The sequence below is a fragment of the Mugil cephalus genome, chromosome 1 (genome assembly GCF_022458985.1).
Source record: "Mugil cephalus isolate CIBA_MC_2020 chromosome 1, CIBA_Mcephalus_1.1, whole genome shotgun sequence".
NCBI classification, from domain to species: Eukaryota; Metazoa; Chordata; class Actinopteri; order Mugiliformes; family Mugilidae; genus Mugil; species Mugil cephalus.
Genome location: NC_061770.1, coordinates 18416392 through 18703289, shown reverse-complemented (window position 1 = coordinate 18703289; position 286898 = coordinate 18416392). Strand labels below are relative to the sequence as shown.

Sequence of the window (286898 nt, the reverse complement as noted above, 5' to 3'; positions counted from 1 at the left end):
ATGTAGCACATTCACAATCACTGGCTACATTTATACTGACAATATTTCTGAGAAAAGGAGTTTAGTATTTTTTTTTTTTACTCTCAATTTTATTGACAAAAGTGAATTCATTCAATAGTGGAAGATGAAATAAGACAGGGTCTGTCCACATCCATTACAGCTCCATTCATCTTCTCAAACACCCAGAAATAAAGTGTTTACATGGTTCTTAGGAACTAATATTTTCCTATTGGACGGATTATCAAAGGTTTGCACATCTCTCAATCCAAACTGACACATTTTAGGTTGGTTACATGAGGTTTGTTTTATTTTATTCACGCTATTATTTCAATTATTAGCAGAACACTAGAGTCCGTGTAAGCAGACCCGAGCGGTGAATGCTGAACGCGATATGAGTAAGTGGAAGTGTGCAGCTATCAGTACCACTGAAACCATCTTATATGGTTTGAAAGACTTTTATGATATCAGGGATGGGCATCGATAAGATTTTATTGATTGTGCTTATCGATCTGATTCCCTTATCAAATCTTCCTGTGAAATTTTGATTTAGAAAAAGTAGCCGTTTGTGGTTTTGTTTGGTTTTAGACAACATTAATTTTATTGAGCTTCTAAACAAGAGATAAGAGCTTGCGTAAGTGAATAAATGGCTCTGCTGAGACTTAGCGATAGCTGCACTTGTTGACTGGAGATTGTCGAACCCGTGACACTCGGCATTTAATGCCGTGCGTTGTCGACAAATGCTTCAGCTTGTTGGTGGTGTTGCCGCCCTTGTCTGAAATTACAGTGCTGCATAAATTGCATGTTGCGCTGTTACAGTCGCTCCTAGAAAAGTGAAGCCGCACTTTCAGCCGTTTCAGTCCCTCCGCCGTCGCGTCTTCCTTGTCATCGCGTGAGGCGTGACGCTCACGCGATGCTCACGCGATGACAAGGAAGAGTGAATCACGTGCTTTAAAGGAAATATTTGTCACAAAAAAAATCGATAACCATTAAAGCTAATGATGCAGAAGAATTGAACCAGTTGGAACCGGTTCTTTCAAAGAACCGGCTCTCGTGCCCATCCCTATTGCAGATTGGGAAATGAAATCGTACACACGTTTCTGAAAACAGTCGGAAAGTCAGAAGGTCGGCTGCATTGCGAATGAGCATCATCGCCGGTCTTGGGAAACATATGCGAGTGAATGATGGTCCCAGAGAATCATTATCAAAGTGTAAGTGTGAAACCACGAACCAAGAGACTTGGCTTTTATAAGCCAAGTCTGTGCATCTATAGTAGTCCACGGTAATTCATCTAGTTTGGAAGTACTTAGATAGGAGGATGTTCATTAAAAAACATAAATAAATAAATCTTTATTTTGCGGACTGTGTACATTAAAATTCCTAAGCTGTTTATTTAAATCTGTGTTACGTTAGCTAGCTCTTGTGTTGATTAGCATTGAAAATGTATACTGTTTATATGTTAGACTGAGCCCCCTTTCCACAGACACCCATGGACTGTGATCCTCTGCAAATAATAAGAGGCTGCTGCTAAATCTGCTGATGCACTTCCATGCATTTGATAAATTAAATAATGTATTTTTTTTTTCTTATTTGTGTAGCTTCTGTCACATATAATCAAATCAGACGGCAATTTAAACGAGAAGGTGTAAATAAAGGGGAAGCACGACCGCTCGCAGACCGACTGGTGAGATGCAATGCTAATTGTTTCCAGTGATCCTTGTCAACATACAGTATGCTCCGGTTATAGTCAACTATCTATGAACTGAAACTACAATTAAAAGGGAAAAGGTCATTTTTCATGCTCTGTAAGGCATCCTAATGAACTGGTTGCCATCTATTTCACACCAGGCTCCAGTTCACTAAAACACGCTCTCCATTCCCGCTGACAGCAGGATTCATTCTGGCTCTGAAACAGGATGAGATGTTTTTGTTTTTGCCATTTGTGTCAGCGGCAATGACGGAGAAACTTAAGGAAACTTGTTTAATGCCCGCTTTCCGAATAAACGGTTATACATCAAAAAAATAATAATGCCTCAAAAGGTCAGGCCATAAAAAACAATATCTGCCCTCTTTCCGCTGCCGATTGCATTAGTTAGTCTTTGATGGCAAGAGGCTGGGCTTAAAAAAAAAAAAAAACTGGCAAGAGCTCGAACGTATGAACTGATATACGGCTTAAAATAAAGAACAGATTCCAATGTCAAAACAACGCACTGTGATTATAAAAAAGAATCGTCATTTTGATGATAAGCTTACACCAACGCCAGGCTTTTTTTTTTTCTTTTTTTTCTTAACCATATGGTATTACACGACTCCGTACAGAGCTGTCCAGCGGCTACACATCGTTTGGCTGTATTTGCTTTGTCAGCCGGAGGTGAAAGGGTGGAGACCTGCCAAGTGTAAGGCTCTGGGCCAGTGCCATGACAGCTGACAACTAACGCGGGCCTTGTGTGCCGCGCTGCACTTCTAACAGCCAAGATCCCAGATCAAGTAAATCCTAATCAGGGAGTTAATATGCCTCTAATGTGAAAATTCATATTTCTACTCTGCAGTGTTTCATGTTCAAAAGGGAGCACATGTCATTTGGCATGCCTTCATATAACACTAGGGCTTCCATCAGTCACTGATTATTGCAGTGAGGAATTAAAATCCCTTAACACAAAGCAACCAGCACCACATTGCTTTGGCTGTCAGAATTAACTAGCGAAAGTGACCTCAGCCCATACGTGCTGAAGGAGGAGGAATCATATTCAATTAGCAAGACAGAAATATTCTATCAGACATGCATTCATTGTTGATTAATAAAAATACAGAAGAACCCAACCCCGTCCTTACGTTCTCCATATACGTCTCGCAATTTTCAGCCAACGCGTCTGAGCGTCTTCGCGGATGTTCGCAGCCGCGCTACGCTGGTGTTAGGGTACGGCCTAGCTGCAGAGGGGCTGTCTAGTTTGTCAGGGAAGACCGGCTGAGGGAGGCTGTGCTGAACTGTTAGTCTTCTCCCCCTCATGGCACGCTGTGTTTACACCGATCCCTCAGGCCATTTGTTTGCAGCACTTCCTTGCCCCACAGCACCATGCATAATGCAGGATTGAAAATGTTAACAGTGGCAAATAAAACCGGCAAGGTGCCCCCACAAATCAGGGCAGTTTAGGAGCACATTTAATCATCCGTGCATTGGGGACAACGCATAGCAATTAATTGTGGCATTTCAAAAAAGATCAGGACCCAATTTTTTTTTTTTTTTCTTTTTTCTTTTGCAGGGTCTTTCAAGCTTCTTGCTTCCGTTGCCCCATCCGCCACAGACCTCTGGCAGCACTCTCTCCGTGCCTCCCTTTGAAACATCTCCACATTTTGGCCCAATTATGTTTATTATCTCTTCGCTCTCAAGTAGACAAGAAGACAACTCTTGTAGCGCGTTGCACAAAATTGCATCAACAAAGCCCACCCTGCAAAAGAAATGGCAAAGAAAAAAAAAACTAACAGGCATTGTTTGAAGAGGGTCTCCCATGTATACACACCAGAAGTAATTCCGTCTAAGTCTTGCATTTCTCCAGCATGCTCCAAGACAAACATGTTACAGCACCATATGGTGATGTCAGGAAAATAAATAATTTACAGAAATTCCTGTGCGGTACGCAGATGAGCAACCACAGAAATACCAACACAAGCATCCTCCTACTTAACCCTTCTAATAAGAACCTCAGCGGGGGTTGGTGGTGGTGGGGGGGAGGGCGCAAAGAGACAACCACAATGTCGGGGCCTTAACTGCATTGAGAACTACTTTGGAATTTGAAAGACTGAGACTGGCAACTGTCTCTGGACGTAAGGACAGCATTTTGTGCAGATACAATCTGCAGTGCCTTTCAGCACTTCCTGAACACGAGACAGCCTAATCTAATGAACTGGAGTGGATGGAGGGGGGCGGAGGGGGGGGGGGCAAAAATCTGCTCAGGCTTTTAGCCCAGTGCCAGTATGCTCGCATCTTAGTGCAGTCAAAAAATCCACTTGTTATTTTTATTCCCACGGAATTCTCCCCGAGGTGTACTCGACGTGGCTTGAGTCATCATTGTTCAAGTCTTTAGAGTTGGGGGGGGGGGGGGAATAAGACACAACACAAACACACGAGCTGGTGGCAAGGTTATAGCCACTCAGAAGCGGGGGCACTCGTTTTTCTGCCAACCCCAGGGAAAAACTCACCGAGGGCTCCGGAGAGGGAGAACAGAGACGTGCCATGTTGCTGACATGGCAGCCGTCACGTCATGCTAACCGGTAAGAGTGATGTGCACAGACAGCACTGAGATTCGTAGATTACAGTTGTGACTCAAAACAGTGCGGGGTGTGTGGATTGTATAACGGTTGCCTGTCTGAGAGAGGAAGAAGCAGGCAGACTTAATGCCCGACGAACAAAACTGGAGTTCGCAAAGCTACATCGGCTTTTATCTCATTCATCAGATCACGTAGCTCAGTTGTTGCAATTTCAATAAAGTGCATGAAATTAACTAAATCCTGGTGGCACGGCCCGTTTGTGCGAAAGCCTTTTGTGCATGTGCTCGCTGCGCATCGCTGCAGCGCCAAGGACAGGAAGCAGTTAACTGGAGCCATTCAGGTCTGCAGAGAATGTGTGCAGTAAGCAGATGAGTGCCAAAATAAAACAGATAATGAACAAACAGTCGTACTTTGAAAGCATCACTGAAGCAGATGCATATTAGAAACAAAATGGCAGCAGACTTCTTTTTTTTTCTGATCGCGTTTTCATCTCAGAAACAATGAGGCTGCACAATAAAACTCGAACGGCTCAGTCAGCATTTTTCAAATATGTTTTCATTAAATGTTTTTGTGTCTTGTAATTTAGCGCCAAGTTGCGATTTTTGTATTTTTTTCTCTCTCGTCTCCCTTTTTTTTTTTTTTTTGTGGGCTCCGGTCGACATCATTTCCACTTCGGAGTTAATAAAGAACACAAAGTTTGAACTTAATCGTAATTTTAGTACAATAAATTAAGAAACCACTGTACGTCAGGGGAAAAAAAAAAAAAATCAAAGGCTAGCGAGGAAAAAAACGTCTGAATTTAAAAGCTGGAATGTGGCCGATGGAGGAATCTGTGTGTTGCCAGCGTAAAACACAAATCCTCTGGATCACAGTCGTGTTACTCTGAATGACCCCGACTGGATGCTAAATTCCCAGCCCTGACTGATGGAAAGGTGCACCACAAGCCACAAGAATGTCTCACATCTCAGACAATTTTTAGACCGTTCCACTTGACTTTGTAATTAAAGAGATTTGAGACTTCGCAACCGTTCTGTAGCATAACCAGAGAAAATTATTATTATAAATCTACAAGTGGCCCCGCAGACGACAGATGGAATTCGGTTTCGAGTCATATTAACGAGAAAATAATTATTGCGAAAGCCTGAGTAGATAAAATGAGTGTATCAACATCAAATCATCCGGAGTTCTTGATAAAAATTAAAAAACACTTCTTTATGACCAGTGATATCACAAAGTGTAAAACTGTAAATGGTACGAGAAGCTTTAAAATTTTAAAATGCTGTTGCCATACATCACGCGGTCTTTCAAGGACTGCAGGTACAAGAGGATCCGCCGAGAACGTTTTCACGACTTGTGAAAACGGCAGGCTTTTAACATGATGTTTCTCTCTTTAATGTGCACATCAGAACAAAGCAGGCAAAACAAAAAGGAAAAAAAAAAAAGATGGCCCGAGTTGCTCCACATCGATGATAAATCACTGCCACTTTTATAGCCTCTAATAAGTTGATGCAAAGCCATTTTTCTTCCTGCCCATCGTTCAAACATTTAAGGCATATTTACAAGGAACTTGTTAAAATATTTAATAATATTTAGTGGCAATTTTGGAGCAGCCTGTCACGGGGAAATTCATTGCCTTTAAGTGTTTAAAAAGGCGATGACATGAATAACAAACTGTCAAAATTTCCTAATTTGCATGGACAGGCCATAACTCCTGATACCTTGCATTAAAAAAAGAGGTTTTTAACAAAACGAGTCATAAAAGAAGCATTCAAAGTGAGTGATGGCAAAGACTCTTCCACAAAGTCGCACCACAGACACAGCCCCCTCCTCTCACTACAGATGCCTCCAAGATCAAGTCAGCCAATAAAAAGACATATATCCTGCTGCTTTGACTTATTTATCCTGTGTGGATGAGCTCAAGATGGAACATCTCCTATAGGCGGGCTTAATTAATTGTGATAAAAGGGCTAATTCAGAGGCTGCACAAGAAAAGTGAGCCAAACAATAATATTCCCCACAAATCATCTTTGCCCGTCAAATATTTCCTCCATAACTTTCAAATTCAAAGTCCTTCGGACGTGAGGCTTTTGTTAAGGAACCTCCCGGAGCCAAGAAACGTCCCACGCATCCCATTCTGTCCACACTCCTGGCTGAAACCGTCAGATGACACTGCAGCTGCTTGCCGTTAAACTCTCTTGTCCTCTGTTTGACTGAACAAGATGATGGCCCTGTCTGAGGCCTCGCCTTCCACCAGATTCAACGGTTTTCACGAGAAGACTCGGTGACCTGGGCCTGCCCCGGTTGTCCCAGTCAGAAAAAGGCCCCCGTTGACACTGATTGCAAGGCTATGAGTAGTCTCTCCCCTGTGCCCTCTCAGTGCAACTCTAATTAATAGCCAATTCATCTTCTCTGATCTGAGCCAGCACATGGAGTAATATATCGTTAGTTTGGCAAGCGAGCTATTAAAGTGTAATAACCAAGTACCAGCACTCGATTTGGAAGAGTAGCACATACTTAACCATGAAGTGGAAACAATTAATTTATTGGAGGATCTCCTGTAACCAATCATTTACTAGCACTCACACTGTGATGCAAAAAGCCATCTCCTGTTGTGTGTGGCACAAGTCAGTGACATATTTTGGGCTCGGTGCCTCAAACCTTTTGCACTATGACCAGTTATGTAAGCTTCTTGTAAGCGCCAGTGTCCTGCCTGCTTAAAAACCCTTCAAAAGACCATCTGCAAGGTAGGAAGTCCATTAGAAAAAGGACGCTGCTCAATTACAGGTTACCTTATCCAAAGTAAGTCCTTCTTCAAGGGGAAATTCCGGTGTACCGAGGACAGGAACTCTAATATAGCTCCTAATTGTAATACCTCAGTCGCTATTCAACTCGAACCAAATCCTTTGGATTAGAGATTCACAATGATACTAAATGAAATAATCTCATGAGACACATGGCCCAAAACATATACTTTGGTTCTGCCAATTGTGGAGCTTAAATCTGTTGGAAATCAAACAAATATGATGTTTTATTTCCCAAACTTTACTGACAACACTGAATTATTTCAATAGCAAAAGATGACTGTTGCTGCCCATATATCAATGGGACTTGGGTTGGCACTGATGTGTTCTTGTCCGGGTTTCTGCACCTCCTGGAAACTCATCACGTCACCTGATGTTTATCCCATCAGAAAGAATTATTCCCCAAGAGAGAAACAACTGGATCAATCCTTCATGTGGTTATTAGTTTCAGATTGCCAAAGGTTTACCCCACCGGTATCTATCAGACTGAAAATATTCTGATTGAGGTGGTTACAGAAGGCTAGACTAGAGTCTACTGTACATAAATATAGTCAATATTCCCTTTACTTTAGGTTTTAACGTTATGAATAATGCATATGGTCAACAAAGGTCGGCCAAAATATTCACTGGGCTCATCTTGACAAATAATTTTTTTGTGGTCAACTGAAAAAGTAGCCTGGATTATTTTCATGAAAAATTCCTCTAAAAAAATGGCACATGAAGTTTTACAAGTCCTTCTTCTTTTAAGCAGCCAAACAGATATAGACCCATATAGACACCTTCCAAAAAGTAGCCATATACATAACGTACAGGGATTTGTGTTTCCGAGCTGAAAGTACAATACAGCACATTGTTCGACATTGTTTGTGTCTTATTTCAGGCAGCTGTGGTCCACAGGTACGGGTCTTCCTCTTCAATAACTCCCTTTAAAACAATAAATCCTTCCTTCAAACTTTGATAATTGTATGAAATAAATGTTAAAAGCACGAGGCTCGCTGTGCTTTTGGTCTGCCTCTGAAGCAAAACATTTAAAACCCATTATTCTTTTTGCAAGAACTAATGACGTTTTTTGTCTCTTCAGCTTAACGCACTAATTGACAGTTTTTTTGGAGGATAGCCCAGATGGAAAAATAAGTACCCCCTTAAAGACCCAACTCCCTTGCTCATTCCCCTTGCTTTAAGTCCCTTATTAATTAAACTTTCACCAAGTCAGGAATTTTTATTAAAAAGATAAAGTCTGCTGTACCGTAAAACAGAACTAGCCTATTGTCTCTGAAGCTAAAATTTTATTTCTATAAATAAAAGAGACTTTTTAATGCCGTCAGAGTGACTGGGACCACACAGTACAGTAATTAGAGGGAGATTTTCATTCCAACTACTCTAAAATTGGTCAGCTTTAACCAATACCCTCTGCTCCGACTGAATAAATACTCTAAGACTGTTCATTTTAGCATCATGGGATATTATTTACTGTATGGCAAACAGAGACCGCATCATCGTGCTCAGGGAGAGACCAAGTGTAAATATGTGTTTTGCCATCACTGTGTGTCTAGCCATACATCTCAGACATCCTGGTGCACTGTTGTTCAGAGGGAAAATAAAGCTGCGGCCAAATATTGACTGCAGTTTTATGATCAGTCATCCACTTGATCAATCAAATCCCCCTTGTGTCATTAACTTTGCAACAATATTTGTCAATCAACATCATAAGACAGGGATTGTGCTGTCCAATTAGGATTCTACTGCATTTATCAAATAATGTATACATATATATATATATATTTTTAACACATTTACTCTGTGTCTTAGTGTCTTAAAAATCTTTTTTTCCCCCCTTTTAACTCTTGGAGTAGAAAACAATGACTGGGGAAGTGGAAATATTACATCTGATTTAGGGCAAGGGTGGGTGTCTAGGTAGATTGTGATATCAAGCAGCAATCTCTGTGACTGATAAAAAAACGAAGCTCTTTAAGTGGCTTGAAAAGTGAGTCAATCCCTGCAGACCTCCATGTTAATATGGCCCACTTTGCAACATGGAATAACACGTTTAGAGCCTGTAACTAAAAATAATTTTGGCCTCCATAACTGATATTTGCATTCGGAACAGCTCAATTCATTAAATTATATAAATGCATAAAGTTATGCATAATCAAGGACCACTTTGAGTTAAAAATGGGGAACATCTCAGGTTGCTAGCTGCCTGCTTAGGCTCTACCTCTACTCCACTTAAGGTTCATTTAGGGTACTGCGGGACACTGACGCCGTAACCTATACTTATACTTGTGTTCTCATCAGTCTGACTCGCTCTGTAAAGACGCTAGCCGCGCTGTGTCGTTTTTGGCAGTCGGGTTATTTTTCGCTTCTACTTCCCGCTTCACTTTCAAAAATGGCAACTGCAACCTCCGCCGGAGAGGAGTCCTACAATTGTTTGTATCTCCAAAGCGCCTCAGTAAACCTTTCCTCGATGTGTTTCATCCATGTTTATCCATTTTACAAAATTTCAGATGGAGAAGCAGTCGGATATAATAAAACGTAAACATTAAGAGAACCAATCGCAGCTCCTGTGGTCCGCATCGCTACAGCGCAGAAGTCTAAGCCGCCTATTATCCTCCTCTTCTTTGACAAATTTTTGGTCAGTATTTGCAAATCTTCAAATTTACACTTCAAGAAACCTATGGACTCATCTGCACTATCGGCAAAAGAGTAGAAGGCAACATAGTGTGCATGCAAGCAGAAAAGAGTATGAAGCAGCTGCACTATCAACATCATAAACATGCCATTTAATTACCTGCTCTATTCACAGACATTGTACAGACTTTATACTAGAGAGCCGACAGGATAAACTCAATTTAATGCCCGTTCCGAGTGAGCCGGACATTTGCGTACTCACATACTGGTCCCTGGGGTGATGTCGGGACAATGTCACGTGTGAAAAGTGCTTTTTTTTTCTAGTTGCGCTGTCACATGTTTCAATAATGAGTCACAAACACCAAAACAACAGCTGCTTTGGTAGATCATAGTACTCTACATCATAGGTCTTTAACAGGGGGTCTGCAGAGGTACTGCAGGAAGGTCACAAAATTTTTGGTTGATTAGACATTTTTTATATATACATTTTTAAAATTTTCCCCCACAAATTTAAATTTCTTTAAATTACGTCAAGTTATGCTATGTCAAGTTTAAAATAGAACCCGGCATTGGCTCGTGTTCAGCCTGCAGTGTGCATGTCGAAAAGAAGTGAAGGCAACACTTCAACAGAAGACGATGGATACAAGCAGCGTTAAGGTGCATTAATTTGCAAAAAAAAGTAATGCATCATCCACAGAGGATCATTATGCCACTTCCACAGTCACTGCAGTACAGCCAGCAAATCACAGCCAATTAAGAACCCTTTAAACTTACAAGTCAAGCATCACTTGTTGTGCTGTCCATAATGGGGTTTTATGGATATGAAGCAGTTGTGATGGCTGTATCGGCCTCGTGATGAATGGTTAACTTTACAGGAAACGTGGCCTGAGAAAGAATAGTGCTGAAAATTAAACGGACAGATCCTTCAGAGCCCTCAGTTTTTCAGAGATGAAAAAAAAAAAAAAAAACAAGGATGAGAGAAATTGTGGGAGCTGCATGTGTTTGGTCCAAATCTATCATTTCATGAGAGTCACACTTTTAACTTATTCTGAGAGATAAACAATTCAGGCGCGTTCCCCAAATTTTTTGTGTCAGTTTTCTGTTTTCTGCTAACGAGATGTCACTAATACGTACTGGAATGCTGTGTGAATGGACAGTTTGATTGGACACGAAGAACTTAATGATGTATACCAAATGTGGGGGGACAGCTTCTAAGCGCACATTTTTGTAGACAAACATAGCTGTTGACAACATTTTCCACCCAGTTTGCTTTTCTGTCAGGCTGAAAATCTAAAATTAAGTAGGAAATTTTTCCTAGGTACCACATCCGTTAACAACTCATGTCCTATTAGCATTTTGCAGCAATTGGTCAGATTGTAAGGACACATTATGAAAAAAAAAAAAAAAAAAAGCCACTTAGCAAGAGGGAAACGATAATTAAAAAAAAAACAGCGTTTGGAGGGAACAGATCTGTGTACCTGAGTTTCTTTTAACTAATTAAAGAAATCATAAATCATACATTGCATGTTGTCCATTTACATAAATGCATCCTTCTATTGTTATGTGAATTTTCTTGTATTGTTCCTCGGTGCGCATAGCAGCTTATTCGAGCTTAATTTGTGCCACTGTGTCTTCCTGTGAGCAGACCCCAGTCATCTTTAAACGGCTCCATTTAAAATGCAATTTGATTATCTGCCAAATTGCTACCAAGTCTTTCCCTCTGCAGCTTGGGGATGGGGGGTAAAAATTTTAATTAGCATTTGTGCATAAAAGAGAGGTCTTTGTTGCATCGCATTTGAACACGGCATCCCAGAATGACCACCGCTTTCAAAGAGTCATCACCCAAACGATTTCAAACTAATAGATCCAAAGGGAGAGGAGCAGTCCTGGCATAGGCGAGTGCGGGAATCACAGAGGTCTTCAGTGGCACTGAGAGAAAAACCCACAGGGCATGGCATGTTTAAATAATCCAAAACTTTTCTTTAATCATAGTTTAGAAAATTGGCTGGGACCTTCAGCAGGAGACAGCTGCTCTGCCCCACAGCCATTTAATGAGATTCACTGAGGGTTTCCCTTAAAATATTTACGCTGTCCCATGGCACAGCAATATTGTCCTAGAATGGGAAGATAAGAGCCAAGGAGGTGTGTTGAAGTTCTCCTAATCAATTTGCTAATTACTGGAGCAGCAATAGGAGAGGAGAGAGGAGCCCCTTCTGGCAAGCTGTATTCTAATAAATGCTGAAAAATTTATTTACTCCCTTAGCCAAGAGGAATCCTGAAGTGGGATTACAGCAGAGAGCTGATTGAGACGGAGCTCTGCTGTGGTTGAGGTCACAGTCAAAGGAGCAAGGAGAGGTCTCCAAACATAAAAGGATCTCTCAGGACCTGCACCTTTGCATCTGCTCAGGGTGCAGAGATGGCAGACTCTTACGGACTTGGCATGAAAAGACCTGACTGCTATAGCTACATATCAACAAATATTAATGAGACCTCTGCGTCTTGCATAATAAAACAGGTTATTGTGAGAGTTGCAGTATACCCCTTAAAAAAAAATTAAAAAAAAGTAGGTATATAATATATGTATGTATGGAAATACTGAGACAAGACACAGTAAGTTTCAAACTTTGTACTGTAGGAGGCGTGTTGTGGTGGTGGTGGTATCTCGCCTGGAGCAGAGGGCAGAAGGCCCAGACATTACACCAGACGTTAGGGTTGTGAATTTGAAGCTACCTTTGGCACTGGCGGCCCCCACCCTCCCAACCTCTGGCACTAAGGTCAACCCTGGACCTGTCACAGGATACAGCCCACATCTTCTTCAGGGCTGGGGGGCAAAATCTGCTCTACCTTTTAGATGCCACATTATGTATTAGACACTTCCGTCTCTGAGGGCTGTAGCCAGTAGTAAGGTGCTCGGATCAAGAAGGGTCAAAGGTCGGCACGGACTGAAAGCCTGGAGGGCCCATAAGCCGCTGGCAGCAGGGTAGACCCTGGGCTATGAAGGGCCTTCCATAGACAAATCTGAACTCGGCCCAGGGAGCTGCTGTTTTCCATCCTGCTGCAGCGACTCAATCAGGCCAATTTTGTGTATGAAATGGGAGACAGCAATTGGTAAACATCCAAAAAGAGGAATTCCCATCAGAAAGGGAAGAGAGGTTTCTCCCAAACATAATTTATTCAGATTATTTGTTAAATATACAGGAAAACTGCATAGAATTTCTGCCAAATTAAGCTACTTCATTATTACTGAATAAGTTCCAAATTGAAACACTCTGATGCTGATTAAATAATATTCAAAACCACAGAAGCGCAAAAGACCTTTTAAAATATTAAAAAGCCTGTCGGTTTCGTTTAACTTTGGGCTATGTCTGTTTGGAGAATTTGCAAAAAAAACAATTTAATCAGATAGTGATAATGACATTCCCTGGTGACAGGGCTTTTGTGTTTTTACCCAGATGCTAAAAACAAAAAAAAAGGGAAACAAAAACATGGAGTTATTAGTAATAACAGTCTATTTCCACGTTACTCTGTTCATTTCTCCAATCAACTGGTTTCACCAACTCCCACAGTCTCTCCTCCAGCGGTCCCTCCACACGGATCTGAGCGCAATTCCACTGAGATCTGAGGCAAAAACAAAAACATAAAAAAAAAAAAAAAAAAAAAAACCTGTTGCTGTGACATTTTGTTCCCTCTCACCTCAACGCACGCCAGTCACAATGGACCGGTGTGTAGGGGATCTGTGTTCACATCACCATGGTGATGGCTCTCTGTCTCCCAAGGCTCCCTGGAGGGGCTTGGTGGCTGGTGGGAAGGAGGGGGCAGCAATGGGAACAGGTTGCCAACCATGCCTCAACAAAAAAAAAAAAAAGAAAAGAAAAAAAAAAGGCAGTCTTAAGAAGAGAATGGTGAAAAAGATGTGTTCTTACAACCTTCCTTCATGCGTAGCGTTTTTTAAGCCCAGTCAGAGTTGAGGCCACTGGGAGTGCAGCATCTGAACTGTACTGTACATACAGTCCCTGAGAGCAACCGACACCAAAGCAATCAAAAGAGGCTGACATGTCGCTGGGAAAGCGTTTCACTCCTTAACCTTTAAAAGGGCAAAAAATAGAACAAAATGGTGCCGGCTCACGAGCAAAGGTCTGAGAACATCTGTCTCTTGGTAAATCATCTTTACATGACAGAAAGCCACAGAGATGGCATTACACTGAGCGAGACAAAAAGAGACAAAAGGGCACACCCATTCTACACCATCAGCTCCAGTTTCATTTACGTATTTGACTGTTGTTCCCTCAATGGATAATTAAGACAAACAATTCCCAAGAGAGTCATCATAAAGATTCAAATACCCAGGCAGCGTAGAGAGTACCGGAAGTATACTTTTACACCTCTGTAAAGAAGCATTTTGACAAATTCAGATTCTATGTCTGTGCTTTTGTGCTGCGAAAAAAAATGTTTTGATCATGTGACCGGAGAGCCGCCGGAGCCAGTGTCAACTTGGAACCTGTTCCAAAGTTATGATTACATTTAGAAAATTAGATTTTGATTCTGCTTATCGGATCTTAGACAAACTTTACTCAGAGCATGTGTTAGTTTGAGATGGTTATATGTGTAAAAAATGGCAAAATAAACAGCGTACAGCCAACGCCTACTGAGTATCTATCAGGAACTGGCAATGAGTCTGCCAAAGCTAGCTCAGTGTTTCCACTGGTAACATGGAAACATGGAAACGGTTGGACGCTACAGTACTGTTTGGCTAACATCAGCCTACTTCTCAGTAGCGACATTTATCATAACAAAATTACCTAAAACTAACTTAAACTAACTGAAACTGAAGCTAATCCACTTTTTTTCCCCTGGTCTTCCTGTATTTACTGATACATTTCACCATGTTCTCGCCCCTCAGGGTACAGTGACGTCAGTGCATACCCTCTGTTGTGATATACAACAGTATGTATATCCTGTGACTGTTACCACAGAATTACATATCATGTAATTGTTATTACTCATTATTTATGTATCATCTCTCAAGCATCTCAAGGTATAATGCTTGTTTTGTCCAACTAATGGTAAAAACCTAGCCTGGCAAGCTCAGACTGTGTGCAAATTAGGTTTTTGTGGGGGGGAAGTTGGAGTAGCTCAGTTGGAAACCAATTATGTCCCAACAACCAATCAGATGTGGTTGATCATTATGCAGTGATAGACATAAGAGTAACAGCGACATAGTCATATGTCATCTGAGCACACTTCAGTGGAATTTATTCACAACAAAATGGCTCTGATTGATTGTAAGACTACACAATGACGTGCATAGGTATTATTTTTTTGTTCGTTTATGCTGAAACATGCCCCATAAGACTCGTACTCTGATAAAAATTGAGTCTGGCAACGGCAGGCTGGGACAAACCTCAAAACTATTTAAATTCAATCATGACTATCAAAGGAAATTAAAGGGAAAAGCGTTTCTATTAAAAATGACAATTATTGAAACAGTAGCTAATAAGGGTGAAATGTGTAGCATGCAACCCCTCAAAGAATCTAAATTATGAATATTTAACAGACGAAATCAAGAAGCAAAACTGATAGAATCCAACCCAAATGATACTACAGCATTTAATTAAACTAAAATCTGTTAAGTATAATTATGTTGTTGGTTCACATTGTGTGGGCATTAATGGATAAAAAATGCAATACTCGTCTTGTGTGTTTCTGAAAAGGTTAAATATGTCACGAAATGTTTAGCGATACATTACTTTACCAGAAATAAAAACACGCACGCCTACTTTTAAAGAAGAGCACGCAAAAGAAGTTACATAGCAGTTCTACAAAGAGGAAAGCTCAGGTCGGTCTTAATGATCTAATAATCAGCTTTGCAGTGGTAAAGTGGAGCAACTAACTCCAGTGTGACCTAATGAGCTGGGTAGCACCACTTAACTTCCACCCAACTCGGACTGTGGGAAGAAAATAATTGAATCCGGTACCTGTTTCATGTCAAAGACCTGCGCTTGGACGGCATTGTGTATTATGACGCAGATTGTCTGATACCAGCTTTGCAGCATTTCTTGATGCCTTTGTTTGATTGTGTGTGGCTATTCTGGTCAGTGATTGTGATGCATAATTCACTGTTTCATAAACACAAATATTTAGCGCGCTTCCATATTATATTGATGTTTTTTCGTTTTTGTTTTTTAAATTAAATCGCTGCCTAATGTCACTAAGTTTTCTTTATCTGGTTGGTCAAACAGAGATCTTTATCGGAATCATCCTTATTGTTGATATGGTCGGAATAATAAGAATGAACTTGAGTCAGGAATCAAAAAATACAAAACAAAATGCATATAAATACGATGCATATAAAGATGATACGAGTGTAAAAATAAAAACAAGTGAATGTAAGACCATTTAGTTTCATCCACTTACAATTAAAAGAACTAAAACTAGGAATCTATGACGGGCCGCAGTACACTGGAATAAGACGTATAAAACACTTTTCATTTTGCTTTTTTTATTATTTAGAATGAAATTGGAAATGAAACTCAATTTTGAATCAGAATGCAACACTATACCTGAAATACATTGAATTCCACTGGCTAAATGCATATTTAGAGGAGCTAGCCAACTGTATTATTTATATAAGACAGACCTTCCCGTCGCATATTCAGTAAAATACAAAAGTTTATCTTCCTAGACATCAAATGTGGTGTGTTTTATTATGTGATATGCATGTATATTATCATATTGTAAGTGTACATATCATTTCATGTTCTTGTAATGTATATGCAATGGTTAAAACCAGGCTCATATCTGCAGAGCTTGTTACTGTAGCATTTTTGCTATTGTACAAGTAAAAAAAAAAAAAAAAACACTCACTGTGCTAATTACTGTAAGTATAAAAATCACCTTCTGGTCTGGTTTAACTGTGAACTATGATTAATGTGCCAGACATGTCTCACATCTGACTTGATTAATGAACAGGAATGCTTTAATATCACTAACGCCGTATAATGTGGAGGGTGACATAATACCGGACTGTAAACTTAGTACAGTGTATAAATAAATACTGAATTGGATTTCCATTAAAGCAACATGGTTGAACAACCATGACAAGTGGCTGGCAATTTGTTAAATGAGTTAATTGGTCACCAGTTCATCCAATTCCTCTTAATGCTTGTTTCTGGACCACGCCCAAGGAACAGTGAGTTAGTTGCGCGTGCACTGCAGACAACAGTTAGTGCAAATACCAAACCGAATGTTTTGTGGCGAAAAAGGTGCCGAAGCTGTGCGAGCTATATTTTTAATCAGCCCGTGTACCGTCACCTTTCCATTCCCCCGTTCTTCTAAATTGTTGCACCCTCTTATGGTCAAATATTGAGTCTGATGCAGAACTGTTTACTCATTAAATGCCAGGTGGCGCAGGCACTGAAAAGCTACAGGCTTGGGGGGAAAGGGCCCAACCTTTATGCACTGTCTGAACGTCCTCATTTTCTCCTTGAACATCTATCCTTAACTATGCTCCTCTGGTCCCCTCCCTGTCCCAAAGTGGCCAGCTGGGGACGGTTCGCATGTGCTGACGTCCCTGCTAACCTTGGCCAGTGTAAGGATTACCGTGCATTTACACTCAATGCTCCTGCTTTCCTTAAGACTTATTAAGAATGATAATGAGATCTGAAAGGGGAAGCTTGTCCTTTACTAAACTCTGCAAATGCGCTTCTTTCAGCCTTTCTCGCTCCCTCTCTTGCCTTATCCCTCTCTCTGTACTTCCTCTCCACCATTTCTGCAGTGTCTCCCTCTTCCTTGGCCCGTGCCTCCCTTTCTCTCTTTCTCTCTCCGCCGTATTGAAAGGACCCAGGACAAATTACCAAAAAGGCCATTTTCATCTATGAACTGCAGGATTTAATCGATACTTATTTCATGCCTTCAAAATCAACCCTATATTACTGTTGTCTGCGTGATTTGTTTATTTTGCTTTGGAATATTCCTTCAGTCGGAGGAGGGGGGTGAGGGGGGTGGGGGGGTGGAGGGGGGGATGCACGGGATGCAATTCACCTTGAACCTCCATTATATTGGATTTCTCTACTGGCTGATCAAGCATGCAAAAAGGACATTTCCTCAGCACTAAAATAAAAACAATAATGATGATTAAAAAAACATGTGCGCTATTTGTGCCGGTATAACCGCGTGCATTGAAGGCAGTATATTTTTACAAGGAAAAACACTATGGTTGCGGTAGTGCGAATTTGTATACAAAATCATTACAAGGGGGGCAATTGATAAAGCTTATGTGCCGGGGAAACAAAAGTAATAGCTCCCGAAGCCTGTCAAATGCCGTCTGGGATTACTGGCGCTTATTTGACATCAAAGACCTGAGGTCCACAGCCAAGGTCAAACAGAGGAGGAATACACATGGGTTTAATTCTACACACCCCTTGACAGATGCAGATGGGTACTTATGAGACATGAGGCATTTCACTGACTGATAGGGCTGCAAGCAATAAGAATGTTGGCTGCATCGCGCACTGATTAACCAATGAGATTCTGCAACCAATGCAGTGAACCGGGGGGCACAGCGCTACAGGCAACGTTTCAAGTCCATTTCAGAGAGACGGAGAGAAACCCAAACCAAATTGCAATTAAAACAGCACAAATGGACCATAATCACCTCTGCTTTTTCAGCTCATGAGATTTACACAGCTTTGCTATCGTGAAAATGAAAGGCTGTGGCAGGAGGAAGGCGGCGAGAGCAAGGCGATAGAGAAGTTCAGCATGAAGGGCAGCGTGTTTGACAGATGGATATTACAGTGTCTCATCAATGCCGAAGAGAGATGAGAACCTGCACCTCCAGTCTTGACAGTGAAGGCTGGCCGGTGTCCAGCCAGAGATGGACCTCTGGACAGCAGACACATGCCGTCACATTCCAGAGCTACGCTGAGGGAGCACACAGGACGGAGAGCTGGAAACTTATCACCTCTTCGGACAAGGCCGTACAAAAAGTGCATGTACAATACCCCCGCAGAGCACTAAGCAGCACCCTGTACTGTCACCTGCTGTTGGTTATTATTTTTGTTGACCTCATAAAAAATAAGCCACGTCCCTAACGTAAACTTACCTTTACACCGGCTAACGTTCGCTATTCAACACACATTAAATGCAGGCGGATTTCATGTCTAAACGTGCGTTTTTTTTTTTTAAGCTCGCCTGTATAAGCGCCAAGTGTGTGCTTGCTTTGCATGCATGAATACATCTGCAACAGTTAGGGCTGCACAGCTGCTGCATCATGAGGGCATTATGGAAAATACCTCAAAAGCACACACTGTGCGCATAATGCACCTTCACACAAGATACAATCGTTTAATCTACAACTGATTTGTCAGATGGGGGGAAAAAAAAACACAAAAAGGAGCATCAAAACTGAAAAAGCTGAAGAAAAAAAAAAACTTTCATGTTTACCTTGTGTTGTACTAGCAGTGGCATTTTTAATATAGAAGATGGCTTTCCTTGAATGATCTGTTTAACCAAAGACAGGGGGGGAGAGGGAAAAAAAGGATAATTAATTACTTTTGTGAGCTATTGCACGGGAGAGACAATAAACCTGCCTGGTCGCCATGGATATGACATATTTGCTCTGAAAACAACACAATAATTAGCAAAGGAGAAAGATCCTGCGAGAATATGAGAACTCCGGGTTTAAAGTGCCAGTGATCTATTCCTGTCCTCGTCTTCATCCCTGAGAATAATCACAAACACAGTGGCAGGCGCACAGCGCAGACATTTATGAATGCACAGGAGAACAAACAGTGACCCTTTGCAAAAGCGTGTCAAATTAAATCTCACATCACGGTGGTGTTTTGTAGAGATCACAACTAACCAAATACAAACAATGAATATAGTGGGGTAGTTTATAATGTTTGTTTGTTTTTTACCCGGTTGTTTGGTCTGCAGTAGGTGGAAGTCACACAACCTACCTCAGAGTAACCGAGAGCAGGAACTGCATTATATTTACTTTAGCAAATACAGATTGTGTGTGTGTGTGTGTGTGCGTGTGAGAGAGAGAGAGGACTGTAACCTGCAATAGCTTTAGATCAAATAGTTTAATAATAATTAACAATTTGTAGACATTTCGGTGATGCATTTAGGGGGTTTCTGTTTTTTCTACTGTAACTTACTACATCCCAAATCATCACCACTGTATTTATGCAAGATCATGAAAACAAAAACAAAAAATGATATTCAAAACTCATTTACAATTTTCAACAGCACAACTTCCGCAATTCAGGCTTTGCATATTGATTGCATTTATAGTAGTTCCCCTATTTACAGTAAATGATACTATATGAACGCTACTACCTGTTTAATGGCAACCAAAGAAGTTTCACTAAGTTTTTCTCGACTAAAACCGGGACTTTCGGCGCTTGAGTCGCACCCAAAAAGTCGCTCGTTTGTGACGTTTTTTTTTTTAAATCGTAATTTTTTTGGGCAGTTTTTTGGAGAAGTGTCACCTGGATGGAAGCAACAGAACATATCGCGGAGTCCGGGCAGCTGACTAAATAATAAAAACGTCCACGCTGTGTGTTTTTAAAACAATATATAAAGAGGGGATGGGAGAGCTCGCTTTTGGACTGTGCAGAAAAGTACAAACTGTTTGGATAGAGAGTGGAAAGAAAAGTTGCACCTATCTGGCTCAACTTCGCGGTTTCAGTTCTTCCGGTTTGAATTTGTGGGAATAAATAAAGTTTAAGGGAAAGCCCGGTGCTCTCCCCGGTGTTTTTAAAGGTACGCTATAGGTTGACTCAGACTGTAGGAGACCTGCTGCTGCTGCTGCTATCGGCGCTGCCGCTGCACCGAGGCTGGGAGTCAAGCCGCGTTCCCCGACAAGTCCTCCCATCAACTCCCCGTCCTTCAGTATCGCCGCTAAAAATCTCAAATACTCCCCGATAATGCCATTTGTCGCTGACACTTTGATGCCCGTGTCTGCGCAGACTGACATGTTTTGGAAATGCAATGAGCGTGTGCAGTAGTTGAGAGGGAAAAAGAAAACTCTTACCTGTGGTACTTCGCTGTCTTTTCGCTGACTTCCAGCTAAAAGGAGGTGTGTGTGTTTACGCTGGACGGCGTGAGGGCTTTCATTATTAAAGTTCCCATATTTTTTTCAGTTTTTTCGGGGTTTTTTATTGTAGCATTTTCTAATTTCTTACGGGGCGAGTCGCCCGGAAGATCTGCCCTGGAGACCGGCTCCAAGTGGGAAGAGGAGTCCTTAATTGAATTTCTCGGTTAGCAGGTGCTGCTCGGAAAACCTGAAACGGAGTTTCGGTGGTCCCTCCATCTCATAACCTGTCGAAACTGTCTATTTGCTTGTGTTTTTCATTTAAAAACTGTACAGTTGGTGCAGGCAGTTTAACAAAGCAAAACTTTAAAAAATAAAATGTCATGTCACCTTTAATCCCTAGCACCGAGCCTAAATTAACGTTACTTTAGGCTAGGTGCTAGGGATTAAAAGTACTCAATATTGTCCCTTTTCCCAATGTATTGTAGCGGTCACAAATGTGCACATTGTCTGTCAGAAAATGGTACTAATTTATGTTTCATCACATTTTCCAAGCAAGTTGTGGTAGCTAACATGTTAGCTTGGCGAGCAGGCTCAGTTACCTTACAGCGACTTAGCTAGCAGGCGCCAAAAACAAGTTATTCTTTCTTATTGTCTACTCTATGACGTTTATAATTTCCAAACAATCTGCTATAGCTTGCAAGTTCAATAAAATAAAAGTCTGTATATTTGACTAGCTAAAATATTTAATTGCATTTCAGGTTAGACTGGCAAAGCTCCGCCCCTTCTCAGGTAGTATAGGGGTGAGGCTTGTAAGTGCTGTTGTCCCACATTAAAGGCAGAAAAATGTTGCTCAAGTAAACCCAGAGGAACTAGTTTAGTGTTTAAAAGAAATCAAACCAAAGACACTTCACAAAAATCAAAATCCATTCATTCAATAGTTTACCAAAGCTAGTAGAAAAGAGGATACCACTACAGGAAATGGGAGATAACTTCTTGTGCTTTGTGGGTGGCAAAAGCAATGAACCAGTTTATTTTTATTTTAGCATAGCAAATGCATACACATTTTGCAACACAGGGGGAAAAAAAGCAGCAACTAAATAAAAGAAAATGAATCAGCATAAAATAAAAATAAGTTTGATCTTCAATAGTCTCAGCAAATGTAGCTTTCCTTTTAGTTTAGCCTCGCAACATTCATTAGATGGAGGAGGAAATTCAAAGGCGAAAAAAAGACTATATTTTACTTGCACTCAGTTTCAAACATTTGCTTATTTAAACACTTGGTAGATAAAGAGCTACAGTTAGTTCCAGTGAGTCGAGTTTCTGGACACCCGCATAATCCAATATTCATGCTTCTTTCAGCTTTGTTTTGTTCTCAATCAAATCTCGAGGGAAATGCTTACTTTTTAGTAGCTAAATGCTCCATTTGGTACACAGGTTCTCACTAACATTGTCTGGTGCTGGGCAGATCGGAGCTTTTTTACCTGAAAAGGGCTGTTCATAGGGTCTGAAAAGAGGGTTATTATAACTGAGGAATTTAGATAGATAGATAGATTGCACTTATGTAGGAAGTATGAGTGGGTTCAGTTTGAAGCATTGTCTATAGTCCATTTAAAGTTTACCTCACCATTGGTTGAACACTAATGTCACCTTCTCCTGTTTGTTTTCCTTCTCCCTTGTCTTTTCTACCACCTAACGCACATCAATAATTTACTGTAAAATATTCTGAGCATGAGACTCCTTGAAGGTTTTCCAGGAGCAAAGCCCACGGGAATAGTGGGGCTGTGATAATGTATTTTAAACTTGAACTTTCCTTATCTAAATTCTGCAGTCTTGTGAACTATTGACAAACAGATTATTGCCAATTAGCAGTTTTGGGATGTGTCCTCTTGTACATAATAAAGAATCGAGAGGGTCGATAGCAAAGTCAACTAACAAGGTAGGTAGTGCTTTAATCTCTTCATTCCTTGTAAGGTTTAGGATTCAAGGATCGTGACCTATACTGCTTGGTTTGTCTCGGATACATTTAGGATATTGGTTAATTGATTCTTCGCGCATTGACCATATTAACGGTCTTGTTCTCGTTTTAGATTGCCATAATATATTTGAACTTTGTGCAGCAGCTAAACCCAAAAATGAGCAAATCGCGGTAAAGTTCTTGCTTTTTTATATGGATTCGATCTTCCACAGGGGTTTTGACAAGCCCCTGTTCAATTTAAACTAATTAATCTTAAAAATGCACCTTTGTAATATTGTTCTGAACTTTTTATAGTTCATTGGCTATTGTCCCTGACTCTATGTTGATGTATTGTGTGCATATTTAAAGCTGACAAGGCCTTGTAGTGCACGTCTTCCACCAGGTCTCCTACCACTTAAAACATCAAAATGATGACTCAAAAGCATGCATGTACTATGGTCAATGATTTTTTTTTTTTTAAAGCACCATATGAGGCATAAATCTACTCATTATTATATACATTTTATGTCCCACACCCAGGTATGTGTTATATATAGTACGTTCTTAAAAAAGCCCCCCACGGCCACTGCACCGGTCCAAGCATCCCATCCATCAGTGGGTTCCTCCTGATGTTGCAATACTGTGATACAGAATAATAAAGAAGTGAGAAAGACCAGAAAATCAATAGATTATTCTGCAGATCACTTGATTCAGTAATGATCCAGTCCATTTATCGCCAGCCCTTTATTCATAAGGCCTGCTCTCAAGGGCGTACCCACCCCACCTCTGCCCTGCTGACTCCTTTTGCCACTGGTATAACTAATTATAAAACATTAAAAACCAATCACAAGGCAGTGCAAGGTTAGGCAAGACATGCAAGTAACTCCATAAATTTTTTTTAAAAATGTTGTAAACAGCAAAAGATAAATCAATATTTGGTGTGACAGCGCCAAATCTCTTAGGTGTGCTTGCACATGGTGTTTGGCATCCAGGAGAACAGCTCTGTGGATTTAGTCTCAGTGTCAGTGTCTTCTGTCTCTTTATGTAATCCCAGACTGACTTGAGGTTGATCTGTAGGTGTCTTGCCATCTGCTGTAGGACTCCTTGTTGTTCTTGTGACTGAAGATGTTCTTCTTAACGACTCCGACGGTAAGTCTGAGGTCACTGCTGGGCTATTGGGGCAAATCAAACACCTCCCTGATAGTATTTTGCCAGGGATAAGAATCTAAGTGTCCAACAAGTGCCTAAAACTTTAACGCCAAATACTGGGAAATACTTAAAGTCTAAATTGAAGAGCTGTGTTATTGTGTCAACAGACAAGAGTGGAAGAGGAAACTAGCAGACCATCAAAAAAAAAAAAAAATCTCACTTCTCAATTTTTGTCACACAACTTTGGGTTTTTAGAAAAATGTTCTTTTTCTCAGTAGGGTGGAAGTTGAACTCTGAAAAACACATCCCATTTGAACCACATTATCTGATCGTGTAATACACAGTTTTATCAGTTTATCCTCTTTTAAAATGCCATGACAAACACCTGTGATTCATAGATAAGTCTTTCAAGGAAAATGTGCACACTAACAAATTAAATAAATCCATACGTTTTTGTATTTTTTATTTTTTTGTATGCTGATTTGCAAAATGACCGGCAGTCTGCACAAACTACCAGCTTTCCAACACTTAATTGAATAAAACTCAAACAGAAGAAAACAACAGGAACTGTGAAAATCTTTTTTGTTTATGCTGAAAGTGAGGCATATTATGTTCCACAATAACACAGTCAAGAGTGGGTGTAACGTGTCATTGTTTAGTGGAACAGCACTGGATGCCATTTATTTTCTCTTTTTTCTAATGCGTATAAACCGCGGCATCGGATGCAGGAACGCGACCACTATATGCAGAGTGCCATGCGAGCGTCGTGAATACATTTTTGGTGGCAGATTGATCAATGAGGAAGACACATGCCCTCCGCAAGCCGCAAACTGTCCACTGGAAGGAGCCTGATCAAGGTCGACTTATTTTCAGTCACATTGCATGAGGGGGCCAATGAACTGGCATTCGCCTTAATTAAATAAAGACATGTACAAATGTCCTTTAGCAGGTGGCTGTCTTATGGAAGTTAACGGCGGTGGCAGCTGCCTATGTATGGTAAACAGGGAGCATTTTTGAAAAGTGATGGTGGCTGGTGAGGGAGGAGGAGGAGGAGGGGGTAAGATTGGACAGCTGTCGCCGTACCCACCTCTCTGTGCTGACTTAGAGCTAATGCTCGATCAAGCCTTTGTATATATTTTTCCAGTACATTTCAACACTGTGTACACCTAGTGTTTGAGGCCGCACAGACACACATTTGGCGTGACAGATGTACGGAGCACATGAGCAGCAGAGGGCAAGAGCAGAAATGTCTCAGCCAGTAAATTACTCTTTCTGTCAAACTTCAGGGGTTGGCACGGAAACCTTGTGACCTCAAAATGGCATCCGGTTCGGTCTTCTATCTCTTACAGAAACATGCTGATTGAAATGTTTAAGAGTCCCCGTGATGATGATGAAGATGCTGATTTGTCTTTCCATGTATGAGAAATATAATTTCTCCAACTGAGCTATTTACATGTTTAGGCAGCAAACAATACGAGGTAGGTGGCTACTTCCTCAATCACTTCCAACAGGAAATTAAGGTGCGGGTCCTCCATGAAAACTGCAGTATCACAGCAATCTTAACTTTTCTCAAAACAAACCGTATATTCTCAAGTAAGAGTATGAAATTAAGGTCTGCCTTCAGAGCTCATTGTGTGAAATGATATCACGCCTAAACTGAAAAAAACAAATCTTCAACTGGTGCCGGTCACCGCACCATATGGCGATGATAAGATGCCCAGGTAAAATCTAATTTTAATAAATTCCTAATCAGCTTGGAGGGATACTGAAACAGCACAGTTAATGGAAATGTGTGGAGTCAGCAAGGTCTTTCACAGCTGCGTTTTTAATAAGATTTGAGAGGCATTACAACAACATTGCAGTCAATGTCATGTTGAGCTGCTCCCTCTGTCTGTAACTCCAGCAGAGGGAGAAAAGAACAGACAAATAAGGGAGGCGAGGGGAGGAAAACATGGTCATCTGTTTCAAAAGAGCTGAAATCTGATCTCTGGGGGGAGAGGCATAGTCGGAGGTACTGTATGGTACATATCATCTCCCCGCGATCATTCATGCTTTCTAATTACAGAAGGTGAGGAGGGCCGTAATTTTATCGTATTTGTTTTGCATCACTGCAAAAATAGAAAATGAGGGCTTGCCAAGTTGCACCAATTTACTTCATTTCGACCTTGATTAAAAGAAAATTAATTGCCACATCTCTCATTATGTTGCAGGCAGCGTTTGATGACGCAAATGGAAAAACTCAAAAATAAGACGCGGAGGCTCAAGAGGGACCGCGGGGCTGGACCTGGGTGCTCAGGAGACGGCGCGCTCCTCTAATGATGAAAATAAACAGGCCTTCCCCACAAAGCGATCTCGAGAAAACGTCAAAGATGTCACAGTTCTTTAATTTCCAGATAATGGATGTTTCATGATGCTTGGATATTTCGTTTGCGCACTAATTCTCCCCGTTTCTGCCGCGACCGGTTTACACTCATTGGAAAATGATTACTTTTAAAATCTTGATTATGAGCCGGCAAAATAAATCATTTCATGCAATTGTTGGGGACGTTTGCTCCTTGCAAATGATGACAAACCAAACCAAATTTAAGTCCTGTTTACATCCCTCAGGCCCCCGGGGCTCCTCCTCTCCTCAAGACACCATATGTCTCAGTGGATCAACTTCAGAGGTTTTCACTAACCATGGTGTATGATTACATGAGAATTTCTCTCAGAGAAGGCCTCCAGGAGGAGTAAAATGTTAAATGCTATTTTTGAAATGAAATTCTGCTTCATGTGGCTGCACCTGTTTCCCTGGGAGAGTAAACAGAGCAGACGCCTGATAGAGAAGGCCTACCCCACACCTAATTCTAAAATATTTATTAGCTTTTGACACTCTTTAAAGACACAGTCTGGGACAAAGGGTACCCTGTTCCTCTTGCACTCGTTTGGCTATACTTATTCCACTCCCCTCCTTGCTGTGCTGCTTCAGCTGTTTATCCGTGACTACGGTGACAGAGACATTAAGTGAAACTAGCTCTAGTACCCACTGGTGCTGACCTCACACAGGTCGACCTGACATCTTTCCACTGTTGGGTCCAATCAACGGGGCTGAAATTAGTGTTTTGTTGTTTGTTGTGAACCTGCGCGCGTGAATTTTTCATGCGCGGCGGAGTCGTCGTAGGCGGGCGCCAGCGTTTAGGCCCGAGCCCTCCTCCCAGCTCGCAAGCGGACAAGGAGGGGAGGAGGGTGCATTATTTGGCGTGCCTCGTCGAGCAGTCGTGAAGGCAATGGGGACATTTGAATAATTGATTGAAATAATGTAAAGTAATCTGGCCAGCTTTCATTCTTGGCTCACCTGCTCCTAATTCTGAGGCCGCTCTCAGTTGACAGGGGACGGGGAGGGACATTTAAGGACATGGGAGTAACATGGAGGAGGACATTTTACCCACCATTACCCATGGTCTCTTATTTCTCTTTGCAGGGATGTTGTTGTAAATAAAATGGTGTGTCGGAAAGTACCCCTCAATAAAAAAAAGAAAGAGAAAGAAAAGATGCTATTTATATTAAAGTTAATAACATTTTTCTGCTACTTCCTGTTACATAAACAAATATTTTCCAGCATGTTCACCTTTCAGAAGTAAAAATATCTTCTTGTTGTACAGTGAGCTTGAATGTAAACCGATAAGGGGAAATGTAACTGATAACCTTAAGGGAGTTTGAGCTCTACATTAACCTCCTGAGAGCCTGCGTCCTCATATGGGGACATTGAGTTTTAGGTTTTATTGCAGCTTATTCTACTTCATTTAAACCCGTTGTCCTAGCTAGAGGACACTATAATTTGCCATCTAGTGGTAGCATAGGGCCAATACACTAGTCGGTAAAAACATGATAGCGGGCATTTCGTCGGATTCATTCTACAGACGATCACAGGACAAAAGTGGACGAGGAACAAAACCCCATCAAATTCTATTGTCAAAACTTATTGATGTTTCTAGTTTGATACGATGCGCAAATTTAACAAATCTTATCAGTAGCAACGAGCTACAACCTCGCAAATTAGCAAGTACTCGTTTGAGGACATTGGGACTTAATTGTTCGCAGTTCTGTCTTTGCACAGCCAAGTATTGGAATAGACAGTTTTATATTTTATCATGTATCAGTGACTTTATTATAATATAAATAATGAAATAATCCCAGTGTCCACATATGAGGACATTGTTTTTTTGGTTTGTTTTTAAACTACTTCTTGAAAGAAACTTGAAAGATGATGCTTAGATTTTATACTTCTTACATCCTACTGATCCCAAATACCTCTGAGAAATTTAGAATGCATACCAAATAAAAGCTCAGGTCTCAGGAGGTTAACAGTCACGCATGACCAGGCATCTTTGTTTAGACTAAATTTGAGCTCAGACTCTGTAACATTGTTTGTCTCATACTCTGGTAAAGTTGTATGATTGACCATAATTATTCCCTCGGGACCTCCTTGCATTGAATAGACGGTGTGACATATGATTCGAATATTTTAAGCTTGGGGGGGGGGGGGGACCATAAGTTATTTCCCGTAGTTCCAGGTGGTATTAACACATGCGTAGACTTTACTCCACTTGTCTTTCCTGAAATCCTGAAACTGTTAAGACAATTTAGCAAAATGTTTGAGAATTACCACTTAAAACGATGGCTCTGAGTGTGAAACTGTTTGGAGGAGCTCCTCATTGCGCATGTCACCCTATTCCGCACCTGAATCAGGTGTTTGACTCCCTCTTTACACCTTGAGCAGTTGTAGCGGGAGCCGTGGCGATAGTCAATAGGTGCTTCCTTAACTCGGGAGGTGTTGAAAAGTCCTTCACCGTTTCCCTGGCAAGCTCCGCGGTCCTCCTGCGACTGCATTTATTGAAGCGCCATAGAGACAAGCCGCGTTCTTTTCAGAGTGTCACGCTGAGCAGCACTATATCACCTGATATGGTGTTTATCCTTGAAAGCTTCGCTGAATACCTCAAACTCCCCTGGCAGGAACAGAACTTGACATGTCTGTCCTCACCGCAGCTGCTATTGTGTGCACAAACTGGTCTCGTTTAACACTCTGTCATAATTTAGGGAGGGTGTAACAAAAGGGGATTTAAAAACAAAACAACTTATCATACGGGGCCTTCCGCGCGGCAAGGCGGTTGGCAGTTTGTCCTCTCCTCCTCACTTATGGCGCCCACTGAAAGTGTTCAGTTTTAGGACACAGGGGTCACACCTGTTGTGGAACTTGATAGAAGGCTTATTTATAAACTTTCTGAGCTCTAAATTCCTCCTTCGGAAAAAAACGCTGACACACAAAGCGCGAGGGGGGTCAGCTGAAATGCTTGTTTGAGATCATGGAAGCAACTGGAAAATACTGTAAGTCTTAAATGAGTAAAATTAACATGCTATAAACAGAGGACGTGTGTGAGGGGGTGGAGGGGGGTGTGGGGTGTTTGAGTGCAAGGACAATCACAGAAAAGTAATTTCTTTCTATATATATACATATATATGTATGTATATATATATATATATATATATATAGGGGTAATTTATACACATTTTACACTTTTTTCTGCAAACTCAAAACATATAACGTCTTCGGTCCCTCTGAGGCGTGTGTGCGTTCTCTGGCAGCGTCTCTCTTGAAGTCGCTACTGTCGTGAAAACACCCTTTAAATCACGTCACATTGTGTATTCTGACTGACCTTCACCGTGTCTTTGCGGTAATTTGAAAACTAAACACCGCACAAGGACGCCCCCCCCCCATTAAACGGCGTACTTTTTGCTCCCTAAAAAAGGCAAAAGTCACAATCAGGTCCGGAGGGGAGCGACTTAATATATTGCCTAAATTTAGGCACTGAGTTATAGCCCAAAGAGTTGGGGGTGGGGGTTATCTGGGTGGGCTCATGTGACGTATGAAAAGATCCGGAAATGCTGAGTGGATTTTGAGTGTTAGAGGGAACACATAAATGCAGTGGGGGAGAGCTCTGAAGTGACTGATAGCGTGACAGGTGTCGCTTGGCAAGTGTCTGATTGGATTCTGTTACTTTTCTGTGCCTTTTTTTTTTCTTTTCTTTTTTTTTTTACTTTTAAATGAAATGTGCAAAGCATTTGACACTATATATTAATCAGGGTGTTTGTTTTGACCCGAGTCTAACCAAATATCTCAGGAGGTCTTGGCTAAACTATAAGGATTAAAAATAAAACTACTACTGCACTGCGAGATGTGCCGCAATCGAGAATAATTTGCAGAAATCCGATTTAGGTTCTTCAGGTTCAGGAAGACACTAATAGAAGTATCATCATATTCTGCTGAGCCCCTCGCTCTGTCACTCTCGCTGTGCCATGTAATGTAATGTTGTTCCCTTAACATTTAGCAGGGTTCAAGTCATTCTGCACTGGTCAGGAAGTTGTAAGGACCAGATTGCGCACAAGTAAGCAGATACTCCGCACTTTATTATAGACATCTGGGTATAATATTAGTCATCTCTGCCAATACCAGCCAACCTAACAGGCAAACCATGTGACAAGGAGCAATACCAGACAAATCGATGGCACAAAACAGATTGCATTGCAGAGATTCCCTTTGCTGACAGGCCGCGGGGTAGTTTGGGCTTTTAAAAAATAGCGACATCTTTTAAGGTGACCCCTGGAGTGCTTCTTATAAAATTACAAGAGACAGAAATCCATTTGCAACTGCGCTATAACACTGAGATTACATTGTTACTTTAGAGCCTCGGCGCAAATTAATTTGAGGTTCATTTCATGTATTATATAAATGGATGGTGGTGGGAAAATTAAATCCCAGTATTGCACATTTCTATATATTGTTTTATTTCTGCAGAGGGTGTTTTGGATCACTGTGCTTGCTGCCATTCAATTGGGCAGCGGGGCAAGGTTCCAGCACGATTTAACTCCTTAATGGTCTTGGCTGTCAAGAGGGAAGAAGGACAAAGACAATGCCTCATGCATTCTTCAAGTAAATAAAAGTAGGATTGGACATTTGTAGATACGTGTCTGAATGTGCTTAAAGGAATTAGGGCGTGTTTCCTTCCCCTAGAATAATAATTAGGCATCGGTATTTTTAAAAAAAAAAGAAAGAAATCTTTTCTTTTTGGAGTCATTCGAATATGATAAAATTCACACTTCCCCCTTCGTGAACACACTGCAGGTGTCCCGCTAAGTCTTCAAATGCACGCACTCACCTGGCAGTAGGGTCCAATGAACGTCCCCCTGGTGATTTAAGATCCGTGTACTCAGACGGGACTGCAGCATTGTAAAAGAAAAGTTGTATTATTGGATTGCTTTGTTTGCTTTTGACTTTTATTCTCGGCTATTAATCATGCCGTAAATGTTGGTTGTCAGAATGGATACAGTTAAAACATTTTAAAGGTACAGCAAGCGATGGTGTTTGCTGCAATTTAATCATAGACGTGACTGTTGTAGACGTCGGGTAACGTACACGTTTGTGCGCTCGGACATCTCGGGGCCAGTTTTTTCCGAGTCAAATCTGTGGATGTGGAAGATTTTAGGACAGTTTCGGGCAAGTTCCACATGAGTCTCGTGGCAGACGCCTCTTTTATTCCTTCCCTCAAAACCCCACGTCCTTCACCCTTCAGGCCTGAAAGCTACGCAAAGTTGCAAACTCTTTCTGACTGGGCTCAGCACCCTTGCACCCAACACCAGCCACGCATATGGAACGGGAGCACGGCGTGTCAACGGGGCAGCCCTGTCAGGTATGAATATCGGAGCATCTCACACCCTATCTGGGGACCTTGGAGCCATGTGTCGACATGCATCGCACTGTTAGCTACATCGCCTGGTCATATTGGGGACAGGAAAGAAGTGGCGGAACAGAAGCACTCCAGATGTTCTTCATCAGTGGGCCACAGGGGAAGTCTGTTACCACAACACCTGGCTCATTCTGCTCCGAGCTCGGAGGCAGAGCGGTGACGCTCTGCCACAGTCTGGCTAGCTGAGTGAAAATAGACTGGGACTGCATGGATCCACTGCGCACATGGATTAATGCGAATTCCTTTATGGAAACTTCACCAAGGATATACTCAATAAATAATGTAAAGTGGGTGTGCAGTACGTATACTGTCCAGGTCTGAACATGCACACGGGTTTGTAGCTGTGAAACACTAAATATGATGAAATACTCGCAGACTGGAGGATGTTTATATAGATTTAAAAAAAAAAAAAAAAAAAGTACCAATGAATTCAGCGAATGATTTACTGACTGGAGCCCGCATGCTTTTGAATAAGCGTAAAACAATCTTCTACTTGAGTCTTCCGGCCACGGCCGTCACCTTGCGAGCGACACACTCAAAGCCATCACAGCGAAGAAAGAAGTAAAGGCGTTTGTTTTCATTCTGGCAGAGGCGAGCAGGGACAGCGAAGAGGGCAGCGGCCCAGGTGAAAAACGACAGATGCCACGCTCAATAATACCAATGTTAAAATCTCCTTGACCCGCGGGTCATCAAACGGCAACCCCAATTCGTTTCATATTTTCCTCGCAGGATCAATGGCGGCATAAATTTGGGGCTCAATGACAAGAATAATTTAAAACAGATCTATAAACGATAGAATGCTATTCCCTGTGGTCACAGACGCATGACAATTTTCTAGACTGACAGCGCGGAGCCCCTAAATAAAGCTTCGGCGAAGACGCGCACGCGTGTGTGCGCGCACAAGGGCGTGGAAACAAGAAGTGTACAATAAAATTAGGCGTGCGCGTGCATGAACGCACCTCGTCGCCCCGTTCGGTGGCTTTACCTGACTGGGTTCAAGTACATATTGAGAAATCAATGTTTTGTGAATTTCTTAGGGTTTTTCTGCTCTGATCAGCAAAGAGAGGAAGGACAAATTGTTTAACATGTCTGAATAAATAATAATATCAATGCTGAGTGCACCAACCCCCTTACTTAAGTCAAGTGAGTCCCACCACCTTCAGGAAATTGCAAAAAAAAAAAAAAAAAAAGAAGCTACAAATGCAAGAAATGTTAACATTTATTAATAAACTAAAGAATAAGTGCAGTTTTAAACGCGCACAATCGCACACATTTTCTTTACTATTGTTGTGTTTTTTGTGAATTTGGGTTAGTTTTGGGGGGAAAAACAAGACATCTGTTTGACTTATTAAAGAGGCCGAGCCTATACAGAGACACCATCTTCCTGCTTAGAGGACAAGATTATTGGACTTCACGCTAACACTGTTTTGCAAAGCATAAAAGCCTCTTGCTGATAAATATTAATTTGCGCCTTCATGATGTATTTGAAAATTCCAGCTAAAATGTCACCACATGGAACATTAATGTAATATTTCAAGGCCTGAGAGCAATACTCATATTGATTGCATTTATTTGACTCTGGGGAGGAGAAATAATTCTTCAGTGTGGAGACACATCTGGTAGCCAAAGATGCGAGGCAGGGAATGAGAAAATGCAAAATAACAATAAAAAATAATAGGACTTGTATTTAAATGCATTATCCCAGAATTGTTTGGATACCAATGCCTGATTATAGCCGGGGAAAGACAGATGCACCCGGGTCTTTTACTGCTACCTCTGAAAGGTTTAATTTTCTATAAAGTGTTTAATACCCAACAAGAAGAGAGCAGATCGTTTGCATTCAGCCATTTGCTCTCCCTCCCTGCTATTTGCAGCAGGTCCCCTGTGATAAGCTAAATGACAAGAGTACTAGTGCTAATACTCCCTTTTTTCCCCCCAACTACACTGAGCCATACTTTGCGTTCCTGCTCCCAGGCGCTGTCACGTTAAGGATTCTGTCCTTTGTTATCAACAATATTGACTGGCACTGGGTCGTGGCGTCTCACTGTCTTTGTGCGAATGAACTGAAATCCGAGAAAGAGCACTTTGACCCTGAGCTCATCCGTCAGCAGCTGCGCGGACTTTATTAATTGGATAAACAATATTGGGGGCGTTTGCTTCTTGAAATCATTTGCAGGCGGCCTTGTGGTTTAACTGTGAAGCTAGATATTAAAAAAAAAAAAATATATATATATATATATATATAGTCGTTACTATGACACATACACACACAGAGAAAACTTCACAAATATCTCAATTAACAAGATAAAACGCGGATTTGTGGTCTGTGTCCGTACCTGCAGTGAGTCAAACTTACGCGGCATGCGTCAAAATGCCGATTAGATGTCCCTTTTGCGCAAACCAATCGTTCATTAATCTATCTCCTTGTCGATTTCCTCTGCGATACTTACGCTCTAAATAATGAGGCGACATTTTAGCCGCGAATATGATCATAGTTCTGTTATTTCGTTAAGTGCCTGTCAAGAAACTTTTCTCACGTAGAGGAGGAGAAAGCCTCTCCATCCTGCGCGCTGAGTGAATACAGCACGGTTAAAGCGCCTCCCACTGGCGCATCACAGTACGGGAGCCTCCCCCTGCACGGCTCACACCTGAGCGACCATCCTCTCTTAACGCTGCTCTTAATTTTAAAGTATCTTTCAAATGCGTTCGTGCATATTGTTTAAGGCACGCGAGAAAGCATGTATGATAGCAGTGCAGCAGAAGGAGTGAGATGGAACTGGCCTGCGGACGGTATTAAGGTAAAGGGACACATCCTGTAAATATTTAATAGCATGTCAGTTTAACTCTGTTTCATATGGAAAAAAAAAATTGAGTGTCCTCTCACAAAAAAAGGTGCCCGCTTGTATAATTTGTGGCCTCCTAAATGATCCACACTAAACACACATTTCTTCTGTTTAATAGGTGCTAAAAATTCAAAGTTCTGACCCACTAAATAAAATCTTAAACTGTGTCTGCACGGCCCCTGTTAACAAAGGCTCTTAACAACGTTTTCGGGCCGATTTAATTGTTTCGAAGGCGTTTGGGACGCGTTTCTGTTTTATAGGTGATTCCGATGAGGAGAGACAGGAAACACGGAAGACAGGCGACGAGACAAACGTCCTGCTCTGAATTCAAACTGCACGGCAAGTACCTCCCTCAGATTAGCCGCCAGAACAATTTGATGCTTCATCTGCAATATGCCACAGTCCACCGTCACTTTATTTTCCATCCAAAACCCAGATATCCCCCTCTCTTTGGTTAAAAGTGGGCCACGGAGCGAAACCAGCAGCTGCTTTGGTTGGTCGGGGAGAAAAAAGGGCTCTCGTTCTTGTCTCACTTTTCATTAAAACTTTTGAATTTGCGCCGCAGCTGAACCGTCCTGGGGCCGTTATTCCTTCATGCTTCACGCCACCAGGACCCAGGAAGTTTTTTTTTTGTTGTTTCCTCCTCCAAATTCATGACAATAAACATCCAGCCAAAAGGAAGTCCTAAATAATGGATTTATACAAAAACCCAAGACAACGCCTTCAAAAAGCAAATACCTTTTATCGCCATCTGTAGCGGGCACCTGGGAAGAAGGGCTTTGTGCGGAGCAGAGTGGGGAGGGAAATCACAGTTTTTTGGCGCAGACAATGCGAGCATTTAAATAAGAAATGGATTCCGGGCCCGACTGTTTACCTTATTTCTCAATTCCCGCATCAGTTCATGAAAGCAGCACAAAAAAAGGAGCAGAAAACAGAAACAAACATTTTTTTTTTCTTTTTCTTTTAGGTGTAAAAATAATCACACGGAAATTATGGCGAGTTTTAAATCAGCAGTCTCTATATTTGATAATTGTGAAAAACCTCTCATGAACTCTCTGCATCTCCTTATCCACCTCTGCACTCACATGCAATTCTCCTTTCACTTGAGCGAAAGCAGGGAAAGTGGTATAGAATTTAATTTCGCGAGGAGATCAGTCGCAAAGGAGACCCGCCTGGTCCTGAGCTGCTACCGTATGTGACATAAAACAGAAGTATGTACTGTTGGGGGCTAGACGGGTCAGCCAGGCATCAACAGCGGCATCAGTAAAGTGGCTGCACCGTGGCAGGTGATTTAATGGTTGTCACAGCAGCAATAGAAGTGTACAGAGACAGGATTCCAGTCAAAGCTAATATTTGTGATGAATCACTGTCACGCCGGAGGTAAATGTAACACTAATAGACGTGGGGAGATCTACTGTTAGCTGGTTTTGCTAATGAGCATATTCTTTCTGAGAGGTGGTGTCACTTCTGCGTGCTGGTTCCATACAGTACAGAGAGAAATGAGGGGGGCTTATATTGGATTGGGTGTAATGAGAGTGTCATAGCCATACCGCTGTGAGGATTCTCAGTGGAGGAGGCTCAGATAAGAAGTAGAGCGAGGCCCGAAATGCGGATATTTTGCTGGTGGTGGATGGTTTTAAAAACTATATATTACACGTAATATCTAGTTTAACGGCGTGCACGCTGACGGCGTGAGCAGAAGTGATGCTGTACGGATGAAATGACACTCAGACTCCACGGATGGAGGGAAATGTTTGCGAGTCCATATCTTTATGTCCGTCGAAATGTAACTACGTTTAGACGCTTTTGCAGATTCTGATTTTTTTACGTTCACCACGAAATAGGCTGGCGTCGTCGTAAGTGCGGAGTACTTTTAAACGGCCTCGACGGCGCCGTGATCACCTTCACTGAGAGATTATTTTGTTTCTCGCCCTATATAAGAGCATGTGATCCTTCGGCTGATCTAAAAGTATGCTAATCCAGAAATGTAATCTCATTATTCGGGATTTATTTTACCGATTAGCTGTAGTAACATGCACCACACCTTGATGCAGGCCTATAATTTCAAACCTATAACAGAGCAACACTTTTACTCTTCATTTCTGTTGTTACTTCACTACCTCAAATTAAGAGCGTGAATTGTCGCTGAAATGACTGAGCTGATGTATTAAGTGAATCAACAATTAGTTCTTTTAGAGTCTGTGCCACTTTTTTTTTTTTTTTAGGAAACAAATAAAAAAAAACGCTACGACTTTAATTATAAGCTGCAGTTCTGATGTGAATACGTCTTTGTTGGCGTCTCTTGAACAATTAGGAGAAATCTCTTCACCGCCACGCTCCCAGCCTGATACCTCAAATTAACGCTTTAGACGGGACTGTGATGTGTCCGTCTGCAAAGAGAGGGGCTTTATTTTTGATGAATGGAAAGTGTCTTTCAGTCGTATGAAGCAGAATTTTTTTACTCCTGTGTGACAAAGATGACTGTGACCTGAAATTTTGAGTGGAATCGTAATTTTTCCTTCTTCTCCACAGAAGTGTAACAGCCTAAAAGTGGAGATCCGTGCATACTTAAGTAAAATTACCGTTTGGACAAAAAAAAACCTACCTCACTTCTGAAACACCTAATCTCCAGAGTAGATGGTGTTCATACATGTTTGCGGTGAGAGCCAAAGCCTGGGAGAAACGTTGAAAGTTTGGATACATAATTAGCACATGGAATATCTTCATCCAGAAAATGTTCCATTAAGAGTACCTAGAAACATAATATTTTGGCATTCTTGGACTAGATAATGAAGTATAGGTGACGTTTAGTGCGCGATATTTCATTAAAAGACACTTCAGCTTCAACTTGATTTTTCAGGCACTTTAAAAAATATCCCATAATTGTCCATGTTTTACATTTTAAAAGACTTTAGATCCAGCTGAACTTACAAAGAATTAAATGTTTCTTCTCATTAAGCACGTTTCGCGGACAACTCTCTGCTGCCTTTGTTTGAAACTATGTAAGAAGAATTCTGCTCCTCGCGCTGGATTCCCTTCCCTTCCCAGCAGCTTGTGTCGGATCATGGAGTCATACAGCGATCGTATTTCATTCTCAAGCACCGATGCCAATGTAGATTTACAAATGTGCCTATATAAACCAGGAACCACAAATAAGCGCAAGGCACTGATCTCACAATTACTTAGTCCCTTTGGCCATCCACCCAGTCTTTGAACTCTATCTTGTGAACTGAGAGCGCCTTCCTACACTGGAACGAGATGTGGCAATACCACATGGTATTGCTCAATCCATTGAGTATTCACAATTACAATGTGGTCTGTTGCATTTGCCAAATCCCCCCCCCCAAATCCAAAAAAAAAATAAAAATCCTAAAGCCTATCAAAGTCATCTGGCCTAATTTGTCTTGCTGGGGGTCTCGCTCCTCCTCTGCATCCAAGTAACACACCGTGCGCTTTTGCTCTGCACCCCACCCTCACCAGCTCCCACCCTCCGACACATTCAGCCCGAGCCCTCAATTGCTTGTTTAACTTGACACATAATTACTGTGGAAATATTTGTGTATTTTGTACGAGTGCCACAGTCTGCATTGCAACTGACTGCCAAGTCCTCGCAGCTCCCACTGCAGCTATCGCAGCCAGAATCCCTGATTAAAACAAGATGCTTTCATTTGGGCCAGCTTTGGAAGAAATCACTCCCAGAGATGGGCCTCTCCCTGCCAAGCCCTACTGCAGCAGGGTTTGCCATGTGTGGCAAAGCTGACATGCTCATTGTACCATAAGAGCCTTCTTGTTTTTTTCTTTTTCTTTTTTCTTTTTTTTTTTTTTGGTTTTATCCCAAATGTGCTACTGAATCAAACCTCCTCCATCAAAGTGGCGCTCTGAAAAAGCCCACGCTGGAGGAGCTCTGGTCAACATGAAACATCGCTCTTAAAACTAGAAGAGTTGTTATTAAAGCCCCATGGAGTCTGAGGTCATCGCCATAATATTTCTCACAGAACCCTTTCATTTTATTTAAAGGCCTTTTATATTAGGATTAAGGTAAACGTGCGTGAAACTGTAAAACTGAGTAAACCCTATTATAGATTGCTGTCACATTAACGAAAGAGATTCAATAAAAAGTGATATTTTAGGTGTTTCTTATCAGATCTCTGTCGTATTATGCAAAAATGTTGCAAGTAAGAGATTGTAAGAATGTTAAAGGTATGTTTGTCTGCGTTTGTTTTAACCAGAACAAACTTATTTAACTGCGACAGCATGCAGATGTGCCTGGTAAATGCATTTATGCTCACTGGCCAAAACATTAGGTACACTAGCGAAAATGAATGCATTCAAATGTAACAGTCCTGCACTAAATCTTAACTTGTAATATTCAGTTTATATTGAACCCGAGTCAGAAAGGTAATAACTCAACTGTATTATTCAACTGGATTGAATTAAAAGTGTTTCTGTTATTTAGCCTAGCCCACTGACTTAAATGCGGTTGTCAAAATACCAAATGCTGAGTACCAGAATCTTCACGAAGATTTAGTGCAGGACTGTTATATAAGAACGTATTATTTTTGACTAGTGTACCTAATGAACTGTCAGTTTGAATCAATACCGCAGCACAGTTTGTCCGACTGTATACATGTGTTTTGTGACACAAGATGCACTGCAAGCATTTTACAAAACGCAGGTGCGACTTAAAAATTCTTTAAGAGGTTTGATGTTTAATTCAGAAACCGCACAGGGAGAGGCAGTTGTGCGACCGCAGCAGGTGAAATGCTCTCTGACAGGTCATGAAGTCACCCTCGCGCGGGCGGTGACTGGACGTCTGCAGAGTCTGGCTCTGCTCGACCCGTCAGCTCTGACTCACCGGCGGCCCAAATCAGCAAACGCTCGAGAGTCACTCGAGTTTTTTTTTTTTTTTTGTCCTGACACCTGTCACGCAACTCCAGATCTTAATTCTTGCTCCGAACTCGAAGTTGGAAGTTAATTTCGGAGCCCGGCGAATACTGTAAGCTGTGGGATACAGTAGCGCATTCCAGCAGGAAAGCAAGCAAAACACGCCACTTCAATCAATGTTGGGGGCCACTTTCATGTAAATTGGGACCTCATTCACAATATCCAAAGCAAATTATCTTCATTAGATTTCCAAAACCACGCCACTGATTTGTCAAGCTGTGAATGATAATGAAGTTGTGTGGTTAATGAAAGGCTGAAGATGCAGGCTTTCACAATCATGATCATCTTCTATATAACCCTTATGAATATTTAAGGGTCTTAATTCTGTATATAATTGCGCAGCAAAGCTTGGCTTCTCTATAGACTTCACAAATAAAGTATGTAATGGAGGAGACAGACCTAGCTATATTTCATTAATCACTGGAATTAATTAACTGGTGATAATATAGGATGTTACACTCGCGGGATCCACAGGGAACTGTGAAAAAGGAAACGTGCGGAAGATGCACAGATTTCTGTGAGATTTTACGTGTGACATCATTCTCAGAGACTCGCTCACACTTTAGTTAGTTCTTGCTGCTCGGTTTTGTAACCTCAGGCTACAAAAAAAAAAAAGGTAGATTTAAATTCTTGTCCGACAAGAGAAAAACATTCATTTTAAATATGGCGCACGTGGTTGACAAGATTGAAAAATGCAAGATCAGTTTTCAGCTTTGTAACACTGCATTACAGCTCGTGTCATTTAAGGGGAATGAATGATGCTTTGTTTGTGTTAACAGCAGACAGAGCAGAGGAGCACGTGTGATTCAGAGCACCGGGCTAAAAACAGGAAGCGAATGAGCTCGGTCGCATTGTGATCCTACCAGGTGCCGGTTCCCAGAACAGCTTTGGGGAGTAAAGAGGAGTAGATTTGAGTGTCATGGTGGAAATCCTCAGTCAAATAAAACAAAGTGGGGCTGCATCGATGCTCTGTCTTGTTTTATATGATGGCTTGAAATAAATGAACTTTAAATGGAACCTTGGCAGGGACTCGAGCTATTGATCGATTGAAGCAGGAGCTGAAGTTTAAGGGCACAGCTTTCCCGGGGCTGGGGTTGTAACTGGAGTAATGAAATTGATTAGGCCAAGGGAGGGTGACAAGCCAGTAGAGTCAAGCCCTTGATGTAAGGAAACAAGAGTGCCATCTAATTGGGGTGTAATATGGGTCTTTAGAGGACATTAAGCACACAAGTGGCGGAAGGGAAGCCACTCCACTTGGTGGAGCCAAGATGATGTTGCACCGGTGTTATTATTTTGTAATTATTCACTCAGATGATTGGATTATGGGAGTCAAAACTGAGAGTCCAGCCAAGGGTCAGCTCAGACCTAAACTGTAGTAGCAGTCTGTGAAGCAACTTCCACTCTGTCAATGATTTCTAATACTTCTGCCGCGACTTTTTTCTTCTCTACTACTGATAGACATTTACTTCTTCAAACGAGATAATGCATTTGCATTTTTGTAACTGGAAGGCTTCTGTCCAAGCGTAATGAAGCTGGAAACAGCTAGCACTGAGCACACAGACTCAAAGTATTTGAAGTATGAATGCAGATTTGCATACTTCTCGACCTCACTGAGAGGCCCAGGGACTCAATCTAAGATGTGCTTGGATCATAGACTGTATGTAGACTCTACGTCCTTGCATACGGGTGACGCCATCTCGCACCAGATGCTCTCACGTTTTGAATTGTAACGATGAACGATATAATGAACGCTTTAAGGAACAGTTGGCATGGCAACTGGTAGCCGCCATTATGTCACATCCTGTTTCTACAGCGTCAGATAATTAGCTAAAACGAAGCATATCCAAACAATTAAGGCTTAAACATGCTACGTATTATATAAACTACCTAAAATGACAGAAACCAAAAACATATTTGACGTGTGTTTTAGTATTTAAGTTTGGCCCAAGCCACATCCACTAACATGGAGGGGGTGGAGCTTATGACCTATACTGCAGCCAGTCCCTAGGGGGAGCTCTGCTTGTTTTGGCTTCACTTTTGAGGAGCAGTTCTGCCGTCCATCTTTATACTGTCTATGATATCGAAGTTACCAAATAAAGGGTTAAAGCTACAGCGCGGCGCTTTGGTCTCCCCCTATAGGTAGCAAGAGTAACTACACAAAACTCTTCATCAGAATCAGAATACTTTATTAATCCTTCAAGGAAATTCTTTAATCATGCCTTTGCAGTAAGCCTGCACAACAATGTAAATTCTTATTCGGCCTCACTGTTGATCAATTTCATTTCTTTTCTTTTTTTTTAAGACTACTGTAATGTGTCTCTTAAATTCTATTTTCTATATAGCTTCGTTATATTCATATTTCTTGTTGCTTGTGTCTTCTAGTTGCCGTGGGCCACAGAGTCTCCATCGATACGGTTGCTCCCCTCTGCAGCTCTGGGAAACAATTATTGCCGGTTCACATAACAGATGCCATATTTAAGATTCAGGATACTGTGAAGTATAAAGGGATGTACCTTGCATTGATTATGATTTGGCAATGGCTTGAATGTAATAGACAATTATTTCTATACTTCACCAGTTTGAAAGCTGGCTGAATTAAGAAAAGAAAGAAAAAAAACAGGTAATTTTTGATCTGGGTCTGAAAATGTTTTGACCTGCAAATCAACAAATCAGCGCTCCGTGAGCTGTCGCAGTTTTGAACTTGAGAGCAGCTCTGGCTGGGATCACGGGGAGTACAGTGTCCTCCTGCCAGCTGAGGCCCTGTCCAGTACAGGGGCATTTATCTCCTGGCCTGAACTGTCTCACTCAACAGGATGGCCAGAAGTTACGGTGCATTACAAGCACTTAGCGCAGTGATATCAAGGTTCACCTCCGATTTCCAATCTCAGGCCAGAATAGTGGGCTGGGAGGCCGTCATTAAAAAGCCATTACATGCCCATATTTCATATACCAGTCTCTCCTATGTTTCAAGGTGTTAAAAGCTCAATGTATATTTCCTCTATATTTAAGCGGCAGGACAACGGAGCAGCACATAGCATCTCACTAGCAGCCATTGACCTTGGCCCAGCCAGCCTTCATTAGCTTTTAGACACTTATCAGTCATAACTGGGTTTGTCCTCTCCGCAACGTTTCCTCCTTCACTTCACTTAGGCTGGAAAATAATGGCTGAAATCCATTTATCTGCCATTTCCAACAAGTGCGTGACATTAACAAATTATCTACTTTTCACTAAGTATGGCCAAGGTACCCTCTGAAGGATTCCTCCACTCTCCTGGCCAAGGTCAGACCTTTTAAGAAACTGCCGTTTTTTCCCTCTACCTGAGCTATTTTCCTTCCTCCCCGTCTTTAAATATTCATTCCACTTTTGCATGCTGGGCTGAGATTTTATGAGCGCCATCAGCCGTATTTCTCCAAACACACATCTTTATTTGTTTTTGATTATTTATGCTCCACTCCGACTTTATAACTCACATCCCTAGGAAAACATTGATCCAAGAGGCAAATGAATCTAATTAGGACCTCTTTCTTCTGTGCTGAATATTGACTTGTTTTGAAAGGTGCCTCTCCATTTCAAGCGAATGTCTCTGGAATGCGAGGTCCCAATCTCTTTAAGGAAAACTTCTAAATGCTGATGAGATATTTCAGTCCATAAATGCGATCCTGCGCGGATCGGCAGTGGCGCCGAGACGTTCATAACGTTAATTGCAGGATGTCATCAGTGCACTATCCTCCAGTTCTCTAAGAACTCAAGGGCAGCAGTTGTTTTTTTCTAAGTACTCGAGTGCTTTTCATCCTTTTTTTTTATAACCCTATGTCTTAATTTTGCAGAGACAATGCGTAATCCCCGCTGTGCACTCTCGTACGTTCAAACTGTCAGTCTAGTCAACAAGGACAGTCTAGAAAGTGATGATGTACCATTAGTCAAGAATGATCTCGGCTAAGAAGAATCTTTGTTCTTGACACAGAAAACTTGTGTTCCATCTCGATCAGTGAGGAAATGGGGCCTGGCGAGGCGTGCGTCGCCTTGCATTTGTCTCGAGCTGCTGTCCCAAGGCACCGGCGCTTGTTCACAGCATTACGCCGCCGGCTTTTGATGTAAAGCCTCGGCATTTCGCCATTTCACACAAACCCGATCCTAAAACATTCCGTGTAGTTGATTTCTATTTAAAACGGTCATGATTATTTTATTTTGCAACATTAATGGAAGTACATTTGGGGTGGAGGAAGGGCGGTGGGGGGGGGAGTGAGGCATTTGCAATTCATATTCCCCTGCATGATTACATTAAGAGTATGTTCTGTCATATTTGATTAATGTATCATGTTTTCCTTAAAACAGGATTAAAATATGAAAACCGACAGAAATTATTCTATTACAAAGAATGATCAATTTTTAATAATATGCTCAAGGAATAAAAATGACTCGCCGCTCAGAAAGGCACAGATCAGAATTCTGCAACTCTTTGTAATCAGGTTTTAAGTCGGAAACACAATTAACATGAAAGGCTGCCAGGCCAAGCTTTTATATTATGAGGCTTGACTTAGAGAAATGACTAACAACAGCTGCCAGGTGTTGCTACTACATGTTCCGCGGCTCGGCTTTGTTAAACCGCCACTTCATTTGCGCGCTTTTGTGTGCAAAACCTATTTTGAAAATGCACGCTTTCCTCTGCAACCAGCACAATCAGTGTATTTACTGTAGATATCTTTTAAACCTCCCTGTAATTTACAGAAGCGCCATCGTAACATTTTATGCAGAGTCTATAATTTCAAGGGGTGACCACGAATGAAAACATAAATAACTGAGACATACTAGCTCAAATGCTGTTGTGAAAAGCATCTTCACTTTCAGCCATCATGGCATCATGGATGTGATATATTTCCAAGAAATGGAAGACATTCTTCTGTAAATATGCAAAAAAAAGGTGCTACTTCCAGTCAAACATTTAACCCCACCAGAGGGTGGGCCTCTTCAGTCAAAGTCAGAAGCCATTTTTGGAACAAAGTGTGAATGTGTACTGGGATAAACATGGGTCTCCAATTCCACTGTCAGCCATTTAGCCTGACCATGGGTGACTGTGAATTAAAAAGAGGGGCCTTTATGTGCGACCCTGCAGCACAAAAGGCTACATCCATAACTTATAGAGACAGGCAGGCCATTAGCCGCCACCGCTAGGCCACCTTTACATAATCCACTGTGTGCGGACTAATCACTGAGCCGAGGAGTCAAACTGCTATAGGTCTATATTGTGTACACTCTCTTTTCACACAGAGGGAAATCACGGTTTGGATCCAGAAATGATGACGTGCTGCTCAGTCCACGTTTTCAGGCAAATCCCCCCTCCCCCCCTCGGCTCCACTTTGTGCGGCGATTAAAGTCTGCTAATCCCCAGCTAACTTTTATCATATGAGATCAATTGCCCGTTTGTGTGTGAATGGAAGCCTGTTTCTCCAAAACAAATCGCATCCATATGGCTGCGCGAATGCGCCCGGCCAAATCAGAACGTCTCTGAAAAGCCAATTATTAATGCTGAAGCAGTGCTTTTTCCGAGGCCGAGTAAAAACAACAAAGTGCGACCGTGGAACCAGAACCACATGGACCGGGGCGATGATACTAACTGGGGTTCCAACAACAAACTATAAGCAGTTGTGTCGGTGTGGAGCGTGAAGCCCATATGAGCTGCATGTTGTCGCAGTAAAATTTAAAGGACTTTGAGAGCGGCATTATGCGTTCACGCCAATAAAAAAAAAAAAGAAAAAAAAAAGAAGCGACCCCTAAGAGCAAGATTGAATTGTTTTGATATCACAATACAGCTTAAATAAAGTGAAACACAAGTGCCTTTGATTGCTCTCATCTAAAACAGTTAGACCCTCTATAAAGTTGCTAGTTGTGCAGAAATCAGGTAAATGATACCGTGTATCCTGCTTAAAAAGGATTTGCAAACCATTTGGCCTGGCTGCTCTTCATATTACCTTAATGTCTCCCAAAAGGCCAAAGCGAAGAATGAATTATTGATAGCCATCATATGGATCGCACGCTGTGGCTCCACATGCCTATTAGACGGTTTTGTTCATTCATTTACGCTAGCTTGGACTGCTGCCTCGACCGCCGCATCACTCTTCTTCTTTTACTTTTATCCATTAACTGTTAACAATAACTGTCTTTATGCAGGTCGCTGAGTTTCCAGCAAACAGTGACAACAAAGTGGGGGGCGGTTCGCTCCGTCCCGTCGCCTGTAACATGACCTCTGACGTCTCCGGTTAACCTGCGGCCCATTTAGGCTTCCCTCCGTTTCTGCATGGCAAATTGGAAAAAAAGGGGGAGACGACCAATCCTGGTGAAACAATAGCTTGAATAATAATTGCTAAGTTTAAAAAACAGAAATCTAATTGTGCCGATTCCTCCGGGACCTAATATTGGACTATCTTATAAAAGCACCACAGTATCCCAGCAGTGATTTATTGCTGAATTCCAGTCATTTTCAATACATTATAGTTTCCAAATTGTGTTTAAATTGAGTGTAGAGGAGAAAAGGCCATTAGGAGATGCAGAAATGAAGATTATATTTAAATATTCATGTACTCTGTACCTTATTATTGAATCTGTACACTAACAAAATCAATATTAAGTGCAGCTTGACATAAATTTATTTATGAATTTCGACTTTCTAAGTACTTGCGTTTTTTCACTCAAAAAAAAAAGAAAAAAGGATGAGTATAATGCTGTAATGATATCAAAACAGAGTGTCAGGGTGCATTAGTCTGAGAGTTTATGAACCCGCACATAAAAACTCAGGAGCGTCCCTGTAGAAGTGCTTACTAGGCAGAAATGTCGCTTTTTACAAACATCAGTCATTTTACAGCCCTGTATCACAGAGCGCTCCTCGGCTGTGGGTGATAGTTAGAGAAAGATGCAGTCATCTTGTTTGTCCTAAATGAGATCTTTGCAGTAAGCCTACTTGTATTAAGGCCTGGGAGTGGGACTGTGTAACATTTAATTAAAATGGATGTCTTTCGTTGTGCCTAACCTGTCCCCCTAACTCCTTCTTGTTTCCAGGCCATGTCTTTGTTTAGACAACAGCCCAATGTGACACTTATATGACATGAGGACGCCGCGGTTCAGAGGATTTTGTTGTAGCATGAGTCTTAATACAGAGGCATAAAATAACACGTGATTGGCTGTCCCTTGCTGAAAGCCTCAAGGAGAATTATAAATGTGCTAGCAGTAATAAAATACCAGCGTAGTTTCTTTTTATATTGCATTGTGTTAGCGAGCGCGGAGGAGTCGTGGCATTTGTTTCACACATGCTTTATGCACACAATACTTTTGAAATATAATAGATTTCCCAAGTTTTCAGAACTGTTTCTCATTCTTTTGTCTTTTTTTTTTTATATAGAAATGTGAGCAAAGTTAAAAGGCTCTTTATTGGAGGAGCCACATCTCTGGACACAAGATGATGCCATAAAAGCAGGAAGGCATGGAAAAGCAAAACATCAATCTCAACTAAGAGGGGGGAAGCAATAAATCAGAGAATCATAGCCTTCAGCCCCGCCTTTAAAATCATTTAAACAGATTCAAAAACCCTGATTCTGCTCGAGTCTGTCTGTAAGCACCCTTATAAAGCCTTTATGTGCCTTAGACACAGAGGATAAAACAACAAAACCTTATTGAGACACAGAAAAAAACAAAAACAAACGACGCCCCGTTTCTGTGGAAGTGGACGCTTTGGACGCTAGTATCGGTATCGGGATCGCAGAGCGGAGATGAGTAAGTAAGGATCAAGGAAGTCATCCATCCAAAGCATTCCCCTAATATGTTTTACAAACCTTTTCAGGTCTCTGTTCCAACGTCAAGGTCCGCTCGTATCAGGAGTTAAAGGATATATACGAATTTATCAGATGGAGTACATCCACATTATAACAATTTCCTTATTTTCCACGTTTAGAAACGTATGAGCTGATCCGCTTAAACTCAGTGGATGAAGTGGATAAAAATCTGCATCAGTCACCTGCTTTCGAGCCACATAGATAATGACCGCCCAACAGCAGCACAATAGAAACTATATGTCACTTATAAAATCCATAATTTATCATCCTAAAATGAATCTAAATCATAAAATCTGCCTCTTTCGTTGTAAAATGAAAGGGAATATATCTTTCTTGGGTACAGTCCATAAAAAGCTTTTCTTCTTCTCGGCCACATTAACAAGAAGAATAAAAGATAGAGCGAGCATTAGAATTGCACAGAGCTTAGAATAAGAGAGAAAGGTGCTCCACTAAAAATGGACGTACACTGTTGCCCATAAAGTTGGAATAAAATATTTTTTACCTCTTTTTGAGCAATAATTGTGACAACATGGTTGAAATAAATAGGAATAAAAAGTCGTATGTGTCTGAAAACACAAATATACAACTTGGAAAACAGTGTACGCGACACATTTTGATAGATGCACATATTGCATCTGTACCGCTCAGCCACAACATTATGACCACTGAAAGGAGAAGTAAATATCATTGACCATCTTGTGACAATTCAATGTTCTGCTGGGAAACTGTCTGGATCTGGTAATCATGTGACGTGCACAACCCACCTAGACTATACCAGGCACCCCCACCCCACAGCAATGACAATCCTTAATGGCAGCAGCCGTCCACAGCAGGATACAGCCTGGCACAGACACACACACAAGAACAATTTAGGAACAACAAAAAAAAAAAAAAAAAAAAAAAAAAACAGCACAAAGTGTTGACCTGGCCTCTAAATTCACTATCCCAAACTGATCAAGGCCCCCACTAACAACATCCTGTAACCAGAAACCACAGGTCACCCTCATGTCCATTCTCTGATGAGTCACAACTGTTTCAGAGGCACACAGCACAATATTAGGAAGGTGGTCATAATGTTATGCCTGATTTGTGTAGATACAGTTTTGTGTATTATACGCAAGTATTTCTTTATCGAAGTCATATGTGTGCATGTTATTGGTTGTTGCACACAGACATTTGTCCTCTTCAAACTAAGAATGTTCTATTTTTAGATTTTATAGAATAAAATTAGATTCAGCGTAGCAGCAATTGTTGATTCTGTCTCTCGTACTAACTCCACAAAAGTTCTCAAGAAAAAAATAAGCTTTATTTGTCGTGTGCGGTATACAGTACATGTACATCCATACAAGGAATTCTCCATTTAACACGTTCAAGTGAGCAAACTCGGAGCAGTGGGCAGACATTTGTTTTTATAACAGTTTTAGGGTTTTACCTTTAAAAAAAAAAGAAAGAAAGAAAGAAAGAAAGAAAGCTGCATTTCTGTACTATAATGCTCAGTGGGCCATTGACACTGGTATTTATACTTGAAGTCAAGGATCTGAATACTTCAACCACCAGTGGGAGTGATGGCTTGGTTGGATAAACTAAAAAGTCTTTATTGTCACTGTTTGCATACATTGGGAGTTCTCTCCCACAGCAGAGAGATTAAAGAAAAAATACATCAAAATACCCTTTCAAACACAATCACTGCGAATCCCATAAACCATGGATGTAACGTGTCACACCGTATTAAATATATTCCCCAGCTTTTCTAAAGTGGAGAAGTAATGAGTTCATAGTGTAATTCCTGGACTTTCAGCGGGAACAACACCAAGTGGGAATGTAACTAATCACCTTTTTTAATTAAATAGACTTATTACACTTACTGGAATGGAAATGTTGCTCATTGCTTTTGAAAAATGGACAATAGTTGTTTTGACCCACACTGTGTCACACCAGTAATAATCAACACAACCTCGTGTCCATTGATGGAGACATATAAATGACTAGTTACCTTTATATGCAGTAATCAGTAGGGTAATTCAATTACTTTTACATGTCCCATACTCATGCTCATATATTGCTGTTACTATGTTACCGTGTGCAAAACTATATGGAAACATGTTGTTCCAGTGCTGTTCGGAGCCATTCAGAATGTAACGGCGCAGGCTGACTGTGAGGTTTTCTCATTTTTCAGTCGGAAAAATTCACCTCAGATGGAAAAAAAAAAAAAGAAAGAAAGAGAGAAAATCGCTCCTTCTGAGAAACAAGTGCTAAAGATTATTAACTGCTCAGAGTGTTAAATGCGATGACTTGACAAGAAAACTGATTTTATCCCTCATTCCAGAGATCCCCGACAAAATAATCCGATAATAAGGTAGTGACTGTGTAGCTTAGGCAAAACGTGCAAATTATTAATAACGGTTGAATGCGGCTGGAGGAGCTTATTAGCAGCGGATCTTTACAAAGAGGAAACACATTTACTTCACAGCTAAAAATTCATTCGTGATGTGATTTTTTTTTTTTTTTCTTACAGTTTGCGGTGGAGCATTGTTGAGACATCTTGAGTGAAAGTGTTTCTTTTTTTTTTTGTTGACTGTAAAGTGTTCTCCAGTGCTGCGGATGTGTCCTCTGTCTGTTTCAACCCCTCGGTCCTCTTTCATCCCTGTTCACCCAAGAAATGGAATCATAAAAACCATTCATGCTAAATGAAAAAGGGCATCATAAAGCTGCATTACACTGGAGTACACTCCTCTGCACCTTCCATCCTTATCAATATCACCCTTCGTCTCCTCGCACATCTCTCTCACCCCACCCTTCCTCCCCCCCCTCCCCCTCCTGGTCCGCTTGAAACAAAGCATAAAAGCCTTAGAAAGAGGCACAATCTGTCATTCCTGTAATATAAGATAAAAGTCTTTAAAAGGTAAAGGTCCAGGTTTTTTTTTCTCTCTCCCCTTCGAGCCGGCAGTCTTTAAGTCTTCTCCTCAGGATTAGCAGCATGAGGAACTATATATTATTTGCAGAAGAGCTTAGCGAGCACAGTCGAAGCCTATACATATAAGTCAATTTATATTAGAATTTCCATACATGCATTTTCCTGTTACCGTCAATATGCAAAAATGGTACTTACGAACAAATAATGCATAATGTACTAGAGGCAGGACATCAATAACTGTATTTGAGCTTTAAAAGAAAATGCAGAAAGGCAGCGCGTAAAGATGGGCCGTATAAAATATACAACGCATTAAACACGAAAACGTCAAAAATATAAAGATGGCTCTTTGCTCGGGAGACAGCGGGTCATTTATCAATGGAGAGGAGGAGGAGGAAATAAAAAGCTTCCATCCTGAGCCCATGTGTATTTCATTTACTAACAAAGTCAGGTTATCTGTTTGCAGACAGCTCTCTTCCTCATTGCATCTCCTCCGGCCTCCATCAGAGAGAGAGAGACACGGAGAGAGAGAGACGACCGGAAGAGGCATTCAATATGTAGTTATGGTTTATCCTGTGTGAAATGCTTGATCCTGAGAAATGCGGCTTTCTCCTATTTAAGACCCGGGAAGGAAGAAAGAAAACTAACGGCACTTAAAAGGGCGTCAGTTTGGGAAGGCACTCTCAAACGCCAAACCTGTCAGCGCACACCTCCTTCGGGCACTTCGGTGCACCACATAACACAAATAACACATGTTCCTATCTGCCGGCTGGCTCAGAGCGGAGATGATGCTGTGTAGTTTTTTGTGGCGAGGTGTACTGTTGCTTCTGTTGCATTTTCTCCCACTGGCTTGACATTCAAGATCTCTCAATTATGTATGAACGGCAAGCAATATCCTTTACCATCAGGCCCCAATGTAACATATTTCATTTTCAAGGGCTGCAGAGCACAATCAGACCCTCTGTGTAATTACGACTTATTAAAAATGATTCCAAATTATCAGTGGATCTGTGGGCTGCTGTCTGGGTCCAAACTGAGAGCGGTTGCGCCGTATTACTCGCGGAATAACTTCCCATGGGTGGACGATCCGTCAACAAAGATCCCTGTCCTTAGATCGCTGAACGCTACAAATTAATTAAAGGAAAATCATTGAATTTGTGCGCGTATATATAATGTGACAGGGTGCACCTATGGAATCAGTTTTTTTTGTGTGTGTGTGTGTGTGTGTGTGTGTGTGTGCGTGCGCGCGCACTCTGCAGACATGGGAATCGGCATTATTGGAAAGGCATCCTCGATGACTTGTTGCAATACACTTTAAGCACTTTCGTGACTAGTTTTTGCTCCCTATACACAGTCTCATAATGAGAAAACACAGTTCAGCAGAGAAAAGACATCTCAAACAGCATGTTTACCCTTCACACAACATGGAGGAATTAAAAATGGATGAGCGCCCCATCCATTATTTCAGCCTCCAAATGGCAAAATCTGTATAAAGCTCTGAGTATCCGTCTGGGTGAAAATAAATAAATCAAATATGCACTTCAGCGTTTCCTGCTCTTTTTCTGTGCGCGGACACGGTGCCGTGTTTGTGGAGGGCACCTCCTGCTCCGGCTTTTTTTCCGAACGTATATAAATAAACCAACGCTTTTCAATTAGCTTTTGCTTTTTTTTTTTTTTTCTCAGTTAATTCAAATGATTTTGTCACTTTTCTGGGGCAGCGCATATAATATTTAGACAACTCTCGCATTTCTCCCAGGCCCGTTCTCCCAGCTGAATGAGCCCCCCCCCCCCCCCACACACACACACACACACACACACACACACACTCCTATCTAATTTGTGAACACAGTGGTGTCAGAAGTGATTTTGTTGTAAAGCCACTAATTATATGCAACATCAATGCGATGCGGGGGGGTGAGGAGGGGGGGAGAAACGTTAAAAATTTAGCATTGCAAGACAAATGGAAAAATGCGTGCGGAAACAAGGAAAAGAAGCACTAACATTCACAGTTTTTCAATGAATAATACATGTTTTTTATCTTGCCACCCCCACCCACCCGCCCACCCTCGCTTTCACAAGGACTCACCCAGGCTGGCTCCGGTGTCACTCTCATCTTCACCCCAAAAAAAATAAAAAATCTGACTTTTCACTTGCAGCGCCGCACTTTTCATCCTCTTATTATAGGAATAGTTGAGTATATGAGGCATTGTTCTGCGGGCTGATTTCATTAGCGGCATGTGTGTGCACAGAAGTGGTAAAACAATGGGAGGAAAAAAACTGAAACTAATTTGTACATGACAAAATCTTTGTATGTTTTTCTTCCTCTGCTGTTTAAAAAGTGCAGGAAAAACCTTTCACTCCCGCGACAAGAGGAATGATAATTAAATGTTATTTAAAAATGCTTTTTTTTTTCTTTTTTTTTCCCCCTCCCGTTCCCTGTAAATCCTCTTTGCAGGAGAACGCATAATATGGTGTAATTACCTGACATATTTGCAAGAAGACTGAGTGAAAGTATAAGAGCCTGCGGTGTATTGTGGCTCCCCAGCTGCTCATCAAATGGCAGTCATGTGTAGTGTGTGTGAAGGTGCAAAGGAGACTGATAAACTGTTGGTGCATCAAGTTGACGGCGGCTAACGCGCCCTGCCCTCCGAACTCTGCTAACCAAGACCGACACAGTTGGGTCAGCGACGGACTGACAAACAACTTTGCTTTATTTTAAAAGCCATTTTTCATGGCTCCCTTTACACAGTAATTATATTCCAAATCATTATGTGTTGTAAAGTCTATTGACCCCTGGTAAACTTATATTTACCAAGCTGGAACAGTTAATGAAATAGTCTTTTAATTAGCACTCCTCTTAAGGGTGGAACTTCTGAAAGGGGTCCCTGTTTTGTTTTGGCTTTGTGGTTGACTGAAGTGCACAGATCCACTGTTCCTGGATAAAACAGTAATATCTTAATTAAGACTTGCTGTTTAACTGTTTGCAGTCGAACTCGGCGCGCGCACCTCTGCACCTCGGCGCCGCACCTGCACCGCAGGAACAGTCGCAGCGCCGTGCACCAATCAATAAAACAATATCATAATTTCTTCTTTTGTTGTTTTGTTTTTTTTCTTCCTTTTCTTTTTTTTTTTTTTTAAGGACCAGGTCGTTTTTCATGCTTGACTGATTGAAAGTGGTCCGACTACTCAAGGTAACAACTGTAGAGGGAGAGTGGATGTGTGTGTCGAGGGGGTGGGGAGGGTGTTCTTTGCCGCTTGTATAATGCAGTCTTTGGCAGCCTCTCTCTTTGTATTAGATACATTAGGATGGAAATGTGCACTAACTTAAAAATGCTCATGTGAAAAAACATGGAATGTATTAAATTAATGGTCTCTTTTGCCTCGGGGCAGTAATGAAAAGGGACCCCCAATGAGTTCATTTTTCACGGCTTTGGTTATGCATTCAACACTCTAATTGAATTTCAATGTAAGTTTTACAAAGTCTTTATTACGGTGACTCTTGATGAAAATTACATGTGATCTACCGCGGGACTTTGGCCCATTAAGTAATTTAATTGTGACATGCACTTTCTACGCACCTCATGCTTTTATGCCTATTCCTCCTCATCCAAATTGTCAGTTTCCTTTATTATCGGCGCTTGTTTGTGTGGATTGAGTAAAGTAGTCTGCGTATACTCTGGGCAACTTTCACGAGAACAGCTCCTTAAAAGGAGTAATTGCTCATCTCCCCCGTGCTCGGAGAGGGGACAGCGCCCGACAGCTAAAGTATTCTGGAGTATACACAAGTCACAAGGATTTGCAAGATGTTCGCAGATGACTGCGCGGAGCGCATTTTATCTGTGGAAAAGTGGATTATTAGATTTATCTCTTGAAGAGGAAGAAACGCGGCGCTCAGAGCGAGATTTCGCACAAATTCTCGCACACGAGGAGCTGCTGAGTGACCGAAAAGAGAACTGCAAAACAGATAGAAAGAGCGCTGTGAAGCTGCTTTATCCTGTGTCCCATAATCTGTATTCTCACAGCTGTCTGAAAAGCATCCTGAAAGCCAGTTTCCTCTGTCTCCATCTAGTGTTTCAGCCCGAACCGGCTCCCTGAGCATAAATAGAAAACCATCACCTCCCTTTTCCTTTAACCTTAAAGAACAAAAAGCGTTTAAAAAAAGACATATGCACACAACTGAGGAGGCGGAAATCTTAATCACAAACTGTACATTTTGTCATCAATAGCTTGACACACATGCGGGCGCGCGTGAGCCATCTGAAATCCCGAGGCTTGAATTGACCTGATCATTAGAGGGAGGAAGAGGCTTGACCTGATATTTCCTCTGTTGTTTGGTCAGGAAAGGGACGTTATTGTAAAAAGGGCTGTAAAGATAAATAACCCCGCCGTTTCCATGGCAAAGGCACAAACAGTGGCCGGCGAAGACAAAAGAGCGCGAGACAATAAATCCAGCACTGTCAATTTTGTTTAGTTTTCAGAGTGTTTTTGAGGGAAATATGGTTTCAAAACAAGAGGCCACGTCCACTTTTCCACACAGAAAGGGAAATCGGATCAGTTTTTTTTATGCTTTTTCTGAGCAGGCCCCAGTTTCATCTTGTGCGTTATTTTCCAGGCCGCGGCATCCTGAACTGGTAATAGGAATATCTGACACTGTACTTTGCCTTTGGGTCAGGAAACTCCTTGTACAGCTGTATACATGTTTTTATAGCCTTTGGAAGAAAGGGCATTGTCTTTAAATTCCTAAGGAGGCTTTGTCCTGCTTTCAAATTTAAGTGGAAAACCATCCTAGGCAGTATTTTTTTATTTTTTTTTTCAAGCTAAACAATGATGAATGAACATGCACCTCTGCCTTATTCTCGGGGTCAGCTGGAGTTCACCTCATCAGAACAAAACCCAGGTTCGAGCGTGCCGTCGCGGGCGATCCTTATCAGAGGACGCCGTGAAAAACGTCACGTTGAACTCGTTAATTTGCGCCATTTTCCGCCTTTTTTGTTTTCGTGCAAAAAAAAAAAAACAAAAACAAAAATCTTCCACGGCTGTCCTCTCCGTCACCCCACCACCACCCAAACAAAACACTTCCCCATCTTCCCATCGTCAAGGGAGACGAGACGGGGGGTTGGGGAGGGAGGGGGGGGGCTGATGAAGAGCGGCCTTATCACTCCAATACAAGAGCAAACATGGGAGTCTTTACAGCACGTCGTCTCAGGAAGCAACGCGCGCCGAGATTACTGCCCTTTAAGAAGCCCTAAGACACGGCCAATCCCAAGTAGTGTTTTATCTTGACAGTTCGCGGCGCTTTGTTTGCCTTTTCTGTGAAGCCCGGGGATAAAAGGAGCAGCCTCTGTGAGCTGTGTCTGATTAGGATCTAATTGTTAACATTCACTGTTTCTTTTTTTTTTTTCTTTCTTTTTTATCGGCAGCCTGGCGTTGCCGTACCATGCAGCAGGTAGAGGCCTTTTCAGCGCCATTGAAGGACTCTCGTGTGTTACTCAAGTACTAGTTAGCGCTGAGGTGGCAGGAGAGGAGCCCCCAGCTCGACATCACCAACAACAACAACAACAACATCAACAAACAGGAATTGATGGCGAGTGTTTATTATCTGGTTTAATTGCTCCTCATCTGGAGGATCTGACAGTTGCGGTTAATGAGAGAGGGAGAGGAGGCGCACGCTGTTGGCAGCCAGTTTCATAGCATAAGACGTATAAGTGTGCGTGCGCGTGTGTGTGTGTGTGTGTTGGGGGTGGTGGTGGTGTCTGTGGCGAAAAGAAGATAGATCACATTCCAGCTCAACGGAAGCAGCAGAGAAAATGCGGGAAACATCAAACCGTTTAGCAGATTATCAAAACAGGCCCCGATTTCAGGAATTACAAGTTCGTGCTTATTGTAAACGGTGTGTCATCGCACTGCACACGCGCCGCATCGAATACACCTGTGCACGCACACAAGCACACACACGTGCACACACACACACACACATGCGTGCCAGTGCTAGATGTTACCCTGGGTGCAGGTTGCGCACAGGAATCAGATGCTGAGCAAAGACAGGATACCGCTGCATTCGAGCCTCTTCCTCAGTTTTTCATGTGGCCTGCAGCACAGCTGGCTCGCGCCCAAGCGGGGGACCTCCCTGTCATTGTGAAGTGTTACGCACGCACATCCAGGCGTGGTGTGACGGAGAAAGCGAGAAGGTGCGAGAAGGTGTTCGAGGCCGGTGGCGATGCTCAGAGGAGGCCTGGAGGAGCAGCGGCAGCGATGGGGGGAAAGAGGAGAATTGTGCTTTTACTAGCGCTGTTGTCCCCCCACCCTCCCCCACCCTCCCCCTCCCTCCATCAATATCCAGACAAGCACATTAACACAGTATAAACACACACCACCACAACCGCCATCAGAAGCTCGTTGTCCCATTCATAAATTTCTCCTGTTGAGAAACACGGGCATTTCTTAAACGGGGCATACCCGCCCCTTTTTACTACTCCGGCTCAGCAGGCCCACATGGGAACAATTAGGGGTATACGCAAGTTTGGCTAAGGTCCGTAGCAACCAGCTGCATCTGTTTTTATTTACCTTTTGCTCTGGTGCCGGATAATGTCATGAGCACATCTGCTACTGTGCAACGTAACCGTGGTTACATGCGTGGTTGACCCATGATTCTGTAATTACCCACCGAGCGAGATGAAGAGGCCCAGCAAACCACTCAAAGCCACACATAACCCCCCCCCTCCACCCCCCCCTTTTCCTCCCCACGTCTCTCCAGTGGCACGAAAGCCCCGTCTGCCTGAGAGCTGGTAGCTAGCCGGAGAGCAGAGGATGCTGAAGTGGCATTTAATGACCCAAAGTTGTGCGCACACTAGTAATTCTGACTTCATTCTGGTGTCATTAAATTGCCAGTCAGTTAATGACACTCACGTTGTGTTACGCAAGATTAAACGTTGCCATTCCCAAATAAAATGCGACGCGCTTTCCGGATGCGATCCGATTGCTTGCTCGCGGTCACATGGCACAGGCAAACTACTTTGTCTGACCCTGAACATTAAGAGGAACATTTTTGCAGCTTGACAGGGGAGTTTTAATCAGGTATAATCAGATGTACAGTCTGTAAGATCTTACGCCGCAGGATGTTCCTTGTTTAAAAAAAAAAATAGTTGGATCAGTAACAGGTGGTGAATCCAGCTGCAGGTTGGCATGTAGCGCGATGTTTCCGCGATATTATCCCAAAATGGAAGTTTCACTCTCTACAGAGGTCTTGAAATGATAAGAGTTCACATTATTAAGCATCTTCACACAGCAAACTCAAAGCGTCTAATCAAGACAGAACTTGTTTATAATAATGATGAGTGATGATGAGCAATAACAATGAGGACCATATATGGATCACTTCACAGAAGCCGTGTGTGTGTGTGTGTGCACGTGTGTGAGTGGGGGGGGTGGGGTGGGGGGGGGGGGGGTGTGTGTGTTGGGTGCCACCATGCTTAGCATCCCCCAGATGTGCAAACCATATGCTCCGACTGAAATTAAAACAAAAAAGACACAGAGAAACATGAAAGGGATTTCTAACTTTGTAAAGACAGTTAACAGTCGATGCAGATAGGGTAATGGCCGAGAGAGGCCACATGAAAGAACGGGAGGGGTGGGGAGGGGGTGTTGGCGTGCTTTTTGCACCACTTATTCCATTTCCTGCTCATAAGTTCACTGAGCAGATGGGAACCAAAGGCACAAGGAAGTTTAGATTTTCTGCCCCACAGCCCATTGTATATGATGCATGTAACTGCGTAACACTGCACTGTTATCATTTACAGATGCTTTGGTGCATATCGGTAGGTCACAATAACAAAGGTGAAAAAAGATAAGGGTGGAAACATCACCAGACATCTTGTTTGTTTATCTTATTTTACTTTTTCAGATTCCGCTTTCTTGTGTCCGTCATTCTGCACTGAACACGTGAAAGATATTAATATTTAGAGCAGCTGAATGACTGCGCAGGCAAAGATGATGAGTTGAACTCTCTTTTCTGCAACACTGCAAGATTTCACGCTGTTGTTTTACGGATAAAATAACCGTTAAAGAAGATTTGAACGAAAAGCATCTGACACGGAATAAAAGAATATTCATTACAAAAACATGTAAGACTGGTTAATTTGTAAAAGACCATCTGGAGGCCGGATGCAGCACATCAAGAGACTTCTTCTTTTGAAAACACGATCAACAGTGCCCTCTCCTGTTAGCAGAGAATACTGCAACAAAAACGCACAAAGCGGTGCACCTGGAGTGTTGAAGATGATGTTCAGGCAGATTTGTTTTTGTCAGAATCTCTTTCAAGACGCAAATTTAGCCAAGAAACGTAAAACCTCTGAGAACGACGTTCCGATGACGTCGATTCTTCGCTGTGAGTTTTGGGAAACACGAGGTGCCACTGAGAGGTGGCATCAGGCCGCGACAACTGCAGGGTCTTTTCTTCATCAGCCTGTTGTGCTGCTCGGAAAGAGACATGTTTATTTAACGCCTGCCTTGTCTGCGTCTGGATAATGTTCACCCTCGGGCTACGGCTGGCAGTGGTCTGCCCGTAGCTCTGCTTGTATAATCATCCTTCACCGACCACTGCGTCACCTTCCAAACAGACATACAGAGTGTGGCACTGACGAGAATTCAAACAAAAGAATTAGAAGGACTTAAAGCATATTGAAACTGGAGTTTAAATTGAGGCAGAAAACACAAAGATATGCATATAGGACATGTTTTCCTGGAGAATTTTCTAATTCCTCCAAATCCACTGGTCTTTATTTCCTCTGGCCGTGCTCACTTCCCTGTGTTCTTGTTCAGGTGGATCCACTGTAGTAAATGGTGCTTCAACTGTGGCGTTCAACTCAAGGAATTCTGCCGAGCTATTGGCTGTTGCATGCAAAAGATCCAAAAAGCTTGCCTCAGTTGCACTGAGGGAGGTTTTGTTTTCAAACCCCGAAGACGGATTTCCGCTCCGACGGCTTGAGCTGACGTCAGTGCGGGAGTTCGCGGCGCCCGTGTGAGAGGAGTCAGTTGTGGACAAAAAACCTGCAGCCTCCTCTTTGAGCGGATCCCTCCCGTTTAGTTTTGCCACAGAGACAAAGGAGGGGCCTTCTGTGGTTACACCCTCGTGAACGGCGCTGCCGAGCGCGGACAGGCCTGTGACGACTGGACCGGGAGAAGATGTGGCGATGCGCGACGCTGCGTCTGGAGGCCCAGCTGAGGAGGCTTTGACAATAAAGATAAAATCAGTCAACAAAAGACATATTTTATTTACGGACTTAGCTGTTTTTTACATGATAACACACACAAAGCACATTTACTCAAGAACCTTACTTAAGTACAGCTTTGAGGTACTTGTACCTGACTTCAGTGTTTACATTTTAAGCTGCTTAACTTCTTCTATTCCGCCATATTTCACTGGGAAATACCCCACTACATTTATTTGACAGCTTTAGTTACTTCCAAGATGAAGATTGTACTTAGACTTTATTGGCCCTCAAGGGAAATCGCAGTAGCTCAGTTGCACATCAGTACCAAATTTACATCAATTAAAATCTGTTTTACGAGTATTGTTAGGACTGATTCTGAAACTGCTTCTAAAGAACGTTAAAGTCGCACACGGCAAAAGCCAAACAAAACGAAGCCGAGCATGTTACGTTAAAGCTAAAAATGCCAGAAACAAAAATAAAAGCAAGAAAAACATCAAAAATCTTTACGCAAGATATGAGATGTATTTTGTGGTTTATCGATGCCATTTAAACCTACTTAGTCTCACTTTAAACTGCATGGAAGGGGCTAAAGTCAAAACATTAAGTGACTCACAGAGCAACAAACAGAAAGCGCCTAACGCGACTATGGTAAAATGCCTTTGAATGACTGGTGGTTAAAATAACATCCTGTAATTAATCACCTCTTTAGTTTTACTGTGTTTACTAGAAGCACGCTCACCTATGCATGGCAGTGTGTTCTCCATGGTCCAGTGCATTGTATGAATAGCCTCTTTGAAGGTGAGCTCCACATCCACCCTGTAGAACGGCTGCAGGAGCCGCTCACTGTCGACGCAGGCCTGCAAAACAAACACGGTTTCGATGTGTCACTTTGAAATTAATGGGTACTATGGGAGAAAGAAAAAAAAAAAGGAAGATGCACACGGTACTTCTGGATGACATGACAAGTACTACCTGTTGTACTCATCTCGCCGCACTAACCTTGGTCTGGAGTATTTGGCTGGTGGGGATGGTCAGGGCCACAAAGTCACTCGTCTCGTCCATGGTGAAATTATCCGTCTGGTTGACAGACACATCGCTGACTGTTAAGGGTTCACTGTGATGGCTGCCCCGCTTGGTCAAACCCATGCGCCGTTTGAAAATGTGCAGCACGGTCTGGTCTGCTGCAGATGTAGTCACTGAAAAAAAAAAAATCTATTTTTTATTCTACTATACCACAACCCCAAGTGGGGCTGGGCTCCCTCCTAAGTGTAACAAAATAAATCTGTGAGGGACGAGTTTGAATTCTTCCACACACATTTGAACTCGACTTTTATAGCACAATAATTCAATTCAATCTCTTTGGATCTCTTTTTTTAAATGGAACCATCTGAGAAATTTAGACGATCCCTCATCACAAGCCTCTCTTTCTTAAAGGATCTCAAGCCAAAATGACTGGGAGGAGTAGGAGTAGCATAGTAGGAGTAGAATAAAATAATAACACTTAATTAGGAGGATAGCATGAGGATTAGCTGCAGAAAGTAACTATATATATTTTATTCTAGTTTCTAACACCTCACTATATTTTACATTGGACTTCATTCATTTAGAGTGTGCATTAAAACACAAACGACAAAATACGCAGATTCCACAACTAATCCCAATAAAACATTTTATCCATAACCTCTTATACAAACATTTCTATTATAGTAGTTTGCTAAACTAATGCCTCACTATATGTCAGGAGGACTGATTACACATTAGACTAGAATGAAGGGGATTGGGACCTCTTAAAGCAGCAGTTTAAACACAAAGAGATTTAAGAATTATTGTGCTACACAAAACCAACAAAAAAGAAATGAGCCAATTGTATAGTAGGAGAAGGAGAACTTGTAAAAAACATTATGATGATGTCTTTATCGCTTAATAATAATGATAAAAAAGACTAGATATCAACTAAACCACCTTCTAATTTGCTAAACAATAACAAAATGAGCTTATTCAGAATTTGTTTTCACTGTGCTCTTTTTGTTAAGTTGAGATATTCATGACAGATATTTCTGTTTTGGCAATATATCAAATTTTTATATGGAAAACAACTAATTCTCCTCTTTCTTAATTATTTAATATAAAGTAGTGTGTGAGTCAAGTGTGCATTTATCACATGTCAACAGTGTTACTCCAGTATATTTATAAATAACTTTAAATTTCAATTCACTCAGGTGTATATATAATATTTAGAAGAATCTTTCCTTAAAAATGTGGCGATGTTTTTATAGGTGGCCATGTTGATTTTAGGCCTGAAAACAGCCAAAATGTCAATGATGATACTTGTCAACTACGTTAAACTCAAAAAGTCCCACAATTGCATATTGACCCAGTGTTATTGTCTCATGATCAAAACAGATTTATCATGTGACACTAAGGACTAAGTCTGACTGGACTTAACTATTTTACTACTGCGACCAAATGAAAACATGCAGAAATCACGTATTTGGACACGTTGCTGTGTAAATCCCTGCACTTTAAGTAGAGATGCATATAGGATGTTTGTATATGTATATGAGATGTAATTATACTGTTGCAGTGACAAACCACCTAGTGTTACTTCCTCTGCCATATGAAAACATGTCAAAGCCACAGAAGTTTTCTGCTTGTTACCGACCTTTCGGGCACGTGGCTTCCATACTGTAGGCATACTGACCCCTGACCAGCTTTAAGGCCAAAAATTCCCCTTCGTTTTCCATTATCTGTATTAACCAAACAAAACTGTAATTTAGTGAACTTCTGCTGTAATATAGCTAATAGTCACCAGGTGGCAGAATGCCGTGTGAAGACTCTTACTTGGACGGGACTTAAAATCTCCTTTCTCCTGCCTTGAACTGTAATATCCTCTCCGGTCATCTCGATGTTCATCTGGATCAGGCTGGCATCATCCAGCGCCACAATAAGATGGTCACTCAGACACAGAGACCAATTCAGCTGCGGAGCAAACATCACAAACAAACTCACATTCTCTCTCATCCACACACATCCACAGCGAGTATGTATCTGTGCAGATTTAGAAGGTAATCAGTTACTACCTCATTATCCCAGTTTCCATGGGGAACTTGTCTGATCACCTGCAGACACACACACACACGTGAGCACTTCAACCAGTAACGTTGATTAAAATACAGATGAAAACAGTCAGCACTTACCTGAATATAATCGGGGTCACACTGGATTTTCTCTCTGCTCTGAAGTACTGAAGCCACGGGACACTTCATCATCAAACTGTGAGGTCGTCCTCCGAATCGAGTTATCCTCTCCGTCAGATTCAGCGTCAGGACATTGAAGCCGTGCTGAAGAGACAGCCGAGGGTGCACAGGTCAAATGCTGCCACTTTTTACTTTACGGACTTGAAAGGTCGACATATACCTGTTGCCGGACGAAACATCCGTTGAAGCTGACTCTAAAAATTATGTTTTTGTCCAGGTTTTTGTGCAGAGAGAATCCACAGGCAGACAGCTGGAGATTCAGCTGATCCAGAGATGTAAGGCTGACTTGGAAAATAAGTGATTCAGGACAAGATGGGAGTAGTTTTTATCTCAGATGTGTGTGTGATTTAGTGGGGGAGAGAATAATTACCTCGCATGCGCAGAGCCTCGGACAGCCAGACTCGGATCCCTTCGATTCTTGCGCTGTGGATCCACATCTCCATGTATTCAGAAAAACAGGCCACGTCTTCTGAGAATGTAGGAATATTTTTTATCACAGTGTCAACGTGAAAGCAAGTGTTAACTGCAAAGTCACCACGAAATAAGTAAAATTTTACCTGTTATTGTTGACATTGGAGTGTCTTTCTTCTGGATGCCAAACACGTTGCTCGGGATAAGACACTGCAAAGCACTGTAGAAATAAAACAATGAATTGAACTTATATTTGACACATGGTGAATAGTCAGGATTTTACCAGACTTTGTAACTCACATTGTAAGAGTGAGAAATCTGACGTGATCCATGATGAACTGGTGCAAACTTAAGTGAGTAGTGGGGCTTCACAGATCCTTTTTTGTAGTGGTGGTTGGGGGAGGTTAAAAACAGGTGTGTTTACCTTGACATGTAAAAGGTAAGTGTCAAAACAGTCACAAAGAATGATCTCTGTATGTAACAAGGATGAAAACAAGGATCTAAAGCAGCATGCAGGCTAACAATGTTTCCTTGATGATCCATCATGTGTTATTTAAATTCTTTAAAATAACCTATATAAGATGTGTAGTATGGATTTCTTACAGTATGCATTGTTTTGTGCACTTGCTTTCCAAAAATAGGCACAGAAGTGAAAATGAATACATTTGAATGTATCAGCTGTGCACTAAATCTTATATAGAACTACAAATCACAGGTTCCAAAATGAAAACACAGTTGAATCAACAGCTCTCTCAGTTGTTTTAAACTAAGGTTGAATATCATCAGTTCCATGAAGATAAGATTTGATGCAGAACTGTTATATTACAATACATTTATTTTCACTAACATGCTTAATGAACTGAAGAATTCATCCCACAATGTTTGATGTCTTTTTTTTTTTTTTTTAACTCTATTTGATGTTTTTTACAGGCTATTGCACCTTGGATAGTAGATGTTTCATCGATAACTATTTCCATGTTGTTGTTCATCTCTTTTGGGCACCTTTTGTTTGAGGTTTTAAGGTGAATCCTTATGGTTTCAATTAAAGGGGGAAACTCACCAACTTTAAACTTTGCATTGTGAACGGTCGTGTAACACAGTGAGATCCGTAAGACAATCCATACGTGTTTTTTGTGAGTTTTATGAAAAATAAACAGACATTTAATGGTCTCAAGTCAAACTGACAATTAAATGTTTTTAATTCTACACGTTGGCATCCCTCCAGAAAGTGAACAGTGGACCCGCCCAACTCGATGGCGTCATCTTGACAAGGTGAGCAGCCATTTTGTTTGCTAGCTTGAGGTTACAGAGGTAAGCCTTGCTCACTCTTGGCAATTTCGAGCTTAAATTTCACAAATACAAGATAAGTTGTCGGTGTTGTTGTTTACGTCTAAGTATAGAGCACACGTCTGCGGACACTGCGAGGACTTGTTCATTTGTTGACAGTAAAAACATCGCTAAACTGAATGCTCATTCATTTGTCGAGCTGTCCTGAGTTTGCTAGCTCATTAGCTAGCTGGCTAACTTGTTTACGCGTGCTGTTTAGTGGTAAAGAAAACATCCAGCTTTCATGGTCGCCGGCTATTAAATTATACACGGTTGTGGAGTGAGTTTGTGACGCACGTTATCTGCCCTTGTATTACACCTGCTTCGTCCAGCAAAAACAACCAGAAGTAAAACTTCAGCCTGCCTCGACACACTACAAACTCGTGCGCACCATCCCGGTGTTTACTAATAACTTGAGCTGCATCAGCTGATTCCACTTGGACTCAGCCATCCTGGATACCATGTCGGAGCTGTACATTAGGGTGGCTGAGGATGAAAGCGAAGAGCCCATGGAGATTCCCTCAGAAGACGACGGCACGGTTCTGCTGTCGTCGGTAGCAGCCCAGTTTCCAGGCGCCTGCGGGCTACGGTACCGAAACCCCGAGTCCCAGTGCATGAGGGGAGTCCGGCTTGTGGAGGGTGTCCTGCACGCACCCGAGAACGACTGGGGAAACCTGGTCTATGTCGTCAATTACCCTAAAGGTGAGGCAGGTGTTCGTTCAATGCAATTTGTCATTTGTATATGAACAGGTGTCATAAACTCTCTTAGGCTTATGGAAGAAGTTTCAGTACCATCTAAACCCTATAAGTCAGTTTTGTGTCATTTTAAGTGTTTGAAGCCTAACCTCATTAATATAGATACCAAGTCAAAGTAGCAGGGACAGCATTTGTGTCAACATCCTCAAAATAAAACCAAAAAGAACATGTAAATTAATTGATTCAGCACCTCTGCAGGGCTTGGGTGCATTTTGCATCCATGATAGGTGTTATGTCATCATTAAACTGGATATAGACTGTGTTTTTGGTCTCACACTGTAGTTCAAAAGGAAAAGTAAATGAAAATGCTGTGTCATGCAAATTTCCAATGGACCTTTCAGGCCATTGCAACGTGGATTCCTCGTTTCACTTTTTGTAAATGAATGAAGAAAAATTCTTGCAGGAAGATCCCAAAAATCTTGCAAACTGTGCAAAGTTATCTAATAGAAATCTTTAATAATAATATCACTTCTGTGGGTGGGTGTTTCTTTTCGATAGCTAAGCATCCAGAGTGTCAGTTTGGTGCATGGCTTAATTTTAAACACGTTTGTGTTCATCTGTGTTGAACTTATTCAAGACTTAATCTATTTATTCTTCACAGATAACAAAAGGAAGATGGAGGAAATAGACGCTGCATCAGCTGTGAAAATTAAAAGGGGCTTTCAGAAGACGTCAGACCTCATTGTCCTCGGCTTACCGTGGAAAACTACAGAACAAGACCTGAAAGATTATTTCAGCACCTTTGGGGAGGTCATCATGGTGCAGGTAGCGATGAATATTTTTTCGTCGTAATGTCTTGACGAGGTTCAGAAGAAAATATGTATCTGATATTTTGAATTGGTAATAAAGCCTTCTCGCTTCCCTCCAGGTGAAGAGAGACGCTAAAACTGGTAACTCTAAAGGTTTCGGGTTTGTTCGGTTCACTGAGTATGAGACACAAACCAAAGTCATCGCTCAGAGACACATGATTGATGGCCGGTGGTGTGACTGCAAACTTCCCAACTCAAAGGTATGTTGGCCACAAAGTTTCATGCTGAATAATGTCAATGACTTCCTGGTATGCAATGTATATATTTAGCTCTTATTTGTATTTTATTTTAATTGTATTTTACATCTCTAAATATAATTTAAGAATGAACGTAGATCATGTAAAATCCTGGCTCTGTGTCCTCTCAGGCTTGCCCAGATGAGCCCACGCGGAGCCGTAAAATCTTTGTTGGCCGCTGCACAGAGGACATGACAACTGATGAACTGAGGCAGTACTTCATGCAGTACGGCGAAGTCACTGACGTCTTCATCCCCAAACCTTTTCGGGCGTTTGCGTTTGTCACATTTGCTGATGACCAGGTGAGAGTCAACAACACAACCGGAGTATTTATAGGAATAGGTGGCATGGTTTCTGCTTAATAATAATGTGTTAACCGTGTGAAAACACTCTTGAGAACCACAAGTAAAACGTAGTAAAATATAAGTAAAAATCTAAAATAAAGCAAAAATGTAGAAAGTTTGCATATAAACAAATGTACAGGAAATAGAAGTAAATATATGTTATATATGTAGGAATAACAAGATTCAAGAACACTTCATTGATCCAAGAGTCCCGAGATAAGAAGGAACATATATGTACCTGACATAGACATAAGAATAAGAATAAAATGAGAATGAGGTAGTAAAGAATTACAAAAAATGTAAAGTCTAAGTTACATGAGATTTACAACCAAGATATACAAGAACAATTAATAAGGTGCACTAATGTGCATTGACATTAATAATATAGAGTTGTCTGTTACAGAAAATAAAGCAACTATTCACCGTACAAATATGACTCATTCATGCGTCACTTCATGAGTAGCAGATATAATGTATCTGTAACATTAGAAAAATAAGTGAACAGAAAAGGCCAGTGCTAATACCCTTCATTGCTTCTTTCTCAGGTTGCTCAAGCCCTATGTGGAGAGGACCTGATCATCAAGGGTGTCAGCGTGCACATCTCCAATGCTGAGCCCAAACACAATAATAGTAGGCAAATGATGGATAGAGGGCGGTTTGGGGCTGGTGGGTTCAGTCAGGGCTATGGCAGTAATCGTGGTGGGCTAGGCAGCGGTAGCGGCGGGGTTAACTTTGGGGCTCTTGGCCTTAATCCGGCTATGGTGGCTGCTGCCCAGGCAGCGCTGCAGAGCAGTTGGGGAATGATGGGCATGCTGGCAAACCAGCAGGGTCTGACCACAACGGCAGGCACAGCCACTACAACCCGAGACCAGACCTATAGTTCTGCCAGCACCAGTTACAGCAGCCCCAGCTCAGCTAGCCTCGGCTGGGCGGCTGGCGCTAACGCCCCCTCCAGCAGTGGCTTCAGCTCCGGCTTTGGCACGTCAATGGAGACAAAGTCTTCTAGTTGGGGGATGTAGGTAGCTGTGTGCTGACCTTTTCTGTTGCTATTAGGCTAATCTGGTAAGTATACCAACAGGGGGAAATTGCTTATACCTTATGTTATTTAAAAAAATAAATACACTGCCTTTTATTTTGGTTAAGAGAAAATTTATACTTGTGCGTGACTTAATTATGCAGTCATGCACTGAATGGGTGAAAGTTTTAGTTTTGTTAGTGGGAATACCACGCTACCTTATTTTGTTTTATTTAAAAAAAAACGTTCCACAAAGATGGCCGTGCATGCAAGATATTTAGTATTTATGAACATGCACGAGTATCTCGAGAGCCCCCACTACAGCCCCTTGTAAACGGGCTTTATATAGTTACATATATATGTATGCATTTGATTGTATCGTTTTGTTTTTGTTTGACATCTTTTGGAAACGCCTTCATGAAAATCTCTTCTGCAGTTCACCAACACTTTCCCCATTTCCCGGGAGGAAGCGCCGCATTGGCAGCAATGTTCGGCAGATCTCAGTATCAATACCCCTCCTCCTCCCATGTGTAAATGCTTTGTCATCCAAGAACACAGCTTCACTCCGCATATACTGTGTTAGACGGTGGGTGTTGTCTTTTTTTCCTCTCCCCTTTTTTTTGGGATGTAGAAATTTTGTCTGCTCTTGTCGCTTTCTCGAGATCGATGAGTGGGGGCTTGGTGTTGGACCGAGTGAGAGTGAGCGAACGGGAGAGCAAAATGAAAGGAAGCAAGTGTGAGAAGGACTGCTTGTGCGAAGTATTTTTTTTTTTTTTTTTTCCTTTTAAAGAGACAAATGCCTGCGAGAGTTGAGAAGAACCTGTGGCTTTGTGCGAATGTGAGCGGAAGAAGCAAGTACGAGTGTGTTCCCAGTGGCCATCACAAAAGGACACTTATTGCGTCTCGAGATCCCTAAGGTCTCTGCTCTCTCATCGTTTTCTATCAACATTAATACTTTAAAATCACAGTGAAATGTCAAGTGCTATGAGTATTTGTATCCTTTCGTAGCTTGCTGTCTGATTCGATGTGAATGCTGCGTCTGGCTGTGTGCTTTATTTTTCTCCTTGTTACCACCCTCTTTGTGTGAAAATGTGACTTTGTGCTAGTGAAGTCTGTGTGGGTGGGCAGTGGGGGGTGGGTGGGGGGGGGGGGGGGTCACTGAAAGCGTGTTGCCGTTTGCAAGTGGGTTCAGAGGTTGATGTGGTGAATGTTTGACAAGTTCCCATTGGAAGACTGAGTTTGAAGTGGTTACGAATGCATTTTCTATGTTTTGTGAATCAAAGGGAAGTCTGAAATAAAACTGAATTTGACTAGGTATAATACCCTGTTGACAGTGACTTATTTTTAACTTTACATTAATGGACCTGCCAACACTTTAATTCACATGTATAGGCACCTCGGACATGGAAATCCCAGGTTTTCGTCTGAATCCAGGTTGGAGTCAGTTACGAGGAAGGTGAAGCCTTTGTTGGGTGAGCCGGTGCAAACCACAGTGGAATTGCTGCTGCACGACTGCCTTAATCCTGAAAAGGATCTTCTGCAGGTCACTAGCCACAGAAACCTTGGACCATCTGAAAAACAAAAAAAAGAAATTTAGAGCGGACCATACTCGATCACAATCTGATGAGGTATTTGTGTTTATACCCACAGATGTCACAGTTAGGACCAAAGTCACACCTAGTGTTCACATCTACGTCCTCCACCAAATCTTGCCTTTTTGAAAACATTCACTTCTGTCAGTAAATGCTTTATTTTTCTACCTCTTAACAGAAACTTCTAACTTAAAGTATTTACTAGATTTTTCAGTGTGGTCAAAAGAAATATCAAATATGGCAGGAAGTGTTGTTGTTTCTCTTGATTGTAAAGTGTGTGAAATGTATGCGCTTACTGATTTTCAATGGGACTTTAACAACTGATTTGAACATGCCAGCAGGAACTCACACCGTTTATGTACTGAAGTATCAGTATTGTGTTGTAAAATAAAAAGTTTGGAGTTTTTAATCAGCTGTGGTCTCTCAATGTAGATAAGTGTAGATTCAAATGTTTTTTTTCCTCTCCTGCTCCACTTCCAGCTGCATTTGTGTTTTGACTGGGTAGTGTGTGTAGTTTCAGTGTTCTGCCTGATGGTGGTGCTATTGTGCTAGTTTAATTTACTGCGACTGTGAAGTCTCGTTTTACTGAAATCTGATCCTAACAACGTTTTGTTTGTACCTCATGAATCAATTTAAAACGAGAAGCTTGTGCGTTTCTTGTTGTTCCATCTAACCTGTTTCTGAAAGGTTATTTTTGGCATAAAAATATAAATTTTATTCCAAAAATAATGACAAAGGATTCAAAAAGGACCTTCAGATTATTTTCTGTAACACTAAACTTCAAGTTTAAATTAATGTGGTGGTTCTGAAATCTCATTTAAGGCCATGGGGGTAATTAATTACCTGCATGGTCAAAACAAAAACTAGTTTAATTCAAGTTTGCTGCCATTATAACTGGAACACTGTGAATTGATAGGTGCTTCTCCCAGTGTTAGCAGGTTAAGAAGGTCTTCATTCGAGGAAGTCATGTCATTTCTGAGGGTCCTCTTCACCTCCCAGCCTCTCATTCAGGTACATCAGGTACAATCCTTGTGGCAAAAAAAATGTAAAATCTTTCCTGCAACTGCTTTTGATGAAGCTAAACTGATGTTCACCTTCTGTTTTACATCTTTTAATTTCACACGTTTCATGCAGATGTGGCAGCGCAACTAAGACCAAATATTAAGGATTTTATTCATGTAGCTTAAATTTACATTATAAATAGAAATATAAGACTATGTGGCAGTCCCAGGTTGTTGAAGCTTGGCACAGAGCATGTGTAGTATCTGATATTTTTTAATTTATTTTTTTAAAAAATACCAGACAGATTTAGACGGATTAATTTCCAGTCGAATCATGACCGCCGTGCTCAGTCTGCTGAAGATCAGATTGTATCCGCCGCACTGTCTCATTCACAGACCTTAATTCGTGACCGATTCTGTTGACGTCACAAATTTAATTTGTTTTGTCACATCCTCTCTTATTGCGGTTGGGATGCACAGACAGGCTCAAGCTTTATTTAATATTTACAAAGATGAACCTGACTCTTAACAGCAACAAATAGACCCTCCACGGTCGAGGCTTTTATTATGGCCCACGTCTGTGGAACAGCCTGTGTAAAGACCTGAAGGCTGCAGAGTGTTGATGTTTTTAAATGCAACATCAAGACTTACCTTTTTAGTTTGGCTTGTAATAATTAACTGTCTATTTATTTACTCTTTTACTATTTAATATATATATTTTAATCTCTTTCTCTGTAGTTAGCATTTTATAGTGCTTTTTTATGACCTTAAATGTGATTTTATTTATTTATTTATCTGATTTCATTTAGGTCTGTAGATCATTTTTGGGGTTTTTAAGGTGTCGTTTTTATCCAGCCTCTGGTGTTTCCTCACCTTTGATAGCGTTTCTGCACTTCCTGCTCCTGTTCTAATGAATACTGTTTTATTTCCTCAACATAATGTATTTTTAAGTTGTCTGTCCGTGCATGTGTGGGTGTGAGTCTGTACATGTGGGATTATTGTTTACAGCACTTTGTGCTACTTTGGTAAGAAAAGTGCTTTACAAATAAAGTTTGATTGATTTACATGTAAAATATGTTTTAGTCAACAAACAAGTAACTTATGTTAATAGACCCACATAACCCTGATGAATAATGTTTATAGCTTGTGCTTAATGATGATTTCCCCCCTTATTTTACCGGGAATCCTTAATATTTTTGGAGAAGTATTTACAGTTTGAAACCAAACATTCAGTGGCATAAAGTTTGCAGCAGCTGCATTTGTTGTTATTCACTTTTCTAAATTTGTTTTAGTGATATTGTGAGTGTGCAGAATCTAGGAAGTTGGGAGCGTTTGATGTTAATGGAAGCCATCCTTCAGCTCTCTTGCTCTCTCCCTGCTTCATCGTGCATAATCTTCATCGTCGGCGAAGTGTCTGGTGAGTCACCGCCGCCTGCTTTGTCTGCAGATGTCCCAGCGGTTTCATCTTCCACCTGCGCTGCCTTTGCTCTGCTTTAATGGCCTCCCGCGCTCTAATGCAACTTCCTTATTGCATCAGGTCTCATTATGAGTTCAAGGGTCTAATTGATAATGGACCGACTTGCTCATGTGTACGTGTTGCATGTTGTTTCTGTTCTGCCGTGTTCCCCTTTAGGATCAAAGCTCCGACGTGAGGTGTCAGACGAGAAGGGTGTAATAGCACGCCGACGTGAACATCACTGTGGGAGTCACCGAAAGCTTTGGCAGCACAGGTGCTCTGAGGTGAGGCTTTGTTTACTGTTAAACAGCAGGTGTTATAGCAGCTGTGACACAGTCCTGTCAGGTACAACATCCCTCAGTGTAGTGTCAGCGTTTTTCTTTTATTACTGCGGCTGATTCAGAGTCTCCTGACATGACTGGCAGCACTAAAAAGGAGCACACCAATCAGCCACAACATTAAAACCACTGACAGGAGAAGTAAATAACATTGACCATCTTGTGACAATTCACTGTTCTGCTGTTAGGTAGACATGTATCACCCACCTGGACCAGACCAGGCACCCCCCAAACCACAGCAATGACACTCCTTTATGGTGCAGCAGCAGCCATCCCCAGTATAGGATATATCCTGACACATTGAGTTTGAGTTGAAGAACAACTCAAAAGAACACAAATAACAGCACAAGGTGTTGTCCTGGCCTCCAGGTTCACTAGATCCCAAACTGATCAAGTATCTGTGGGATGCACAGCAACGAGCCCCCTTCCCCTCAACCCACTGGCCTTTGAGTCCTAACAACAGACACCACAGGACGCCCTCAGAAGGCCCATGTCCATTCTCTGATGAGTCATAGTTATTTTGGACACACAAGGGAGACCTACGCTATATTAGGAAAGTGGTCGTAATGTTTTGCCTGATTGGTGTAAATAAATGGCTGGATTCCATTTCTTATTAGCTTCTTAGAAAAACGCTCCGTTTTCAAAGCTCAGCCCCTATTTAGACAGTTTACTGACATTGTTTTTTAGTTTCTATTTCTATTTTTGTTCAGAATGTCACAGCAGCAACTATCTGGCAGGATAGTTTATCTAAAAATCTAGACGAGTTATTTCTGCAAAATTAAACTGCGTCTCGTGTGAAGAACAAAGCAGAATCAGGAGGGTTAAAAAGAAATGAGCTCTGTGTATTGTGACAATGTCTTAGCTATTATGCAAAGATCATCAATCTAATTTAATATAAACCAGAAGCCCTGGGACTGGGAGCATTTATGATGTAGAGACTTTGATTCTGCTGTATTTCTGAAGATGTACTGTTGCATTTAAAGACTATTTTTGCCCCTGTGGGTTGTTTTTTAAGCATCCAGTAAAGCAGCCTTTAAACCTAGTGTGGAATCTGAAACAGAAGTCGGCATCAAACGTAGAGGGAGTATAGCTGCCTGTTACTTTCATTCTACCAAGTTACTCAGTGTGGATAAACAAACAGGTGACGGTGTCATAGAGCCACCTGCTGGACGACCACTGAAAGGACTACACCTGATGTTTCTCCTGGGCTTTAACAGGCGATACATTCACTTTCCAGTTCGTAAGGTACACCAGTGAAAACAAATGCATTCAAATGTAACAGTCCTGCAGCATGTCTGATCTTCATGAAGGTTCAGCATAAAATAACAGAGCTGTTGATTCAACTTCATTTTGGAGGCTCTTATCTGTAAAAATATTTAATTGAGTCATACCGACGTAATTAATTTCTGTTATAACATTCATGAAAAACTATTAATGCAGAATTGTTATATGCGTGTATAATGCATTTGTTTTCACTGGTGTATCTAATATATTGGGAAGTGTGTGAATATGCACAGTTCAAACGCGAACTGCCGCAAAACTGACGAGCTCCAAGTGTCTTTACCTTATTCAGCTCCGTGGGTTCTTGCTTAATTTAGTCCCACATACACACAAACACAGCTCAATCCTGTTTACAGCAGCCAGAGAGTAAGGACCATTCAAGCTAATTATAAAGGGATTGAAATCTTTATTTAGCCTAATACAGCACAGTGCAACGGTTCACTTTAATCCAGTGTTAACACCGTGAACCCTGGGCCCGACGTGACTGGTGAACATTAGTCTGATAGTCAGCGTAATGTCCAGGCCGAGTCCTCCCTCTTGTGACCGTCGCTACAACAAAACACACGGGGGCGGGCGGGGAGGGTTTTACAACACACATAATCTATGATTCCATGTCTCGATAAATAAAACTGGAACAAGTCTCTGAGAAGAGTAGAAAGTCCCGATTGTTAGTGTGGGTTGGTCTTAAATAATTACTGTGGGGTTACGAAGGTGGAATGTTTAACGTGTTGTCTTCTCTTGCAGCCAACTTCCCCCTCGTCCTTCCTTCCGTTTCGTTTTTCTTTTTTGGGTACGTGCGAATCGTCCTTAAGCGTTGTAGGATGAAGAGGACACGTTTCCGCCGTGGCCTGTCCAGTTGGTGTGAATGAATTGACCTGGGTTGGACAGCAGCTCATACGTGTGGGCTCCAAAGTAGTCCCTCTGAGCCTGAAAACACGACATTAGCAAGGAAAGAGGTTTTATTTTACAGAAAAGAATGAATTATAGACATGCTCAATTTAAGCATCTTGAAGGGTTAAGAGTTCGTTTAACCAACGTATTCAACCCACTAACTGGCTTTTTTCTACCTAATATAAGTAAACACTTAAAAACTACAGTGCTGTAGTTTAAAAACAAGGATCTTAAAGGCCACTAGACCCCAACACAACACAACACACAAACACGGCTCCACGTGATCCGTTTTAATCCGCTGCACCGTGACAATCGTGTGCCATATGCTCTGCGGCTTCCACTGCTGTCTCACCTGGAGGAGGTTGGCCGGCAGCTTCTCATGTCTGTAACCGTCGTAGAAGGACAGAGCCGTGGTGAAAGAGGGCATGGGGATGCCATGCTGGACTCCAGTGCTGACGGTTCTGCGCCACGACGCCTAAAGCAAGACAGTAGACTTGAGTTTCTAGTAGCCAGAGGACAAACTATTTCCAGTCTGATCATGTCCTATGTCACTGTTGCTAGGTTAGACAAACGATAGGTATATAAATGTATATGATATGTTGAAAACCTGTTGCAATATTGTCTGGAGGTAACAGGGAAGACAGCTAACATTAGCCACCATGCTAACACAGGCAGACACTACAGGAATCAACTCCAACATGGCTATTAATTGCCTCACCAAGCAATAGAGGAAGTGGGATTCTGACTAAGGGTAGCCCTTCAGTCAATGGAAAGGTCGACTGTGTTTGTTTCAGTCGAAGAAAGAGATTTGGGAGAGGGGCTTGGATTGAATGTGCGTCTTCCTCAATAACAGTATAAAGAGAAATCAGCAGACAACAGCTGACGATTAAACCAAGAAGTGGCATTCTTGCATCACTTCTTTTCAAAAAAAGAGGAAACGAGCTGCCTCATGTCTTTGTTAAAGTTCCTATTGCAGGTTCGGTATGTGTGGTCACTTCCTCCTTCATCATACCTGACAGTCTTGCACAGCATTACTGAAGAAAGTGTCCAGCAGCAAGTTCTGCAGCTCAGCGTCCCGGTCAAACGCCTCCTTGATTTTACCCAGGAAAACGCTAGAGAGGAGAAAGACAGCGTTGACATGCAGCTGCAATAATTAACTATAACATGTCTACATATTCTAGTTCAATAAACTGCAGCCAAACATATCAACTCTTTACCCTTTGCACACTGTAAGTCATACAGGGTGGATAGTTGTGTTTGAATTAGGTTTTTGCAATTTCAGATTACACAAAGCAAAGCTGTGTCACAACCATCGTTTCCTCATTCCTCCCTCAAACTGATTTTATAGGACTGTATTCTCTTTCATGTAGGTTTGGCCAGTGTTGCAACACATGACACTGAATATCTCATTTTGGCACAACAAGAAGATTTTCTTTCAGCTCCGCAGCTAAGATTTAAAAGAGTTGCATGAACAAAAACTTCTCTATTTTATTGTTTCTCAACGACTTCTGCCTAACCGCGGCTTTCATCACACCGTGCTGCAAGAACTCCAAACAAGGCGGCGGTGAGGTAAGCCCGTGATATGAGGTTCAACGTACCTTCGGATGATGCAGCCTCCTCTCCACATCAGAGCGATGCCGCCGTAGTTGAGCGACCAGCCGAACTCTTTGGCCGCCTGTCTCAGCAGCATGAAGCCCTGCGCGTAGGAGATGATCTTGGAGGCGTAGAGGGCCTGGAAGAAGACAAAGAATCCGTTTATTCCAATACAATAATGTGGGATTCTTTTATTGTGAACTATGTCAATGTATTAGACTTTATCTGTCACATTTATCTGAATTTTCTGGTGCAATATATGTACCATATTTGAATCGCCGGTTTTCAGCGAATGCTGTGTCCACTGTGTGTGTATATGTACCATACAGTGAGTCGTACCTTTCTAATGTCTTCCAGGAAGGCAGCCTTGTCGCCGCTGAATTTGACCCCCTGTGGCCCCGAGAGGCTGCGGCTGGCCTCCACTCGCTCATCCTTCAGAGAGGACAGGCATCTGGCAAAGACAGCCTCCCCTGAGACACACAGAAAGGGAGGGAGGACGGAGGAAATGGGAGCAAAATTAGCTCCCTGCACACGTACTGTCTGAGCGTTGCACAAAATCATCGAGCATCCCAGTCACAAAAAGGTCTAAACTCATGCGATAAAGTATTACTTGGGATTTGAAAGCAAACAGTGACACAACGCTATCGTTAAGAGTCACCGGTCAGCATGACTCAGCAGAATTTACAAGGCTTTCAAAGCGGGTGGGTCAACTATACGTGAAGGAAAAGTTTCCCAGTTAGATTAAGGATGATCATTTCCTCACACGGCAAGAGGGAAAAAAAAAAAAAAAACCTGTTGGGTCAGCATGACTTGCTAAAACCTGCGCAGCCCGTTAAAGCGGTGGATCAAGTGAAAGGACACGTTATCCCCGTTAGGCTATCAAGCCATCCATGCGCATGTTGTCACACAATGAAGCCTTTTGTGCCACATTCCCGACTTTATCACAAGAGGATCTACGGCACTGACAGCAACCCAGCAAACTAAACAATCAGTCATGTTTACAGCAGCTAGGGAGCTTGCTGACTGGCAAGTGTGTGCTATAAAATATATTTTTTTATATGGTTTTCACTTTGGGATCAACCATGCACTCAAAAAAAGGTGGACATCCACTCTGCAGGACTGACACATTGTTCTCGTCTGTGACTGTTTATGAAACAGACCGTCATAGAGTCACGGCAAAGACCAAAGCTAAATCCCCCTTATGTCACCTGAGACGAACAGACCATTAGAAAAGCCTTCAATCTCCTTACGGGCTGCCACATATTGACCACGTTCCCTAGGAGGAGATCACCGGCCACGCCGCTGCCTTAGCTAAACCAACAGATCTGATCGCTACGCCTGCTGCACCCTCTCCGCTGAAATCTCAACAGTTGTGATGCAACGCTATTTGTCATCTAGATGAAGTGTTTACTGAAAGCCGCCCTCGCTGGAGGAGGAAGAAGGAAGGAAGCGAGAGATTTCCTGGTTCGCAACATCTTTTCTTCCTCTTACCGATCAGAGTGACAGGTGTGCCGTACTCCAGGGCCGAGATGGCCGTCCACTTCCCTGTCCCTTTCTGTCCGGCGCTGTCGCGGATCTTGGGCAGCAGGTGTGCGCCGTCAGAGTCCCTGAATTTGAGGATATTGGCGGTGATCTCAATCAGGAAGGAGTCCAACTCTGTCTTGTTCCAGCTGTCGAAAGCCTGAAAGCGACGAAACACAGTCAGGCACGTTGGTTTTACCATCAGACTCAGAAGAGTATTACTAAAATAAAATAAATAAAAGATGCTCACCTTTGCCATCTCATCGTGGTCCATACCCAGAACGTCCTTCATCAGGTGATAGGCCTCACAGATCAGCTGCATGTCTCCGTACTCGATGCCGTTATGAACCATTTTCACGAAATGCCCCGCGCCCTCGTCTCCAACCTGCACAAACAAACGCACAACGATTGTAGCGGGACATGATCGTATCTGCTGAATAACCAGTGCATTAAGAATTAACATAAACGCCATTAAAAAAAAATAAAAATATCCCACTCACCCAGTCACAACAAGGTTCTCCTGTTCCAACCTTGGCAGCAATGTTCTGGAAGATATCTTTAATGTGCGGCCTTAAAAAAAAAAAAAAAATCCAAAGTCAAACACAACGTTATCAGCAGTTTGTTCATCTGCAGCAGCGTGAGAAGTTATGTGAGGACCCACCAGGCCTCTTTGTGTCCCCCTGGCATCAGCGAGGGTCCGTATCGAGCGCCCTCCTCTCCACCGCTCACTCCGCTGCCGACGAACAGCAAGCCCTTCTCTTTCAGACTCTTACACCGCCGCTGTGTGACAAGAGACACAAGAGAACCATGAGGACACCCTCACTCAGGAATAACGAGTTCCCGCTTAACGGCGGTGATCCCTCGAGGACTCACTGTTGTGTCTCGGTATTCAGAGTTTCCACCGTCGATGATGATATCTCCAGCCTCGAGAAGAGGAACCTGACCAAAAAAAAGAAAAATAAACAAAACAAAAAAGTGTGAATCTAACTTGACAGGACTGGTTTCCCCACACACGATTTTAACAGAACTCAGAACAAACCACTGACCAGTTTGTCGATGAAGTCGTCCACAGCCTGTCCAGCCTTGACCAGCAGGATGATCCTCCTAGGCTTCTTCAGCTTGGCCACCATGTCCTCCAGGGACTCGGCCCCGATCACCTTGGAGCCCTTCGCCTCGTTCTTCAGGAAGTCGTGCACCTTGGACACGGTTCGGTTGTAGGCGCACACCTGTGGGGACGCAGGATGAGGGGGGTGAGTAAAGGTGAACCCTCGCCGGGGCGCACAGAAACATACAGAGAGGTCGTGGTCTTACCACGAAGCCGTGGTCGTTCATGTTCATGATGAGGTTCTGGCCCATGACGGCCAAACCAATCAATGCAATGTCTGCTCTGTGGAAACAAGGATTCACAGTTAGGCTGAAGGATGTGGGGAAACACTGGAATCTCTGTCTGGCCTGAACCCATATGTTTGATCTAGTTTTACTACTACAAATTAAGGCTCCCTGTCATTTCCCACAATTCATAGCTTCCACCCTCACTGTTAACCCGTCTAATCTTCATTTTGAAACCCATTTAATATATTCTTACTCTGAAGCTGCACATTTTATACAAACTATGAAAGAATATTACTCTGTAAAATGAGAAAATGCAGCTATAAACTCAACAACAAATAACAATAAAGTACCCTAAGAAACACTCCCGACTAAATAAAGAAGTTTAAAACTTATTAGAGGACTTACGTAGCCATGGTGCTCTGCGGGTGAAGTTATCTGGAAGGTAAAAGCGTCTAAATGACAGTCGAGCGCACACGCCAGTCCTTCTTCTTCTCTGCAGATTTCCTCCTCACCTCACTTCCTCGTTCTCAGCCAAACCTGACGGAGACGCTTACGCACGCCCACGTAGAGAATCCAACCAATCAGAGAGCGGGCGTCGGACTGAAGCGATTTTTATCTCGCTCACTGATTGGTCGCGAATCCTGAGCAGAGGTATCTGTTTTCCCATTGGCTGAGACGACTGTCACTCAGGTTACGTCAGCTCACGCCCACACTCCAACATAAATGGCGTCTATTTCAGGACACGCTTTTACTGAGTCTTCTCTCGATTTCTGCTGCTTCATATTTCACAATTTGTTACATTTAATCCTCTAAATCACGAGACAAAAGTTACTTTATCTCAAGTTTAATAAGGGACACTAAAATAAAAGTCACGTCTTTATTGTTTCATAGTGGAAAATATGAATTTAAACTACAAATATTAGCGAACCTGAGATTGAAGTTTGACCTCCACTTTTCTATGAACATGTTCAGCTCATGAACTGTGGAGGACCAATTCTGCCACAAAATAAAAAAAATAAACAAATAAAAAATTGAATGAATGAATGAATGAATGAATGAATAAATACCTACAGATATATATTCCATATTTATGTATCAATTTATTTATTTATGGTGTATATTTATTTATTTATTTATGACATTTATCTGTAGGTATTTATTTATGTATTTTACTGTGTTGTATTATTTTATTGTATTTTATTTATTGTGGCAGAATTGCCCCTCCATAATGATCTAAAGTTTCTGAAAATAGACAAATTTTTCATTTTTTATGAACAATCCCTTGAAAAAAATATTTTGAAGTAATATTATTATTTATTTATTTAAATGAAATATAATGGGATCATTATTTAGTGTAGATTTAGACTTAGACAGACTTTAATGATCCACAAGGGAAATTAATTGATCATAGTAGCTTAATTGTCACAAAAAGATGATCTGTTATACAGCTGGATAGAATATAGATTAAAAATAGTTCTGTAGCATTCACTATGGCAGCGCAGCCGAATCCTCTCTGACCCTCCTCTGACCCTCTAATGTTTGGTGTAGTGGATGGGATGGGTTGTCCATAATGCAGAGCGGTTTATCCAGTGTCCTCCTGTCCCTCACTGAGAGAAACGACTCCACCGATCCACCGACATGTCCAGCCTTTTGGATCAGTGTGTTGATCCTGCTGATGTCTTTTTTGCTGCAAACCACAGCAAAGAACAGGGCACTCGCTACAACAGACTGGTAGAAAGACTCTAGTAATTTACTGCACACACTGAAAGACCTTCCTGAGCACCTCCTTGTACACAGCATCACTGTTGTCCCTCCAGTCCAGTCATTTCTTTAATTCCCAGCCCACACTGCATATGCTGTCAGTGCTGTTATATTCTTGTATATTTTGTACATTCTGTCAAATTTTATATGGTCTGTTATTGTTTTTTGCATAATTTTTCTTACCTAATTCAATGTATTTGAGAGGGTGATTCCCAAACGTGGAATAAATAAACGTTTTCTTATGTAAACTCTCCTTAGAGCTACACATGTTTGCACAGGACCAAATGTAGAAAAACTGGAACGCCTTGAATGCCTGCATTTCCTTGAGCAGATATTTTACTTCCGGGTGTAACTTCTTTTCATGCATCATGGAACATCATATCACATAGAGTTAATAATTCAATAATCCTGATTTCTTTCCTGGACGTCTTCATAGATCATAGATCACAGGAGGCCAGTTTCATGCTGGAAGATTTTCCCATGTGCCACAGGCAGAGCAGCAAAGTCTAAAGATTAAATATACTGCAACGCATTTTCCTTCTATTCTATTATAAATCTGTCATTAAAAAGTATCAGTCTGAGGTTTGAAAGTATAAGTGAAGCGGTGGAAGCTGAAGCACGTCCAGTTGTCTTGGTTTCACCTTTTGCGTTTGGACACTGAGACTCTTCATCTACGTCTAAAAAGTCGAGGGTGAAGTCAGACACGAAGGAGAGCAGCTTGTTCTGCCAATGCACAGTTTGCACTTTTATTGTTGCCTCATTCACTAAACAGTTCAATGGTGCAAGATTACCATACACAGAATTAGGATATCTGCATGACACATCTATGCTATACAGCGAATGGATTATAATTATTACAAATACAGTAAACATATTTACATTTTAGTTCAAGCTCCATACAACACAGATATTTACAAAATAAGTATGAAAATGAAACCAGTCTGACAAATAATGTACAGTGTTAATGTCGTTTGTTGCCGTTTCTTTGTGGTGAACAAATCCGAAAAGGGAACGCAGTTATAACTGATATTAATTGTCAGAGGGGAAGGTGGAGAAAAAATAAAATAAAATAAAATATATATATATATATATCATGGCTAGTTTAGTTTTGAAAGGCATCAACGGAAAAGAAAAGAGGTGAAGAAAGACACAAACAATAGTATACTGTCGTTTTAGATGTAACTAGCTACGTCGTGTTGTATTCCCTGATATTAGAAAAAAAAAAAAAAAGTTAAAAACCACCTTTATTTTGTTAGAATTCAGATGGCTGACAAGCATGAGCTGTGAGTAAAACGCCTAAAAAGCAGACTTTCGATTCACTCCAAACACTTCCCGCTGAAGAGATCGCAGCTGGTTAGGTCTCTTTCTCCCTTTTCTTTTCTTTTCTTTTCTTTTATCCCTGTCTTCTGTATCATTCAGGCTGCCGTGCCATCATTTGGTTCATTGCGAGCAGAACAACTAAACCGCACAGACTTCACGTTGACCAGTTAGTTGAACCTTTTATTAATATGTGCAAAGAGCTGCAAACTAATATGTACATTGCAAACAATAAATACACAATCCAAAATAATATACCTCTGCAAATTAGTCATACAAAGTGAAAATGTTTGCTCTGACGGCCGCTGGCAGAAATATGCATCTCTTCGTGTTGCACCAGGAGCGATTACTGATCAGTGCATAGACGTTTTGTCGTTATTAATTACTATTATCGCGATTTAGGAAACATTTCTCCTCAGAAATGATAAAAACTCAAAAAAGGGTCCAGCGGGTTGGTTGACCCGAGGCCACTCTGCAGTTATCACCCAATCTGAGGTGAACGTTTTCTGTCTTCGCGCGAGCAAACAGTGAAGAAATGTCACTGATAATGACGCGGCTCCTCTGCTTCCGCACCCTTTAAAGGTCCCTCTCACATCAAACAGCAGCATTACTACTGGTTTGTAGGCCAGAGTTCATTAATGCCCGTCTGAACATCGAAAACAAAGCCCCCCCACTCTCGCAGAAGCAGAGACGCCACGTCTTGACCCAGGAGCCGCGCGGCGAAGCAGAGCAAATATTCCCACGGAACAGCATCAGACCGTGTCGTCCCTTTTTCTTCGCGTCGCGTCTTTCTTTCTAGCGAAACCCTTTTCAGGGAAGCTGCTGTCGTCCAGTGTGGCCTCGATATGTGCTCCTATCGCTCTGTTCCTGAAGTAACCCGGGACTCGACGCGCGCGACCTTGCCTCCGTCTTGCTATAGATATGTGTTAATGTGCAAAATAAGGTTAGACACCTCAACCGAAATGAAGAAACATAAATGCCCTCGGTTACAGTTCATATAAAACTTCGATGAGGAATGGTTAAAAAGCGAAAGAAAAAGAAAAACAACAACAACAACACAGATTTGGATGAGTTAAGAGGTTTTCGATTGATATAGAAAATGACCGTGCGTTGACCTGTGGAGCTGCGGAACAGATTTCTAACCCACCCCACCACCCTGGCGTGGCGGCGAGGGGAGTCATGGGACTGTGTGTTTACCCGTCCTGCAGCTTTTCTTCAGCTAACGGCTGAAAGCTCCTTCGTACCAGTAGTAACGTCTGCCTCCTCTTTCACTACGTTCAGTATCACAAGTGCGTTATGGTTAAATAAAAAAAAAAAAAAAACAAGAGGTCTCTCTGAGGCTCAGCGTGTTAGTGTAAGCTAGAGGAGCTAAGAGGAATGTCTTAAATAAGAGTGAACTACCACACTGATCCCAGAACAGACTGTATGTACAAATGAAGTTCTCTCATCAGAGCACAGTCCATCTTCCTCCTCCCAATCCTCCTCGTCTCATATTAACTGTTCTTTTTTTTTTTTTTTTTCTGTTGAGATGAAATAGCAAGCGTCATGTTTTCATTGCGAAGGGATGAAATGTTCTCGTCGTATCCACTGACACAGAAGCATGAGCACTTCCTCACTGACTGACTGACTGACTGACTGACTTGACAGCGGCGCGGCCCGAGGTTGGGAGTCTGCGTATGTACAGAGAGCGAGGACGACGGACGTCCGTCGCGTTCTCGCCGGAACCCCGACGAATTTCATTCACAAAAATTTGTGTTCGGGTTCGCGGCCGGGTTCGCGGCGGGCTGGGGTCCGATCGAGGAAGAGGCGGCGGGCCGGATCTCAACAAAGAGACGAAGAATGAGCAGCATCGGTTCGTGAAGCAGAGCGGAAACTAATCAACTGCTTGGAAACATTTGTAGATTTTTTTCCCCTCATGATTTCAAATGTTTATCAGATTTGATTTTTTTTTTTTTTTTTTAAATTTTATTTGATTTTTTTGGAGCGAGCACAAACCCGTTCTTCTCCTGAGGACTGCTGCAGTTATCATGCGAGCATATTATATAAAAAGAAAAAAAAAAAAAAAAACTGAACTCATTTCGGGAGACGAGTAACACTGATAGAGACGTTTTTTTTTTTTTTTGTTTGTTTGTTTGTTTTCTCGATTTTTACAAGATGATTGGCAAAACTGAAAGTCGGTGGCCAGAAAGAACAGCTTCTGAAGAGTCGTGCACACACACGTAGACTACTACAACATGCTACTAGTTAGGGGAGTTGGGGAATGACGACAAAGCGGAACGGAAAAATCAGACCTTAACATCGTCATAAAAACAAAAACACAAAGGGCTGAGGGGGAGGAAGAGGAGGAGGAAGGAGGAGGAGGAAGGAGGAGGGTTGGTTGGAGGGAAAAAGGGGCGGGGGCGCAAATTCCTCTGGAACTGAAACTTTTAGTCGCATGAAAGGAGACTTAAGCCACAAGTCTACTTACAAGAGAAAACCGTCAAGAATCACAATGATTAATAAGTGTTAACACTTGGTATGTTCGAAGGCTGTTCAGAGGGGATGGAAGCCGTGGTTTCGCTCAGTTCTTCGTCAGGCCGCTGCGTCTCCTCGCCAGCTTAGATCTGTGTGGAGATCAGGACGTTAGGGATGAAGCTTGTGAAGGATGTGGGCGTATGAAGCGGGAGAGACTTGTCTGTGTGTGTGTTACCTTATTGTTCCTGCCAGCAGAGGATTAAAAGCGTACAACCAGTCGTTCATGTCCTTCTCGTTGTTGGCCTGCAGGAGGATTCCTCGATGCTTTGTGCACACGGCAAACGTGTTGGGGGTCTGAGGAGAGAGCGTGGGATGTTATATATATATATATTTTAAGGAGTTTTTCATCGCACTTTAAAGCTTTTAAAGTAAACTCCTAGTCAGACTGAATCCTCACCTTGAGCATGGCCTGCTGGTCTTCGCTGTATTCCACCTGCGCCGTGGAGAGGTTGAGGACGCCTCGCTCCACCGGGTCCTTGTCGCTGTTGTAGATGAAGACGTAGGGCCGACGAACAACCACAAAGTGCTTCACCCACGAGTTGGAGCGCGGCTCCATGAAGCTCAGGAAACCCTTCTTCGACACGACAGATCTGAAACGGAGCAAAAAAGATCAATTAGCTTCTAGAAAGTTTCTGCTTCAATTAGACAGCCTCATTGTTTACTTGGGTTCTGGGAAACGAGATGCTTTCGTGCGGCGTTACTCACCCCGGCCTCATTTCTTCGATATCAGGCACCAAGTTGAGGAACTCGTTCTTTCCGGCCCGTGCAAGGTAGGAGGTCTCCAGGGTGGGAACCATGGGGAAGTTCTCGTAGTCTGAGCAGGAGGGACTGGAGGCACGAGAGCTGTTCTCTGGGGTCCTTAAAAACATGAAGTAAGTTTACAATGATGGTAACAGGACGCTAATTAATTTGAGGAATTATTCAATTAGCAATAATCTGTAGATCGTATTCTAACTCTAAATTGCAAAATTTACATCCTATCACTTACTATTAGGTATTATTATTACTTTTACTATTTTTAAGTTGGTTTGTAGTTAGGGCTCATTCCCCTAGCTTTATAAATTTACTCTTCATCTTTTCAACAACAGTGACTTTGATGAGAAAAATGCCTTTATGAAAACTCGGAAATTCCAGCTTTCGAACCAGCCAATGTCCCACATCAACAAGTTTTTTTTCTAAATGTTGATCTTTTGCCAGAATACTTTAAGCTTTGCATCAAGCAAGACAGGTTTCACAAAGACATGGGTATATGTTTAAAAAAAAAAAAAGTTTACTTCTGGTCTACGGAGCCGGACAGAGAGGGGCAGGTGGAGGAGGGGGTGAGGGTGGCGCTGCTGAAGCTGGTCACTGATGGGTCACGTCCCATGGGTGAGATGTCGGAGAGCTGGTGAGGGGAAAAAAAAAACAAACAAAAAACAAGATTTAAACATGCCAACTTCTTTGCTGTGAGAGCTCACACTGTCAGTTGTGCGTCTGCAATAGTTATCCAGTTGATTTCTCACCTTGCAGTCGCTGATACTGTTCACCACCTGGTTGTATTCACTGTTGAAGGTGTGCGTGAGGAGACGCAGGCACTACGGAAAAAAAAAACAAGAACCCGTGAGTTCGTAGCAGAGGGAGACAAAGCGCGCGGCGGCGGCGGCAGCGGCAGCGGACGCTCGGCCTGCGTCTTCTCACCTTGGTCGCCAGCTCCTTCTCGCGGTCCACCAGGCTCTCGATGTCAGCCGAGTCGTAGCCGCTGCTCTCGCTGGGCGTGATGGCGCTTTCGAAGGTGGTGCTGGAGATCTGCGAGGAGATGGAGGTGGAGGTGGACAGAGAGCCCGTGCTCATGCTGGGGGAGAGCAGCTCGCTCAGGGACTTGGTGGTGGGAGCCGTCCCCACCGGAGCCGCGTCTCCGATCTTCTCCCTCAGCAGGAGGAGGTGACGGGTCTTCTCCACCTGGAAAAAAATCACAAGGGTCAGGCTACTTTATGCCCCGAAAGAAACTTTTTAAAGGTTTTTCACTTGGAATGGGATCGTTTTATCTTTCAGAGCGGGTAAGTCAAAGGACAGAAAGGCCTAAAAGTTCAAAAAGGGGTTTAACTTAAGCTCAAAGCGACTTTTAAGTTCCCACCTCGTGCAGCTGCTCCATTTTCTCCAGCTCCCACTGGTGCTCCAGGATGAGGCTGTCTCCTCTGGGCCTCCACCCGGCCAGGTTCTCCTCTCCTCGCACGTAAGCCACCGACGTGTCCAGGACCTTCCTCCTCCTCCGCTGCATCCCTGCTCAGGACAAAAGTCCCTCATTAGGTTCTCAGAGAAGTCGCGATAAACTCTCTTTCACACATCTGAATAATCTATAGTCCGCTCACCTGGACTTCCAGTGTCGGACATCTTGCACAAGCTCAGCTCGTAGATGCCGGTGACTCGGTTGCTGTAATGAAGCAGAGGAGGTTCTGTTCAGGGAAACTATGCAAAAAGGTTAAATATTGCGTATTTATGTAGCAATTTATGTAGAGTCTCTATGGCAGCCTGCAGCCTCACCAGTCAGGAGTTTTGGAGTATCCGCTCCCAAAGAGGTTCTTGAGAGAACGTGGAGGGGAGATCTTGGCGTCTCGGGAGTAGAACACCATGCAGATGTCTTTGGTAATGATGGCAGGCTGGATGCAGTGGTCCAGCTGTGGAGAGGAGACAACGGGATCACATCAACCCAGAGAAAAAGGAAAACACACAACGAAGAGGCTCAACACAGAGCGGCGACTCACCTCCAGATATGCGGACAAGGTCATGTAGATCTTCTCTCCGTAAGGAGTGACCCGGTTCAGGAGGAGGGAGTTGTGCAGGGAGCTGTCCCACACGGCCTCGAAGCGATAGAAGGTCCTGAGGCGAGAAAACGAGGACAGATGAAGAGAAATGACTTTTAACGGAACGATGTTTGATGAAGTTCTACTTAGTGCTTTATGACCACTAACGCTTGCAGGGTCTGTGTGGACACAGCAGGGTTTCCCTTTGTGAAAGAGCTGGTGAATGGCTCCACTCAGGGATTCTATTGTCGGTGGCTGCGTCGTGCTCGGGCTGCAACGCAGTTTTCTGCACAACTTCAAACCCACAAAGAGCGTTTTGTCTTCCTGACTTGTTCATTGTGTCCTTGGTTTGTACGCTTCTGCCATGGTTTAAAGTAGGCAACATAGTTGAACTGGTTTAACTGTATTGATAAAAGCTACAGACAAACGTACATTTTCAGTTAACATGAATCACTATTTGTTTTAGTTGGTAAAAATATTCATTTTGATAAATATATACATTTATAGTTTCTGATTTTTTGATATGATCATGCGTGTTTTCTTGTAAAAGATTGACCAGATGTGTCTGACTTCCCCCAACGTCCATCACGTGCGGTCGGAACAAGACGCAGCCGCCTAATTCGGGGGGTTATAGTGCATCAGATTCTGCAAACGGTGAGGTGAGCACAGCCCTAACAGATGAACCGGGGAACGATACGCTGTGACTGAAGTGGCCCTCACACTTATCTCTCAGTCGTGACGAGAGGAAATACACCGAGGTGAGACCTTGACAACAGACACAACAGGAGCCACAGTGTTTTCGGCGTGTCAGCAGGAAAGTGATAACAATGTTTTTGAACCACGGTGCCAAACCCCGTGCCTTACACAATCAGCGTGAAGACGACTTAGGTGGGGGTATTGTATGTAAAGCGAAGGTGAAACGCTTATCTGCTGCTGTGTGCGAGGTTGCATTGTTTCTGTTTTGGGCAGCAGGGGGCGCTCTGACTCAGACTGAGAGCCAGCCCTGTACTGCTAGCTCACATCAGCCAATGTTATTGAGTTAAGACTCAGTGAAAAACAACTGAGAGCAAAGCATTCGATTGTGAATATCGAGGGGTCTGTGACAGACTCACAAAGTACAAAAAAAGGGGGTTGCATTTGCATTTAAGATCGTCTTTACTTGTCCATAAAGAATTTGGATTTAGATTAGAGGCAAAACGCGGAAAGACATAAAGACAAACCTTATGCAACATGCAGAGAAACAGAACAAAAACCAACACAACCCGTGGGGAACTGAATCTATAGGGCTAGAGAGAGCCATAAAGGTCCTTCAGCGAAGGAGCCTTATGTTCTCTGAACGCTGGTACCTATCAATATCCTTATCAATAGAAAGCCTGAGCACAATCAAGAGTCCAGCCGCAGCAGGAGGAGGGAGCGCATAGAAAAAAAAAACAGAAGAGAGAAGCACAAAGAGTCAGGCAACAGAGACAATGGAGCAAATGAACAGGAAGAAATTAACAGCAGTGGAAATGGAAACAGTCACGCAGTGATTCTGACGTGCATTCAGAAAATATTGATACAACTCATAGAGCTGCAAAACGCTTTTTGAGAAAACCCACGACGAGAACTTATATGTGGCAAAACAACTCGGCTGCACTTTAAAGAAAAATGTGTGTCATGACCGGCTTGGACCAGTTACACAACAGGACTCAACGCACGTGTATCGTGCATGTGTGTAGTTTTTATCATTATTTTTGGTATTCGGACCCAAACTAAGTAACTTTCAGCTACCTGTTGGTGTTGTGGGACGACTTGATGTTCTTGGCAGAAATGATGTTAAGCGAGAGGACGGCGTCAGCCGCGCCATCGTCCACTTCCGCCTTGTTCCTGATGCGACCTGGTGGGACACAGACAAACACGGCGGGGTCAGCGCAACTATGAGAACTCACAGGTCTAACAGCCGCACGATGACGGTGTCCAGCGACGACACGCGCCAGGAGCCGAAGGTCTAAAATGTGTAATGTAATTATTTATTTCATCAGCTGCAGCCACAGTGTAAACTGCTTAAAGTGAAAAGCAGCCTAAGGCAAAACAGAGACGTGTCTCCAGACTTGATTCATTACTGAGCAAACTGGGCGACATCCAAAGGAAAGGCTACAGCAAAGACAGCTAGACTCGCCGAAAGACATTTGGCCGATCATCCAGGTGGACGAATGTCTTCAACAAAGTTCAGTTGCTTTTGTTTCTAGCCTCGCTTTGACACATGTCGCGTATGTGAATGCGAAAACAAGCGTGCATCTGGATCAAACACCGGCGTTTCTGGTGCTCCTGCTGCAGCAGGGTGGTGCTAGTCGCCCCTGAGGGAGGACCACTCACCCACGACCAGCTCACGGACGTCCTTCCAGTGGAGCTCGCTGCCCTTCTCGTGGATGAGAGTGACCGTGATCCTCCGCTGGATCCCCTGCAGCAAAGACAGACCAGCACTTAGGATCAGCACAATAAAATACGGCTTCTACGTGTTTCCTATGAAATGTGAAAAACATAATTTACTGGTTGTTCTGGAAAGTTAATGGGAGGCCTTAAAATTTAAATTTGTGCACAATGCACATGCTGGTTACTGCAGCGTGAGTATTAGCGTGGATCTCCAGTACCTGGTGCAGCAGGTAGGTGCCATGGCAGGGTAGTCCTCCGCTGTGGTCCACCACAGCTGGAATGTACCTGTGAATGGAAGAGAGTCAAGTGTCACAACTCATAGTGTCATTTGTGTTGCAGACACTTGAGCCAGAGCTATTCTGGCCGACACCAAGCAAACGTCTCAGATCTGTCCTCTCCAGTCTTTTTCTGGATTTATGTTCATAGTTTCTAGTCAGCAGACACTGAAGGACGTATTTTGAGATGTGGTACGAACTCACTGAACCTGTGAACTCAACGAACCTGTTTTTCTACATTTTAACAGACCACAAAAGTGATTGATGACGTTGAGTTTTCTGGTGCATGCGAATGTGCGACTCATGCGGACGGACACTCACTCTCCAGTGGGCTCCAGCTCGCTGATCTCAAACCACACCAGCAGGTCGTACTTGCTGACACACTGGCCCAGGTTGGACTTGGTGATGGTGTTCAGCTTGGTGGCTGGAACTGACACATCAACAACACGTGAGCATAAACGACGCACACTTCTAATTCGAATTTCAGAGCGGACGGGTGAAAGCAAGGGAGAGAGGATAACTAATAATATGGATCGCTAGATGGAGGATGGATATGTGAACGCACGGCTGACACGAACACAGTGACGAGCACAGAAGGTGTCTTTTTAAAGGACGGGTCAACACAGAGGCTAGAAGTAACACAGCGTATTGACTATAAAGAGAGTGCGAGGAGCCAAATCACAGATTACACCACCTCTAAGCCCCCTGCTGTCTGACACATTAGGATTATGTCCCTCTTTGAAACAGGTTAATCTCCGAGGACATTCATTTGTTTTCTATGTGGTTGAAAGGAATATCATTTAAGAAAAAAAAAATCCCTTATGGAAGCAGCTGAACCTGAACAGGTTTAAGCCAAAATCTATGGCTCTGTGTGTGTGTGTGTGTGATTATGATAAATAGCCATTTTATTTTTTTTGGCCCGAGATTCAGCAGCTGCAGCAAGATTTACCCGAAGGTGTCAGCTCAGGCCAGCGTCACCGGGCCGGCGACAGGGGAAGGTTGCGCTGAGCTGACTGGACCTAAACGCACCCGCAGAGAGGTGCAGCACACACAAAAAAAACACTGCAGGGCTCTGCTGTGCTGCAGACACAGAGCAAAGCGCCGCGCTAGTCTAAATCGCTACGGCCGCTACAGGTGCATCTAGAGCGGTGTCCGCTGTACCAACCATGGTGCCTGGGCACAATAAGCACGGGGTCAGCGGCTGCCGGGAGGAAGGGGAAGTGCGAGAGCTGGTCGGCCTCGTCCTCCAGACTGGCCACAGCAGTGGAGGCGAGGGCGTTGGCGTGCTCGGACAGCGTGTCCAGCACTCTGTCGTGCACATAGCCGCTCATGAGGTAGCAGATCAACTCTATCTTACGGGTATGGTCTTGGCGTTAGACGAACGGCGGGGAGAGATCGGAGGGGACGTGTGACACAAAAGAGACGTGGAAGGGGGGAGGACAGAGTTTGGAGTAAGAGGATTACAGATTGTGGGAGAATGATTAGAGACAAACAGAATCCAGAGGAAGCGAGAAATGGAAAAAGGACGTAAGAGGCATGCTTATGTGACCGTAAACCAACGCAAAAATTATGCTGAGACGATGGTGACAGGTGCGGAACATATTAGTGAGCTTGTCACTTCGCATTCCTTACCTGGTTTAGACAGAGGCATGGGGATAGGGTAGTATTTCCTCGATGGCGTTGGAGGACTGTCGAGAGGAATGTAAATTTCAAACTGCAGAATATGCCCTGATGTACGAAACACTTTTTTAACTTTTTTTTTTAAATCCCACCAACCTGATCAGGTCCTGGCCGTGAAGATGCAGCGGGTGCTGCTGGTAATGGCCAAACACTTCGAACACAATAGGTTTGTTCTTGATGTACTCAATAAAAGACTCCGTGACCTCTACTGAAATCTGCTCCAACAGAAAAAAAATTAAAAAAGTTGTCAAGCTTGGTTAATATGAAGCTTAAAGTACGGCTGTGCAGGTGTGCGTGTGTGTGTGTGTGCACTTACGTTCTGGACGTGGTAAAAGCCCAGAGGAGATCCTTTGCCGGTGTTTTTCAGAGGCTCGGTGGAAAAAGCCTCGTCGTGACGGTGCAGGAAACTACAGGAAAGGAACGTGAATGAGCGTCAGTGTGTCAAATTATTATCGTTTGAAAGAGATTCTCCCCCTGAAAGTCACGAGCTTTACTTCTAAGATATGCAAATGAAACACTCACGGTAGCTTTATTTCATCTTAACAGTCAGATAAGAGACATCAGATAAGAGGTTTTTTTTAAGGTTTGCGACTTTGAGGACGCTGGACTCACTTAAACTGGCAGAAGATGTCCGCGTACTCCGGTGGGATGCCGCTGGCCTGCAGCACGGTAACGCGGAAGGTAAAGATGCTGCCCACCTCCAGCTGGCCCGCCAGACCATCGCCCAGCTTGGTCTCTGCCATGTTACCCAGCTTGAGGTCTGAAGAAAGCCACAGAGGAAGGTCAGCAGGAGCGGCGAGTTCGTAAATTACCCTCAACTGCACCTGTTTCTCTGTTTTGCACATGAATTCTAAGCTCTGCACAGACCAGATCAGACGGCACATTTTCAAGGGGGTGATTTGCAGAGAAGACTCATCAAACAGGATTCCTTCACAGAGCTAGCGCAAGTCTCATTTCCATCACAAAGCACTTTAAGTCCTCCTTTGCGTTAAAACGGGACCATCTGCCAAGTGCGTTTCCCACTGGGCCGAAGGGCTTGAAATTTACGAGGGGAGAGGTGAAGGCAGCCGTACCCATGTCATTGATTCGGTTGAGCTCCTCTGAGGGTGTGATGACCTCCGAACTCTGGCCCTGACCCTCCACAATCCGAAGCTCTTCCAGGGACATGCCGGAGCGGGTCATGACCGTGGAGGGAAAGTCGTTCTGATTGGGTGGAAAAAGAGAGGAGAGGGAGAAAGGTGTTAACACAGAGCTGGAACAGCGAAACAGAACATCTGAGCAAAATTAGATTTGGTGATCCTCATATCTAAATAAGAAACACCACAAAACTAAATCTACTTCGCTGACTTTAAGTTTCAGCGCATTCATCTTCAAACCCGCTGTCAAACGCACAGATTAAAGTGAACTTAAAGTTCCTTTCATCTGAATCATGGCTCACCTTTTTGAAGTACTCGTCATCAAAGGAAATCTTGGCGGTTCCTGACTGCCTCACTCCTGACCCGTAATCTGGAGCCTCCTCGTCGGCTACAAAGACACAAAACACCTTCTAATCAGGATCTATCGCACGCAACACTTGACTCTTCAAACTGTCAAAACTAATTCAAAGGAACACACACGGAATCCTCTCTTTGCCAAACGACTGGTGGATTAAACATGTCGCTATAATTTTTTTTTTTTAAAGTGTCGCTTCAGGTTATTTGGCTCGTCTAAATTATTCCATTTATCTGACATAAATATTACATGGACACTCTTGTGAATAGTGACCATGTTTTCCATCTGCTGTAATGCTCATTTACAAGTCTCATTAATTACTCACCAGCTATGGCCTGGACCCCCACGCGCAGGAAGCCGCGCACCTCGCCCTTCTCCGTTACTATGGCAACGCGGTGAACCAGCGGCACGGGGTACAGCAGGTTGCTCAGGTACACGAAAGCTCTGAGAATGAAAAGAGGAGGAGATGTGAAATAACCCCGACTGCGCTGCAGAGGGGGAGAACTGCACCGGCGTTTACATCCAGGAAAAAACAATCGACAACAGGATCCTGAGGGGCGTCCGTCTTTTTTAGTTACATAACCGCCCTGTTGTCGGTTTCATTTAATTAGTCAAAGCAGATTAGATGGCTGCACGCTGAAACGTATGCTACATTATATGAGTGATTTACACGTGTGTGCACCAACAGTTCCAGTGTTTAGCACTTACTAATGTTTATAAGAACATACAGTAAAATGTTAGTTGCGATTATGGAGACAAGCAAAAACAAATGAGAAAACACAACATCCTTCAGGGCTCCGAAAACCAGCAGCATCCTAATCCGTGCTCTTTATTTATAAACTGCGTGACAGGGTGATGACGGATCGTCCGGGGTGCAGCAGTAAAGGCTGTAAAAGAGTGGTTTATTGTGTTATGGCGATGTTAGTCCCTCACCCCCCCTCCCCCTTACACACTCACTGACATTTTGTTTTGTGGGACTTGATTTGTTTTGCTGCACCCCCCCCGGTGACCTACTCTTTCCCTGTCACCCCTCCATCCCGTCGCGCTGGGAGACTCAAGGCCGAGCCAGAGGAGAAATATCAATCTGCAGGATCTCTGGAGTCACGGTGACGCAGGCAGAGCCGAGCTGCAGCTATCGCAGGGGTCTGGGGCGGCTGGAAGCCCGCACCGATTTATTCCGAGGCTGCGTTTAGTACCGAGCTATCGCGTTTGCGGGCGATGAGGAGCGACATGTGCGTGATTTCAAACGCTGCAGGAGCACGTTATTTCATGGTGGCAATTCATTTAAAACATGTAGACTGCACGACCGTCAGCTGCTAATGAGTTAATATTAACTATAATACAGTCTAGGAACAATGTTAAAACAAAGAAACAAACAAACAAGGAGATTTAATCACAATGTGATAAATAAAAATTAAATTTGTAATAAAAAAAAAAAAACCCAAAAAAACAACAACATAAAATGACAAATAAGCTAGCTGGCGTTGACACAGCAAATACATGTGTTTCACACACAGATGGGAGTTAATACAGTCAGTACTGTGATGGTGGCGTGGGATGAGACATCACGCTGGGAGGAGGTGGGGAAGAAAAGATGATGGCTTCTCAGTTTGTTTTTTTTTTTTTTTTGGAGGGGGGGCTGAATCTAAATTAAGCACAGAAACCAGGCCTGTGAGCAGGGAAGCGTGACTAATCACATTAAATTAAGAAAAGGGTCCAAATCATGTCTGGATACGTGATGTGACTCTTCTCTGAGAGATTTAAAAATCATCAAGAAGTGATACATTCATGAGCCTCCGATTTGCCAGCTGTTAATTAATATGTCAAAAGGTGATGTTTTGTGTTTTGCTCTTGCAGCTCTCTATTGCACTGACTGCTGCTTTTGCGGCTCTTGTCACACTTGTGCAGAAAACCAAAAGCCAACATCAGCCCCCAGTCTCCCGGCCCAGCCCGCGCAGCGGGAGGACGTGGAAACGCCACTGCCGGTCACCAACCTTCCCACCAGGATGAACCAGGGGGAGCGGTCGTAGAAGGGGTCCTGGCCGTCGCTGAAGATGTCCGAGCCCTCCTCGGTGCCGGCGTCCGAGCTGGTGTCGTCCACGAACGCCTCGTCGTCGATCAGGTCGGACATCTCGCTCTGGCGCTCGTCCGCCAGCTCCGTGATCTCCGAGTCGGTGGTGGAGAAGGTGGGCGAGGGCGTGCGGTCGGTGAGGTGCTCGTTGACGCAGCCGTGGAAGATGGGGGAGCTGAGAGGGTCGGCGGATTCGGGGGGGGGAGGCGGTGGCGAGAACAACGGAGAGGTAACAGTGGAGTATAGAAGAGTTAAAACACAGCATAGGTATCATTTCTGGTAGTTTCTTATTCACAAATAACATCAAATAGCCAATTAATATATAAAAAATTAACATGTAGCTGTACATGTTATTAATATTAGTAGTAGCTACATCATAGGTTTTGAAAGCTATTGAGAAAACTCGTACATGTGCAGCTCTGGGATTCATTTCCTTAAGAGCAGGTATTACGCAAATAGGTGTCAAAGCGAAACATGACCGTTTTAAACCAAAGTGAAATGCCAGTTTAAAGGATTAACATGTAGAGTAAATCTCCTCATGTATGCTGCTCCAAAGAGGATAGAACATAAAATTCCAATAATTTCCACATTATCCAAATCCTACTATGTTGTTAAACAAGGTTTTGTGTGAATTACATGGGATATCGACATGAGAACGGATACAGCGGGATGATGCAAAAAAAAAAAAAAACAGAAAAAAAAGACATTATTCATGGTAAACAAGACACAAAATGTGATGCAAACTCAAATGAGTAAAAACAAAAGGAATAATGAAAATAAAATCACATATGTAACAGATTACAACAAAATAATGCAATAATAATGTAATAAAAATTACATGAGCAACAAAACATCAACAGACACAAATGATAAAACACCAAACAAATCCACTCAAGTGATCGGAGTGAAAAAAAAATAAAAGAAATAAAAATGAGATGTGTTGTAAATGAGTGGAGTCGAACCAGTGGCAGAAGGCAGAATACCAAACAGCACTGAACCTGGATAAAGCTCGGTGCAGAATTTAAACCCTTTTTCTCTGTTACGTACCTCCCCACCAGTTTAAACCAGTGGAACCGGTCGTAGAAAGGGTCATTTCCTGTCAGAGAGCCCTCGCAGTCCTCCTGGTGGGTGGAGGCCATTTCTCCAGCACGGTCGTACATCTCTCTCATCTGGTCCAGCCTCTGCCTGCAAATGACGACGGGCAGAGTGCACTCAATATTAATGGAAGCCGGAGGAGAATGTAGAGCTCGGTTAATGGCTGCGGGGAAATAGATTCTGCCAGATCTCCAGATGTCTTGTTGCTCTTCGCGTCCGTCTTACACTGTTTTTCGGCTGAGAACCAGATGACATCTTCCACTTGTAACTTTAGGTTTAACTCAGAAATGTATTTTATTAAGTGTTAGTAAGTGATGGGTGGTGGACTAGTGGAGGATAAGCTTTGACCTAACCCCTAAAACTGCTCCCTGGTTGCAATATTATGTAACAACCCACTGCACTGAGTGTACACACAGCTGTGTTAACGAATGACTAAACAACTGGATCACCTTGGACACTGTTTTTGTGCCACTGCTTTTGTAAATTTCTGGACATATTTTGATTGCACTGTTTTCTACGTTATTTTATTAAATAATACTTATTTTTTATTTTATTTTATTCTAATCTTATTTGATTTTATCTGTGTTTTTACTTGTGGTTTTTAAGAGCGTATCTTTTATGTGCAACTAAGCCACTGTGACCGAGTAATTTCCCTTGTGTATCATTAAAATCCGTCTAAAAACACATTTCCTCGTGAGGGATCAATAAAGGAGATAAAAAAAAGAATTAAAAAAGTGACTTTTCTTGCATGTTTGATCTTCACTGTGCAGAATAATGTTTGATCCCACACACAACAGATTGTTTATCAAAAACTCAGTGAAAAGCAAATTTCACCGAAACTTAAATGTAAGTTTGTTAATGGTAATGAATAACCTTAAAGGTTTGATCCCTAACTGGAATGTCAAACCTCTAAAATAAAAAATATCTGCATATTCATAGATGTGAGAGTTTCCAGTGATATGGAGGACTAGTTTCATTTCTAATCTGTAATGTCTATAGAGGATTTTGTAAATTAAAACATTCAGATCTAATTAAACAGAGGACTAGTTTACGGTTCTGGCATTACTTGAGTTTCTCGAGGGACCAGTAGTGCGTGGCTCCATTCTTTAGGTCCTGAACCTCTACGGCCACCACGGTGCGAGGGAAAGGCCTGGGGTCCCGCTCTTTCTCCGGCTCCGGGGTCTGCAGCTCGGGGGGCAGCGGAGAGTAGAGCGTGTCTGTCAGCAAGACAAACTGGAACTGGACCTGCAGAGCGGGAGAGGAAGGAATAAAAGGCCAGGTTAAAAAAAATAAGAAAAAAATACTATGATAAAAAATAACCACCGAGGTCAAAATGTTAAACTGATAAACGACACCGGGTATAAACAACAGAAAGACAGAAACCTGAAGATACAAATAGCCTGAAAATGTCATGTGACAGATGAGCCATCTCTAGTATCAATCATGTGACGCTTAGACGTGGACGAGAAGATAAATCACACTGGTCTCTTGATGGGGAAGTCGAACCACGGCCGAGCAGGTTTTCATTTGTAGCAGGTTCAATTTCTCTATTTGACACTGAATCAATGCTGCCCTTCGATGATTTAAACAACTCGCTTGTGCATTATTTTAAAATAGTAAAACATGAAAATATATAACGCATATATACCGCTTAAAGTTTATGGCTTCAATAGAAAAAGGACAGATCCACGTGGTGTCGAGCTAATTTAATGTTATGTGGAAAGCGGCTTGGAAGTGAGTCTTCGACGCGTAAACATCAGCAGACGCTCGCCTTGTGACGCCGCTTCAGGCCTCAGGAGACCATCATGTCGAGGTCTGTGATTAGAAGTATAATATGTTACGGCGTCGTCCTCCATCGCAGCCAAACACCCGGAGCCTAATGGATTATTCCCACAAGAGCGATTTCACCTCCTCTCCAGTTTAGCCGCCGGCAAACGACACACACTGAAGAAAACGGAGAGGTCCGTCGCGTTTTACTTGTCTTCTGGAAACACCCCCTGCCCGGACAGACTGACACAGACGCAGCGACCTACGCACGCAGCCTCCGCCGTAGTGACTCATTTACACTGAGCTCATCGGTCGGGCTCGCTCTGTAAAAACGCCACTTTAAAGACGAAAAAACTGCCTGCAGAAAAAAAAAACCCAACTGGCTGCAGACAGCATCAAATAACTGTAATTTTATTTATTGTTAACGTATTTTAATTTCCCATTGTTTTTACATTTACACTTAATAATATATTTTTATTTTCAATACTGAAACTTTTTTCTCATTGTTCTATATCAGGCTAAAACCAGTGAAATGATTTTGCTGGGCAACGTAATACTGACGATTTCACTGGAGGAGTTATTAAAATATTTTTAAGAAAAGAAAGAAAGAATTAAAGGTTATAGTAAATGTCAAATAAACTGACATTGGGGTTGTTTTAGTTTCATAAATTTGACTGATTGATGAAAGACTACACAATCGGTGCATCCCTAATTTTTTTTATTATTGCTATTTTTTTAATACATTTACTTAAATATTTTTGTGCTCATTTTAATTATTTTTTTTTTATTTGTTGTTTTGATAATTGTTTTTCTACTAATTTGGTGAGGGGAACAAAACTAATAAATACATTTAATAAAAAAAAAAGTGCTTGTGTTCGGAAAACTTAACATCAAACTACACACAACCTGAAACGCGGCTTCACTTACTTTCTTCTTTAACTCCACACTGATGGCGTTGGCCTCCTTCAGATAGACGGCGTTCCCCCACAGCTGGTCACGCAGGGAGGTGAATTGATGATACCTCCACTTCCTGAAGGCCCACTGAGCCAGCTCGAACTCGTGCTGAGTCCACGGCACTGTGAAGGGACGGGGCAGGGAGGCCACGTTAAAATGGCACAGACGCACCTTCAAAATACCTCTGAAACCACAAATGGATGTGACGGAATATTTTGTCCCCTTTATCTTAAACCCACATTTCTGACGTGCTCCGACTGCACTGAAAACAATATTTGTGAGGTGTGTAGAGTCCCCTAATAACTGGATTTACAGAAGAGCAGCTGGAATCATCTATAAGGGAAGATGTTGTTTCTGTCGTGTACAAACAAAATCAAACTACAGTGGCAGCTACTGTTTGTCCACATGAACAGTTTTGAATATATATATTTAAATATATATAAAATGAGTAGCAGCAAACCTGTCCTGTTTGGAAATGCTCTGGAACATGGTTCACTTATAGATAATTAGTAGCTGATGGGCAAAAACATGAACAACTGCAAACATGGTCATTAAGACATCAAGTTAAATGGTATGTAGCATTAGTATTATGTTTTATTTAAAACTAGAATTAGAGGATAATTATGGACCAGTTTGACTTTATACCTTCAATGGATAATTAGTGTTGAGCCATTAACGAATTCTTAATCTGAATTAAGGTGATATTATTATTATATGAGAATACTATACGCACATCCGTGTAGTTTAGGCTCTGGACACAAAACGTGGGAGAAAACACACAGTCCGTTTACACAGATATATACACACACAGTAATATTTTTTAGTTTTACACGGTATATTAAATATACGAAAATTCACAATACACACCTTCCTCTTCTTCCTCCTCCTCCAGCTCTTCTTCGTCAGGCGTCTCGGCTACCAGAGAACGAGTCTCCACCTGTTTCTGGAGTTCCTGCAATTTGCTCTCGTAAACCTGGACACCAACAGGGAAGGAGAAAGAGAACGTGGGCAACTGTGCGTAAGCCGCGACGACAGGAGAGCTCCACGAGCCTCGAGAACCGCGCTACCAGCCCACAGTCGTGCAGGATCACCGCACAAACGCTGCAAGCTTTACAAGCGAAGTGAAACACGCCGGCTGCAGGATGTGTGGACTGGGCAACGTGACGTGGCTCCTCCAGACCTGCACCACTACATGTTAGGGTGTTAATTTACCATCTGTGTGTTAAAATCATCATGGTGCATGAAAGGGATTAGTTAAAAATCTAATATTTTTACCCTGTCGATAATTTACAGGAGTGAAGAGCGGAAATAATCTGGTTAAAAATGCAAATATTTGAAGTAATGCTATATATTTATATATATATGTAGAGAGAGAGAGAGAGAGACAGAGAGAGAGAGAGAGAGGGGAGGCCTCAGTTATTAGATTAATGCAATGAATGAGAAACTTCTACAGTTTGTGTTTATTTGCGGTGAGTTTAAATCGTTCTGACACAACATCTCAAAACATCTTTTGAGAGAATTAGTTGGAGTGGAAGAAGATGAGGTGCTCGTAGAGGCCGAGTCAACTGTAATCCAATGAGGGGGCGCCATCATCACCATCATCACCATCACCATCAGAGCAGGACAAGGCTGCGGTCCCGATGACCTCATCCTGTTTGTTCACAGTCTTCTGGGAAGACAATGCAGCCTTTTAACTTGACACTGACCTCCTCCCCGCTGTCGTCCCACCAACGGGCAGAGACATGAATTCTCCTCATTCAAGAGAGCCGATGGAAATGTAAACGTTTCACTGAGAACGCTTACAGCGCACGTATGATATTTTTTTGAGAATATCTAAAATCTCCAGCGGCTTTGATGATCGTTGAATGAATGTTCGGTGAAATGGCTAAAATTGTGTTACTTGCGAGCATGTGTCAAACATAAAATCTCTGTGGATAGAATTAAAACTGAATGTGAATATGAATGTAGCGCATGCATCTGGACACGTGACTCCGTTCCTCTGCCGGTTACGAAAAACAATCACCACCCATATTAACCAATAAGTTCACATAGAGCACATCATTTTATTTTACTTTGAAAATAAACCTCCAGCAACACGTAGATTTAGTGTATCTCCTTTTTTAAACATGTCAACAGTACTGTTCCGAAGTATGTTTGCACCAAGTGCTTGATTAAGGAGCAACACAACTCAGTACAAAGCCATAATGAGGCACTTGATATCGTAGATTTAAAAAAAAAAAAAAAAAGATGTACAACACTCGACAGACACTCTGAATTGAGACCTAGCGTAGAGATATATATGTATATATTCAAAAGAACAGACTACTGTACATTTGTATACGTTCCAGCTTACCTGGTCGCCATCAGCACCAGAGAGCACATGTTAAATAACATTCTTTAATGGAGCATTTATTAGGGCTGGAGAACCGTGAGCGACTGCATGCAAAGACACGAGGTGCAGGGTGGCTGCATATATATCATACAATTTGGTTTCTGTTACAGCGTAGAAAGGCAGGATATAATGATACTATGAAATGATTCGGTATAAAACAGGAGATCATTTCCTCACTCCAGATGCAGGTTTTACACAATTTTGATTAGTCCTCAAAGGTCGTTCCTAAGCTGCTCGCTGTTTAAAATGATCTGACCGGGTTCTAGCTACGGATGCAACGCGGACGAGACAGACTGACGGGCCGCTAATCCGAATGATCCCAAAACACCGACGCCCACAGATGATTTCACGAACCGTCGGTGATACGTCTATCCAGGTTGCGTAGAGGCACGCGGCTGTCTCACTACGGCTAAAACAAGGCAGTCCTCATCATCGAATCTCATTTGATATGGATATTTCTCCTGAATAACATTATGCAAACATTTCAAGTCTTTGTCCTTAGTCCAACATTTTCTAAGGCGAGTCTTTGGGAACCATGACAACACTCTGTAGGGCATCCATTAGAAACACAGTGAACTCTGTGCTTACTCAGTGAACCACAAGTGTAATTCGAACACCAGATGAAACGGGAATTAGAGCCCGGCCCATAATGTGTTGTTTATGCAGGAAGAGAGTGGGAAATTATTCTGAGCATGAAGGAATTTCTATAACATGTCAGCTAGACGCCCTTCGGCGTAGTGGTTCTTATATTTCACAATCATCTTTCATGGAAAGCCTTTTGCAAGGGTTTTTTGAAATATATATATTTCATATATATATATATATATATTTAAGGCTTCTGATAAAAAATAGTGTTTTCGCTAATTATACAGCTTATCTCTGACTCGAAAGAATGCAAAATACTCTAATACAAGTGGGTGGCAGTTACATATTTGAAATGAAAAAAGGTCAGGAAAAGTTTGTGCTCAAGCAATTAAGTGGCTTAATAAGAACTTCAATAGTTCAGCATGTTATTACTAAAAAGTTAGTTTTGGTTAGTTAAGCTATGCATGTTTCTGTGTGCACACTGATTGCATAAAAAGGAAAGGGAAAGAGAATACTGAATTGTAAATGCATAGCAGGATTAATAGAGTTAGTGCGTTAAAAAGGCACTTTTTGAACAGCACTTTCTTTAACCACTAGTCAAAGGTTGAAAAAGGCACACTACTGACTAGTACATCAAGGTATTCCATAAAACATTTTAAAAGTGGTCTTTTGATTCCAGATCTAGGCCTGTGACGATTTCATGAGGTACAACACAAAATGTAATATCGATACAGAGAGAAAACAGGCGTAAAGGTCTGTGTGAGAATGAGACACGTTCATACTGTAGTGGCTAAAAAACATTCATTAATCAATACTAAAATGGCGACGATGTAAACTCAAGAGATCAAACCATGAAAATCATTTTGGCAAATCAAAGCATGATCCATGAATTGTCACACATGCTGATAAATGAACAGAGTAGGCGCGGCACGACTCTTCAGAGTCAACGAAAAAACAAAACAAAAAAAAAGTAAGTCCCCTCATCATCTGTTGGCTTTAAATCCGTATGACAGCTCTCCCAGTGCTACAGATGACAAGACAATGCAGCAAAGGCTGATAAAAATGTCATATATTATGATAATGACGATGATAAAATGTCTTTTTATATATATATGTATATATATATATATAATACATACAATACTTGGATCAACCAGTAACACACCGATCAAGTGCAAAAGTCACAGTCAGTTTTGTCAGCGCTGTTGTGATCTGTAATGTGTTCGCCTACTAAATCTGTATCGAACTAGTTCCTCATTCCGCAAGTCTGCAACACTCAGACCGTAGTCTCTCTGCTGGCTTTTAGATTGGGGGCAGACAACTGCCTGCGCATTCGTGGAGGTGCCTGAAAGTTGATTGGATGGTTAGCGTGGTCGGTGTGATGGTACTGCTGGTAGCCGTTGAAGCTGCCGTCTGCGTACATCATGCTACTGTAGTAGCAAGGCTGCTGCTGCTGCTGTTGCTGCTGCTGCTGCTGCTGTTGTTGGTGGTGGTGGTGGTAGTGAGGCTGGGGGTGCGCGGGCTGGTTCTGATGGTGGCGGGGCTGGTAGAACGACTGCGTGTGCCTCCTGTTGTTTTCGCCCTGCTGCAGCGACTCCATGGAGCCAGAGGGCCGCTGGCGGTGATTGAAAGAGTTGCTGCGGCCTCGTTCGTAGGGCTGCTGTTGATTTGGGTTGTTCCTGTAGTTGTGTCTGTGACCCTGGCCTAAACCTTGCTCGGAGTCTTTGCTTCTGTGCTGAACCGTCTGGCTCGGCAATGGGGGAGTGACTTGGATAAATGAAGCTGCCATCTTGTCTCTAGATTGCCCTTCTTCTCCAGCCTCGCTTTCTCCCTCTTCCTCCTCCACAGCTTCTTTGGGCACCTTCAGCTCTATGACCTGCTCATCTGTAATTATGATGTGAGTGCCGGGGCTCCAGGAGTTGCGGTGCTTGGGGTTGCTTTTGAACGGGAAGCGTAGCTTCCGGTCTTCCGGAGGAATAAAGCGGTGTGGTCCGGTGTGCCGGCGGAGCTGCTTGGAGATCTCTTGTTGCTGGAGACTTTTGAGGCGTAACTGCTCTTGACGCATCCAGCGCATGTGGCCTCGCTTCAGGGTCGAGTCATCGCCTGCACTTTGACCGGTTAACGACTCAACATCCTCTGCATCTGGCTTTTCGGGCGCCGGAGGCTTTCCTTCTCGGGGGCTCGGCGTTGTGTCCGCGCAAATGGGAGCAGCTGTGCCGGGTGGTTTTTCTTGGCCCTCCGGGGTGATGAGCGGAAGGACCTTTTCCATTTTCACCATCTTGTTCCTGAGTGCACGGATCTCCTCGTCCTTCATGTTGTTCTGTTTCTTCACCTCCTGCAGGATGTCCTCAAGTTTATCGATGTGCACCTTCAGCTCATCCATGACAGCCCCTCCTGGTCGAGTCCCATTGGTGATGACGTCCTCGATGCGCTCGTCGCCAACGCCGACAGTGTCCCAAACATCCCGAGCCACCGCCCTCCACGAGTCCCGCTCGTTGGGGTCCTTCTTGCTGTAGCTAGCACAGAGCTCCTTCATCTTTACAATAGCCAGAGCCTCTATTTCCTGCCGGGTGTGGCGGAAATCATTGAGTGCGACTTCGTAACAGATTTCCTTGACCGCCTGGATCTTCAGGTCGGAGATAGTCACCCACTTGGAGTCCTTGGTGATGCGGCGCCGCTGAGGGATCTGGTACATTTTAACAGGCTCTCTTCTTTTCCCACTGCTGGGTAATCCGCACTTTTTCACTATGGTTTGGAGCTTGCTGGGAGGTAGCTTTTCCCTCAGGGAAGTGATCAGTCTCCAGCTCTCTTCACAAGACCTCTTATCTGAGTCATCCCCACTATCAGAGTCTCCATCCTTGAGAAAACAACACAGGACAAAAACCAAATGGTTCCCAAAAAAAGGAGAAATTACAATGGGAAATCAGGGAGAGGATGAAAAGATGGCTTTTAAAATAAAAGAATGAATAAATATGCAACATGGGAACTTCAACCAAGTCAAACTTAAATCATATAGCTGTCTTGAGCATGGGCAGATTTTCAATATTCTGATTTTTTTTTTTTTTTTGAGATTAAGGATTTTAACCAGAGGTTACACTGTAATCATAGTATCTTAATATATATACATACATCATTACTGTACAAGATGTATGACAACATGCATAGTTTTTCAGAATTAGGTTCAAAATAAAGATGAAGAAACAACAAATGAACAAAGAGTGGCTTCCATTGACTTTCTTGTCAGTTTTTTTTCTCAGTGAAATGGTAAAAGAATGGTAAATGAATTTATGTTAATCTGAAGAATTCCCTTAATCTAAGACTTTTTACATCTCGGAAATGGAGATTATTACAATACTGTTCCCAATGTTGCATATTGATATTAAAAGTAAAGGTAAAGCATGTCTATTATGATTAGAAAGGAAATCTCAGTAGATGATAGTTGCTGATTGGAGCCCTTCTGAATTGTTTTTACGATATTCCTCTTCTTAATTGGAAATTTTGTGATTTGAAAGCTGCGTCCCAAACATGCTACAGAGGCATGCACTCAGATGGATTTTTGGAGCTTTCCCCCCTTTAGTCCAGAAGGTTTGAGTGGCTTTAGTATTAGTGTTGAGTTAGAAGACAGAGTGTTCTTGCAGTTGATCAGAAAGCCAGTAGAGAGAGTAGAAGAGGCAGAAGTGAGGGTAAGTGTTAATCCACTACAAGAAAGTTGTTAGTTGGAAAAAAAAAAAATGCAGTTTCTCATTTTTCGTAGACAACGTACATTACAGATCACAACCAGTAGGTGCAGATAGTTCAGGTCTTCTGTATGAGACTGTATCTACGGCTAGAATTGGACGTGCTGTGTACGAGACCCTATGCATGTATTTGTGCGTGTGAAACCACCAGAATATGAAAGATGTGTGGGATTCACTGATTCAACTGTGAGCGGTGATAACTCAGTGCGTTCAGTGTGTTACACAGATGCCAGGTGAGGCTAGCAACGGGAGGTAGCCAAAGAAGTCAATGAGAAACCACATTGTCACTAACTGTCAAAAAACTAGAGCAGGTTTTTTTTTTTTTTTTTTGTTATCACAATGCATTGTACATGTCAGCAACTGCATTGAAGAGATGAAACTCAGGACAAAACAGAGCAAGAAAACTAGAGTAGAAATCTAATCCAAGCAAATCAACAGCCACTTCAGAGTTGACCAGCTCAACGGCAAACACTGCAACTTAGTCCAGAACCAGTACTGAATGAGTTAAGAAAACATGCTATTAACGTGAACCATGCAAAAGCAGCGTCACTTTGTAAGAGCAAGGATGTGTTTCGATGCTCATCGATATTTAATCCGTTTTAAAGCAATTTTGATTAAAGTAGCACCAAATCCGTTTTAGCTGCAAGTTGCTGTTTTGCAAGATTCAGATCCTCTATAGAAGACACAAGAAAAAGGGGGAGGAAACAGGGATTTGAAAAGGGGAAAGCTTTACGATCTAATTCTCGCTCAATCAAACTGCTACAGAAAAATCAGTTAAACTCAGATAGAGGCAAGTAAAAGCTCATCTGTCTCAAACCAGAAAAACGTCCATGCAAGAGGAGCAGACATGCGCTAGGAGTAAAGGTGTGATTCACACACACACATCTCAAAAGTGTCAGAGCTCTGAGTGAGAATTAGTACTAGTCAGATTTAAATGGACCAAGTAAAACAATCATCCAGAAAACAAGCTTTCAAATTGTAACTGACCATAGAAAACCATGCTTTAACTTTAAGTTCCACTTATAAAACATATCCTAAAGAACATTTCACTCGCTGGATTATGACTTAATCCGTATTAAACCCACTGTGCGCTTACTACTACATGTCTCTAACTTCTAAAATGACGACAGAAAACAGACTGAATCCTTTAAATTCTCAAAGTGGGTTCATTTTCAATTCAGCTTATTTGGACTCACCAGTCGCTGTTGCTCCAGAAGCTGGTCTGCTTCCTCCTTCTCCTTCTTGTACAAGATTTCCATTTCAGTGAGCCTACACACAAATAACGCAAAATACAATGAGAAACTGTCACATTATGTCAAGCCACACATGAAAAAACAGGATGGGACTGCATACCTTTTCTCCATTTCCTGCTTCATGTCGATGCCCTGTTTCTCCAGAAGTTCCCTCTGAGCAAACGTCCAATCCACCGGCTCCACGGGGGTTTCGGCGGAAGGCGTCTTCTCCCTTTCGGCTCTAGCCTGCTCTGGGTGGTTGAACCTGAATACGTGGTTCTTTCCCATGATGATACGGTTGCCTGAAAGAAGGTGTTTGGCAGAAAAGAATGAAATTATCAAAAGATTACTCCTTTGGTGTTGGAAGATCCAACTTCTAAACTACAGTATGTAATATCAACTAGTTCTGAACACAGTTTTAATATCCTGCAGCACTCTTCAATTGTGTTTTTTTAAGTTTATGTATTGATTTTATGTGTTATTTTATGACTTTGTTGTAAAGTATAGGTCTGTCTTCAACAGGAGGTCCATGGAGGTACTGCAGGGGGGTCGCAAAATCTTTGGTTGACTAGACATTTTTCATATTTTTTTAATTTTCCTCCACAATTTTCCACCACACATTCCAATGTCTTTAAACACATGTTAACATATTTTAGTGACGGGATAAATGGAGGCAGAAGATATTATTTTTCAGTCAGCACTTCACTCAACAGCTACTGTTTCAGACAGAGCGGCACTCTAGACCTGTCAATCTAAGCCTCCTGTACACACTAGGCCCCGCCCCCATCACTGCTGAGCCAATCACGAGGCCACATATTACACGCCGACTTTGTCAGGTTCCCCGCAATTGGCCAAGAGCCTATTTAGCTCCAGACGCACACTGAAATATTAGCAAAAGAGAAGCTAACAGTGCAGCTATATTATATGTATTATTTTTACAGCTTAATATTTAATGCAAAATATTAACAATAATGTACTTTTATAAACGGCACTAGGCTGAATTTAATGTGATATGAACACATATCTCTACTTAATGTCGCAAGAGTTTGGGGGTCCTTGGCCAGAAAAAGGTTGAAGACCCCTGTTGTAAAGCACTTTGGGTACCTTTTGGTTATTGTAAAGGGTAATGTAAATAAAATTTGATTGACTGATTGATTGACTGATTGATTGATAGAAAATCACTTGACTACAGAGATAAGACACACATTTACAGATTCCATTAGATTTTATACACAAAGAGGAGACGAGCACCTGAACGAAGCTGGATTGCATCCTCAACACGCTTTCCGTTGACGTAGGTTTCTGATCCCTCGCAGGGCACAAGCAACACGATAACTTCAGCAAAAACAAAGAAACAAACAAGTCATTAGTTAGTTGTTCTAAAAAAGCAAATGATCACTCTTATTTAAAAGGTAAAAGATAAATATCTCATCTGTCGTATGTAGTGATTACAGACACGTGAGGCCTAATGTTTTTGTTTTTTTATTAGCAAGAGCATTCATGTACGTATGTAAGTATCATATCTTAAGCTAGACTAGATAAATCTTCTTTCTTGCTTTCCACTCTGCTTAATGCAAACAATTCATACATAAGCCAAAGCAAACAGAAACAATCTCACAGTAGCACGTCTCACCATCTCCATTGGCATTTCTTTCACTGCGGAAGATGCAGTGCTCCTCCTTGATATGAGCACCACTTAAAACAATGTCCTGTCTTCTCTCAGCATCAGCCTGACCCACCCTGAAACAAACACATAGACCATTTTGAGAGACTGCATGCATTGTGTTGTCAGCCATTTTGAAAAAAAAACTCCACGGCAGAAGTTAAATGAAGCCTTTAAACCATTACTTATGAGAAAGCAGCAAGGAAGCTCTATAGGTGCCTTCATTTGTCATCAGTTATGGTCACCCCGGGGTGAAAATGTAACTTAATGCCCAAAAAGAATAGGCTACAGAGGGGAACAAAGGACAAAGAGCGGAGGGAAGAAACTTTAGATGGTAAAAAAAATGTGTCATAAGCAGCAGATTTAAAACCTGCAACTCTGAAGGTTCCTCTAGCTTAACATAAAAAAGATGAAAAGTGAAATATGGTAGTGTTTCAAAAAAAAAAAAAGAAAAGAAAAAAAAACCCTGCCTGGGAGCAAAGCCAAACCTTTCCACATCCTCTGCGGCATTTCAGTGTCATCGCTCAGGTTTTGGTTACCTTGTAATTCCGTCTTTGATGTAGTAGAGCAGACACTCCGACATGAGAGGATCCTCGTTCAGGTTAACCAAGTGTGGAGTCTACAGATGAACATAAGACAGACAGTTTACCACAAAAAAAAAATCCTTTTTTTTATTAAGAACTTTCAACACTTTCATCAATATTCAGCAGAAAAAAGCGCAGTTCCACATCAAAATTTCAGCTACATCCTCAGTAATATACAGTTCATTACATTTACACGAACGATCACATCGACACAAACCTCTAAATTCTCATTTATTAGAAAACTACAACAAACGATTCTAGCAGCTACTCCTCCTAACAACCAACCTTCTTCGGGGAAAACACCCCATTAAAGTCTGTATAGAGATCACAAGGCTTCTCAACGAACCCAGTGGAGTTGCAGTGAGTGAAAAGAGAAAATGGAAGAAAAAAAAAAATATGACGTGAACAGAAAGATTTTCTGAAGCTAACGCCGACATAGTGACATCTGGCGCTGAACTTATTACTTTGCTGACAAGCACATGTATATTTGTCTTTATGACAGACGTGCTGCCTTTAATTATCTGAAAGGGAAGGAGAGCGAAGGGAATGTAGCACTGGCAGTAAGTTAATGAGCTCCGTGACAGCGCTAAGATAGCTAGGCAGCTAAAGGGAAGGTCTGAATGATCTAATCAAAGGATTATATTCAAAGGATCTTAAAAACAAAATCACTCGTCAGATCTTAATACAGCTCCATCATGTTAAAGCTGACCTCCTGTTTTAGACAGTCAGTCACTACAAATCACCACTCAAAACTTAATCGTTGTGGGGCTACATCTAGAGGAGGAAAGGTTCTTCTTCCTTCTGCTTATCCAATTAAACAAACCTTCTTGGCAGGAAAACAATCAAACTGGGCATCAAATGGCCTTTCATCGCTTAGCTGAGTGTGCGAAGAAAGCAAATAAACAAGGAGAGACAGGATGATAAAGTGAACTGTGAGAAAAAACAGTGGCAGTACAAGGAGGGGTTCTCGTGGAAAAGGATAATACGGAAAACAGACGAGAAGAAGAGATGGAGGAAGGGTGTGCCCAGCCTTTCTATCCCAGCCTCACCTTTTTAGGGGAGAATACACCCAAAGTGCCTCCGTCTTCACGGATTGCCACACCCATTTCTGCAAGCAAGGCCTCCCTGCAACGAAGGGAAAACGTGTGTAGACTCAGAAACGCAAAGACATTCTACAATATATGCAGTTTATTATCAACAAAGACCTTTGTGTTGATGCACCGTGAGAGCAAGGGATTCGTGGTATGAAATCAGGCAGAGAGGGGAAACAGACAGACATGGTCGACGTCTGCAGCCACAGATGAGTGGCTGAAGGGGGGGGGGGTGTCTGTGCAGCAGAGTGTGGCGATAACGAAGGGAAGTGAAATGGACAGAACTGGTGCAGAGGAAATGAGACAGATAGGTGAAGGAAGTGAGACAGACAGCATTCAGGGGTGAAAAGACAGAGACAGAGCTACAAGTGTTTCTTCTAACGGATGGTTTATTGGATGGATCAGAATGATTTCTTAACACAGGCTGTCTGACAAACGTTGGGTGTTTTGAATGGAAAAAGGAACGTGTGAGGGCGGAGGTGCAATGTTTCCCTTTAAAACAGGGAGATTTTCAGACAGTCTGTACGGCGAGACACCGATAGTGATTCATTCACACGTGGAAAGTGCCACGAATAGATGGGTAACAAATGAGAATGAGGAGATTGTTGTGAATGGCCCCGCATCCGACCAATCACAGCGTTAAGAGGCCGTGACCGTCAGATTGGAAAGTTACAGATAATGGGTAACGCAGACGTCACAAAGGTGTGTGTGTGTGGAGGGGGGGTGGGTGGGGGGTCTTCTCCAGCATCATCAGACCATCGTGACATGTAGCTCAAACAGACCATAAATCACATTACGCCCTGACGGGATATAATGAGGAAGGGGACAGTGCACACGTAGGATACAGACTTCCCCCCTCCCCAGGAGACACAGATGGAAATAAACACACCGTCTGTCAATACTGACCTCTCCATGCGGATCGCCTCAGTCTTACGCAGTTTCTCTTCCCAGGTTTCATTGAGCTCGGCAATGATCTTTTCTGATTCCTGAAAGCAAGAAACAAACAAAAAAAAAGGGTTATATAATATTAATTTTGTATTAGAAAGCTCTTTCATTCAGGCTGGAATAATGAGTTTAGTTGCGACAAACATGTTTTTTGGGGGAAGCTGATATACGCATATCAATAAAGAGGGAACCTACAACACTGATAACTCTGATGGCATCGCATGATATTATATACATGCAGTGACACTTTGTGTCTATAAACAGCTGCATCACCTGTAGAATATGAATAGCCCATTATACGTTATGCGTGCACCTCCCCGTTAACGCTAAAAGCCAACAAGGCCGAATCTATTTTGGTCCATTTTCCTGCGTATTTGCGTCGGTGCTTGACGTCATCGGATGACAGACAGGAGGCTCGGGCACCGTGGTTGCCATGGAAACTGCAGCTCCTGGCGGCTGGCTGGTGCAGCCCCGTTCGCTTGCTACCGTATCCACAGAGCGAGAGTGGGAGAAACATGGAGCTCAGAGGCCACATGAGGACTCATACGCAAAACAGGTCTTAATAAAGCCTGTGTGTATATGTGTGTGTGTGTATCTGTGTGTGTGTGGGGGGGGATAAAATTAAACAACAACCACACTGACTAACTAATTGAATGAAATGAATAAATGTTGTACTACCTGTACTGCTAATTGGTTAGATTTTTAAGTTTCTTTCCTTTTAACTCGTGGATGTTTCAGCAATTTCAAAGAATGCATAGGCTCCACTTAAATTTAAACCTATTTTCAAATAAGAAGGTGGTGCAGTTCAGTCCTATTAAGTTTCCCAGGAAGGAATGAGAGTGAGCTACACCTGCTGTTTTAAGTCTTAAGCTCATTACTAGAGCTGCTATATTCTCTCTATATTTTTTTTTTCTTGAAACAGACAATGGACATGAATTGACATATTCCGATTAACCTCCCGAGACCACGTGTGCTCATATGGGGACGTTAAGATTCAGGTTTGTGGCAGATTATTCTGCTTCATTTAGACTTTTATCCTCATAACTAGATACTAGTTGGTGTATAAATATGAGTAATCATGCAACAACCGTGGACGAGGTACAAAACCTCATCAGATTTCACAGTTGAAACTCGTTTATTTATGTTTATTAACTTTTCTAGTTTAAGATTACAAGCAAATCCTATCAACGTGGCAACGAGCTATAACTTCGTTTAGCAAGTACTCGTTTGAGGACGTCGGGACTTCATTATTTGCAATTCTGCTTTTGCACAGCAGTGTTAAGGCATGAGAACAGTTTTATATTTTGTTAAATATTGGTGAATTTATCATAATATTGATGTTATTGTTATTATTATTGTTATTATTATATAACATAATCCCAGTGTCCACACATGAGGACATGTTTTTTTCCCAAAACTACTTCCTGTTCAAAGATGACGCATAGTTTTTACATTTCTTAGGACCTACTAATTCCAAATAAAGAGAAATGGAGAAATTAAAAATGCATACCAAACAGAAGCTCAGGTCTCAGAATACATTTGTATTGTAATATCCAGAAATAAGGGAACCCAACTACTGCATGATAAGAGCACGGGGTGAAAATAATACTCTATAGTTGTCAATGATGAATAAGAGGAACTAGTAAAGGAAATATGTATTATTAACTTATTTTTTAAAAAATTAAATCATGTCTGAATAGTGTTTGAGGCTAACCTTGAGGTTTGCAGGTGCAATTGGCAAATGCTTTTCATTACAATTCATGATGTCTAATGGCAGGTGTAAAGTGTATGGCTGAATGGCATAATCTAGGAGCTCTAATATTGTCAAGGTAGGCAAAAAAGATTAAAGTTAGAGATGAGGTTTGTGTTTTCTCGACAGAGGAAGCTTAGGGAATCTTCTTCTCTCTTAAGGAGAGAGATTTAAACACCGATGTATCCAACCTCTATCCACTTTACCTTGAGTCTTTCAATGGCCTCTTCTCCTCCAGGTGTGGACATGATGCGCTCCTGGATGCTGGTGACTGACTGCAGGCCCCCCTGGCTGCACAGTGAGCCAGAGGACGGAGAGGCTGTCAGGGAACCAATAGGGGCTGTGGAGAAATGGCCAGGGCGTTGGTTCTCTGAAGCTATCAAGTATCTATGCTTATTGTTCTGAATGTCTTTGAGGTCTGAGCCAACAGCAAAAGAAAGAGAAAAAGAGACGGGGAGGAGGAGGGACGGGCCCGGGATAGAATAGGGGGAATAAACCACATAAAATGAAGGAACGAAAATACCACAGAGAAAGAGAGATAAGAAGATGGGGAAAAGAGAAAAGGACAAAGGGGAGGAAAGACCAATGTAAGACACACGTCGTACGTCAGAGGCTTAAGACAAACACCGAACACGAAGGTCAGCTACGGAGAGCAACAGTTTTCACTTCAGGTTTTCAATAACTTTTCAACTTCCAGAGAAAATTTATAAAATTTTAGCAGTTTGTGGTCTGTTAAGGAGTTTCTAGTAGGAAGATTTTACAGCATGTTAGTCTATATTACAGTGCAACAATTAACTTAATTGTAATGAGTACACAATTAAGCAACAGGGATTAGTCACTTTGTTGCTTTTGTCTCGAAATGTAACATAAACGAGACCAAACTGTGAGTGAAAACTGCTATCGGTGTATAAACTACAGGATGGGAGGCTGCAAGGAGGTCCAGCGGGAGGACAGATGAGAGTCACTGACACATGCTGCCAAAGTTCAGCCCGCAGTCGTGTGGATCGAGACACTGCACACACACACACACACACGCGTGCACTCACACATCCATCATAACAGAGCCACAGCAGCCCCACTCAAAGGTCAGACAGCTCGTGTCAATATAACGGCCTCAAGGATCTCTGAGGTAACACTCGCACTCTATTCTCAGAGAAATAAATGTTACAAGAAGAGATAAAACTATTCGGGAGGTGCCGAGGCTAAGGGCTAATAAAGGTAACTTGCACACGGTGGAGGAGCAAAACTTATGCTTTACCTTTACAGCACAAACGCTACCACAGTTTAAGATCTATTTTCACAGCACAAAAGGTCAAGAGGGGAGACGTGTTAGGAGTGAGAATAGAGAAGGGAGCACTCGAGCAAACTATTAAGTACAAACTATTAAAGCACATAGAGTTAGTCAACTCTGGGTACGTACACCTCTAGGGCGGCTATTAGGAAATGTTAAAATGAAGCACCTTTCCGTCTGTAGCTCTGAGCCTCAGTTTGAGGACTCAAAAGTGGCATTTTAATGCTTTGAGCACTGTCACCTGCAGTGGACGATTAGTGAAAGAAAACAAAATAAAAAGCAGGAGAAAAAAGAAAAGAAAAAACACTCGCATGAAACGAAGCTGAAGAAAGTCAGACATAGTTATTAAATGAGGCAATCGCGTTGGGGGTGGGGAAGACTGATGTGCTAGTTAAACAAAAAACTGTTCCTTAAAAGGGATATTTCTAGGTTATTTGTGCTGCCTCACCCCCATCACTCTGAAAAATAACAGAAAAACAAGCGCAAAGCATGCTAGCCTAGTGGCATGCTAACCACTGCCAGATCAGTGCACTTTAAGAAGCGTTTTCTGAGTCTCTGTCAATTAAGCTTTTTGCATTTCGGAGCATGCAAAGCTGGTGGCAGCTTAAATATACAGGTAATGGGGGTCGTAAGCAATGTTAGCTACTAAAATTAGGGCAAATAGCGATTACACAATGCACAACTATTACACATATACACACATTTGATTCCACTTCCTGGGCAATCATCCCCCATAGGATCAACTGAGGGGGAAGCAGGAAAAGATGAGAAGGGTCAGAGGTCAGCAGTAGTAGAGTGGGAGGAAAACATTACAGATATGTATTTTTTTTTAGAGCTGATTATGAACGATGACAAGGATGAGAAACGTTGGCATGGAAAGACTTGTTGAGTACTGCCTCGTTAGCCATGATCTAAGCAGGCATTAGCAAGTAGATGGGTTATTCATCACTTGAGCTACTAGAAATCATTAGTGGGTATATTATGTCTCTAACTGACAAGGCAATGGGGCATTAATCTTGTGAACAGCAAGAACAGAAATAGGATATTTAAATGTATTCTTAAACTATTAGTTGTCACATTCAGCCACATGTGACTGTACATAATGTCCTTAAACTACATATGTACAATATACCACCTTAAATATGGCTGTAAAGAGCTATAATAAAATAGAATAAAAGGTAAATATGTATGAAAAGCTGTGTGAGTTTGTTTGTTTAGTTGTTTAGAACACGCACTGCGATGGAAACAAAGCGATGAGACAGCAATGAAGGTAGAAGATGTTGCCAACTTGTTATAGGCCCTGACAGAGAAGACAGGCTGCAGATGTGGCTGCAGATGTGGTCAGCTGTGACGTCACTAAACTCACTGTCCAGGATGTCTCCCAGGCCCTGGGCGCGGAGCAGCTCCTTCAGTCGAGCCACTTCGTCCTTCAGATCACGCACCAACTTGTTGTTGGGATCCTCATTGATGACAGCATTGCATTTGATGTTCTTTGCCCGGTCAGCATAGCTAAAAATAACAGTGAAATTCATTTGAAACAGCTCAAAAATTTAATTATTTTTTGGGGTGATCTCAGTATCTTAGACAGAAACCTTACCGGAGCGTGCTGAGGGTTTCATCGTAGTTGATATCTGCAGGACTGAGGGCTGCGACCATAGCTGTTCTGGAGTTTCCACCTGGTAAGAAAAGATTAGGAGAGAAGTCAATTATGTGACGATATGGGTGTAAGATAATTTTATGCAAAATTGACATTGGATTATTTATTATTTAACTTCAATTTCCATTGGACCATAGTATAAAAATGTAAAGAAGAAATCTAAATCCACAAATACAGATTTCATATTTAATCCAGTGAATTATGGTTAACTACCTTTGTCAGTCAAGGCTGATGATAAACTACACACCTGTCCTCAACCACACATGCCTGAACCAAGAGGACGAGTGTGCTTGTCTAGTTAGGCTGAAATACAGTCTGCTGACAGGGCTCTTCTTGATTTGGCAGAGCATAACGTAGACTAGCTTTTTTTTTTTTTTTTTTTTTTCACCCCCACTTCCGAGTTCATTACACAAATGGATATACTCATTTGGATTCCACTCATGAATTTCACCACATAATTTACAGACATGAATTCAACCCGTAGAGCATGTACATCAGTTGATGCCAATGTTCATACCGAGGTTCTCCCTCAGCAGCCATGTCAGAACGGAGTCTCTGTAGGGGATGAAGTCGGTCTTCTTCTTCTTCTTGCTCTGCAGCAAACAAAACATCGTTACGTAACGCAGAAATGAACTAGATTTAAAGGTTAAAGTTAAAATTATGGATGGCATTAAAGACCGTACAGTATAGTGAGTAACGACAGAAACGTACGACAGACGAGCGGTCAGTTAAAATGAACAGAGCCGAATTTATGCACTTATGCTCCTGTGCAATGACTGCGAGATTAATTGTGCATGGTGTTTAAGAACCACGCCACTTAGGTGATAAAAAAAACAAAAAACTGCTGCAGAATCAACAGTACGCAATGCAAAGGGCTGTCAAATTTGTCTCATGGGATGAATCAGAAATTAGAGGTTGAGCTGTCAAAGGGTTTACCTTGCTGGTACAGTTATCCTGTGTAAGCAAGCGTTACAAGGAGAAGAGAAGAGAAAACACAAGGGCACACATTACAGCATGCCTAGACGACAAACATGAATTCCTTAAGAAGTCAGGGTCAGGCCGAGGGTAAGAGGAGGGATGTTTAGGAGGAGAAGGAAATAGAATCAGCCATACCACACTCACCACTTCAGCCAAGGCAGAGATAACCTTTCCTAACGTGGTCAGAGATTTATTGATGTTCGCTCCTTCCTGCAATCACAGACAAAAGAAATGCATTTTTCCATATCCATCAAGGTTATATTAGCCAGTTGTCTGTTAATATTAGGGGTGGGTATTGGCAAGTACTTCACGATACGTATCACGATACTTGAGTCACCATGCGATACATTATTGCGATATTATATCGCGATATATTGCAATATTCTACATAGTTCACTGAGAAATTTTAAATGCAGCTTAAAATACAAGTTACAGGTGACAATAATAATTCAATGGACAAAAAAATAACATTAACCCTTTGACTTAATAATGAATAGACAATATGATTAAATATTTCAACAACACATTGCACAACAACATTTCAGCCATCTCTGGTAGGTTGAAATACTATTATCTTTATCTTATCTCTTAATCCACTTCCAATTTATTGCACTTGTACAGAGAAAGTGGTGGTGGGGGAGTTTAAGTTCTTCACGACAGGCCCAAAACAAAAAAAGAAAAAAATCAATATTAAGACATCCAAAATCGATATTGTATCGGAAGAAAAAGTATCGTGATATATTGCCAGATCTTTTCCCCCACTCCTAGTTAATATAGTGGCTGGGTTTGTGAAGTCTTACCTTTAGCCTGGTGCCTTTAGCTCCAGTGGAATCTGCTCGTTCACTCCCTGCCAAATCTACCAGGCTAATTTTACTGACCTGCGGGGATGAAGTAAATGCATTAGATGCATTAGAGGCATCTGGGTTATATATACACTACACAAGTATATTTGAGATAATAAAAAACTGTAGTTATTATCGTCTATGCTGCTAAATTCACAGATGCCAAAATCTGCCCTGTCTGTGTCTGACACAACGAGCAACATTATATTCATAACACAATTAAGTTGTGGTTTTCATGTCATATAAAGAACATCGTTTGGGTATATTTTGGATTTATTGACTTAATGAATAGACAATTAGATTAAACATTTCAGCCATCTCTGTTCGGTTGAAATACTATTATCTTAATCATATCTCTTATTTCTTTATCTTTTTACAAAAACAAACAAACAAAACAATGACATTTAACCTGATTCTCACATCAATCTGATTTACTTTAACCGTTATGTTTCAGTTGAGGCCCAGGGCTAGGGTTAGGGTAAAGGACAGAAGTCAGAGGTTTGGCACACAGGTCACTGGAGACAAGAATACAGTGCCCCCTCATTCTTTTTTTACGATCCAAGAGGGCTTCTGAATATAGAAACTGGTATAAATCAAACTGTGACAGCAAAAAAAATAAAAAAAAATAAAAATAAACACGATTAGATTTGACTGACAATGAACTGGACTAATAAAAAACTGATAGAGATTGATTGATTGCGTTTCAAATAGTTCATTTATCCATCATCTGAAAAGAAGTGCAACCATTCTAAGCCTTTGGACATTCCTGTCAAATGAGATGCAGCAAGGCAGTAAAATCTGATGGAGTGGCTAAACACAAAGGACATTGTGTTTAAAATAACACAGTGGCCTTTGTTTCTCCAGAGTCACAGGAAATGTTAAAAGTCAAATCCAAAATGGCTCCCTTCTTCTTGTCCAGTCACCACAGACCTAGAAGACTATGGGACATACCTCTACTACTATCAAAGAAAGAAACTGAAAAATGGTCTGGAAGTAAGAAACCTGTATGAATAAATGCACTATAAATAAAGTTTGTACAGTGTACTGAAGTGTTAGTGTTTCCCAATCTAATCTGAAAAACAAAAGATGGCTTGTCTCTCTGGTGTGCTCTCACCTTTTCCGTGGAGAGATCTGTCTCACTGTCGTGTTTCCTCTGTGTGAAAACAATGGTGAAAACAGCATGGGACCTGCTGCTCGTCTCATTCATGTTGGTGGCAGCCACAGTTCTGTAGGTTAGGACGTACGGACACGGTCAGGAAGTGCAGAACAATATGAAAAAGAAAAAACAATTTCCAGAGCACCTTCATACATTTCTTCCTTTCAAATAACTCAACAAGAATAATGGCAAGTTCATGGCTGGTACCAGATCTAACATCACTGGGTTTTACAACGATGGGGGTGAATCGAGTTTAAGGGATTAGTTTGTGCAGCGGAGGTGGATAATACTATGAGGACAACAAAACACAAATACACAAGGCGCACTCTGAGGGAGAGTCACAGGGGAGATAGTGGCTTTACACGCCATGTTCTAGAAATAAGTCTTCTGAGTCAGCACAGAAAGATTAAGGCAAGGTTCACTCCTCCCCGCACACGGGAGCTCTGGTGACACACATAGATTACAGTCACTCAAGCATTTATAAATATTTCAATGAGAAATAGTCATTCCCTTGGATTTATTTCCTGGTGTGAGAAGAACGTTTCTTCATGGGTTCATAACATCCTCACAGCTATCACAACTACTATCCCCTTGTTTCCCCTCATTCCCATGATAGAAAGCTAGTGGTAGCTATAGCTTGAGGTAGCGATAGCTTGAGATGCCAAGTGTAAGGATTGAATTGGGTAAAGGCCTTTAAGTGCTCGGTTCATCTTACCTGGAATAACCTTCAAAAAGACCTGATTCTAGGGAGCATTATCCCACTGTCTAATTTTAAAGTCCTCATTACTTTTAAAGATAAATACATCGGCTGGTGCTTGGCATTGTCTGCAGCTATTTTAATGTTATCATTTGTACTGGATTAATATTACTTTTAATGTATATGCTGTTGTTTGTTGTGTCCCGTCTCTTAACTTTTTATCCTGCTGCTATTTTTTCTTGAAAATGAGATCATTGATCTCAAAAAATGGTTAAAATAAAAGTTAAATAAATGATGTCAGAGGTTTGGCTCACCGGGCCTTGTTGCCTGCGTCCATTAGGTCGGCGATGTCCGTGTAGGACGTGACGGCTAGTTTGGACAGGTCCTCCACGTAGGGACCGAGTAGCGGGTGTTCTCGCACTCGCAGGTTCCCTTTGTTTTTGGGATTGAGCAAATCTCTCACTCGCTCACAGTAGATCTCCATGTAGCTGACCTGGTGACGATGAATAACAGTGGATCAGTTCAACTGACACGAGGTTAAATAAACAGAAACAATAACATGCGGCTCACTATTATACAGAGGTTTTCTCGTCTGCAGCGAGCAGCAAGAACCAGCATCTTTGCTTCAGTCGATAACTTATTGATGTCTTGACTATTACCAGAGACACTGCAGGCTGGGAATGGTCCATCAGAGACGAGCCAACACTAGAGTCAGAGGCGGGGGTTAACAATAAGAATTTCTGACGCCAATTCAGTCCTAGACTCACCTCTACCGAGTAGGAGAGCTCCTCTTTATTGTTGTCCTCATTGATTTTCTCAAATAGATCTTCACATAGCTGGGAGACAAACAGAAAGAGACAACATTTTAGTGCGAACGTGTAGAGAGGAAAAAGAGAAATGTGTAGAAAAACAAAGAAATTACTAACATTTGATGTATTATCATTTACATTAAATTACTTTGCAATAAAATGTTACACCGTAAGATCAAGAGACCATCAACCCACTGACTTGTGAGTTAAGACATTTAACTTGTGTTTAATATATATTAAAAGATAGACTGAGAAACCAACAGAGATGTGTCATCAGTACAAAAGGTATTAGGTTACATGACCTGATTACAGGAAAATATGCAGTGAGGAAGGGACCAGCAATGAAACCTATGTCCTTTGTACAGCAAATCAATTGTCTTTCCGTCACTAGGTTTTAATCTTCGTGTCCTCCTCCCTATCTTTATTTTCCTAAACAAGGGCAAGGAAAACAGCTGACCTGAGATAAATGACCCAGAGAGAGTCAAAAAGCGCAGAGCTATGGAGCTATCTCATTACTATAAAGCTGGAAAAAAAATCTTCAGAAGTGGATCGATTTGGTTTAGAATTATCTCAAAATGACTGAGGGACTCATCGTCGCTGGCTGTGTATTGAAGACACAAGCTCTGGGAATAGTTTTAGTACAATAATGGAAGAGTAAATGTCAGAGACCGCGAGAAGAGGTCATACTCTCTGCAGTCAATTTAGAGATCTATTGTAGAACAAACCATAGGAATGATTCCTTCCTGGCCCTCCTCCTGTTTCCCCATCATAGTGTAGGATTTGCCAGCTCCTGTCTGCCCATAAGCGAAAATGCAGACGTTATAGCCTTCGAAAGCATGCGCCAGCATTTCCTTGCCAATGTCATTGTACACAAGGTTCTGCGATGCAAAGCTGGGGTCTTCAGGCTGTGGGAAAGAGAGAAAAGTAAAATATTAATTACACATAATGACTGGATGATTGTATTTCTTTTCCTCTCTCCGGTCATTATGAAGGACACGAGACGAGAGAAAACTCACCGTGGTGTGTGACCAGTAGGAGTAGTCAAAACTGAACGTTTTGGCTGGTTCCTTCGGGGCTTTGGGGTTGAGGATAGCTGTGGGAGAGGAACAGGATTGGGAATTAGTGTTTGATAAATATCTGGTTTGTGGGTGAATTAGACACGACAGCTGATCCGATATTCTTATGAGGTCGTTTTAAATGCCCGTCAACAAATATTGGCTAATGTTTGAATTGTATCTCCTCGACCAAAAGTTTCTTCTGCACAGTCGAACAACATCATTATCATACGTCATTAAAATAAGCCTTGTTTCTCTGCGCACAGTTAACTTTAATTTATTTTTTTGTTACAAATTTGCTTATTTTTGGCAAATGAATGAATGAATGAATGAATGCTCTCTTGTCTGCCACTCTAATATTTTCCCTTCATCTACTTCTACACATAAGTAGTGGTTGCCTCAACATCCTGTTCCTCAACTGGAGCACTAACGTGATATATTTGGAACAGAAAGTCACATGAATCTGTGACGGATTATCAGACATCAGCTTTTTTTTTTCTTTTCTTTTCTTTTCTTTTTTGGAGAACTGCAACTGTTGCTTCGTGCTTTGCTAAACACATCCACCGTTTTCATTTTTCAAATGGACTAATGATAATGCAAAAGACTTTTAGCAACAACGAGGCCTACTTCTCTCATGCCGCTTCAGCTGTTGTATGTGACACAGTATTTCCACACCACACCGCCGTTCCCTGTGGTCACACAGACATTTCTTAATGAACAAGAATCTGCTGCCATGCCTGGTATGTCAGTCGCCTCAAACATGCCGGTTGCAGCCCTGGGACAAGTGTACTAGTTTTGACACCGTGACAGGGACAGAGCAGGATGCTAATTTACTGTAGGGTATTTCTAGATAGCCCTGTTGTTGCTCAAATCCCCCTAATAGACAAACTGATCTCTCAGTGCTTCAGCTTGCCCTGTGTCATGCTACAGGGAGTTGGCTAAGTCCTGGGTGGACGATGGAATAACTACATTGTTGGGGCAGAAGGGGGAGGGGGGTAGGGAGGAACGTCTGAGTAAGAGGTTACCAAAAAAAGGATTGAGACTAAATGTAATGTGTGTGCTGAAGGGCCTAGCAACAATACAAACACATCAACAGCAACCGAAGGTAAGACAAAGGAAAAAACTCTCAGTAAGAACAAAAAAATTGTCCTCTCAGTCCTTCCGAGCCAATCTGCAGCGCCAGCCACACAGCAGCCATTAGCTTTGTTTAAAGCAAATTCTCTGCTTCGCTAATGGGCAAATTAAAGCTAGGGTTAGCTCCTTGACTCGAGGGTGCTCGAGAGGCTTTTGCATCAAGATGTCGCCAGCAGAGTGCCTTATGTTCTCAGAGGATGTCAGCACACTTATCAATAATGCAGGGGACGGGGAGAGACGAGGATTGCATATCGCCCTCCGTGGGTCACATGCTGACAGAAAAGCACAGCGTGTCCTTAGAAACCAGAACACGAATGCTAAATACGCAATGATAAAAAACAACTGCTTTTTTTGCGTTGAGGGAGCTAAACCCTTGCACAGGTAGAAATAATGCATTTGCTTATACAGTCTTCAGCTTCAGGTTAAGGTGCACACCAGAAGCAGCAACTTCCATATTGGGAACTGAAAGAGGATACAGCTACACAGGTGGCTAAATAAAGCCCCATTTCACCTTTGACATGCATCCAAAGGGAAACTGGAGACAGGGCACGAAGAAATGAAGGGGGATTTAGGTTACCGATGCCCCTATTCCCCTTTCCTGGAACAATCTACAGTGGCTATTAATGAGGAAGCAGTCTAAGCTCTGATACAGTCGCAATGAGTCAAGTGAGCAGTATTAAAAAAAAAACAACACAGCCAGAGCCACATGTGAGGCATTCGTGCAGTGAGATGCCCATTAGAGGCCAGCACACTGACGGTGACACATTAGCCTTACAGGGAATCACAGCTGCTCAAGCGAGACACAAGGTATGACGTGAGCTTTCTAATCTTCAATTCTGTCAACTGCCCACGTTTGTTCTTGGCCTCTCACCAGAGACGAGGATGGATTTAGGTGAATCACGCTCGTGTCGTCTCAATCAAATGCCCACACTGTTGCTCAGAGAACAGATAGTGGTTCCACTTATGCGGTCTTCTGTGTGCGTCACGAGAGTGTGTCTCTAATAAAAGCAGGGGGCAAGGATGCACGATCTTCCCAACAAATAGAGCTACGACTACAGTTCACGTCTGAGCCTGGGAAAGGACAGCGATGGTAATGACGGTTACGTGTGTGTGAAATCAAATCGCTTCCTCAAATTGCATCCAGACATTTTTGGTACAGCAGCTACAAATTGCTGAATTTAAAAGATTTTTTTTTTTTCTCCTCCCTGCCGTCTTAGTGCGCCACGTATCCGGGCATGACTCACCTATTTTATGTCAAAACAAGTAAAGGCTGATTTTCTATGCTGTCAACTCTACATCACGCCAAACACACCTGACAGAGTCACAAGTCAAAAAGTAAATTCCTCTGCTTTACACTCGCAGCAAATATTCAACCCAGAGTCACATCCTGCACTCGAAAACGGCAGATGCGTTGTGCTGCCTCACAGACAGCGTCATCACTCTGTCTTTCCCAACCATGGCAACAGGTATAGGGACCAGATTCTGGTTGCCATAACAACTTCAACTTGGCACAGAAGGGGAGGATGCGGCACATTGCGCTCTCCCTCTCCTCTCGTCTCGAGCGTTCCCCACGACTCCTCTCTGTAAAAGGATGTAGTGACTTAAAATGCCGGTTTATGGACAATTACAACCGTTTGTCAAACACTGATTTCCAGATTTTAAACCCCTCGACGAAACAGGCGGAGGGACCCGGCCTGAAAAGCTTTAGGATTTGTGAGGAAGACATTAAGCTACTTATCATGTCAGACCCCATAAGACGTATGAAGAAACAACTTTTACTGCACAAAAACCTTTTACTTAATTCTAACAGCAATAAATTAAATTAAATCCAGCACTGATTTGCCTCACGCGCGGACATACTAAGGTCCACGGAGTAAAGCAACAAGGGCAAATATGCTGTGTCTTCACGAGGCCATCAAATAACACCCAACATCCATTACATAAACATGCAAATGTGGTGTTGGGGACAACGGGGGAGGAGACACGATTTTGTGAGCACAAGCTCAAGCGTGTGGCATTTGAGGACAAATCAAATGTGATTTTTTTTTAAATTTTTTCTCTCAGCTGTGCATTTTTCACTTCCTGTTCCGAAGAGCGAAGGACTAATAGGATCCTACCACTCTACGGGAGCTCGCTATTTCAAGGCAGGCTGGAGAGCAGTTAACTAACCACATCCTGCTATCTAAAGAACACCACTCAGTTAGCTGTAGCTGGCAGACATTTTGTGCCACGGCGTTCAACATAGGGGGCCTATAATCCGACCGGGAGAGGAAAAAGACACCCCTCAATAATTAGGTTGTTAGAAGGTCTCCGAGCACCAGATGGGGACTAAAAGCTAGCCCCCTTTCACCTGAGACGAGCACAGACCAAAATGGCCGAACGTATCTGCGTCTCTCTTCCAGCGACCCTCAAAGGGCCTGTTAACCGTTAGCTCGAGACGATCAGCGCCAATCTGAGATCACAGGAAAAAGGGATGAGGGCATTACATAAATGCATATGTAAACCTCCGAAAGGAAAACAAGCTAATCTAAACGAAACCAGACAGAGAAAAAAAAAAAATATACAGTATGTGCAGACGTATAATTACAGCATGTGCTTCAGTCAGCAAGCCTGAGGAATTTTAATAGCATCCCCAGGGTGTGCGCGCATATGGCCAGCAGTGTGATGTAATAGTTCACATCTGAATAACATTATATCAATCATTTAATTCACAACGTTAAAATTACTCACAAGATTAGCAACATTTTCCAACGAGTGAAAATGGTGCCAATGAAATTCAGAAAATGAAAATTTCCCTCTCGTTCCGATTCGCAGAGAGAGTCAAGCAGTCAAATTCAACACCACTGCATGATCACATTTGGTTCCCGAGCCTGAAGGGCGCATCTCTTCTAGAAAACTGGGCTGAATGGATGCATGAAATTCAGTGCTGATCAATAACTTAATCCGATAAATGGAGCGTAATGCAGACATGAAAGGCAAAAACCGTCGTGAGTGCTGCTCTTTGCGTCTGCGCTGCCTTTTTACTCAAGGGTGGGGCTCCTCACACGGCTGAGGAAACACAATCGACAGACAAAAACTTTCCTTGAGCTGACAACTACGATGCATTTTATCCGTGAGCGCATCTAAATCCACCTGGGCAATTCCTATGAAAAAGCTGCAAACAAATGCTAATGTCAGGGTGGAGCCTAACGAGCTACGAACCTATTTAACGCCCTCCTCTCATACAGCACTACCCGTGTCGCTGTGAGAGAGGCGGGGAGAACTGAGCTGTAGACGCCACTTGGATGAGTGGTCAATTGTCTCTCAAGAGATCTCCAACAAGTCCAGATTTCATTGTTTTATTTGCGATTCTCTGGATGACTGAGATTCCTCACGAGGGTGAACAAACACCACACGGCGAAATTAGAGAGGTTAATCAAAGCACTGATCACGGACACCCGTAGGAGGCTATATCACAGGTATTTTATAGGCCGTAAAGTGTTGCATGAAAAAACATACACTGTATATTGTATATACAGCACGTCTCATCTCATCAAGAGGGAAATTGTTCTGTTAAAAGCTGCAGAGCTCTCTACGAACGCCCACCTGTGTCACAGTTTGTGCATGAACAGGGAAGCTAAGCAGCTGCTAACATGGTGCGAGCAGGGCCGCAGTAATGCAAACATGGGTGTTCAGTCTTCAATAAAGACTGGATGGGGTGCATGCTGAGGCGGCTGCAAGAATACCCTGCATGCTGCATTCACTGCCTTTAGAAGAGAGAGCGGGAGAGAGAGTGTGTGTGTGTGTGTGTGTGATGGTTTGGTTACCAGGGCTGCAGCACAGGTGACAAGAGTTGTCACTGGATGCATCTCAAAGCTCAGGGCTAAAAGTAGTGTCTGAGCACCGCCGCGTACATTCGACAAACAGCTGAGCCTGTTGCAGCCACAACACAGGACATACAACATCTCCAAAACAGAAACCAGCATGTGGCGTCTTGATTACCCTCTTGGAAAAAGTTCACTTTCGCGTCTGGCCGGGGAGATGCCGTGTGGCCTTTAATTAAAGAATATCCATACAGCAATCCAATCCTCGCCTGTGGACTGCGGAGCGCTCCCGCCAAAGACACGGGAACTTTCCGGGCAAGCAGATGAGTTTGTCTGGCCGCGGGACGTGACCCTTCAAACTATAATCCATACAGTATCAGACGGCAAACCCGAAAGAGCGCGCTGAAACTGTAAAAAGGAAGGCACAAGGCAAAACCGGTCCACTCAGAAGGCTGATCACGTCATTTTGCTTTTCCTACTGGGTGAAAGGAGATTGTTGAGTGGGGGGGTCGGGGGGCACAGGAAGACACCAGAACAAAGCTCTGAATGCAGGGTATTGCAGTTGACAACAGAGTCTGCAAAACACATTAGGTAATCTGTTATGACAAGGCTTTATGTGCCCAGTCCCCTCCGTTACAATGACCCTTTTCACACTGCCTTACCCCCTCTCCTTTTTAGAAAAAAAAAAAAAGGGGGGAGCAACCACATCCAGAAGAAAGAAACTTTCAATGTTTTCATTTGGAAGTAGCCAAAGTCAGCTAAATGTAAACCGCATGGTAAAAACAATAGCACTACAAGAAAATTGACGTATCTTACTGTATTTATAAAAAAAAAAAAAACTTTGGAATTAACAAATGATGCGGTTATCTTACTAAAACTTGATCTGAAGAGGAAATCTGAGTATGTGTTTACATGCAATGTAATAAAAACCTCCAGCTGGTCAGCAAACACATTTAATTCTGACCAAACTTAAGAGGATTTCTTCAGAGCATTTCTAGCAACGGTCCAATGAGGAGACATCCAGTGTAGAGAGGACGCCATTTACTCTTAATAAGTACATACGGTACATTTAGTAATAGGATTTCTCTAAACGCCTCGCCCCAATACGGCATCCAGTGTTTCCTGTAAACGTGACATTGAAAAAAAAATAATACTTGAACTCATATGACATAAATGTATTTAAATAAAGGTAAACACAAAAAAATATTTGGTCTCGGAGAATCTAAGTTCTGTTGGCATTTCCCAAGATTGTTGGAAAAAAATCCCAGTCACACATATAAATATGTAAAAGTGATTATAGGTGGGGTTGCCTGTTTAGCTAGAAAGCAGATTCATTCGTGGCCTATGTGCCAGCTGTTCCAGCTCTGACTACTGTCTATTTATACAGCAGCAGATGGCACTTAGTGCTTCGCATGCCGACAGACTGTCAGTGACAGGAAGGAATGGACAGATTTCAACCGCCCAACCTTTCCGCTGAACTCGCAGCCAAACCATACATTGCTTCCAGCCCGCAGACACTGATAGCTCGCCAGGCCTCTGAGTGCCTTTTGATATTAGCAGCTCATACTGACTCACCGGGTTCAGGATAACAGAGACTAAAGAGAGGCTTCTAGAAGCCACCAGACAGAGAAAACATGCAAAGCCAGCAGGACTCCATTCAGGAGCTAAACAAACACAGAAGTACAACAAAGAGAGAGGGATACCAGGCAGCCTCTCAGGTGATGACACTGGCGTTTAAGCTCACGCGGCACACAGAACAGGCATGAATTTAAATAATGAAACGGCGAGAAATCTAAATATAAAAGTTTCCTCCCCTGCAGGTCTATTTAAATTCTGTACAGCTCGTCTAATGTGGTCGATTCTTCCGCGTTAGCACTAACAAAATGTTACAGGATCCTAAGTGACTGTAATTTACACAGCCCAAAGAAGCGATGCGTCTCGTGGATCAGGTCCAAGGTCTATATTCTCCCCCGTGCAGGTGCTGCCTCAAAGGTCAGAAACGCAGCAGCACCACCACCTCAGCTTTAGACGAGTTTGGTATATTTCAATTTAAATATAGCACTTAATGTATTGACAGCTGAATATAACCTGGTCCAGCGTTGTCACAATCAGTTTTAGGGGCACAGGTCTGCAAAAACTGTAAAAGACAATTTGGGTTTTCCAAAGTGGAATTGAATATTCTTGCCAGACTAAACTTCAAAATCAAAATTATGGAGAAATAGAAATATAATATCAAGTAGTAAAACTTTGCAGACACACTAGAGGAACTGCAAATTTGTTTTAAAATTTGATTTAACATAATCTCAATCCTACATATATATCATCATATGATCTAGTCAGAGTGGGAACAAGAGTCTAGACCGGGCTGTGCAGACAAGGGAAATAACAGAGCCCCTTACATTCACTGCTCACAACAGGCACCCATTTTACAGAGCAGTGACCTGGATTTCCTCAACTAGCTTCCACTCAACAACCAAGTCTCCTTTTAAATGCTTTCTGGCTTTATGTAAGCATCATGTCATCGTGAACGCACATTCATCTTTCTCTTGCGTGCATGGCTTTAAGAAAAAAAAAAAAAAAATTAAAAAAATTGATTAACCTGCATCACTTGGTTTCTGATACAAGAAATAAGTGAGTGTCAGCACTGACCGATGCATCAATTAATGTCAGATGACTAACGGTTTCTCTGCGGGGAATTGAGATGACGCATGCATGTCCATGTATTTACGTATGCACATGTCACCGAGCCGCGCAGTGTTCAAACTAATGAGATGGCTCCATTGTGGCGTATCAGAGGATTCCAGGGGCCAAACCAATCAAGGGTCAGCCATTCAGCCTTATTAATTACGGTTTAAAATATCATTACACTGCCAACCCCCCCCCCCCCCCCCCCCCCCCCCCCCCCCCCCCCCCACAGATTCTTACTCATGAATAATACAAAGTGAGCATCGTGCCCACCAAACAAGCCGCCCGTGCCTGGACTGCAAAGCTCTCCGGTGTGCCCTCTGAATTCAACCCTTGGACTGTGGGAGGAAACCAAACAATACAGTCTGGAAAGAGAAGCGGTGCCGGCGAGGACACAAAAACTAAAAAAAAAAAAAAAAAAGTGCAAAAGCAGTGAATGTGAATGTGGGAAAGTGCAGCCATTTCATCCAACTCGAGCAGCGAACCAAAGAGTAGGTAAGAGGAGCGAGCCAGGAGTGCCACAACATTAACACAAACATGCCATTATCTGCTTTTTAGTCCCCCGCTTTTATCCTCCAGACAGGGATGGATGGCGTCGGACATGGGCCGCTGTGAGCGCAACCTGGTTTAAAGAGAAGATCTGCAGGTTGTGCGGGGAGATTTATGTTCGGCTGTAAATTCATAGTATAAATATATATACCCAGCCGCGCACTGTGGGTCTAAATAAGGGAGCAGCCGCGCAGTAAAAGGCATTACGCTACTGTATCTAACAAGTATATACAGTGCCCTGTAAAAGCTTTATTGTTTACATTCTTATCCGTCATGCAATACCACCAGGAAGACAACAAGTCCAAACATACAGTCAGAGTCATAAAGAGCTATCTTTAGAGATAAGAAGAACAAGGAGGGTTGATGATACGGCCTGCACGGGGCCCCGCATCTCGACATCCATGAGTCACAAGAAGGACGGCAGGTTCCTTCATGATCTGTCAATATCGGCTCGCTTTCATGTCGCTTTTATGTATGTCAGCATTAAACTGAAATCCTAACATCACAAACACTGTAACTGCTTTGCCTTTTCTGTAGTTTCAGCCCAGGCCGCATGAATCCATCACCGCAAATGACTAAAAATCCCACCGTCCCTCCGCCGGACGACTGTACGCGATGCTGCCTCACGCTGTTCTACACGTGAACAACAGGGCTCGTGCACGGCTTTCGCTCTCCCTGCTGCCGCGGCCGCGTTCACGTCCCCCTCCCCCACCCCGAGTCAACTCCTCTGATATCGCACAATTCCTGCAAGAGACCCACGCAGGGTCCGCCGAGCGCGATCGCAAGCTCGAAAGGAGGGAGCGTAAAAGAACAAGGAGGAGAACGCGTTTCGGGCAGGCTTAGGTATGAAAGAAATAATTCATATAACACGAGTATAGAATGACTAATGCACATAGAGCCACCGGGCAGTTCATTAGGTACACTAGAGAAAACAAATGCATCTGAATAAGATGCACTAAATCTTAATTTAAACTAAAAGAGACAGAGCTATTGATTCACCTGCGTTTTCATTTCGAAGGTTTCGATTTGTAGTTCTGTTGTATGTTCCCGTTATTTCGACAATCTCATTTTAGTGAGTGGGCTAGGCTAAATAACAGAAACACTTTTTATTCAATTTAAGAGCACCACCAACTCTAAAATGATCACCCAGTTGAATCACCACCTGTTTAAACTGAAGTTTAGGTGCAGGCCTGTTATATTAGAATGCAGTCTTCACTAGCGTACCTAATTTTTTGCCATGTGAGTGCATATACCTGTAGCTGTTATGGCATTTGAGATCCTGTGTAGAATAAAAATAAAACAGAGGCAACAAGACTCTAATGTTTAAGTAGCAGATGGTAAAAGGTCAAGAGGTTGTGGTGTGAAAACCACAAGTAGCCTGGTCAGCCACAAAACTGACACCACTTCTTTATGAGAAGGCATTTATCACTTTCCCTCCGCTGACCTCTGCCACATCAAGTGCATTCCAGCACCGAGGCCTACCCCCAATGTAAAGAGTCATTCTGCGGTTTCTTACGCATTTCAAAACACTTGAATCGGGAAGAAATGATTCAGCACTAACGGTAAAGGTTGCCGCGGCCCCGTGGAGCTGCAATTTAAATAATAATGGCGCCATTTGATTTTGAAGGTCAGTAAACAGCGACACAGACATTTCTGTTCATCTCGTTTTTAGATTGCGATAATTGAGAAAACCCCGATACGATCATCAAAAACCGTTTTGTGTTGGGGCTTCGCATCCAAATGAAATAATGTGGCAACTTGGTCAGCACTCACTCAGACATGCACAAATCCTTTCCCAAACCTAATGACTGTCTACTATTCATATTCAATAACTGCCAAACCTCAGACGCATTCAATAACAACTCGAGACACTGACGCCAAAAAAACCTTCAGGGGCAATGAGGGAAGAAACTCGAGGGTGAACATCGTGAGGCACAGCAAACGAGAGCGCATGATGCTGCTGAAGAGAACAAGGAGAAGAAGAGATGCTTTTATTTATTCATTTAAGATGTTTTTGAAGCACGCGGAAACAATGCTGCATTCGTTTTGACTACACAACTTGGAAGAGAACATATGACAACAGTAGATTCATGACACAGAGCTGTGTCATCAATGTGTTCACATTTCAGTAGTTGTTCAATAACGAAAAACAACTCAAATGCATTTTTGTCATTTATGTGAAATAATGCTCGTCACTTGTTTCTTAAACATGATATATATATAAAAATTACTGCTTATAAATTGTCATAGATGAACCAATTGAACCCAGAACTCTCAGTCCAAAGCAACCGCCGCCGTTCTCTCTTTCTCAGACACAACAATCTTGTTAGGATAAACTTTATTTGATTTGTCACAGGAGAAAACTCACAGAGGGCCTACTTTCTCCAAACAATGGCAACTGGAACTGAGCCGCTCATGCTGGAGCCGGGGCTAATAAATGCTGAACAACTGTTACTTTTACCGAAATCACTGCAATGCAGAAAAGAGAAAGGACACCAGAGTAGCCGGTGTGCTCAGAAGGGTGAGAGGCGACGAATGCCGTGCGTTTGTCCGGCCACCGAGGGACCTGGACTGGGAAATGAATTTCGGACCAAACGAGATTTGTTTAATCCGCGTTAAAGCGACGTGTGGTTACATTTCTGAGAAGATGCGCGTCAGGCCGCGTAACGGGCCGTGAATCTGACTTAACTGTGTCACTTTCTATTACACAGCTGTTCCAGGTAGGCCTGCTGAAAACTGGGTGAGGCGTTGCATTTGGGCCCGCCGGGTCGGTGACACAACAAAAGCTGATAAACACACACACACAGACATCTACTTCCTCGTTAGGAGGTCAGTCTGGAATGCGTGGGTCTGCTCTGTAAGTGGTGCATGCATGTGCGTCGCTCCAGAACGGTCTGGACGTGAGGAGGTGAGGAATGCATGTAGGCATGCGTGCACACCTACAGGGGTCAAAGGGATTACGGCAGCGGGGCGTGGCGACCTGAGGAAAGCCAGGAGATTACTGGTCTTAATCGGGTCAATCAGTCTATGCAGGGTTTGGTGGTAGGATGACCATCCTTCCACCATGAAGTTCCTCCATCCTAAGGTGTATTCATAGTCTCCACTTCCTTGACAACTTTATGCATGTGCCCGCAAGTCTGCCAAGAAGATCTTTGCAGCAAGCTATGGATTAGGTAGTAGCACCAGATCAGTAAATATTCCTGCCGTGTTTCTGCAGCCAGAGTTTAGTCGTTTAATGATACGATATAAAAGGCGTGGAAAGCGACGAACCTCCTCTCGAAGCCTCTGCTCAATACAAAGATCCACTTTATAGCATGTAGAGTGTGCAAATTTTGGTCTTCACACAGGGTTCACGCAGACCCTCACACTTAGGCAGATGATTAAAATAAAGCACGATTTGGCCTTTACTCCCCACTTGTCCCACCGCAGCTCCCTTCGATAAATACACTTCTTTCATGTGAAACGGGCTCGTTCTTTATTTCTGCTGTGGTGATACGCTCCTCTTGTGTGTAACTGGAGCTGAGCCTGTTCCTCCCTGTGGGGTTTTTTTTCTAAGGTCACCATCCACTTAGCTCATACTAAGAGTACACTCGGCAAAATTGCATCTGAAAGGTGAAGGTTTAATTAATGCGGTGACCTTTATGTTTGCTCTGTCAATCCGTTGTTTAGTTCGCTCTTAGTTTTCGAGGATAACATAGTGCGACGCCCGGTCTTTGAAAACACGGTTAAGCTCGGCTGTTAACCGCTACGGCATTGCGAACGCCATTTCCAGCAGCGGACATCTCCCCCAGTGGAATAACGAATTGCAGGTAACGCTCTCGAGTACACAACCGTCTTTGCGCGCTGTGCGAGATCTACCGACCATCTTTGGTCTCACGCACTGTATACGTGGGGCCGCTCGCTAAATGAAGGGGGGGTTACGTAACGGGACGATGCGAAGAACACATCGGGATCCAAATGAAGGCAGGATTTGTGTGCCCTGGAGTTATTCAACACTTATCTAGGAACAACACAACTCAACGCAACAAGCCATCACGTCACCCCTTTATAATTACATTAGCTCTGGTATGTATCAGAGCTTTTACTGAAAGAGGCCTTTGCGTATTTCCAGCCCGCCTGCAGAGGCCCTTGGACACATTTCCTGCACGCTGGATAATCAATTTGCTGCCCCTCTGCCTGCACCCTATCCTTGACGAGCCTCCGCGCGTGGTGAAAAGGAGACGGTTGAGAGAGAGACAGCGCATCCCGCTCTTGACCCCGAGCTCTGTCTTTCGCCGCGCTGTGGACAGGCGCGCGCAGATGGGGACGCATGTGCCCTTGAGCGAGTCACAACAATAAGGGGAGCGTCACGGCCTCGTGCGCACATCTGCCGAGCACCTACGAGCTGACCAAGCAACTCCGTGAAACATCCCCTTTCCGTCGGGCAGCTTTCAGTCTCGTTTTAAAAACCGCTTGCAAACACCAAACACACCCCAGCCGCCGGGGTTTGCTCAGCACTCATGTCATGAACGATGCAAGCAGTGTATTGAACTAAATATTGGCAAAGATATGACATATTATAATTGAAGTGTTTTTCAGCTTAAATGCAATTCTACATCTTGGTTAACATACACTTGGATTCATTTTTTTTTTTTTTTTATTTAATTTAAATGAAAAAAAGCAACACATCCCAGCTGACTGATTAACCGCTTGAGTTGCCAGCAAATGAGTTTGAGATTCCAGCCATGCAGAAAGACCTATTAATAAAAAAAAAAACCTCTGTGCGTAGTTGTGTAGTTAACGTGTAGTTAATGCATAACACATGTTTAATACATCCGTCCCAGAGCATGTCCTGCTTTCAAAGCTAAAGCTGCTAATATGTTATAACTGATGGACAACTGGTGCGATGCCCAAAGGTTCCACAAGGAGTTCCTGCAAAGGAGTTTTTGTTCCAGGAGTGCAAGTCATGATAAGACTTCTTCGAGTAATTCTTCGGCTCAAAGCGCGCACTGAACCAGACGTGCATATCGAATGGCGTGGGACAAATACATATAGCCTCGGACGCCTCATAAATCACGATGCAGAGGAAATACAGTGACCGCTTCTGCAGAAAGGTCAAATTTGCGAACTGCATGTCAAATATCCTGAACCGCACGAACCCGTGTACGTTTGAGCCACCACCTCTCAGCATCCTAATAAGACAGCATTCTCAGCATACCATCTGCAATGAAGTCCTGACGAAGGGAAAGCATGGCCGCCTGCCAGACTCCCTTTCTGCTCTGCAATCTGCCCATGTGATAGGAGGTAGAGTAGGCAGTGCTGCAGCCTACTCCTCTCCCTCGCTCACACACTCGCTGACTAACCCCCCGAAAAGCACTGCATATTCCACTGCAGTTCTGCTACAAACCGCGAGTCACCCTCCAGCTCCTTCCAGTGACATTGGCATAATGAAAACTCAAGGATATGGAGTAAAAGTAGTAGGGATTTGACACAAAGCCTCTCGTTGGTAGAGTGTCGGAGATGAAGGACAAGTGAGCCGTAACTGGAAGGGGCACTCGATCTTATGGAAGATTCATATAGGCTTAGTCTAATGAGGCCGGCAAGACTGACAGACAAGACTTCGGCAAAATAAGAGCGAATGGTGGAAGAACTGGTTTCTACTGTCACATGCTACTGGGTCATTAAATGTTTCCATGCTGAAGTCAAGGAGGCTGTGCTCGTCTGCCAGCTGAAACAGGACGTAGGGCATAAAGCAAGGAGGCAGCTAACACTTCTTTTAACCTGATGACTCACAGTCACGAGCAGACCGGTTGAATCACATGAATTCAACGCACACATGCAGGCCACCTTTTCCTGCTGTGCTCTTCTTTATTATTTCATATGTTCATAGACTCCACAAGTACAGTTGAATATGTTTGAGCAAAGTTATGCAATGATTCATTCACTGTGATCAAATATTAAAATTAGGGCACTTTTTTGGAGCTGCAGTGCCTCAACATAAACATAAGGATTTCTTTCAAGCAGTCAGCTTTTCTAACTCTGAATCGTTTTCCCTTCAAGCTGACAGCAGAATCCCAGCCAGCCTGTAAATGATTCGCTTTAACCCACAACGTTTTACATGCCTCTAACAAGCTCTTCACAAACTGTTTGTGTACGCGCAGAGATAACACAGTCAAATACTTCAAACCAAAGGATGCTGATATTCATTGTTACACACGGACTGTCCGATAAAGCCTAAAGGAATCGGGGGGTGTTGGCAGGCCAAAGCTGCGCGATGACCCCTGGGTCTCCCAGCATGAACCAAGTGAGTGCTTCTCACACAGACAATCCTCTGGCACGCAGGCCCCTTCAGAGGAGGAGGAATTTCACTCTGTAAGGCTTTTATTCTCTTTCAGGCCGTTTGTCCCCAACCGTCCACCATTCAGTTTGCCCGTTCTACTGTTCTCTGCTGAGACGCCCAAAGGAAGGAGCCACGTGGGAACACGCTCAAACTTTCCTCGACGGAAAGACCCGCACACATATAAGACCCAGTGTTCGGTTTTATGCGGACAACCCGGCGCGCCTGCAAGCAGGGTACTTACTTGTAGTGTTGCCCTGCATCTGAATTATACATTTTGACTCCTTGCTCGTTTCCCTGGAGTTGAAGGGCCGGACTCGAACGGCGACTTTTACGGACGCCCCAGACATGTTTGAGGTTTAGGACTGTCTCCCAGTAAGATTCCTTGTATGTCCTTCCTAAAAGAAAAAAAAAAAAAAACACACATCCGCTGTTAAATAAATGAAGCCAGACTTGTGTTTGTTTCCTCCTGTACAATGACACAAACAGCGAGGATGCAGCTGAGAAGAAGCTATTTATTAAACACAAGAAAAGTGAACCCCCTCCCAATTTCCAGTCACAACATCCAACATCAAACATGGCCGACCAAATCCACTGGGACGCTTTAATATTTAGTAAACAGCAGCTGAAGGAAAATCTAAAAGTAAAATGGGATGCATTTAATTGAGAAATCTAGGGAGTACATGGAATGTGCCTTAGCCAAATATGAAAAATGATAATATCAGAACTGTGATTCATAAATGACACAATGTTCTGATAAATTGTCAGACAACTTCCCAGTGTGTTTACAGTCGATTTAAGGTACACATGCACACACCCAGCCTAAATATCTCATGTTTTTCCATGTCCTTGCAGTCAGCCATACTTGCAGAAAGCATACGCCCATGAAATTCTATCTACCCTTTTTTTTTTTTTTTTTTTTTTTTGCTGTGGGCTAGCCGGGCCCGTCTGCTACATCCATCCGGTGCTCATTCTCTGCAGACACGAGAGCTTCAATTCACGTTTTTTTTTTTATTATTATTTTTTTTTTTACTTAGATATTAAATCGCCGGTGTTGGGGAAGTGGGCTAATCCTCCGCCGCTGCATGTTGTGGAGGAGCGCAGGGAGGAGTTAACATGCTTATTTTAGCAGCACAGACTGGACACATTGTTCACGTTTGCCCCGAACGATTAAAAGCATCCGATATTAAACCCTAAAAAGCTGCTAACTACAACTGCTTTGCATATACGTGTTTTTAATGTAAGCTGCCTGACATGAACTAACCTCCGGTCTGTCTGGACGGAAGCAGCTGTTCAACATTTAAACAATGTGTGCATGCTGTGAACCTTTAATAACGTATGCTTAGCTAAATTAATGCACGTATGTGTGTATTTAAGACTGTTAAACGGAACCAGGCCCATGTATATAGATCCAGTGACACACACACACACACACACACACACACGTCTAGATCCATATAGAGCTATCTAATAACTAGCCACCGACTGCTATGTGAATAAATCAGAACCACCAACAACTGTTAATGAAAATGTTAAAATTAAATCATTCCAACATTTTTTATTTATTTTTTTACTTACGTTTGGAGACCGAGACAACACCACCGGGCAGTGGCGAGAACCGACGGAAGCTAACGGGCGTCAAGACGTGTGTTGTTTTCTATCAGAATCTGCGAAAACTGCTATAAAGTCCTCTTCCGTGAAAAACACCCATTATAGCGGTATCCTCCGCCGGATGGACTCGTGACTGGCAACCCCCCGGAGCGGCTTATTTCTGTTAATATTCTTATTTTTCTTCCAGTAAGGATAAAAGGCGGACGTCTACCCTGCACACGGGCGAGGAGGAGGATTGATAGATGGACTCGATTTACCGAAGAGATTACGTCAACTCCCTCGCAGGAACCGCTGACGGGCACGCCGGCTGACCAATGAGCGACGAGGAAGCGGTGACGAATGTTTCGAATAGCCAATAGGAAGCCTGAGACTAGGAAGGGGAGGGGTTTATCACTGTCCCTTTCTTTTTTTTCCGACCGTGACGCCACACTGCAGGATTTCTACCCCGCACCGCTGTCACCGACCGCAACACCCTGGGTCACTGCAAAGAGCGCCGCCTAGAGATAAATGGAGCTCAAATAAATAAATAAATAAATAAAAAAGATACTTCACGTTGTCTACAATAATATTCTATGTATTTGCATCCCTCCCTAAGCGGACAAAGAAACAGCATAAGACACGATCCACGCCGCTGTTGCCATGTCGCTTACACCATTTTCTATTTTATTTTATTAGATAATACATATATTTTACTTTTATTTACTAAGCTACTGTGACCAAGCAATTTCCCTTTGGATCATTCAAGTCTAAGCACATTTTTGCTGCCAAGAAAAAAATAAAGAGTACCACATCAGCAGTAAATTTATTTATTTTGTTTCTTTCTATTTATGTATTTATTTTTTTTTTGGTGTTATATATATGTTATATATTATATATAATTTTAGAATTTTAGGACATTCCTAAATATATTTATTACCTTTGTAAAAACCTGACCTCAAGCTGCTAATAGAGATCGCTGTCAAACTAAATTTCGTTGTAACTTGTGTGCAATGACAATGAAGATCTTTTTTTTGTTCCTAGTTCAAAAAATGGGAACAGCTTCAAGACTATGATTTAATTTTCCAAAACAAAGTCCCTGATACACTTTTGCTTTAACCCATGCCAATAGAATGCCAAGTGTAATCAATTAGTTTCTAACTTTACCAGTAGAAGAATGACTAAGCTAAGTCATTTGCCAAAATAAATACATTAAAAAAAAGTGGGGGACTGACTTTATATTTCCGGGAATTGTTTTTGCACACACATATATATATATTTGACAGTGAATTTACTCTTTATGTCAAATGAACAAACAGACGAATGGCTAAATAGGATGCGCCGATGCATCAGCCTGAGGGAAAAAACAGCAACGACTTGCGAAATAATGTGCATCATCATTTATTTCAGTTCAAAATCCTAGCTTCCAAAACAGGTATGTGGTTAAAGGAAATCATTTCCTGTACAGTTAAGGTCAGCAGGGTCAAGTTAGGTACAGTGCCAGTTGAAAGAGATCGTCTTGAGGTGAGGTGACTTTTAATGGTGTGCTCCTAAGATGGTTGTTTCTGGTGATCATGCTACATTCTTTCACGTTCTTTCCACTTTGCCTAAAAATAGGGTTACTTGTCCATGAGGCGCTTAGGAGGTTCTGGACTTGAGGCCATGCACACACACGCGCGCACACACACACACACACACACACACAAGTAAATTCAGTCTATCAAAGTCAGCGGTGGGGAAAATGTGTCTAGAAGAGGAGGATTTGAACATACTGTGCCACTGCTTATCTTCCTACTGTACTCAAAAGGAAGCCGACATTTAGGATTAGTTTACGTTAAGCTACATCCTTAATACATATTCCCAGCTCTGAACCATCTACAAGCACAAAGTGTGCATAAGTTAGCTCTGGGAAACCAGCGTACACTATGTGGACTCATCATCGTTGTGGTAAAGACAACCGAAGGCTGAAAGCTTTGTCAGAACCCCGCCCAAACTCCCAAATGTTTTGCCCCTCCACTCTCGCTCCAGTGAGTCTTTAATGAAGCCAACATACACAATATTACAAAACAAAATGAGAACCGTAAAGGAGGGTGATCAATGAAGTGACTGTACGCACCTCGCTGGTAAACCTGTTGGTGGTGGAAAACCCACTGTTGCAGCATTAGAATGCATTAACTAATTCTTGTTAAATATATGTATATATTTGGATATATATATACACAAACTCATGAGAAAGAACTTAAAAGTCTTAACTTTATTATGTTTTGTTTTTTTTAGAACCATGATAATGGTTTGAGACAAAAAGGGGTAAATGCAAATAAAAATCAAATAAGGTCTCCTTTTTTCTTTTTCTCTCCATTCAAAATGTTTTTCTTTTCTTTTGTTCTCATTGGTAGAAGTGACAACTGAATTGAGGCGATGTGGACAGATCCCTTAATGATGATTCGCAGGCCACACGTCGGTGGTTCTTAGATGGGCCGCCCACCCTGTTTCTCCCTCATCCAGGTATGGATCCTCTCCTTCAGCTCAGGCACTGTAGAGCGGACAACAGGTCGTGAGAAGCAGGGAAGACACAGACATTAACTGGTAGTAACTTCATTTTCCGAGCATAACTGCTTTGCTTCCTTGGGCAGAAACTCTTTTAATTATCTGTCAATAAAAAAGGATGGTGGTGGGGTTACCTGACTCCAGCATGCTCTCTGTGAGGGGCTGCCTGTTGAAGGGATCAGTGGGGGAGTTGAGCAGGTGGCGCAAGATGATGGATCTGTCCATGATGTTCCCCGAAGGCAGTATCACAGGGTCAGTCATCAGCGTGTCCATCAGAGGGTCTGGTGTAACGGTCACATTTCGAGAGAATTAAGGCAGGAATGACTTGATCGACGACTCCCCAATGACAATCCCGACATTAAACAAAAGTTAAAACCAGCAGCAGCTCCTAAAGCTTTATTTCATCACAGCGGTTAGTGTATCTATTTATTTACAGTCAGTTAAACAAAGTAAATTCAATATTATTACCAAGTAAGATTCGTCTTCATCAAACATTGTGAGAGATGGTGACATGTCTACGGTCAAGCGATGTTTTATATGACAGGAATATTGGTGCACCCATTAAAACGCTACTAAACAAACGATCCTCTAAATACTCATTCAGACAAATGTGATAAATGGTGCCCTACATCGAAATGTCACTGGGTTGTTGCAGGAGTAGGGGCTTGTGTGTTACAAAAATAAAACCTGCCGTGGGAGATTTAAACCACGCAGACAGCTGATACCCAGTCGTCTTGCATGGCACACTCCCATCAACTGTGGTGGGCTGGCTGGCGTATCTGGGAATCAAAGGAGGTATGTGGACCACATTCTCTTTGTGGATTATATTAAGTCTGTGGTTAGAGGATAGCCTTGCTCTAAGCTGTCTATATGACTGATATGAGCTGCAAAATCCACCGCAAACGTCTGGAATCCGACGGGCAAGATGCTGCTGAAGATCCTGTCTGTCAGTGACTGACCCGGGGTCACACAGAAAGTGATTTTTTACTTGGGGACAAAGATTCGGCAGCTAACCAGAAAAAAAAAAAAATACCTTTTATGACTTGGACATGATCAGAGTAATGATCAAAATAAACCTGGTGACTAACCTGGCCACCTCACGTTGCCCATGTCTGAGCCAAAAAAATAAATATGGAAGAGTTTATTAACTCTACAGGACTCCATATACCACTGGCAAGTTTGTCCAGTGGCAACGACACTGGAACAGAAAAACTAGGGTCACAAGCCGTGACTGAAGACCCGACTCTAGCAAACATCTGTCAGCTCGGTGTGTCAGGGTCTTTAGTGACCATCTAAAGACACAGAATAGTCTGTGAAGCAGACATAAAGCTGAACCATTTGCAGGAAGGAGGATGCAGCGCCTCTTGATACAGTTTGGGTCCATTTGATAACCAACCAATATTCCAACCATTTTCTGTCACGCTACAGAAAAACACCTCGGACAAACACACACCTTTAAACTCATCAGGCGCGTCACTGTAGTCCATTTCAGACTGGGAGTTCTTGGCAACTATTTCCTCCACCTTCTCCGATAGCAGCTTGAATTTCTCAATGGCGATGGAGGACTTAATGCCAGCCTTCCTCATCTTTGAGATCACCTCTTCGAAGAGTGCACGGCTGTATGATCTCTGCAAAGGTGCGAGGTGAGAGTTCAGTTTCTTACAGTCAAGGTATTTGACAGTTTAAAAACACAGTTATGTCTGCAAATCTTTCCATATGTTGTGATACTAGATGTCACCAGACACTGGGTTCTCTAATGTAGGGTTTGTGTAACTGTTAAAATACATACAGATCATGCTGGGAAATTAGTAATTCATTGAAATTATTCTCCGTTAATAAATCCAACGTTAAAAAATACAAAGTAAAGTCAATATTTAAGTTTTACTTTGCCTCTACAACGTGGAGTTGGAGCCTCATTATGTTTCTCCTGTGAGAGTCCATCCAGTGTGACACCGCGCTAACTGAACCAGCGCAATATTTGGCTAAGATTATTTTTAATAATCTATATTTGTGATTAAACATATTTTTTCACCTCCCATTTGTACCAACCTGGTCGTCTGCAATTGCTTTAGCGAAGCGAGCGCAGTCTAGCTGCAGGTAGATGTCGGTCAGCTGGTCTAAGAGTTTCTTGGGCTCAAAGCCGTACTTCTCGGGGTTCTCCACCTTCAGATCCCGACACTTGGGCCCGCAGAGCTGCTGGAGGTTAAAGTTCAGCATGGCAGCTAAACGAGGGCCCAGCTCCTGTGCAAAAAAGGCGGCGGCGGTGGTCAGAATAGCATTCGAAATGTAGACATTTCCCCTCAAAGGAGAGATCAGGTGCAAATCACAAAATGTGCAGTGGGTACAGTGACACTCACAGGCCTAAGGAAAGGCTTCTGGACTTGCTTGGTGAGGATGTGGAACATTTCAACGGTTTCTGTAGCCAGGGCCAGATAGGAGCGAGACACCCGCTCATCCTGAGTCAGCTGGGACTGGCGGCTCTGCTGCTGCTCCTGAAAGTTTGAAAGAAAAACACATACTTTTCTGATTTGTCACACGTGCCGCCTGCCAGCTCTCCCACAACAATGGGCGATGATGTGCCCCAGCAAACACACAGCTCACAACATGTGACACCATGGTGATGGTTCTGTCTTTGTCACTTTAATTTGGGGTTGAAAGATAGTTGTTATTGGTGTGGCTGCAATTTTGTTAAAACCGCTGACCAAAAAAAACCCGAGTGGCAACATACTACAGTAAACATTTCAACTTTGACATGTTGCAGTGCTCTTGAGCCTCATGTGTTAACATATCCAGAATTTGGGAAAGTGCTCGCCGCTTGTGTCTGTTTTCCTTTTAGCATGAAATAATTAGGACTAAGTGAATTAATATGCTCCAAAAAAACAGATACAGTGCACCAGATTTGATACCAACGTACTATTTTAGATTGAGAACACAACAGCAATAAGAAAAAAATATCTTTTAGCACGACACAACTGCATTTTAATAAATTAATGTTTTTTTTTTTTACTGACTGAGGTAATGTGAAAGAGATCAAACTAACCCTGGGCAGCTGATCCCACTGCTCCTTATTCTTCATCTCCTCTTGAACTTCGTGGATACGCTTCAGGGACTCGAGAGACTCATCCAACAGGAAGGTGGTGTCATTAATCAGCATGTTGATGTAGCGCACAAACTGTTTGCCAGAACTAGAGGGGAACAAAAGAAGACAGAAGAATAAGTCAGAAATTCTTAAAAAGTAACTGACTTTTTTTTTTGATTTAAGATGACCAAAGCGTTTTGTCAGAGGCAAACTCACTTGAACTCCTCCATGAAGGTACCATGGTGGGCAATGTTCTGCCAGAGACTCTTGAAGATAGTGCTGATATGGTACCGTATGGTGAACTTGTCGTAGAACTCACTGGTAGCACCGGTATGCTCAACATCTGACCAGAGAGAATAGTTTATTAGTCAAAATGGATCACAACAATCATTAATAAAGGATGTGTCAGATATGTAACTACTTTTTCCTCGTTACACTCTTTCCTATTATTTCCCGTTTAGCACATAACTCACCAGTGTAAAACTTCATGAGGGCCGGGACCAGCTGTTTGACAGACAACGGGTGGTTCTCCATCATTTCAGAGAATCGCTGAGTGCGAGGCTGTACAGCTGGGTTGGTGACAAACAGCACCTCCACCAACTTGGCGATGAGGTACGGGTTCCTGATGTAGTTCTGACTGCAGATGAACACCACCAAGAAGGTGACAATGTCCTGAACACACGGCTCGTATAAAACCTGGGGAGAGTACCTGGAAGAAAACAGGGGGAAGAAAGGGTGAAACACACACGACTGCAAAATATTATTGTATATTACGTATTGATAAACAAATGAATATAAAATATGTATTTTTAATCCAATTTATTGATGATAAAAGTAGGGGTGGGAAGTATATCAGTCCATACTGAATACCGTATTTTCTTTTGTTAGGATATGAATTTTTAATACACTGGCATATTGGTGTACTTGATTACACAGCATTTGGAACATTTCGCCACGAGACACTGCTTCAGTTTTTTCAATGTGGTGCTTCTAAACACACATGTTGTGACTACACTGTGAGGCGTGGTGAAGATGGAAATGTCCAAAAAATGTGCCGTGTCAGTTGTTTGGGGTTTCTTTTAGGGTGAACAAACACGATTATTGGGGACAGTTCCCGTTTTGGATGACCCCGTCTAAAGCTGACCCCAAAAATGTCCCCAATTTTAGCTTTTTATGAATGGAAAAAAAAATGTTGCGCACAGACTACAATTATTACGGTAGCAGGTCACGCCGTTATTGACTTTACAGACAATATGTCAAATAAATGAACCCGCATTTGTCCCGGTTTCTTCATTTCATCTTGATAACATTTAATTTTTTTTTTCCTCTCCAGATTTCCACATCAAAAGGCAGTGCTAACACAGGGCCATGAAAACCTGTTTTACTAGTACTGTGGGATTATTCTACAATATTTACTCATCATCACAGCACAATAGTCCATCCTTAGTTAATCTACTGCATTCATTCCTCTCTCAACCAGTAGAAAATGTTGTGAACACGTGATTATGCATGAAAAAAAAAAATACCGTGACATACATATTTGTACAAGGTTGATCAAAGACAACTTACTGAACAACAAAAAGCAGGAACTCTGCCACATCTTCAATGTAAAACTCAGGCAGAGCAGCAAAGCTTTTGGGAATCTCCGGGTTCAGCGGCAGGGTAATGCTAAGGGAGGAAGGAAACAACATTTTAATCACTGCGTTATAAAATGCTCTGAAGTGAGACAGACGGCACGACAGCCAAGAACCAGCGTGACGTGACTTTTTACATCAGTGTCGCCACAACCGACGACAGTCAGAGTTGCGGTGACTCACTTGGGGTAGGCAGGGTCCACCATGCGAAGGATGAGCTGAATGACTGTGCTGTAAAACTGCAGACATCTGCGCAGCAGGTTCTCATCCAGAAGGCCCACGTCAGCGCAAGCTTTGGCTCGCACCAGTTTCTGACAGGACAAAGTCACACACGATGATGATCACGTCTCTGTAAATATGCACCGTTGTGTAATCCAGTAAACAGATCAAGTGTTGCGAGTATTTGTACGCCTGCACCTTTAAGTCTCTGTGCTTAAGGTTTGCTCAGTAAATGAAATGAAACAAAGTGGTCAAATCGATCAACAAAGACATTAAACCGACCTTGAGCTGGGTTTTGCACCGTTTGAGCATCTCTCTGTGCCGACTGGCCAGGGGAGAATCTTTCCATTGGCTCTCGCTGTTTTTGAGCTCCTCTACAGTCCTATCATGTGAAACGACAATATTAACACACACACAATGATTACGTACATAAACGTCCGTGGAGACTTGTATCTATTCGCGTACCTGTTGAGTTCACGGATAGCACGCAACCTGCGGATGTAGCGCCGACAGCCGGGCAGGATGGACAAATGGTGAGTGTGAAGCGTCAAGAAGAAACACTCGGTGGGGAACTTGGGTTCTGAGAACTTGGTGGGGTCTTCGTCTGTAGAGACAAATCAGCAAGAGTTCACAGCTAAATACAAGCTAAAACGTTTTATCATTTCAACAAATGGCAAGAATGTAGATTAGAGTCAGAAAGAATAGATGATGCAATCCTTGCATCGTGTGGATAACTTGTTAAAAAAAAAAAATCATTATCTGGCTTGCTGATGAGTCACCCTGGGGAACTGATAAATATGCAAAATGGCTCCTCTATGTGCAACTGACAGATTTATCAAAGTGACAGCGGTTTATGAGCCAAAGTGGTTTCACTTCTGTTAACTCACGCAGGTCACCCAGCCAGCTCTTGAGCTCCTCCATGGTGGCTTTCAGTCGAGTCTCCTCCAGGCTGACGTTGAGGCGACACCGTGGGTGGAAAATGTAGTAGGGGTCCACCGTCTCCAGCTTGATCTTCATGCTGAGCTGCTGCAGCACCCATAAGAAGTTTAGCATGAAGCCGTCTGTCGACACCAGCTTATCGTCCGTCTAGGAGAAATCAGAAATTAATAAAAAATTAACCTGTTTCAGTTAATAAAAACCTGACATAAAATGTATTGTGAAATAATGGTTAACCCAAATACATTCACCTTAGTAGCTCTGTTGAATGACTTGAGCTACTTACCTGCATCTGGGCTTTCTTCACATTGTAGTTAACTAGAGCTGCCATGTAATTAAGAGCCAACTCGCGTGTTTCTCCATTTAGTAAAATGTTGTGGAGAACTTTGAAGAGGTCACCCTGATAAATACAATAAATAAGTAATTAACATTCATTTCAGGAACTGCGATATAAAAACACTATGAAGCACAAACTCACCCTTGCTGACTCCAGGTAGTGCTGCAGTGATTGGCTGACTACTCGCGTGTTCTCCATGGTGATGGCTGGGCCAGAGAAATACTTGTCTCCTACTTTGGTCTAAACAAACAAACAAACAAAAAAATAATAAGTATAGAGTCAAATAGTGTTGCAATATGACCCTCCCTACATTTAACACATTTAAACTTGGACTTAAATGTCTGTTAAGTCTATTGCAGAATCAGTGGCCAAACACAATGACGGATGAGCCTCCAGTAATTTCATTATTACAAATGTCTGTGGTGACATTACTCAATTTTTTCCTTCATTAAGTTTATGCTGATCTAATCTCTGTAAACAAATATTTTGATATGAATGGAGGATACTGCCATTATCAGACAACAGCTCATGGATAGATTGCTGCTGATGCAAACCAAACATTTCCTACTGCTGCGGCGTGACATTAACAACTTTTAACTGGGAAAAGCTGACTCGTACTACTGCCAGAGCAGTGGGTTTGTCAGTGAGCCTAGCACTTACTGCTATTTTCTATCAGCGGAACGGTTTGTGACTTGTGCCATTACTCATTGAAACACTTCAGTAAACTTTTAGATGAAGAACTGCATATGTCAAGCTAGAGATCGACAGATTTTTTGGGGCCGATACTGATAACGTTTTTTCTTTTTCTCATCAGCCTTGGCCGATACGTACTGCTTTTTCTCCATTTATATGATAAAAATGACACAATGATAACATATGTTACAAGTCGCAATTAAACCAAAAACATCTACTGAAGTCAAAGAATATTTAACACGCTTACGCATTAAAAACAAACGGGTAAAAAGAGGCAGAGCACAATCATTTCCATCTTCCAGCTACACGCACTCTGTTAGTGGGGGAGGGGCAATGTATGGGCTGCACGGGTCCACAGCGCCTGCAGCATCACAGGGTTGCCTGTAGATGCCTGTCTGTAAATCTTGCCGATGTATATGTATCGGTGAACACACTCGCGTTTTAGCTAATACCAGTAAAAATGTGAATCACCCCAGTATATATCAACTGGCCAATATATCGGCTGATCTCTTCTTTCACTGAACAGAATGATGGAGAATGATCAATGCTTTTCATACTTTGTTTCGCCGTCCCCAGAATTCACTGGTCTATATTATTAAACCACACTTGCGGATACCACCATTACCAACAGTGCAGTTATCGCTATTATCAGAATACAAGGTTTCCGACTGCGAAACGAAGGTACGAGAATATATTACAAATTACTGACAACATGGCCTGTGACGCATTTGAACGATAAGATAAGAGCTCTGGGTCACGTCGGTGGTACAACTCACATCATCCTCCGCAAACACAGAGAGGCTGAAGAAGGCTCCCAGGTAGGACAGTCTCTGGATCTCTCGGCCACAACCAGGGCTCAGAGGTTTTGGACACCATAGAGGCAGCGACGTTGCCTGTGCAGAAGATCCATGAGAGAGGCATATTAAAACGCAATAAGACAAACCTTGATTTTACACGTTATTTTGTCACGTTAACAAACCAGAATTAAAACAACGCTTACATTTACAGGGAGTCATTTTATATCATAGTTATAACCAATTGCATTGTTGACAAATATTTGACATAGGTACTTTTCCAGGCACAGGAGAATTCTGTGGAATCTTAAGAGACAACAAGACAAACGAGCAGCTCTTAATTCCCTGCCTTTATTCCAATGAAGCATGCTGGTATGAGGAAGTAGCAAACAAAGACAGTATCTTCCTTTGCAAATAAAACTCGCGGTGTGTTCACAAAGGACACAATGACATAATTGGTCAACTGGCTGCATACTCACCAAATTGCAGACGGGATGAGTCCTTCCAAACTTAATTTCACAAAGCTCAGCTAATGCCTGTAAAAACAACAACAAACACAAATGTTGCAATCATCAATTCCTATTTTCTTTAATGTGATTGTTTAAAAAAAGGACAAACATTGTGGATTTTTTTAAGGGCTGCATTTGGGCTCCATGAACTATTGATTGATAGTCTGTTAAATGATTAACACACTTCCCCATCTCAACTTTTATTCAAACCTAATCATGATGACATTTTTTAGCATCAGTGCAACTTGCTGTTTAAAGATTTGCTTCACTTTTGATGATCTCGTTTGGGCTTTTTTGATCATTTTTGGCATAATTAGATGGACTGAAAACACTGTGTAATGTAAACGTGTAATTTTAATAACCCAAAAGCAATATATGTCCCTTTACAAAGCTTTCACGTCAGGTACAATTTCAAGATTGTCATCTGCTTCATCGTGAATCATTTTACACCAAAAAATAATTACAACTCTCTGAATCCCCCTCTACTCATTGGCGTGATTTTCTAGGCAACACTTCCATGAAATCAAATGAATCGCACCCATCCAAGAGGAGAAGCAGCAATGTGGGAACACCGATACCACATGTTTAAGCATGTCTGCACATGCTGCATGCGATATATATATTACATATCTGGAATTGTGCATCTACTGAGTAGACAGGTGGTGCAACAGGCTGCCTCCTCAGCAAACCCCGTTGTACTCAATGTTCCTGAGAGAATTTATGTGCCGACATTCTGGCCCGGGACGACGTCTCCTTACCATGAGGGGGAACTTAAAGTTGTCACTGTCAAAGGAACATTCTTTCACTGCCAAAGCCAATCCATGGAGGATGGGAATGAAGATCTGAAAAAAAAAAAACGAGATAGAAAATGAACGCCGTGCTTTAATGTCATGCCAACTTTCACAAAAGTCCGGCTCACAGCAACATTTGATATTTCATTTGCCTGAATTAGTGGAGGTTTCTCTGCATTAGTGTGGCCGTCATAGACATGTTTTATTATATGTTTAACGTCATGTATACTGACAAGGGCTGGGAAATATACTGTTACTACACTCTTCATTAGGTACACTAGTGACAACAAATGCATCTTAATACAACAGTCCTGCACTAAATCTAAGCTTCGTGAAGGCGATGGTGTTCCGCATTTGTTTGTAGCACTAGTGAAGTGTACTGTGTTGTTCACATGTTCCTTATTTTCGTCCTCCTCCAAAATGACAGTATATAACAGCCATGACGCTAAGATATAACACTCATGACGCTAAGATTTAGTGCGGGACTGTCAAGTGTCATTGGGTTGCTATTAAATACATGCATGGATTTTTGCATCTGCTTTATTTTCCGAGACTGTCGTGATTCTCTGTCGTCACCTCAGCCGATCTCACATTTGACGGCTCCATGTAAAAGAGGAAGAGGATGCGCTCTCAGTTTGTGTTTTCATGAACTACCATTTCTGCACACCAGAAGTAAAACCACGAAGCAAAATGAGTTGATTCGACTTCACACAGTCTGACTGCCTACGCCGGGTTGCGAACACTTCACAGCTCTATCTGTGTTGACACGTTTGCTTAGCTGTGTGAGATGCCCTATATTTCTTCAATATGCACAACTATGACACACTTTGCACGTGATGTAGGACTTTACAGTGTGTCCTGTAATTGAGCAAGTGTAAACAAACCGTTTCCCACCTGTTTGAAAACTTCTTCCTCCTGGTGAGTGATGCGCACCAGCTCCTGAATAAAGCCATACGGGAGGTTCCGACACAGCATGTAAGGTACCAGCAGAGACTGTTGGAGAGGACTCCTGCATGTAGAAAAAAATAATAAATAAATAAAAAAAAATAATGAAAGTGTCTGGAGGGAAAGTGAAAGAGTAGTTGCCATGGCGACGGAGCGGAAAAGGAACAGAGTGTACACTAGCATGATGGCAGATAAGAAAAAAAATAATAAATTAAAGTAAATAACCCGCAGATTGTCACAGTGAGAGGCTGTCTTTCTTACCGAGGCTGGGTCAGGGTGCCTTGCAGGACCAGGGCAACGTGGGAAATACACTGAGAACGAATGTTACTGAGAAGCTGGCTGACATTTGGTTGGCTGCACATCTGAGGAAGAAACAAAGGAAAGTGAAGAGAGAAGAGACACTGTTAAATCTCCCGTGTTCTTACAGGAGCAAAAACTATAAACAGACTGGCCTTGGAGCTAGCTTGAAAATTAATACTTACAAATCAAATATGCATATGATCTCGTAATGCTACGATATAATGTCTTAAATAGGTTTTATTTTGCAGCATGAGGAAAAGTTATCTAGAATTGTCACATAAATTCTGTTTGAAATGTTTCTTGTTTTCCACAAAGCCATCTAACCTTGGGCGCTTTCCTCTCCTCCATGCCAACACTGTCAAAACGCTCGATGAGGTAGTTCAGCATCTCTGTCTCTTTGCACGTTTCAATGGTGAAGCGGTCGCTGGCGGAGTCGCAGGACATCGCCCCTCCACATGCACCGAGACTACGAACAAGAAGGAGAGGCTCGTTTCAACAACCGAAAAACATCCCAGCGCGGAGAGAGACGTACCGTTAGCGTCACGTAAATTGTTAACAAGCTCAAACCAAGCTTTCAAAGGTCCTGAAAGAAAACAAACTATAATGTATTAGTTAAGGCACTGCAGAATCTCACAACTGGGCTCTTGAGAAAAAGAAAGTTTAGATTAAATATTCAAGAGCTTGTTTGCAGCAAATCTTTATAGTTAACGTTAGGATTCGGCTTGTCACATTCACCTGACGAATAGGAGTTTAAATTTCTGTTAGTGGGCAGCTATAATGGAATTATTTGGACGTGAGTGGATCCAAGCACATCAAATCCAAGTAGGTAATTAAATTAACAGTGTTATTTGTACAGGCAATGCAGGAACATCACCTCCAAGTTAAACTTGTTGGTAAAGCTTGGTGTATAAGAATAAACTACTCATGCGAGTTTTACCTGAATTAAAATCAGAATTGTATTCATTTACATGCTCTATGAGGGTTGAGGACTAGCACAAACTAAAAGCCGACTGACCTCCCCGAACAAATAAGAAATAAGCTGAGAAACGGCTCGTGAAATATTATTTCTACATCCTGCAGCTACTTGTAGCACATTTCCCACTCTGAGCTGTTATACATACCTCCATATTACTAAAAGTAAACACTGTGACGGGGGAAATACACTCTAAGGCGGCATGAGTTTATCTTTCACCACTCTGGCCTGGTGTGTTTGTGCTCCGTTAGTGTAAGCCTGCCGGGCCCATTTTAACACGCCCGTCCCTCAGCAAGCGCACACACGCATCGACACACACCGTGCAGCGGTGTACCTGGACCCAAACTGAACCTGTGCAAAATCCTCCTCCTCCTCCTCCTCCTCCTCCTCCTCAGTTTCTTCGTCACTGCTGTCCTGAGACATGTCAGAGAGGGCAAAGAACAGGTACGAGAAGGGGCTGACAGGACAGGGAAAAGGACAGGCGGAGTCAGGGAACGATTGGAAGAAAGCAGGGGGCAAATGTGAAGAGACAGAAGCAGAATGAAAAACAAATGTGCAGGGGTAACAAGAAAGTCACGAGAAAAGAAGACATACAAGAAGGAAGCGCTAAGGAGATGGGAACGCTTTCTTGACTGCTACTTCTGTGTTTTCAGTATTCATTAATGAGATCTGTCGGAATATTTTCTCAGCAGATTACTGAACCTGTCAACACAAAGAGCCTCGAGGCATCCTGTTTTCTAGCAAACACAGATATGATACAACTCGTTTGTCAAACTACACTCACTTATCGCTTCATCGGGTACACGAGTAAAACAAAGTGCATTCAGTACACAATCAGTACTGCACTAAATCCAGGGTTCCTACGCAAGTATGGAAAGTATAGAATTTGATTTCATAAATGAAGAAGAAATGTATGGAAAATGAAAAGCAGTGTATGGAAAAATATTCATGTTTCCCAGTCTGTCACCACTGTTCAGTTTCCTAAAAAATAAAATTATGAATATCTAAAAAAGAAAAAAAAAAACGTATCGATCTGTTGTTTTTTTTTAAAGTGCTTGGCAGCACAGCACATGTAGGCAACATGACGATCATAGATGGATGATTCATGTGTAACTAAAAAAAAAAAAAATGTGCACTGAATTTATCTGGGTTTGATCTTTGTATGAGCTACAATCTTCTGGAATTTATTTTCATATAAGCTCAGATTAATGAAAACAAACAATTTTATAATTTATTTAGATGATACACAACTATTTACTCAGAAGCCATAAATTTGAATGTTTTCTCACAAATTAGGGTCTGGAAAAAATATGGAATTCTGAAATTTCAAATATGTAGATGTAAATCTTAAATCTGTAAATCTTGGCTTTATGAAGGTTATGGTTAACAGCACCACAAACTACTGTTCATTCTTTAAAATGACCCTTCATTCTGATTCTGTTTTAACATAAACTGAAGATTAAACATGGAGCTAAGAGTTTGTGCAGGGCTGTCGTACTAGAATGGATTCGTTTTCACGAGTGTACCTAATGTTTTCACAAGGTGAGTGCATATCTACTGATTAGTTTTTAGTTAAAGGACTACATATTTTAAAACTATGGAGAGTTAGCAACAAGCAGCCTTAATCATTAGTACTATAAATACTGAAAGTAAACCTTTCAGATTCCAACTTGCCATAAGCTGTTGGGAAGTAACTTTTTCTTTTCAGACTGTGACTATTGAAATGCTAAAATATCAGGTTGTTCATTGACTTTTAGACGAATAGTGTAAATCTTACTCTGTTAAGTTCATAAGTATCTCGTTGGAAAGAGATGCGACTGCATTAACATTAAAATAAATGCAAGTTATTCTTACGCCGACAAAAATAATTAGCTCAAATATTCGGTTAAAATAATCAAATCTACAATGAACGTTTCTCAACAAGTTAAGGGTTTAGTGCGTTTGTTTGCGTGCACACTCCACACTGACATGCAAATGGCAGATGAGATACCTAGAAGGAGGGATCCTGGTAGCAAAGGCAGCCTGTCGGGGATTCAATCTGGGAGAAGGAGGCACCATAGGAGGGGCTGTGGACGAAGACTGGCTGCGAGTCCTAGGTGAGCTCAGTGTTAGGGAATGGGGGCTAGGTGGTGGCACGGGAACTGGGGTGTTGGGGGGAGCAAAGGGCCCCGCGGGGCTGGGAGAGGGTCCGGGGAAACTAAACCCTCTATTACCTGGGCTTGAAGGGGAAGGAGTGGTAACGGAGTAAGGCCGATACCTCTGGGAGATGGGCATGGGGGCAGACGGAGGGTTGAGGGTGTGCCTCGGAGTGGAAGTAGCGGGCGGGCTCGGGGGAACTACAAACTGCGGGGTAGAGGGCGTAGTAGGAACTACACTGGATGTAGTAGGGGTGGGGACTGATGGGGAAGTCATCTTGGGTGCATCCAAAGCCATTGGGTGAGGACTACCACACCCATACAGACTGTGGACAACATCAATAAGAGGAGCATTGTCAAAACTATTACAAAAGTCACAAAGGATCAAGCAAGAACAGAAAGACTAGGAAGAAACGCATGGCAGCTTGTGTAGAAAACAACCCATCCACAGCCATGTCTCTGGGAGCTAGACAGTCAAGAGTACATAACGATGAGTAAAGCTACTTGCCTAGACAGAGAGCTGGCTCCAAAAGACCCAGCACTGGGGCCCATTGGGCTGCCACCTTGGCTGGAGGGCTGCACCAGCGTCAGACGGTGGTCAGGGGATTTGGCTGCTGCAATTGGCTGTGAGGTGGCGGTCAAGCTGGCGAAGGGGTTGTGGACACGCGACTGGGTGGACATCATTAAGACTTCCATCAGGATCTGGCCGATGAGGTCTTTAAAGTCAGAGTATACTGCAGGAGATACAAAAAGATGAGTCTAGTTACTTAATGCAGGAATCCGTCAGGTGTAAACAAGAGTTTGCGTTTTCACAGAGAGCACGACCGTCCAGCTTGTTATGATGATAAGAAAAAAATGTTGCTCTGTGAAATACCATCTCTCGGGTTCTGGTGGAACTCTGCAGCCAACGAAGGGAGAAAGATGACATCTCTATCCTGCTCCTTCCACGATACGCGGAGGATCTTACAAATGAGCTGCAGAGCTTGTTCTTCAGAGACATCTGAGTTTGCAGAGGTTTCCTGAGATGCAGAGGTGGAGAGAACAGCGAGGGTTTGATGAAGATCATGAGCTATTTACAGAGTACTTGCCAAATGGACCAGCGTACTGGTTCTGAGGATACTCATCATTATCTCATGATAATTTGACAAAAAGGCAGGTATGTTTCAGTGAACCAAAAAAAAAAATTAAAATGAAACCAAGATTTGCATTCATGGAAAGTCCCGTATTGCCTTTCTGTAAATAAATAACCAGCATCCTGTCATGTTCATTCACTTTGGACTTGCTTGATCTGAAGACGGCCGTGACCAAACTCACACAGGTCAGATGATTAGAGAGAGAACGGTTCCACTGTTTTGGAGTATTCTGCAGGAGTTTACCTTTTCAGTCAAGTTCCTCTTCTCCCTGCGGTCACTGTCCTCCACCTCCATGTTCTCTATCCCTGAGTCCACATCCACCTGGGACATGCTGAAGTGAAAGACAAAGACACAGTGCTTAATATGTCTCTTCATTCATCAGCAAACCATGCTGATTTACTGTTTTTACCCTTACCTCTTTTCACAGGAGGCAGGGTCAATGTCCATGCTCTGCGATCGGGACAGACTCTGGGACTGAGTCTCAAGGCTGTTGGAGGGAGAGCTGGAGAGGGAGCTCACACCCTCGCTGCTCTGACTACCGTATGCCACCCCTGAAAAAGCAAAACAACGCGACTGAACATCTCTGACACACAAGATAATCACAATCTGCCATAACATTTAGATATTTAGATACAAGTCTTCAGGATTTTTCTTAAAGAACTCTGGGATGGGTGTTGTATAGCTTCAAGTTATATTTTAACAATCAGCTTTTTAAGTTTGTAGGGTTTAGTTTCTGTTTTGCTAAAGGCTGTGGGGCTTGAATCTGTGTAATATCAAAAGCCCCCACACACTTTCGAAGACCTACTACCAACAACAACAAAAAATGTGCCAAGAGTCTCATCTGATTTGTCTCTCCACCAAAAAACATCCATTAGGCACATTATTCATACTGTATATTTATTATCATTTGTACTTGCAGCCTGGAATTTTAGAGCGCTTTTATTTAGTTTTACTCACATCTGTTTATTTCTTTCAGTGCATGGAGCGAACAGTCACAGCACAGAGTGATAACAACACTTCCAGCTGCCAATATAACACATCAATAATGTGTACTCTTCATCGAGAACGTGCTATTTGGCTACGTAACAGAAATAACACAAGATAAATATAACAATCAGATAGACGAGTAAAATTTCATTTACTCATAACGAGAGAGAAGACCAGGTGTCTTGGTAAAAATAACTCCTTCTCAACCTGATTTTCTCCAGTTTAATAGTTGGAAAATTAGCTTGACCTTAAAACCATGAGACAACCAAGAGTCTAGTAAGTGGATTGAGAAATCCAATAAGGTAGGGAGAGGTTGCGTTGGAGGAGAAACTTCAAATATGTGAACTATGAGTTGAGATGCATGAAGTGAATTAATCGGAACACAGCTGTTATTTTCATTTAGAGGTGGAGTGTGATGACATGACAACTACAAGTGATGTACAATTACAGAGGGAGAGGAATTAACGGGAGAGAACAAAGCTCCTGGTGATTGCGAGCATCAAAACAAGTGTTTATTTCAGAGAAATCGCTTCTGAGACACTTTTATAGCAGCGTTGATGTACATGTCTATAAATATTTCTGATGAGAATGCTTCACCATAACAACGATGTGCTGATATGCAGCGAGGCACGATATACCAGGTTTTAGGGCTATTAATCCAGTAGTTTTTGCTTTTATTCTGTATTCAACAAGCTATCCTGCTTCACATTTAGTTTATTTACTGTTTTTTGTTGTTATAATATTGCAGCAAATTCATTGCAACAGTGAAGAAATATCCCACTTCCTTAAAGGAACCCTACATTTTTCATATTTTATTTTATGAGTTAGAAAAGACTCATATTGGTGTTTTTAAGATCACCACGATATGGTGCCTCATTATACCATGAAACAGAAAGTTGATTCATATCCAGAATTTTAAAGTGGACAAAGGGCTGAAAGATCAATCCTCTACTGGTTGTAAAACAGTCAAACGGTGCCTAATTATTAACTCAAATAAAACCAGGTACATTACCAGTGTCAAGGAGAAAACGCACACACTAGTACCACGAGCACTGAAATGTCGACTTGTGCAGCAACAACCACCTCCATGCATACCAACAAACAATACCAGGAAACTGTATACACACATAGCCTAAAGCATGTTCTAGATAGGCGGACAAGTCAAAGCATCAATTCTCAATGCGGAGCACATTTGTGTGCAAACTGGGCCTGGGTTCGTGTCAGTGTCGTTCAGGATGTATGGTGTGTTCTTGCTGTTCAAATATCAAGGTCACAAACATAACGATCCCTTTCAGTGTTGTAAGCAAACAGCCAAGGTTGTTTGTCTTGGAAGCATCGGTGGCAATGTGTCACAGGCACATTTGAGAAGGCCACTGGGATTAGGCTGCAGCTCGCGAGAGAGTTTAACAGGTCTTAAGATCAGTGGTTGACATCAAACCTAATACACCACTGCACTAATTATTATTTTTTAAAATGGCCACACACATCTCAAAATGCGTGGATTTAATGTCTTACCAGAGGTGCCCATAGGGGATGTGGCAGGGGTGCCACTGTGGACATTGAGCCCCAATGATTGAGAGGCAGCTGGTGGCACGGGTTGGGGTGCAGCACCTGAGGGTCCAGGGAGGGGTCCAGGTGGAGTCTCTCTCTGCGGGGAGGTCAGGGGTGTGCTCAGAGGGGTGTTGGGCTGTGACGTCTGCCCCCCTGCCAGTCGTGCCAGTCTCCTTCTGCGAATCTTGAGTGGACGGACACACATGGGCAGATTTACATTTCCACTCAAACTATGTACCCCATGGCCCTGCGTGATTTTAGCCAGAATTGCATCCAGGTAAGTTTCTGTTAGTTAGTTTTTGACTGGTAGTTTTGTTTGGCCTGGTCAAAATAAGAAATGAAGTCCATCGAAAATGGGCATGTCTGGCCCATTTTTAGGGATGTTTAAGCACCTCTAAACTATGTCTCAGCACCCCTAAAAATAAGAATTTAAAAAATAAATAAATAAATAAAACATTTCAAGTATTGTCTGTAAGATAACAAAAAAAGTAGAAAGTATGTGGTGTAAACATAGGGATGCCTACTAAGAGTTTGCAGGTCCATAAGAGAGACAAAGGACAGGATGTCTCTTAGGCAGGGTCGCCTATCTTTATTGACCTCAATAGCTTTAAGTTTGTTTCGCACTTATTGTTTCTACTTCATCTTCTCATTTCACCCAAATATTTTGATTGCTAGCCGCCACAAATAACAAACAGTTTAGGTGCTGATTCGTTTAAAGTCATGAGTTATAAAATGAATGTCAAATAAAACGTTATTATTTTTTAAAGTGAGGCCTCATCGCAGAGATACAGTGGGGTACGTCGCAAGCAAAGACTTCCATCGTCACAACGTGAGATTTACGGTTGTGGGAAATTAACTGCTCACTCAGCTGAGCGTTGGCCGAGTAGCTAAATGCAAAGTGCAAGGTGACAACAAATAATGTGGGACATGTTGCTTGTGGGGCAAGGGGAGCCGCTCAGTGGGCATACAGTGGGCCCAGATGATTGCACAATGGGGGCCCGGTGTAGGTTTTTTATGCTGAGTCGCCTCGCAGGCTAATTTTTTGGTTGTTAGCAAAACAACGTTAGCAACCACCACCAGCTACATAGAAGACACGTCGAATTAAATCGTCGAGCGAAAACACGACGCTACATTTCACTGGGGAAAGACGGGTCAGATTAAACGGGTGCGATATATATTCACACAAACTCTGTGGTTTTGTCTGAAATGAATGGTATCCAGGTTGTGCACTGCCTTGAGCATTACGTTAGCTACTAGTTAGCACCGTGCTCCGGCGAAATGAAGAAACGGAGACATAAACAGCTGAGCCGCATTCAACTTCTTTTTTCAGATTCAGAGTCAGAAAACTTTATTTGTTTTTTGAGGGCACGCGTAGCAGGCGACAACGACATAAGACCGAGTGGAGAAGCTAGTTAAAAAAATAAGTAACAGACTAAAATAAACATAGAATAAACATTTCACTTGCTGTATTGAAAAAAAATATCTTAAATATACCGCTTATGGGGCTAGTTAGATGTCACATATATACGCCGACGTTGTGTCAACGGTGAGATTTTTATCGCAAATGCATTTTTCCCCCATTTAGATTATGCTAATATCCCAGCTAGCTTTCGTAGCAGCTAGGCTAGCACCAAGACCACCACCAAATACGAGAAAGGAACTGGCAAACCTAACTTTAAATTGTAACACCAAACCTATGCCGAACACTCAGTTCAAGCGTTTCCCCCATTGTCGCCTTACCTCGTCTGCGCTCAACTCCTCCATCATCACAGCTAAGTTGGCTAGCTATTTCACTTTACACTGCCTTAATGAGCCAGCCAGAGCCAGCCAGCTAGCTTTGTAGTGGAACTAAATATGCATAGTCTAACTCGGTCGTTCAACAAATACGCGTCAGTCTTGATTGTCTTCAAGATAAAAACTACGACGCCGTTATGCGGAGGCTGGCGAGGTACGAGTCCCCCGAAAAGTCTCTCGTTTTGTTAGATTTCTACCAAGAATGAAACAAAAAGAAAAGTAGCTAGCTATCATACGTCAAAATACAACGGCGGCCATTTTGGTTCTACACGGCGTCACGTGACTTAAGGGACCGTTGTTAGGTTTGTGGATCCACTGTGTCGCATAGATAAATTTAGTATTCAGCATTCACCTGTTGTGTGTGTAGTACATGTCTTGTGCTTTAGTGGAGTTCCACCTGGCTGAAAAGATTCACAATGATGTTCCAATTTTCCTGCTAAATAAATAGCATTTATATTTATTTATTTACCTTTTATTTAACAAGGTAGGAAAAAACAACTGAGAACAAATATATTCCATAGTGTGACACAAGATCACTACAACATGTTTTATTATTATTATTATGTTAGTGGCAGTTACAAACGAATACATATACATTGCAAATTAGCATGCCGCATAGGTCCAGGTTTATTATGATGATATACATTCACTTGCCAGTTCATTGGGTACACTAGGGGGAAATAATGCATTTTAATATAACTATGACGATTATGGTGTTCCACATTAGTTTCAAATAACACAGTTGCTGATTCAACTGTCGTCATTAAAAAAATGACACATGTTTCTATTATTCTGACACTCCTGTTTTCCTGGGCTGGGCTAAATAACAGAAACAATTCAGAGTTCACTTCAATCCGGTTCAACAGCACCACAGACTACATCCTATCCTATGAACGTTAACATTTCAGGCAGGACTATTAAATTGAAAAGCATTCATTTTTACTGGTGTACCTAATGTTTTGGCAAGGGAGTGCATCGTTTTAAACAGCATAGTTCCAAGCAACAACTTCTCAAGTGGGATGACCCAGAGTAACTTTACATCTCTTTCAAACCCATTTTTTTAACACAAAAGTCAAATTTACAACACAAAACTGTATTACAATTTCAAATATCCTACACTTGATTTATGTTACATTAAGTACAAATGTATTGACATGAATGGGAATCTTACAGAAATAGCCATAAATAAATGTCATGTGCGGACCGAATGTTGCTGCACTGACTCCATTTTACATTTCTTACATTTTCTTTATATATTTATTTCATATTTACCACAATATCATCTCACTCTTTGTGTTACTGGCAGCAGGCCTGCCATTACACACATCATGCTGCTTTTGCCCACCCACCTTTGTGTACTTCTTCTCTTGCTCTTTAATTGTATGTACCGCTCTTCGCCCTCCTAATTGCCCCTCGGGGATAAATAAAGCTTTTTCTGATTCTGATATGACAGTTGACACAAATCATTCTTTTCAGCCATCTGAAAAGAGCCCAGAACGTCCTTGATGTTCAGTGTTGTTATGAGGGTGGCTCCTGACAGTTTCAGAAAGCAGCTAACTGAGTTTATGGGAAAAGTAATGCAGTGGCGCCATCTAGTGGCGTGAAGCCCTGGCCTGACGGACGTTTTCTCTGAGCAGTTACATCAAAGAGAAAACACCACAGCCCCTCAAGTCATTCAGGGTTCAGTGTGATGGATCAAGCACTTCCATCAGAAAAAAGGACATCTGTAGAAATCCATCTTTCATTCCTCTTAACTCACTTCTTCTTAAAAACCTGCTTGCAGACTTGTCCTTCACAGTACAGCTCCTGAGGGGCAAAGGTAGGAGAAATATTAATGAAATACATGTTCATTAAGTTTAAAATGTCTTAGTTTGATCATTCTGGGGTATATATAAAAATACATGAAACATATACAATCAAAATCCTACCAGGTAAAGCTTGTCGTCCTCAACCCAGTGAGCCCAGCCCCGGTTCTTCTTCTCTCCACTCTGTTCGCACACCAGCTTGTTCTCCTCCCATTTCACCAGCGACTGCGCAGACGGCAAAGACGACGAGAAACGACAAACTTTTAACAGCGTGCACGAAGTCCAAAACGCCTCACATTATGGGTGAAACACTCGCAGCCTCGCTGCGTTCAGACACGCGTCGTTCACCTTGACTTTTCTGTTGTCCAGCCCCTGCGTGAACTCGTCAAACTCCTGGCCCACTTTGAAGGTGATGGTGTAGTTTCGGAAGGTGCTGATGGTTTTGACGAGGTACTGGTCCCCCTGCTGCTCTATCACCTTCTTCAGCTTGAGCTTCAGAGCAATCTTCCGCAAGCAAGGGCTGATACCTGCAACGGTGGAAATGAATTTCACAGGGTGAGCATCTGGGGGAACAAATTCCACCCTGAAGGCTACAAACACATTCTCACACTGCGGTTTAGAATACGCAGCCCCACGCATACATTAAATAACACTCCTGCAAACGTAAGAAAACTTTCCTCCACTACGGTATCTGACTCCCACGGCTCTATTTCTACATATATCTCTATTTCTACATATATCCGCATGCAATTAAATCCTAAATTGTATGTAGTTGTGAGTTCAAATATTGGCAGCCATGAAATAACACGTCTATTTCATTTTTTAATATTTATAAATGAAAATAACTTGCGTTAAGGACTTACCCAGTGCAATCATGTAGCCCTCCAAGTTGACATTGCTGATGATGTCCCACGTACCACAGAGGCTGGCAGGCATATTGATTATCCCCCTTTTTACACCACAACCTTTCCTCCGAGATGTGTCACTCTGCTGGGTCGATGCAGAACTGCCAAACGTCTCCGAGCCAGTGCTGCTTTGAAAGACACCTGGAGGCATTAAGGTAGGTGTGGCCTGGCATTAAAACCTCTGTCACCAGAGAACCTCTGTCACCTCTGCCCCGCCTCGGGGCCACGCGGTAGGGTGGTTTGCAGGTCTGAGGTTTGCAGAGGACGTGTCAGACTGGTCTCACTGGACAATTTACTAACATGCACGGCTTTCGAAATCGGTCACACAGAAAAGGCGTGCACACGTGCAACGAGGCAAAAATCGTTGGCCTTTGTGGTTGTAGGAAATTTTTTTTCCCCCCCGTCACGCGACAAAAATCACCCCTGTACGCTTTTGCTTTAGTTTTGACGACCGCGCTGATAGTGAAAGAGGAGGAAAACACCAGTTGTTGCTGTTGTTGTTGTTGTTGTGTGGATTGCATTATAACACACCTGTCTTTGCAATGAGGAAAATAACACTGACGCAGGTACATGGTTCACACCTGCAGCGCATGGAGCCTGTCCAAACCTCAGCTGAAGTTTTTTAACTCGTGACTTCCAGAAAGCAGGTCAGGGTGTTTTAGAAGAATGACCTTCTCAGAGCCTGTTTACTCGCCCATAAGGCTCTAAAAGTGGAAAAACTTGGTAACAGGTACGTTAATGAGCCGTTTAATAAGGCGGACTTAGTGAATCAGAGCGTAAACCCTGTTTATTCATGTTAGATGGATTGATAATTAGATGGATACTTTATTTAGAAATTACACTACCAGTCAAAAGTTTTAGAACTTTTTTCTTATTGAAATATATTCAGTTTAATGTCTCACTTTACTCTGAAATGAAAGCACAGACCAAATAAACAACTGGAGTTAAAAAAATAAATAATCATAGAATCAATAAACAACCCGAACTATATTCTAAATTCTATTCTCATCAAAGTAACGATCTTTATCTGATTTAACACGTGAACAAGCTCATGACACTCTTTTCTTTCAAAATAGAAATCAGAATCAGAGAGTTCTTTCCAACTTTGTTGCATGATCTTGCTGTAGGATGAAGCCCTGACCAACTTATACCAGAGGATACTAATTCTAAAGCTTTTGACCGGTAGCGTAGTCAGATACTGACTCTGTCACAGCTTTTTACTCGGCTACTTGTGATTTGTTATTTTAGCTGAAATTCTTTGATGTGAACGTCTCTGAAAGGCACTTTAATCAAACAGCCAAGGTGTCGCCTTCCCGTCCAGTGTGTGTCATCTGCGTGACAATAGCACAGTAAAAGCGACAAACAGCTCCAGAGGTTGAAAAATCGTTTATTTCCAGCACGATACAAATCACAGCTTCAATCTGAAATCTGCAACATTAGTGATTAAAGCTTCTCTCACCTAAGGTAGAAAAAATCCTGCTCTAGATTAAAAAAAAAAAAAAAAACATGCCCGAGAGCAGAGATGTGTAGTGCAAACTGAAACTGTGTTGAAGCACGTCTCCATGAATTTGTTCTTGATGAAAGATCATGTATGAACAGTGAATCCTAAGTTAAATAAGCACACGCCAGCTTTATCTGTAATAATAGCAGCTAGTTGATGTTTTTTTGTTGTTGTTTTAGAGTCATGCACATTCACACACACACACACACATACACAAGTTGTACTCAAGTGAAACTGTCCCTGCACCATCACACTCAGAGACGTTTCTTAAGAAAAGGTTGGTCTAGGCACTCGTTGGAAGCTCAAATAAATAAATGAACCAAACGCCGTCTGACTCGTTTTAAATTCACAGTAAACCTACAGGGAAGCATCTTCAGCTGGAGGAAGTGCCCGTGTATCTCTGAAGAGGCGCCAGGACCACCTCGGCGTTCTTCTGCTCGCTCTCGGCGCTGTACAGGTCGTGCTCGCGGACGTAGCGAACGACGTCGTCCGGGAGCAAGTACCTGATGCTGCGGCCTCGGCGCAGGGCCCGCCGCACGTGGGTGGCCGAGATCTCGTTGGTCACCCACTCGTTGACCATGTGGATGTTCTTGCGGTACTTCCACAGCGTGTCCGACTGGTGGATGAACCTGTGCGGGTCCGTGCCGCTGCGGGTGATGCAGACCAAACCGTAGCGGCCCACGATCTCGTCGATGTCCTCCTGCTTCCACAGATTGGGAACCCCGAAGGACTCGAGGACGTCGGCCCCGCACAGCAGCATCAGCTGAGGGCCGTCTGAGCGGAGAGAAAGGAGTCGTGATGGAGGTCGTTGCCGCCTTTTGATAACATGTAACTCATCATTGCAATCTATTTACAGGTCTTGTATCGTGCTTCTGCATACAGTATGGAAAAAAAAAAAAACAGAACTGTATGGAATATAATAAATCACATGATGATAAAAAAAAAAAAAAAAGTTGGAGGACAAATATGGGCGTGCACCGAATTGGAAGGCAACAAGTTTAGCAGACACAAATTAGCTGCTACTGGAAGAACACACCCAACCGTTTAAAAGAACTGTCAATGGTCACGTTGCATTGGGGCTGAGGGAATCAAACAAGTCTTCCTATTAATAAATAGACATCACATACGGCGCTTTTGGCTTTTCAGTCTCTTCAAGTGCTGCCTCAGGACACATGGCACCTTTTTTGTTTTGTGATAATTTAAAGTTCCCCCAGACCTATAAAGCTAAAGATGTGAAATTTTAGCACTCACTTGTGTGAGCAGTCCTTTGCGCGTCTCAGGACGCACTGTGTGCTAACAATGTGACCAAAACCGCTTCCAAATGGGAAAATCAACTCGAAGCGTTCACACGCGTACCTAAAGCTACCCAGACATGCTACTCACGCTTTGGCGGCAAAAAAGAATATGGAACAAAAAAGTAACGATACTTTTTTTTTTTTTTTTTTTTTTTTAAATGTCCATCTGCGAGTATCAGAATCCGAATCTGCTTCACTTAGCCATGTGTGAACACAAACGTACCAGGCATTTGACTCTGGTTTCACATAGCGCTCCGTGTTCGTGGAATAAAAGATTATGAATAAAAACAAGAACAAAGGGGATATGTACAGGTGGTGTTATCCACAAGACAAGGGCTCCGTGTGAACAGGATAAATAAAAAAGCATATAATGTATCTATATATCAATCTATGCCGGATTTAGAAGAAGTATTTGCAAAAAGTTAAGAAGAGCAGCGTGATGCAATGAAATGTCGTATAAATATGACAGGACATTAGCAGCAAATCAACTACCTCAGGGACAATGGTACAAGACGGAACATAATGTGCTATATTGGTGGAGTGAATCTGGACAGAGAGGTTTAGAACATGAATACATGACATAGTTGGCACTTGGCCTGTCTTTGATACGCTGACAGGTTTATTTACTTCATCTCTTGCGCCATGCATGCCATCCTTTATAATGGATCATGTGATTCAGTTGCAACCACCACAAAACGCCACACCCCGACTATCAACACCCATAAAGTATTGTCTTTTCTTAGGAAATTGTGAATACAGTTGAAGCAAGATGAGACTTGTTGCCTTGTCTGGAGTCAGGTGTTATTAATGGAGTTGCGCTGACAAGAGAACAATATTTGAGTTATTTGATCCTGTGTATCCATACACGTCCTACCTCTCCTTCTGTGCTGAGCTGAACTCTCAATGTACTTCTCTTCTATGCGTCTCTTCTTCGCATACTTGACGGTGTCCACGTCATCGTGGTTCTGCTCTGCTGCCAACAGCTCCTCATAGTGATGCCTACGTGGGCAAATACAAAGTCAATATTGATGATCGTTGACGTGACACATGTGCGACAAAGGCTCAAAATTTTCCCATGAATGAAATACAGGGAGTGTTTGCCACAGGAAATCCCCAAGTATATCTCTTATCGGCAAATCGTTTTCCTTCTTTTTCATCACACTTCAATTTTCAGTGTTTCCTTTTGCTGCAGTCCTGTCTGTCTGTTTGTGTTGCGTCATGCAGAGCCATGGCCTTGGAGGAATACAGTTTCATTTTAAATAAATGGAATAATTAAAAACCCCTTGACGTCACAAAAGAACATCAGACCATTCGTTTGACTTCCTCGTTTTTTAAAATTTTATTTAGGCTTTATCCAATCCTAAACATCTTCTTTGGATCGTGACCACGGTGTTCGGGGAAGTGTTCGGTGTTTCATACCACTAATTACCTTGGCCAACCCTGCTAATTCTTTACAGTAAGAAAGTCAGAACCTGTGAGATGATCTGAAAGTACAGACGCACAAAAGATTCTGGTTTCCTTATGCAGCTTACAGTAAGTAATTAACAAATTAAATTAATTAAAAAAACTGGAACCAGTCCAATTCTTTTACAGAAATGTTGCTGCTGGAACTGTGCCAGTAAACAATGTCTACTTTTTATGCTATCGGTTAGTTAGAAATATCTTAAAAAATGTTAATAAAAAAATGACACAATTCTGAGAGTGACAAGAAATTATCTAAGAAGATGCTTTTGCAAAAGTTATTTATAAGTTATCACAATATATTCCAAACTTTTAGGGCGAAGTGAGTACGATATCACATATTAGGTCTTACCAGGGCTGTGTCTCAGTTTAATTTGAAGACTAAAACACTTAGATTAATAACAGGAAAAGGGCTAAAAGCTTCCGGGTATGGAGTAAAGGGTAAACCAAGCACGAAACTCTAACATTAAGAACAACGTGACCCACGCAAGTGTCTAGAGAAATCAGCGAACCTCACTGAGACACATCTTCTGGTAACACGTGCTTGGTGAGTGACTGACGAACGAGAATTTAAAGACAACACAAAACAGAAAGCAATACAACTCAAAAGAATGCGTTCGAAATGTCTGGCACGTTGTGCCTTATATTCTCTGGCCTCAAGACAAAATGCACTTCCAGCCTTTCCCACGCACAGACACGACGTGAGAACCGTCAGCTTACCGAACGACTTTAGCGGTCTCCATCCACTCTGGCTGCAAGCCCTCCCAGGAATCCACTGTAATCCAGTCTGAGCTTTCTGTGGCCAGTCTGGCCATGGCCAGGCGGTGGCCGGCCTCAATCAAACCCTTTTTCTTGTAGCCATCACCCACTGGAGAGATGATTCCTTTCACCACGCTGTACTGACCTTAGACACAGCAGAAGAAGTGTGAATAAACATGCATACAGCAAGGAATGTGATGGCAGCTTTTATCCACAGAGTGCGCACCTGACTCCGAATTTATGACAAAATGAAATAGTATTTGTAATGAAATGACAGGTGTTTTTTTTTCCCTCAAGGTAGTGATATAGCTTGGGTGAAAGAACAATAAGGGAGACGTACTCCCATCCTTTCAGCCTCTTTGTCACTTCCTCAAGCTTTCAAAACCACTTCCTTCCTAATTCTAATGTTTTTCAATCATCTCCAAGCAAGGCAGTCCCCAGTCTCTGTTCTACATCCAGGCTGTCTCAGATGAGGCCTCAATCTTTCCACCTCAGTATACAACAACAACAGTCCCGCACTAAGTTCCCCTTCTGACTGTTACGATATTCAGCTTATGTTGAAACTGCATCAGACGATCATTATGGAGGAAGTAGTTTGTGGTGCAGTTAAAAAGTGTTTCTGTTATTTAGCCGAGCCCACTGACTAAAACTGGGGTTGTAAAAACAACAGAACCCTGTGTCACTACAACACAATACGATTTAACAGCACTACAAACCACAGCGCCCGAAGTGACAACAGCTCTCTCTGTCATTTGAAACAAACACTGAATACAATAACCTCCTTGAAGCTGAGATTCAGACTGCTGCATTCGAATGCATTCGTTTTCAGTATTGTACCTAATGAATTGGCAAGTGAGTGTATGAGACGCAGTTTACTCAGCAGCAGAGAAAGTAACTTTTTCACTACTTCTGGTAACTATAAGTAACTATTACATTTTATTGCACCAGTAATCACAACAATAACATGTAAGAGGAGCTACACTCTATTCTTACTTGGGTCAAATTATGGAAGCAGAATTTTTTATTGGATTAATTTATCCAAATAACTTTACATCTGCTTCAGTAACTCACACACACTGATGACGACTAACTGTCGGACAAGGTGCTGGCCTAGACACTTTGAGGTACAAAGTCCTCAGACTTTCTTTTCCAGTCACCAAAGTGACTCCCTTTTACTTTTTCAGCCTTTCTCTTGTAATGATGACAAAATTTTGAGCGATTTGATTTTGATTCATTTAATTTGTGGTGCTCATACTGAAAAGTGCGTTGATGGTTGTCTGTGGACAAAAAAAAAAAAAAAAAAACACACAAGGAGAAGCATCGCTCTTCCACTCTACCTGTGTCTTCCAGGTGATCTCGAGCCAGTTCAAACATCCTCAGGTGCATGTTGGTGATGGGGTTGAAGGACCCGCAGGCCAGGAGGACCACTTTGGTTACACCAGGACCCTCCATGACTCATAATGTAGAGCTGGGTTTACGGTTCAGCAGCTAATAAGGCACGGAAACCGATTAGTTTACTTGGTCACATGAGCCTCAATGACAGAATAACAGAAAGTAGGACATTATAAACATTTACAGATGAACAGTTACAGTTGCATGCTAAGAGAATTACAAGTCAAACTTAAAAATAGCAATAAATTTGGCTATGATGTATGTTAACGACATTAAACGTTAGCCTTGTCTCTAAAAGGGGACAAGCGTCGATATGTCGTACAGCGTCGTTAAGCAGAACTCAGAACTCTTAACAGACAACACATTATGCGTTTTTGTTTTCTGTCATATGTCCAGTGATTCATATTATCATCCTACAACAAATAAAAACAGCTAAAGTCCTTAAAACCTTTACAATACTCTGCAGCAGAAACGGTGGCTCTTTAACGTGTCACCCGCGTCCTGTAACGACCTGCCAAGATCCACGAATCTGATTGGACGAAATCGACCCGGAAGTGGAGAGCCGCACCCACAATCATGAGCTACGTTCACAACAGCAAATCTCCCACTTTCTAAACACTCGAAAAAACAGCTAGCGTTTTTGTAACCGTATTTTATCTAACTGAAGCAATACAGGTCGGCGATTCCGTTCATTTTGCTTGCCCATTCGTCAAGTTGTGGAAATTATTTCACAGACCGCACGACTTGTTCACAACTAAAGACGAGTCCCGGTGAGATGTTTTGTTTTAGCATGCTAGCTAGCCGCTTAGCCAACTAAGCATCTTCAACCATTCGCACAAGCTTTCAGGGTGTAAATATTCACCCAGTTTGCTGATGTACTCAGTGTCTAGCTGAAGAAGCACTTGTAAAGTTGTGTTGTGACGTTCGATCCACCAATCTGGGGAGGTGGCACGTCAGGTTAAGGGGCTTATGGCATGCTGTTTATAATCTGATTTGTTTTTTTCACTATTGGAAATAGGATTTCAACTAAGGATGGCTTCTCGTGGGAAATCAGAAACCAGCAAGCTGAAGCAGAACATGGAGGAACAGCTCGACAGACTGATGCAGCAGCTTCAGGACCTGGAGGAATGCAGGTGACATGTAAAAGATGACACAAAAATAGAGTTAACAATTAATGATCTCTGTATCTCTGGTAGGTTGTCAACCTTTATTCTTATTTTTTGTTTTTTTTCCAGAGAAGAACTGGAAGAGGAAGAGTACGAGGAGACAAAGAAGGAAACGCTGGAGCAGCTGGGTGAATTCAACGACTCCCTGAAGAAGATCATGAAAGGAGACATGACACTTGTGGATGAACTCGGTGGAATGCAGCTGGTATGGATAATCAATAATGTGCAGCTTATGTGTGTGACTTAAGAAGACAAGATGACATAGCCTTTATTGTCTACTAAAGGTCCATTGCAATAAAGCACTTGAAACAGGATGAATATTAAAATTAAAACACTTGTAATTTTAAAAGAAGAAAAGAGGTGTTAGTGGCTCATGTGAAAGTTGAGTATCCTGAATGAAAACCGTTTTTATTAGATTGTTTGTTCTGGTCTCTGGAGGTGAAGGTGCATCTGGGATGGAAGATTGTACAAGAAGTAACTAAATTAAGTGAATACTCTTTGCTCACCAGGCGATCCAGGCCGCCATCAGCCAAGCATTCAAAACTCCGGAGGTGATCCGGCTTTTTGCCAAGAAGCAGCCGGGACAACTGAGAACCAGACTAGCAGAGGTTTGGACTCCAGTGTCAGAGATAATACCTGTATTTGTTTTGTGCCGAGTGCTGGTCAGTCTTTAGCTGCTCGTGGCTCAGCCTAAAAAAATTTTTACCAACCGGTGTGTGACATTCTGCACAGATGGACCGAGACGTGATGGTGGGGAAACTGTCGCGGGACGTGCACACGCAGCAGAAAATGGAAATCCTCACGGCCCTGAGAAAACTGGGAGAGAAGGTGAGAAGCGGTCACAGCAGAGATGTCCGTTTTTTTCCCCTGCTGAGTCCCTCATGATTCAGTGGCTCGTGCTCATGAGTCCACATGAAGTCCTCACACTGCATTGAGTTATTTTGGTAAGTCACGAGGCTGACGGAGTGCGTCTTCAAAATAAACATTTTGAATTTGTCTGACAGCTCACTGCAGAGGACGAGAGCTTTCTCGCTGAAAATGCCACAGCCTCTCTGAGCCAGTTTGAAAAAGTGACCGCAAACCTCGGTGAGCATAAGCATTTTTTTTTTCACTAAAAGTTAAGTTTTCTGCACAAATATTCATCTTTGTTTCCTGTTTTTTTTCAGGATCTGAAGACAAAATCCTGGCCTTGGCCAGCTCTGGTGTGAAAACCAAGGCATAGCACTTCTACCAAACGTTATTATCAAGTCCGTCTTCGCTCTGACTGAGAAAAATGTGCCAATCAGTCATAGGTCTGGTGAATCAGTGCACTTTTAAGTGGAACTGGACAAGTAGACGCTAACACTTTTTAACAGTATTGTTTTATACACGTCAGACTTTTGTAAATGTCTTTTATTTGTCCAGCGAAGTGTAAAATTGTATTATAGGTACGAGCGTGTTTTTTTATTTTTTTTTCTTGACTATGAAGACGCGTGCATGAATGTAGAACAGTGCAGGACGCTCAAGAGGAACGTGCTGCTGTGATTTTTGTGCTGTGTTTCTGTTTTAAAAACTGAACATTCAACAGTGATGTTTTAAAAAAAAAAATGCTGATTTCCTGTGTGGGAATCTGAAAACTCTGTGAATGTTAATCATGTAGTGTTTTTTTTTTTCTAAACTGCGTGGCTTTGGACAAAATAACAGGAACACAACATGAATGAGAAATCTAAAGTAACTTGTGTTGCATACTGTAAAGCTTCAGTGCTCCAGTTTGAATACAATACACAGACATCTGGCTTGTATACAGCCTCTGATGATAAAATGTGTGTCTCTCCCGGACCCTAGCATACCTGGAAAGAAAGCTTTACACCTCTTGTGATTGGAGTTTATAAATTATGTCAGGATAGTCTCAAAACTGTTTTAAAAAACACAAAAATGATAAGATACAACTTCACTAATCCCCAAGGGGAAGTGTAGCATAAGCAAAGGGTGCAGGCTGGAGTAAAAGCACTGCAATGAGGACTGTGGACTTTGTAGTGCTATAAGCAGGGTCAAGTGGCTCTAACTGAAAGTGAAGACTAGATATCAGTTTTTATCTGATAAACTACTGAAATATAACTGACTGCTTCTGCAACGCCCTTTATCCTTCATTCGCATATTGCCTGGTCAAGGCCAAATACACCTACAGCGCCACCGTAAAAACAGATAAGATCCAGAAATATGTAGCAAATCAGTAAAACATGCAAAAAAAAAGAGAATTACATTTGTGACAGTGACAAGATCTGAAGTGTTAACCACACACACCACAGTTACGTAAGAAGAAATCTACTCTTATTTGAGATAATACTCTTGAGGTGACATCATAACAAAGCAAACAGATATTTACTACATATTTAGATGTTTATTTTATTGATCCTCCACAGAGTCATTCATAATCCACTATTTCAAACTTTGTTACGATCATATAAAGTTTTAATATTTAGAATATGAAGCAAAGCATCAAAGTCCGTACTTTGAATGGGTTAAAAAAAAAAGTGTTTTGTTGGTTTTAATTACTTTTTGGGCTTTAAAGGAGTTTATTTTACTTTCAACCACCAGAGGTCGCCAACGCTCAATATTTAACAGACTTCCATTGGCAGCACCTGCCCTTGCCAGTTCATTAGGTACATTAGCAAAAACGAGTGCCTTCAAATGTAACAGTCCTGTACTAAATCTGATCTCCACTGAGGTTGTATTTGTTCCAAATAACAGAGAGCAGCTAATTCTACTGTTTTCATGGTGAAGGCCATGGTTTGTATAGTACTATTGACTTTTACTATGCTGCACATGCAACACGTTTCTATCAAGGTTAGGTAAAATGATTAGCACTTTTCTGATGCCGTTTCATTAGGCATCAGAATTGGTTCTTTTCCTCTAGCGCACCTAATGTTTTGGCAGTGTCTGAATGAAAACAGCAGACAGAAGTTATACCCCATCTCATCATCCTTTATTATGTTTACGAGCAAGCATCGACTTCACTACAATTTGCCTCTCAATTGGTAGAAAAGTGAGAGCAGCTCCAACAAGCACAAAGGAAGCATCCGGCCGTCCTGGAAACATCGCCATCGTCCATTTTTAAACAAATTGTCAAAAGAAAAAGGAGAAAAAAAAAAAAAGAAAAAAGAGATGATATCTGGAGTGTCATGGATGTGTGAAACAGACCGTCGGCAGCGTATCACGACTCCTTTCTCACTCCAGGCTCACAACTCCACACGGAACGAAAACACAAAACTGGTGTTTCATGCAAAAGTCAATTCCCCCCCCCGAGAGTAGTGTTATTACAATATGGCTGCGTTTCAGGTTGCTAGGCAGTGACATTCATTTCCTACCAACTGAGCTCAGGGGCTGATCAGAAAGCATAAACTGGAGATGATGGTGGAGTCACGGTGGAGACTGTGCGCACGTACCAGTGACCCAAACTGTACTGTTAAAACCTCTGACGAGAAGGGTGTTTGACGTAATGAAACCGTGAGGATTTCTGCTCTCGGCCGACAGGCTTATTTATACTCCGGTGAATTTCATGCTGCCCTCAAAAATCACTTCTCGACAAGTCAGGCAATAGGACACCGTTCAGAATCACCTTCCACTATACACAAATAGGTCAGTTAACAGTATACCCATGTATGCTGCCAAAGCGATTTCATAATGTACTGTACATCTTTTTAAAGGTGGATTCCGTCAATATGATTTAGTACGATATCTATAGAAGATACAATATGGATCTACTTCCTCTACACATCAACAAGGACACATGACATCTATGTAAAAGGTTTTCACTTCTTTTTTTTTCTTTTTTTTTTAATAAAACTAGCGGTGGACTATCGTTACGACGAACTGAGAGAAAACGCATCCCAAGCTATGTAAGAAATCTAGTAAATTAAAAAAAAAAGAAAGAAACACAAATAAAAGAACATGGATACGTTTGTTTTGTTTTTTGTTTGCTTTTTTTAGTTTTTTTTTTTTCTTGTTAGACCTGCTAATTACGCTATGATCGGCAAAAGGCACTCCCATCTCAGCCGGCTCAGACCTGGGCTCCAAGTCATCATGGAGGGGAGACTACAATAGATTTTCACCACAGAGGCGAGAAAAAAACAAAAAAAAAAATACAAATACAGCTCAAATCCTCCCAAGAGACAAAAAAAGAAAAAGTGTCAAATGTTTCTCAATTCAATTTTGGCCTCTGGAAATAGATTCACATGCAACTCTTTTCTGATCCTGATAATGCCACTTACTGCAGACCGCAATGCCACAAATCTGGTTTCACTTAATGCTTAAGGTTTGGGAAATGTACCCAAAAGAACGTAGGTACATTTTACTTTAGTGAAAGATACATATATGTATATATATATATATATATACACACACACACACACACAACAGTGTCTGAGTGGAGATTAAGAGGCTGGACACATTTATTTCCCTCCCCCCCGCCATCAACTGTATAAGCTCTATACCAACACCAGAAGGAAAAGAAGTTTACCAAATGTAAACAAATATCAACTCTACAGTACAGTTCCATGTACAATAAAATCTAGTGGTCTACTGCAAAAAAATATCTCATTTTAAGATTCAAACGATTTTCATTTTTTGCTTTCAAAGTGTTTTCCTGCCGCGCCGATTCTTTCGAGGCGGGAAAACAGTTTAAAAACACATCGGATGAAGGTATTATTATTATTATTATTATCATCATTATTATTTAAAGGTTAAACAGCCGTGGAAAATAACCCGCAACAAAGATATCCTGAAAAGTACTTTCACTTCCCGACAACTATTCGACCACCAGTCTCCGCTAAAGCTAAAGAAAATACGCTCTTTCAGTAGTTTGAAAGTTTATTTGTTTCCTTCCTACTTCGGCTTTTTCTTTTCTTCTTTCTTTCTCTCTCTTTTTTTTTTTTAAAGCTGCTGAGGATATCTCTCTGCTCGTCCAGAAATATTAAGTACCCACATTTTTGAAGATCAACAGCACGGCCTCCCCTCCCTCCCTCCCGTTTGTGAAGTTCAGCGCGACCATGTCCATTTGTACATTTCTTCTTCTTCTTCAAAAAAAAAAAAAAAAAAAAAGAAAAGAAAGAATCCCCTCTGTACAACAGTGAGATCTACTGGGAATGAAACACGTTTGACAGCAAGAGTAGAGCGTAAAAGCATGAACGAAACCGTCGACCAGTCCTGCCTAGGAGAAAGCTGAGAAAATGATTTTACTCCTTGCAAAGAAAATTAAATATGAAAATAAAAAATAAAATAAAAGACAAAATGGACACCACTTTGTCGAGGAAACCTCCTCATATCAGTCCTGGGTTTCTCATCGTGAAGCAGATCATTTTTGTACAAGCATGATGGAACTTGGCTTTAGCGGAAATTCAGCGACATGCTACAGCCTGTGAGACACAAATATTCTACATTACGTATTTTTTTTAGATATTGGACCCCGGTGAGCAGGCCTCCACTAACACACTGACTAATTACATGGTTTCTTTTATATTTACAAAATCTTTAAAAAGCAATTTATTTCTCTACACGTATGACTTCCCGAATTTTTCCTCATGCACTAAAAGAAGAAAGGAAAAGAAAAGGAAAAAAAAAAAACGCAGTCTACTTGTTAAAAGCTCTGTTTCACGGTGGAATAAAAGTTAGAAGCTATCGGTGAGTTTAGCTGCAAACGGATCTAAAAGCATCAGCAAAGAACAGACAGACATCAGGAAAACCAACATTATTTTCCTTTTTAAAAGCCCGAGAGGAAACGAAAAAAATAAAATAAAATAAAAAGTGCAGGGTTGGCTTCCTCACTCAGTTCAAAACAAATGTAGGCCAAGTTTTCCTGGGAATTAAAATATAATAAATTAAAAAAAAAAAAAAAAAAAACGTACAAATCAGCAATCCGGTGATGACTACACTACACTGAGTACCACCACTAAGATAACAACAGAAAAACCTTGACCATATATACGCTGAAGGGAGTATCTTTTAGTTTTTACATCATGGCTCCTAGACATGAAACTGTAGGGGAGGGGTGTGCGTGTGAAGCAGTGAGTGTGAGGGTGTTGGTGGCGTGTGTGTGTGTGTGTGTGTGTGTTGTCGGAGATTTGCGTTGCGTGTGTTTTTAATAGGTGAGGGTGGAGTCGTCCCACTCCAGCTGCTGCTGTCTGCTGGCCCCCTGCTGGTCCTCCGGCTCTCCGCCCTCCTCGTCCTCGCTGCTCTCCGACTCGGCGCTCGTGATGTCGTCTTCCTCCTCTCCGTCCTCGCTCTCCTCCTCCTCTTCCTCCTCCTCCTCGCTGCTGTGCTGGTCCTCGTACGTCTGCGTTCAGGGACAGTCGGAGAAAGGGGGGGGGTTTAATGCTAAAGACGTGCGCCACCTTCATCGCCTGTTTCAAATCCTTTCTACGCGTTCACTGGGAATAAAATGCAACGAGCCGGTTCGTTAGGTAATCGAGTGAAAACGCACAGCCTTGCACTAAATCCCATCTTCATGAAGGTTGTGGTGTCAATAGTTTAATTCGCACACCTGATTTTAAAATTGTTACGTTGTTACCATTAAGGGACAAACGTGTTTTCTTAAAAAAAAAAAGCCCTAAAAATAGCTTTTTCTTTTTTCTTTTTTACATAAATCTACTTCAGTACTAATCACAAATACCAAAGGTTTGATTATTTTCTGACTCTTAACCCTTTATATGCCAGTGTTTGTGATGGCATCACAAATCTTTCGACAAAAACAAACAAAAAGAAAGTGTTTTTGAAGAGGTCATTTTTATCCCTCAATGGTAACAATAAATAAAATGGAAAAGGACACTTTTGTCCTTATAAGGGCATGAGGGCTAAAAGAAAACTGCTGATTCATCTTTGTTTTTATTTTTAAGGCTGTGGTTTATAGTTCGATTGTGTTGTGTTTTACCGACACGTGTTTCTATTATTTTGGCCACAACATTGTAGCCAGTGTGCTGGGATAAATAATAATAATCAAAATGATCATACAGTGGAATTTACCACCTTTCTGTCTGGCCACGCATCATCATGAATTTTATATTCGCATGACAAAATATTAGGTACGCCAGCGAAAATAAATGCAGTCCAATATGACAGTCCCTTATCAAAGTTCATGTTGTTGCCGGTTTCTCCTCATTCGCCTCTCTTCTTGTTTCACCTCATCTCCTTACAACCAGCTGTCTAACAGGTTGGAAAGTTAAATTATGTTCCAAGCTGATGGTACCAGCTCTCGTCATCTTGTCAGAACTCCTGGCTGCTTCAAAAGTGAACAAGGTGGAGCGTTAGTGGAGCTGAGGCTGGTGTGTTTGTTTTTCACCACTCAGATGTGGACTAAGTAAAGAGTGATATAAAGCCACACGGTGAGGCAACTATAAACACTGCAGCAGCATGACTGATATAATACATGTGCCTATAAATGATTAACTAAACGACTCAGACAGAATCACTGTACAAATACTTACTTCCTGCCTTTGTTTTGGACTTTTAAATATTTCACTTTCTCAACAGGGGCAACAATCGTGATGCCTCGAGGCTGGTTCATCTAAATTAATTAGGGAGGTAGCACTACTTACTGTAGATATATGCACCGTGTCTGTCCCTCAACTCATCCCCACAGGACTGTCAATTATCAGGGCTCAGATAAAAACTAGGCCACAGTCTGAACAGCACCCAGAATGGATTAGTAGGTAGAAATCTGTCTAAACTGCAATCTCACCACACGCAGCGCTTCCTACTGACTCATCATCTTTTTTTTTTTTCTTTTACCTCCATGGGGTTGACGGTGATGGTGAGGGCCGAGTCGTCCCAGTCCATCTCGTTCTCCTTGCCGTTCTCCTGGTCTCTCATGGTGCGCTGGTGAGCGGCTCGGATGCGGAACACGCCCAGGATGATCATAAACACCAGGAAGCTAACGCACACCACGATGACAATGGTGGCGGCGCTGGGAACCACTGGGAGAAACACAAACAAAAACAAACACCAGACATGTAAAGCAGATTTGATTTGCACGTGGGAACATGTGCACTGCGGAGGAAGCGGCTATTGTGATTTCCTGGGGCCCTCGGCTGCTGCGGTGGAAATTGTTGGAGCTTAGTTGGTGATGTGTGGTTTTGGCGTCTCTTCCTTGCAGTAATAATAGCTGCTTTAAGTCTGGGTTTCTGGGGGACTTCCCATGATGCACTGAGCACTTATCCTCTCCTCTCTATACTACCTACATGTGCTATTTTGGCTCATTCGCCCAGTTACCACTTACTGTTCAAGTCCATTGTATAAATCTGCTCCTGACCTTTATTTTTTTTCTAGATTTTTTTAATTCCGTAAATCTAATTTATGTTGTACAGTTTTCTATTTTTTACGCTTCTATTTTAACGCTTATTTAAGTGCTTTGTTTTGTACCAATGAGCAAAGACAATGGAGTTAAATTCCTTGAATGTGCTGCTTGTTTCTGATGCTCCTCTTCTTCTTTTTGTTCTCCCTCACGTTTTTTGTATTTCTACCCAGCAGCCATCACTCTGATTGTTGCTTCATTTGAGCTGAAAGGTTTCTTCCTGTTACAGAGTTTTTTTCTTGCCACAGTCACCTTAGTGCTTGCTTTAGTGCAGAGGTGCTCAACACACTGATTGCGATCAGCCGGTAAATCTCGAAGGTAGGTTTTTGATGCTAGTCTATCATTTATCTGTTGCACCTTCAGAACGGACACCAAGATATATATATATTAAATTTTTATTGAACATGCCCTCAGTCCAGCTGCACACATCCATGGCCTTGCACAACATCAACAACACAAGACCACCATCTTTCTTAAAGGGACACCGCTATTTTTCTAAAGGTGCAGGGAAACAATATCTAACAAAAGATGGATGGATAGATAAATAGCTCTTTAGACAATTAATATAACTTAGGGTAGTAGGATATATATATTATATCTAGGTAGATCACTTTGACTTGGTCATTGTTAAAGAAGCTCCCAAGTCAGGGGGTTTCATGCGCAGCTTTAGCAGGAAATAGCACAAGACTCACTGAGCCCGTCAGCCGAGGAGATTCCTGGAGCCAGGAAATAAAAGGTTGTACTTGGGATCACGACAGGTGCAGATGTCACGAGTGTAATCTATAAACTTGTGCCATTATTAAAAAAAGAAAAAAAAACTGGCTCACCACCAGCGTTACGTATCTGCCCTACTTATGGTCAATAAACTAATCCATGGGCAGCAATGCTCTCTATAACACAAACTAAACCTTTCCCCACAGCACAGCAATTAAGCAGATTACTGGTTTAATTATGACGTTTAGCATCAAACTCAACAGCTGAGGGAACTCCACAAACACACTGTGATTATTTGGTTTGTAAAACATCACGATCAGGCGTCATTAATTAAATTAATTTAAATAAATGTATATTTATTTCGATGTTTGTGTTCTACCATCCATACCATGATCACCAGTGAGAAAAATTAAAGGGGTTGTCTAGGCAACATGGAGAAAAATGAACAAAGGCAAAGCTCTATTGCGTTTCCCATGTTTCGGTACCTGAGGCCTGGTGAGCGTTGACCAGGTTGTGACCGGACAGATCCACAGAGGCGTGATGGATAGGGTTGATGAAGTTGGGTTGCACCATGGCATTGTTGGCATGCTCCACAGGGTTGGCTGTGTGGATAACATTTACCTGGAGAGAATGCAGACAATTCAAAAGTGATGTCAGCCGATTTACATTTCTGAAACATTAGTAGAGCATCGTGATTGGACATAAGAATGGTTCAGGCCGCTCATCCTGATCCTACCTCGACTTTGAAGTCATTGCTGATGTAGCGGCCATTGAGTTCAGAGCAGACCAGCTTGAATTTCCTGTCAAAGAGAGCCTCGGTGTGCCAGTTCTTGTATCGGATAAGGTGCAGGACCTGCTCATAGTTGGCCATAGTGTTCACACCTGGAGCACAAAGAAGGAAGCTTGTGTCAAAAACATTTTAAACAGCCACTATATCTATAAAAAAAAAAGTAGATAAACCTGATTTTAAATCCATTTCATTTCAGTATCCTCAAAATTATACTTTAGATCAGAGGTCTTCAACATGTTTCAGGCCAAGGAACCCCAAACTAAGGGACCTCCCACCTACTATATGTGTTCTATATTAATTTATATATATATATATTCATATTCCCATTTTCCATTCAATATCAAAGTATTGAAATAATAATAAGGTTCAAATATTGTTTTTTTTTAAATTTCAATCAACAGCAGATAGTATAATATTTCACCTGGGACTTAATAGACTCTTGGTCAATAGTGGGGAACCTGACAGAGTCGTGATTGGCTCAGCAACGATAGGGGCGTGGCCTACTGCCTCCTGGAGGCTTATATTGACAGGTCTGGGCTAGTGTGGCGCTCTATGTAAAAACGTGTGCTCCTGTATCGCTGTATGAGTGAAGTGCTGACTGAAAGATAACGATTCTGCATCCATTTATCCCTTTACTAAAATATGTTGGAATCATGTTAATGTGTATTTGAAAAAATGTAATAAATCTGTGGGGGGAAATAATAAAAAAAAATATATAAAAAATGTTTAATCAACCGAACATTTAGCGACCCCCTGTTGAAGACCTAAATTAAACATATTTCAGTGGATTTCCTTCTAATGTGAAGCTGTAAAGCTCTCGTGTGCTATGAGATAGTTGGGGTATTCCCAGCAGAGCCCGCTGTCTGTACCAGTGATGACGAGGCCCAGGTTCGATGAGCTCATCTCCAAGGCGCGCTGCTGCAGCTGGGACATGTCCACCTCCAGGCTCTCGTGCTCCCCGTCCAGCTCGTCTCCAACCACGGTCACTTCACAGGTGTCCAGGTTGTGCATGATCTCCTCCGACACCACCGTCTCTTGGACTGTAAGAACAATGAACAAAGATCAGACTCTATGCAGGTTCAACGTTCTTGTAACTTACGAAGGTAGTTTTCATCTTGAGCTTCCAAACATTTAGCATTTAAAAAAAAGCCCCACAAAATCTGACACTACGTCTTTTCGGTGTTTCTCAAATTTCTTCTTCAATGCATTTTCCAAGCACAAGCACAAAGTTGCTCAGCTGTATGTCAGTGCAGAGGAACAAATGTTAGTGATCTCATTTCAAATATCAATAAATGGAAAAAACCCTGACACCGAAAAAAGATAAAGAACTGAACTGAGACAGTAAGATGGGTAAGTTTCCCAGATCATGCAATCTGGGACAATGCAGCTCAGACATCAGGAAAACTGGCAAATAGTGCAACCTTGTGTAGGACACCCCGACCGGTACAGTGGGTTAAGCCACCTTAATATTAATATAGCGCTGTACTGTTAATAAAAATAGCTGTTCTTCATCATGACCTTTGCCATATTTTGAAAGTATTTAGTTACTTTTTGAACAGAAATTGATGTTAAATTAGTAATTTTGTCAGTATAATTTATTTTATTCTACTGAATATTTAGGAAGTAAGTTACTATTGACTTGAACCGACACTCGAACTGTTCAAAAACTCATCCAAAAAGAACTGATTCTATTATTTAATATGTGTTTTCTTAATAATCAACATTCATATTTCTTACACCAGCAGTCTGCACCTTCTGACTCTACGGAAGCTCCCGTTCGGGGGGGCTCCTAATCATCTGCTGTCACATCTCTTGTTTGCTGGTGCAGGTTAATGCAGGTAATAGCAACAGATCTCTGTAAGCGCCTTTGTCCCATATGGCCTGCTCTGTGCCACAGGACATGGAATCTGGCTGTATCTGTGTCAGCCTCGGTGCACGTCCATTGTCTGTCCCCTAAGCTCATGGACGAGCCCAACAGATGGCGCGGATGGTCACCGACCCCTCCCATAAAGTAGTAAACAACTTATCTCTTTTCTCGCTCCCTTCCTCTATTACTCAGTCTGTCCAATCCCTTCATCCCTTTGGCCTAATCCTAACATGTTACTGTATACCTACACGGCTATCAACGGTTAAGTCACTGGGGCTGCAAACAAATTCAGGTAATTTACTTAAATATCTCTCTGTGTTCAATTGCGTCAGGAGGCTCGACAAGATTACACATGTGACCGTGTTGCATGATTACAACTCAAGCGAACATCGAATCCTTATGAATATTTACCCGTTAACTAAATTATATCGTAAGACGTTGGCGTCTTTTACCTGTGGGGTCATCGTCAGCTCCCTCCACAGCTTCGGACTCGGTGTCGGCCTCAACCTCGCGGGTGATCGTGCTCACGATGCGCAGCTCGGGGAACAGCGTCACTCCTTCCTGGCTCTCGAATTCAGCGGCGCTGCGGGCGAAGTGGTCGATGCCGCTCAGGCTGATCTTGGGTTCTTCTGGCTGCAGCACCATCACGTAGCCTTCAGCGTCTGGCACCGTCACGCAGGACTCCTCGTTGAAGCATCTGGGGAAGAACATCAAATACAAAAAAAAAGAAAAAAATTCATCTTTACTTTTATTTTTTGATGAAGATGCAAAGGCATTTGGTATTTTGAATGTGGTCTGTCTCCATTCCGTTCCTCCACGGACCCCTTCTTATTCTATGGTTATCCTTTGGTCTAACTGATCAGTCTTTATAAAAACTTTATTTGTGTATATTCATCAACCGGGGAAAATCTTGGAATAGACTCACAAGATAAAAAGAAGAGTTTTAATATATTCTCTTCATATCTGCACTAAGATACTAAGCTGCTGCAGGCTGATCGAGGAGGTGACAGAAGCACGTAGAAACCAAGCAAAGAAGAAACAAGTTTTTCTTTTATTTGTTTTTTTTTAAGCTTCTGCTACTCACTTGACGGTGGTGGAGATGCGAAGGTGCCTGATGCCGGGTGTCGGGAACTGGCGGGAGTTCAGGTAGGAGATGTGCTGCATGACCTTGTCGAAGGCGTCGATGTCGTCGCCTTCCACGGTCAGAGACGACTGGTTGGGGTTGAACTCCACCTGAGAAGAGAAAAAAACAGGGTGACGGATTTAGTGATGTGAGATGATCTAGTCTGAGTCTGAGACAGGGGTTGGTGATAATCTCGATAATCTATTCAGAAGGCAAATATATGCCCCTACTAACTATGTAAACATTCAATTAGATTTTTTTTTTTCTGTGCGAGGCGGGGGTAAACGTGAGGTTACTTGATGAGTTCCCAGGAGGGACAAAAACAAGTTGTTCAAACAAAGCCACACAAAACAAATAAAGCCAGAAGTGATGAAAATGTGTGAAAATATTCCAACTACTGCTCTGGATCATATAAATGCATATAAGTAAATGCATGATGTGATTTATGCTTTGGAATTTGGTGTCGCTTTCCAAACAATTCACATATAGAACCTGATTTGGTGTCATGACTTCCCCATTAGGTTTAATTGTCTTCTGGATGTAGAAATATCCTCATATTGCAGCCTGAGTGCATTCCTGTTTCTAAAACTCTTCCCGTTCCTCACCTTGACGGCTGAAGCCACCTCCTCAGGCAGCTGCACGTCAAGTCCTTCCTTGCAGGTGTACAAGCAGTCGATCACCTTCTTGTTCTCCAGCTTTCCAGAGCGGATGATGAGCCCCGCTAGGTTCCCCCGGAAGAACTGAGCCATTCGACCGTTGGCGCCTGGTCACGTCAAAATAAAGACGAAACGAGAAGCGGTTACTCTTAATGCGGACGCACAACGGGCTTCACCTCCCATGGAGATTCAAGCATGCTGCCGCCTCAACGTGCAAAGCTGGCGTGAATGGAGTTCATGCGAGTTAGTGTGTGTGTGTGGCCGGAGAGCGAGACGTGGCGAATGATGGCACATGCAACATTTGCATTAACAGGATGAACTGCTGTGGAAAAGAAATGGGATCAATGGGAGAAAAGAAACTCAGAGAAAGGATTAACTACGATGATGAAAAATTAATCCCTTTATGGTCGCCTTATTTTCACAAAACAATGAAACTAACTAAAAAAATGTTCTGAAACTGAGATTCTGAACATTTCAATACAACTGTAGAGATGAGGTGCAATCGATCCTGCTGAATGAGAGAAAACTATTTGTGTCTTTACTGCTTAATCATATCAAGCATTAAGTCTGCACCACTGCAGCATCAGCGACTGACTACATCTCAAGGTCATGCGGTGCTCTGTGTGTGTGTGTGTGTGTGTGTTGCCGTAGGTTTGTTATCTGATACGGACTAGATGCTGCTATTAAACCCAAGGTCTCACTCTGAGAAAAGCCAACACGGCCGAAACGCTGCAGCCAGGTCACAGTTTTGTGCTCATTACGTGTCTATTTCTGTCCTGCTGGTATCAGGCTGTGGTTAAAAGAGCGAATAAATGGAGGGTGAAGAGCACACGACATAAAAATAAACCAGGAAGCACTGAATCACACCAAGACTCATCGATACTGCCCAAACAAACAAAAATAAATGTGCTGGCAGCTAGAATGCGTGGGGATCATTCTAGTCCAAATGGTATGAGGGATGCAGTTAAAATGGTGGGACATTCGGGACACATGGACATATCTGAGGAATGTGGGAAAGACTTGAGCAACCTGAGGTGGGCTCAGGGACTGTCTCAGTGTCATTGTCATGTCCTGAGTTTTCTGAAAAGGACAGAGACAAGAGAGCAGGGAGAGACAGGGAAGGAAAGGTTGAGGATCTGCAGGAGAGATTCAGACGCTGCACAAAGAGGTCACGGTGCATCATTTGAGAATTAAGAGAGAGTTAATACTGCGAGGGCCGACTGTAAAATAATATGCACGCTGCAGGCAAGAGAATAACAGGTAGAATATATTTTACTTGTTTATCATTAAAAATAGCAAGTTTTTACTGACGCATAGAGTATCAGGCATACGTTAGAGGGTTGCTGGTTTTTATACGATTCATCTTTGCTTTTTTGTAAAAATACAAAAGGTAATTTCTGGCTTTACCTTGCCAGCAGGCCCCAATGGTGAGCTGGGTTTCAATCTTAGAGGCGTGCAGCGGGTAGTCCTCTGTAACCAGGAACGGCTCAAAGGTAGTCCCGTCCACGAACAAAGAAACCTTGGGGAACTCCACATTTAGCACGTAGTGATGCCACTCTTTGTCGCACACCTGCGGAGAACACAACAGAGGGAATGAAGAAGAGCTGCAGCTTATTTTACTCTTTACGCTGCCACACCAGGCACGTTTTGGAGCAGAGCGTCTACTGGTGCGGGTGGACGTGACCATGTGATGATTCAAACATCGCGCGATGACTGATGATGAGTTGCGGGTATTTAAAAAGAACGATAGTCAAGCAAAAATCTTATTTGCCTATATGAATGATCCCTCTATATGAACCTGGTTGGCTGTTAAGTGTGAATTTTGCTCTATTATTTGAAGTTGAACCGTGGTGAATCCAATACATCACGTTGATATTTCAATGTAAAAGACTGCATATTTTATTTTGAAAAATTTCCCATGGTTGGACTTCCTGCCTGAACGATTCGATCTACTCGTATTTACACCATTTCCAAGCATCAAGCAGGAAAAATAGAACAGCCACATATTTTTTAACGCTCCTGAAATGTGTCGCAGCATGAGCGGTGTAAATCCTGAGTTTTCTTTAGATCTTGCTACGATCGTGCGCCAACAGTGCGGTTTAAGCAGCGGCTGACCTGGTCGAGTTTCCAGTGGAACTCTGCTGGTTTGTAGTTCTCGGCCTCCGACGGATCCTGGCGCAGGAGCAAGATCAGCCTGCAGTTGTGGACGTAGAGGGAGTAGTGGTGTCTGTTCATCTCTGCAAAGACAACGAGATCGAGGCGTCAGGACAAAGAAACTGCAAAACATTAATGTGTAAATCATTAACTGACCTAAGTGATGAATGAGACATGACATTTTATTTTTATTTATTTACTACTTTAGCACTTTGTCTTATTCAATAGTGCAGCTGTATCTTTTATAGAGACCATAACAGCATCAAGTCTTTTGTGGCTCGTGGTATTGTTGCGCTCTATTTACAGCTGATGCCAAGAGTGCAGTAAAAATGTGCCTCAGAATAATTACACCACTGGCCTGTCTTGTTGTTACGATTTAGATTCCTTTTGATAAATGTGATTTTCCTCCTAGAATTGAAACCAAAGCTTAATTTCTTAAGCAAAGAGCCACCTCGTCGATTTATGAGTATGCGCCCACTGATGCCGCTAAATTTAATTTTTATGTTTTTTATTTATTTTTATATATATATATGGTCTGTGTAAGAAATGAACAGAACGTGAGATTCATGTCCCTGCGACTCAGTGCCGAACGAATGGAGGTCACGAACGACGCTGAGATCATCGCCTATGGGAGCTTCCTGTCCAGGCCACAGCCGTACTGATGTAATCCTTCTTATATAAGCGGCCCAACAGAAGCCGACGGACTGCGCCCCTCCCTCTTTCTCTGACCACGGCAGAGACTTTACAGTCAATAAGATCAAGGAGCCACAGAGTGACTGTGACCACACGCAAAAAGGTACAACTACTGACAGAAAAATGGAAAAAGTCACTCAGAGGAGGTGAGGAAGAAAACGTAGAAGTTGGTGAGCCAGATGGGCACTAACGCTGAGGAGATGGTGCTTCTTTTTTTTTAATCCTTGTATCAGATGCATGCTTTCAGATACCATATGTGCAGCAGTAATGAGTGTGCCACACCAACACCACAAGAGTTAAAAACAGACCTTTTAATGCTGCAATTTCCAGATAACTGCGCGAATGGATAATGATTAAAGCTTGTATGATGCAAGTTCTATCTTATGAGTTAGAATAAAAAAAGGTGCCGCGGATTTTATTTAACTTCATACGTAACTTGCAGCTAGTCTTTGAGTCAGAGAAGTTCCTAAATAACATGCAAGTGAAAGACAGTTTTAATCTAAAACATAGGTCTGCAACCCTTGGAATAACAGAGCATGACTTTAAATAAGCACAGAAAGATTTGGAGCAAACTTAACCCGTCTTGTCAGAGTTGCAGAGGATGGTCTCCTTCTCGTGGGCCCCGGGGCCGTGCCTCATCCACACGGAGATGGTGAATGGCTCCTTCAGGTTGGTGCTCACCATACCCTCAGGAACCTTGATGGCCTGGGTGCCGTTGAACTCAAACACCTGGTCGCTGTCGTGGCCGTTGTCGGTGGGCAGACCTACCGTCCAGTTGGTGGAGCTGCTGGGTGCGGGCAGGAGCTCCACGGTGCCGGAGCTGGCTCCTAAAGCAACAAAGACGGGCGGAGGAAATATGTTCAGCACTTGCAGATGCGTGAAAAGACAACTTTTTTTTTTTTTTTACCAGAGCATTTTACTCACCACACAACTTGTGTAACGACTTCTCGGAGTAGGTGTCACGGTCGCAGCCCTTCCCAATATGGTTGGTTTCCAGCTCAATATTGGCTCGGATGGAAGTGATGGGTTCATCACAGGTCTCCAAGTGCATGCTGGGGAAGAGGGCCAGGCTGCCTGTGCCGGGCTCGTATTCAATCCTCTTATTGAACCCTGGAAAAGCGAGAGAATATGATGAAAAGATGTTCTTTAACAGCTGAGCGGTAGACACAAGGCACAGATACACCTACAGGGAGGAGAGAAGAGCTTGATACCTTGCCAGCTGGGTTTGCAGGTGGGCTTGACGCTGATCTTGACCAGCACATCCTCGGAGGCTCGGTTCTTTCCGCAGTCGTATGCCGTCACAGTCAGCTTGTACATGCGCTCTTTGCCGTAGCTCAGTTTCTCTGTGTTCTTGATGACACCTGAGAGAAGCAGGAAAAGAAAAGGCAGGATCAGTTTTTGTTCAACTTCAAAGCTGCAGCTCTGCTCAAGTGACATTAAAATGAACCCAAAGTAAAAGCAAAATAGGGCGCCTGACGTCGCTTTCTGAGTGTTTTTTCTTGAGATGCTGAACTGAGAGTTCATTATCAAGCTAACGTGTATGCAGGAAATGAGAAGGTGATGGGGTTTGTTGATGTTATCTCAGGTTCTTTTTCATCTCCACCACAAACACTAATTCATTGTCAACATTATGTGTCGTGATACTGGTTGATCTGCATCATATCTGAAGCCTTTCAATGAATCTTTTAATATCGTTTTAGAAGGCACAAAGGTGAGTAATCTCACAGAGTCCGACACTAATCACTGACGAAGTTGGGTGACATTTCATGATGGCCGTCATTGTCTCACGAGCCTGTGCGAGGTTCGCTGAATTATAAACTACATCCTTGCGGTATCATTGTTTACACAAATCGATCTGCTGCTTCCTCCTCCGGGAACAGAGACGAGGCGGCTGCGTGAGGGTTCTTACCGTCCTTGTCGATGTCGAAGGGCACATCAGGGGTCACGATCTGGTAGTTGCAGATTTGGCTGAACTGGAACGAGCAGTCCGCGTCCACCGCCTCCACCTTCAGGATGCTGTCGTACTTCTTCCCCTCGATGACCGTGGCTTTGTAGGACTTCTCCTTGAACACCGGGGAGTACTCGTTGATGTCGTTCACTTGGATGTGGACGGTCGCCCTGACGGAGATGAGAGAGGTGTTCAAGTTCAATTTAGGGCGGTTTCACGCTTGGGTGTTTCGGTCGAATAAATACATTTCACGTTTGTGTTCACACTGCCTTGTCATGGGTCGTAGTAAGAGTTGAGACTAGCACGAAATGCATTTGTTTTTCTTGTGTTTGGCTACTTTTATCCAGTGTCAAATCCTGGTGATTGGTAGAAAGTCAAAGTCACAAAGAGCTCGTGAAGGTTATAATGAGCACACTATGTTCAGACTGCAACTGGACCTCATTAGAGCAACGACTATTCATTATCATTTAGTAAGGGTGGGTATTGGCAAGAACTTTACGATACGATACGTATCACAATACTAGAGTATTGTGTCTGTGTATCGATACGATATATGCAATATTATGATATTGCGATATATTGCAATATTTTACAGAGTTCACTGAGAAGTTTTAAATGCCTGAACTAGTTGCGTCAAAGATTAATTCAAATGATACATTTCCAATTTATTGCACTTTATAGCGGATCGGAAGAAAAAGTATTGCGATATATTACCATTTTGATATTTTTTCCCAACCCTATCATTTAGTCAACAGCTTTTTATTTATCCATTTTTGATCAACTAAAAGCCCAAAAGCCCAATTAATTCACATTCCTCTAATGTAATAACAAAGAAAAGCATCAGATCCTCGCATGAGAATATTATTTGAATCAATCAACTAATCCAGACCTGAGAGAACCCAAAACAAAAATATAAGCGTATAGTTTTTACTTTTTATTTCGTGATAAGGCAAAGTCCATTAAGTTGCTCATAACACTCTTTTTTTCTACTCTTTTATTTGAGAGTCCTGATGTTTATTCATGTCACCACAGTTACTGAATGTTCATGGATAATTATATGACCGAGTTGGGGCGGGACTCTCTTGACAGTTCCCACAATGAGCCAGATTTAATATAAAGACTTCTGATTTTCTACAAAAACCACGAAATCTATATTTACACTTTCCGGTGGTTGCAAGCCCACCGCCTCCTAACCCACGAAAAATAAATAAATAACACACCAGATGGGCTATGTGTGAATGTAGATAAATTATTCTATATAGACTTGCGGGCAGATCTTCATTTTGTGTTTAATAAATCATCAATTGACCTCTCATTTTCTGGGATGTGGACATATGTGAGGAGCCAAACAGAATCTGGCTAAGTGGCTAAGATGGAGGGAAACCCACAGATCAGATCTGAAACGGCTCAGGTTGACTCACTTGTGGGATTTCTTCATGTTGGCGCCATCGGGACCCTCTCCACAGTCGTAGGCTTGGATGGTGAAGGTGTGCTCCTTCTGCAGCTCACAGTCCAGCTTGTCCTTTGCCCTGATGACCCCCTCGCCGGTGGACTTGTCCAGGACCACCGCCTCGAAAGGGACATTCTGCCCGTGGACCCAGAAGCCGCAAATCTCACCTGAACACGTTAAGAGCCAAAAGAAAGCTTTGCTCAGAATGACTGACTGATGCCAGCTGTGAAATTAAAATTTAAAATAAACTTAAAAAAAAAAAAAAAAAAAATGTTAACTGCAAAACAGGTGAATTAACGCAAAAAAATAATAATATAAATTAAAAAAAAAACATCAGCCACAGGTTGTGGGAGCCAAGGAGTTGTTGTAGATTGGGGTGGCGTGGTGTCTGTGGAGGAAGCCCAAATGCACGTCATATGGGTGAGGAGTTGGGGAAGGGAGTCGGGAGAGGGTGTGGGACATTGAGCATCAGTAGACAGAGTGTATTTTTTTTTTTCCAAGCCACTTGAAAACATTGCATCCAGTCATGCAGGCAGAAACTGAAAATATGTGGACAGGCATTTCACAGGAGTACTTAAAATATCATAAATCAAAGTCATGGAACCAAGCTCAGCACAGGATTTGAAGGGAAGGTCGTTTGGAAAAACCTATCTTAAAAGAGAAACGATAATTAACATAAATTAACATAAATAAAAGAAATTAAATTTGAATTCTTAACAATAGAGTACATTGCGTTGAAGTGATACAGCTCCAATTCAGCCATCAAAACCCCCAAAAAAATCTGTGAAAGAAAAGCACTTCTAATAATATGTTTGCTTGTTTTTTTTTTCACAATTAAACCTTAAAAGTCTTCCTGTGTAATTTAGCCTCTCACTACTGCAAAATGAATCCAAACAAAACCGTGAAATCATAGATAACCAAACCGGTACCACAACAGTATTCAAACAAAAGAAAAAAAGGTACTGGATGAGAACTGGGGTTAGAAATATCAACTTGCTTGACATCCACATCAAATGATAACTGCAGCCATGCTAATGGTGGAGATTAGTGGTGGAGGATTAACTCAGGAGACCCACTGAGGCAAAGATGCAACAACAGAAACTTTGCAGCAGAGAGTTTGCATTAGTTAACAATCTCAGCAATCTAGTTTGAAGGATTAAAAAGGTCTACAGGAGTCACTTGCACAGGAGCACGTTTTTAAAAACCAATTTGTGCTTCAATTGCCACAAGCGTTAAGAAGATATGGATGCAGGTTTTACAATTTGACTTTTATCAGTGAATGTGGCTTTTAACTGGGCGAGAAAAGTGACCGAAACTCCTGTTTTTAAGCAGCTTTCTCTATCCTGGCGACAGCTGAAAAACTGTTAGGGTCTGCAAACTGCAATGGATGTCTCATGCACAGATATTTCTAAGATCAGTCAGCCCCACATCACACTTTTCATCCAGCTGTTGGAAGTCCAAATAATTCGAGGTGAGAAAAATAAATGCAAAGTTGAGAAAAACCAAATGGGGGAAATCACAGAGCATGAGCAGGAGTTTCTGTGTAAAAGTGTGGATGCCGTTTTTTTTTTTTTTTTTGCCGTTAGTGGGTTAATAGTAACAAAGTAAGCAGAAGAAAGAGCCCAAGATCACCTTCTTCAGTGAGGGTCACCTCAAAACTCTCTACAAGGAAGGGAGAGAAGATAAACCCAGATCAGTTAAAAGACGAGTTAAAGCTCAGAATGAAACACATGAGAGGACAGGAAGGAAACATGTCAAGTTACAAGAGGAAAAAAAAACACCATCAGAAATCTTCTGTTGGATGGAAAATGGACGGATTTAAACATTTATGAAATGTCAAAGCAGTTTTATTAAAGACAATCCTTTACGGAGGAAGAAACCAGTGAAGTGGCACAAGCAACAACTATTTAAATTTTCATTTACATAGTTGTCTTTAGTGTAAACTGAGGCTTTGCAATAAATCAGCTGACTTAATTCAAATTGTTGTTAACTCCCAGTTTTGCTGCGTCAGACCTCAAGCAAATTGTGTTTTACTTAAAAGCTGTAGCAGCTGTAACAGATGTAGCGTTGGTGCGTTTTGCTAAAGAAAGGGTTTCCATTTATCTAGAGGAACAGATGGGGTTTATGCATGTGATAAAAAACTTTCAATCCTAAAATATGCGCTACCAGGATGCAAGCATTGTACACGCAGTATATGTACACGCAAAACGAGAGTGCTTGAGTTTTAATTCCACTACAGCAGACCTATAGTCTTAATTTTAGTGTAAATAAAAATGATAAATATTGGGTTGTTTATATTAAAGACAGAAAAAAAATGAAAGATGAAATTTGTGAACTGTGTTCCTTAGTAGGAAGTAACTCATTTGTGTTTGATCTATTCACCATAATTTGAAATATAATTAAAATCTTTCCATCCATTTTAAATCCCTTCCACTGTCTCTTGTGAGCTGGACGTGGTCAGATTGTTTTCATCCGGTGGACGAAGGATAAGCGCGTACGGCTAATGGAGGGATTTCACATTGGTGGCACTCGGGAGTTATGGCCTTTGTGCCCATCAGAGCTTTTAGGTTTTAGGAACTCCTTAGCTTTTCAATATCCTGGCAAGCCTCTTAGCTTGGGTCAACCCAGCCATCACAGTGATTGTTAGTCTTGACCTACAGTGGCCTTTTAGCCGCTGGTACTAAATTAACACAGAGTTTAATTCACAGAGTTGTTCCACATTCACTCAAAGGTCAGTTTGCTGAACCCTTTCCAGGAACTTTGCTGCAGAACAATGATATTTTCTTGCTGCCGCTTTGTCTATTATTCTTCTTGGGTTCCAATAACTAAATCTGGTGGGTAAATTACTCCCTCTTCGTGGTTCTCACTTGTGTTAGGGGTTCAGTCGTGCATCGACATTGATAGATGAGTGAGGCAACGCGTCCAGCTGCCTTCGTTTTAGCTTTGTTTTAGAAATGTGGAACACTGAGCTCATTTTAATGACTTTGGTTTGGACTACTTCGCCCACAGGCTTCCTAAAGAGGAGTTGTGGAGCTCAGACTGGTGACTTTGGCCAACGCTAATCTTGGCAATGCATGACTTGTGCAGGTACAGTCTCATTAGCTTCACTGCTCCAACCTGGATGTCACCAATTGCTGTAGTCTCTGGGTCATGACTAAATAGACACCGATCAGGCATAACTTCCTAATATTGTGTAGGTCTCCATTGTCGCTCCATAACAGTCGTGACACATCAGAGAATGGACATGGGTCTTCTGAGGGGGTCTGGTAACAGAATGTTGTTGATGCTTAATCAGTTTGGGATCTAGTGAATTTGGAGGCCAGGTCAACACCTTGTGCTGGTTTTCATGTTTTTTTTAAAGTTGTTCTTAAATCATATCCTGCTGGGGATGGTTGCTGCCATCAAGGAGTGTCGTTGCTATGGTGTGGGGGTGCCTGGTGTGGTCTAGGTGGGTGGTGTATGTCTAAGTAACATCCATAGTATTGCCTTCATGGTAAACACTCACCTATTTGCAGTGATCTGATTTAAGAGCCTGTGACAGCGCCTTTTGAATGGCCCGTGGTTGAGCTTTAAAGGGAACACAGATGGACTAACTAGGAGGAGGATGGCATGACAGGGCAGGTCATCAATGCTGCCACGTGAAGCCAGGCTGCTCGCTCTGACTATAGAGACGTAGCTGGTTCACAGGGACACGCAGTCCGCTTACAAAACCCTGCTTATCAAAAGGGGAGCCCAGGCCCGAAAGAAGCGGGAGCACGGAGCTCCGCGTTCACTCCTAATTTACTGTGAAAGGAGGCAAACATCCTGCAGATAATGGGCACATCTTTCTATTCCGGGGCCTCTTGTTGAACGTTGTCCACCTCAGAGAGTGCCAGGCCCGATGGGCTCTGGAGAACAATCAAATTTTCTCATCGCTTTATGAGGAATGTCGTACGTGGACGTCTCCTCTGGTCGGCACGTGGACGTTAAAGCCTCACGTTCTAAATCGGGAGAAGTAATCTGAGATTAAAACAGCCACATAAAGTGGAGTGAGAGCACTAAGTGTGAGGAGAGCGGCGGACAAAAGATCACACCACCCGTGTGATGTGAATTGGTGGGAAATCATTTCCAGTGCTGCAGCGCTTTGAATCCTGGCCAAAGTCAATCCTGATGTGATGAAATAAAAAAATAAAAAACCCTGCTGCCTTGGTACATAAAGCACACTAATTGCGCCTCTCTGCTGGGAGGGGGAGACACATGAAAAGCATTTTTTTTTTGATCTGAATATCAAAGGGACTGATCTGGAGGATATGGTAGCCAGCTGTACCTTAGTATGACAGGCGAGTCATAAAAATCGCATGTGCAGGAGGACGTCGAGCCACTAGCAGACGTTACAGTGAACAAAGAAATGAAAGTAAGACCTGGCAGTTACAGTCAGGCATCATTTGATTTGTGAAATAGCTCAGAAATAACCTCCACTGAAATAAAATACCCTACAGGGAGGGAGGCCTTCACACGTTAACATGAGATCATGAAATCCTTATGACACTCACGATTCCAGCTGAGAGGCCTCTCTTCCACGTTAAAGCTTCAGAATAATTAATTCAGCCCATAAATAATTCATTCAGATCCCGTGGCTTTAAAGCTCATTGAAACATCTATAACATTTTACATTATTTATGCCGTTTTCTCTGCGTCTGTCACAGAGTTGAATACGTACACGGTGATTAATCAACTTCCTCTTTCACTTAGAGTGAAGTGAACAGCAGCAGCTTTTACTTCACCTGCATAGCGTAGAGGAGCATCCTTGTCCAGTGCAATCAGAGGAGGGTCCAGGAGAACTTTGGCCTCATTTTCTGTTACGATGCCGTGGTACGTCGTCTCGATCCATGGCTTGTGCCTGTTCACTGCGGGAAGCAAAGAGAGACAAGATGTTTTTTCCATTTCTCTTCTCTCCAAATAGCAATTTACATGTAATTTATTTTATGTTTTTAATGATCTCATTTCGTACGCGGTTCCTCAAATTTATCTTCCCCACCCCCGGCCAGATGCAGCTTTGATAAATCTTTAATGAGATGGTTTTAATGTTATTTTTAGAAGCACCCGAAAAACTGGAAGGACACAGCGGGAGGAAGAGGAGGACTGAGATTGTGCACAGCTTTAAATTATCTGCAATACCACTTAAACAGTAATATTCCAAGAGGATGACACACAATTTATATCAGATAACTCAATCTGACAGATCCGAAGTGTGAACTAGACCACGGTTTTGACTTTCAGGCCAGTTTGTGGAGCGGTAGTTGGGACTGTTTACAGCTCTGAGTGCTTGTCAGCCTGGGAAGAATCCCATCTGCAGACAGAGACTCTGCTGTAGCTAGCGGCTGCAGGGAAGAAGAAAAAAAAACAAAAACCTGCAGTGAGTGACATATTTGGGCCGGTGCAGAGAACACCAGGAGATATAGGGGAGATAAAGCTCCTTTACAGCAGATATGTGCTCACTCTAGAAGAAGACGGGGAGGAGGAGGAGAGGGTGGCACTCCTGTGCTACCGATCTGCAAAAAGGTGATGCTAACTCAGGCAGACAGAGCGCTGCAGGGGACGGACACGCTGGCAGAGATAAACCGCTGAACACAAAAAAAAAAACAAGGATGTCCAACACATTTCGGATGTAGTTAGGAGCTGTGGTTTTAGTTCGGGGCACGATAGGAAACCTTTACGATAAAAGCTCGATTTATATAGATCTATCTGTACGCGCGTTGAAATGTGATCCACCCTGACCAACCTAAACCTCATTATTCATATTCAGAAAGCGAATTTTAACCATCTGATAACTGCGACCGCATTATGCATTCAAGCTAATGCATGCGAGCAATGAACTGTAGTACCCTAAATATATACTGACCACAGAACATGATGTGGTAGTAGCTGAACCAGTTTGATAATCTATGTTGGGTTAAAGGCCCTGTGTGTAGGATTTAGTGGCATCCAGTGATAAGGCTGCAGATGACAACTAATTTAATCCCTGTGTGAAAACGAGTGGGTGAACGAGATTGTTCTGACTGGTTGTTGAGTTTAGAGAACCAGTGCATCAGAAGAGAAGACTCTTGTTTTACATCCTTATCGAATGAGAACTGGCACGATTGAGGCCAACTCTGTGTGGCTGTTTGGTCTCCCAGCTAATAGCGGCTCCTACAGCTCCCCAGGGCACTTCATTTCACACAGGCCCACAACGTATGTGCCAGATGTAGTCTTTGTGGTGCGTTCAAGGACCAATTTTTAGATCCAGACACAGGCGACCGTCACCCTTTACGTCTATACGTTAAGAAAACACAATGATCCATGTCTGAAGTGATGAAAACATAATCATAAATACTATATTCCACTGCTGCTAATAGTTCCAGTTAAATCATACACTGTGTTCCTTTAACAATCATTTCTTTGTATTATTTGTACCAACATAATTTGAAAGCTTTATTTTGCATTTATTCCTACAATAATTTAAGTAGTCAAAGATACTAAAGCACCCATGAACTGATCTCAGGCAGCTTCAATTAAAGCTGAATGTGAGTGGGCTTTTTTTTTTTTTTTTTGTGGAGCTGTTCCTTGGAGAAAAATCATTGGAGCATTGGAGTTTAAAATTCAATATCTCGTTCCCGAGCTTTTAATCAAACCACTGAAGGATAAAGCTGCAGGAAAAGATACACGGCCAAGCTTCTTAAATAAAAGCCTCTAACAGGTTCGTTATTGATCTATAGAAAGCATTGTTTGGGATATTTTAGGAAAGTTAGCTGTACCTGCATTAACTGCTGTTAAGGAACATTTTGGAGCATTTAACAAGATGTAATGGAGAAACTGTGGAACAAGTTTTACATTTTGAGTTCCAAACCTTTGCCGACTGATTTTTATAAAATGTTTAATATTGCCTTCAGCCTCACCACTAACTGAATCACATTCTCCAGCCCATGTCTATCCAATTAACAGCGCATTCTGCGCACGACATTCATCTCAAAAGGCAACATTATTCCAACAGACAGCAGATTAATTACCGTGTCTCTGATGCAAAATGCTGGTGCTGCTCAAGTTATTTGCAGAGGCTGCCAAACAAACATGTTGTTAGGACCTGTGGCTCTCAAAATACTCCCACAACTGCATATGAACCGGCATGCCGAGTACAACATACATGTTTACTAGTCATTTCTAATCAGCTGACCCAAAAGCTCATTAGGATTTTTCACAATTAAAGAATTAATAGCTGCAACACAATTTTCTCCCGTGTTGAGTCTTTGCAGTTAAATCCTAATTGCAATTTTCTGCGGAGAGAAATTAAATCCGGAGGAAAGCCTCAACTTCATACATACATCGTCTAAATAGGAAGGCGGCCGATGCTCGTTGACACACTCTGAGCTACAATTGCATAACGAGGTTCAAACAGCAACCGGATAAACAGAAAAACCCACAAAAGCAACAACTAAACGACGGCGATGTTTTCAGATGACATTAAATGTCAGCCCACCTAATCTAATTTCAGCGAGGCGAATGACTTGTGTTTGTGTCATTACATGATTTAGAGTAATTCTCTGCGATTGTACCGTCAGCGTAAATCAATTATATGTGATATATACGTGCACAGGATTGGTGTGATACGGGGCAGCACGATGAATTAGCAGAATTTCCCAGTGAGACTAAGCATGTTGGGAAACGCCTTACAACGTTCATTTAACAGCAATTAAACAGCTTCGTCGCGTTAATTGACACACGCTTCCTTTGTTGACTGAATTTCATTAAAAATCAGAACGTGAAATGACAAGAAATTGAAGAGGAGATGACGAGAAGAATTGGTTAAAAAAAGCCTGTCGATCGGAGTTCGATGGAGCCTGTGCTGAGCCTGGGCACGTATTTTTTTTCGTTGTGATATGAATTTTTAATATAACGGTGTATTTGATTACGCGGCGTTCAGAACACCGTGTCACAAGACACTGTTTTCAATGTAGCGCTTCTTAACAGGCATGGTGCCACTGCAAGGCGTGGTGAAGACGGAAAGGTCCAGAAGATAAACGTCAGAACGAGGAGACCATGGAGACATGGAAGAAATTGTGCCAAAATGGTGCCATGTCAGTTATTTGGGGTTTTTGGTTGTAAAAAAACCAAAAAAACTTAAGTGTTAATGGGCTAAAGTTGCAGAGCCATGCAAACCTGTTTTACTGATACTAGTGTGGAATTATAAAAGTAAACTAGTCCATCCTTTGTCAATCTACTGCATTAATTCCTCTCTCAACCAGTAGAAAATACTGTGAACACATGCATGAAAAATATACCGCCCAGTCCTACATCAACTGTTCATCAAAACAAAATGGTTTTAGCTTAACCTCGTACACATGCTACAGAGCTGCATGAAGCAGCCTCTCAGTACGGAAGCAGCGTCTGTGCTCGCCGTTAATTTGGAGTCGATCGAGGCTAATAAATCGCCTTTGCCGAGAGGAGCGTCTCGTGACCCTGAATCGAGGCGGGTGCCTTTAGACAGATTGCCAGGCCAGACTACTACAGTAATCTGCCTTAGCTTCCACAGAGTCACTGTTAGCTAGATCACACGTGGGCCCTCACATTTATCCACCAATCATTTTTAAGACCCCGACTTGAACTAAACGGCGCAACGCAACGCATCTTAAACCAATAATCCTTTCATTCTTTTTGGGTCTAGCTTAATTGTATTTTCCTTAATCTAAAAAGCAATACGTCCACATGCGCAGCAGGAGTCAGGAGTGCGCATTTCATCGTCATTTCAAACGCACCAAAGAGAATGCGGTCGGGCAACTCTGTCACGGCCAATCAAATCAAGCAAAGTCTGACAAACGAGACTAATTCCCCGACCACCGTCTGAGATCGGCAGCACAGAACAGCCGAAACAATGCAGATATATGCTCACAGATGGCAAACTGTGGACGAAATGTGACGCAGCTAAGTGTCGGTATGAGGACAGAGGAGAGGCAGGTCCCCCCGAAGGCCCTCTGACAAATTCGAAAAGCAAAGCGCTTCACTGCGGTGCGGTGCCATTAAAATCAAGGCGCCTTTCATGCTCGCACACTTCCCAGGAGAAGAAAACATTTCAGTCAAAGCGTGAAATTTTCACATACATTGCGTGAAATTGCCAAAAAAGACCCCTTTTGACAAGACAGCTTCATCATCCCTCCGCCAGCCTGCAGCCAAGGGAGAACATTTGGTGTGTTGTGGCTCGCTCACGGACGACATCTGACGCACAAGAGAAACGCAGAAATGATTTCCCTATATGCAGACTTTACGATTAGAAGAAAGAGTCTGCGTTTTATAAGGGACTGGATGTTTTAAGCTTTAGGATTTAGAATGAGATTAGAAAAAGGGGCTTGGAAACGACGCAGTCTGAGAAGGACATGCTCCGGCTCCGGCTCCGGCTCCGGCTGCTGTGGCAGAGAGGACATTTACTGTGGACGGCTGCCATTTTCTTAATTCAACTTAATTAGGAATCGGATCCAGCTATTAAAATGCAGACTCACAACCAGCTCAGCTACAACCTGCAGACTCAATCCTTCACATCAAAGCAGATAATTCGAGGGAAAAGCCGAGACTAATTAATGACGAACGCTCCCGTCTCAGTAATTATCAAATAAACCGTATGTGCTTCTATATTTCTCGCATCGATACATTTGAAATTCACAAATGTAGTCCGGATTCGATGCGATATCATTCCCACAATGTTTTCACTTGTGGTTTCGCTTTTGTCTTCTCTGTCGTCATCCTTTTTGAATTTCAAATCGCTGCCACACATCAAATTTCAGGCCTGATGTCGGCGCGTTCTCGTGAGAATTGTCCTTCAAAACCTGTCTTGCGAGACCACAGTGAGATTTCTCATGGGAAGATGCAGAAAATGGCAAATATTTAAAAATAAATAAATGAATAATCCAAGGATTTCAGGGCTCGATATTGGATTTTTGAAGTAAAGATCAATTTGAATGGGGAAAATCTCTTTTTAGTGTCAGATGTTGCTAAACCACATGTAGAGCTGAAGTTACTGGTGAAAGTTTATAAAAATGTCTCAATGTATTGATAAATACCAATCAAAAGCTCTAGAGAAAGAGATGACACCTTCAGACATAACTGCCTCTCTAAGAGGCTTATTCATACTCAATATCCTCACGTAATACATGAAAATAACATTAATTCTTCTCTTAACGGCAAAAAAAGAATTCAGTAGAGTAACACCTCACATGCTGAAACTTGAGGAGTTCACGAAAATGATGCAGCTTCTAGTTCTAGAGGACAATGCTGCTTTCTCATTACATAATATGTAAAATATAACAGCTGCAATCTTGTGATGCTCTGATGAACAAACAGCACGCACGATACATAATTAACCTCATGCAATGCATCTTTTCCTGCTATATAAGGTAAAAGTGAAAAGGAAAGAAAGAAAAATGACTTTTTAGATTATTGCACGGACATTAAAGATGAAAATCAGGAAATCACTGACCAAATAATAAATATTAGATGGTGCACTATGATATAAATATAAACACAAAGTCTCTAAATAACCATATATACATAAAAAAAATATTACATAAAATGCGAAGGGATTCTTTTTAACAACCTCTAAGTCAACATCCTACCCTAAACTGAGCTCCTGTGTAGCTGACATGGGGGAAAAGCTGCCATTACTATACGTGCACAGATGGCAGGTCACTGGACGCATTTAGAGCCGAGCAGCACGAGCGCACAGAGGTATGCAATCTTGTTACACACAGCAAATAAAGCCAACGACATTTAATCCTATAATGGGATGCATCTATTTCATTCACTGACAAGGTCGTGCAATAAAGAGGGCATTTAAAAAAAAAAAAAAAAAAAAAGGCAACCGAGGCCGAGAAAGACGAGATAATTGCGTTCATGCAGGGATGACGCCGCAATATGAGGTGCCCACACGGGGAAAATCTGATCTTTTGAAAGAGCAGACACACTTCTGACACAGGTGCGCGGGGATGAAGTGTGCCAGGCTGTGCCGTGCCAAGCCGTCTACAGATAAGCTCCATCGGTCTCTGCCACCTGCATGCGCCGCACTCACTCCAACCAAAGAGAGCATTTAAAGTTGTTGTTCAATGTGGGAAAAAAATAAAAAAAACATCGTGCAGGCTTTAAATCGTGATCAATAAACGCCACCCAACAGATACTTGTTACCATACCGACACCAGTGCTGACAGTTGTAACCAGACCTTCAGTTTGGTGCCACTAAGTTTTTTATTAGCGCTGTTGTTGTGCTGACGTCATGTCAGTTTTTCACCTGCATGGATGGAAGTGAACCTTCAAAATGCCTGAGGCCAAACAGCTGCACTTCACCTCAAAAGATGCAGACTCGGCAACCTGAAACCTCAAAGGTGATGCTGTGCAAGGGAGGCAACACCTGGAATTTGATTAAAGGTGCCATTTTGAAAGGTATCTTCTTTGATAGCGACTGTTTTTATTATCTTAGTTGCATTTATGTTATTTAACTCTTTAACTTTCACGTCACAAAATGCTTTAAGAATAGAAACAGGCGCATTTTTGTACAATTTTCGTATGTTTTCCATTCTCTCAGCACCGGCACCATTTCAAAAGCAATGGTATCGTATAAAAACCTTAACGATACCCATCCCCACCCAACAGCCAGGTTCAGCGTTGCAGCGTTAACACTGTAAAGCTTATGTTGAGAGCAGGATATCCAGCACTGATCCCCAGTGACTCAAAACAGAAGAATGCACCAGGAGTCCTCTTTGATATAAAAGCTTTTGTTGTCCACTGTGATTACCGCTGCAACTTTTCTGCTTGGCTAGCAGCCGATTTAGCCGCGGGACAATTAGATTAATAGATTTATAAAGTGAAGGCTCAACGGGGCTCAGCTGTCTTTTGGATACACGGTGTTTTTTTTTTTCTGTGGAGTTTTCTCTCAAATCTGAACCAAACTGTTAAAAATGTGCGTGTGGAGGCGCGTATTGAGAGAACAGGCTTCTTCTCCGACCCCCTGAGGATGGCGGGGGGTAACATATTGACCATTCACACGGACACAAAGACAAAGCCCCATTATGGTTGCCCCGGCTCTTTCGCCGAAGCCTAACCTATACAGTTTGACCTATTAACCGTGATGAAACACTTCCTGCGAGAATGCTGGAGCCACAATAGGTGTCGTTAATCCTGAGACTCAATAGGCCGCCTGTACGCTCGTTCTCCGTCCATTCCACAGCTGTGATGCCTTCTCCTCCTCCTTCTCCTCCTCAGCAAAAGACTCGTTTCTCGCAGAACGTTTCTGCAAGCCCAGCTGAACTGCATAAGCGCCGGCACCGTTACAGATCACAACACACGCACTAACGCATCCCGTGCTGCTGCGCGCCCAGGAACAACAAGACAAACATGCTGCAGCTGTCCGGCATCGCGGCCGTAGCAGCAGATGAGCAGCCTGTAATTATCGCGTGAAGCCTCATAACGCCTGAGAACCTCTGAGGACGTGTTGCGTAACGCTGCTGGTGGTGGTGGTGGTGGTGGTGTTGTGGTCACGTGCGGGGCCCGTGACGAGCTGAGCTTCATCGATTCAGCTCGCATCGCGCGGCCCCGACCGACGGGCAGCCTGCGAGCGTTCACCTTCTTTGATCACGTGCGAATGTGAAACACTGCGAACCCGCAGAGCAGCAACAATTCAAGCATCCGTCGCGTCCACTCGTGTCCGTTCCGTAGAAAGGAAACGCATCGGAAAAAGCCTGGCTACCGTGCTGGCCGCTGACAGAATGAAATTGAGCGCTTGTGTATACCACATATTTTAAATTACATAACAGCCGAATGAGACGTATTGAATAATCAGTCCACGTTCGGAGGGCAAACGTATGAATTGACTGAAATGAGTGGCACATGCAACATTGGTGGCAGCCTGGTCTAGGAGCAGAGTGTGTTTTATTATTATCTGAGACTAAATAAAGCATCTCTGTTGCCAGGTTGTTCATATTTATCCCGTTAGCTACAGCACTACACTGAAGAAAGAAGAAGGGAGCGTCTTCACTCACAGTCAGACCTTGACGTTTGTAAAGTTTGTAAAGTTTTAAGTTTAGAGAAAAACACGCAAAATGCAACCCTCTCAGCAGAGAGCAGTGTTTAATGTCAGCTGTGTCTCAGCTGCGCTTTAAATCCGTGTTTACCCGAAGCCTAATAGAAAGCTTGTGTTTTCGACAACAATGAGGCGCCTTCGCAAACCGTTTAAGAGACGAGGAATGACTTCAATTACGCCGGTAAGTGCGTCTCTTAATTCCACAAACCCGGAGTAATCAATGACCAATCGGCTCACGGCTCCGAAACAGTGGCCACACTCCCCTTGTTTGTCTAGCCTCGCGAGTCCCGCGGCTTGTTGACGCAAGCCATTTCCACCACAGACACAGGACTGTTCACAGAAGACCCCTTAAAGGAAGCCCAGACCTCAGGGGCCCTCGGTCTCTAAACACGCCGCTCGCGCACAGGAGAGAGCCTCTCAGTTTCCCTGCCAGGCAACAACATTTGTTTGTCCTCTATGCAACCGCCCAACAGAGCGAACACACCCTCGACGGCCGCAGCGTTCCTCTGAAGATGGGGGGGGGGGTTGGGAGGCATGGAGCCTCGAACGCAACTCAATCACCTCTCTGTTTGAGACGCACAAAAGAAGCCAGTGAGAGTGAATAAGTGAGACCGAGACGAGGGGGGGGGGTGAGTGAGAGCAAAAGCACAAGCGCTCCGGTGTAACTGACCTGCGGCAGGTATAGTGCGCTCTCTGGTTACCTGTTTCCCATGGAATCTGGATCTTAATGCGAAGCGCTCGTAAATGTGAAAAAGGCATGCGGGAGGGCAACATTTCTCCTGGAGGTAACACAGTCAGACAACCTGAATTACACCTTCTTATTGAAACGACACATCGGTGCATTCACCAAATGCTGAATTCAGTTTGAAGTGGGACATTTTTATCTATTTACTTCTTCGCCGACTTGGACGGTTAGTTGAAATGTTTCCTTCCAGTGGAGGAACAAATATCACATCGTTCAACAATACTCGGACAAATTCATTAAAAACAAATGCGTTTCTTAAAGGGTTCTTAGTGGAGACATGCGAGAGTTTAAGAAACCACAAAGTCTGGTATCTCTGAATGTTTTCAAATACATGATAAATTCCATTACGTCCTTCAGTGTAAATGTTTTATTTGAGTCCAAATGTTTGACTAATCTTGCAAAATTTTAACTAACTTTGAAAATTCATTGTTATTTGTATATACATGTATTGGATCAATGTAATTATGTGTTGAAACTTTTTGTGCTGCCATTCTTGGATCTCAATGGGACAAACCTGGTTAAATAAAGGTTATAATAATAATAATACTTAAGCTTAGACAGACTTTAATGATCCACAGGGGAAATTACTTTGTCACAGTAAAAGTAAACACTGTTAAAAACTAAAAGAACGATAAAATAAAATAAGATTAGGTTCAAATAAAAATAAGTATCATCTCTTTCATCGCAGTACTTGTTTTCTTGTTTCATTGTATCATCCTTGTATGGAAATAGATTCCGTGTCTATTTTTGTTCATTATCTTTTATGATTTTGTATTTTATTCTATTATTTTACCCTCATTAGTGCAGCTAGTGTAGCTGTAGTAGCTGAGAATGAAGGAGGCATAGCGACCAGAGTAGCATCAGCATAGATGGTGATGGCATTGAAATAATGAAAATAAAAAAATGTTTATAATAAAACAAAAAAAAGTACATATATTCTCACATTAGTGAGTTTAACTCTGGTTGAAAACATCGCGGCTCCTTTCATGGTGGCCGACGCCACTTCCCAGTCATCTGGCCAACTTAATATTCACAACTGAATGACCCATTGTTGACAGTTCACCGACTCCATTCAGCTCGCAAAGGCCCCAACGAGAGGAAAAGTCACCGCCGACCCCAATCGAGTCCAGTATTCTCATGGCCCACAGTGGCAAATCACCAAAACGGGAACGCTTCAACATCTTAGCACATTCAGAGGGATTAACTCATGTACACATTCTTGAGGGGCTTGAGCCGTGATCCTTCCAACAGTGGCCGCACTGTGACACGCTCGGTCAAGATCTCGACCCTGACGTCTGGGCTTAAAAGCCTTTTGTTCTTCCGAGGAAAATCTCTGAATAAATAAAATGAAATGTTAGTTAGTATGAACAGAGATTCTATGTGGGGGCTAAACCAAACAGTTATTCTCAGTAACATGTTTTTGGAGACGGCTCCACAGAGACAGCAGTTTAATAGCAACAACAGCAGGATTGACGTAATGTTTGTTGCCGTCTGAATAAACACGTATCAGATTTCTATAAAATGTGGTGTGAAGTCACGACCCAGAGGGAACAATTGATTGGGTTCAACTGTGAATAGCACCACCAGGCAGCCGTTTAAAAGGTCTCTCTTAAATGCAGCCAAACCATTTTGTGCCTGAACATATTTTCCTCCATTTGGTAATTTTCTCAGATATCATTAGAACCCTTCATCCCACTAATTTTATCCAATCTTTCTCACATCTCAACATTTTTTTTCATTATTTCAACAGATTTTTTATGTAAATGTCTTCCAACATCTTGTTAACAACACTCACTTAGAAACTACAGTGAATTTGGTTGGCATGGGCGCATAATAGTAAATGTCTATAGTCAGTGTAGTATACACCAATCAGGCACAACATTATGACCACTGACAGGAGAAGTAAAGAACATTTACCAACTTGTTACAATCCCATGTTCTGCTGGGAAACATTTGGACCTGGCATTCATGTAATTGTGTATTTTGTTGAACTGCAGTGAAAGCTGAAAAGCTAATCTCTTGGGTGGTTGAAAGTCATGTGGTTGTGCGGTGGCAGCATTGCTGGTTGGTAGCTGACTTCTAAATGTGTTTTCCCTGGGATCTTGGCACAAGGGATTGTAACATCTTATTCTGTGCAATAATGAATGATAGATGTTACCTAAGGCGGATTTCCATACACGGCCTACCTCCACACCGTCCCGCACCGCCCACTTTAAATCGCTATTTCCACTGCTAGAAAGTGGGCTGAACGAGGCCAAAGGGATACTTTTCTGGGTACTTTTTAGTACCTCCTCTGTGGTTGGTCCGAAGTAGGTGAATTGGTGAAGAAAATGTGACGTAGAACGCTGCTTACTACTGATTGGTCAGGAAAAAAATCACTAAATCACCAGGTACAAGCAGGATGTTTTGGTTTTGACTAGAGAGATGAATGTTTTTGACTAGCTGCTCGCTTTCAACTTTCTGCTCTCTGGTCGGTAAATTTTTTAAATGATGACTGGAAAAGTAATGTTGTTCTGGACCAACCCGGAGGTGATGGCTTTTCTTGTCCTTGTTGGGAGAAGAGAGTATACAGCGGGAGTTGGACTCGGAACGACAAGGTTATCGATTGGATCGTGGCTGAGATGGTCAAACTTGGCTTTATCAGGACGGTAAAACAAATGAAGGAGAAGCTTAAAAAAATTAAAGGCCGATTATCGGGCAGCCAAGGGCCACAACAATACAAGTGGTGCTGATTAAAAGGTCCCGAAATGGTATGAGGAGATGGACGCGATATACGGCCACAGACCAGGTAGCGCCGGTAGGGAAGCTAGCCTTGAATCCATTACACTGTTGGCGCAGTCCTCCGCTAAGTTTTTATCTTTTATTATTTTCATTGTGTTCTGCTTGAAAGCTCATAACTGCATAACAGTTATTTTCTTTCGTTTGTTGGTCGTTGGAACATAACTTTACTGTGTAGCCCGCTGTTGCTAGTAGCAACAAGCGTGGGTGTGGCTAAAGCCCGCAAAGCCGGTGGGAGGGGGGATCACACCTAAGCAATGGAAAAGGTAGTTAAAAAAAGCTGGCGAGGTGTGGGGCGGTGTGGATGTAGGCCGTATATGGAAATCTGGCTTTAAATATGCACCACCCACCTACAAAAGACGAGACACTACCCTTCCAATAGCAATGACACAGCTTGATGGCGGCAGCCATCCCCAGTGGTTTAGGAACAACTATAAAAAACATTTACAGCACAAGGTGTTGTCCTGGCCTCCATATTCACTAGATCCCAAACTGATCAAGTATCTGCAGGATGATCCCCTCCCCTCGACCTGTAGGACCCACAGTCACAACTGTTTTGTAGGCACACCAACACAAAATAAGGTCACAATGTTATGCCAGATCGGTGTGTCGTCACCACAGTGGAAGCTTTGCACAAGCGAAGTCCCTATATTAAACGGGATGCTCTTTAAAAGTCACGGCTGCCATCACACAATCAGAATTCGAACAGCACACTGAAGGGACGTTGCAGGTTCAGTGAGGATACAGCGTGTACTTTTGATTGCATCCGTGTTCAGTGACTGCATAAAGCCACGAGTCTTGTAATGATGCGACACTGCCGGAATAGATAGATAGATAGAGCAGATCTGTCAGCATCTAATCAGACCCACACACGGACGACATCAAGACCGGATCCGTTCAAAGAGAAACACGTGAAGGTCAACCTCTAGACAGCATTTAGGAAGGGATTATCTCCCTATACTGTCACCTGCGCTGATATTCAATATCGGTCATTTCTGAAGCGAAACAAGCTTGTAAACTGACGCAGAATAATGGCATACAACAGTGCTGCATGCAAGAGGCGAACAATGCAGTCATTGTCATATCGTGCGTCCACATACTTTCTGTGTTTCATAACAAAGCAAAATGACATACGTCACACAGATCGCTGCTAACTTTGGAGGCCTGGAGAGAGAAAACATGAGCACATTCATCTCCTCTTGGTCGATCGCGTCAATGGACGGCACTCGCTTTGGTTTCTGGTGACGATCCAGTGATGAGAGACTGATTTTGTCCGATGCTTGACCCGTATGAGATGAGACGCTTTTGTAACTTTTAACCACTGATGTTTAAAACAGTTGTGACTCATCAGGACATGGGTCGTCTGAGGGTGTCCTGTGGTGTCTGGCAGCACAGGGGAGGGGGGGCCTTTAAGTCATACGGGTTGAGGGGAGGGGTCTCTGTGGAACATGCATGTTCCAGTACATCCCATAGGTACTTGATCAGTTTGGGATCTAGTGTATTTGGAGGTCAGGTCAACACCTTGTGCTGTTTATCATGTGTTTTTTGAGTCGTTCCTTAACTGTTTTTGTGTGTGTGTCTACGTCAGGCTGCATCCTGTTTGGGGAATGTCATTGCTACGGGGTGGGGGTGTCTGGTCTGGTCTGGTCTGGTCTAGGTAGGTGGTACGTGTACAGGTCGAGGTCGTACAGGTCGATGTTATTGACTTCACCTGTCAGTTGCGGCTGATCAGTGTAAAATAAACGCAAAATTTCAATGCGTTTCCTATCAAGGGCGAATCTTGGAAATCTGCCACACAATCGACCGACAAATTCTATTTAAAAAGAAGAATATTGACCGGATGCATGGCTCTAACTGTAACTGACGTGCAATCTTCAGTGGATCAATGCTAGCCTCCTCCAGCAGACGCAGGCTTACGTCTGACCTGTAACATGTCCCAGTCACGTGAGGCGAGCGCATATGTTAACGCAGCGGCGCACAAAGCAGGAGGTGTGGGGGGGGGGGGCATCCAATTTGTTCAACTAGAATTACTTAATTCGATGATGAATGGGCCAAGAAACTTCCCAGCAGCCAGCTTCTCCTTTGTCCGACTTTGTGTGCACAGAGGAAGCCCGTGCATCTCGGCAGAGTTAATGTTTGACTCTGCAACACTGGGGACACGGAGCAGCTGCTCATGGTAAACAGAAGAAGAAATTAAATTATAAAAAGAAAAAAATGGGACGAGAGCAATAAATGACAATTAAAAAAGCATTTAAAGGAAAAGCAACGCTTTAAATGTTGTCCCGCTTCACACAAACACTGGTGTTTACACCAGTGTCTGCTGGCAACCAGTGTAATGACCCATAAAGTAGATATCAGAATTACAATGTGTGCCATAAACATACATTTGCGGCGGCTCCTTTAAAGTTTGCCACGTCACCTGAGATAAATAGTCCTCAATTCACCTCAACCTCTTTCTCAATCTGTTCCTGCAGCGATAACACCAGACCATTGTAAACACCTCTAAACGGGAGAATTCAGGAAGCACTTGACCAACGAAATAAACGCTTTGCTTCATCGTCTGCTGCAACGAAGCTGGTAACGAATATTAAAAGGAAATCAGCGGCCGTGAAAACACAAAGCCCCGAGCGACGAGAGGCGGTGCGCAAAAATATGTGTGCCACCTTTGGTTAATAAAAGATAAGCCCTCGACAAGATGGTGGTTTCACGTGTTTCCTTTGCCGATAAGGACGGCAAGTGCACTTTGCTCGCGCTCAGGCTCCATCACAACAACAGGCCGGCGCAGGTTACCGCTGCAGGACTTTTCCTTTTGATCGACGGCAAAATGAATTAATTTCGGGGTGGGGCAGTGCACCTGCTTTCACATAAAGGCCCCTGTTCAGACTTTTGTGGATACGCGGCGCACTCACTTGGCCAGTTCATCGGGTGCACTTAGTGAAAACATTCTGTTATGATAACCCAGGGTAATGGCGACTTTAAATCGCACACTTGCAAGAAAACAGGCAAAAGCACGTCAAACACTCCTTTGAACGCAACTTAACTTAATCCACTCATTTCTTGGCAGGTCTGTTTGAACGTACTTCAAATTTTAGAAAGGCAGGACAAAGATTTGTCATTACGCCCAGGCATTAAGTCGATGTGACAAAACATTAGGTACACTAGTGAAAATGAATGCACTCTAAGATAACAGTCCTGCGTGAAAACGCACCTCTGAGACTGTTGTAACGTTCAGTTTACGTTGAAACGGCGTCAGAAAGGCGGTGACTCAACTGCACGATCATTTTGGGAGGACTTAGTTTGCGGTGATGTTGAAATGGATTTGCCAAAAATAATAAAACGTGGTGCAAACAATAGCCTAAATCAACAGCACTCTCGGTTATTTCAAACAAATGCCAAATGCCATGACCCGCAGGAAGATTCGGTTTAGCGCGGGACTAATGTATTAGAATCCATTCATCTCACTGGTGTACCTAACGAAGTGGCGAGTCGCTCCTCTTTTTTTAACCGTCTTTACACCTTTCATAACGCATGCAGTGGGTGCAGCACTGAAACAGTGGCCTCCAGACAGCGTTGGTGACTCTGCCCGGACACGCTGATATGGACGGTGACTAATATTCACCTGCCCTCGCACACCCTGGGGCAGGAAGCTCTCACTCTCACACACTCACACACACACACACACAGACAGAAGGGGATGGATTGAGTTTAAAACCACAGTGTATGCATCCAGGCAGTGAGGGTGTCCATGTCTGAGCCGGTGTGACCACCCTGCAGCAAAAATAAAGACCCCCCCACCTCCTCCATCATCAAATGAAGATGCACTTTCAGATCAGTTTATACATGAGGGATGTTTTATTATTATTATTATCATTTTTACTTAAGCACATATATGTTTCCAAATCCACCGACAAAGCAGGGGCATGTGAGGAGGGATCTGCAATGCGTAGCCAATCGAGCACCACAACGCTGCCAAGCCCAAGTATTAGGCCCTTGGATGGGGAGGGGGGGGTGTCTGGTTTATAGCACTGGATTTAACAAATAATATTATAATAATTATAAGGCGAATAAACAGCCTTAATTCAAACGCACTGATGTACATTTGAAATTCAGTACAGAAAGTGCCAGACACGAGCGAGTTAAAAACAAAAATGAGAAAGTCTGCAGGAGGGTGAGGCTTTTTTTTATTATTATATTTATTATTTAAATCCTGAATAAAAATGAATGTAAAGCAGCGACTAGAAGAGACCAAAAATAGAATCGATGCAGATGCCTGAAGGAGGGGAGAAGGAGAAGGAGGAGGAGGGGGAGGAGGGGGTCGCTTTGTAGCCTTGATATTATCTCCTAAGTAGCACACTGTGGATATTTAGGATAAACACGCACGCATGTGTTTTGTGCGTTAGGTTTGCGGGTGTTTTTTTTTGTTTATATATAAGTTTTAAGGGGTAAAATTGACAGAGCATCGCGGGATGCACTTGCCACCGGGCACCATCCACCATCCACCCGCTGCGGCTCCGGAGCTGACCATCCCCTGAACAGGTTCCCTGAACATCCCCCTCAGGACCGCACAGCCCGCCTAACCTTCCCTCTTATTCTGTTTATAACCTCCAGCCACCAAATGTTTACTGCACATGCAAAGAAACGAGAGAAATCTGTCTGCGAAGCACACAAAAACAACGCACAGCGGGGCATAAATCCCGGCTTAGTTACCTTTAGCTGCCTCCACCGCGCATAATAGTCCGAGGACCAGTCCGACGGCGGATGCAAATCGTGTATTCCCTCGGAACCGCATCCCGACTTCGAGTTGAGCCGCCGTGAGGTCAAACGCAGTCTGCTTCTCCCCCCTTCTTCTTCCCTCGTCAGACAGGAGGAAGGTTTTCCCTGGCAATAAGAATAAAAAATCCAGGGGATGTGTGTCGGTAGCTCTAAGATGGCCGTCGCCGCCGCTCTGCCTCTCTCCGCTTCAATCTCCGCTTCTCTCGCAGTTTTGCAGCTCGCTGCGTTCACGGACTGCGGGAAATGTGCCAGACACGTCCTTGTGCGCACAGAGCCTTTTTTTTTTTTTTTGTGACTACTCTTTCTCCAGATCCAGCATTACAAGCCACGGACGGTACAAGTAAATAACGCGTTTAACGCGTCTTGTGACAATTAAATGTTCTGCTGGGAAACTTTTGGATTCGCGTGCGGATGTTGATTAGACATGTACCACCCACCTAAACCAGACCAGTCACACACACCCCCGCCCCATGGCAATGACACTCCTTGATGGCAGCAGCTACCTCTGACACACACAGGCACACACACAAAAAACAGCTTAGGAACAACTGTGGGGGGGGGGGGGGGGGGGGGGGGGGGGTACATGAAAAACGGAATAAGGTGTTGACCTGGCCTCAAAATTCACTAGATCCCAAACTGATCAAGTAAATCAACTGTGTGATGTACTGGTATGAACCTGATCCACAGAGGCGCCTCCCCTCGACTCATAGGACCCAAAGACATCCACTAGTTGAACACCTTGGCCATTCTCTGATGAGTCACGTCTGTTTTGGAAGCTCAATGGGAGACCTACGCAATATTAGGAAAGTGGTCATAATGTTATGCCTGATTGGTGTATGTTGCGTAACTTTATAATCCTACCTCACACAGGAAAAACATGCTGCTGCTATGTCTGCATATACTACACTGGGAACACTTTTTATTTTTTACTTTAGTTATTGTTTACTTTAGTGTTAGAAAATGTCTTTATCCGTCGTACCTGTGCACTTTATCTCTCCCCTGTCACAAAATGTTTTTCGATTGCTTTGTATATCTGGTACATATAACTAAGACATTTAATTATGAATACCGACCAAAATTCCCCATTTGAAGCCAACAACGCAGCCTGAAAAAAAAAATGCATTTTAGTGAACATTACCTGTATGGAAGTAAAGTGGTATAACCTGGAAAACTGGTGAAACCAGGCATCTGGCCTAAGGTCCCGATGTAATCTGTGTCAGCTGGTTTGTCCTGATCTAATTTGCCATTTTTTTGTGGTCTGCGTTTAAGGCATAGTTCCGAACCACCTGACTAAAAGTCTGCCTTTAAAGATCAAAGAATGTCTAAAAATGAATACATGAATCACATTATCTCACAGCAAAGCCCAGGTTGTATTCGAGGAAAGAAAAACTAGCAGTTCATTTTTGTTCCATAGCAGATGGGAGCTCTTAAAAAGCTTCCAAGAAAAAAAAACATTATTGCAAACACCATTATATCCTGTAAAAGCTTAAATTATAAAACTAATACATTATAAAATGTACAAATGACTAGTCGCAGATACTGAAATATGCAAAAGTTTCATGTGTTTAGAGGCGGTCGATCCACGTTTGTACATTCGTAGCTGTGCGTCACTTCCAAGTTACACAGTGGGTTTCACAATTCTGTCTGCAGGTGTGAAAATCAACACCTGTCTCGTATCTGTTTCCACTCACGGCGTAAACACCTTTCTTTGTTTGTGACCAAAATCTCTGAGGCAAAATGACAAGAAATGTCTACAACGGTTCATCAGTGTTGGTGTAGCGTTCCTGTTCTTTATTATCACCCAGTCCCACTAATGTGACGACTCAAATAAATAGATGAAACAACAAGTAGGTTTCTACTGGACGTGAAACCACCTGAAACATTTATGAAACAGATGTTATCTGAACGTTTGTCATTCATAGGCTTCTAAAGAATGAATTTTACTCAACCAGCAGTGATGCATTTGATGATTAAGTGTGCAGACAATGCAAAACAATTGTGTGCGTCCATGCATAATCTTTAAACTTGCTGTAGCAACTCTTCTTGCAGCGTTCAATGCAACAAACATCAACACACATACCTATAATGTAAAATGTGACATTCCCAAACTAGAAACATTGGTGTACTGTACAGTCAGAGTTGGAGAAACAACAAAAAAAAACACAAAGAAGAGTGAGAAATGACAAATATTGTACGATTATGATAAATAATGAACTTCGAAATGCTGTGCTAAGCCAAATTTTAACCACAATGTCTTCATTAAACTGTATTTATAGTCTCTCTTTCTGCAGTATGTGCCCCCAGGTTTCTAAATCAAATTTATATACCCTTTATTGTTCTTTTCAATCATAGCTACTTCATGTCAGAACCTGCAGCGTAAGTAGCCCTAAATCCGAGCTTGGGAGGAGAGCCTGAAGGCAACGCGCGTCCAACTGACGTCAATACTGTTATTGTGGGAGCGTGCAGCTCGTTTAGCTCAGACGGCTAAACTCAGACTGAGGGCCAAATGCCTTCTGGTGCTGCAGAGGAGGTCTGTGAGGACAGCAGGCAGCATCAGAATGGGAGAGGGCAAGGCTGAATTAAATGCAACACTTAAGAGAAGGAGCCCGCGGGCTAACAAAGCCCCCCCTCCCGTATGATTAAACACGTCTAGAAATTTGAAATTGAATTGAAAATCTGTTTGGCTTGTAGTCCTTAGATATAGACAGGATTCATTGTCATTCACAAGAAGATACACAGAACAATAATTTGTTGCATTGCCTCAGCACAGTATTAAAATATGCAGCAGCGGACAGACTGGCTATGTGTGAAAGTGGGTATATGGTAATGACAAATCCTACCAGTTTATTCAGCAGATTGCAGAGTGCAGCATAACACAGAGAGTATTGCCTAAAAGCAGGGTACAAATTCAGCAGTGGAGGTGTGATAATAATAAAAAACTTTATTTGCATAGCGCATTTCATAAAACATTGCAGCTCAAAGTGCTTTACAATAAAAGAAATGACTTTAAAAGGAACATAATGGCATTTAAAAGCATGACTACAAGAAGAGAAAGAGGTAAAAACAACAATAAAAGAAAAACTCTTGCCCTAGAGTTGGAGCAAAGCTTTCACCATGGTTGCTGACCTGTAGTCGTGAGTACACAAGATCTAGATATTACTCAGATTTGTATCCAATAAAAAAAACAACATATAAGCAGTAATGCAAATAAAGCAATCTATTGCAACAGTTGTTTTTGCACAATGTGCAGAATGCAGGTTTACATACAGCACGCTATAAAGCACAGTACATGATCAATAGTAATCTGTAGCCAGCCCATTAATTATCTCAAAGGGTTGGACATAATGTAAGAGGCAATGTAATAACGGATGTAATTCAGATTGATACGGTGTCTACGTTTCAGTAGATGCTATATCTTGATTGTTGTCTGCTTGATGTACTTTATTTTTATTTAATACGGCGATTTTTATGTTACTGGAGGCTGTTGCGTTTTCATTTTTCGTCTGTGGGGACCAGAGCGGCCGGACTTGTTGACGTCCGAGCTCAGAACTAAAAAGGATACTGAAGTGAACCATTTAACCTTATTTCAGATGTGTTTTCATCGCTTTTTCAGTGATACCAACTCTTATTGCTTAAGTCCAGGGAAGAGGACACTTTCCTTTTGTGTTTACTTGTTTTCTTTGGTAGGGGAGGATGGAGAGAGAGAGCATGGGAATGGTGCTCCGGCATCTGCTTGTCCTTTCATAATGCTCACTTCTGCACACATGATGCCCACAATAGCGTGGAGGATCTCTCTGGCAAAGAGGGGAGCCACAGAACATCCCGCCTTAAGGCCGTGGCTGGATAATCCAGGCGTGGAAAAATTGCCATTTCAACAACATGACTCCACCAGAATGTGCATCTGAACCCCAAAAACATTCCTTAATCCTTAAGTCTAGACAGGCAAGATGGGAAATTCATCCATGCGGTTTAACCCACATAGGGACGTTCAGGAAAACCCCTTCTGTGACAGAGGCTTGAACAGAATTCAGTGCAAATAATAATTAGTATCGTAATGATCATTTATGGTTCAGTATTCAATCCTGCAGAAAAAAGGCGCAAGTGCACGTCTTCATAAATTGCAAATGTGGGTGGGGACTACTGTCTAATCAACACCCTCAGATATAGATATAGATATAGATATAGATATAGATATAGGAATAGACAGCACTCCCAAGAAGAAAAGGATGCGTTGCAATCAGAGAATTACAGAGCAACCTTGATATGCACGGCTGCTACTCATGCAAATGCACCGAGCAGCTTTAATTTGTTTTCTTACAAATCAGGGAGACTGTCGTGAAAAGGTCAACAGTTCGCAGTGGAGTAAAGGTGACAAGTTTTATTATGTGGTATTCTTACACGTTCAACAGTTTCAATAAAAACGCATGTCAAAATGAAGGCCAAGCATTAGATCTCAGCTGAGCCTTGATGGCTGCAATCATCAGAGAGCGGACATAGCTGTGTGAGGCCACAATTAAGCGATGGGTCTATAAACAGGGACAGTCTATGGACATCGGGGCAGCAGAAGAGCCGAGGCACAATGCCCGTTTGTCTCCACTTTGGCAACGCATGAAGTGGCCGAGAGAAAGTGGAGGCCTCCCGCCCCCGCCCGGCTTCTCTCACAGATGTCCGGCACAACGAGCTGGGGACAGAGCGGCCATTATCGTTCATCTCTGAGACAATGGCAGGCAATAGGAGGGCCTGGTGGATAGGTGTGAGGCATGGAGAAAATGCTCAGCGAGGTGTTACTTCCTCCAGACCAACTTATCTACTGCTGTGAGCGAAAGACAACCCTGTAGAGATTCCCGCGACTGTTGATGGTTCACGTTAGACTTTGTGTACTTTTGTTAAAGAGACGTTAACGAGTGTTTTCTCGCCCTCCTTCAAAGTCGGCATCTTCGTGAACTGACCTCAACGTGAACGCCTCAATTATCCAGATTTTCAAGATATATCCTACTCACAGTAAAGCTGAATTGCACAATTTTTACGGTCTTCATAGTGGAGAATATCACTCAACATTTAAAAAAAAAACTCTTCCAGCAAACTTCACTGCATAAAACTCATTGAACCATTGTGAGTATTTATACGTGTGTGATTTTCCTTGCCACCATTGAGTTTCTTCATCTATTTAAAACAATTGCACCAGGAGCTGAGCTGATCATCTTGGAGTTGGAGCTAATCAATGTACCAGCATACCGATGTATTTGATTACCCAGCGTTCGGTATGCTGCACCGCAAGACACTGTTTCAAACTTGACCATTTTCAATGTAGCGCTTCTAAACACACATGGTACGACTGCGTCACTGCCAGCGTGGTGAAGATGGAAAGGCCCCAAAAAGTGGCGTGTCATTTTTTGGGGAGGACAGTCCCTGTTTTGGAAGACTTGTCACCCAGCTAAAGCTGTCCCAGAAAATGTCCTCAATTTTAGCTTTTTATGAACAACAACAAAAAAAAAAATGTTGCATGCATACTACAATTATTACGGTAGCTGGTTGTGCTGCTATTGACATTACAGATATAGCCCCTTAAATATGTTTAAATATGAAGACATATTTCAAAGTAAATGAAGCCATAAACCCATTTCTTCATATCATCTTGATAATATTTTGGGAGTTTTTTGTTTGTTTTTATCTCCAAGCTGTAAATGTCCCAGATTTCCACAGACCTGTTTTACTACTAGTGTTAAATAGTCCATCCTTAGTCAGTCTACTGCATTAAATCCTCTCTCAGCCAGTGGAAAATGGTGTGAACAAAAAAATATTGTGCTACCGTCAGAATTTTGAAAAATATCTTGATATACATTGTTGGTCATACCCTAATCACTGCAAAAAAGAACAAAGAAAGATGTCATATTTATTCGCGTGCACAATCGTTGAGCCGACTAAGGCGGAGGGATGGTGCTCTTGTCCAGGATTTGACAGAGGTGGACCAGGTCATGCATCTAAGACCAGCCCAGGTGCGTGAGCCAGGTGTACCTCAGGATATGGAGATGTCGAATTTGTAAACGCGGAAGATTTGACACACTGCACTAACTTGGCAAGTTCATTAGGTACGCTAGTGAAAACGCTTTCTGTTGGAAGAGAATCTTATCTTCATGAAGGTTATGGTGTTCAGCATTTGTTTCAAATAACCAGGAGACCTGTTGATTCACGTGTGTTTTAATCCCCCCCCCCCCCCCCCATTTAGGTCAGAGGGCTAGAAAATAACAGAAACACCTTTAATTAAGTCCAGTTCAACAGCACCACTGACTACATCCTCCAATGTGATCATCCAGTTCAATCACCAGGTCTCTGACACTTTTTCAACATAAACTGAACGTCGTAACTGTCATGAAGCTAAGATTTATTACAGAAATTTATTCATTTTCACTAGTGTACCTAATGTTTTGTCAAGTTAATGTTTTTTCGATGAAATGAAGCGTTCATACCTGAGAGCAATGAGAAATGTATCTCCTACTTTACTAAAACGTTAAGAATAAGACTATTTGGCTATCCACACTGAGTACTTTAGACAAACCTGCCAAGAAACATATGGATTCATTGGTAAAGATGTGGCAAAAAAATGTGTCTTTATTATTTAAATCTTCATTTAAAGTTGGCATTGAACTTATGTTGTGATAATAAACTAGAATGAGAATTGTACATTTAAAAAAAAAAAAAAAACATTTTGCAGATGTTTTCTAGACCAAACAACCACAGTTTTCTTCCTCGACATGGCTGCTCAGAATAAAATAAAGAACCCCACATTACCATTCGTCTCAGAGGCTGAGCTCACTCCTTCACCCCCCGGACGAGGATTTGGGGATTAGATACACCACATTAATAGGATGGTCGAAGGTCACGAATGCCTCATGGCTGCTCGCATTATTATTCAAAATCCTTTCCGAGTCAGTTTCCACTCGCAGTTGTGCCGTACGGGTGGATGTTCATTCACGTTATCCGAGACGTTACCGTGGGCTGCAGTCACGGTGGGTGGTTGGCAGCAAACGCAGCATGGAAATGACTTGAACGCCATCATGGGAACCAAAGCGGTCTTGACCGTTACTTCTCAATATTCTCCTTCCTGTCTTTCGTCTAGACTGCGGTTTGTGTCATTAACTTCTGCAGAGGTTTCCTTTCTCGGCCCTCGTAGAAAATGCAGGAATCCCGTTATCTGTCCCACTTTTCTGATAACAGATAACACATTGTAATTTCTCAGAAGGTAATTGTCAGGGTGCCGAAAGCTTTCCGTAATGACTTCCTCCTTTACGAGTGGTCTTAGAGTAATGATGTGTGCAGAGCAAATTATTTGTTTATTAGCGTCCTGTGCACACTTTTCACAAAGTGTCCGGCTTTCAGAGAGTATTACAACTCTGCATGCCATTTTTTAATTCGCCCTCAGCTTCTTTATCTGGAGATCAAAAATATATTCTGGGAAAACCTGAATGTGTGTCGCCCCAAAAATGTATTATCCTGAATATTCAATGAACATTTTTTTCAGAGGGTGTGTGGGGGGATTAATTTCATATACAGTGAGACTTCAATCTTCTCTTCTTACTGTATTTTTAAAATCCTCGGAATCCTTGGAAATTAAATCTCACTTCAGAAGTTCTGAACGTTACCGAGTTCTTTCACTGTAATTTTGTAAAGCCACTGGGTGTGTGTGTGTGTGTGAGCAGGAGTCTTTCTTTTTTTTTTTTTTTCCACGGGGAACCTTTAAAACTTACCCCGTGTGATTGATTCCTCTCCACAGAGGAAGCTCTCATTTATCTCGCCGCCAAGGTTGACGCTCCTGGTCATTTATCGAACACTGGCTCTCCCTCCATGTGTTCACACTCTCTCCATGAATGCCCTGAAAGTGCACTGTCAGTTCTCTAAAAACCAATCCCGCTCTTGTGCATCAGAGGCCAAATTACGTCTTCACTCATAACGACAGGTTTCGACAGTTCTTCTGAGGAGACAGTAAATCTATTTATTTCTTTAACCGGTTCCATAGCGATGCAATGTCTATTTTGGTTCACGCACAAAGAAGCTTAGGAAGGTTTGTGATGTCATCCAGCAACAAATCCACAGTGTGCGCTATTAAAATTACAAACTGTTTTACGGGCTTCTGTGTTCTTTTGTTCTTTGTTTCAGGCCCCTTTGTTACTGGTCATAATAAGGACACCAAAGACACATGGCAGGAGTGAGTGGGACTCTGGCAGATGGAGGCTTGAAGATCTCACAGAATACTTCAGTGTTCTCCATGAAGGCTCAAGGATCCTGCAGATTAAGCTTTCAGTCGGCACCTTCAGCCACATCCATATTCATGAGGGCACTAGCGTTATCGCTGGTATCAGATGTCAGACATGTTTGACTTCAATTCTATCTCCAGGCGCATCCGAACCAGAAGATAAAATCATGTTCATTTGCTACCTGTGTACGTGCAATGGATTCCAGATGGGCATCAGGTTGCTCCGAGGACTGTGGGCGCCATCATTTTGATGTTCTTGTTTTAAGACCTTGACCCTTGAACCCCACAGAAGGTCACCTCTGACACCCCATTGGGGAAGGCTCCCACTGCGGGTCAAGCCGGTGTCAAACTCTCACCTCCTCGGCTTTATTGCCTCGGATAGTTTGGGGAGGGGGCACTGACATGCCTGTCACAACGAGTGCAATCACTCATCTGTGATAGGCAAGAACTCCTGGCTCCCCCGAGACGGCCGTTTTGAGCACTGCAAATTAGGGCCCTGGGGATGGCAGGTGATGAATATAGACATGGTGGACACTGAAACGTTGTTGCGTTCAAATGTAAATTGAGTAGTAAGAAATGCAGTAAAGTGTAGGAAAAGGAATAGTGAATAAATAATGGATATTAATATTTCACTGACCGAAATAAACAAATGAACTAAATGTAATGGGTAATTGCTTGTTTGAAATAGTTAGCTACGTTGACTAAACATTGTTGATAAATGATTGCAAAAGTTTAAATCAGTTAGCTACCGTTATGTTAGCCAAACATAAAGGTTGTATCACAATCAGAAGACTTTATTAACCCTTCAAGGAAATAGTTTAAACTGTTACAAAACATGTAAATGGTAGAAACTTCTTGCTAGGTTTCCTTAAAATAGCGGCTCAACACTTTAATATGTTTCACGTAAAGATAAAGAGTCGAGAAGTTAAAATTACAAGGTCAACAGTAGAAATAGTTAGCTAGGTTAGCTAAAAATGGTGGATCAATGCTTGAAATAGTTAAATGTAAAGAATAATCAGTTGAGAAGCTAAAAATAACAAGGTAAATATAGAAATAGCTAGCTAGGTTAGCTAAAATAGTGGATTAATACTTGAAATAGTTAATGAAATGCAGCAGATGAATGGCAGAAACAGTTAGCTACAGGTTAGCTAAACAAAATGGATGTTTAAAATAGCTAAATGCACTGAGCAAATGGTTGAGATTGTAATAGTTAAAAGTAGGAGATACATACACTATAAGGTGATGGATTGCTGAAAGTGTGGTGACCAAAAATGATTGTTGTATGAAAACAAAATGCAACCTTTTCCAATTCTTTGTGGTGTTGCTGTTTAAGGGAAGCAAATTAATCCCTCGAGTGAACAAAGAGTACAGCAATCTGCCATCTGAGTCAGGTGCAGTGTTGCCAGGAGTACGATAATTTTCGTATTTGTACAATAATGGGTACGATAATTTGACCCTTTCAATACACGGCTATTAGCAACACAAACAGTGCTGGTAGTTTTTAAAGGTAAAACTACATTGTAATCTATACTATATGGTCTGTGGTCCTGAGCAACATCAAATCAGGTATGTATGATACTTTTCCTCAGAATACAATAAGTGTAAGCTTAAAATATTTTAGAATAATATAGATTTCCCATCTGGCAGGTAGTTGCATCTGTTTACAGTAAAATGGCTCTGATTAGTTGCCTGACTGTCTAGGATGTGCAGAGCTGTTGTTTTTTTCTGAGTGTTGACTGAATCACATCCCATAATGAAATACGAATTGTGCGTTAGCAGACCTCACTCGTTTTAATAAGATTGAGTCTGGCTACACAAGTCTATTAGAACGCAGCACTCTTCTAATTTACAGACTACTACAGACTACAGAAATCTGATGCACTTCCTACACAAACTGAAGCAGTGGCAGTCAGCTTCTCTAGTGGGTCCAACAAAGAGTAGCTGATGCAGTGGGTGCAGCAGGTGTAAACTATACCTGAGGCAGTCTCCAGATGATTAGCTTAAAGCTACAAGTAGGTGAGCAGCTAATATAAGGACAACAAGCTGGTGCAGATGCTGAAGGATTGCAGGTTGCTACTGGGAAAATGACTATAGAAACACAGAGGCACACTAAATCACAGCTGACCAGACTAACAAATTAGTGTTACTTTCGAACCAGGTGCGGAAACTGCTGCAGCTTGATTGGAGCATGAGACTGGACTGCAGGCAAATCAGTCACAGAGGATACAAACGAGAACAGGCAAATGCAAATTGGGGGAAAAAAAAGTCAGAAAAGGTTTACACAGAAACAGGCAAGATTTTAATAAAATATCAGCCACTTATATATTTTAACTAGTGATGTTCTGACAGGGCAGTAAGGTTCTCTTGTTACAGCTGACTAAACACATTGCCTGACAAACAAACTTGCACACACACACCCACACGCCGGATAGAGCTAATAACAAGACACATTGCCCACCCGTTCTAACGACCCCCAAGCCGAGGCACGTCTGTGATTAAAATCTGCATCCCAGTGTTAGAAAAAACCTGCCGTCCAGACAGGGGGAAGTGAGCAGCCTGCTCCCTCATTACCCTTCAAGGAGGCTCATATGGTGAGTGGGTTACGATAAAGTGGAGGAGGTTACAAACGGCTCTGAGCCAGCATATGGCGCGCTCCACCTCCTCTGTGATGTGCAGTCAGGATCAGCCCGCTGACCCAGATGTTGATGCTGGCCAGGATGAAAAAAAAGGGTGCGTGAAGGCTGCACCTCACTCGAAAACATTATGTTAAGCTCAGTTTCCACTGACAACTGAGAGTTTAGCTCGATCCGCTCCTGGATGTAACTTGCAGGGTAGCGTTAGCTCACGCCCGACCTCATAAACACACTTAAACCTGGGGAGACATTAAAGTAGTAAATCACAAAGACGTATCAGGGTCCCTGCAGCCAGCCAGGCCATATTGCGGCTCCCTCGCTGCTCATAATTATGTGGTTACCCTGCCATTAACTGCGATCAGTGAATATTAACCGACCGGGGCAGAGCTACAGATGGGGAGCAGTTGAAATGTCCCCCGCCAAATGTAAAGTCAGCTCATGATCTGCCCTCCGAGAAGTTTTAGACCTACGGGAATTGACTGCGAGTGGCGATTAAATGTGACTCGCAATCCTCAAGGTTCATCATTTGTGATTATTTTAAGAGACCAAAAAAAAGTCCCCGGCTAAGCTTATCAGAATCAACACATCAGCGCTGCGTGGTGCCTCTAATGCATCCATTAGGTTAATTATGTTCACTCACTGTAGATTTTGTTGAGCTTGGCCTTTCCCTTATAAACGTCTGACTCTTGTCCAAGTTAGATGCACTTACTGATTACACTGGGCGCGCCACGTGGTACATGGTGATTAGATTACCTTATTTTTAAAAACATAACCATAAGTACAGCAACAGCAGATTGAGACACAGACAATAAAGATGCAGAGGTTGCTTGGTTTACACACAGGCTTCCGACTCATAGATAAAGCTCATATAATGCAGTGTTTATTTAGTTGTTTTGCAGCGGATCAGAGAAGGAAATGAATTGACAAAAACAACTGAACATCTGCTCAGAGTATTCTGCTTTCTTTTGAGAAGCTTTTAGGCTGAATCATAACATCATGACCAGCTGTTTTATAAGCTCCTGTCTTTCATTTGTCTGTGTCTATGTTAATGTTAAGAAGGGAAGGCTAATATTAAGACAACTACTAAAAGTGTTCACTTACACCGATCAGGCATAAGATTATGACTAAAAGTTTTTGTGTTTTTTTTTTTTTTTTTGTATTTTTACTGGTGAAATAAGCCAAAAGTTGGGAACAACAAACAGAAGACAGGAAGCATTGAAGACTAATCATCACTCGTGTTTCCACCAGACTTGAACCCAGACGTGCACTCTGAACGGAGGACAGTAGATCATAAACAACCTGGAACAAATGGTCAGATTTACTGTATATGTACGCAGATTCAACCATTTTCACAGTTAATTCGGCACGCCATTGAAAATGAAAGCATGCCGTTATAACAGTCAGTTATTTTCATGAATGTTTAGTTTATACTGAGACAGCGGGCTCATTTATACCGAGAAGATGGTGGTTCAAGTGCATGATCATTTTGGAGGATGTTTGTGGTGCCATTGAACTGGAGTGAACTAAAGCAAAGTGACTAAAATGGGGCTGTCAAAATATTAGGGACATGTGTCAGTACAACACAACACACTTCAATAGCACCACAAACCACAGTCCTTCAAAGATTAAAAAAAAAATCAATGACAGGACAAAGTCAACTGGATGAAGCATCCTCAACAAATTCAATAAGTCTACCTGTCCTTCTTTAACCTCCTGAGACCCTGCGTCCTCATATGGGGACACTAAGTTTGAGGTTTTTGGCAGCTTCTTTTGCTTCATTTAAACTTTTATCCTCTAGTCGGTGTAAAAACATGATAGCGTTTCAGTAGATTTATCCTGCAGTCGATCACGTAACAAAAGGTTCAAAATCTCATCAAATGTTACACTTGTTTATTTATGCTTACTAACTTTTCTGGTTGAATATGACACACAAATTCTATACGTAGTAACAAAATATGACTTTGCTAATTAGCAAGTACTCGACTGAAGACACTGGGACTTCACTATTTGCCATTCTGCTTTTACACAGCAATTTTCAGACATGGAAATGAACAGTTTTATATTTTTGCTGCATATTGGTGACTTTATTATGATATTGAGTGAAATAATCCCCGTGTCCACACATGAGGACATAACTTTTTGCAAAAACGACTTCCTGTTCAAAGACGAAGCTTAGTTTTTATAGTTCTTAGGTCCTGCTAATCCCAACTAAAGAGAAACGGAGAAAGTAAAAATGCATACCGAACAAAAGCTATATATATTATGACATAAGTCTGTTACTTTCAACAAATATTGAATATGATAACCTTCATGACGCTAGGATTTGGTGCAGGACTGTCACATTAGAAAGCATTAATTTCCACTAGTGTACCTAATGAACTGGCAAGCGAGTGTGTACGTGTAACGTGTGCTAATGGAGCATGTTATTCTTTAAGTTTTGCTTGATTAAATCTCATGATGCGTTGGTTAGTGCACTCGCAATGACCTCAAGTGATAAATGAGCAGCAGATTTTGGCTGTTGCACGCTAACGGAGGATTAAGGCATGATTTAGCCGAAGGGCCTTCTTCCTATCTTTCTTTCTTTCTTTCTTTCACTCTCTCTTCGCATGACCTTTTCATTATTGATTTCCAGCTCAATGGGCCTCATCGCTCTTCTCATCTCACCGCTGCCTCTCTGCCTTTTTATCCTTTCACCACAAGATCATCCCTCACAGTGAGCGAAACGTATCCCGTGTATCCCCATGACTTATCTCCATATTAAAATGCGTAGCTGCCGGTCGCTAGCTGCAGTGTCAGCAGGGGGGTGGGAGGGGGTGTGTGTGTGTGGGGGGGGTTGACGAGGAAGGTAATTCATACCCGACTGTCACCCGGGCTGGAGGTGAGCGAGCGTGCCGCTTCCACGAGGAGACAGACAGAAACGAGCTCGGGGGCATCAATAATCCGGCGTTCATTAAACACAGCGCGCTCCTCGTGCTGTGGCGTGTTTGCACAGTCGCAGCTCACATTGAGATGGATGGGAGAGATTTCTACCTGCGTCACCCCTCAGAGCACATCTCCGGGCCGTCACAGGTGCGAACGAATAACATTATTTGGTCAAAGCCGACGCATAAATCTCAGAAGGAGACAGAAGCCTTCTTGATGAGGTGCGGTGCCTGCGCAGGGATGTCAGGCTGTGGAAAGCCCTCTGCAGGTTCACACCCACCAGAGGTTTGGGTATATTTTCCACAGAGCACCAGCCCAGCCCTCTGGGACGCTACTGTAAATAGGCTGTCAGGGACCTCAGTGGAGGTCTGTTACCAGCCCTACGAGGACTCACACACACACACACAGAAATACGGCTACATTCCTAGTGGCAAGTGCACAAACACCCAGACAAAAATACACAGATATACGCACACATCTGAACACACAGGCAGGCACGCACCGCTCATACCACGCTGGCTCAAAAACATCCTTATGACCTAAGACATACTGTCCTGACTATGACTTAATTCTCTAAAATCAGCTGCAATGAAAGCAACTTAAATTGAAATAAAATTTCAAATCCTCCGTGGCAATTTTAAATCCTCCGTGGCAATATTCACACATATTGACAAAAGGAAACACATGACCGAGTGCGTCGTTGTGCCAACATCCCCTCCCTAACCTCTAACCTCTGACCGGAACATAACCCTGATTCTAACCCTAGCCCTAAAAAAAGATGCCACAAGACAGAGCACGACGCCTCCCCTCACTTTTACAGACTCCTGTAGCCTCACAAGCTAACAAGAGTTCATTCCTGCCAGGTCACTGCCAGGATTCGGACACGGTTCAAAACGGGTATTTACGTACACCCAACTCCAAAAGTGGCTCCCGGGCCCATTCCTCCTCTCCGCAATCGCCTCCCCCTCAGGATAATTCTGTCCCGGGTATTCTAGGAATCTGTCTCAGGATAAGATAATCCGGGGACAGCTGCTCTCTAATTTTAAGTGGAGGGCCCGAGGATACGGGTGTCACAGACAGGACCCGGGAGCCGGCGAGATATCAAACAGTAAAAAAGCAGCGAGTAGCGTGAAAATCTCAATTTGCAAACAGCATCTCCGGCAAACTGTTCTCAAGGGCCGCCACCTCCCGAAGAGGTTGGGACCAGATCTCGGGGTGGAGAGCGAACCCACAGTCGACACATAATTCACTCCGAGTGTCTCATCCGTTGTTGCCACGGTAACGGCACCAGCAGACACAGGAAGGGAGGCACGGAGACACCTCCCGTGTGTCATGAGAGCACAATTAAAGGATGTGCGCTGGTGGGAGCGAGGTGATCGTTCAGTGAGAAAGTGCATCATTTGTTTGCGTTTGCCGGTCCTGCAAACAATGAGCTGGTAAAATATTCATTAATATATCTGCATCATCACCATCACAGGACGCCAGCAGGTGCAGAGCTGCTGCTTGTGTTGTGTCATCAATTATGCTGTTGCGTAAGATCCAGTTGGTTCATTATGGTGCATCAGCGTCAGGCTATTGATGCTCTGGAATCCTCCAGCAGCGTCGGTTCTCTGTCATGTCAGCGAAGCTTTATGGGAATTAGTATCGACGTACGAGTTTGGAAGTTGTGACGTGGAGGTCGTGCGGGGCGTCGCGACGACCACTGTGGTGCATCCCGGGGAAGGAACAGGGACGGTGCGGATGATCACGACCTCTGGTGCGTGTTGGCGGAGGGTGAGCCGAAAGGGCTATTGATATCAGCAGGAGGTCAAAAATAAACACGTCCAGAGCGGAGGCAGACGGGAGGTCGACAGAACACCTGTGCATGGAAATACAATAAGTGGCTGCAGGAGAGGGCCTGGGACTGAAGAGGCACCAGTGTGAATCTGTAGACATGTGTATTTAGTGAATAAGACCTGAAGTGGCCTTGAACAAGGCACATTTAGAACCCAAAACGCTCTTTTTGTACAGCATGTGGTTGCTCACTGCTCCTAGCGTGAATGCTAACGGATGAGATAAACATAAAGGACATTGATCAGGGATAACATTATGACACCTTACCTAATATTGTGTAGGTCTCTGTTGTGCCTTCAAAGAGAGAACGGACATGGCTGACAGGAAGTTGTTATTGGTGGTGTTTGGGTCCTATGGGTAGAGAGGAGGGGACTCTGTGCAGGGATCTTCAATATTTTCCAACCAATGGAGAGATTAGATAGAGATTAGATTAGATATTGTATTAAACTCGGCCTATTTATAAATATACATTATTATTATCATTTTGCATTTAGTATTGAGCTATCTCTTATCCGTTTACTAAAATATGTTGGATTCATAATGTGTAATTAAAGAAATTTGAATTTGTGGGGAGAAATTCAAAAAATATATAAAAAAACGTCAAATCAACCAAAGATTTTGAACCCCCACGATCTAGTGAATTTGCAATTTGCGACAACTTGTGCTGTTTTTTCATGTTTTTTGAGTTGCACGTCATTGCTATGGGGTGGGGGCGCATGGTCCGGCCTAGGTGGGTGCTACATGTCAAAATAACATCCACATCTATGAATACCAGATCCAAGAGTTTCCCAGCAGAACACTGAATTGTCACCAGATGGCCAACGTCATTCATTTCTCCTGATTGAGTGATTTTAATGTTGTGGCTGATCGGTTAGACAAATATGCCGTCAGCTTTTGCTGCACGAGTGCTTTGACAGAGTGGTTGCTGGTAATAGAGTTTGTCAGCTAAAGCCACTGTCAGCGGAGAGGCTGATTTCTCTTTCTCTTTCTCTATCCAGTCTTCTCAGGTCGATTGCTCATCAGTGTAATATGAAGAGTCTGGGAAGAATAGGGGGTTTCTGTTTTCCTGTGCGACGATCTGCGATGGCGTCACACGGGAAAACAGAAAGAGCCATCCGGCCGACGAAGGGTGCAGGCCAGGAAAACCATTACCAAGCTACGCCACACAGCGCATTTTTCTTCCGGGAGTCACGCGGCTTGTTAATCTAGTTAAGATGCAGGGGCAGACGAGACGGGATCAGTGTTTGTTTCAGACATAATCACGGTTTCAAATCGGCGCCGTTTTATATAATTACTCCTCCTTCTCGACTCTCCCCAGATTGGTTTGACCCCCGGCACAGGACGAGGTTGGCAATGTTTCCTCATCAGTCAGCAGCGTCTGCTCGGCCTGCGCAGAGAGGTACAAAGTCAGAGCGGGAGTCAGGTGCCTACGGGCTGCAGACACTCTCTCGCGTAGTGCCGTGATGGATGTGTGATCTGCCAACTTCTGCTGAGAACGCTGAGTCATCCGGCGCATTCCCGGCATTTCAGCAAGACGCAGTGCCGGCTTCGCTGCTCCAATTATTTATCTGAGGTCAAAGCACGCAAATAGCCCGGCTCCTAGATAGATGCGTCGTGTTTTATCCTGCTTTTCAGTGTTCGGTCAGGGAAACGAGTCAGACAAAAAATACGCTATACACGATCCATCTGTTTTCATTTTCCAATTACAGACATCATCTACTGGAGAGAAAACAGAGCAATAAACACGGCTTTGAACTTGAGAGCTCAGAGTCTGCTACATTAATCAATGCCAGAGCTTCTGCTTCTGTTTCTGCTGCTGCTGCTGCTGCTGCTGCTGCTGGCCGTGCATCTTCCTTTCCCCCCTCCTCAGGGACGAATTTATCACCTTAAGACTCAGCTTTTCGGCCGCATTCGGGGACTTAAAAAGAGAAAGGAAGTTTGGGGAGTTTTATCAGGTGCATCAGCTTCTTCTTCCTTTTTTTAACTGCCAAAAAAAAAAAGAAAGTTAAAAAGAGGCAAAACCACAAGATGACACATCACAATAAAGAGTTTGTGTGAATTCCCGTTATCCTGCTACAACAATAACACGAGCCTACAGTTAGCCTGCGCCACTCGTGTTATTGTTGCGGATCTTCTCCAAACACTTGTTCTAAGTATAAATGCTGGCCGTACAGCAACAGCGCTCTCACTCACGCTTATTTCAGTCCACGTGGCGCACGCTTCGGGCCGCTCGGCCACAACCTGACACTGAGTTACGGGACCGTCTTGTATATTTTTAAGGCTCGAGCGGAAACTCGTTGGCATGATTCACGGGCGCTGGTTTGGTCTGTTTATATTTGCGCCCAGCGAAGATTTTTCGAAATTTCTATTTTCGCCACCTGCTGTAATATCAGACGGTCAGCGTCGTTTATTAATATGCCAGTTCATTAGGCACACTAGTGAATGCATTCTAACGTAAGAGTCCCGCACTAAATCTTAGCTTCATGGCCATTCAGGCTATGTTGAAATGGCATCAGAAAGGTGGTGATTGTGCCGCAATTGAGGTGAATTGACACATTTATGCTATTTAGTGTAGGACAATGAATAAAATTGGGTTGACAAGTTAACAGAAACTGTGCAACACAACACATTAAATAGCGCTACAGTGGGTGCAAGACTGTTAGGGCTCTTTTGGAGTGTGGCAGAACATAGACGCCATTTATACTTGTACTGAGGTAGTTATGGTGTAGCTTGGACTAAATTTTGGGTCATTATCTTGCCGTAGGATGAAGCCCTGGCCAACCATACCAGAGGATACTGCGTGCTGCTCTAAAACCGATCTATATAGATATATATATACAACAATCAGAAGAGTTAAAGTTAAGCATGAGTGATGATATCTTCCCCACAAAGTGACACCTCTGAGGTTTTCCTTCTTCTCACGTGTCATATGCAAAAACCAGAAATGACATCTCCATGCGCCCCACCCACGCTCCCCCCCGCAACATGCGCAGGAAATAGAGCTCACTCAGAGAGAGCTGTGGGAATCCTGGAGGTGGACAGGTATGTCTGATCCCGGGAGTATAATGTGGAAATAAGCTTCCGTCAAAGCCACGTATCACAGCTAAGAGAGAGCTCGAACAGATGGCAGATGGAGCCGGTGCGCCTTCAGGAGGGCAGCGTGCCGTAACGCTCAGGGGAGGGAAACAGAGGAGGCGGGCTTCTTTGTTGCAACAATTACAGTAACTCATGGTGGACTGATTTAAACCGAGTGGTGTGTTTATTCTGAGATGACTGTAATGCAGGTGGGGTCAGGGACCACACAGCAGCTAAATCAACGTGTCGTCCAGTGTCAGAGACACACAGGTGCAGCGGGAAGCCGGTGCGCCACTGAAAGTATTTGACATGACTCGGCGCAATGTGGAGCAAAACGTGGGTGTCGAGATACAATGTTGCGCCGCTGCATGACTGAAATGCTTTCTGATGAATGCAGCGAGAGGAGTTCCAGGCCGTGCAACAAAACAGATATTAGATTTGTGATGTTAAAAAAGAAAGCATGTGCAAAAAAAAAAAGCTGGAATTTGTGGTGCCAAGTGTTGACCTGATCCTCTAAAAATACAGCAAGGCCGCGTGCTATTTGCTTTTGTCAACCTCTCAAAACCAACTGACCCGTCACGGCCAACCCTGCAAACTCATGCTGATTCAGGTCACACACAAGGAACCTTAATTTGCATTGCAGTGGAGAGCCGACAAACACAGCTGTAGATAATTTGCTTATACTCATTACTTTTTAGATGAGTGTAGTGTTCCTTAGCCATCCTATGGCTATCTTTATTTTATGTTTAATTGTTATCAGTAGCTGAGTTTAGATGATATTATAGTCAGGAGTCAACTGAGATGGAAGAAATATGTCAGGGACTTTTGGAGAACACACCACACTGTGAGGTCATAATTTTAAATAGTAACATTTTTAAAAAAATGACAGCAGTAAAGTGACTGGAGATGGAACTTAATGGGGTAGATGATAAGTAAGAGCTGGAGGAGAGATGAACAATGTAAATATAACACACTTTTATTAAGCTCAGTGGGTGTAAAATAAAAACCTAAGAAAGACCTAGTCTCAAGGTTTAGATTATAGGTCTTTAACAGGGGTTCCGCGCCCCCTAGTGGTTCCTAAGGGGAATTTTGGTTGATCAGACATTTTCTATATATATGTATATATTTAATTTTCCTCCACAAATTTAATTTTCTATTTTCTAAACGAAAACGGAGGCGGAAGACGTCATCTTTCAGTCAGCACTTCACTCATTCAACGAAACGGGAGCCGTCTCAGCAATGCACTGTTTCACACATGCAGTAGGCCCCGCCCCTATCGCTGGTGAGCCAATCACGAGGCCGCATGTTACACGCTGACTCTGTCAGGTTCCCGCTATGGGCCGAGATCCTCTTCAGTCCCCAGGTGAAATCCCAGAAGCACGCTTCAGCATTAGCAAAGGAGAAGCTAACAGTGCATGGTATATATGTGTATGTTTTGTGAATGCAAAATGATAATAATGTGTATTATAAAGTTAAATAGTTAAATATATAGAGTATATAGAAATATATAGAGTTAAATATATAACACATATAGTAGGTAGGGGGTCCCTGCTTCATCTCTCCATCAGTTTGGGGTCATTGGCCTGAAAAATGTTGAAGCCCCCTAGTTTAGATGATTATTTTTATACCCTATATGACATGAGAGTTAAATATTGAACTAGATTGTCTCTCTACTAGCAGGTAGCTCACTTTTTAAAAAAAATTGTCACGACCCAGTTCAAAAGAAGAAATGTGGAGAACGCACAAGAATCTTTTCAATTAAGTTAATTTATTGTTTATTCGTGATTAAAATCATCTCAAGGAAGATTTACCCTTCTATTCATCCAGTAGTTGAGACATTTGCACCAGGCACTGATAAAGAGAACCTTCAGGATTTAACGTGTAATAGTTTGTTATATTTGCATCACCCACCGTGGTGCAAGTGAGGTTTGCAGCTAAGATTGGTCGTTAATTTGAATGTGTTAGGCTAGTGCGTGACTTCTTCTAGGCCAATGCCTAGAAGAAGTCACGCACTGCTGAGAACTTGGTAGGCACACTGAACAAAACAATGAAGTAATGTAAAGACAAAATGAGCCACAGATCTTGGCGTAGTCATAATAGAAGATAAAAACAATCCTGGTCCCGCAGCGAGGGCACTGTCAGTGTTACAGCAGGAGAAGGGTCAGTACTGTATGTATAGAACAGAAGCATAAAAGGTTGTTGTGACCTGTCATGACGTGAAACGTTAGCAGAGACCATATGACAGATTTTTAAATTATATTTAAAAAAGACAAAACAGAAGACTGATGAGTTGTGGTGATGTTTCCCTGTAAGATAATATTGGTGTCTTCTCTATCCATGACTTTTATCTACAGCTTTTAGACTATTTAAAACCAGGCCAAGTACAAGTACTGCAAAAGAAAAGACAAAAAGAAGCAGACTATAATTTAAATTCTCAACACTGAGTTCCACATACACTATAGATCTAAACCTTTCCATTCACATTAATAAAAAATCATCCTGCTGCCACTTTGAGAATATACCAAGGATCAAAGGAGTCACAGAAATACGTACTCATGCATTTATCTTGCTGCAGCTGAGTGGGAACACTGCTGCCTCACTGGCTCCAGAGAAGTGGATCACATCCAGTTCTGACACAGCGTTTGTCAGAGGACCGGCTTTAAAACCCTGCTGCTGGATTTCTAAAGTGCATTTCTGATTTCCTGCTCTGTCACGAACCTCCCAGACCCGTGAGGCGGAACAGATCTGCTCCCCGTCCCCCGAGTCGAGACTAAACACGGAGAGGCAACGTTCAGTTTTCATGCACCAGATATCCGAGCGTCTCGTGCATGAGGAGAGGCCGCATTTCCTCCGAGAGGAGAGCTTCAGATGCTGCGAGCTGAAGGAACTCGGAGCAAATCTCATCTATTAGTCATGAGGTTTAGGGTGGACTAGAGTGTATCTGCAGAGCTCGGCGCAAGGGCTGGGCTCATGATTGTGATTGTGCAGAGCTGCGTTGCTCCGCAGGATTCTCCCTCCTCTCCTCCGGAATCCTCTCGGCCTTTTGCTTCATACGTTGAGTCACAAGGTGGGAGGCAGAGTCAGCTCCCTCGGTCCTGGAGCTGCTGCCTTCAGCTCGTTTGTTGCTCCGAAGATGAAAAGTCGAGCTGATCACATTCATTCGGCCCAAAAAGTTAATGTTACAGCCTTGCTTCGACATTTATGAGGTGGAGCTGTCTTAGTTCTGGTCAGGAGACTTCAGACGTTCACTCTCTTTCCATTTTTTTTTATTTTTTTTTTTAATGCAGACTATAATTACTTCATATATTGCACATTGTAACAATTATGACACAGAAGGTGTATATTGTAATTTACACATGATTCAATCTGCAGTATTCTGATCCAGTTTTATTTTATTATTAATCATTTAAAAGACAAACATCTCGTCTAATTAGCACTATTTTATTTTAAATGAAATATTTGAATATTTATGTGTTGTTTTCTTGTAACCTATTTTTTCAGTGGTTCACTTGCCTTTTGTTGTCTTCAGTTTTCACTTTTTAACACAATGAAATGAGTTACATAATCTATGTAATTATATTTACCATTTACCAGAAAACAAGTCTTTGACTGAGCAATGACAGAAACATTTGTTTTTCCCAACCAAAACACAAAATAAGAAAAATTCTCAATAAGAAAAATTGAGAAGCACGTGCCTTTGTAGCCCCACCCGTCCATGAGTCATCAGTAACCAGTGTGTACAGGGTGATGAGGCATTAAGAGGCACAGAGGTACAACTGGGACACATTCAAACCCAGGGTCAAGCTAGAATCAGAAGATTAACCTAATACGCATGAATTTCACCTGTGGGAAAAAAAAAAAATGTATTGCCATAAATTGCCCAAGGACACTCTAGCCAACCTTTGGTTTACCAGGGATTGAAACATCAACCCTAATTAGTGCACAATCTGCTTCACCACTTGAGCCACAGCTGCCCACAATAAATAAACTGTGTGTCCTGGTCCAGTTGGATACATACGGCACGATTTTGAAGGTTGGACCTGCTGCTGTGATCAAAACCTGAGATGAAGGAATATCCTTTGGAAGACTGATGCTCATCCCTCCAAGCAAGAGACATGTAGTCAAAAACAAAGACGAACTGAAGCTGTTCTGGCAGCTCACGGTTGACCTGCAGATTTTTAGAGCCATCTGTGGAGGGATGGTCTAGTTTGTCTTTGATATTCCCTCACTAAGGCAGCACATTTTTTTTATCTTCTGTGTATTGTGTTGCTCAGAGGTTATTATTCTTGTCAGATCGTGTGAGAAAATTGGTTCTGGAGACACTTTTTTATTTTTTCTCGCACCGATGCTTGGTCTGTTGTTCAGAGGTTTTTAAATGTGCCTGGTCCTTTCTGGGTGGAGTGAGTCTGTCGTCATGTTTGCTCAGGAGAACTGGGGATTGTGAATCGCTCTTCTTTATCTGTGCTACTGGGCACACTGTGGCGTGGGTGTTCATTAAGAAATCTGTCACATACAGTGGGGGAAATAAGTATTTGATCCCCTGCTGAATTTGTAAGTTTGCCCACTTCCATAGAAATGATCAGACTCTGGTTTTTATGGTTGTTTACTGGTTATGGGTATAGACAGAATATCAGTCGAAAATGCATAAAAAACACACAATCTAAAAGTTATAAATTGTTATGTATTTTATTAAGGGAAATAAATATTTGATCCCCAACAATTCACTTAGAATTCATTCTCCTACAGATTGGCTGGTGCGCATGTGGCACACAGCTATGCTCAGTCAACTAATTACCAATACTCCTGATCTTAACTCGTCATGTATATAAAGCACACCTGCTCTAAGAATCAGTTTCTTACATTCCAACTTCTACAGCACCATGGGCAAGACCAAAGAGCTGTCAAAAGATGTCAGGGACAAGATTGTAGACCTGCACAAGGCTGGTATAGGTTACAAAACCATCAGCAAAAGGCTTGGTGAGAAGGTGACAACTATTGGTGCCATTATTCGCAAGTGGAAGACCCATAAAAGGACCATCAACTGTCCTCGGTCTGGAGCTCCCCGCAAAATCTCGCCTCATGGAGTGAGGATGATGATGAGAAAGGTGAGGGAGCAGCCTAAAACAACACGGCAGGAGCTTGTTAATGATCTGGAAGCAGTTGGGACCTCCGTCACCAAGAAAACAGTTGGCAACACACTGCGCCGTTATGGATTGAACTCTTGCAGTGCCCGCAAGGTCCCCCTGCTCAAGAAGGCACATGTACAGGCCCGCCTTAAGTTTGCCAGTGAACATCTAAATGACTCAGAGAAGGCTTGGGAGAAAGTGCTGTGGTCTGACGAAACCAAAGTTGAGCTATTTGGCATTAACTCGACCCGCCGTGTTTGGAGGATGAAAAAACGTGAGTATGACCCAAAGAACACCATAAGCATGGAGGTGGAAACATCATGTTTTGGGGCTGTTTTTCAGCAAAGGGTACAGGGCAACTTCACCGCATTATGGGGCCAATGAATGCAGCCATGTACTGTAACATCTTGGACAAAAACCTTCTTTCCTCAGCAAGAACACTGAAGATGCCTCGTGGGTGGGTTTTCCAACATGACAATGACCCAAAACATACTGCCAGGACAACAAAGGAGTGGCTCAAGAAGAAGCATATTAAGGTCATGGAGTGGCCTAGTCAGTCTCCAGACCTTAACCCGATCGAAAACCTGTGGAGGGAGCTGAAGCTCCGAGTTTCCAAGAGGCAGCCAAGAAACTTGAAGGATTTAGAGACTGTCTGTAAAGATGAATGGGCCAAAATCCCTCCTGCGCTGTGTGCAAACCTGGTGACCAACTACAAGAAACGTCTCATCGCTGTGCTTGCCAACAAAGGTTTCTCTACAAAGTACTGACTTGTGTTGTGCTTGGGGATCAAATACTTATTTCCCTTAATAAAATACATAACAATTTATAACTTTTAGATTGTGTGTTTTTTATGCATTTTCGACTGATATTCTGTCTATACCCATAACCAGTAAACAACCATAAAAACCAGAGTCTGATCATTTCTATGGAAGTGGGCAAACTTACAAATTCAGCAGGGGATCAAATACTTATTTCCCCCACTGTACACAGTCACACACAATATGACATACATATGACATGCAGTTAAAAGAATGAACATATAGGCAGGCGATAATGGAACATGTAAGGCAAGAAGAGAAAACATATGGGAATATAAGAATGTAGAAGACAATATAATAAAACACAAGGCGATAAAAGAATAAAGTAATATATTTAAGACAATATAGGAACATATAGGAAAATACAAGAATATATAAGGGCATACAGGAATATATGAGAACATATAAGAATATATGAGGCAATACAGGATTATATAAGGCAATATAAGAATATATGAAAATATCTAAGAATATATGAGGCAATACAGGAATATATAAAGGAATATAAGAGTATATAATATGAAGCAATATAGGAATATATAAATCAATCCAACAAAACACAAGGCAGTAAAGAATAGGGCAAAACAAGACCTAGTGGCGCATATGAAGCATCATCTGGAGACAAACTTTTTGGCAGGTTAGACCTCTGAAAGTTGAAATTTGACAGTGAAGTGTTTCTTTTGCTACTATTCGGTCAAAGGCTGTTGTCAAATTTGTCAGACTGTGTCTGAAAACGTCCTGACCGGAATAATCACATCTTCTCAGCTGTTCCTCCATATGCACAGTCCTATCTGTGTCCAAATCCGGATAAATACAATCACGAGCCATATCCGAAATATTCTCCATTTCTCCGTTTTTTTTTTTCTAAATTTGAACCGTTCCATAAATAATGAATACACGGCTAAAAAAAAAAAAAAAAACGGGACGGGAAGTCTGGCGCTAAAAAGATCTGAAGATGTATTCCGTGTTTCAGAGGGAACTTGAATTCACAGGGGTCATCTTCTCCCCGTCTTTGTTAAGCAGCCGTCCTCCAGTGTGTGTGTGGACCCTCAGCACACAGCTGCATGCTGGCCAGACACACACACACACACACAGTTGCATAACATGATGTGACAGTGCTGGTGGCAGTTCTCAGCTGGCCGGTGCTCGCAGGCCCGGCTGCTGCGCGCTGAGCTCTGGGTCTGATCTGTCTGGCATCAGATAAACACAGCGTCAGGAACTCACGTGTACGATGAGAGAGCGAGCTTATGTTGGCGCAAGGAGGGACGTGGCCCTCTCACATGCCGCTCTTTGCTCTCGGCTGGGCACCGTTCTTCCTCTCTGAGTCAGAGGGCTCCTTTTAAAAATAGCCGACGTTTGAAAACAGTTTTATTCGCGCAGACGACGTCAAATCCATACAATTTGTGTAATAATCCTTTTGGTGCAGAAGCATAAATCCCCCGGCTGGGTTTTAATACCAGTGGTTTTGATTGAGCAGCCAAACCAAAACAAGTGCCTGCGTGAGAAACGGTAAATGGGTGTACAGTGCATAAATGAGCCCACAGCTACGGCCCACGGTGACCCATGAACAGCTGCTTTGTTATCCCCAGAGCCCGTTGCCTCTAAATTGCAGGATTTTCTTTCTTTCTTTCCTTCTTTCTCTCTGCATCTGGTGATCGAAGGTATGGGAACGGGGAACAGTGAGCAGATGCACGTCATTAGCACGGGAAAAACACGGAGTGGCCAAGAAGCATCCGAATTTAAACATCTGTCTCAATTAACAGCTGACAGGAAGGAGCGCGAGGCTGCTGCCGCTCGCTGTCGGGAAATGTGTTGTGTTGGCACGTGCCAGGTTTTTGTGCAGAAGCTGCGGGAGAAATGATCTTCACAGGAGAGTACGTGCAGGGGGTAGGGGTTTTAAAGTAGCAAATGCTGTCGACTAATCAGCCATAATATTAAGACCGCTGACAGGGGAAGTGATTAACGCTCCCGTTATCATGGCAACCGTCAGTGGGTGGGATGAATTAGGCAAATGTTTTTGTCCTCAGAGTTGATGTGTTTGAAGCGGGAGATGGAAAAAGTGGAAGAAGTTGAGCTACTTTCTGGTACATGTGCGTCACTTACACATGGTGGGTTTTGCTGTTTATGTGGATGTTACTTTGAAATGTTGCAGACTATGTACAAACCATGTTTTTTTAATCAGTTGCAGTGGACTCAGACTATGCAGGACGATGGTTTAAGGAACACAAGTTCAAGGCGTTGACTTCTAAATTCCCTCAATCTCAAAACAAGTCCGATCCGTGAAGGCCCTACCTCACAGCTTGCAGGACAGCTGCTAAGATCTTGATGAAAGAAACAGACTGCACTGTCTGGTGAAGTCCATGCCTTGACTGGCAAGGGGTTGTTTTGGAAGAACAAGGGGACCTACGCAATATAAGTTAGGTCCCATAACATTATGACCACCTTCCTAATATTGTGCAGCTTGTGCCTCCAAAACAGTTGTGACTCACCAGAGAATAGACATGGGCCTTCTGAGGATGTTGTTAGTGGGGGGCTTTGGGTCCCGAAGGTCGAGGGGAAGGGCCTCTGTGGATCATCCCACTAGATTTGAGATCTAGTGCAGAGGTCTTCCATGTTTTTCAGGCCAAGGACCCCCAAACCTACTAAACGTGTTCTATATTAAACGCGGCTATTCATAAATAGAAATTATCATTATCATTTTGCATTCAAAGCCATTTAAGCCTTTCAAACAATGCACAGATTCAAATATTCAGGTTTTTTTTATTTCAAACATGTGCAACATGTGCATAAACATACCTAACTGGTGTATGTATAAATAATTGAAAGAAAACAATTGAGAGATTCAAGTTATACTTTGAAACATAGCTAAATGTAGTATAGGGACGGTGAAGCTATTTCGGCCTCAGTAGTTGGCTGATGGGAGCGAGCTGCACTGTTAGCTTCTCTTCTGCTAACATTTAGCATTGGGGGGTTGGGGTTGGGGTTAGGGCAGGGGTCGGCGACCTTCAACACTCAAAGAGCCATTTGGACCCGTTTCCCACAGAAAATAAAACACTGGGAGCCACAAAACCCCTTTGACAGCTAAAATGAAGATAACACTGCATATATCGTTTTTTTTTACCTCTATGCTATGTATATATTTATGTAATGAAAGAGCTGCTACAGAGAAAACGAAGAAAAAGCAGGTTGACTTACCTGCGTTCGAAAAGTTCATTAAATAGCGGGCTGGACCTGACGACGGGTGTCGCACATCGGCAGTCGTGACGTATATTTTGAGCGACAAAAACACAAACACGTTTTATTTTAATGTTACAAGATCACCATAAATTCAAATTTAGAATTATATTAAAAAAAAAAAACTAACGAAGTGAAATAAAATACGAGTAGACTATATGTGCTGCAATGCACTGCGGGAGTTGAGTGCTTTTGTTGGATGTTGTGTTAAACCATGAGTGTGAGTAGTGTGGCATTCAATGTCATTCAGTTTTTTTGTTTGTTTGTTTATTTTTCTTTATTTGTTATCGCTTTTCTAAGGCAATTAGTGAAAAACGACTCCAATCAGCGTCCTTGCCCCGCACCACTCGCCACGGGCAGCCGCAGCAGAGGACCGAAAGAACCGCGGGTTCCCGACCCCCGGGTTAGGGTTAGGGTCAGGTTGTAAGGGAACCTGGCAAGGTCACCGTGTAATATGTGGCCTCGTGATTGGCTCAGCAGCGATGGGGGCGGGGCGTACCGTGTACAGGAGGCGTAGATTGACAGATCTAGTGAAGCGCTTATTGAAAGGTAACGTCTTCTGCCTCCATTTATTCCTTTACTAAAATGTTGGATTCACATTAATGTGTATTTAAAGATGTGGGAGAAAATTGTGGTGGAAAATTAAAAAAGTCAGCCAGTCATTGCTATGGGGTGGGGGTGAGTTTTTTAGGCTCAGCACAGACCTGCATCTTAAAATGTAGATTTCATCAAAGGTTGCTACTTGTTTTTGTCTAGACTGCCTTACTTATCAACTAGAACAAAAGGTTCACTCTCTTCAGATGGATGATAAGAGGAAGAATACAGCCGTGGTTTTTCCTTATTATGACTTAACAGACTATTTCCTTTTCCTTGAAGCCACGATGGAGAGGAGGAGACAAGAGTTCACCGTTTAAAAGATCTTTAATGGTTCAGTTGGTATAGGATTTGGAAGCATTAAGTCAAGACATGGTCAGCAGCCATACAAAACAAAAACCAACTAATCAACGTCGACCGAGAGGGAAAAAAAAAGAAAAAAATCAAATACAACACGAAACAAAACCTCGACGAATAAAGAGGAAAAAAAAAAAAAGAAAAGAAAGAACAATTAGGCAACGTCACAGTAAAAAGATACACGATCCTAGTCTCAACTCAACAGCATGCTGAAAATCAAAACCGATGATCTCACACACACACACACACATTCATTCGTTCGCTCACAACTCGATACGAAGGCTGCAGAACAACCCTGATAGGTAAAATGTACAGTAAGACACCTTTTAAAGAAAATAAAAATAACAATGCATAGACAAATAAAGAATGTTTTAAAACAGAAGTAAACATCATCTGTTGGCCGTTTACATTGCGATGATTGTTGAGGACATTCAAATAGAAGTTATTGCCAACAAGATAAAATGGATAACACTTACCCATACCAAAAAAAAAAAGGATATCTTCTTTTTTTTTTTTCTTTTCTTAAAAGAGCGAGTAGCTTCCACAAACGTCAAGAATGTACAAACGATGGTCATCGCGGCGAGGCTTCAAAGATCCCCCGACTTGAATGATCATTATAAACCACAAGGCAGACATGCTTGGCTTTGAAACAATACAATTATTTTAAGTTATACAAACACATTAAATACTGAGCATGTCACTAGAAGAAAAAAAGTAAAAACATGTCGGCCTTTTAGCAAGCTATTCCAGTTGAGTCAATTACACTGAGTTGTTTTATTTATTTTTCTTAATTAAAATCACCGAGGGAATAAAAATGTCCACCAAACATACAATCTCTGTGCTAGATATCAAAATGTATTTTTTGCAAATATCCCACCAATCGTAGTGCAAGAGATACAGTACAGTCATAAAATAGCACACAGCTCTTATGTTTGGCTTCACGTCTCGAGTTTCAGGTAGCTATATATATATATATATGTGTGTGTATGTTAAAAAAAAATTAGAGTTTTGCGTGAGTTTAGTGTGAACGGTTCGGTTTCAACCCTCATCCTCCATCTTTAACGATGCGTTCGTAGGACACGGTGTCGGTTCAGTAAACAATAAATTACAACTACAGCTCGTCTCTTTCTTAACCGTTAATTTTTATCTTACAGACTTAAAAAAAATACAATTGGCACACTTAATTCATTTTCCTATTTTCCCAACTATCTGTACAATTAAAAAAAAAAAAAGGAAGAAAACAAAACAAAACATGACACAATAACCCCAAACTAGTATTATTAGTTAAGGGGGAGAGAATGTGTACACCAATGTTTGACGTGATTATGTGTGGTAGTGTCGTTCCCTCATGAGAAAAAAACAAAAACGAAATCTACAGCAAAATAAAGCAGCAGAACAACAAGTGGAGCCTCATTTATAACAAAAAAAAAAAAAAAAAAAAAAAAAAAAAACGCAAAAGAAATAAGGAAAAATAACTGCCATCGATCAGGACAAAATGTTGGATACTAAATTGTTTCGCCTTTGTTCCCATTTCTTGTTCGAGCGTTAAGAGAAAATGCGGAAGTGACCGGGATTGGTGATAGATTGATGTGTTTATGAACCACTAACATATGAACCAAATGTATTTAAATTAAGACACAGAGCTCCTATTAAACCACTGGAACACAGTCTACTGACATTTAACTGATTTCTTTACTGGGATATCTCCGCTGTAAGGATGTTTTAAATGTGTATTAATGGACAATATTTGCCAAATTAGACGTATTTAAGATTTTTTGTTTTTCCATATTGTTACTGATTATTACAAACACTTAAAGCTACATGATAGTGTGTGTTTTTTTAAAGTTTTCATGACTGAAAGTAGTTTATTTTACTATTCTGTCTTTAACATGCAGGTATCAGTAAATGTGTGGATGCTACATTAACATTTGTTTCTCAGTTTGTGATGGCAGCTGGTGCATGTGTCTTTTATAAATGAGGCCCTGGGAGGACAGAATACAAAAGCCCTTTAACGCAAAAAAAAAGAAACAAAAACAACTTCGGGCCAGGTAGTAAGCAGAAGTAATTAAAATCTCTCTTCTAACACGACCAACCATCACACTCGCTGCTTGACCAAAACTATATTTCTGTTTGCTTCAGTCAGCTGCCAGCCGGTCAATTCCTCCAGCGACCACAGCTGATATAACGCGTAACACTGTCTAAAGTCTCAACACAGACTTAAACGATACAAAACAAAACCCCCCTCCCACAAAAAAAAAATAAAAAATGAAAGACAAAAACTACATCTGATAATCATCCACACAATCTGCGAGTGTTTTCACCGACTGCCTTGTTGGCCGAGGCTTCAGCCCACAGTGACCCACTCGAGTGCATCTCAGGTAATGAGTGTGCCGACTTGAGTGAGGGAGGGGGGAGGGGGTCGTGGTTGGAAAAAGGTCGGGCGGAGAGCGGTGCAGCCACCTGCTGTGTCTTTTCCCTTCCCTCTTCCCTCCTCTGTTCCCCCATCCCAGGCATCCGTCTTTCTCCTGAGCTCATCAGTGTCGTGTTTGTGTTGGAGTTTCATGTTGCCGTGGATCACGTGCGGGGCGGGGCAGGGTGGGGTCGGCGGGCCGGGATGGAGGGGTGTAGGTGGGGCGGGGGCCGGGGTCACTGTCGCCGATCCTCCGCCTCTGACCGCGAGAACGCCATAACCACGTCCTCGGCACCTGTGAGATGACAGGAGAATGTGAAAATGGTCATTAAAAACAATAATAATAAAAAATCAAAGTGACTTCTTCAGTTCTAAAACACTTTTGGGGGCCATGATTTTTATTAGGAACATCTGTAAGTGGTGCCCACTTGAAATGACTAGTGTTTAACCCATAGACTGTAAATAAAGATGGATGTCATGTCAGCTCAAAGCAAGCAGAGCTCCCCCTGGTGGCTGGCTGCAGTGCAGGTCATAAGCTCCGCCTCCTCCATGTTAGTGGACGGGACAACACCAAAATACACCTCAAATAAATTTTTCCAAGGATGGTTTCTGTCATTTTAGTTAGTTAATGACACTGACGCATGTTCAAGTGTCGATTTTTCTTAAGTTGCGTTCTAGTTAGTTATCTGACACACGAGAAAAAGGATGTGACATCATGATGACTAAGAGCTGCCATGCCAGCTCCTCTGTGAAATAGTCCTGTAGGGCCATGAGTGTTAGGGTGTTAGTAAAAGACAAATAAGTGAATAAAAATAGTGTATAATCCAAGATTTAGAGATTAATAGAGAATTAGAGAATTAAAGGCAGGGTATCTTATTTATTTTTGGCATTATTTTATCCAAATTCAATAATAGCCTGGTAGCATATTTTAATTCAAGTGTTATGGGAGAACAATTAACGTCTGTGACTGTATTTTTCCACTAATCACAGGCCATTTTAGGGAGTGTCACTGTTTTGGGTGTCCCTATTGGTTATTATATGTAAGCCGATTCGTATTCACATCCCATTGCTAGTGAAGGTTCAATGGTGGACTTCTCCACACTGCCCGTATCCCCTGAAATTCTGGATGTGTAGTCCATATTTATATACAGCCTCTGGTTTTACTCCATCATAACACAAGTTTTATCCATGACAAAAAAAAAATATTAATGTTTCAAAGAAGACAGATCATAAGGCAGAAGGCAACTAAAAGGAGTTCTGATTAGAGCAGTACTCAGTCTGTTTGTAACATTGATCAAAGGTTTCATATGATGAGGGGTATTCACAGAGGAAGAGACCAGCAGCGACAAGAAACCATGTCAACAAAAAACAAAAAATCTTCCGCTAACTTGAACTAAAATTTGAGGCTTCCTAGACTGCATTTTCTTTTCAAACTGAAAGCAATGTTGGCGAATAGAGCTGGAGGACAGCTCATACACAAGCAATATTTTATGTTCAGAAACACTCAGGGATGGGATATATATACAAGGGAGTTGCCTAGGCAACCAGAGCCTGCCGCGTCCATTAGCGACCAACTGTCAGCTACAAAGTGATGGGAGGCAAGCGAATCCCTTTATACGTGGACTTCTCATAAAAGAGAACTAATTATTTGTTTTCCTGAGTAATGTGTTATTAGTTTGCATTTCACTGGGCTTATCTCTTGAACGTTCCACTATCGACTGAACCATACGTTTGCGCTGACAGATGAGGTGCTAAAATATGCAACAAGTAAGCAAGTGCCATTTTTTTCCCTCTTCTTTGCTCTCACCTGTTTACTATGTGATAATAAAACCCCTGCTAAACAGAAAAGATACAGCCTCAGTCTCAGCCACGCACGGCCTGAAAACAGGATTTGTGCAAATCGACCGAGGTGTTTGGGAAAAAGGCAAATCAGCCGCATCCAACTGTGTATAGACAGGTTTTTTTTTTCATGGTGCTTGCAAGAGAACAAGGCTGTGTTCCCGTGCATTTAAATTCGTACTGCACCACTTCACCATCTACAGCCACCAGAGACCTGCCAACACGTTGTATGAATTTCCAGTAAGTCTACTACATGGTTTAAATCACCCACTTGAGAACCTCACTCTCCAAAATATATATATATTTTTTTATTCTAAGTGTGAAGAATGCCAGGTTTTCTGCAGGTCCTTGGATCCTGTCAGTAACCTTGTAAATCCTGTCAGTCGTGACTGTAAAGCATCGAGGGAATACGCCACCATGAAAATCCTTCTTGAGCAGGTGGGTAATTTCCTCTATTGCCATGTTCACCTGTTGAGGAAAGCCACCGCCTTCCATCGCAGCACCCTGATGGGAGACGCTAGAACACATTCAATGGCCCACTGACAGCAGCATCCTGCTCTGCCATGATAACACTTCGCCGGAGGACAATGAACAACACTGAAGATTCATGGCTACTGCACAAGACAAGTCTGTCGGTGAGTAAACAACACTAGATTCCATCAGATGTTAACCTCACTAAGCTGTGGAGAGAGAAAAAAATAATCAATGTGTACGAAGAGAAGACACAGAAATGACATGGAGTCTGATTTCTTTCTGCTCCTTTTGTGCCTCTTTCAGTTCCACCAAGTTAATGAGGACCGATGATAATTACAGCCTCATCTGAGTTGAGTCAACTAATGAATCCTGCCAGCTACACAATAGCACTTTGTCAGCTGGCTTTTGTTTAACAAGGAATCATCCGTCAGCCTGCTGCCAACTGTGATTCATCCAGTCATTTGGGCTGAAACCAACCTGCTGAGATAGTTTTTTCTCTGATAACTGAATATACAAATCCTCCAATCCTGCAACAATACACAATGCTAATTCAGTGCCTCATACACTCATCAGGCATAACATTATAACCACCTTCCTAATATTATGTAAACCTCCCCTGTGCCAAAAAAAAAAATATTCTGACGCATCAAACTCATGGACATGGGGCTTCTGAGGGGGTCCTGTGGCGTCTGGTAAAAATCGGTATGTTTACATGCACAGCTTAATCGAACTATGTGCAAAATTTGACCTTCTGAATGTGGTCCATGTCCCAGTTTACATGCAACAGCGAAAATCGAATAATTGACAGGAACATGTCCAGCTCCATATGTGTCTTTTCAGTGGGTTAATATCCAGTTGACCTCATACATAATAAACAACTGGAGTCGGTCAAGCAGCAGACCGGCATTTCAAACAACAAGTTGGATAACAGTACATCTTTTTAAATCTCGTACGTAATCGTCATCTTTCCCTTTGCCATGTTGCTGCTCAGGTGGTTCCTCTACTGGCTCTGTTTACCTTCTTCTTCTTCTTCTGCGACCGGCTTTTTTGGATGTTTTTCTTCGGGGGTTCACACGCCACCGCAGCGGTTGTGGAGCATGCACACTCACATTGTCTAGTTCAACTCCAATTAAGGCGTACACATGGCGTAGAAAATCGATTTCCTATCGCAGTATCTGGGTGCCTTGGTTGGATACAGAGAACTCCGATATTAGTCTGATTTTAGTCCAATATTAGTTGGTGTAGCGAGTTTACATGCGCTTAAATTGTCCAGTTAGAGTCGGATTAAGGCAAGGCCTCTGTGGATGCGGCTTGTTCCGCTGATCAGTTTGGGATCTAGTGAATTTTGAGGCCAGGTCAATACCTTGTGCTGTTTTTCATGTTTTCTCAGTTGTTCTTAATTAATAAATGTAATGTCCTTAACTGTGTAACTGTTGATGGAGTAAAATTCCTCCTGTATCAGTAAAACCACTACACTAAAAGTGCTTGAAAAGATCAACAACACTTGAACTGAAGTGGGAAAAGTTGCTGAAAACATTGCTCTTGCTAATCTTGGTCATCTTCTTCTATAAACCAAATTCAATTTTGTCAATTAAGTGAGAGCATTTATATCTACGCACGGGTGTGCTGGGCAGAGACTAGTCGGCTGTGCTGAGTCTCCCTGTGAGTGGAACTAGTCAAAGTTAATAAAAGCGGATCGACAGTTACTTCAAATCTCAGCAACATAGAAAAAGAAGAAATCTGAGTAGCTGGTGCGTAGGAGGTTGTAGAAGGGAACATTTCTATGTTTGTTCAAACACTCAGAATAAACTTGCTGTGAATGAAGAAATACACAGCTGTGACGCGTAGTTGCCTTTCTTGGGAGGTGACATCGGGCTACAGCGTAGAAGTTAAATGGGACTATGACGCTATATGTCTATTTTTTTCCCACCTCCATGTAGAGAACAAAGTTGGAATCTCTAGTTAGTTGCCAGTGAGCTGTAGAACACCTTGATTATAAAGCAGCTCCTAGAAAAGGGTGGGGAAAAAAATCACACCAGGGTGCAACAGTCCACAGCTAACATGTCTCGATTCAAACACGTCTGACAAGCAAGATCACAGAAATATCATTAACACCCGGTTCCACACCTTTATAAAGACTCCTCATCAGCGTTTTTTCACGCCTGTTATAAAAAGCAGTTCTTCACCACAGCCCTGAAGAGCTTCTTACATTTAATTATAATGCAGATATGAAAGTAGGCCAGGGACAGCTTCCACATGTATTTGGCACAAAAGGGCGGACTCTCCCCATCGGAGGGGACACGCCCCGCAAGCAGAATATTTGTGTTTCATTTGGCTCTTGGAAAATAATTAGCATCTTCCTACTCTGCATTCGGGACATTTTGGAGCTTGGTGAGATCAAGACGTCTATGGTGGGGGAGGAGGGGGCGAATTTTAATATGGACTTTCAAGTTCTTCTTCCCGTGGGAGCTCACTGGATTACCAACAGAGGCAAATCCAAAAGGAAAAAGCAGCACCAAGAGAGGAAGCTAGAGACAGAGGGATAACAGACGGAGACAAGTTTGACTCCAGTTAATAACATAACTCTCACAAAGGGATAATGATGCCTGAACAAGAGGCAATTACGTAACGGCGCACAATAGGGAAGCTTGACCTGAATTAGACAACTGCTGAATGGCGCTGCTGTTCAAAATGTAACGTTTTGGCACCGAAACTCATAACAACACTTGTTTATCTCAATAAATGGCAGGCCGAGTTATTCCGCGGTCGCTTGAAGGAAGTCATCGGAGCGCGACGGGCGGTTCAGGGGGAGGACGCGTCAAGACGTCCACCCCGATAATAACCTGCGGATATTCTCTCAGAGCACGTCCACGGCTTTTTTTTTTTTTATCAGAGCGCTCGGAGTCACGTTCGGACACACTCGTGCTGTATATAAATATATTCACAAACAAGCTCTAGATGGAGTCGTGAGGTCCCTCAACGCTGTTGCCTAGCGACAGATAAGAATCAGCCTGCTCAGAGAGCTGCTGCTGCTGCTGCTCCTCCCTCCGAGCAAACAGCTTTTGGTTTTACGTCCGGCCATTCTCTTCTCACCTCCCTTTTTGTAAATTCACCTTACGCTGATCCCTCCCTCCCTCGCCTCGGCCCGCCCGACGGGGCGTGAACAGCACGACTCCCGATGGCGGATTACATAAATAACGGCAACACAACATGCATCATCCCCGCTTGTCCTCCATAAATACTTTGAAACAAAGACAGGCCCCCTCATTCACTACAGTTATGGTCTTTCCAGGAAATGATCGATTTCTAAGTGAAGTCAGTGTGAAGAGAAATCAGAGCTGATGGCACATTTTCACCACAAGAACGTATTCACAAGCATTTCTTCATACATCTGAGACTATAAATAAGTGGCAAATTAACACAAAAAAAACATTAAAGCTCCACTGAAACCACTGAGGGCAAGACAGCAATGAATCATCCCCACAGGGAGTTTATCTGTTATCATCTTCTTCTTAGTCTGAATAAGTAAAGAAGCATCATTAGGGCGACTTATCACTGTAGTTGTGATAAAAACACAGACAATATTTAAGGTTACAAGCTGTGCATGGGCAGCTGAGCGGATAAAGATTTGAGCGACTCCTCCGCTAAATAACACCAGGGGAGAAAATGTTCACCAAACATTGTCAGTACCTGAACACACTCAAGCGTCTGGAGGATTAGACTAGTAGAATCTCAATCAAGTAGTTGATATATGATTTATTTTGATAATAAATGTTTCATTTTATTGCCATTAGATATTATTTGATGACCTGGCATCAGAACAAGTATTACAGAGGCATTAAAAGCTATATTGCTATGTGAGTTTTATTACTAGTTACTACTGTAACTTGGTTCTATGAGGCCACAGAAATCTTGGAAGCATCCAAACAAATTCTTGAAAAAAAAAGAGGAAGACTGCGACACTGACTATGATTTTCCATGGCATTTGCAGAATACCTTGAGTTTTATAATAATTTTAAACAGTTTTATATATAAAAGAAATTTAGCACCACACGAGATTGAACTTAAACTTTAATGGGAGCATCATGTTACTTCCTATTGTATCTCTCAAAATCTGCTGTAGCATTTTCATCCCTGCTTGATACATTTAATTTCAACTGCTCAACCATTTGGGTCAGTATCATCTTGTTTATCTGTGAGTATAATCTAACAATTTCAGCTACTAGATTTGTGCAACAATTTATTCTTGTGAGATGTTTGAAATCAGTTCTTAGCTCGAGGCTTCTTCTCGTTTTACATGGATCCTCTCCATATGGATTTAATTAATTTGAGTCCAGAAGTTTAAATTAACTGCAAATTCCTTATTTATTAGTTTTATTTATTTATTTATTTGTTTTTTTTAGAAAGAAACACTGAAACTTTTGGTTTCTGATGCTAGTAAAGCCAGTATTTAAAAACACAAAGGCTCATTCAGAACATACAAGCTGGCAAGAGTAGCTGTGAAGCTATTCACGGTCTACACGCACCTACTAACAGATTTTGGAGGTAGATAAGAGAGATAAATTTGAGGAGACCTTTGAGTTTCAGAGAGTCAGGTTGAATCTGTACTTCACAAATCTCTGATTCATTCTGCAGTAAAGAACGGGATAAAGTAAAGATCGATAAAACACGGCACAGGCTAGGAAACCAAACAAAGGGGGTTCCTATTCTCGGCGCGACAAGCATAAAAAAAAATGGCGCGGATAAGAGAGAGTGTTACTGGGACCGTAAGACAGACAAAAAGAAACAAGATTACGCATTGATCGCGCCTAGATGCCGTAGTATCTGAACTGCCGGAGACTGTATTTCTGTAATAAAGGGACAGGGACTGACAGGAAGAAGCTGGAGAATCACTCTTGCTGTGTAATTAACAGACCTTTTAATGGCACCTGCTCCAATCTACCGATGCAGTACGTCACAACAACACCAAAGGCCCACAGGGGAGGCTCTGCTTTCCTGGGACAACTGAGGTTGCTATGGCGACCCTCTCATCCTCCTCCTCCTCCTCCTCCTCCTCCTCCTTTCCCCTTTCTCTCCTCTTTTGTTGAGGCTCTGCGACGTCGTTCTGGGAGGAGTGAACTCTCCTCGTCAAATCAGACAAGATAAAAAGTCCCGAGATTGTCGGCTTTATGAGCGGCTCTGACAAACTTTATTGTTTAAACTGACACGATGTCAGTTACGGAAAGCTGTGAATAAGACGTGTTAAAGAGGAAGAATAACAGCCTCATGATGTTTGCTGTGACACAGAAGCCTCTGCATCATAAACTTTGCGATTTAGTTCAAAAAGTTATTATTCAGTATTCGCCAAAAAAAAAAAAAAAAAAAAAAAAAAAAAAGCTGAAGCACAACGCCAAAAACCCAAGCCTCTCTTAATGAGTTCGCACTTCATTTCCAAACGTGGTAACGGCTTAAATACCGCATGCAGAGTCCTGTCTGCCCACCATCCTCCTTTCCTCTGAGCCACCAAAATTCTGAAATATCACTGCAAAAAGAAAAGCAACCAGCTTCCCAATGTTTGGCACGTAATTCCTCTCTGGCCTGATTTAAAATCGCAAAACAAATTTTAGGATTTGCATGTATGGTAATCAGCCAATTAAAAGTATGTGATATGCAAATTGAGTGACACAAAGAATTACAAGATATATGAGCGGTAACCTCCAGAACTGAGGAAGAAGCTGAATAACACCTGGCAGCGAATATGAGTCTGAGGGAAAGATTCAGGGTAGATATCGACCGATGCAGATTTTTTAGGGGCAGTACCGATTTTTTTTTCTTTACATCAGCTGATGTAAAGATACGTGCTTCAAATTTTTCTGAGTGGATATTTTGAGCCGATACTTCCCTTTCTCCCTCCATTTACATGATAAAAACGACACGATGGTAACAAATGTTACAAGTCTCTGTTTAACCAAAAACAACCTTCACTGAACTCAAAGAATTCCAGGGTCAGGTTGGGGGAGGGGCAATTTATGGGCTGCACGCCCCTCAGCGTCTCCAGCACCAACGGTTTTATCAGCCGGCCGATATATCAGTTGATCTCTAATTCAGGATTTGAGCAACATTTCCAGTCAGATGTGATAAAAGGTGACAAACATTTCTGCAGAAGCTACAAATTCATATTCTTATCAGAATACAGGAAGCTGACAACCGTGATGACATTATCCATTCATCAGAGTGACGCCCGTGCTACTCCTCTAGTCAACACTTCCTAAATAAAAGCTCGGCCTGGACGCAGTGATCGATATCCGAGTGTGCCTCCATTGTGCCCTGAACGCCCTCTAAGCACGCCTCCGCTCGATCAATGAGGCCACGTCCGACACGTGACGCTATTGCTTCACGACGAGAGACCTTGAGGAGGCCGGCGCTCGGAGCATCCTGCATCAGCATGTTCAAACTCTGCTCCACTTCACGCTGCCCTGGATGAATGGGTTTGCCACTCAAGAGGGAGAAATCTCTTGGGCTGGGCTCGTCTGCCCTCATTCCAGTGCAATTAGTCTAAATGCGTTTCCAAGTGAATAATATCCAATGTCTAATGCATAAGCTATTTTGTGAAATCAGAGAAAACTGTAGCACATGACGAGCAGAGAATAATTCACTCGACTTCTGTATAGAAGAGGAAGGAAAGAAAACTGCTTCAATTGACCTCTTTAAAACTTTGAGCATAATTTCACCTCAGTAGTAAACAGATGATGCTGCAGTAATGCGAAAATAATTATGATGTAAATCTACAACCCCACTCACCGCTGCAAAGATGAAACCAGACAAATGTGAGGTCCGCATGCAGGTGTATTAACGAGAGATGGGAAACAGACAAACGGGCTTTGTCTGCAGCCAGACACAGAAGGGTGTTTGTCTGAGCGATGGCCGGCTGGGACAAACAGTGCTGCCGCTGAATGCAGCAGGATCAGAGAGAGAAGGTTTACTGTCATTATAATAAAGTGAGAACTGGGTGAACCGCAGAGAATAAAAAGCGCGATTCATCTCCACACTCCTGCGGCACAGATGCTGAAAATGTGTTTAACAGCACAACAACTTTCAAAATCTAATCAGCTGCGCATAATGTGTAAATAAAATGCATGAATATTAATGAGATAATTACCAATATTTATTTTCTGAAGTGAAAAAACTAATCAACGTGTGCCTTGTGATATTCCAGACTAGGAATTTCTTACTTGCAGGCTGCTTCTATAATTATATGCAAAGATGCAATAATGGAAATATTACCTTTCATCTATGTTTTAGCCTATTACCAAGTCTAAACGAGATCAAATAGCGGACTTCCCTCTTCACACCACCTCAAAGGATCCCGTGTGCGTGTGCTACAAAAGGCCGTAATTGAATGAGGCGGTGAATGTTTAAAACCGATTTAACTCTCGGCCGCTAACCACGACGCCTAATCACGAAAAACTCAGACAAGATGCAGAACACAAATAATTTAGCGGCGCACGGAGAAAGTGGCCAGTTGCCAAATGACACTAAATGTGTCTATTTTCGTGATGTATAATGCATACGCGCTCTCTCACCAGTCATCTTCCTCCATAATTGATGAGGCTCCTCCGAGCTGTATTGACAAAGAGCAAAGGCACCGAGTTCTGCGTCTAACTAAAGGCAGCGAGGCAAGAGAGGACGGAGACACGCACACTAGCACAAGCCGACAGCTACTGTAGTCTGCAGCCGTTTCAACACACATCATCATAAATTAATGAATTACAACCAGCACTGATCTCACATTTGCGTCTTTTAAGGATATGGAGACGATGACCCCGTCCCATCTGACACAACGCTTTACGTGCTGCTGCCTGATGAAGAAACGCGGCGTAATATTCAACTCTGCGCTGTCTGTGACGGAATGACCCACATTAACGAGCCGCAGAGTGAGCCTGAATGCAACATGAAGACAATTCAGCTCGGCATGATAAAAAGGACAAAAAGACAAAAGTCGTTGCATATTTATCACCTTATGTAATCACAACATAATCCTCCTCCAACACAGAAAACGATGCGTTTCAGAATTCAACGCTGACTTTTTCCCTTGCAGAGGAAGGACACAGACAAGGACACCTAACACTTCACTGACTGTGAAGCGTCATCTGGCAATTTTCCCTGAGTTAAAGCTTCTTCTCCGCCCCCCCAAAGGGACCAATATCATATGGGAGGCAGCCAAACCCGAGCCCCCCGCAGGTTTACCACAGGAGGACAGCAGGGCTCCTATCTGTAAGCCGTGTTTTACGCTGAGCCTGGAAAGCAGCTGATAAGTATAAAAACATAAAACATCATCAATTTGCTGCTGTTTTCTAGGGTAACTGCAGTGCTTCTTCACATTTATTTTCATGGAGCACCCTCTAGTGGTTTAAACCTATGAAAACAACAGAGGAGGGGGGATTAAAGGAAGCTCAACATCGCCCTCTGGTGTCCTGAAAAAGCACAACCTTTATATGTAAGGTTAAAAAAAAAACAAACGTGTATCAACATCACAATATCCTCCATGAAGGCAGAGTGTGAGAAGCAGCAGTGAAACTAACGGTGACGGAGTCCTCGATGTGGATGAGTCACCCGTTTCCAGTCAGATACGATGTTTGCAGTGTGAGTAATCTCACAGAGGTCGGCCTCGGTGCTCAGTCAGGGAATCGGTTCCGTGAGCCGGGGGTTCACACTTAAAGGGAGCGTGTGGAGGGATTTTCCCCCCCACACCGTCTTCAGTCTGGGCACGGCACTTTAGTGACACGTTAGAGAGGCATTTGTGGGCGAGTGTAGTTTAAAGTGTTGCCATAAACACATTTAAAGTTAAACCGAAACTGAAACCCATGCTGAAATGTAAATTATCTTTTTCATAATAAAACTAAAATTCTGAACAAATAACAGAAACTAACATTTTGTGACAACAATAATAGTAGTGTAGTGCTGTTTCTATTGTTTTTTTTTTCATTGTTTTTATTGGAGGCGTAGCAACGATTGGGGATTAAAACTTAAATCTTGGTTTAAGGGTGGAGATTACTATTAGGAAATGGTTAAAGAAAGGGGTATGGTTAGATGGTTAGTCTTAGTAGATGGAGAATGCCAATGGAAAGTCTTTTCAAACATGGAAAGTTTTTGTGTGTGGGCCCCACATCTTTTTGACAGTTGACGTCTTAGTTTTAAGGAAAACTTTAGAGTTAAGGGTTAGAGACGTATTCATTGAAGGTATTATGTCTGTGGAAAGTCTGCATGAAGATAGAAAGTTTTGCATGTACGTGTCAGAGCCTTACCCTGGTCTATGTTGTGCTGCGGTAGCTGGCTCATCTGACTGTGGACCACACCTGCGTAATTCCGGAGAAAAGCCTCTTCACTCGGTGTGAGCTGGAAAGGAATAAATAAAACAAATAAAAAAAAAAAACAAGCAGAAACAAAACCAAATGCTGAGCACAAAGGCAGAGATGAGTACGCCTTCGACGTGCTGATTGGTAGCTGTGGGACAAACTGGATCCAAAATATTAGAATTATTTATGTCTCCGCTCTCAGGCTATCAAGTGCAGCATTAACTTTAACTTTCATCTTTGTCTGTCTGTCTATCTTTCTTTCTTTCAAACTCTTTAGAAACAGGCTAATATGACTAATTTGTTAAGAGCCAGAAATTTTACCCTCAGTATAAAAAAAAACTATTGTTACTGAGATATTCCGCTCACAATTGCTAATGTTAATCGCTGTGTTCAGGCTTGAAGTAGTAACAAATTTATAAAGTGTCATCCTCCGGTTGTGGAAACACCCATCTCGATCACTCACACAGTGATGGTTGATGGTTTCTGGTGCCGTTAGCTGAGTCTTTAAGATTTATCAGGCATGAATTTTCTCATTTAAAGCAACCGTTGTATGTGTGTGTGTGTCTGTGTGTGTCTGTGTGTAGTGGTGGATACACAGTGGATGCCGTACTCACGTTTGATCCCATTTTCTTTAGCATGAGCAGGACCCGCACTTTCTGTTGGACGTACATGTCTTCAGGAGACTTCCCCGGGGCCTCCTCGCGGTTCATCCCCCCTGCTCCTGTGGCTCTGGACACACAAACGCATCTGGGTTTACACAAGTCTCACTGCGACAAAAAGTCTCACAAGTAATCACACCTATGAACACATTAGCTCGTTTCGGATAATCTGACCTGCTCAGATTAAAGATGGATTGACACTGTTGATGAAGGTGAGAAAAGGTTTTTCTTGAAGTTGTTATTTCCAGTCATCCAAGAAGCTTCTTCAGTACTAAAGAATCTGCGGGGATTTGAGGCTTTAATAGGAACATCCATGGGTGTAGCCCATCAGAAACTTGCTCGACTAGTGCCTGTCAATGACTAAATACTAGCAGGTCAAGTATGACTCTGATGGGTCACGCCCACAAATCCCACAGATCTTAATAAAACTTAAACTCCCAAAAATCAGTCATGAGTCAACCCAACCCAACCCCTGTTGTGTTTTTTTTTTTGCCTTTTTGCTTTTGAAGACACTATGATCTGAACGACTGGAAACCTTAACATACATTATTACACACAGGAAAGATATTTAATACATTTTGGATGCCTGAGCTCCTTAGCCAAGTCAGGAGACACGTCTTTGTGCAGCCACGGTGCAGGTTCGCCACTTCAGAGCGTCATTAATATTGCATGGCGGTTTTCACGCGGATCTCGCCCCACGTCTGCTTCCATTTCTTACTCTCGATCTAACTAATGACCTATTTTCGCTGTCAGTCTGCAGAGATGCAAAATATAGGCAAAGGGGGAGGGAAAAGACGGCGATAAAAGGAGCTGCCAAAGCTAATGTGGGTGACGGGAAAGAGATACGTTTGGCTGTGATAGCGCGCGCACATCAGGGCCGGCGTCTGCTGGAACATTAGATCCCTGCTACGAGACGTGGCACACGGATCGGGTGGATCTCCGGCCTCAAAGTGCTAATTGGGAGAAAAGAAAAAAGAAAAACTACAACATGCAGAAGTAATAATTCACAGAAAAGAGCTAAATAAATATTTCAAAAGGGTAAATCTGTTGAGAAAGAAAGAACGAAAGAAAGAAAAAAGACTGAATAGAGAGAATATCAGTATGCGAGTCAGGATTTGTTCTCCCCGCAGAATATTTCAGATAAAGCCTGCAGGAGCCACAGCGACTATGATAGTTCTGGCAATTTATTTAGGCCTCTTATCTATACAAAGGACCACTAACGCATGTTGACAGGCTGTTTGATGTAGGGTTATATTTAATTGAGGAGCTGGCTCGCTGTCCCCCCCCCCCCTTCTCCATTTCCAGAGCTCAGGGGGGGGGGAGGGGGAGAGGATGAATGGGGTACCTTTGGCCATTGGCTGGCGTTCTGTTGCCACTGCGTGCGCGTTGATTCATCCAGATCAGAGAGGCTGGAGACACATGCTTCTGGCTATAGTCTTTGTAATTATTGCAACCTTTGGTCGCTGTTTACCACAAGCAACCACCACTTGACTTCGTCTTTTTGTCTCGTTTTCAGCCACAGAAAGAGGTAGCAGGACGGCGAATGACGAGGCGAACACGTTACTTATTCAACCTGAGCGGCAGACATACATTAATTGGAGCGCTGCTGGAGACCCGGAGCAAGACAGACTTAAAAAGACTGAGAGCGAGAGAGAGCATGCCGGTGTCAGTTCAGTTGCTCAGCAAACCTTCGGGGGATTGGTTGTGGCTGTGGTGTGTGAATGTATTTGGGTGGGGGTGCAGTGATGGAGAGAGGATGTTGGTGGAGAGAGGGAGGTGAAGGGGGGTGGGAGGGGAGGGGGGGTTCGGCAGCGCCTTTAGATCAGCAGCGACACGTTTGATCACGTCTCCGAGCTCCTCGCTTCAGACAAATGGGAGCACTGAGACCGCAGGCTGAGACCTACCAGAGAGGCGACACTGGAGCATGAACCAACGACTGAAACCCAGGAGCACCAATCAGCCCTCCTCAGAAGTTCACCAGGAATAAAAATGGTAACCACGTACGATTGGATGAGAGCAGCGGGTGACTAGAGAGCGCGATCGTTTTAATTGTCGAAAAAGATGCCGTCTTAAGATCTTCGAAGAGCCAACAAAGATCCGTTCACAGTTTGAGTAATCATTTTCATGCCTGCTACAGGACGCGGGCTCCGATATATTCCACATCCATCATTTGTATAAATAGGCCTTCTGCTTTCATGACTGAGGCATTTCAGATCCTCTGATGTACGCTTTTGAAGTTTGAAAACCATCCATATTTAGCATCATGTCCGGGCTGTTCTGAAGGTAGCGATTTGTATTTTTACCAGCTGGAAAAATAGTATTATCTTCTGTCAAAAGAACAAACGTAAGCGCATGAGACAATGTGGAGTCGACGTAGGCGATCAGTGATGTTCTTCTAATGCCTTGACATGTTTGAGAGGCATTTCTAAAACGAGAACAAAGGACAGGAAACAGTTTGTTTTTGCGAATTTCACCCATTCCTCTTCTCCTCACTGAGGGTCCACAAAGACTAATTTGTAAATTACTATTTTGGGAAGCACAGCATCAACAGAACTGGGATGATTACGGTTCCGCTACTCGGTGAACTGGATCAAAACATGTACACAACAGTGATTAACGTTGCGTGTTTGATTATGCAACGAGCAGTTTCACGCATGCGATCCTGCCGGACAGACCCGAGCGTTTATCGGCCATATTTATAATTCCAACAATCATCCAGATGGCACTGGTGAACAATCCCTCGCTGCCACGGACTTAAACCTCTCAATAATTAGGCTTCCAGGGATCAATGCTGGATTACAAGATGTAAACTCTCTGACCCGATGTAAAATCCAGCTGGGGATGAGTTCAAAGCCAAAAATCATATTTGTCCAAAAATCTTGAAATATCTGCCAATAAAATGATGACAAATTCTTCTAATTAAGAAATCCATGATCTTTTTTTGTGAAGTTGCTTGTTAAGCACGAAATAAGAAAATATTTGCAAACTGTCAGAAAAGCAACTACTACAACTTGTAGTTTCTGTATATACAGCATGTCTCTTTAATATTTCATCAGGTTGTGCTATTATTAAACACTTCTATTTATAGAAACCAATTTTTGCCCATTAAGCCACCCTTCGATAGTTTAGACCAGTGATGTCCGATCATTTTTAAGCGTTATCTAGGACAATCGAAGCATTATTGTTAAAATGATCGGATTTATATTCGTCCAAAACCGAACTTAAAACATGTCTGTTTTGTGGAAGTGTGGCAGCACTTTGCACCGTGTTGCCGTTTGAGCCTTTTCCTGTAAGGGAAGCAGCCTTGTGTGTAAACTTTGTGTGTAGTAAAGTGTTTAAGTGCTAACGCTGCAAAAAAAACAAACAAAAAAAACTGCTGGCCATGTGAAACTGACACTGCTGTTATAACGCAGGGCGATGTCGACGTACCAGAAAGTGGCAATATTGTTTTATGTTGTTGTCGAGGCAGTTACGAGAAAAACAAAAGTTAGTCTAAGGCCAGTTTCTTTACAGCTATGTATTTTGCACAACGAGCAACAGTGTTAATGAATACCTTGGAGGCGGGTTTTTTTTTTTCTTAATGCATTGTGGAGTTATACAACTGTAAAGCATAAAGGTCTACATTGGATTGACATGTGATAGAACTAGGACTTGGATCTGCTGATACTCTACAATAAAATGATTGGGATCAGATACTTCAATGTATAATGTAAAAGTCTTCCCGCAAACTTTTTTTCTCTTTTTATCAATTAACTTTACACAGAGTGCAGGAAACGAGGGAAAAAAATGTATTTGTGGCATAATTCTCGTACTACTGATCAGGGGTGGGAAAAATATCGATACGGCAATATATCGCGATACTTTTTCTTCCGACACAATATGGATTTTGAATGTCTTAATGTCGATTTTAAAAGAAAAAGCCGTGTTTTGGGTCGATCGTGAACGACTTCTGCGCCTCCGCTCCATAAGTTGTTGCTGTAGCGCCACCTTGCTGCCGCTGAGTTTCCTGCAGTGGCCCTGCAGTCGAAGAAGTGGACAGGCAGGTAGCTGAAGTGAGCATGACGGAGCATTTGTTTGACATTTAAGTGCCAAGAAACTTTATCTACTTTTTGTAATACTTTGAAAATAAATTGGAAATGGCTAATTTGAATTGTTTTTGGCTCAGTTTGTCCAGTGAATTATCACCGTGATCTGATTTACATGTATACAACTTGTAAAGTGGAAACCTGGAATGAACGTCGGTCAGGACACATCGTGAACCACCACAACTGGCTCCTTCTGATATCAACATGCAGCAGATCTACCCTGAGCTCTCCACGCACGTCTGAGGAAGTCTTGGAGGAACCTTATTACTGCCACTTGTATTCAGAACCTCGTTCTCTTTATAAATCTGGACTGAAATATAGATGACTGGCAAATTGAATGGTTTGGTTTCTGCAGTTCAACGCCTGTTTTTGTCACCACTTCTGATCAATCTTATTTGCAAAAAAATGTAACCACAAACATAAAAGAAAGCCCCTCCTCTATTGTTTCACAGCAAAGCCAAATATTTTAAAATGTGACTCAGCATTGTGTCTTTTTTTACTCCCTAGTTAGATGACCTCTATCCTCAACTTTGCCTTTTTTGTTGCAGAAGAGTTTGGACAGCACATTTGGAAACTCTAAAAAAAAATTCTGTTTGTGACAAAAAGTTTTGCTGATGCAGGATCTCCCTGGTGCTAACTTTTTTTTTTCCTTATATGAAACTTCTTCACCTCATGGGTGTGGTTGTTCTACAAACCTTTTCCCAGCACAGGTTTCTGTTACAGTTAATTACCGTGCTCCCACCTAGAAATTATTTTATTCACATATTAATCATGCACTGAACAAGCCCAAAAATGTAGAGGACAATTTGAAAAATACTAACATATATGTAATAAAATGACTGTAAGTCAAACAACAGTGTGTGCAGCCTTCTTGGGTCATTCTAGCATTATTCTGATCACCATGCTCTTCTGTACAACACGTCTTAAATCATTTCAAGGACCACAATAAGGATCCTGTCAGACTCCTTTGTGTATACCCGATGTTAGGTCCCAGGGGTGGGCCGGCTCAACGCTAATCCCTCGAGGGATACTCAGCCAGCCTCAGACACATACGGCTAATATTCCAGACGTAATCAAAGGCTTTCTTTAATGCCGACCGAGGCCTAATCCACCCCCACTCCTCCGCTGCGAATGTTGGGCTCATGTCAGTTTTGTGATGTCGGGCTGAGCCGAAGCATCAAATGCTCCGAGTCCCTCCGGACGGCCCAGCTAACCCACATCATCTCTGAGACTTGGACCGAGGAAACTAAAGTATAAAAACGCGAACGAATGTCAGCTTCCAATCTGCAATCTGAACACATGAAAAATAAAAGAAAAAGATTCGGTATATTAAATATTCTCTATAATAAATGTAGAAGAAAGGCAGCAAAACTACTTATTTGAGAGGGTGAGAGGAGAATTGCTGGGATTTTATGTTATCGTGTGAGAAGATCTTGAAAAGGTTCATTGATGATGCTGATTTTTAAAATAGTTTCCAGGTATTTTTGTTGTTGTTTGACTAAAATATTAATAAACCACTGCTTTGCACTCCACAATGCATTACTATCTGATATGTGTCACCGTATAACACTTTAATCTCTAAATAAGTACGGTATATGAATTTTGCAGAATTATCATAGAGGTGCTTGACCACAATGTGACAAAAAGGTTGGTTGGTTTGAGAAGGTGGTCTCAGCCTACTTTGGTTTGCACACTCACTAGAGCAGTTAGTTTGCAGTCAAGACAAACGTTACCTACGGACCGATACGGTGATACAGCAATGTAGTTTTAATGATCTATCAAACAGAAAACTGGTACATAAACCAAACAACCGCAATAAATGCCAGTCCAATTTCAACTGCATTATTTCCTGACTTCCTGAAAACAAACAAAAAACACCCACAAAACTGTTTTCAAATGCTTAATATTTAGGTTGTTTCAGATCTTTGCGTCAACTGCTCAGTGAACACTAGGGCTGAATATATATTAAAAAAATTCAGATTGAAATTAATCTTGAATTGACAACAATTCTGCCCGATTGATTTTTTTTAAAATGACACTTTTGTCAATACCACTGTCAAAGTAACCAAACTTAGTGGGACATTGTGGTAAACCACTTGGCATCGTGGCAGGACCCTGAATATCTGCTTTTGCTGTGGCAGGATTTGGTATGAATGTTTGTTGAAGACAACGTTAGCAATCAAGATAAAGCTGTGATACACCCTTAACAGTACACACCAGAAAATAGCTTTATGATTGGCAATAACGTTCCAGGAAATAATCAAGAATGTGGCATTGGCAGAAGCATCACTTTTATGGCTGTTTGGTTTGCGTGCCTAAGTGAACCAACCTGAGAGGGAAACACAGCTTAGGCACATAAATCGAGTTGTGTATATACATCTAGTCTAATTGCATCCTCAAAAGGACAGAACGATTCAAATATAACCCATAAAAATACGCCAGGTCGTCGAAATTGACAATCCAAGGTCTTGGTCAAGGTCAATTCCTGAAAGTGAAGCAAATTTTATTCCTGCTAAAGCAAATGACTTCATATAACTTAATTCAAATGTTGACATTTGAAACCGGACAAAGACACCTTCACAGCTATGTGGCACTTCCTAAAGACATTACGCATCCAGTAACGCCACTTTAAAAATAGAGGCAAGCATCTGTTTGCTGGATTTCTTGTGTATACTTGTGTGTGTAAATGTGTATATTGGTGTCTCTAAGAAACAAAAACACAACGAGGACTCCTCGGGACCATTTCAGGACTCGGGCCGGGCCACACAGAGCAATGCCCGTCTGCTGCCAGGGATTACGGTTTGCAACGTGATAGGCCCTCACATTTGCTCAGGGTCAAGATGAGCAGAACGCTGCCAGAGCGCTCCAGTCCAATCGCGCATAGCCCGGTTCGCTGTTGTTGGCTCTGGAGTCAGCTGCTCACATGATGCGCAACATCTGATTTACAAATTAAAATTCCCCTCAGAAAGCACAACACAAGTGCACAGGAGTCCTGGAGGCCAGTGGCTCCGGCTGAGAGGAAACAACTGAGCGGGAGGTTCAGCCCAACATCCCAAACGCATTTGTGTGTGTGCGAGACACTTAAAGTATGCTACAACATCGCTGCGGCAGCCAGCTGATCTGCCAACACCCCGACCTGGTTTTGAGTCACGGCTGGAGGTACATGCACGCAACAAACCCACATTTCTACTGATGATTAAACATGTCATGAAACCTATTAAAAGAACCAGCTGACTGACATTAGGACGAGACAATGTTGTCATTCAACACTGCAGTTCAGCAAAATAAACACTGGCTTGTTTGGTGGGTTTGTCTCGGGACTTATTGTTGTGTGATACACTTGTCACTGCCTTAAGGTGCACTCATAAAAACGAATACATGCTAATATAGTAGCGCTACATCTTAGCTGCACGAAGGGTATAATATTCAGTTTATGTTGAAACATTGTCAGAAAGGTGGTAATTCAACTGGACGAGAATTTTGGAGGATGTAGTTTGGAGTTAAACTCTACTGAATTAAAAGCCTTGGCTATGGACTAGCTTGTCAAAATAATAGGAACACGTCTCAGTAGGACTACAAACCAAATGTGTTGACTCTTGTGATTTCAAGCAATTAAAAATTAGTGTTTCAGCGCAGGAATAAAAACCTGTGACAACTTCCGACTGTAAAAACAAACACAGGCAACACAGTCGGGTCAGTGAAAACATCTTCACACCCAGCAGCCTGACTCATTACTGAAATATCCCGGCGAGCAGACACCACTGGCCAGATAAGGCCCTGAACGGGGACTCACCGTGTTGTCTGCATGATGCCGTTTCCTCGCATGTACAGTGCTCCCAACAATGGCTACAGTATTTGCGGACAATGGCGATGAACTAGATTGTGAAAACATGATTGATAAGTAGGTCATGTCTTGTTGTCACCATGTGAGGCATGAACTCCACCGGTCCTGGTGAACTGTACGAGCTTAGTTCATGGCCGGGCTTCACGGTGCGCTTAACTGACTGTTGCCGAGCCACCTTAAGCCGACACTACGACCTGCAGGCGGTCCGTTACAGCAGACATCGCACGCATTTATACCTAAAGCCACTGGGCGCCTTCAATATTTCACAGATACGAGCAAAAGCTGGATTTACATTTTTACTCATTTGTTTTTAAATGGAACCTCTTCAAAACATTTTACAACACAATTCACTAGGCCTGATTTTCGCACATGTTTCTTTAATGCATAATGAGTTTTTGCACAAGCCATGCCACATAAAATTAATAAAACCTCGCCTGGTATATGATCAGTGAACATCTAAGCTCACTCCTCGGGGTCTCTGCGAGGAATTGAAACAGAAGCTGCTGCCATAAGCCGGTCCCTCGGGGGCGCGGCTGCAAGATTTTCAAAGAGCCAACGTCAAGGCAGGGCATTAAATTCTGATTTGCAAACGGTTATATGATCTAGGGGAACAATGTGGTGCGAGATGCCATGCGTGGCGGACAAAGAAACGCTCTGGTGGCTATGGAAAACGGGGAAAGATGTTCTTTTTTTTACGACTGATGATTGAAAAATTAAAGAAGTGGTCAAGCGGAGGCCTCCGTCATTCTGGATGCAAGCAGCTCTAGTATTACAGCGCGAGTCTGGTTAATGCTGACAGGATGACAAGTGCTATATAACGTCCCCTCTGGGATCGTGGAGGTTGAGCAGCCGGTGAGGAGCACCTGCCCCGGCTGTGAGGAGGTGAGGAGGGAAGGGGAGGCCAGCGGTCCAGTCTGGGGAATGTGCAAACTAAGGCGGCCTCGACATACTGTGGTCCACGACCAAGTGTGCTCGCTGCCAGGGGGAATCGGTGCGCGTGCCTGCGACTGGGCCCTGACACCCACATGGCCGCAGCTCATCAGCGCCCTGCTGCCAGTAGGGTGCCAGCTCCGCCACTCAAAGAGGGGCTGTCAGCTATCTGACATGCGGCGAGGAGGAAGGAGGGGTGGGAGAAAGCAGACACTGTAAGAGGCGGGGGTGGCACAATGCATCCATGGGTGGCACCATCCAAAAATAGAAAACCAGTTAAGGCAGTTATGTGAAAATAAAACAGAAAAAAAAAAAGAGACTGCATCGACAGTGGCTTTTTTCTTTTCCTTCTTGGAGCACATTTTTCAAATAAACTCAAATAAGCACAGATTTATCTCACTCCTGGTTTGGCATTTGGTTAAAAAAAAATATTTTTATAGTAGTATGTAATGTTAATGTATGCCAGTCAGACACAGAAAACAATTCAATTTTTTTTGCAAATAACCAAAATACTGGTGAATCGTTAAAGAGGATCTCCTCAAAAACGATCACTAGCTGGGATTGATTGCTTTTGACTGAAGGGCTATTGGCTAGTTATATTCTTTTAAACAGAATGAAGAGATTTACTTAAACATTGTATTTTACTCTTGGGGAGATAGACACACATGACTGGCTCTTGTTATCATGCTGCTGGTCGCAGACTGTTCAAACTGTAGCAGCAGCAGCAGCAGCTAGCAAGCAGCGAGCCCGCACCGCATTTTACGCATACGGACCTTAGCCTAAATCCTGTCGTGGGGGGGGGGGGGGGTAAAAAAAATATCCATAGCCCCTTACTTTTAAAATCACTCCCAGGTCGGGGTTGTTTTAATTCGAGCACGTATTTGATTTCGTCTCCTCCAAACCCCGCGCTGCCACTGGCGAAAGCGCCCCATGCTAACGAGCCCAGCTAGCTCGCTAGCATACCCCAGACAAAAGCCTGAATGAAGTTCCTCTGGGTGCAAACACCATCCAGGTAAACAAGTGGAGACGCTGTTTTTTTTTTTTTTTTCCTTCTTCTTCTTCTAAACACACGCACCCACCTTTTTTTAAAAAAACAACAACAACACTGACAGTGCGAGCGATAAAACGCAGAGATATGTGCTTACCCCTCCTGGTCCAGCTTTACTTTCTTCTGTGCTCTGTTTGAATGGGGTGTTGTTGTAGGAGGGCGTCCTGTTCCGGGGTCACATCCCTCCAGTCGGCAGAGCTCCGGCGGACTGAGTCAAAGCGGAGAGAAAGAGACTCCTGCTGGAGAATCAGTGCCGCAGCCGACCACCGGGGGCGCCACCGACTCAGCACAACACTGCGCTACTGCAAGGGTCTGAACATAGACTATACTGCCAAAAGTATTCGCTCACCTGCTTTTACACGTATGTGAACGTGAGTGACGTCCCAATCTTAATTCTAATAATTAACCCCCTGAGACCCAAGCTTTTGTCTCTTGTACATTTTAATTTCTCTAAGGTATTTGGAATTATAAGGAAGTAGTTTTTGGAAAAAGTAGTAGGTTATGTAGGTTATTTCACTGTGTGTCATATGAAAAGTCAGCCAATGAGTGTGTAAGAACATATTACACATGGCTGAGCAAAAGCATAACTGAAAACAATGAAGTCACAAATTCCTCGAATTAGTACTTGATGCTGTAGATCGTTGCTGTTGATAGAATTTGTTAAATTTGTGTCATATCAAACTAGAAAAGTTAATAAGCATAAATAAAAAACTGATGTTTAGATTTATGTGTAGGGCATCTGGGTCAGAAAATGACATGATCACTGTTTTTGTTAACCCCTTACGAAGTTCTGTTAGATTTTCCTCCACACTGTGGAACCATTGGCGAACATGTCTGTATGTTAGACACTGAACATTGTCAAAGGCTCTGTATTGTATTGACAATTGTCTTTTTATTCTGCTGTTGTTGTTTTTCCTTACTGTGTAATGGATTCCTCTGGGTCTGAAATAAATTAAAAAAACAAGTTACAACTATGAAATTTGTTGAGGTTTTGTACCTTGTCCATTTTCGTCCCTGCAGAATGAGTTTGCTGAAAACTATCATGTTGCAGCACAGACTAGTCAATTGACCCTTTGTTACCACTAGATGGCAGACTAAAGCATCCACCTCTGAGGACAACAGGTCTAAATAAAGCAGAATAAGCTGTGTTTATGGGAATTTTTGACCAGTCTTCCATCTGTGAGGTCAGACAGTGATGTTGGACAAGAAGGCCTGGCTCACAGTCTTCGCTCAAATTCATCCCAAAGGTGTTTTGTCGGGCTGAAGCCTGGGCTTTGTGCAGGCCAGTCAAGTTCTTCCACACCAGACTCCCTCATTCATATCATGATGGACCTTGCTTTGTGCGCTGAAGCATTCAGAGTTCCTTTCACTGGAACTAACTGAAAAACAAGCCCATGCCCTAATCTCCCCTCCACCAAACTTCACACTTGGCACGATGCAGTCAGACGCCGTTCTGGTGGCTACCACCAAACCAAGATTGGTCCACCAGATTGCCAGATGAACTCAAGAGAACGTCTCCACTGCTCTATAATCCAGCGGCGGCGTACTTTACACCACTGCATCAGACGCTTTGTATTGCACTTGGTGATGTATGGCTTTGATGCAGCTACTCAGCCATGGAAATCCATTCCATGAAGGTCTCTACTCCACTGAAGGCCACATGAAGTTTGGAGGTCTGTACTAGTCGACTCTGCAGAAACTTGGCGACCTCTGTGCACTATGCTTGAGCATTCGCTCACCCTGCTCTGTTATTTTATGTACCACTGACAGCTGACTGTGGAATATTTAGTAACGAGGAAATTTCACGACTGGACTTGTTGCACAGGTGGCATCCTATCACAGCACCATGCTGGAATTCACTGAGCTCCTAAAAGTGACCATTCTTCCACAAATGTTTGTAGAAGCAGTCTGCAGTCATGCGTAGGTGCTTGGTTTTATACGCATGTGGCCATGGAAGTGATTGAAAGATCTGAATTCAGTTATTTGGATGGATGAGCGTATACTTTTGCCAACATATTGTACCAGGAAATAAGCTCACTGGCCACTTAATTAAGTGTATGACCCCTAATTTAGCAACCCCGCATTAAATCCTCCTTTATGGCTGTTATAATGTTCAGTTTATGTGTCATAAAGGTGCATGATCAACTGCATGATCATTTTGCAGCTGTGTTAAACACAGTACTTAGTTGTATGACAGCTATACCTGTGAATTTTGGAGCTTTTTGGATCAGATACTCGTGTAAATGTATGGCAAAAAAAAAAAAAAAAAAAAAAAAAGAATCATTTATTGTCATTATGTGTGTACATAACGAAATGTTTGGTGGTAGCTCATGGCTAAAGTAAAGCAAATATAAAAAACAGTAGAATAAGCGCTATAAAATAAAATAAAATAAAGAATCAACAGCACTCTCAATAATTCATCTGTTTTATTTATGATTTTTAATTAAGTAACTTAAAGGAAAGTCGAAATGTTTTTATTTTTTTACTTTGTTTTTCACAGTATCCAATAGAGAAAGCTGAAAACAGAGACACTTCATAACTCATCTACGAGTCCTTCTCAGTTCTGTAAGACTTTCAGTGTCTAGGCAACCATGGTTTCAGTCTTAACTTTTTATCTTATGTAACTCTGAAACCTTGTGGATCGCATTCTATAGCGATACTTTTCTTTTATTCTCATTGAGTCCTTCGTCAGAGTTACCTTGTTTATACCTCTCATGATGTTTTTTTTAATATATATCTAGTTTCTCTACATAGTTTCGCTTTATTAGCTGCTAATTTGCAGTTGCTGCAAACTCACTGCTGCTGCATCTGTACCTTGTGCACGTGGCAAATAAAACCCCTGAAACCTGGGAGGGAGTTTAAGGTTTTAGCAGTAACATCCGTGGGTGTTGCCCACCTGAAACTGGCATGACTCAAGTCTGTCAGCACCTAGGCCTACAGTTTCACAAATGCAGATTCCTTCTCTTAAGTCAATGTGAACAAATGGTTACAGTCTATAGAAGTGGAACTACATCTGAAGGTTCTCTAAAACAACAACACCACATCTGGGAAGCATCCCTTTTAACTCTCATTTCTGTTATAAAGGTCCAATAAAGAGAAAATGAAACTCCTGAACCTACTCCGGTGTTATCTTAACTCATACCTCATGTCAGTCTATTATCTGCACTAAAAAGGTGTGAGTAACACCCCCCACCCCCCCTGTTTGTCTCGGTTCAGTTCACTCCTTCTTCCCACTCTCATTATAGCCAAAGCTTCTTCTCCATCTGTACTTAAAGACCGTCTTCCACCTCCACATTCAAGCTCTGTGATACCTTCTCATCCCTTTCATCCATCCTCTCGACCTCCCTCGTCCCTTCATTGACACTCCCTTGCCTGTTCATTAGGTACACTACTGAAAACTAGTGTATTCTAAGACCACAGTCCCGCACTGAATCTTATCTTCACAAAGTTTATGGCATTCAATATCTTATTTTTAAAATAACTGAGTGCTGTTTAAGCAACGGTTTCATTTTGGACATTTGTACAGACACACTTTAGTGTCACCCAGTTGAATTACCACCTCTCTGACACAGTCTCAACATTAACTGAACATAAACTGGCAAGTGAATGTTTTTCCTCTCAGGTCCTGTTAACCAATAAACGTAGCCGCATCAATTAAATCGTGGTATTCGTTAGTGAAATTCACCCTGAAACAGGCCCTTCATGTAATTACATTATTGCACACCAGGCTGCATTCTGTCGGACTCGCTGATTTTCTAAGATTTAATGAAGGAATTTGTGGCATCTGACGGTGAGGTTAGACCAACAGAATACTCCCCATCTTGTGCTCAGCTCCCAAGCTTGTTGGAAATACTACAGTGGCCACTATAAACTCAAAAATAGGCCAAGGATCTCCTCCGGTGCCAGTGTTTGGTTTGAATCTAGGTTATTATAGAAACTTGGTGGTGGAACAAGGCTGATTTGTATGAAAGGCTTATTTCAAGTTACAAAAATGCAAATGATTGTCATTTTTATTAACGGGACCATCTCTGGGATTACTGCGCTCCATTTCTGCCTCTAGATGCAGCTAAATCCTACGCTGGACGTTTAAATTTGGACATAAAACATGGTTTTGTGAAGGGTGAGCTCCAGTAGACTGAAATGCTGAGTGATGTTCGTGGGGAAAATGGGAAACAGGGGTGACTTTGGCGGATTTGGCCCTCATCCAATTAGTCTATTTTAAGCTGCAAAAAGTAGGCAGAACATTAAGCTACCACATGGCCTGGATCCTAAAAAGCTCCTGTTGCAAACTGTTTATCGAACATGTTTCCATCCCTCCCTTCCTCCCTCCCTCCCCCCGGAGAAAGCGAGGCAAATGTAAAGCCAGGATGCAGACGAAGGACAATGGACGACACCGGACCTCTGTTGACAGGACACTTTATCTGGTTTTAGCTGCACACATGTAAATCAGGCCTGGGCCTTAAGAGATTTGTACCATTTTACAGAATTCACAAAGTACAATCAAGTCAAAAGGCAACAGCAGTATACAGGTACAATGTACAATTTGCAAAAGTAGTCCGTGAACTCATTCACTCCCCAGGCTTAAAGCAACAGTGTTCAGTGGAGCCCTGTTGAGGGGCATCGATGACCCATAATTTAAGTCTGGTCCACAGTGAATATACACCAGTACGTTTTTTTTAAAGAAAAAAAAAATCTCCATGCTGTGTAATGTACAGCTACACTTGCTCTTCTGTAAGTCATCATTGTGCAGAGACTCATAAAAAGAATTTCACAATTTCTGTAAAACAATAGAAGCTACTGAAAGCGTATTCACTTAACTCATTCAAGTGGCCCTTGGCGGGACTGACGGGCAGGACGTAAAGCACGTAAAGTAATCCCAATGCACCATAAAATTAAATAAAACAGCGCTCTGGGCTCTGTTTGACACACAAAACACCATTTTGCACAGCATTAGATATGTAAAAGTATGGAGGTGTTGGACTCTATGAGCATGAAATCTCCTTCACGGCACCTGGCACATCTGCTAAAAAACAAACAAAAAAATAATAATAATAATAAAAACAATAGGAAATCACAGTGCATAACTTAAATATCAAAGGCACATACGCATTCACACACGCACACACATCATACACGCTGAATTGTCTGAGAAAGCGGAAGGATTTGACTTTCACAGAAGGCATGTGAACAGCGTCACACTTTGAGAAACATAACCACACACAAGTCTATGGCTTATACCCAGATTGTCTAATTCCAGTCATAAAGAAGCGACGCATTCGTCACCTGGGCTTTGATCAAACGTGTAGAGCATAGTTGCCTAGTGCATTACATCATCTATTTTATTCAGGAGACGATGGCAGATTTGTTACTTAAGGAATTGTCGGGACAGCGAATGATTAGAAAGGGTGGCTGGCTTAGCATAAATAGGAAATGGGAATAACTTACAAGGAGCTCCGGTCTTTATGCTAAGTTAAAAGGTTTATACTGAACTTCTCACTTAAGCTTGGAAGCCGGTTAAGTGTATTTCCTAAAATGGCAGACTACCCCTTTAACATGTAGTAGCTTTTTGAGTAAGAGTCTAGTGGCACACAGGCACGTTAATAATAAAAGTCATACATTAAACTCTAAATGCTTCGTGTGTATTGGCACTCCAAAGGCAACTTATTGTACTTCAAGGCAATATTACAATACAGTGTTACAGCAGTAGACACACAACACAGTAACTCTTCTTTTTTAAACTATCCTTCGAGACGTTGCAAGTACGTTAAAAGTTAAATAAAATACAATTAAAAAAAAAAAAAAAAAAAAGATACATTTGCGTGGAGGCAGTAGGAATGAGAGGAAATGAGACAGCCGCCGAGGGTTGTAAACCATGCGAAAGTCTTGAGGCGAAACTGCCGCCCTGTTGTTGTACTCCGTGACTGAACGGTGCCGTTACGTGTAATGCAGCCGGTGACCTTTCTGTTTCTGCTATTCACAGCGGCTTTGCGTGAGCAGGTGGATTTCAATTAAGCGAGTTCATCAAATCAAGAGTGTGACTATTGTCTCAGTTGATGTGTCCCCCAGGGTGAGCGTACTCCCCACGAGAGTCTCACGAGATGAATTTTCCATCACCTTGAAAGTACTTGAATGTTGAAATGATGCTCTGTGACTGCCTCATTGTCTTTGGATGCCTCCGTTTAGTTGTTATTTACCACAGACGGGCCAGTGAGATGTAAACATTTGCGGCGTCTGTCGTTGAATGCCATCGTCGATGTAAAATATTAGTCTTCTTCTTCCCTTTTATGTCTATAAGTTAAAATCATATTTTTTTTTCGGCTGGTCCTCCGGTTTCATTGTTCAGTGTTCTTCAGGGCCTGTTATCTTTGGCCAAGGAGTGCATCATCCAGTTGACCTTGGTCTTCCAGCTCTCCCGCAAGGCTTCGTTGAACTTCACTTTGAAGTTCTTCAGTGCCTCGTCCTCCGATTTGCCCAGAGCCAAAGAGTCCTTCAGAAAAAAAAAAAAAATAGAAACCATTGTTAGCGGTTGTTATGGTTGCCATCATGATGAGTTTTCACAGGCACTAGCTTCCTTTTATTAATCACAATAAGTGTCAGAACAAAAATGCCTCAATCAGAGCAGACTGGATAGATTCAAAAAGAAAATACACAAGCATAACATTATGACCACCTTTGTGAGGTCTGTGGTGTCTGGCAACATATTGTTGTTAGTGCTGTTTTTCATGAGTTGTTCCTAAACAGTTTTTGTGTGTGTGTGTCTGTGTCAGGCTGCATCCTACTGGGGATGGGTGCTGCCATCAAGGACTGTCATTGCTGTGAGGTGGGGGTGCCCAGTCTAGCCTAGGTGGGTGCTACAAGTAATATCTATATGAATGAAAGTTCAAAAGTTTCCCAGCAGAACATTGTATGCTTACAAGATGTTCAGTGTTATTTACGCCAGCTGGGTGAATTACATTCTTTCAGAGCATGTTTGATGAGGGTAAACCTCAGGTGGCAAAACAGATGCTAAAACAGTTTGAAATATCATGAAGAATAGACAATGAGGTCATTATATCGTCAATTAAGTAATTTCCTGCAGATTCAAAGCCCCTGAATTCACGCTGAAAAGTTCTATTCTGATTGAAGTGACCGATTTTCATGAGATAATTTTATTTAGCATCCCGTTAATTTTGAATCTTTTCCAGTCAGTATTATTATTAGAGGTGGATATTGGCAAAGACTTTGCGATACGATAAATATCACGATACAATAAGTATCACGAAACGATACATTATAGCGATATTATAATATATTATTGATATATTGCGATATTCTACATAGTTCACTGAGAAATTTTAAATGCAACTTAAAATACACGTTGTATATATGCACATTAGATGACAATAATAATCCATTTGACAAATAAAGTCAAAAAACAATATTAATCCAAATGATCCATTTCCAATTTATTGCACTTGTACAGAAAAAGTGTTGGTGGAGGTGTGGAAGTAGTTCAAGATAGGCCCAACACATGACTTTTTCTTTTTCTTTTAAAATTGATATTAAGACACTGAAAATATTGAATCGGAAGAAAAAGTATTTTGATATATTGCCATTTCGATATTTTTCCCCCACTCCTACTCAGTATTGTCCATCTAAGCATAACATACCTTCAAATACTGGATGTCTTTGAAGGAGGTGAGCTCAGGCATCCCCGCCGCCTTCATCATACCAAAAAGGTTGACAAACAGCGTCCCGTTCCGACACAGGATCTTATAGGCCCGCTCGCAGTACTCCCTGAACCTGACAGCACAGACGTCAAAGCGAAAACATTAGTCGAACGAGTCGATAAGTGTACCGAATATGCGATTCAGGTCACAAAACCCCGTTGTACCTCTCAAACTTCTCGCTGTTGTTCGTCCGTCCTTGCTGGATCACGTGGACAAAGTCGTACGTTAAAATAAAAGGCACGCGCTCCCTGTTGATGCCGAGTTTCCGCTTGAAGTTTCCCAGGAAATGCCCAAAGTCAATGTGGAACAGCTGAACAGCAGAGGTTAAAATCAGTGTCACATTTGAGAAAACACTCACTAAGAGGTGAGCATTTATGCTTAAACACTGACATACCAAATATTAGTTACAGCTCAATGGACTTAAGACATATGTGTTAGATATAGAGACGTGTAATAAGGCTGACCTGTCCAGTCTCCCTGATCATGATATTGTCGTTGTGACGATCTCCAATGCCCAAGACATAAGTAGCTACACAGTAGCCAGCGCAGGACAGCGTGAACTCCTCTATTGCTTGATCAAGTTTGTCCCTGAGAAGCAAGAAGGCAAAGTGTTAGTGGCTTTTGATCTATTTTCATTATGTGCGCACACTGCTACATATGATATATTGACAGAGGAGTTCCTGAGGCTGAATAATGATTGACCGCCGCGTCCTTTCACGGTCTAGACGGGCTTCACCGCGTTAAGCTTTTACTAATTTTCTCCGCTCCTTGTCAGGTGCTGCAGCATTTCACCTTTTCTGATCTGTCCCCGCTGGGCCCGTCTTGCCGAGGTGACGCACAAAGGCTTATTCATAACATCAAATAGTCTGCTTTCTTCAAGGTGCTGTTAAAATTATAAAAGACCTTCAGACTGTCTGGCACCAAATAAACAATCTACTCTCGTTTAAGGCTTGCTAAAGGTGAAGTCGCCCGCGTAAGTGGGTTTTTAAATTGCTGCAAAGGGAAAATATTCTCAAGCAAACAATTCAGACCATCCAGCGAGGATTTTCAGAAACATAATACTTAATGTTCCTACTGTAGAAGTAAAAAGACTTCAAGGGAATGTGCAACTATTGGGCACACACTTGAAGTGCTTATATGAAGGAAAATAATAAAACTTAGCTATTACTTACAATTAAAGGAAACAAATTAGTGTTTTTGAGTCCTAGCTGTAATTTGTAGCTAGTCATTCAGTCACTTCTACCCACCATCATTGTGTTTCTTTCCACTACAACGTAAAAAAAAGGATTTTATACATACATCACTATGAGTACTAATAGGAAATAACACACAAGTAGTTACTACATCATTTAGTATGACTTTTGCAACTGGGACACAGATCATGACAAAGCTGCGGTAGGAGCACTTGGGGAAGCCCCCATGTGGAGCTGTGGCAAACAATCGGGGAAAAGGCTGCATGGGTCGACTTGCTCAGCCTCGTTGCCTCTCTGTACCTTTCGTGTGGCTTTAAGTAGCGCTTGGTTGTGCACATAATGAACTCCGTGGTTGGTTCTTGGGGTTAAGTAGAGTCATCACCTCATCGGAGAATTTTCAGTAAAGAAGCCATCATACTCACTCTGGGTTCTTGGACTTGAGCCAGGTGAGCAGGGCGTCTTTGTTGAAGGCAGCGGTAGCCGCACTGTTGCTGCTGTTACGCTGGATGTTGGCGATGGTGTCGGAGTTCTTCACCACCTCGATGAGCCCCATCTTGTTCCCGGTGGACAAGCAGCCGTATGGGATCATCCTGTGGGAGCAGGGTTGAGATGAACATCGTCAGATTTGTGAAGAAGATCTGTTCGTGCGAAGGAATCGAGAGTAGCAAGGAGCGGTTAACTACCTCAGATCCAGGCCTTCTTTCTTCCACAGGTTCTCCATGAGCTGGATCATCTGCAGCGTCAGCATGTCTTGACGCAGATCTACAGGGCATGAGTGACGAAGATGAAATAAACGAACCAGCTACCAACCTTCCTCCTCTTCTCAACACATTTCTGATTCTTGTTGACTGCATTTGTGCAAATAACAGTTAAATCTTGTGCGTGCACGCGCGACCACATGTTTGAGATTAACTCACCGTCTCCATTTTTGAAGATGATGCCCACCATGTCTCCTTGTGTCGAGGGGTTCTTGTACATGAGCCAGAGCGGCTTCATTTTGGAGTCCATAAATCTGCACTTCTCCGAACTGCAACGGTAAAAAAAAACATTTTTGATTGTGGTCCTGGTGAAGTTTGGCAACATGACTTAGATCATTGGTCTTCAACAGGGGGTCCGTGACCCCTAGGGGGTCTGTGCAGGTACTGCAGGGGGGTTGCAAAATCTTTAGCTTTTCGTATAGATGTATATATAGAGAGAAACCCCATGTTTGTAAGTATGTTTATATTAACGGCAGTGGCACAGCTTCCCTACCATTTCAAATGTTAAAAATAATAATATCTGAACGTGTGCATTATTTGAACAACTTAATATTGAATGCAAAATCATGATAATACTAAATATTTATAAATAGTACTAGGTCGAGTTTAATATAGAACACAGATAGTAGGTAGGGGGTCCCTACTTAATCTCTCCATCTGGTTGCCTGAATTATATGGGTCACTGTAAGAAATTTGTATTTTATTTTGTATCAATTTGTATTATATTTTTTGTCCTAGGAAAACAACAAACCAGTATTTACCAATGTACAGATTGTATTTAGCATTTTAAAAGTTATAAATACATGTAAGAGGCCATGCAGTGTCATTTTTCATCTTCAAATAAAAGAAGGTCGGGTTTTCTTTGTCAGTATGTTAAATGTATTATTTTGTTATTCAGTAAACCAGTCCAATTTGTGCATATTTGTGTGCGTGGCACTTACCAGATCTCAGACAGGATGATGCTGGGGTTGAGCGGTGACAGCAGGTCCGACAGGGCCTCCAGGTAGGACTCCTGCCTGATGCACAGCTTCAGGTCCTCCACCGTCATCTTCTGGGAGCCCGACTTGACAATGTCACTCAGCGCCTTCATCTTACCCAGAGCCTCATTCTGAGTAGGAGACGTAGGTTAGGCAGGCAGTTGGCACGAAGCGTGCGTGCGTTTGAGGTCACCGTGAATAAAGTTGAGATTACCTGTTTGGTTAAGAGCTTGATGTGGTGGATGTTTCCCCTGCAGTAGGCCTCCAGAATCAGGCCAAAACGCAAACTCACAGACGCAACATGAATCTCCGACCTACAATGAACAGAAATTCTCCAGTCAAACAAAGACCTTCAGATGCACTCAGTGGGTTTTTTTTCTTCTCTTTATTTTTATTTTTTTTTTTTTTGTGCTAGACTGCGTCTCACCTGAGATACCAAAACAGGAAGTGCCCTATCCTCCTGTTGGACAAAGCCCTCTCTAGCAGGAAAGTGGTGAGGTCACAGTCTAGGTAGGACTCATACTTCAGGACCTGGACCAGCTGGATTAAGTACTGCAGCAATTCATCATCACTGTAAGAAAAGAAATGTGACATTGTCAACACTGGTAAAGGTAAATGCTTCTTTATCGTGAACATAAACATAAGCATATACCCGAGCTTCTTGAGGCATCTGACAGTGAACGAACGGACCGCCGGGTCGGGAAAACTGTAGTCTAAGAGCTCCAAGGCATGGATGGCAGGGAGCTCTGGCCAGTTCCTCAGTAAACCTACCATCTGAGGAGAAGCAAAGGGTTATTTTCTAGGGATCATTTACAACTGAAGAAGCTCCTTGGATTTGAAAACTCATAGTCCATTTTTTATTTATGAATCAAAACTCTCATTTTTTTGATTATACTTTAAAACTCTGACCTTTAACAGCAGAAAAAACATTAATCTGAAGCTATTTTGACACATAAACAATTTATTTGATTCCTTTATGAGGAAAATAAGACGAACACTTGCTTTCCTCTGCTTTATAGATTCAGTTATAAATCCATACACCTGGATTTTGGATGTTTGACTGGACAAAAGTTGGTAAAGATCTGATCAGACTTTGAGAAAAAAGGGACTCTTAGCATTGCTAATGCTAAAAGTCACATTGGTCTGGTAGGTCTGCATCTGTTGGCTGGAATGAAATTCTTTGGTCCCCAGAGGATTAAATACCCTCACTCTGGTGATCCCATGATTTCCACACCCCAGCACTCCAGTTTTTTTATTCAGAATGAAGTGTCGAGGTTTTATGACCAAACACTTGGTAAATGTAGTAAACATTATATATCACATGCTCTAAACTATAAATTTAATATACTGGAATCACTTCTCATCTAAGTAGATATATAACTGAACATTTCTGAATTATGCTAAGAACTACATTCTGGTGTTACTGCTACCTGGAACTAGGCCCTGTACTATACGTAACATGTGTATGATTTTCCTTTTTGTTTTGTTGAATGTTGTGAGGTTTGTGTCTTTGTTTGTGTCGTTTTGTTGTGTTGGGTTGAGTAATGGAGCACTGGAGTGTAAAGATAACAATGTTGGGTGTGAACTCCAGAAACAATAAAATGAAAGTGTTTTTATTACTTTTTACCACTGTCCACAAGCGTGGACAGTGGTAAGATCAGAGATACTAACGTGGCTGTAAACTAAACCAACCACCAATATACCGTATTATATATGCAAGTCATGTTTATAGACAGCAGAGGAACTGACTATGCTGTTCGTACCTGAACTACATCTTCACGCTTGTTCCACTTGGTGATGAGGAGCAGCTTGGACAGACTTTCAGGATAAAAGTCGCGGACTTCGTTGCGGAGCTTCCACAGGAGCTCTTTCTCGTCCTCAAAAAACTCGGTGTAGTTTTTGTTGTCCATGATTTCTTTCAGCTTCAAGTACTAGAAAGTCAAAATCACCCAGTTAAACGCATGAAAAAGTTTAACAAAATGAACACTCGATGTATCAAGTCTTACGTCTTCTTTTGAGAGAGTGGAAAAACCCAGATCTCCATTCTTGTCCGGTTCAACTACCTGGAAACACATGAGGATTATTATTATTTTTTTTTTTTTACATCAAAATTTTACCTTTTTATTCAAGTATTGTTTTATTTATTTTTCTGGCGGGGTTAAGTACCTTCTCAACTGGAGGATAATAGAGGGGGTGTGGACGGATGTTGGGGAAGCGAATGAGGAGCCCAGCGGCGCTATCCACATTGGGGTTCTTCTCCACTGTCCCCATCGGGTTCAGCAGGTCACTTTTGTCATCTGTGATAAAAAATGTGACATGTGAAATGTGGAGCTTGGTCATTTTCATCTTTAGACCACTCCCGACGTCTCTTAAAGTAACAGGGCTTGTTAAACTCCGCTGCGTTCTCAAACCAGAACCAGGTACGCTGCAGACAATGTGCATAAAGAGCCCTAATTTACAGGAATACCACAGTACGTTGTGCTTCACCAAACACTAAACGTGTGAATGCGTGTGGGGTTTTGTCTGTGCCACATGTCACTTTTGTAGTGTGTATTGCCGACCGTGGTGGAGGAGGCTGTGAACGTGTGAGGTGTTTGTGAAGTGGAGGAAATGCAAAAAGAAAGTGAGAGTACCAGGAACAGATGGCCATGTGGACAAGAGGAACTCCCCAGTCTTCAGTTGGTCCTTGTAGTCGAACACCATGGTGTTCACCCAGGCTATTGGACAATCCTGATAGGACAGAGAGGGATGAAGACAATTAGCTTTGTTATCGTTGCTTACATATAATCCATATAATCCATGCGATAAAAAGTTTCATCCATCTAGATTTCACATCTAATCTAAGTTTCTCTTGGATTTCAATTATATTTCACCAAGAAAACATTTATATTTTAATGACATCAAAAGATTCGGAGCCTGTTCGCAATTACTTTTCACCATCAACGTGTTAAAAAATGAACTGTGACGCAACAGGCTTTTCAGCTTATCCTAAAATATTTACACGAAAGCGATTTCACATTCACGGGGCCTAAGGCGCAGTGTGAACTGAATTAGGTTCCAGGCAGCGTCAGGCAGAGCCGAACCGAAAAACACGCAGTTAAAAAAAGAGGCGACGCATGCAAACAAGAATGGCTAAAATAGCTCAACTTCTGTCTGTTTCTCTGGTGTCTGGCTGCAGGACTTCTCTTCCGGGCAAAAGAAGAGAGAAGTGCGCTCGGAAAGCAGAAGTGGGCTCGATGGCCATGAAAACACACCTGGGCGGCGCGTTCGAAGGTCCCCACACAAACACGAAGCCCACGGCCACGGTGGGGCTTCAAAACAAAAGATGCTGTGGCCACAGGTGCAAAGAAAAGGGGAATTTGTTGTTGTTCATTGTACTGTTCAGTGTACAGTGAGTGGGCGTGTGGCAGCTCCTTCTTCACACGGTGTAGTACTACCGCTGCTGTTGTAGTGAAACAAGGGCTTAGAAAAGGGGAAGACCGTGGCAGGGACTCACAATCAATGTGCTGTGGATAATATATTATGACTGATGACACTTTAAATAATCCTAATAACTGCTGTCCTTGTTTTTAGTCTTTAGTTTTCTTTTATATTCAGTTCCTTGTTGGGTTGAACGAAAATAAAAGCGGTCATATATGCTTTCGTAATGTATTTTGAGTTTGCGGACCTCAGGAAGGAGGTTAATTATTGCTACAGCTGAGTAGAAATATATCACACTGGTCAAATCATCAGTATGTAAAATGAAAAGTAGGCGCTTTATGATAATTTTTGAAAGAGAGAGTAAAAAAACACATTTCAGAAGCTGGAACCACCTTGAAAAATGAATTATTGCTCAACACACTGAATATTAATATGAATGCACTTCACTTACACAATCTAAATCTAAAAACAGAAATAATGCCTTTGTCTAGACTGTATAGACTGGTGTGTATTTGCAAGTCTTAATCGCACAATTCAATATTTTTCTCTAGAACGGTGCCAATGGCAGCCTCATATATAAAATGCATTACACGCTACACAAAACGTTTGGTAGTGTAGTTTGTGGTGCTGTTAGGCTCGATTTAATTAAACGCTAAAGGTTGTCTGTTATTGAAGAAGCCTACTGACTAAAATGGGGTTGTCACAATAATAGAAACGTGTGTAGAACACAGTTAACAAGTGCTACAAACCACAACCTCCACAATGAAAACGCGGTTGAATCGACAGTTCTCTCAGTAATTTGGTGAGGATAAGATAAAGTGTGTGACTGAACACACACACTATTAGAACACATTTGTTTTCAGCCGTGTACCTAATTAAGTGGCCAGTGAGTACTTGACTTCAGTCGTCTTCCTCTTACTTTGTACTGAATTGCGCAGTCCGTCACGAGTTATTATTTTTAAGCATCGTACAGAAAGATAGTTTTTATTTTTTTCAGAATGAAACAAATTTCTTCTAAGAAAATTAATCAAATTACGTGGTTGAGGTGTTTACCCCTCTGGCATTCCTTGAAGTCTCTTTTTGTGCATTATTATTCAGTGAGCTGCATAAAGTCTGGTTGTGCACACTTTCAAATAAATTTAAAGTCTTAAAAAGTGTGCAAGTATTATTTAATACGAGTCACAACAAATTTAGATTGATCTAGATTCGGTTCATGACGTGGCTTCTGCTAAATATAAAAGTCTCCCAGTAAAGTCCTCACCTTGAGCACTAAAATGCTTTGTAATGTTTGCGGCATCCGCTCTTAAAGTGGAGGGCTGAAACTAAAATGTGAAGCGCTCGGTGCGTGTGGGAGGGCGTGATGGTGAGTGCGAAGATGAATTTAGAATTCCTTGAAAATGTTTGCCAATTCCTTCCTTCCTTGGACCGACGTGCAGATAAAAGAACTGAAGCGGATGAAATGTTAACCGCAGCTGCCACTGAACACACTTGCACAACCCAACGGAGCAGCAAAACACACCCACACAGCGCACGCCGACTACACGCACTGCGCGCCGGAGAGGAAACAGATCTGTTTGCGCCTTCTAGCACACTTACACCCACCATCCCCGAGCCCTTGCCTCCTCACCCGCGGGTTGTGACAACTAATAGAGCCGCACTGGGGGCACACTCACTGCTTTCTTATTCTTCTTTTTGGTGCCGCGGGGCTTCTTGGCCTTCTCGATGACGGCGTAGAGCGCGAAGCACAGGCGGCTCATGCGGGGCAGGTCGGCCACGTTTATGTCAAACTCCAGCTTCTGGTCCCACAGCGGCTCGGAGCACACCGTGACCTCGGAGCTCGTCACCACCTTGCAGAGCAGCTCGCTGCCGTGGAACAGGCCGGCCTGCACCACGAGCTGTGGGGGGGGGGAGGGAAGTGCACACAGAAAGTAGTGATTCGATGGAGGCATGACATGTGGTTTGGAAGATGAAGAGTTTAGCACTGTGTGTGTGAGGGAGATTGTTTGTGGAAGATTTACAGACTTCACTAGATGATTCAGAGTTTCCTGTGTCACTCCGTCTATGAGTCAAAGGGTTTACACATTCATAACATGAGCGGCTCGAAGCCGTCGGATCACAGATGATAAACAACCTAAAGGGTCATAATTCGTTAGCATCTAACCACTGAAGCTCCAACCTTTTGCCAAATCAAGATGAGCACTTAGTTAGTAAATACCCTGATCAGGCATAACATTATCACCACCTTCCTAACAGTGTTTAGGTCTCTCTTGTGCCTCCAAAAACTCATCAGAGAGTGAACATGGGCGTTCTGACGGTGTCATGAGGCGTCTGTGAATCAGGGTCGTTCCAGTGCATCCCACGAATATTGAACAGTTTGCGGTCTAGTGAATTTGGAGGCCAGGTCAACACTTTGTGCTGTTTTTCAAGTTTTCTTTTGGTTGTTCCTAAATCTTTTTTTTGTGTGTGTGTGTGCTGCATCCTAATTGTGGAGTGTCATTGCTCTGGGGTTGGGGGTGCCTGGCCTGGTCTCGGTGGGTGCTACATGTCTACGTAACATCCACATGAATGAATGCCAGGCCCACAAGGTTCCCAGCAGAACATTCAATTGTCACAAGGTGATTTACTTTATTCACTTCTCCTCTCGGTGGTTCTAATGTTGTGGCCGATCGGTGTATATGAGGGGCTCTGCTCCCCTTTGCGGGTCGCACTTTCGCCCCTCTGCCTGCTAACTGCAGACGTGACTGATAGTTCAGTGACGGGACAAATTAGCCGTGAGTCAGGATGCTCTAAGGCTGCAGCCGGAAGTGCTCTTACACTTAATATCCTGTCTCAACAGTGCTATAGTTAGCAATGAGAAATCATCACAAACCCAGACACACATTAACAGGGTCCCCTGTTTGTCTGTTTATTCAAGTTCGAATGTGGAGAAAGTGAATAATGCGGGTATTTCGCCATTCATTTTCAAGGAAATCTCATAACTGACAGCTGTCTAATATCAAGATAGACCAGAAGTTATCTGCACTGGTGACAAAATGTATGCAACGCCTTCAAAAAAAGAAGTGCATTTGAAAGCGAGAGAGGGAGAGACAGCATGAAGTCTGCCTTTTTTCTTAGAATCTAGGCCTCAGAATGAGACGTAAAAAACAGATAGGCCCTCCCCACTTCCTGTTTTGAAGCTCTAACCAACCGCCTTGATGAATTATGGGAAACGTGCGGTCTGGACCATGTGACACCCCTTGTCATTTACAAGTCAAACCCGCTGTTCGTACAACTGAAATTGAGATATTGGTAAACAAGTGAATGCCACATTTCATTGAGCAGCAAAGTGAGAGAAAACCCACGCAAAAACCACACCAACCTTCATTCCTTCGTCTGCATTGACTCGGCTGCCCTGCATCAGGTGAATGTAGAAGGGCTCATTGATGGACCAGAGAGACGAGGTGTTCTGCTGCAGGAAGGAGAAATGGAAGAAGTGGAAATTAAATTTAGACTCCAGCTCTTGGCTTGGAAATCGCTCTCACAACTTCAACGGGAGTCTAAGCCATAAAACTGTTGCTACAGTTTCCTGTTTGGCAACATGTCAAAAGATGCAAGGCAACGTACACTTTCAAAAGACGGCTAAAGGGGAACCAACTCTGAAACTGAAGGAAACTGACCAAAGTCATTAAAGGTACTTTGATTGAGTTGGTTTGAGGGCAAACATTTTATGCGAACAAATTCGTAGGGAAGCTCTAAAACATGCAATAGTGGATGGTAATATTTCCCCTATATTAAACTGCAGTAAATAACGCACGTGGACATAAATCATTTACACGGCACAAAATGTTTAGCGTGTTCCAAAGTCCGCGGGCTGGTTGAGGAACAACCCTGTTGATGAGACGGAGACGGAGGAGAGCATTGTTAATGAAAGACGACAGCCGCCGTCAGCTGATCTCTTACCTTCTTCAGGGGCAGAGGAGGAGGTCTGGACAAGGAGCGACTCTTGAACACATGGTTGCACATCCTGCCCTGCTCCTCCTGATATTTGCTCATGGTGGAGTGGTGCACCATGGTGAGGTGGGGGTTTTGGCCGTTTCTCAAGCACGAGAAAATGTACTGGAGGAGAAAAGAAAAAAAAAACAAAAAAACAAAAGATAAAGTCATTTTCTTTTTTGTTCGTTTGTCTGTTTGTTGGCCGGTACCAGCCGCCAGCCTGCTCACACACAGATATTTCCCAGCGTTTCCGACAGCGCTGGTTAACTCCTGAAGGCTGTTCATTTGCTGTAGGTTAATGCAGCCGAAATCTCATTACGTGTGGATGGATGCAGTTCCTTTCTGCAGGGCCGCTAGACAGATATGAGTCACCCCTGCAGGTAGCTGGAGTTTCAAAATCAACACTGGAGTCTCCTGCCACCAAAATCTTGACTAACCCTACTCCTGATCTGACAAGGTTTTCTGTTATTGTGGACCACCGCCACAGGTGCAGAGATCTCAGGCAGAGAAAATTGCTTCTTTGACGAGCGCTCCTCGCGGCCTCTTTCTTTCACTGAAGCTGAATCTTAAATACCAAGATGAACTATTTTCATATCTACATACAGCGAAATTCATTGATAATAGTTTGATTTTGTACGTACCATAAAGCTAAAATATCATTTGGGAGAGGTTTAATACACCTGCATGTGAAAGGCGTCACAGGTTAGTAAAATTAGGTCGCGTGCAGCTTTTGGGGAGAGGTGATATAACGGAGACGAAGAATGATTTGAATCAAATAAGATCGGCTGTGTTGGAAACTGAGTGCACTCACGGGTAGGATATTTATAATGGAGTAACTGCTGCGCGAGACAAACGAACGTGGCTGTTGGAAGAAAAATTCACATGACATCTGCGCTCGGAGGCACGCGGGGATGCTTCTCTGCACCAGGTCCAGATGGATCGTGGAGGGTAAGATGAAGGCAGCAAAATGCAGAAATACCACAAAGCAACACGAGCTTTTAGCCTAAATGAGAACGGAGCCCTGGGAGTCATGCTAACATCCACATTTCCCACAGGTCAATTCGTCTCTTCATCCAGTTGCTAAATGGCCTCGGATTCGTGGCCGTGGATGTGTAAAGCTGATGGATGCCAAAGGTGCGCTGTCTATGTTCTACTTCGTGTGGCTTTGACTCACTTTGAACTGGGACAGTGGGTGTTTCCCGTAGATGAACTCCCACCTCCCGTTGACCTGCAGGGTGTAGTCCTCGGGCTCCTGCCGCACCGAGCGAAAGACGGTGGCCTTCTTCTTCAGGGCGCTCTTCATCAGAGTCAGCGGGAAGTCCTGAGGGTCCTGCTGCAGCATGAAGCTTTCCTGTGTGGGAGACGGACAACATATTTCACAGAAAACCATGCAAAAACGCAGCCTTGTGTCAGTGGATCTCGCTCCTCGGTTGTGTTTTGAAGGTAGTGTTTGTGACGTGGGAGGGGGATTTCCAAAGGTGCTCACATTTACTTTAAACCGTCCTCCACAGCGCGACTACACAAGGTGGAACCACAGTTTTTCCAATCAGGGCTGTCGTGCTCTGCGCGTTTCCCTGCCACTTGCCGCATCATACCATTACATTTGATTTGATTTGTCTCAACAACTACACGGAATGACTCACAGCAGCCACGGGAGCGATCAGCTCACCTCGCACGCCTCGAACTTGACATTGATGAAAATCTTCTTGGTGTTTTTCGTCTTGAGGGCCGCGGAGCAGCACGGCTCCAGGTCGCACGGGAAGCTGTACTCCATCCACTCCGTCCACGGCAAACACTGCCGCTCCTGAGCCTTCTCCTCGCAGAAGCTGCGCATCTTGGTCCGGAACTCGTCCACCTCGTGGTTCTTCTGGGCCTCAAACTCGTGCAGACCTGGAAAAAGTTGAAGAGTTTGCTTGTTGCCGACTTTAATGCAGATCTAGCTGGGAGGTAGCAATGTTGTTTTTTTCACCAAGTGAATCGAAAGGAAGCACAAAGCTTTAGTTCTCAGTCATCTAGCACTCCTACAAGTCTCGTCGCCTTTCCTCCTGCTTGCTTTTGGAAACTAAGTAGGGACCCCCAACACACTATATGTGTTTTATATAAAAGTCGGCCTAGTGCTATTTCTATAAATTGTTAAAATTCCCTTTTGCATTCACTTATCAAATTTTTAAATTTGTGTGTGTGTGTGTGTGTGTGTGGGTGGGTGTGTGGGGGGTGTGTGGGGTGTGTGTGTGTGTGTGTGTGGGGGGGGGGGATTGAAACAATATGTGTCTTATCAACCAAAGATTTAGTGACACCTGTGTAGTAACTCCGCGGACCCCCTATTGAAGATGTAGGTGTTAGGTTAGCTTAGCGGTGCACCATTTCCCCATTGGCCAGCTGACCAAGATACAAAGATAAGCAGTCAGACAAACAAAAAAAAGGAAGTCATCACGTTTAAACTCAGGTGACCCACCCCCACCCCCCACACACCCACACACACAATTTTCTTTCAGTTCATTGGATGACACCCTGTACACAAGCTGCAAACATCAACAACACAGTGCCAGGCTGAATAATGATGTGGAATTCCCCGAATGGTCATTGACTACATTAACAGTTGAAGAGTCATTCAGCGCAGCAGCATGAAAAAAAAAATAAACTTTTTATCTTTTGTTCAGACGACAACAGAGGACTGCTTCTTATCTTCTACTCGGAAACTGCGCAGCAAGACCACCGGCCACCGCAAACCTCAACATCATGAAAGAGGGTCAGGGGGGAGGGGGAGGGGGAGGGGAGGGGTGGGGCTCACCTTTGCCAATGAGCAGGCTGATCTGGGTGTTGGTGAGCTTCTCCACGCGATCGCCCTCCCTCGCCACCAGCCTCAGGACACACATGAAGGGCCGCACATCGCTTATGCGCCTGGATTCCTCCTCCAGCTCCTCCCTCTCTGCCGTCTGGTTGATGCAGGTGAAGACGTATCCGTCTGGATCTCCCAGACCGTTGAACAGAGCCTCACTCCTGGCGTTTTTCCAAACCATCTGAAACGAGAGGACAGCAGTGTTTGTGACCCTGCAGCCATCCGTGCTGAATTCACGTCACGCATAAACACACACTCTGCAGAATCTGTAAATCATAAAGCCTCTCAGCTAGGGGCATTTAAAAAAGACAAAACTGAGAGGGCCTGTCAACAGAATAATGTACCACCGCTCTTGTTTCTCTAATGAGCTTAAATGGACAAATTATGCAAAAAAAAAACAAAACAAAAAAAAAACATGACCCTGGTTGAACATTTTCTAATTTAAAAAAAATTAAAAAATCCTTGTGAATTAGCATGACTGGAGAAGAGACATTTAATCTTTTAATCGTCTTAACAGCCTCCAAGTGTATCATTGCTTCTCACAGCTAAATCAAACAGCCTGAAGTGGCAGATATGTTGGCAGATTCAACGGCACGCTCACACTCAGCAGAGCAGATCTGCTTCAGCTCCTTCTCTAGCAGCTGAAACTAGCGAGCGCTGCTTCAACCCATGTTTTAATTAGTTTAATGTCTGGGGCAGATATTAAGTCGGCCAATCTCTCTAAAAGCACACTGAGTAAATATTGTAAATAAACACCGGCTGTAGTGACCAGAGCCATACTGCTGTGCTGCAGTCAATCAATTACAGTCTATTAGAAACACAATGCTGTCTTGGTGGATGATTAAATTACACGTGTCAGTGGAAAAAAACTAAACTGATCTTTAGGAATAGGTACTGATGAATGGATTGAGATATGAGGTGAGAAAGCGAGTGGGGGGGAGTAGTGGTGGTGGTGGTGGGGGACCTACTTTTTTGATGGTTTTGATGGTGTCGTTTCGAGACACTGGGAATTTGAGGAAGATCCCAGTAGGCAGCAGGAAGTCCATGTTGATCTGCTGGTCCCCCTCCTTCTCCCACTCCCCCTGCATCCCATACTTCCCCGGGGGCATGGTGACGGCCTCTCATTTACTGTCAGCTCCTCTGCTGCTCACCGGAAAACACCAGGCAAAACACCAGCAGGCAGTCCACGCACAGAGGAAACACAGCCGGGGTTAATACGTCCACCATTAACACTGTGCGTGCGTGTGTGTCTGCGTCTGTGTCTGTGTGTGTGTGGTTAAAGTATGAGCATGTCACTTGAAATCAGAATGCGTGGAGCGTGTGTAACGAGAATGAATGGCGCTGAAGATTGCGCTCGGTGGCCTTGCTTGCACCTGAACCCGCTCGCTGTCCCCAATTCAATGCATATGACAGCAGTTAACGAGATAATATCATTTAGATGTCTAAATATAAGAGCTGCTTTCCGCGTTATTGTGCGCGCTTTTAATGCCACATGCTCAGCTCATACATCTCGCACCTATACAATTGCGCCTTTAGAAAGGAAGAAGAACTGCTCAGGGGTCAAACGGGGTGAGGACACACTTTAACAGTAACTTCAGCTACAAGCAGCCTGATTTATCCCCACTGCAGAAAAATACGCAATATTTAGAAATATGCTTCCCGGGAATGTATTAAACTGACAGCGCAGCCAAACATTTATAGCGTAATGCAATAGTTTGCCTTAAAGTAATTCAACACTATCGATTTTGGTAAGAGGAAACTTGCGCTGCGAAAGCTGCATTGTCTGCAGATGTAGGCTGATTTACACGCCTTTATACGCACACATATATAGCTACATAGATAAATGTATATGGACGTACACGTGTAGATCATAAATGTATTTGAAAGAACCTATAATGTGGATCGGGAACACGTTTAAATGAAAAAAGGCGAGACATCTAAAATAGAAATGAACCTTCGAGACGTGCACCGAGAGACACTAAAGATGACAGCCTGTCACGGTAAAACTTGCCCTTAAATAAATAGATGGATGAAGCGTCGCCAACCTGTTAGCGCAGACACTTGCCGGTCTGCTCCACAACCCGGTCAGCTCTTCATGGTTCGGTCGCGGCGAAAGATGGAGGCTGAAACATCACTACGAGGACGCGTCTCTCAGTTTCTGTCCCTCGCCGGCTCAGGCTGTGCAGGTCCCCGGGATGTATCCGCGGAGCGAGGGCGGAGGCGACGCGAAGCGTTAGATATCCAGCTGAAAAGGGGACCTCGTTACGGTTCGTGCGGAGCGGCTGAGGCGCAGCTGTGCCTCGGTCCAGGCGCGGTGATGTAGCTGCGAGCGGCTGCGCGCTGGCTGCCTCTCCGGCGTCTCTGCGAGGGCCAAGGGACCGTCCACCAAAAAGTTTGGTGCGCTCGAAGAGAAAGTGAATTTGTCTGCGCAACTCCCGCCCTTTGCACCTGCTCATCGGAGAGTCTCGCGTCATTGGTTAAAAACTGTGGCCATCACACGCACACACGAAATCCTCAGCTGTGACACTCTACACTATGCAGACTCTAAGCATTTAGTAATAATAATAATAATAATAATAATAATAATAATAATAATAATAATAATAACAATAATTTTTTAGACACATTTTAAATCGGCAAAGATCTATCAAAGATATATATATATATATAATTTTTA

At 42.5% G+C, this 286898-nt stretch overlaps 11 protein-coding genes and 1 long non-coding RNA gene across 54 annotated transcripts; 2 read left to right on the top strand and 10 right to left on the bottom strand.

The window, feature by feature from the left end:
• Positions 1 to 12841: 12841 nt before the first annotated feature.
• LOC125007121 lies at positions 12842 to 20928 on the bottom strand. Its single transcript, XR_007112657.1, has 4 exons — positions 20728 to 20928; positions 19134 to 19190; positions 13386 to 13537; positions 12842 to 13310 (listed from the first exon to the last, which is right to left on the bottom strand). It is a non-coding gene; the product is annotated as an uncharacterized LOC125007121 (long non-coding RNA).
• A 37957-nt stretch (positions 20929 to 58885) lies between these two features.
• Positions 58886 to 63045, bottom strand: c1h1orf127 (chromosome 1 C1orf127 homolog). The gene is made up of 8 exons (XM_047603749.1): positions 62973 to 63045; positions 62763 to 62887; positions 62543 to 62686; positions 62187 to 62324; positions 62008 to 62092; positions 60345 to 60526; positions 60085 to 60202; positions 58886 to 59361 (listed from the first exon to the last, which is right to left on the bottom strand). Exons 1-8 carry the CDS (start codon positions 63043 to 63045, stop codon positions 58886 to 58888), a joined length of 1341 nt encoding a protein of 446 aa, XP_047459705.1.
• Positions 63046 to 64289: 1244 nt separating this feature from the next.
• On the top strand, positions 64290 to 69500 carry tardbpa (TAR DNA binding protein a). Of its 3 annotated transcripts, XR_007113923.1 has the most exons (7): positions 64301 to 65041; positions 65697 to 65860; positions 65964 to 66104; positions 66272 to 66442; positions 67030 to 67114; positions 67936 to 68085; positions 68892 to 69500. XR_007113923.1 is itself a non-coding variant. In XM_047601964.1 (6 exons), the coding sequence occupies exons 2-6, from the start codon at positions 64801 to 64803 to the stop codon at positions 67501 to 67503; spliced, it is 1191 nt and encodes a 396-aa protein (XP_047457920.1). In that variant the 5' UTR covers positions 64290 to 64324; positions 64672 to 64800; the 3' UTR covers positions 67504 to 69500. The 3 variants fall into 3 exon arrangements, 2 of the variants coding, with proteins under 2 accessions (XP_047457920.1, XP_047457928.1); XM_047601964.1 differs by having other exon boundaries at positions 64290 to 64324; positions 64672 to 65041; positions 67030 to 69500; XM_047601972.1 differs by having other exon boundaries at positions 67030 to 67546; positions 67936 to 69500.
• A 4053-nt stretch (positions 69501 to 73553) lies between these two features.
• Positions 73554 to 79069, bottom strand: pgd (phosphogluconate dehydrogenase). The gene is made up of 13 exons (XM_047579328.1): positions 78910 to 79069; positions 78484 to 78559; positions 78219 to 78398; positions 78046 to 78111; positions 77834 to 77952; positions 77673 to 77742; positions 77423 to 77557; positions 77143 to 77332; positions 75991 to 76121; positions 75657 to 75790; positions 75071 to 75170; positions 74411 to 74533; positions 73554 to 74094 (listed from the first exon to the last, which is right to left on the bottom strand). The coding sequence occupies exons 1-13, from the start codon at positions 78915 to 78917 to the stop codon at positions 73975 to 73977; spliced, it is 1452 nt and encodes a 483-aa protein (XP_047435284.1). The 5' UTR covers positions 78918 to 79069; the 3' UTR covers positions 73554 to 73974.
• Positions 79070 to 80983: 1914 nt separating this feature from the next.
• On the bottom strand, positions 80984 to 137440 carry kif1b (kinesin family member 1B). 30 transcript variants are annotated; one of them, XM_047579065.1, is made up of 53 exons: positions 137151 to 137440; positions 135817 to 135970; positions 121047 to 121123; positions 120756 to 120935; positions 119989 to 120057; positions 119536 to 119714; positions 118483 to 118594; positions 117327 to 117404; positions 116662 to 116736; positions 116485 to 116502; positions 116066 to 116141; positions 115489 to 115567; positions 115258 to 115400; positions 114593 to 114634; positions 114061 to 114132; positions 112807 to 112940; positions 110812 to 110891; positions 109864 to 109939; positions 108770 to 108849; positions 108201 to 108307; positions 107819 to 107902; positions 106689 to 106869; positions 106532 to 106604; positions 99489 to 99594; positions 99355 to 99372; positions 98595 to 98743; positions 96967 to 97145; positions 95853 to 95990; positions 94729 to 94980; positions 93060 to 93178; positions 92682 to 92767; positions 92317 to 92446; positions 91856 to 92003; positions 91560 to 91650; positions 91340 to 91458; positions 91196 to 91251; positions 90729 to 90929; positions 89885 to 89993; positions 89507 to 89573; positions 89232 to 89316; positions 88647 to 88752; positions 88223 to 88249; positions 86838 to 86952; positions 86617 to 86750; positions 86445 to 86506; positions 86210 to 86355; positions 85774 to 86034; positions 85599 to 85670; positions 85371 to 85480; positions 84802 to 84954; positions 84494 to 84686; positions 84272 to 84390; positions 80984 to 84185 (listed from the first exon to the last, which is right to left on the bottom strand). In XM_047579065.1, exons 2-53 carry the CDS (start codon positions 135920 to 135922, stop codon positions 84143 to 84145), a joined length of 5715 nt encoding a protein of 1904 aa, XP_047435021.1. In that variant the 5' UTR covers positions 135923 to 135970; positions 137151 to 137440; the 3' UTR covers positions 80984 to 84142. The 30 variants fall into 30 exon arrangements, with proteins under 30 accessions (XP_047435021.1, XP_047435037.1, XP_047435012.1 ...); XM_047579081.1 differs by having other exon boundaries at positions 116671 to 116736; positions 137151 to 137439; XM_047579056.1 differs by lacking the exon at positions 114061 to 114132 and having other exon boundaries at positions 112807 to 113018.
• Positions 137441 to 138544: 1104 nt separating this feature from the next.
• Positions 138545 to 158797, bottom strand: ube4b (ubiquitination factor E4B, UFD2 homolog (S. cerevisiae)). Of its 3 annotated transcripts, XM_047579300.1 has the most exons (29): positions 158463 to 158797; positions 156687 to 156906; positions 154600 to 154735; positions 154428 to 154515; positions 153926 to 154070; positions 153560 to 153785; positions 152907 to 153377; positions 151251 to 151373; positions 150268 to 150409; positions 149905 to 150005; positions 149593 to 149707; positions 148666 to 148749; positions 147878 to 147934; positions 147381 to 147497; positions 146053 to 146151; positions 145861 to 145974; positions 145526 to 145724; positions 145104 to 145242; positions 144921 to 145020; positions 144603 to 144730; positions 144355 to 144453; positions 143259 to 143494; positions 143002 to 143128; positions 142747 to 142891; positions 142064 to 142198; positions 141756 to 141947; positions 141160 to 141334; positions 139841 to 139987; positions 138545 to 139692 (listed from the first exon to the last, which is right to left on the bottom strand). In XM_047579300.1, the coding sequence occupies exons 1-29, from the start codon at positions 158487 to 158489 to the stop codon at positions 139628 to 139630; spliced, it is 4152 nt and encodes a 1383-aa protein (XP_047435256.1). In that variant the 5' UTR covers positions 158490 to 158797; the 3' UTR covers positions 138545 to 139627. The 3 variants fall into 3 exon arrangements, with proteins under 3 accessions (XP_047435256.1, XP_047435263.1, XP_047435273.1); XM_047579307.1 differs by lacking the exon at positions 151251 to 151373; XM_047579317.1 differs by lacking the exons at positions 151251 to 151373; positions 152907 to 153377 and having other exon boundaries at positions 158463 to 158796.
• A 251-nt stretch (positions 158798 to 159048) lies between these two features.
• rbp7a (retinol binding protein 7a, cellular) lies at positions 159049 to 161385 on the bottom strand. 2 transcript variants are annotated; one of them, XM_047607978.1, is made up of 4 exons: positions 161185 to 161368; positions 160670 to 160848; positions 160445 to 160546; positions 159049 to 160322 (listed from the first exon to the last, which is right to left on the bottom strand). In XM_047607978.1, exons 1-4 carry the CDS (start codon positions 161255 to 161257, stop codon positions 160272 to 160274), a joined length of 405 nt encoding a protein of 134 aa, XP_047463934.1. In that variant the 5' UTR covers positions 161258 to 161368; the 3' UTR covers positions 159049 to 160271. The 2 variants fall into 2 exon arrangements, 1 of the variants encoding a protein (XP_047463934.1); XR_007114367.1 differs by having other exon boundaries at positions 160265 to 160322; positions 160445 to 160848; positions 161185 to 161385.
• A 1208-nt stretch (positions 161386 to 162593) lies between these two features.
• On the bottom strand, positions 162594 to 168163 carry nmnat1 (nicotinamide nucleotide adenylyltransferase 1). 4 transcript variants are annotated; one of them, XM_047607924.1, is made up of 5 exons: positions 168083 to 168163; positions 167580 to 167730; positions 166204 to 166387; positions 164897 to 165021; positions 162594 to 163501 (listed from the first exon to the last, which is right to left on the bottom strand). In XM_047607924.1, the coding sequence occupies exons 2-5, from the start codon at positions 167692 to 167694 to the stop codon at positions 163101 to 163103; spliced, it is 825 nt and encodes a 274-aa protein (XP_047463880.1). In that variant the 5' UTR covers positions 167695 to 167730; positions 168083 to 168163; the 3' UTR covers positions 162594 to 163100. The 4 variants fall into 4 exon arrangements, with proteins under 4 accessions (XP_047463880.1, XP_047463889.1, XP_047463907.1 ...); XM_047607933.1 differs by having other exon boundaries at positions 168089 to 168158; XM_047607951.1 differs by lacking the exon at positions 168083 to 168163 and adding an exon at positions 167957 to 168081.
• A 69-nt stretch (positions 168164 to 168232) lies between these two features.
• Positions 168233 to 174677, top strand: lzic (leucine zipper and CTNNBIP1 domain containing). Its single transcript, XM_047607966.1, has 7 exons — positions 168233 to 168404; positions 168653 to 168767; positions 168870 to 169005; positions 169310 to 169408; positions 169533 to 169628; positions 169805 to 169886; positions 169967 to 174677. The coding sequence occupies exons 2-7, from the start codon at positions 168667 to 168669 to the stop codon at positions 170020 to 170022; spliced, it is 570 nt and encodes a 189-aa protein (XP_047463922.1). The 5' UTR covers positions 168233 to 168404; positions 168653 to 168666; the 3' UTR covers positions 170023 to 174677.
• clstn1 (calsyntenin 1) lies at positions 171744 to 210257 on the bottom strand. 5 transcript variants are annotated; one of them, XM_047607882.1, is made up of 19 exons: positions 209821 to 210257; positions 193282 to 193404; positions 190151 to 190180; positions 188490 to 188685; positions 187030 to 187238; positions 186332 to 186481; positions 186045 to 186230; positions 185699 to 185947; positions 184389 to 184510; positions 183681 to 183843; positions 183303 to 183353; positions 182223 to 182380; positions 181579 to 181727; positions 180947 to 181191; positions 179497 to 179667; positions 178574 to 178719; positions 178323 to 178458; positions 176562 to 176746; positions 171744 to 175110 (listed from the first exon to the last, which is right to left on the bottom strand). In XM_047607882.1, the coding sequence occupies exons 1-19, from the start codon at positions 209900 to 209902 to the stop codon at positions 174916 to 174918; spliced, it is 2946 nt and encodes a 981-aa protein (XP_047463838.1). In that variant the 5' UTR covers positions 209903 to 210257; the 3' UTR covers positions 171744 to 174915. The 5 variants fall into 5 exon arrangements, with proteins under 5 accessions (XP_047463838.1, XP_047463860.1, XP_047463852.1 ...); XM_047607904.1 differs by lacking the exon at positions 183303 to 183353; XM_047607896.1 differs by lacking the exon at positions 190151 to 190180 and having other exon boundaries at positions 188490 to 188680; positions 193277 to 193404; positions 209821 to 210256.
• A 28423-nt stretch (positions 210258 to 238680) lies between these two features.
• On the bottom strand, positions 238681 to 263831 carry ctnnbip1 (catenin, beta interacting protein 1). The gene is made up of 4 exons (XM_047569083.1): positions 263451 to 263831; positions 253402 to 253516; positions 252737 to 252827; positions 238681 to 241434 (listed from the first exon to the last, which is right to left on the bottom strand). Exons 2-4 carry the CDS (start codon positions 253495 to 253497, stop codon positions 241376 to 241378), a joined length of 246 nt encoding a protein of 81 aa, XP_047425039.1. The 5' UTR covers positions 253498 to 253516; positions 263451 to 263831; the 3' UTR covers positions 238681 to 241375.
• Positions 263832 to 267752: 3921 nt separating this feature from the next.
• Positions 267753 to 286621, bottom strand: pik3cd (phosphatidylinositol-4,5-bisphosphate 3-kinase, catalytic subunit delta). Of its 2 annotated transcripts, none has more exons than XM_047612139.1 (23): positions 286267 to 286621; positions 285190 to 285364; positions 284174 to 284402; positions 283052 to 283272; positions 282557 to 282733; positions 281350 to 281505; positions 280769 to 280858; positions 279084 to 279305; positions 276624 to 276720; positions 276157 to 276287; positions 275997 to 276053; positions 275754 to 275921; positions 274643 to 274764; positions 274418 to 274561; positions 274205 to 274304; positions 273955 to 274121; positions 273173 to 273282; positions 272939 to 273017; positions 272678 to 272845; positions 271527 to 271650; positions 271227 to 271372; positions 271003 to 271135; positions 267753 to 269840 (listed from the first exon to the last, which is right to left on the bottom strand). In XM_047612139.1, exons 2-23 carry the CDS (start codon positions 285328 to 285330, stop codon positions 269703 to 269705), a joined length of 3120 nt encoding a protein of 1039 aa, XP_047468095.1. In that variant the 5' UTR covers positions 285331 to 285364; positions 286267 to 286621; the 3' UTR covers positions 267753 to 269702. The 2 variants fall into 2 exon arrangements, with proteins under 2 accessions (XP_047468095.1, XP_047468104.1); XM_047612148.1 differs by having other exon boundaries at positions 280769 to 280855.
• Between the last annotated feature and the right edge of the window lie 277 nt (positions 286622 to 286898).

Bases quoted from the DNA above. Each gene is read 5' to 3' on its own strand.
- c1h1orf127 (XM_047603749.1), bottom strand. From the start codon at position 63,045: ATGGAGATGTGGATCCACAGCGCAAGAATCGAAGGGATCCGAGTCTGG. The intron at 62,888-62,972 runs GTAATTATTCTC...TTATTTTCCAAG, and splicing joins CGAGGCTCTGCGCATGCGAG to TCAGCCTTACATCTCTGGAT. The intron at 62,325-62,542 runs GTAAGTGCTGAC...TTTGCTCCGCAG, and splicing joins GTGACCCCGATTATATTCAG to CTGAATTGGTCTCTGTGTCT.
- tardbpa (XM_047601964.1), top strand. From the start codon at position 64,801: ATGTCGGAGCTGTACATTAGGGTGGCTGAGGATGAAAGCGAAGAGCCC. The intron at 65,861-65,963 runs GTAGCGATGAAT...GCTTCCCTCCAG, and splicing joins GGGAGGTCATCATGGTGCAG to GTGAAGAGAGACGCTAAAAC. The intron at 66,105-66,271 runs GTATGTTGGCCA...GTGTCCTCTCAG, and splicing joins GCAAACTTCCCAACTCAAAG to GCTTGCCCAGATGAGCCCAC.
- pgd (XM_047579328.1), bottom strand. The intron at 75,791-75,990 runs GTACGACTCACT...GTCTTCTTCCAG, and splicing joins TCCTGGAAGACATTAGAAAG to GCCCTCTACGCCTCCAAGAT. The intron at 74,095-74,410 runs GTGAGACAGCAG...TCGTGTTTTCAG, and splicing joins TGCCGGCCAACCTCCTCCAG to GCTCAGAGGGACTACTTTGG.
- kif1b (XM_047579056.1), bottom strand. From the start codon at position 135,922: ATGTCTGGGGCGTCCGTAAAAGTCGCCGTTCGAGTCCGGCCCTTCAAC. The intron at 118,595-119,535 runs GTGAGCCAAACC...CCTAACCTACAG, and splicing joins GACGCAGGCAACAAGGCCCG to AACTGTGGCTGCCACCAACA. The intron at 110,892-112,806 runs GTAAAGTGGATA...TCTTGCTTTCAG, and splicing joins AGGCCATTGAAAGACTCAAG to GAATCAGAAAAGATCATTGC.
- ube4b (XM_047579300.1), bottom strand. From the start codon at position 158,489: ATGATGGAGGAGTTGAGCGCAGACGAG. The intron at 154,736-156,686 runs GTAAGACATTAA...TTGCTTTTTCAG, and splicing joins ATCCCCTATGGGCACCTCTG to GGGTGGCATACGGTAGTCAG. The intron at 145,021-145,103 runs GTACGCGAATAG...TTCACATGATAG, and splicing joins GCTATCCGTGAACTCAACAG to GACTGTAGAGGAGCTCAAAA.
- rbp7a (XM_047607978.1), bottom strand. From the start codon at position 161,257: ATGCCTGCCAGCCTCTGTGGTACGTGGGACATCATCAGCAATGTCAAC. The intron at 160,849-161,184 runs GTAAGTCCTTAA...CCACCGTTGCAG, and splicing joins GGGCTACATGATTGCACTGG to GTATCAGCCCTTGCTTGCGG. The intron at 160,547-160,669 runs GTGAACGACGCG...CCGTCTGCGCAG, and splicing joins TGGACAACAGAAAAGTCAAG to TCGCTGGTGAAATGGGAGGA.
- nmnat1 (XM_047607924.1), bottom strand. From the start codon at position 167,694: ATGGAGGGTCCTGGTGTAACCAAAGTGGTCCTCCTGGCCTGCGGGTCC. The intron at 166,388-167,579 runs GTAGAGTGGAAG...GCTGTGTCTAAG, and splicing joins AGATCACCTGGAAGACACAG to GTCAGTACAGCGTGGTGAAA. The intron at 163,502-164,896 runs GTAGGACGTGTA...CTCTCCGCTCAG, and splicing joins AGCTCAGCACAGAAGGAGAG to ACGGCCCTCAGCTGATGCTG.
- lzic (XM_047607966.1), top strand. From the start codon at position 168,667: ATGGCTTCTCGTGGGAAATCAGAAACCAGCAAGCTGAAGCAGAACATG. The intron at 168,768-168,869 runs GTGACATGTAAA...TTTTTTTTCCAG, and splicing joins CAGGACCTGGAGGAATGCAG to AGAAGAACTGGAAGAGGAAG. The intron at 169,887-169,966 runs GTGAGCATAAGC...GTTTTTTTTCAG, and splicing joins AAAAGTGACCGCAAACCTCG to GATCTGAAGACAAAATCCTG.
- clstn1 (XM_047607882.1), bottom strand. From the start codon at position 209,902: ATGCGGTTCCGAGGGAATACACGATTTGCATCCGCCGTCGGACTGGTC. The intron at 186,231-186,331 runs GTATCAAGCTCT...TCGCTTTTCCAG, and splicing joins CTGCAAACCCAGCTGGCAAG to GGTTCAATAAGAGGATTGAA. The intron at 183,354-183,680 runs GTAAAGCCAGAA...TGTCCTTTTCAG, and splicing joins CATTGGGGCCTGCTGGCAAG to AAAACTCAGGACATGACAAT.
- ctnnbip1 (XM_047569083.1), bottom strand. From the start codon at position 253,497: ATGAACCGCGAGGAGGCCCCGGGGAAGTCTCCTGAAGACATGTACGTC. The intron at 252,828-253,401 runs GTGAGTACGGCA...ATTCCTTTCCAG, and splicing joins TAAAGAAAATGGGATCAAAC to CTCACACCGAGTGAAGAGGC. The intron at 241,435-252,736 runs GTAAGGCTCTGA...GTCATCTCACAG, and splicing joins GCAGCACAACATAGACCAGG to GTGCCGAGGACGTGGTTATG.
- pik3cd (XM_047612139.1), bottom strand. From the start codon at position 285,330: ATGCCCCCGGGGAAGTATGGGATGCAGGGGGAGTGGGAGAAGGAGGGG. The intron at 281,506-282,556 runs GTGAGTCAAAGC...TTTCTCCTCCAG, and splicing joins ACCCACTGTCCCAGTTCAAA to TACATTTTCTCGTGCTTGAG. The intron at 271,373-271,526 runs GTCAGCCTTATT...TCTGCTGTTCAG, and splicing joins TGATCAGGGAGACTGGACAG to CTGTTCCACATTGACTTTGG.